A 247,300-nucleotide genomic window follows, 5' to 3' on the forward strand; every position below is an offset into this window, starting at 1 on the left:
AAATCTCTGGAGAGGTCAGCAATTGATCTTGACAATTCATATAGGCAGCTTGTAATAACCAATATATTAGACTAGATAGAATCCTAGATTTAGGATGTGAATTTACTTCCCTTTTAATGATGAAGTGCCATAGATGTCTTTCAGTTTAACCTACCTCCAGAGGTTCTTCTAGGACTTAAATGGATTACACCCTGACATTCCTAGAAGAGCAGCATATGAATGGGGTAAATATATGTGAAGAAAAGTATATTAGAGAAGATTATGAAAATATTTTCTACTTATACTTGGCATCTCTATTTGGTTAAAGATTAGTTTGTGTCCCTTGGCCCTCATGCAGAAGGTGTTGAGTTCTCTCAAAGCCTGAATATTAGAGGAAAAGGCAAACTTTACTAATCTAGAGATATCTCAATGCCTCAAAAGACTGTAACTTGACAGGTTTGTCATCTTGAAAAAATGGAGGGGAAGGAAGTGATGCAGGCTTAGAAAGGGAGAGATCAGACTCACATGTGCAGAATATAATTCAGAGCAGAAAAATAGATTCAGTTCATCCCTGGTATTTTTATTAGGAAAGCTCCAGGATGGGAGAGTTGTAGGAACTTGCTGGGTAAATCCAGTGACTTGTCTTTTTCTCCCTTCCCAGCCATTCCTTTTTAGCAGCTAGTGCTTGAGGCAAAGCCTATTCTCTTGATAGCAGAAGTTCACCAGTGAATTATTACCTAAAGGGACAGAAAAACCACAGAAGCTGAAGCTTAAAGAGAGTAGGATAGCACAATGTAAGAACAAAGATACCGTTCTAAATATCATGGGAAAGAGAAGGAATACAGGCACGCTGACAAAAAACACATGGTGTCCATGAGTGGGAACTTGTTTTGGTTCCAGACTATTTCTGGTCTCTTGGGGCTTGCAAGGGACCACTGGCAAGAACGAAACGTAAGTCTTCTTTTACACGGCTCCAGTCAATAGCTGCCCAAAGTCAGCAGTGAATAAGGAGACAGCTGCAGGTCGCATAAAAACCTTAAGGGGCACTGGTTGCCCATCATATCCACAAAGGTATTGTTTGGTATTAGTTGCGTTAGGGCACTGTTTCTCACACCTAGCAACTTTAAGACATGTGGACTACCACTCCCAGAATGCATGCTGGCTGGGGAATTCTGGGAATTGAAATCCACATATCTTAAGATTGCCAAGTTTGAAAAACACCCCATTGAGGTTTGAGCTAAGAAACCAATAGGAGGCAGAGCTGTTCCATGTGGTGAGGCAATGGCTGTGTTGTAGTTCAACACTTCTGGCGCACAGAAGGAAACCAGGTGAGTAGTTCTGCCTGATGGTTGCCTGTCTACAACTGAGCCCAACACTAGGATTTTAACCACAGTAGCTTTCTGTCTGGCTTTAGAAAAACGTTGAGGAGAGCTAAATGTTTTTTTTTTTCCAAACAAGAGTTGTGTGATTTCACGTGTCTCCCCCCACCCCACCCCCCATTCTTATGAGATATTTGCTCTGGTTCATTCCAAGGGAAACTCTACACAAACTGAGATGCACAGGAGGGCTGGCCAGATCTTGAAAAATAATCCTCTAGAGAATGAACTGTGCGGCATCTAAGTCTTGGATGTGGGAGGGGGAGTTGCGCTACATTACTAGCACCCCATCTCATAAAAATATATGGTTTTCTTCCTGTCCTGAACTCAGTCAGCGTAATGGATTTCTATAGCCAGAGTCTCCTCCATCAATATGGCAGGCAGACCTCCAGGTGTGTAAAGAGAGTGATAACTCCTGCAACTGTTGCTGTTTTACAGTTGTTTGCAACTGAAAAGTTGGTGGGCTGTAAGAGGCAGGAAAAGGAAAAGGTCACCAGAGGACAGTGCCCCATCCCAGCATCAGATTTCAGATGAAGGGGTTGTAAGAGGGGGGAAAAGAACATTTGGACTCAATTATACCACTAATTTGGCAAATAAGGAACAGTTGTTTGCTGAAGATAGTGAATGATATACCGGTTTTTTTTCTTTCTTTCTGCCTCATTGAAATATCACTTTGTAGTTTTCTGCTGCTTTGAACGAGAGGAAAAGACCCTGATGCTATACAATTATGATGGGCCTCTTGGGTATACAGCCGAACTCCTCTAAAGCAACATCTGTCATGCAAAATTGGGGTAGATGTGCAGTTGCATGTAGGGTGTTCCTTAATGAGAACCCTCTGAATACAAATGGAAACAAATCCGACTTCCAGTAGAATATTTCAAATCCATGCGTGCATCTAAGGTTGAAGAGCAAGATTCAAATCTGTTTCTTGTCATGCATTTTTAAAGCGCGTTTTTTTTTATCAGCAGCCCAGGTTTCCTGAATTCACTGTTTTCTTTATCTTTTAGAAACAAAATTATCTTGCATTTTGTTCGTCCCCTGAGCAGTTCAGAGAAATGAAATATACAGCAATTCTGCTTCAAAATTCACATCACATACTGACAGGTGGTTTTATTTATCTGGCTGGTTTTGCCCAGGATGGACAAGAGGTATCGCAATAAAACCGGAGCAAGTAAGTATCCAGATACATGATCCACAACCTTGATGCTGCCAAATATGTGCTTTCTGTTGTTCGTTGACAAAAAGTCCAAGAGATCTAAGCTATACACAAGATAACAGAAAATAAAATCAGTGGCTGAAGAATGTTCAGTTCGTAGAATAGGAAAAACAAAAACAATTTTTTATAAATAATTTTATAATTTTCCTATTTGAGGAAAAGTAAAATGAAAGCTTAAATGGGTAGGGTGACAGGATAAACCCTTAAAATGCAAAGTAAATAAGAAAGAAAATATAATTGCAAATTGTAACAGTGCATTGCTAATTAAAAAGAAAAGCTAAAGGAGCTAACCAGAAATGGATCTATCCCAAAGAGAAGCATGCAAATAATTTAAAAAGTTCTGATATATCTTCAGAGATAATCTGAAAAGTTATTGTGCATCCCCAATTATGGACTTAAGCAGGTGTGAAACTGCTTAGTAAAAAATAGTCCTACCCAATATATGTTCATATAAAATACAACTGAATTCAGTTGAGTTAAAAAAATAAAAGAACAGAAAACAAAAACCCGCTTGTAAGATGCATCCTCTATTTTAGCAGTTTGGGATATTTTGGAGCTGCAAAATTGGACTCTAGCTGGGCAGGTCCTATGGAGTGATTGAGGCACAGTCTTGTGACGTTATCTGGGACGAGTTCAAGTGTTGAGGAAGTGGGCGGGGTGCTTGGAGCTGTGGGTGTGGGCTCCTGTATTTTAGATCCCTGCCCCTCCTGGTTGGTCAAGGGAGGGGACACCTGGGTGGATCCATGCAGTATTAAATGCCTCTTTGAGATAGGGAGTGGTTCCACCGTGCTCTGATTTAGCTTCACAATGTCTGTTGTGTTGTTTAATGACTTTTTAGTATCGCTTCATCCTCATGGTGCTCCTGGTTGTTCATTTTGAATAGCATCAAATCAGCCAAAGAACCAGCTACAAATACTATTAACAGAAAGAAAAAAGGGTAGCCATGAGGATACAGGCTTATGGAACTTGCCCAATGATTAATTCACTTTTTGCCCCAGAGATAGTCAATGAAAATTTGAGAGTTCAGTTTTGACAGAACTGCTTTATTCGTTTCCACACTGATAAAATATACTTGAATAGCTTGTATGGTCTAAACTATGGGAAAGACTGAGAAAGTTTTAACTCACGACGATCTCACTATTACATGCATTGCCACAGGGCGCAGCTGCAGGGAAGAAACAGCCAAATCACCATATGTGAACTGTACCCAAATATAGCTAATGATGCTGATTTGTTCTCATTTAATTCATTAAACTGGTTATATTCACCTTGATTCCTTTGGGAATTGTGAAGGATATGTTAGATTTGGTCAAATTACTACTGTATGGCTGTCTTCCACAGATGCTCCTCAGATGTGTTAGAAGGTAAATTCCCACCAAAAGCCACGGGAGCTGGAATAATGGGAACTGTAGTCCAACACAGAGGAAGGGCACCAGATTGAGGAAGACTGGTTTATAGAATGGTATGCATATAATGCTTACATTATTATAATGTCATGGATCAACAAATCAAACTAAAATAAGGCTTCTGTAATCTTGAAAAATCACCCAGAAGATTAATTCAGTTATTTCCCTTTTAAATTGCAGAGTACTGTAGATTATTCTCCTACCTAGCTTCAAATAATGGCATATTTTATTCTAAGTATGGCTACCAATCGAGAAGACTCTTTGTTGGGGTGGTCTGAATATTTATGGCTTAGATCTGATAACGTTAATTCTAAGAAGTCTGAGGCAAAATTTCCTTTTTTCAGATTAAGGGCAACTGTTAGGAGATAGGTATATCAAGTCTTCTTATGGATCTAACTCCCCCAAAGAAAAATACTTTTTGTTAAATTAAAATTGCTATCCTATGATTTATTTGCAAAACTTATATTTAAAGCCTTGCAATGAAATTAGATATATTAGACATGTTAAGATCTTCTAGCCCACTCTTGCACCATTTATTATGGTACAGACTAGCTACAAATGTATTGGGAATGTTGTTACATCAGTGGCACCCACCAGGAGGTTAAAAAAAGTCAAGATGGCAGCCACAACTGTGCAATTAAAGCTCTGCCCCTTTTTTGCATTGCAAGTTTATTGTTATGATCCCTCCCCCCCCAGTTGCTCTTTATAGGTTTTGTGGCAGCAATCTCTCTCATGTTTTGTTTTACTTTTTTTTAAAGAAAGATCTTAGATGTACCTAAACCCCACAAGTATATGGAATAACCCCTGCAAATTGTTGATGATGAAAGTCTCCCTAAAGAGTCCATTCAAGATTAGTATTATTCCCAAGGCATTTCAAGTTATCTTTGTCAAGGGAATCAAAGCTTGCAGATAATTCAGCAGCATCAAGATTGAACTTTTCAAGTGTTTTTAAGGAGGAAACATTGTAAAGTCATACCAGAAATAATCCTAGCAACTTGTTTTATGAATTACATTCCTCACAGCTTCTTTGAAAAATCCTTGGTGGCTCTTGGAATTATTTTCTTTTTTTTTGAACTTAAGTCATAATAATGATGTTATTGAAGTTTTAAAATGTAATGCTATTTTATTGTTCTTTAATACCTGTAAACATCCAAGAGTCCATGAAGACTGAAGCACTAGATAAATTGCAAACATAAAAATAAAGTGTAACATTGCTACAGCCCAGGGGGAGATAGCTTGGTACCCTTCGGCTTGGTGCCTGCCAGATTTCCTACTTACCTGACTTTCATTTTAAAAAATATTTTTCAGTTTAGAAAAATGGGAGGTTTGTTGACTGTAAAGCAAAATGCCAGGTGCCAGCACAAGTTTTATTTTGAAAAATGCCTCATGGCGCTATTGGCTCTGTAAGTGTTCTTAGAAAATAATTTTTAAAAAATAGTGAATGATTGTTGCCCAGGGTTTAGGCAAAAGTCAAACCACTTGCCCAGAAAAAAGACAAAGGTCATTTCCATACCTCCAATGCCTATTCACTAGTCCCTCCCAAGGCAGTTTGAAGCTAACTTGAGGTGTCCAGTTTTACTGGCCTTGAAACACCATGAAATACTGGAAATACAGAAACAATACAATTATAGAAACAATACAACTCAAATAGCGCTCACCCTCTTTTCCTACCAGACTGTTTTTTTGGTTCTTTTCCCAGCTGATCAATAGAAGACTGTAAGGAACCTCACCCAGCCTGAGCTAATATCAAAAATTCTCTAAACCTACCTTTGTGTTTCTTAGCACATGTATTGTCTGTATTAGCCTGGTAGTTTTCAAAAACCAGGAGTGGTTGCTGTAATTGGAAGTTATCCAAGGAAAGGTTGCTTGTAAAAAATATAAAAGAAAGCATTAAAATCCTCCAAAGTCTTCCCAGGCAGCAGGCCACTATTCCTTTGTTACCTTTAATGACTTTGTAACTTCAGAGGGAAAAGCAACAGCACATGGAAATTTTTGCAGCCGCACACTTTCCCTGTGTCAGGTTCGGTCAGCACGAGGTTTCAGGGAAGCACGGGGCTGCAGGGAAGCTCGCAACCAGACCACGCGGAATCCACCGGCGGTAGCTAGCGGGGAAAAGAGGAACCGAAAGCGCCGCTAATTAACGAGCCACCTGCGGCCAGCTAAACAGGAAAACCGCAGCGGAAGCATTTAATTACGAAACTGATAACGGCGCGAGCAAGCAAGGAACGGGGCCGCAGGGCAGCGAAACAAGATCGCAACGCAGCACAGAACCCGCGGGTCTGCACGTAGCAGGGAGGGGCCAACCCAGCCGGAGGGGGACTGGCAATCAAGGACAATGGACTCTGACCGACCCTGCCATCATGAACGATCAGGGGGACATTGGGGGCCTAATTGCCCACAGCCGCAACGCGATCACGAGGCGGGAAAAAGCGCGGGAAGGGGGAATATAACAAGTGATGCAATTGTACCAAGCCAGTCCTGGCTTTGCTTGTGACTACTACGTTACGCATGAGTAAACCTTCTTTGTGAACCACACGTGTCACGAGAGTTTCTCTGTCGAACGGGGCAAATCTCACATAAAGCCAGGACTCACCGTCAGCGCTACCCGGTACCACCGAGGAGCGTTTTCTTTCTCAATACAGGCATGACCAGCGACGAGGAATCCGTGGGTCAGCTGGAGCGCGAGGGATCCAGGCTCGCGGAAGGGCGGTCGGAGCCGCCCGGGAGCGACGGGGCAGCGGCCAGGGCCGGGCGCACTCCATCCGAGCGGTGGTCGATGGGCGTGAATCAAGGACCAGACGATTCGGGCGTTACGATGAACCGGGGTTCGGGGTTCCGGAACCGAGAGTGGAGCGAGAAATTCGCCCGACTAGAGGAGAGAGTCGAGCGACGCCTAGACGCCGTGGAGGCGATGCTCCAGACCCTACTGCAGAGGGTGGGGCCACCGGCGGTAAACGAGGAGGCGAGCGACAGGGGGGCGGTCCGACACCCCCGCCGGCACCACCCACGGCGCCCCGGTCGGAGGACCAACGGGCGGCAGACGCCCTGAGACTTCGAGGTATCACTGGGAAGTTCTCAGGGGACCCCGAACAGCTGCCGCACTTTCTGACGCACGTCAGGTTGTTCATGCAGAGGGGTGGTCACCTATTCGCTAGAGACGAGGACAGGGTATCCTACGTGGCCGAGCTGCTAGATGGCCAAGCCGCCAGCTGGGTGATCGGGCTGTACGATGCCAACGCGGCGGAACTACGGAGTTTCCCGGACTTCATGCAGGCGCTCCGGGACAGATTCGAGGACACATTGAGCGCCAAGCGGGCGGAGGACGACATCCTACAATTCAGGCAGCGGGGCAAATCGGTATCGGAATATGCCCTGGAGTTCCGGAGGTTGGCCGAGAAGCTCGCGGACTGGCCGGAGTCCCTGAAGGTGAAGTATTTTAAGAGGGGACTCAACCCAGAGATCCTGGAACGGGCACTGGGGCGGGACGACCCGGCCACAGTGAAGGATTGGATCTGGCTGGCCGGAACGGCGGAATCGGCGTGGCGGCAGATCCAACAGAGCACAAGACGACGGGACCAGACGAGGGACCGGCCGAGGGAGAGGACCCCGAGGAGAGACGGAGCGGTCGACGGCAGTCCACCGGGAGGCGAGAGGCGACCAGAGCCCCGAATCTGTGTTTCCGGTGCGGAGGCAGAGGCCACCGAGCGGCGCAGTGCCCGACGGAGCGGGAAGGCGCCCCACCACGGCCCGAAGTCAAACCCCCGCGTGCGAACGGGAAAGGACCGGTGACCGACCGCGGAAGGGGCAGTGGCGGCGGTGACCGAGAAAGGACGCGGGGGGTGGTCGACCCCGGAGACAGCATCCTCCGGAGAGGACTCGGAGCCGGCGGGAAACGAGGCGCGCTCGCACTGAACGGCGTCCCAGTGCGAGCAGGGGAGTCGAGGCGCGCGGACCCAATAGGAGACGAGGACTGCCCACCGTTCCGGGTGAGGATACACGTCCGGGGGGTGAGATCCGGAGGGGAGGCGCAGCTACGGGCGCTACTGGACTCGGGCTGCACCCACTGCTTGATGCACCCAGCGGTGGTCTCGGGGCTCGGGCTACAGCTGAGGCGCCTCCGGGAGCCCATTTCATTCAGCCAGTTAGATGGCACACTGGCAGGGGGGGGACCAGCTCAGTATTACACCGAGCCGGTCCAGATGACGATCGGGAGTCACCGGGAAGAACTGAGGTTCGTGGTGGTCCCGGTGGCCGACTACGCGGTGGTACTCGGCTTGGCGTGGCTGCGGCGGCAGAACCCACGGGTCGACTGGACGGCGGAGGCAGTGCGGTTCGGGGTCGACAGGCCGGCGAGGGGCGAGAGCAGAGGGGACCGAGCCGTGGAGACGGAGGCAGCCGCAACCACCGGCGGACAAGCGGAGGGTCCGGGACACCGGGAGACGGGACGAGAGCAGATGGGGCCCGAGACCCGGGCGGCGACAGCAGCAGCAGCAGCAGCAGCAGCAGCGCCGGGACCCCGGAGACCCGCCACGATCCCGAGGCGAGGGGAGGCAGCGGCGACTGGCGAGGCAACCGCAAAGCGAGGGGCCGGGCCCGGGGAACCCCCGACGGGCGGCGGAATCCCGAGGCAGTATCGAGACTTGGCGGCAGCGTTCGGGGAGAAGGAGTCTGACCAGCTCCCACCACACCGGCCCAGTGATTGCGCCATCGAGCTAGAGCCAGGAGCGACCCTGCCTAAGCCAAAAATGTACTCCCTGTCGAGGAGGGAGATGGGAGCCCTGCGCGAGTTCATAGACAAGAACCTAGCACGGGGATTCATCCAACCCGCGAAGTCACCATTAGCGGCCCCGGTGTTATTCCGGGAGAAGAAGGACGGCTCGCTCCGTATGTGCGTAGACTACCGGGGGCTGAACGCAATCAGCACGGAGTACAAATACCCCCTCCCCATGAAGGACTTGATGTCGCATCTGTCGAAGGGGAGGGTGTTCACAAAACTGGACTTGCGCGAAGCCTACTTCAGAGTTAGGATCCGCGCAAAAGATGAGTGGAAGACGGCGTTCAACACCCCGCTCGGAAGCTACCAGTTTTCCGTGATGCCGTTCGGATTAAAAGGGGCCCCGGGGTATTTATGCAGCTAATTAATGAGGTGCTGCACGACCTACTCTACCGGGGCGTCCTGGTCTACCTGGACGACATCCTCATCTACACCGAGACCCTGGCGGAGCACGTGAGCCTGGTGCGCACGGTGCTCCAGAGACTACTGAAGGCACAGCTGTACGCAAAGCTCTCAAAATGCGAGTTCCATCGAGAGCAACTAGACTACCTCGGCTACCGAATATCCAGCCGGGGAATTGAGATGGACCCGGCGAAAGTAAGGGATGTCCTGGGCTGGGAAGCGCCGCGAACCCGGAGGCAACTCCAAAGCTTCCTAGGGTTTGCGAACTTCTATCGTCAGTTCATCCCGAACTTCGCCCAAATCGCCCTTCCCCTAACCGACCTGCTAAAAACCAAGGGCACTGGGAAACCCCCAAGCCCAGCATGGCACTCGCGTGGACTGCAGAATGCCAGGGGGCGTTTGAGGAACTAAAACAGCGGTTCACCGCGGAGCCGATCCTGCGCCATCCCGACCCAGACCAGCGGTTTATAATCCAAGTGGATGCATCAGACGTGGCAACGGGAGCAGTCCTGCTCCAACCCAGCCCGGAGGGGGCCATCCACCCGTGCGCCTACGCCTCCCGCAAATTCACCGAGACGGAGAGGAGGTGGATGGTGTGGGAGAAAGAGGCGTACGCGGTCAAGTGGGCGCTGGCCACGTGGAGGCATCTACTGGAGGGGGCAACTGAACCGTTCGAGGTGTGGACGGACCATAAGAACCTCGAGGCCCTGAAGACCCCGCGTAAGCTATCCCCCAAACAGGCACGGTGGTCCCAATACTTCGGGAGGTTCAGGTTCACACTGAAACACATCCCCGGGAAGCGCAACTTCTTAGCGGATGGACTGTCTCGCATGCCCCAACACGCCAGCCTACGGGAGGAGATCGTGGACTCCGTCATCCCCGCCAGCAGGCTGGCTGCAAAGGCGGTGACCCGAAGCCAGACCAAGGGGGAGCGACGGGACGCGGCGTCTGAAGTAAGGCAAGGGTTCGCGGAGGCAGCGGAGCGGGACAGTTGGCTCAAGCAGAACCGAGAGGCGCTAATCGGCCGAGAGGGGTTGTGGTGGCACGAAGGAAAGCTGTACGTACCCGAGGGTTGCCGACGGGAGGTCATGGAGAGAGCCCACGACAGCCGGAGCGCGGGGCATTACGGCTTCGTAAAGACGCTCCACTTAATCCGGAGGCAGTTTTGGTGGCCCACGCTCCGGAAGGACGTGGAGGCGTACTCGGGGGGTTGCCCGGTGTGCGCAACGGCGAAAGGAGCCAAAGGCAAACCTAGAGGCCTACTCCAGCCGGTAGCGGAACCCGACGGCCCTTGGCAAGAGGTCGCCATGGACTTCATAGTGGAGCTCCCGGAGAGTAAGGGGAAGACCGCCATTTGGGTGGTCACGGACTTATTCTCCAAACAAGCGCACTTTGTAGCGTGCCGGCGAGTCCCCACGGCCGAGGGGCTGGCGAAACTGTTCGTGCAACATGTCTACCGACTCCACGGCGCACCTCGACGTATCGTCAGCGACCGGGGCGGCAACTTCATCGCGCGGTTCTGGCGGGAGTTCCTGAAGCGGGTGGGGACGAAACAAGCCCTATCCTCCGCGGCGCACCCGCAGACGGACGGAGCCACGGAACGCCTGAACGGGGGCTCGAACAGTACCTGCGCTGCTACGTGGGGCACCAACAGGACGATTGGGCGGAGCTACTACCATTCGCGGAGGTGGCATACAACAACGCCGTCCACAAGAGCACCGGGTTCTCTCCGTTCAAAGTAGCCACCGGGAGAGAATTCGTCCCCATGCCGGAGCTGCCTCAGCCGGAATCCCAGATCAACTCCCTGGACGCCTGGTTCGCCCAAATCGACGAGACCCGGCGAGCGGCGCACGCGGCATTGCAAAGAGCCAAAGCCGACTACAAGAAGCACGCGGACCGCAAGCGGCTCCCCGAGGAAAAGTGGAAAGTGGGGGACCAGGTGTATCTGTCAACCAAAAACCTAAAGACGCACCAGGCATCGAAAAAACTCAGCCCGAGGTTTGTGGGGCCGTTCCCCATTTCGGAGATCATCAATCCGGTGACCGTCAGGCTGACGCTCCCGAAAAGCCTCGGGAAGATCCACCCGGTGTTCCATTGCAGCCTGCTAAAGTTGCACCAGCCGGGGAACGCCTGGCACAAGGCGGAGGGAGCACCACCACCCATCATGGTCGGGGGAGCAGCATTTCGAAATCAACCGGATACTGGACGCCCGGAGGCACAAGGGGCAGACCCAGCTCCTAGTGCAATGGAAACATTTCCCCAAGTCCCACAGCGAATGGGTGAGTAAAGCCCACATAAGGGCGCCGGACCTAGTGCGGGACTTTTACAGTAAATACCCCGGGAAGCCGAAATAGGACCGAGGGGGGGAGTTGTCGTCAGGGGGGCGGCATGTCAGGTTCGGTCAGCACGAGGTTTCAGGGAAGCACGGGGCTGCAGGGAAGCTCGCAACCAGACCACGCGGAATCCACCGGCGGTAGCTAGCGGGGAAAAGAGGAACCGAAAGCGCCGCTAATTAACGAGCCACCTGCGGCCAGCTAAACAGGAAAACCGCAGCGGAAGCATTTAATTACGAAACTGATAACGGCGCGAGCAAGCAAGGAACGGGGCCGCAGGGCAGCGAAACAAGATCGCAACGCAGCACAGAACCCGCGGGTCTGCACGTAGCAGGGAGGGGCCAACCCAGCCGGAGGGGGACTGGCAATCAAGGACAATGGACTCTGACCGACCCTGCCATCATGAACGATCAGGGGGGACATTGGGGGGCCTAATTGCCCACAGCCGCAACGCGATCACGAGGCGGGAAAAAGCGCGGGAAGGGGGGAATATAACAAGTGATGCAATTGTACCAAGCCAGTCCTGGCTTTGCTTGTGACTACTACGTTACGCATGAGTAAACCTTCTTTGTGAACCACACGTGTCACGAGAGTTTCTCTGTCGAACGGGGCAAATCTCACACCCTGGAAGTTGTGGCTATGGCTGCATCTTTATTTTTTGGGAGGGGTGGGAAAGATGTAAGTTCTGAATAATGAATATGAAAAGATGCACTTATGTAATAATAGTCACTGCAAAGTGTGCAAGCAACAGATGGTGGTCCTGCTTTTTCTGCCAAATTTCAACCAGCTCCCTCCAAATACGGATGGGTAGCAACACATTTTTGCTCTCCAACATATGGGAGCTGAGGTAATCTACCTACCCGAAGCAAGATCCACAGGACATAATTCAATAAGCAAGGAAAATAAATTCTAAAATTTGAGAGTGAGTAGGAGAGAGGTGAGAGTGAAGAAGGTGGGAGATGACTGTTGATAAAAGAAAACAGCAAGGGATACAGGTGTGCTAATCAAGTGCAAGACTTTATCATGGGAGGGCAAACATGAATTTGTTCCTGAAGCAAATCTATTTCCAAAAGATCTACTTTTTGGAAAAGGATAAAACATTAAAAAATAATGTTGGATCAGATGAAAGCTCTTATTAAAGTCAAATGTATGACTGTAAAATAGCATCATTATTTTTGTAAAAAAAATCACCAGCAGTTCCATCATACATCACACATAACTCTATGCCATTTCATTTTTCATTGAGATAGGGTAACCATGTCATCCTAAAATACTGGGATGTGATTCATTTTTAAAAATATTAATAACTACATACTGCAACCTGATCCTAAAGGTATTTAAATGGAACCATAGAGTCCCATGAAGAAACTAGTAATCCCAAAGTAAGTGTCTACAGATGGGGGAGATGACTTTGTACAATGTGGAATGTGGACATTAACTGCAATTTAAAGTAATTAACTTCACTATTATTTTGTATAACAGCTAATTGCTAGGTAATTACAAATAGTTCTAGATTTATTTCTGAGCCCATTTCCTCTTCATCTTTGCCAAATATGCATACTATAATATGATAAACCTGATATGTAACATTATAGGTATAATTTCTGAAAGCAGGAAAAATACTGTATGTGATTTGTGAAGAGGAGGTACCTCAGAGTATTAGAGACCTCTAAAAATGATTACAGAGTTATCCCCTAAAAATTGTGGTTATCATTGTAGAATTGCACTGTTGTACATTGATTTTATTCTATAAAGGAGCCACAATTATTTGTATTTGATAGAAGAATATGGAAAACTAGAGTAGATCGATTTCTCCCATCCAATGATAGAGGCCCTGGTCTGCTCTGAAATGTGCAGCCGTCTACAGAGACAATGGAGATCATTCAAATAGAGCAGCATATTCGGTCACACAGGGTGCAGAAAGTTTTTTGGATCACGAAAGAAACACCAAGAAGGAATTTAATATGGAAGACAGCTAAGTCTGCAGCTGAACACATAAAATATACATACATTCAGAAATAAGCTCCATTCAACTCCATAGGAAATCAGATGTGTGATTTCCACCCCTCCCAAAAAATAAAGATGCAGCCATAGCCACAACTTCCAGGGAAAGTGTGCGGCTGCAAAAATGTGTCAGATGCTGTTGTAACAGGAGCAAACTATTTTTAAAATCTCCCATGTCAAGTACTGAGAATGTACTTTCAAAGGGCAATTTTTGTTCTTACTCCCAAAACATTTTTATTAAAGTGTCCAATGCAATCCTTTCACGGGGAATAGAAAATGGGGAATAGAAAATTCAGGGGACCTTAATTTTTTTCACTCAAAATAACAATCTAGCAAAGCATTCTCAAAATATTCCTATGTGACCTTATTATTCAATCCTAGACCAGCAAGCTTGTGAGGCTCTCTTTGTCAAAAGACTGCTGACTACTTATTCCCCCCAAATAAAGACTCATTGAAAAGTCATAAGATACTAGAACAGAGCACACAGAAACTTTAATTCTTGGGGAATAATACCCTTATTATGTTATATTGCTTTTGGCTTTTTTGGACAGCTCTTCAAACTGACCAGGCCATTTTTGACTTCTGCATCTGCAACATTTGGAAATATTCTTTTGAGAACAGTCCAGAGTCTGCTATATACTGATAGAAATAACAGAGATGCCCACAAAAATTCCACACGGATTCTGCTGGCAAATGTGTTGTTTCTTTGTTCAGGTTGGTTCCATCCCAGTTTATCTGGAAAGTGCATATACATCACTTAGGACTGCAGAGCAGTTTCAACCTATCCTGATCACCATGACCGTGGACCTTTGGCTCAGGGACATTATCCCAGACTAAACCCACACCAGGATTAAACAGAAAACCTGATATAAACTGTAACTACAATTTACATTTGGCCAGCATAATGAAGGCCATCGCTTTTCCTTGCTCTTCCACCCCAGGAAACATTCCTCCATGCGACGTTGCCACTGAATTTCACAGTTTCTGAGAATCATGAGAATAGGGATAGGCAGACATTAAAGACAGGAGGGGAAAAAAACACCCAAGAACAGCAACCGTTGGATGTGTTTCTTGGGACCAAACACCCCACCGTTTTTCAGTCCACAAGAGCGTTAGGCTGTTCTTAGGTAAGCGATGAAAGAAAAAGAAAAACAAATCAAGAGAGACCGCTAGTGACTTTAAACATCTTTATTTCTTACAGAGCTTCCGATCCTCCTGTTCAAATCCTTTCCCAGGACAGCCATCCTAGCATGCAATCCTACCCGTACTTACCTGGGAGTAAATCCTATCGGCTTACTTCTGAGGGAACCCAGATAGGACTGCGCTGGTCAAAGAGGTTTAGCGGGTTAGCTCTTTTAGGACTGGCTTCGGAGCCACAGGACCCTTCCCTCTCTTTTAAAATTAACTGACAGACCTGCCTTCCCCCGCCTGTCTGAGTTAGACTTCAGCACCCATAATTCCTAGCCAGCACGGCATCATGGGAATTGAAGTGCACAATATTCCAAAGACCCGGGAAGGGGTGGGGAGTTGGTACGAGAAGGGGCGGGGCTAAAGAAATTCCGGCCTCATCCGGCCATCTGCTCCCGCCCCACCTTCCTGGGCAGTAGCAACAAGCCACGCCCTCCCAGAAAGCGCGAGGTGAGAGGAGGCAGATCGACGACGAGTCAACTCCGCCCTCAGTTCCGAACGTGGTATCAGCCGGTCTCTCGCGCACGACGGCTTGGCTTAGAACCGCGTGACGCCTGTGACGTCCTCCGGGCGTGACGCAGCGGGGGAGAAGGTTGGAGGGGATCCTCTCTTTCTCTTCTCTTTCGGCGCCTTTAAATCTGCGTCAGTCCGAACAGCGCCTCCTGACGGGTCGCACGCACGCACGCACGGAATACTAATTTGGAACTCTAAAAGTTTTTTTCCCACCCCCGCCAGCCGGACCTCAAAAGCGCGGATTGGTATCTTTACGCTTCAGGCTCGTCTGAGCCGCCTCCGCGGCGTTTTTCATCCCCATGTGGCGGTTCGTTGCCCTCTAGGGGAGGAGGAGAAGGTTGTGGAGGGCGCTTCGGCTTCTCTGGCGGGCATTTTGTGCTATTCTTTGTCTTGTTCTTCAACTAGAGAGTTCAAGAGTCCTGGAGCTCACCCATTTTAAAGGGCCCCAGAGGGATGGCTTCTCGGCTTCGTTTAAACCCGCCCAAAGAAGAGGACCTCATCTCTCTTTCTCTCTCTCTCTCTCTCTCTCTCTCTTTTCTCTGGATTATTGCTTCCTTATTTACCTCACAAATCTAGTCACTTTTTAAGGGACGTTAGATCACCGTACGTGTGTATCAGAAGTAGGTCCCGATGCTCTAAAGGGAGCTTATTCTTCAAAACCTGTGCCACAGTATAAATCCCTTAGCCTTGAAAGCTGCCGCTTCCAAAATAATCTTCTCCATGTACATATTGGGACTTCTCCAAATGCTCGGTCAACTACTGTGGTGCCGGCTGGGAATTCTGGGGGTTGTAGTCAAACTCATCTGGGGGAATAGAAATTTGGGAAAGGTCAGCCACTAGATCACCAGTGAGAAAAAAGGAGCTGCATTATAATTGTATTAGAATATTCAGCACATAGATACTGAAAGATTCTGGGTCAATTTATGATTAAATGAGAGGCTTGTCAGGTCTATTTTTAAAAAGTCATTAGGCTTCTCTTGTTTCTGAGATTCTAGACTAAATAAAATGAAATCATTTGGCTCAAGTTAATATTGTCTTTGAACCCAGCAGAAAGTAGGTGGATTAAATTCACAACAGAGTTTTCCTTGCTGGAGTTGTAAACTGGAAGAAGAAACAGTTTTAAACTGTTACCATTTTAACATATACAGAAAATACTCAGAATATTTATGGAGGGAGGAAAAATATTAGTTTTTAATTTTTGCCTTGTTCAAAATTCAACTTGATGGAACAAATGTTTAACAATCTAGAATCAAGTGGATTGCATAACAAAGGATATGGAAACTAGGAGGGATTTACTTTAACCTGTTTTTGTACCATAAACTCCTGCCATGTGCATTCCACAAATACTGTAGTGAAAAGTCCTGGGGTAACACTATAACAGTTTAGTTAACTTTGGGTGAAATAACAGCACAATCCAAAGATATGAGAGGTTTTCAGCAGTGCAATGAGACCATGCATCCTTATACATATGAGTACTGTACTTCTGTTGTACCATTTGGTTCCAGCTGTACATTCTCCACAAACAAGGATATTCTAGTTATTCAGCCCAAGGAATGGCATTGGCGTAGTTAAACTTTCCTAGCTTTGCAGACATCTCCAAGTTCCCAGTCAACAGCTATGCTTTGGGGAATTATAGTTTCAATGAACTTGCAAAGTTGCCAGGATGAGGAAAGTCGTTTCAGAATTTGACAAAGGGAAGGACTGAAATAAGTGTGCCCATCTGAGGGCTTGTTAAGTTGCTTCCAGTGGAAGCACAGCCTTTCAGTGACTGCAAAAACAAGATTTCTCCTTTATTTTAGGACAAATAAGCAAAGCTCTGCAGTTCTTTTCTTGAAACAAGTTAAAAGTTATGCAACAGCTGCTGAATTTGCCTCAGGTGGGATTACAGTATTACATTGTATTTACTGCATCCTGCACAATTAGAGAAGAGAGATTTGGGTCAGCTTTTAATAAGTACAGATGTCATAAATAGTGTTGTGAATAAATTCAGAATTAAAGAGCACTAGTGTGAGAGCCATACATCTGCTCTGAAAATAAATTGCTACACTGCAGAGAAAGCCTGGGTATAAAGAGGGATAAATTGGATGTTTTTTTTAAAAATCAAGAAGCTAAAAAAGCAAAATTATTGGATCTTGAAGATAATTTAAGGGCTGTTTTCTAGGGAGTTTCTAGTTAGATCTTTAGGATGAGAGATCCTGCTGAGTCTAGCCTAAAAATGATCAAGAGAATTGGATTAAGCTTTCATTCATGCCCAGGACAGTGAATAAATTAATATGAAGTGCCAGTTATAAGATATGCAACTGTAATCATGTCAATATTTTACATTATTTCAGTGCACATCTGAGCAATCAGATTTCCTTCTTCTAAGAGTTGAAGTTTTCATAAATAACTAAATTTTACATCAGGTTTGTGGAAGTTCTGTGAAATAAAACAATAACGATGCTACACCGTTGAAATTTACAAAGAACAAGCTTAGAATATCTGTGACTCTCCATCCCAGGTCATATTTAAAAACAAACAAATCCTGAAATCCATCTTGAATTCTGGTTACTATGTGGATAAGCCATGAAGTTTTCTGTGTAGCAATTTATTATTGCATTCTTCTGGGTTGTTGTTTCAACTTCTTGCTCTAGTCTATAGATCTAGGCTTTCCAAGGTCCAACCCTGCTTAGCTTTTTTTAAATCTGCCAAGGTCAGTTATATTGCAAGCGGAATTGCTTTGAAATTCCATTTATAATTAAAATAAATTATACTGGAACTGTGCAGGTTTCACATTGGAATAGTTATTATTTGTCAGGCTAGTAATTCGAAGCCAATACTATTGTTAAAGAAACAGGATTTAAAGTTTATTACTTTGACATTGTTGGATGACATAGTTCTTGTAGATTTTTTAAAAAAGGGAATATACAATATATTGAATGTTGGTCAGTAAATTAAGTCAGAAATATCAGGTGTCATTTGTGTAAAGCTAATACAAGTGAAAGATCTTTCAAGCTTAAAATAAATGTTTAAGAACCTGAAGCAAGGATTGTGACTATGAGCAACCCTGCTTAATTCCTTCTACTGTAATTTTGAGATGGCGCAGCCTAATCTGAACAGGAACTTTAGGTCATTTCTTCTTACTCCTTTGGATGCCCCTCTGCCTTTTCCTGAAGCAAATAAAGTTATTTTAGTAGAGAAGTCAGATTTGGGGGTGTTCTCCTTGACGCACATAATTTCTGTTGAGGTAGGGTTGTAGTTGCAGCTTTCTGCAAAACGAATGATACAGCTATACAAATTGCCTTCAAGAATCCTGAAACTTGTTGGTAACTCTCAGTTTCTAAGGGGAAAAGATAGTGAGTAGTTGAAAACACCTGCCAGACTTCCTCCTCTTGTGTTTGAGTTGGGAAAGGTGCTCTGTTTAATAATAATTTTTATTTTAATACAATAAGTACTTTTAATAATTTTAATAATTAATAATTTTAATATTTTAAGTATTTTAATAATATTCAATTCCATCATTAAGAGTTCCACTAATGAACAATTATCATATTGTTCTTTCTCATTTTCTTTCTCTTTCCTTTCTTCCTGAACTTCTTGGGACATTTATTTCTGGGTGTCAGACTTCAGATATGGCTTAAGGCTTAAAAGAACAAACTTCAAAACACAAATAAGAGGAAAAAATGCAGTTGAGAAGTTGTTGATACTTGATTAAGATATTTTTAATTAATACACAGTTTCTACAAATAGCTGCAGAAACTATTGACCTCTCTTCTGTTTCACATGGTTGTTGAAATGAGACCTTTTTCCTGTGCTCTTAATTATAAAACCTGACTGCTGAAAGGAAAAGGCTTCTATTCTGGATATTTTTTAAAAATCATGTTATAATGAGTTTACATTTTATGTATAACTTTCTCTATCTCCATTCTTTGTTCCTTAGTTATCCTAATTCTGTAGTTTAGCAAAAGAATGATTCACTCCTCAATGTTTGGGGGGAGCATTAAAGGGTTATTTTTCATATTTCCTGTGCAATTCCTTCTGATCTTGTTGAGCTGCAGTTATTTTCTTGGGGTTAAACATTCCCAGGCTCCTATAACCTTCTAGAGTATTTACTCTGGCCGAGTTTGTCCCAGGTGAACATGTGGGCGAACTTCTTGCTTTTAAGGAAAAGAAAATTTCTTTCCGTTGTAAGATACTTCAAATGTGCTGTCCTTTGCTTTGTAGTCTCAGAAGAAATCCCTTTTAAAAACAATAATGTGGTAAGAAAATTAGCCTTTTCAAGTCATTCAGAAATAAAAATTAAAATAAATAGAAATATCAGCTACATTGAAACTGTATACGAGTAAACAATGCTGAAAACAGTTGGTTTATATTGATTGTGCCTTTATCGTACAGTATGTAATTAAGGAAATGTGATGTGTTTGTGATATGAAGTCACATTTCCTTAGCCCCAGTCAACATTATTGGCTGCTATTAGTGGATGGATGGATGGATGGATGGATGGATGGATGGATGGATGGATGGATGGATAGATAGATAGATAGATAGATAGATAGATAGATAGATAGATAGATAAAGCATGATGCTAAGGGGGTGGGTGGAATAGGGATTGAAACCCAGAATTTAGCTCTAGACTTCAGTTCCAAATTGAGATTTTTTTTTCTAGATATACATGCTATAGTTTATAAAAGCAGAATAAAAAGTTGCTATATATGGAAAACCTTAGCATTTAAAATTTGTATTTGCATATTTCTGTCCATAAGAAGGTTGGACCTTCTGAATGAAGCAGCTATTGTGGGGGCTGGGCAAACTCTGGCCCTCTAGGTGTTACTGAACTCCATATCAGCTCTAGCAAGCATAAAGTGAGATGCTAGTTGATGCAGTTCATAAACATCTACAGGCCACCCATGGTTCATCTCTGTTCAATACACAGGGAGAAAAAATGAGGACTATTTGTTTTTCTGTATTATAGATTTTTATAGATTACCTTTTAAAGGGACCAAAATAAGATCATTTAGAATAGATTAAATAGGATTATTTAAAATAAAAGTTAGAAATTTTATTACTGAAAATCAGGTATCACCCTTCCTTTAAAAATTCTTGAGGCAGCTCAAATCCATCATTTTAATTTCTGATAATTTACCAGGCAAATGAATGACCTTAGTGTGTTACAAAACTTGGGTTGAGATACAGTACAGATGTCTGCTTAGACTGTCTTCTATGCTTTACATTATTTGAGATCTTATCAGTTAAGAATTAATTAAATAATACTTAACAATTTAATTAAATAACATTTAACAAGATTTGCTGCTAAAAGACACCCAAAAATTTAAAAAGCTTTCAAAATTATACCATGTATTAGATAAAGCACTTCTATAATATCAGGCCCTTTTTTCACCTGGATTGATCTACCTAACTCAATAACAATTCTGTTTCTGATTATGTTTTGTTACATTTTCTTTGGTGACCCTGTTATTGTGAGATCCTTGTTTAAATCCTTCATTATTGTCATCTATGAATTCTGAATGGATTATTTTAAAAGGAAAGAAGTAGAAAACATACCATTTTAAAAGATGACCAAAATGAAGAAAAAATAAACAGTGATATGAAATGTATTGTCGAAGGCCTTCACGGCCGGCATACGATGGCTGGTGTGGGTCTTCCGGGCTGTGTGGCCGTGTTCTGACAGGAGCAGTTCTCTCTGTGCCCTAACCCTAACCCTGTCTGTGCTCCTGCACTCTGAAGATGCCAGTCACAGGTGCTGGCGAAACGTTAGGAAACAAAACTTCCAGAACATGGCCACACAGCCCGGAAGACCCACACCAGCCAAAGTGATATGAAATGTTCTGTAGGAAAAAGAATGGCCTCAAAATATTAATACTGTATTTATAGATATTGTTGCCTGTTGTCTTGAGTGCAAAAGTCTGCTTTAAATCCATCTGTATTCAGTTTGCAAAATTAAATTTCATTATAAAAATAGTAACCCAATCCACATAGAAGTATTATAACTAATTAAACGTGAAAAAAGTATGTTGAGGTTGTGTGACTCAGACTAAGTAAATGTGGATCAGTAGGAATATCCCAGAATTCCTTGAAGTAGCCTCCACTACAGCTGATAGGCCTAAGGAAATCTGCAACGCATGCCAGAAAACAGTCCCTTCAATAGATCTACTAAGTTACTGGGCAAAAAAGAGGGTAGGATGCCATCAGGCAGTATTAAGTGTCCCATCCTATAGCTTCTAGAGGTTAATTCACCCAACATTCTGGGAAGTGATTGAGGAAATCTGTTTCAGCATAACAGGGAAGCATGCATTTAACTTTTAACCAGAGCAAGTATTTGAAAACCCAAAACTAAGGAATGAACCGAACAAAAAATGCTAGGTAAAATATTGACCTTTGATAAATATTGCAAACAATACTTTAATGATATGACTTATTATCATGTAGATACAGGATACAGTTGCTGAACATTTGTTAATAAAGCACTTTTCTAATTTGCAAAGTGTCTTGCAATCTGTTTCTATGCCTGCAGTTTTCTAGGTGGCTGTGGGCCAATCACCATATCTTATATTTGGAGCAAATAAATAAGATGCTTAATTGGAGGTAAGGTAATGTACTCAGAAAATCAATGGGACAATATATTCTATGAAATACTTTGACAGAAATTACAGAAACCCCAAACTGCTCCTGCAGCTTCCTTAATCTGATCCTCCCTTTTCTCCCTGGATGTTGGGAAAGCAATCTGGCTCTGAGTTCTGGGAGTTATAGTCTTAATATGCCTAGAGAGGACTAGGTTTGAGAGGATTGTGCTACAGTGGCCGACGTTAACAGCACAGGATAAAATATGAATGTGAAACAAATTTATATACAGTTGAAGTTCAATATGTCAGGAATGAGATAAATAAATACCACACTGAGTATCTCCCTCCAACTTGATGAAAAGTTGATGAGCACATTTGAATACAATTTTTAGCCAACTATATATCCACTAAATTAACATGCCATTCAAGCCACACTTAACTAAATTTCTAATCAGAAAGTCAGGGATACTTTCAGGGATACTTTGCCTAATATGTTGTTGAAATCACTATGTATTATGTCTAGCACATTCCCACAATTAATTTATTAAGTAATATGTTAAAAAAAATCAGGATAAGGTTAGTATGGCAAGCCTTGTTCTTAACAAACTCATGCTTACGGTATTCACTGTATTGTTTTCAAGACATTTACAGATCAGTTATTTTGTGACTCTAAAATCTTCCCACGTGGAAGATTCTAGCCAGTAATTCCAGGGAAATAAGGGATAATATTTGTCTTCCAGTCACTTGACACTTAACCTATTCCGTAGAGTTTCTGAATCATGAGTATGACCAAAAATATTGGTACCAGTCTACTTTTACCCAAAGAATCCCAATTTGCCATGAAATAAGTTGAAATTACATTTTCATTTCTTTTATTGTTTACAAGAACATGTTAAGTCATACATCAAAAACAAAGTGTCTGCTGTATGGAATAAAGAATAGTGGATGCCATTTCTTTGTGTCAGTTTCAACTTATTTTATGGGAAATTGGGATTCTTTGAGGAAAAGTGGAGGGGTACCAATACTTTTGGCTGCTTCTGTATATTCAGCTAAGTTTAACTAGGCAATCAGCAAGGATTTAAACTAATTAAAGCTGAATATATTATTTTGTGGCCTTATTTGTTTCAACTGCAGGCTTCAGTATACCCCATTCATCTTCTTCAAAATTGCCTAATGGCGTGCATATCCTGTTCTCAGAGAAAATTGAGTCAAAATGAGATTTGAACAATTCTGTCTTTTAAAATATTTTTTACCATTTTGCTGTCATTTTTGAACAACTGGTACACTTTTTTCTCTATTATTTTGAGGATATCTGAAGAAGCTGTTTTTGTTATTCTTAGTATTCTTAGTGAACCCCAACTCCTTTTGAGCTTTAGCTTTTCTGAAAGCTTTGTTACGTTGCCAGTCTATTTGTTGATCTGTCCTTTTTTCTAACTCATACACATGTCCTTTGTTTTTTATATTTTCATGTATTGGCACTCATGTTGGCTTTCTCTGTTTTCCATTTTTAAAAAAATCTTATTGGAATTGTTTGTAAGCTTTTGCATCAGAATTTGTCATGAATCTTCCTTTTCATAACCATCTGGCTTTGGTTGATTCACTTATCTTCTATGTTGTTCTTTCAGGCTAAATAATCCTTCCACCATTCCAAAGCTACTACAGACAGTTCCCTACTTACGAACAGGTTACGTTCCAGGAGGCTGTTCATAAGTCTGTTTTGTTTGTAAGTCCAACCAAGTAAAAAGTTTTTAAAAAGCGGAGGACAAGAGGAGGCAGGGCAGGTGTGTGGGCCAAGGAGCCCTTTCTTCTGCTGCCAATGTGTTGCCAAGGGAGGCAGGAGGGGGTGGTAGAGGAGGAGAGGGAAGTAATTTCTGTGTTTCAAGTTGGGTTCATGGGTGACATAGGCCTGAGATTGTGGTCCTTTCTGCTTCAACTGGTCAGTCATATTCCTCTCTGTGTTGATGCCAGTGAAAATAACTGAGAGTTAAGATGAATTTTGTGTTATTCGAGGTTTTAACTAAGTTATCAATACCCTTCCTTTTGTATGGAGAGCCAACATACACCTTCCCCTTTCATCTCAGTATTAAATCTGGCACAGCCTATCAAGGTGTTGAGAGGCACCAGTTCTAAGAAAGAAGCTGGAAAATTGAAGCTTTACATGATGTCAAGAACCCTGGAGAAAAAGGAACATCAATTGCTAGAAAAAGTATTTTAATAAACCTGTTTTGTAAAAAGCATAGAATAAGTGCAAAATGAAAGCAACTCACCATCAAGATACATATATTATACTAATATTAATATCATAGACTTTTAGAAATAAAGACAATTTGAAACCATTTGGGGGTCTTTTGATTGCTGGATACAACATTACAATCTATTTTTTAAAATCTTATTTGTATTGCTACCACTGCAGGCTTTTGGAGACAGAATTTCAATTAACGAAATGAATGTATTTCATAGCATCAACTCTCGCTCAGTGGAAACCCCTGCTGCCTTTCTTGTTATTAACATAAATGCAGGTGCAAATAGCATTTATGTATGTTGATAGGAAGCAGTTGGAGGCATTTCACCATGGGATGCAACACTTTCATATTGCTTGCATCTGTTCAAATAATGTACCCATGCTTAGTGACATGAGCACAAGGAAAGAAACATCTGCCCCAGAGACCATTTCAATAGAGCAGATGCTTAGATCTTTATTTATGCAGATGTTTTGTGTGATGAGCTGGGTGATAATAAGAGCAGGAAAATTTGATAAAGACTTCCTGTGTGTTAAGCAAACCAAAACAACAAAAATGTGAAGACATCTATACCCACATTTCATTTGCAGGTATATAATTTGAGAAGAATAGAAATCAAAATACATTTAGTAGTTTATCAGTGAACTAGAGATACTGACTTTGACTTGGCCTTTGGGGGAGCTATAAATATAAGGCTATAAGTTTGGTTTAAAATTTCAACCATAGTTTAGGTAAGTATTAAAAGGATTGTTATGAACAATGATGAATAACATATGTTTGGCTTTGCCATGATTTACTCATACAAATAACTATAGTAAGGTATTTTGTAGAAAGTTCGGACCATTCATTCATGTCTTCAGTGTTTAATGGAAGTATCTCTCTGGGACATTAACATGCAAATTTTTCAAGGCATCAGCCAACACTCCAAAAGGTACTGATTGGAGCAAGAACAGAACTACAGTTGATTTCATTTACATGTAATTAAAATTAAAAGTATAATTAGTTTCCAGTCATGTATTTAATAAGTTCCTTTTCTATAACATTAAAATTACAACTTCCTAACTATTGATGGTCTTTGAGAGATATACCTAACACTACATATGAACTGGTGCCTCAGCTTGTAGGTTTATGTTCTTGAGTCTCTCAGATAAAGGCATTCCATGTCTCCTTTAAAATTGCATTTGCCAGCAATTCATCTTAGAACTCTTATCATGCAGCTTTAACAGTGAACTGAGATCTATCCTTACTGCATATGGATGGGTCTGAATGGTGGATTTTAAACTGACATTCCACATGGCTGTTGTAATAAATCTAACTGAGGGATAAACAATGTTTTTTTTAGGTGATTGGTCACTCTTGCTTTTGAATAGTATGCCAGCAACCACATTTCAACAAGTGGGTATAGCCAGGGACAGGGCAATAACTAAGTTTAATTTAAATTAGAGCTAAAGCAAATTCAATACAATTGTTTTGATTAAACCTCTTTATGTAATATTTCCACCTTATACTATTTAAAAATAGTTTGGCAGCAACTTTTGGAGACTTTCTAAAGGCCATACCAAAGCTTGGTGGGAATGTGGAGCCCTGAAGCTTGTATGCAACTCTGATCTAAATCAATGTTGGGAACATTTTAAAAGTACTGTATTATAAAAAACTAACAGAGGAAAAAGTGTAGATACATGCAATAATATTGGGAATATAACTTCAAAATTAATAATTATGATAAAAAGGAAAATGTCCTGGAAAACTATGTCATAAATAGGTCAACTCCTCCCAAATTGTCCATATTACTAAAAATCTCTCTCCCTACGTTGTTGAAAAAAAATTGATTCCAGTGTTGACAAAAACACTATCAACAAGCAATTGCTGCAAATCTGTTGTAAATTTCTCCATACAGTAGTGTATTCTTTTAGCCAAGCACTATGCCTGAAAAATCCACAATTCTTGATGTATTGATAGATTTAAATATTGGAGATATAGCCAAAAAACAAATTGAATTCTTTAACTGATGGATTAAAATTAAAATCTTTAATTTTAATTTTATTTATCTTAATAATTTTGTGGATTTTACCCTTAAATGTGGCAATAATAGGACATGTCTAACAGCAAGATGATTGTAATTTACTCTTCAGTGTAGGGAGCAGATAAATTAAGCAATGCAAACACTGCATACTCATTAAAGCTCTGATCCATATATAGTCCTCCAGAAGTAGCCCCAACACCTTTGGCTTTTTTTTACTTTTTCTGCAATGAAATAGATTATTGAAACAAGGTGATGTCAATAGGTCAATACAAAGCATAAATTCATATTAATAATTCTGTGGATTTCACCCTTAAATATAGCAGTAATAGGACATCTCTAACAGCAAGGTGATTGTAATCTACTCTTCAGTGTAGGGAGCAGGTAAGATTCCCTTTTTCTGTTAAGGGAATCTTAGTTATTTCGGGATTTGCTTTGTGAAAATCTGTATTTGATCTAGCAGAAATGAACTGATAAATAAAATGACTTTGTTATTTTTCTTTAAAAAGGTGTGTGTATACTGTTACTTTAATTATTATTTGTATTTCTTTACACAGCTTCTTGAGAATCTAGATCATAGATCAATGTGGAAGGCAGCGACCACTGGAGAATTGCTAATAAGATGGACTTTTGGTTAGATGGACCAATGGTCTGACTGTAAAATGACAGCTTTTTATGTTCCCAGAGAAACCCTTTACATGATAATTAAATGCTCCAAATATGTAAAGGGCCATTTATTTGTGCTGGATTTCCTAAACTGAATTACTGTAATCAAAAAGGTACATATAGAAGGATTGCTTTTGCATTATAGTTTACTCAGGTACAGGTTTAAGGTCTTTTGCCTTTGAGCAAGTTACCTGCACTTGTAAGTGTATTCCTGAGTTTTTTTACAACTTTGTAAGCAAAGCAGGTTTCATATTCCATATTCATGAGGTATATCCATTTGATCTTTAAAGAAAATATTATCCTTTTAAAATTCTGCCTTAATACTTCATTCTCCTGTGAGACCTAGTCAGCATAATTTTTCCAGTGCAGAGGAAAGAAGGTATTCATTACCATTTTATATTATGTATTATCAGCTCCTTTAATAGAGTTGAAGTATTCATATTAATTCAAAGAGGACATTTACATCTACTTTACAAAGATAACCTGCTGTGAAATGGCAATAAACATTTCCCTGTACAGTATAGTGCAATTTGAACCAACATTGTTTTACAGATCGCTTCATAACGGAGGGGGAATCAAATGCTTCAATACTCTTTATATCATGCTGTCGCAAGAATTCTTCTTTTATAAGACTTCCAGCTTTTTGAAGAGCAACAGGCACAAACCTACTTAAATTTCTTTCTACTTAGGGAGTTTAAGAGCTGAAAGAATCAGCATAGCATGGTCTTCTCAGTGATGGCCTTGAGCTCTGGCAGATGCATATTAAAGAGACTTTGTTCAAACCCAAATATATGGATAATCCAAACCAAAAAAAGAGCAAAGCATTGCTTTTAGAATGCATTTGGGCAACTTTTATATTTATGATACTGTAGATATATTCCAACTTCATTCTGGTTTGCTTCATGATATGCATGGGGATTGTGATGTAGTTTGCAGCTCAAAATGTATGCAGATGTTTGGGAATAATGCACAAAACTGCATGCCTTAGAAGAAAGTTTGCATAACATGTATTTTTGCTGAGGAAAATTTGTAGGGAAAAAGGTTGAGACAAGCCTAGTTCAAATACCTGGTTAATTCACTGGGGTCTGTACTTAGCTGAGCGTACAGCTAAGTAAACATACTGTACACGGTATACAGTGTGAGCAAAGCAAAACCATTAAGAATATGTAGAAACAGTATTAAGTATTCTTTCCCTCCCCGCCATCCCACAATAACAAAAATGCCAATGGACAAAATTCCAAAGGAGAGCATTTTCCCACTCTCTTCTTTTGCAGGTCTTGCAGTTCAACGTTTCTGGATGTGTTTTGTTTTAAAAAGGAGGCAGTAGGAATGTTGTTCAGCTGCAATGCCCAAGAGCAGGACTGAGGTGAGTAGGACTCTATTAACATACTCAACCCTACAACTCTTCTGTCTCCACCAGTCAGGCTTCCCTCAGTAGGCAATGCAAAAAACTTCAAGAATAGATTTCCAAGAAGCCAGAAGCTCAGATAAATAGGTTTTATTGTAGCAAAACATTTGTGTCTTGGTCAGTGGTGTGGGAAAAGGGTTGGTTGCCTTGATCTGGGTCTAGAAATTAAAATTTTGCCTCCTGTGTAGTAGAAGTAAGAAATAGCTGGAATTAATTCCCCTTAGTTTATTTAATGGACCTTGGTTTAGGTGAATTTGAATGTAATTGAAAAAAGTAGGCTAAACTGGGATATACCACGTGTGGACATTGGGGATGTTGGTGGAGGGGAGGGAAGATGCTGAGAAGACTGAGGGCTGAGTAGCAACTGAAGGAAAGGGGAATTCTGAGAACATGTGGGGCCAGGTGGATAATATATGTTGCACTGGGAACAACTGAGGGGTGAAAGGGGGAGATACACACCAGCCTTGTCTTAACAACATTGTGCTATTTGTTATTTGGGTAAACTCTCAATGTAATGGGCATTCAACAAGAGTTTGGAGCATGTTTGAGGCTCAGAAACCTCCCTGTTTCAATCGTCCACTTTAGGTAGAAACATTAACACTGGTTAAGTTATATTCAAGATTGAAATAATGGCGTCAGTTATCCTGTGAGCTCTCTAACATGATTGTGCAGAGCTGTGACCTCATCCTGTTTATTCTGTGCTCTTTAATTGAATGGCATTACCTGGAAACTAATTCAGGAAGGAGGAAGAATAAACAGCCAATGAAAAATGGTTCTGAACAGAACTGAGAACAGCAAGCAGATTTACCACATTAGGAGACTCTCGGAGCTAGACAATTTGATGTCTTCCAGATGTTTTGGACTACATTTTCCACAAATTCTTCCTGTTGGCCATATTGCCTAGGGCAAATAACAGCTAAAGTTCAGTTGCTGTCATATTGTTATTCACTGCCTGTGTGAAAACTACGCTCACAGACCTTTTCAATATCTCGGTATTTCTAGGCTCCTCTGCTTGTGGAACAGGCACCTTCAGTTAAGCTCTTTTAGACTCCAAATATTTGGTTTGGAAGGTCTACATCTGTATTGTTGCAATTCCTGGGAAACTTTGCTTTTCACTTTTCCATCAAACATATTCCTTTGCTTTAACGTCTTTCCTTTATGTAACTCTTGTTTAAATTCCCGCTCCTTATCAAAAATTATTTCTTCAAAGACTATACAGGAGTATGCATCGACAGACAAATCTATTTTGTTTCATGCAAAAAAAAAACCCTGTTGTAGTGCAGAAATTGGCCAGCCCCTTCCAAGCAATTCACAGTCTGGCTGAAATGAAACTTGGAACAGGTTTCAGTTCATAGGGTCTTCCAGGCAAATAGGACAAGGCTGGTGCATCTCATTCTTCTCTACATGGCCTGTGTGTCAGACTGCCACTGATTTACTCAGTACCCTGTCTTTTTGCCACCACTGCATCTCTTGTTCGAACATGGCACATCCAACCGACCTTCCCACATCTCCCCTGATCTTCCCAGAGCCCTCTTTCTCTATACTTGCATTCCTGCATCTGGACTGAAGCATGGCATTTTTAACTCCTCTGGATTTTTCCAGGGCCTTTCTTAACCTCAGCTGTTGCCCTATGCCAGCATGATTGTCTGGGAAATTCTGGGAGTTGAAGTCCACACATCTTAACGTTCCCAAGGTTGAGAAACACTGCCCTATGCTGCCATAGTGGTTTTGCATTCCCCCCACCATCTCCCATCTTGGAACACCTCTGCCAGAACACACATGGTTCCAGGTCCATGCCTGGACTAAATACTCATGTTTCAGTCTTGGCACAGATCACCCGATGCCTCTTGTTCAGTGTATGAAATATTTTGCACATCACTACAGATCTACAAGAGGAGCACATGCTGGCTTGTTTGCAAATCCTCTGCCTTTTATTTTTAAGATTGTCAATAAATTGTCACACCAACAACCTCTAAAAATGGTTCCTGTATGTAAGGATTAAGCTCTCTTCTATCCCCTCTGGTTCTAAAATGTTCCCATCCTCTTATTTTTTACAATTTACTGACTGTACCATACATTTTCTGTACCTCCTTTATATCTGTGTTTGCATCTCCAGAATCTACATTTGTAAATAAAAGGTTTGTATAAATCAAATCCTAACTTCCTGCACACATACATTGCAACTGATAATGCCTTCTAAACTATAATTTACATCTGCTTTTTCAAGTCAACAGAAATTTGGCTGTTCTCTTCATGACCTTGAGATTGCTCATTATGTATATAAATGATTCAGTCTTACCTAGGAACTTCCAATTCTTGCCTCATCAGCTTCATTTCTTACACTACCTCTGATTTTCATCCCTGAATGTGGATATTTGATACAACCTATATAATCTCAACTATATCTGACTAAATATTAAATGCAGGGTACTTTCAACTACTGATTGGAATTCATTCTGGAAACATCAATCCACCATCATTAGTATTTGTCCTGTTCAAGTGAGGCCGATCAATTTATTTCCTCTAGCTCCTGGAACATTAATATGCAGTATTAATAAAATCTATTCCTTCTTCTCTGCCTGAACCCTACAATTTTGTTTCCTATCCTTGCTTTCCAATACTTTCATTTTATTGTATCTGCTTGCTGTCCTAGTTTACTTTTGGGTGCTCATATTTTGTAGTAATAATATGAATAGATAACAAAAGTGCCTAAATTAAAAAAGTATTGTTCAATTTAGTACTATATTGTTTAGAATTAACTTGGTAGAATATATTGTCAGATATATTTTACAGCAGTCTTCCCCAGTCTGGGTACCCTCCAGATGCATGAACTCGAAGAAAACTGAGCAATGGCCATGCTGGCTGGGGAATTCTGGGACTTGTAGTTCATGCATCTGGAATGTACCTTAGGTTAGGGAAAGATGTTTTAGACTGTTAAATCTGGCTATATCATTCATAAAGTTTCAGAGCTGTTCCAGAAAATTCTTATTGCTTCCCCTCAATTTAAATGCTTTAGAAGAACAAGCATAACCCTCACTCTATTATATATGTTTCTTTTATCTTCCATATTTATGAGTCTATTACAGTAATATATCAAAAAGACAAAATGACTTTCATAGCCTCTGATACAAGTTTTTCAAAGTGGGAGAGGATCACAATGTTCTACTTTCTTATGTTTCTTCTTTCAGAAAGTCAGGCCAAACAAGTACTTAGTTTAATTTTTTTCTTTGATTTGTTTTAATTTACTGCTTTTCTGGCAGTGAGCTGCAATATATCGATTGCCAGCACAGCAGATTTATTTTTTTTTTCATTTCCCCTTGGAAAGTTAATATTTTATGGAAGCACTTCTATTGGCCTTAGGGTTGATTAATATTTTTCAGAGCCTAAATTTGTAGATAGATTGTACGTAGCCATATCCGTGTTGGCATATTGTTTGTACTGCAATACTTTTAAGTTCCATTAATTTAAACACTGTTAAAGGTAAAATATCGGTTGAATACAAATGAATGTAAAAGACCCACTGTTCAATTTTTTTTTTTTTTTTGAGAGCAAAGAAATGACATTGAGGAACAGCCTGGTCTGGACTTGTGCTCTAAATCTGTGCAATATCCATCATATTCAAAAACATCCTTGTTGGGAGAAATCTGCTTTGAACCCTCTTTGGCAGAGGATACCCACAAGGGCTATTTACACTTGAGTAACAGTAGGGAAAGAAGCTTCTCTCAGCTCTGCTTTGCATCTCTGTGCAAAATTTCTCTCTCCCAAGGTGGCTTTTCATTTGTAAATATCAGTACTGGGTCTTAATTACAAACTGAACCTCAGTTAAACTAACCTCCATGTAGTCATCCTTATTTGGACTTGAGTTGAGGGGTTGGATACCTCTAAGTAATACACTTACATTATCAGAAAGATTGCATACGTTATCACTGGACACAGCAGCTGTAGCCACAAGGCTGTATCTGAAGTGGAAGAAAAATCAACTGGAATCCTTCCCATACAATATTTTCCTGTAGGCCAGGTTTTTTAAACTGAAGCAGCTTTAAAATTTGCAGCAACAGTGACCATGAGTGCTCAGCTTTGTTTGTGTTCCTTTCCTTTCCTTTCCTTTCCTTTCCTTTCCTTTCCTTTCCTTTCCTTTCCTTTCCTTTCCTTTCCTTTCCTTTCCTTTCCTTTCCTTTCCTTTCCTTTCCTTTCCTTTCCTTTCCTTCTAAAGTTCCCTACATGGAAAAAAAATTATTCTTACTCCCCATAAATAATCTGACCTTGGATGAATTCCCCAGGCTTCTCTGCCTGAAAGAATTGTTCCTTTGCTTTTTGAAGCAGAGCTGTGTTTTCTTGTAGCCAGCAGAACAATGTTGCTGGCAGTGATAATTCCATTTATTCTTTAGAATTCAGGCCTCTGCTGTTTTACTTCACCAAAGGTGCCTATCATATCCCATTAGATTTTGATTTTATCTGATGTGCCTTGACTGGAGTATAGTGCTTTCATGATGATAATCATAAACCTAAGAGAACAAATGACAGCACCTAGACAATCATGTCTGGCTGGAAAGCTAAGCAGGATAGCATTAGTCCTTGAATGGGAGATGTCCATCCGAGGAATACCAGGGTTGTAAACCAGATTGGGAACTTGAAAAAACATCCTGGAAGAACACAGTAGGAAATCACTTCCATTCCGAGTGAAGAAAAGCACACAGAGATGTGGGGGAAGGCCCTAGCAGTTGAGCTTGTCTTGAGGGAACTTTTACTTCATTTAGGACAGATAATGACAGTGAGGAAGAGAATTCAGCTAATGAGAAATTCTATTGACAGACATATATTTCATTCTAAAGCAAAAGCACAGCATTGTATGATGCTATCACCTCTACAGGGCTTGCACATTAGCTTTCTTTAATGTTCCTGGAGTCTTATTTTTACAAGAGTCAGAAGAGTCCAAGGAAAGGGAGTGTGTTCATTTCAAAAGGAAAGATTGATGGTTTTAATTTTAATACTGTTTTTCAGATGGTTTAACTTGTTACAATTTTTTGTGGTGTGTGTGTGTGTGTGTGTGTGAATAGGCATAATCAGCCAGGCACCAGAAACTATTTGACTTAATGCCTTTATGGAAATCTATTAAATGATCATATGTGAAATTTTATGCATATAGTAGTTCTGTTTGCCCCATAACCAAAGGAAAATTGGAGATGAAAGAAGTGCAGAATAGGCCCATCAACATTTTCAAAAGACTGAAATACCACTGGGATATTCTCTGATGACAAAAATGTATAAAGATTGTGGTTTTTAACTTTTTAAAAAGACAATTAATAGGGGATCTAGAGAAATACATAAAATTATGTATGGTACAGGAAAGTAGATAGAGCAAATTTTTCCCTTTCATAATTTTAGAAAATACTAGAACCCATTGTGGTCCAATCAAGCTGAAAAAGGGATGAAGGAAGTAGGTCAAATTGAAGAATTTAAAGACGTGATTCATAGCCTTTAAAAATGATTGCTTTAATGTACAAAAAGAAAAGGGAAAATGATACAAAAACAACAACAAAAAGCAAAGAGAAAACAAAAACAATATACCGTATTTTTCCGACAATAAGATGCCCCCATGTACAAGACGACCCCCACTTTTCCAGCCCAAAATTAAAAAATCAATATTTTAAAGATAGTGCAGAACACATTTTTATTTAGTAATTAGTTAACATTGACCTGATACATTCGGTGGGAGGAGGTCCAAACCGTCTCTCTGCAGCTCTATTTCCAGGCTCTTTTGCTTAACTGATTACATTCAAGCACGAGTGAAACTGCAGATAGCTGTCTCTGCAGTCAGCCTTCCTCTAATTGGTTTGTTCAGCATCAGCTGACGTCAGTTACAGCAGGCTCGTGATTGGAGGAAGTCTGTTTGGGAGACAAGCTATTTCACTCGTGATTGGAGGCTAGCAATAGGAGGAAGTCTCTCTGCAGAGACAAAGTATGGGCAGTTTGGAACCGCGCGATTCTCGGCTGACTTCCTTGAATAAGACGCCCTTCAGTTTTTAGGGTAAGGATTTTAGAAAAAAGTATCGTCTTATAGTTGGAAAAATACGGTATTTTAAAAGGGTGAAAATGTATCATAAATCCAAAATTGTAAATTCAGGGTGGCCCTGTCTTTTCCATCATATATATATTTGCTACTCCCCCTTGGTAAATCATCAGTTCTTCATTAGTTATAAATTCCAACATTGTCTATATAACCCAGGAATCTAATTCATATTTTTAAAACTATTAATCCTTCCAAAGTCCTATCAACAAACCTAATATTAAATCCAGACTGGTTGAGAATGGAATCAGCATGCACGTTAGTGTCCCCTCTTATCATTTTACAATTGAGTACAAGGAAGTTAACAGCCTGCCCCTTTTAAACATTCTATTCAGTGTTCTGGGAACCTGAAAAAAAATTTCAAGATTATAAGAAAAACAGTTAATATTCTTTAAGATCCCGAACTTCTGATTTGTCTTTGTATGAAAGATTTAAGGCTTCTATGATGGAGAAACACCTGCTTCTGCTAATATATAAAGCTATATGCAAAAACAAGCTTGCAAATAAGACACAACCCAACAGGGCCACTTATAAATTGTGCCTCAACTCAGAAAGGGGTTAGTAGAGCTACTTATTTACTTATCAACTTTTACATTAACTTCTTGGGCCTTTGCATGATCTGGACACTCATCCATCCTCCAAAGTTAGCAGATAAAAGTTTACTGATCCGACTACATTCAGATGATATAGTACTGCGATTTTATCACAGACACTAGTCAGCATTTGGGGAGCACTGAGGACCACTGTTCAGTACTGCATTGATAATCTCATTTTGGTTAATTATAAGAAAACAAAGATTGTTTTATTTGCCTCAAACTTCAGGATTAGAAATTGGAATGTCCAAGGCAACATCCATGCTGCATTTTGGAGTAATATTTCATACCTCAAGCAAGAAGAGGATCCAACTTGTAAATAGCATAGAGAGATACTGCAGGTATCTTGGAATTATTCCACTCAAATTGAGGCGGTGTATTTGCTGTTATCAAACTATTTGAGAATAAGTCATTGGTTCAACCCCTGTATGAAGCTCAGGTCCATACGCCCATTATTCTCCTTTTAAAACCATGCAATCCAAATTCCTGAGAGCAGAAATCAGATTGCCAAGTGGATCCCTAATCTGCTTTGCAGCTAGACACTACTTTGACCAAGATGGAGACTTGTGTTTGGATAATGATCATTATTCTCTGGTTAATTATTAATTTCTGTTCAATTGACTTTCTAGATAGATTTCATTTGGCCTGGAAGAGACTCAATTGGATAAATCGCTGATCTAACAGTCTCTCTCCAAGGTTTTTTGTTGTCCATGAACTGTAATCAAAGCTAGGGTGCTGTCTAAAGAGCAAGTCTTGGATACTGAATGTAAAAATGAGTTAATTCTAGACTCTAACAACGTTGAGTGATAGAGACTAAGTCTGAGTCTGCAGCCAGCTAAGGAGCGTATTGCCTTGGAATGGCGTAACCATGGCAGAGCTTTCTCTCAGGCTTGATGTGATGTTCTTTCATCTGCTCCCCTGTCTCCAAAGACAGATTCAGTAGGACCCCATGAGAAGTGAACCTGCCCTTGTGGCTTTGGGATGGTCAAAGTAGTTAGGCGTGTTCTGCTGTATTGTAAATTTTATGAACTCTACTATGCCACTTCTGGTAAACTTTCCAGGCCACTCAGATGAATTGCTTTCCACACATTTACTTATGAGCTGGCAGTCTGCTAGTACCTAAAATGTAGCAAAATTTGGTGTGGCAGCACGTAGTGTGTGACAATAGATAATGTAGGAATACCATCTTAAACCAATATCCATCTGTCTCTTCTGTTGTGAGATATATAATCTACTGTTTTTATTTTGCTGTCTGCTTTATTATGTATTATATTGTTGTCTGGATATTTTGTTCATGTACACCATGTTGTGCTGCTGGCCTTTGGTCAGTCATTCAGTCATTCATCCATTTCTTGAACTATACATGAACCTGAATACCATTACAGTAAATGCCGCAATTCTGTATTTTTACCATTTTTATCAAGAAATATATGTATCCATAAAAACTGCACAAACATGCATTAAAAGTATGGATGAAATGAGTGAATTGTAAGAAATGAGCAAAAACTGTGATTTTTATGCACACTTTTGAAAAAAGTGTCGTACTTGCAAGTAAGTGAAGACCTAATTGTATTAAACCCTGGCTATCCAACCAGTTTCATCAAGTCACTCTGTATCTTGGATTCAGTCCAACTTCAGGTAAACAATGGCATTTATAAGAAATGGGTCATTAGATTTGTCTCTGACCAGGAACTGCTGTTTCTTGGAAGGGTCTTCTAAGCCTAGTTGAAATTCAGTTTGACCAAAAGACCTAAGTCCAAATCTGGCTTCTTAAATATTTTGCCAGTGAAGTTTCTGCTGCATTTGTTGCATTGTAACACATTGAATGACTGGAGATCACTTTACTCAAAGAAGCAATAATTCTCCAATATTGACAGAAGTGACAAATCATAGTGCTGCAGGATAAGTGGAATCCATCTTTAGTGAGTAGTTATGACCTGAAGTCAAGAGCTGTGCCAGCAACTTCCACTGCATGCTAGTTCCTTTCCAATTTGTCATAATATGCTACTGAAATAAATCCTCATGTACTTCTCAGCCAATCATGGAACAGTTGAATCCTGAATTTCATCCAACCACTTTTTGCTATCTGCCAACACGTTTTGCTCCTAAGTGCAAATCAGAAGTCATTGCCAGTAAATCTGCTTTCATACTTTTAAGTCATATTGTCACCTACTATGTGTTCTGCCAAACTAATCAATGTTGAAGAGGGGGATGCTTTAAAATATAGATAAGGTCCAGAAGGCTCCTGCTCTCTGGCACATTTAGGAAGATGAATAGCATATCTGCAGGACTTCAAAGCTGATCAACTGTGTTTTCTGTCTGACATGAAGAGTGGAAGGTAAGAAAGAAAAAAGGTATCTCAGGATAGTCTCAAGTCTTGGGTTATATGAATTTCAAGATACTTCAAGTGACATGGCTGATTCAAGATACTTTGCTGCCTGAAGAAACTCTTGTTTCATGTGTAGTAGCAAAATTAATTTATTCTTTTTAAGCCACCCCCACCCCCAATATAGGTGATGTGGAAAATGCTACTGCACTTCACTTGAAGGCACTGTATCTTACAGAATGCAGAACCAGCCACATGGCAGAGAACTGTCTTCTCCGATACCCTGTTACCATTCCCAGCATCTGCCGCCTGAAGCAATTGCTTCTGCCTAATATTAGGATCAGCACTTGCAAAAGATTTCTCAATGTATTCTGGATATGTTGAGTCCTATATGAATAATATTCCTCCCATTTTATATTTATTTTATCGTTCATTTGTCACAATCTTATGGTTGATGAACTGTTGAGAGAAAGACTGTTTGGAACCCCCTTTTGGACTTTTTGTGTGAAACAGAAAAATAAAATAAAATTGTGTGATATAGATTTGATGATTGGTAATACATGGATCTTATGTTGTAATCCCAGAGTAAGAGTTTAATGTGAGTTTTACTTATATCTGCTGTAAAAGAATTTTTTTTTTTGTATTTCTCTTTTTCTTTCTGGACTCTGCTTTCTTCTCTATTCTTTTTTCTATTCTTTTTCTTGATTATTGGTTCTTGTTAGATCTTATCGTTTTCTTTTAAAATTTAATAAAATTATAAAAAAGAGAGAGAGAGAGAGAGAAGGACTGAGTAGAAACATGATTATTTCTAAATTCAAATTAATAGCAACTTTACTATAAAAATTTCCAGGCCTGAGTGTCTCCAAGGTGGAAGGGACTGGAGTACAAACTGAAACTGAATGTGAACAAGACAATGTTCACATTTGAGAACCGGACTTTAGGATTCAAGGGAAACGCCTACTCTGGATGGGACTGGGTTCCCATGTAAAGATCAGGTTTATTTTTGAGAGGGTCCCCCTCAATCCAACAGTGATGCTGGACACCACATAACATCAGTGGTAAGGAGAGCATTTTATTAACTTCCATTGATGAGTAATCAACTATGTCCCTGCCTGGAGGAAAGACACCTACTTTCAGTGACTCGTGCTGGTAAACTCAGGGTTGGATTAGAATAATACCATGTATTATCCATGGATCAGCCTTTAAAAATAGTTCAAAATTGGCAGCTGGCTCAGATTGCTCAGAGGATCCACATATCTCCTTTGTTCAAACAACTTTACTGGTTGCCATTTGCCTTCTGAGCCCACTTCAGAGTGTTAACAATGGCCTATAAAGTCTTACATGTCTCATCCATTCATTTATTCATTCTCCTTGTATACTGACAAATACAGGCTTGCAGTAACCAAAGAATGCAGGATAGGAAGTATGGAAGCAAGCAATTTTGTACATAACTTGATACATAACTGCTTACTTCCATACCTTCTATCCTGCATCCTTTGATTAAAAACAGGGCCTGTCTTATGGGTCCTGTGATGGATGCATTTGACAATTCTGTTTTCCCCGGGGTGGGGCCCACGTTGTAGGACAAACTGCCACTGGAGTTGAAGCAACACCCTGCCATGTTATGGTTTAGGGTGGCTCAGAACATCCTTTTGCCCAGGTCTTTTAACTGTTTTAATTTTTTTAAAAAAATATAGTTGTTACAATGTTTTAAGGTTTGTTTTAATTGCAGTTTTGCTATCTTAATGGTGTTCACCCTCAACTAGTACGGTAATGGATTGTATTTAGTTGCTTCAGATAAATCAATGAGTATAGTAGGAGCTGTGAACATTTAATTGCTGATTAACTTATGAGACAATTTATTATGCATACTTCTTATCTGGCAAGTCACTGTCATGAAACCAACATTGTGCTGTGAAGATAACCAAGACATTCTTGGTTATGTCTTTTCAGCTGAGGGGCCTCACCTTCCCGCAGTTCTTGGGGTTTTTTTTTTGCTATGTGTGACTGTGGGAGATAATTACTATCATGTAGAAGTTGAGATTACTGGTTTCCTTTACAACTAATGACACTAGAGATCCCAAGCCTTAGTTAATATTTAATAAAACTTCTGACTTAACAGTTGGGTAAATGAAGTATGTAATTATGCTATTATGAGAGACATTCTAGAATTTTGCTGTTATTAATAAAAGAAGTGAATGCCGGACGATAGGGTCCTTCTCAGCTATGATGCTAGGAGAAACATCATTTCATTAGGATTTCTCAAACGGAGAAAATCCATGACATGAATAATTATTTTATAAATAATGCTCTTTGCTTTAAAAAAATCAGCTTTGATAGTGACGTTTGTTGATATAACATGCTGTAGGTTTTGGTAATTAGGAGACATTTCAACAGGTACTCAAAATTGTGGTTCTTTCTAAATTATTCCACATTTATGTATCAGCACAACTATTAGAAATTACTGCAGTAACACAAAAGTTTTTAAATTTAGTTGTTCAGGTTCAGTTTGCCTGCCTCTTTGTACCTGGTTTTTAAAACAAGCATTTGTCCTGTGTTTTGTAAAGACACTGCTGAATCCAATAGCAAAGATTTTCGTTGCTGGTTAAAAAAAAAAAGAAAGCTAAAAATAACCAGTAACTATAATAAAATTTCCATATTTTTAATTCTTTAGGTATCTAGGTATTCTTTTCTTTGCAAATTACTGTGTCCTGAAAAGATGAGAATATGGTGTGTGCTTAATGTTATTCCAGCTGTGGAGAATATTGCATTAAACACAACAAAGGAAATGAACAGTTCAGCATCAGAATCGTTGGTCCCAGGAATCTGGGTTCGTTGGCATGAATAAATGATTTTTGCAGCTCCGATATTATAGCTCTGAACTAGATGCTACAGCAATACTTACAGTTTAGTAAGAAAGGCCTCTATTTTTAAATAATGAATCCTTCTCATAAAAAGTCCTTCATGACTTTAATTTTTAAAAAAGGCAAGTGATGGAAAAGATAGCTGCCCAAGGCCTTGAAAAGTTGCTGTCCGGGCCTGCACTGTTACTAGGCAAAGGAAGACAATTGTCTCGGTATCAGATGCTTGGTGGCAGCGGTGACAGCTCTCCAAGTGTTCCTTTCACTCCACCAGGCCTTGGTAGATCAGAAGAGCAGAATTGGGTGTGCCACTCAGCCACGCCTGCATCCCTAAACTAGTCTAGTGCCTTTAGGTGTAATGAAGAATTCTAGCCTGTTGCAAGTGTCAAGATAAGATTAAGCTATCAGTTCAGCTGGCTTCTACACGTGGAGTAGGGGTGGAAGTGCAGGCATAAGTGTATGGAGGGTGTCCAGAGATGGGCCAAGTAGAATAAATTATGTTGAGCTACATGGACCAAGAGTAACATGGCAAAGGGAGCAACTCCCCTTATAAAAACAAACCCCAATCCATGATAGTATAGCATTTATATTACAAAATCCATCTAACAGCACTGTCAACAATAAGATGGAGAAAACTGTCCAGTCTACAATAGTTCAAGTTTAATGACTCTGTCCAAGCAGTAAGAAGGAGCTGCTATAAAAGTAATCAAAAAAGACAAAACTGGACCTAAGCAGCTACGTGAAAAAGGATATTCTTTATTTTTGAACAGATGGGTACAATTTGATTGAGAGGGAGCTATTCATTACCAAAAGAAAAAAAAAAGGGGGGGGGCTGGTATTTACTTATTACCTTTAAAACCTGCCTTCCTCCCATGATGGAACTTGAGGCTGCCCACATGGGATTCTGAAGCAGTCCTGGGTCTGCTTTCTTTCAGGTGACTTATGAACACGCCCCAGGGTAAAGCACAGCTATACAAATGCTGCCCTACAACTTAGAGATCAGGCTGATCAATTAAGTGTTTTACCTGTGGGAACTCTCCAGTACATTGTAAATATATGCAGCCAGCATCTGCTGAAGTGGTAAATACTTTCCATCACCTTTTTAAAGCACCCTGTATATTTATTAAAATGAAGGAGGAGGAGGAGAAGAAAGAATTCTTCATGGAAAGTCTGAGGTGATACTTGGTTGTCTTCCTCCTCAGCATTTTACCCCCTCAGTTCATAGCTTGTTTAGCTCAGGGTATATTTTTATGCCATTTTACTTAATTAGTCATGCTTTTCTTTTTTTAAATCTGATTTTCTTCCAGAGAATTTTACCAAAAAAAGAGAGGCATAATATATGATTAATAAGAAAAAAAAAGTATGATGAAATGGAATATTCTATAATGCCGCTGAGGACAGGGCTCATGAACTAGAATTATTTTGCTTCAAAGACTAGGGTTTTATTTAAGCATGATTTCAATGTTTGTTAGGGAGGCTGTGAACCTGGACAGTGATGTATCATTAAGAGGCTAAAATATTACCTGCTTATATACTGTATGTTGGCTTCCTTCCTTTCTTTGAAAATGTTTAATATTTATTTGTTTGTTTATTAAACTTGTGCACCACCACATTCTCTCAACTGCTTACAGTACAGCCTAAAATCATAAAACCCCAACAAAAGTGGAGGTCAACAGGCAGAAGATGATGATGATTGATGATGATGATGATGATGATGATGGAGTAATACATTAAATCAAAAGACACTCCTCTGAAATGATTCAGTTTTCAAAAAAGTCCTGAAAGCCAGCAGCGGGGAGGTGAGTCTGATCTCCATAGGAAGACCATTCCAGAGCATTGACACCACTACGTAAAAGCAGTGCCTTCAAGCCTTGGTCCCCATCACTGCCCAGAAGTCTGGGGCTACGAGCAGCTGTTTCCTACAGTATCTGGTGGTCAGAGCAAGTGGTCCTGTAGATAGCCAGGTGCCAAGCTATAAAAGGCTTTATAAGTAAGCACCTAAAATTGTATCCAGAATCTACTGCAGCCTCTGTAAAATTGATGTTATAAGTTCCCCTCACTAGGAGCCAGTAAGTAAGCAGGTCACCACATTCTGTACCAGTTGCAGTTTCTAAATTGACTTTTGTGAAGAACATTGCAATAGTCTAGCTTGGTGGTGATAAAAACATGAGTTATTATAACTAGGTCCTCCTGCATCAGATAAGGTCACAATTGATACACCAGCTGGAGCTGGGCAAAGACCCCTCTAGCTCTAGCTACCAGCAGTGAAGCTAGAAGGAACCCAAATTGTGAACCTGCTGTTTCACAGGCAGTGTCTGCCTATTGCCTATCAGAGACAACACTGCTGTAGACAGAGAACCCCAATGTACAAACAGTAACTCTGTCTGTCTTGGGTTCAACTTCAGTCTGTTATCTCCTATCCAGTATCTTATAGCCTTCAGGCACCAGGATAGGACATCAACAGCTTCTCCCCTATGTTCCAGAGTGGCAATGTAAATTTGGGTATCATTAGCGTATTGAAAATACTGCACACCAAAACTACCGGATGGCCTCACCCTGCAGTATATAGTTGTTAAAGAGCAAGGGAGAGGGAACTGACCCTTTTGACTCCCCACATGCCAAAGGCCATTGGGCCAACCTTGCATTCCCCACCACCATTGGCTGAGAACATCCACTGAGGAAGGAGCAGAACCACTCCAATCCCCAACCCCTGTAGGAGTTGTCAATTGTAAGTGAATCAGGGCATGATCTGCCCAAGGAAACGGTGATGGACCCCTTCTCCAGCTCACCAACCATCTGCTCAGAAGCAAAAAAAAAAAAGTCTAAGATCTGACCACCAATATGGGTTGGGCCCAAAATTACTTGAGACAAACCCATAGTCACCATGAATGATATGAACTCTGAAACCAAAAGGTGGGGATTTTCCACTACCAGCCAGAGATCAGCTCTAATAGCTTAGGAAGGGATCTTGCCAGCCAGAAAGGTTATTACTACAGAAGCTGGATTCCAAGCTGGTCTCTCTAGCCCATTGTAGCATATGTAAGCATTCACACCTCACTATCAAGAGCAGCATCCCTGACCCTAGATAAAGTGTCCTTATGATAAGGACCACTCCCTTCCCTGGCCTTGGTATCAGGCTACTGAAACCTGGAAGGTCGGATAACTGACAAGGTGCTATAGTCACTCCCATTGAAATAAACGTTGCTTCTTTGGTTATGAGAAAAAGGGATCGTATCTGAACTCTGTTCTTAGACAAGATTCTCTTGTCTACTTATAACTCAGCCGAAAAGGAAGCAAACTAATCAAGAATTAGTTGTGGAATGAATGGATACAATATGAAATTATGGATTGGGTCCAGTTTTAGCCTCACCTAGAGTAGAACTGTTGAAACTGCTAAGACTTGTACATCTCTGGAAAGAAGGACTATTTAAGTAATCTCAGTGGATCTGCTTTAAGTAATATTAGGTTTAACTCAGATTAATATGGGGATTAGAGGATCTGAAGTTCAAAACATTTGGAGGGTAGCAGAAAGTGGGCCTAGATAACTACAAGAGGGACCTAAGATAAAATCTCTATCTTGAAGCCACCGGCTAGGGTGGTGTTATAAAATTTTGGATTTCATAGTATAACCTTCCTCACAGAGTTCGCACAAGATGAAGGAGGTAAGTTTTTAAAAAACACTTTCAGTGATAGAAAAGTACTTCCACAATTATTAACAATATTCAGCCAAGACCTGCCCCCAGCTTTTCAATTCATGCTTTGATAGTTGCTCTCAACTAGCGTGATTTTTTTTCCTTCTGACCATTTTAAGATTGATAATTGCAACAAGTGTGGAAAATTTTTAAAAATGTCAAAAGCTTTGACTTGATAATTGTTTGGGTGGGACTCTCTTTGAAGATTGGAATATAGAATTGACTGAGGAGATTAACACAGCCAGGGAAAAGAAATCTGTCAACGATTTCAGTGGAAGTAAAACAGTATGACACACTGAAATGGATTGGCAGCAATGAATATTCACCAGCATCCATCATTCTCAATTCAAAACTCTCTGCAACAAAGTATGCATCCTATAAAGAATGCACGTTTAGAAATTTGAGGACAAAATAATAGCAAAAATTAAGCTTGATTTAAAAAAAAACATACATCAGGGAAGGTTGCATATAAAACAATGTACATTAGGGAAATTTGCATACAAATTTCTATATGTTATACATGAAAATTTAAGACATTAACAAAGACCTAATTTATATTGATCCATCAATATTATATCTCTGATCCTATCCCCAGCAAGAAATGGTAGGGCATCAAGACTTGAAAAGAGGCATGGCAATGATTACTGGAGTATGCAGGGCCAAACATCTTGTAGAAGACAGAGGGAATGGCCTTGATGGACAGGAGGAAGAACCAGTCAGATAAAAGGAATCTGAGGTAGGAATGTAACCTGAGTAAATGTCTCAGACAAGACCCTCCCTAGTTCTCACAAAGATGAAGGAGGGAGGAAGCACACTGAGATTTGCAAGATTCTGTTACTATAGCTTTACAATAAAAGTAGTACTGACCTACATGACATTGGATTCCTAGTTTGATTAACCTTGAAGGACTGACACATCTTTGCCCATCTTTTTTCATGGTTGTTGAATTTCATAGGGAAAATATCTAGCACAAGATGTTCACATCGTAAGTAGTATACAATGCAGAACAGAAACAAGCAAAGAATAACAGCAAAACCCTCTCTACTCCCAGTATCTGGTGTTGTAGATGTAGTGATCATTGAGGTTTGGCAGTGCTTTGGATTGACCAAAAGGTGTGTTGGGAATGCTCACATAGTGTTTCTCTGCAATTCCTTAATGTGGCTGCATCTTTCCTTGTGATTGTGTTGTTGCCTTCTGAAGCTGCAGTATGATCCTGGGAGAATATGTGTTTGGTTTGAGAAGTTGCAGGGGTTACATGCATGCTCAAAGCATCTTTTTGTCTTTGAAATCTAAATGCTACATAGCTGTAGTGATCATTCTGCAGGATGGGCCCTTTTATTTATCCTCTAAGACAGCTGGATGAATGGGAGTATTGAAATATATTCCCATTACGTACATTAAATAATTCAGTCACAAAAACATGAAGATCAGCTTTTGCTCAGTTGGCATCCTTCAAATACCTGTTGTGATTGGAGTTGTTGTCCAACACACCTGGAAGACAACAACTGATTGAAAATTAATATGGATATGTTTCAGTCTCTCTTTCCTCAGCCTGATGCCATCTGGAGATATTGGGATTACAATTCTCAAGATTGCCATCTAGCATGGTCCTTCTCGGAATATATGTAGCAACTCTAAATAGTTCTGGATTACAGTCTTATACCACATTCTAATTTCACTCTGAGTTTCCTCCAAATTCCTCTAAATTCTAGATCTACGTTTGCCTCATTGACAACATAGAGGGAAACATTTGCCAGACATCTGTTATATATTCAATTATAGTTGGACTTCTCATCTCCAAGTTAGGTCTTCCAGGTCTCTCGTGTCATAAATTACATACCTCATCCCTTCTTTCATTTAAATTGGCCCTCCAAGAAGGATTGCAGATGAATAAACTACACTTCAAGACTAATGATTTAGCTCCGCTTATCAAAATATTGATCTGTTAAGAGGATGTTCCTAATCAGGTGGAGTATCGAAGGAAATTTTTGTAAGTTTGATGTCATGAAACTCTGGAATTTGCACTGTTTCATTTTCTGGGTCAACAAAAAGTGACAGGCAATTAAAGGTAAAGAACTGATATGCTTGAAGAGTAAGCAAAAATGAGAGGTGAACTAGCATCTTGGCCAGAGATTAAAAGGAAATGTGGGACTTCATTTAACTACAAACTGACAGGTGAAACAGACCAGGGAGAAGTACTAGGAGTGATTCAGGGACACAGTTCTTGAATTGCAGCTTTTAATTTCTCTCTGGGCTAGAATGGGATAGGAGTTATGCAATAGTTCCTTAATATCCCTCCCAGCTGTTGAATACAACTACATCTGGAATGGAACATTGCAATGGAATTAATTACAGCTGCAGAGTTACTAAATACTTAACTACAAATATATATATTTACAACTAATTTAACTGGATTAGAGGAATAAATCTAATTTGTCATTAGCTGGCAAGAAAAAACCAGAGTCATACAAAGATATTTTTCCTCTTAAAAATTGTACAGTTAATAACAGTACAGTTATGAACAAAAAGGAAGCAACAGATGGTCAATCTGAGAGGTCAGATACAGTACATGGGGCTGTAGAAAGGTGGGTAATTGTTATTCATTTAGTTCACTGATCTATAATTTTTTTAAGGTGTACCACTATAGCTTCCCATTTCTGGCATGAAAATGTCTTGAAACTGATCTCTTAAATATTCTCAATATTCAGATTTCAAACCACTGTTGAATTTAAAAGATAAAGCATGCTCGTTCGGGCCAAGGGTCTACCTAACCTAGAATCCTGTTTCTACCCTTAGCCAAACACATGCCTCCAATAAATCCCTAAGTTTGGCATGAAGACAGCAGTGTTTCCTTTTCCATCTGCAATACCTAAATATTTTAACAAAAAGATTTAAGGAGACATTGCCTCTGAACTAGGAAGTTCTGTTTAGTTACCACAGTTCGTATCTGTGGAAACAACCAGTCATCCAATGTAGTAATGTCTCTAATCCGGCTGCAAAGCCACTTTTCAGCAGCCTGAAAGCTTAATAATTATTTTATTTATTTTTTTAAAGAAATGTCTATACTGCCTTTCATCCAAATGGATTCTAGAACAATGCATATGAAAAGGTAAAAACTCTAATATTATAAAACACATTTTAAAACCCACCATATAAATCATAACACTGAGAAACACAACACATTAAATAATACCCCAAAGAGCGCTGCAACCAATTAATGATGCCTGAACAAATTAAAATGTCTTAACCTGGTGTTGAAAATAATGACATTTCAGAGCTCTCCTTAAAGATAATGTTCCAGAGTCAAAGAGGATCTTTGTAACATACCTTGTAACTCTATTGATGGTGCTTGGAGTAGGATCTTACCTGAATATCTTCACACAGTTCCCCAATCAGGTGTCATCCAGACCTATAAAACGTAGTAAATAAAGGTTGAAGGACAATGTCTTTAAGAATCTCAGACTGGGAAATCTTTTAATTCATGGGCAGGCTAATAAGTGGGAGAAATGAAGTTTATTTTTTTCCAGCTTCCTACAGGTACTTCGAAAAGAAAATAAGCTTTTTAAAAGTCTTTTTAAACCTCAAGAGATTGGACTCTAGTCTCCAGATGTAATTCAAAGGAAAGTTAATTCCAGAGAGCAGGAACTAAATGGGAAAAGGTCCTAAAATGTGGAGTGGTAGCTTCAATATGAGAAAAATCTGATCAACTTGATTGTACAATCAAGCCAAGTGCACAGGAATAGCCTTCCCAAACCTGATGTTCTCCAGAAGTGTTGGGATGACAATTCCCAGATTCCCCAACCATGTGACAGAAAGTACTGTAGCCCTGGATTATGGAAGACACCAGATTGGGGAAGGTGAAAAAAGCCTTACTCTTATAAATACATCATATGAATACGTAAAATGGATATGGACTTCCATTTTCTTCCACCTGTGTGCGTAATTTGCTTATAAAAGGAAAATAAGGACTCTGATAAGGTGCACAGTGACAAAGAATGCTAGTATTGATCAGCAGGAAAAGTTGGCATCCACTTAAGCAATTTGAAAAGGACTATAAGCCATACATGGATGGGTAGCCCCAGAAAACACAAAGCCTACTGAGAAAATCATGGCAAAGCTTTGACAGCGGGCTTTTTCAAACAGCATGTTCTGTAACAAAGCTGCTATTTCATGGTGTTTCAGTGTGAGGAGTTAATCAAGATGTGGCTCAGTTATCCAGAAATCTGTCACACTCAATCCCAGCACGACCCAGCATTCTTTCCAATTGCCTTATTTTGCACTATTCTGGAATTTTCCAGCAAAGCACAAGTCAGTTTGCTGGATCTTAAAATGGAACAGTTCATCTTAACTGCAGCTGACATTTGGATTCCAAACATATCGTCTTCTTTCACACTCTCTTATCCTCCATTTTGCTGAAAGAGCCTTCCCACAGCTCTTCCAAAATAAATTTTAGAGGTTACTGACTCAGGACCAGTAAATGTAGAAGCAACATATGGAAGCGCTTAAGGTGCATTGACGTATAAAGAGAAAAGTGCTGAGGTCTTTCCTTGGCTTCACTTTCAGCAGTTCATGTGGTGAGTGGAGGAGATGAGTTGATCAGTTGCACACCCTGAACCTTTGGAGACTTCTGAATCATTTTAAAATTTCAAAGCAGAGATGGAGAATCTGTGGATGTTTGTACACATTGAACTGGAGAGATATTTTGGGGAAGGATTGGTAGGCTAATGAGATTTTAAACTTCAGATTTTATTTTTGTTTTTGTTTTTTTTAAATAGCAAGGGCTGGGTATTTCTTCTCTAGCAGCAGCAACAACAATCATCTGGGACCAGAGTCTGGATGTGAAGATCTTCCCTGGATCACCAGCCCAGCAGAAAAATAGAGGGAAGTGGTGAGGGCCGCATTTAAAAACAGTCTTGTGTGATCTGATATTCTCCAGATATGTTGGCACTGCAGTTCCCCAAATTACTAGCTAGTGTGGCCAGGATGCCAGGAGGAGAAGACTTACTTAAAACAATTGTTCTGGATTCAATTATTACCAATGCTCCTTTGATTCTTTTCAGCTGTTCACAATTTTCAGCCTTCAGCCTGATTTAAAAAGTTCTTATAAGTGATAACTGGCTCTCAGTGGCCTCTATTGTCTGTTTATGGGGCAGTTACAAAAGGCAAGAAGGTAGTCATAGCAGTGCAATTGAAGATCTGACCCTTTTGTGTGTTAATGTTGCACATGTACAAAGGGGCATGGCTTCAGTTGTGCTGCTGTGACCACCATTTTGCCTTTTTTGATAACTCCCCAGTAGACGCTGGTTGACCTTCTGATGAATGTGTTTGGTCTCTTCTCTGGCAGCAGAGAACTAGTAGAAAGGGAGAAGTCTGTAGCTACAGCAAGCCTGAAATAATCTTAAGATAGTTAATAAAAAGATAGAACTCCTCTTAAAAAAACAAAATAAGTGACTCAATTCTATTAGCCTTGAGTTCTTAATAAATAAAATTTATATTGCCCCAGCTAGTGCAATTTTTGTCCCCTTCATACCTCCTCCCCCAAGTCCCACTCCTATTCCTGACCTATCCCTTTTTTTAATAGTAATGTTATTAAAGATTATAATTACAGTAGTAAAAAATAATACAAATTAAAAGAAAGAAGAATAGAAAGAAAGAGTAGAAGGTACAGAAAAGGAACAAAAAAAAAAGGAAAAATAGAAAAAAATAGAAAAGAAAGAAAAGTAAGAATATGGTAAAGAAAAAGAAAAGAAATATATAAAGAAGTGACTTCCAACCTTCATCACAACAAGTATAAGCAATTTTAGTAACTTATTGCCTCCTCTTAAAATACAACAAATGATCTCTTCTTCCCATATCCTATGTCTTATCCATAAATAAATCCATAAAGCATTATCATTTCAGTCCTGGTGTCAGCAAAAGTCCATTAAGGATTACCAGAAATAACAATATATCTATGTTAACCTTGATCAGATAACTCACTTTATATTCCTTCCTTTTATTTCTAACAATCTTAATCTTTAGTCCATTCAAATAATGCTGTAGAACTTGATTTTTTTTTTCATTTTTTCTTTGTCCCATTAGTCCATTTATAACTTTCTAAAAATCAAAGTTTTAATCACCCTTTTGCTGTTTATTCGCCCCCACACAAATATTTAAGTTCTAAAACTGGTAGTTAAAACTTTATTTTGCTAAGGATTAAAGGAAAAATCACCTAGTGCTGTCAAATTTGCCAATACAAAAAAGCTGAAAAGCTGTTGACAAATAATTTCCAAAAGTGATTAGGAAAGGAAGAATGCAAACCTAGTGTCCTTTCAAAGGCACTGACCGTGGTTTGAGCAAGATGGCTATTCCCTTGTCCCCCAGAGCATTAAACCCACCAAAGACTACTTTCTTACAGTCTCACGAGGAGAAGCTGTCTGGAGCACTTGTGGGCAATCTCAAGTCCTCTCATTATCTGGAGAGGTTCAAAGAGCCGGTCTACTCATGGGCTCTTAATTCTTCACCATGGTTGTCGGCTCCACTTTTCACGGAGCTGTCTTCAGTCCACCATTTCTTCCTCCGGAAGTCCCTATTCCTGACCTATTCCATTCACTTTTCTATTTGATTCCACCCACTTCAGGCAAGTGTCTCCTCACAATTATCCCCGAAGGAAAGTTAGCCTTTCACAAATACATTTTTAAAAAGTCTCATTTATTCCCAATTTATTGATTTTTGGGTCTGCATAGAGAGCTATTGCTTTCACGCACTCAGTTATTTGTCATTCTAAACAAATGTAGGGTTTCTAAAAGGACTGTTTGTAATGTCCAGTTGCTCTAGACTCCACACATGCTGGCTGGGGGAATTCTGGGAGTTGAAGTCCGCACATCTTAAAGTTGCCATGTTTGAAAAACACTGCTCTAGACTAAGTCAGATTATCGGGTCACATTAAGGACACCAGGGCCCTTCTCCAGCTTGGCTTGGTTCAGTTTCTTGGGACTGCCACCAATGTAATATGAAGCTTTCCACAAGGGAAACATACATTTTGTAGCTTGCCCTGCTTTTCATACCAGCAGACTACTGGCCTATTTTGCCCAAAATTTAGGTAATGGAAGGCTTGAATACTTCACTTATAGCTGCTTAATGAATTGACGGTTAAGCAATTTCCAAATTCACAGTTCAATCTCTCTCCTTCTACACTGCAGAAATTCTAATAAATCTGTGTTTCTCTGTGTGGAAACATAGGAGTTAATTGTCAGTATGATTAGAAATTAGGTGTTGCTGTGCAGTTTTTCACATTACTCAAAAAAACACAGGAATGGACTTCTAGGTAGAGCCAACAGATATTAACATTATGATCAATGCATTGTGACACCAAATGTCTCAGAGGCCTTCATTTTAGCTCTTGTATGTTACCAACCCAGCAAAAAGCGAATACTATTAAAAATCCTTTATTCCCATGCCTTTTCTTTACTGAAAAAGAATGATCCCAGTGGCAAAAAAAAAAAAGTATCAGTGATCATGAGGCCTCTGATCAAGAGATCTTCACAAATGTGGGAAGATGCTAGGTCAGTGTTTCTCAACCTCAGCAACTTCAAGCAACTTCCCCATGCTGGCTGGGGAATTCTGGGAGTTGAAGTCCACACCTCTTGAAGTTATTGAGGTTGAGAAACACTCTGCTAGGTTTAGTTTCTGTTTGAATTTTTCAGCTCTGGTCCCTTTAAATGCTAAGTGCTCTTCGTCTTAGAGTGCTTGCATTCTTTTAAGTGTTTTCCTGACTCAGGATGCTGAAGCTGAACCCTTAGCATGGACCCATTTCCTTCCTTGCCTCCTACCTGCCTCAGCCATTTCAAACTTCCTGTTTTATTTAACAGTAACAGGCAAGAAGTGCTAAAAACAAGTACTGTGATATGACCATTGTACTATGTTTAAGTACTTCGGTCTCTTTTCAAAGTTCATAGCACATCTTTTTTGAAGAAAGAGAGGCGAAGTATACAAGAAACAACATTGAATCAGGCCTATGATAGATGCAGAGCCTGTGAAAGGCGAATGCACTCTAACGGTACAGTGATAAACCTTTCAGTAGATAAACAGTAGATAAACCTTTCAAGCTGGATCTAGAAGTATAATCTGTTCTTCCTAATTCAAGAGCATCTGGCTACTCTGGTCACAGTCATGAACAGGTGAAACATTCATCCTAGCCCCGTTTGAGCAAATGCTGAGCCTGAAGCTGGTTGCTTGGTATTCTTTTTCTAAATTTCTCTTTTAAAGTCATTTGTTCAGGGAGGATGGCTTCCAAGCCAAACAAAATGGCGTCCAAGGTTCCAGCTGCTAGTTCACATGGGCCCTAGGGGCATGCCAGGGAAATTAAGACTGATTATAAAATTGCAGAGGTGGGAGGGACCACAAGGATCATGTAGATCAGTGCTCTGGAGCATGCAAGAAAAGCAATGAAGCCATCTGCAAGGGTTGACCGTTGAGCCTCTTTTTAAGAAACTCCAGAAATCCCACAACCTTTGTAGGCAGATGGTTCCACTGTTGTACAGATCTTACCCTCAGGAAGTTTTTCCTTATATTTAAATGAAACCTAGGTAGCTCCTACTTATAAAGCTTGAATAATAGATATATTTCTAGTCCTAGTTTCTATGGCCTAATTTCCTGTAGCTTCTCTTTATATAACTGAACGAGTTATCATGTCTTCTTTATTTCATTCATCCTCAAGTTCCTGTATCATCTTTGTTGCTTCCCTGTGAACCCTCTCTAACCTGTCAGTGTCCTGGAAATGTGGTGCCCCGGATCGTACCCAGGACTCCAGCTGTGGTTTTACCAGTGATAAATATATTTAAGAGTAGCAGATAAAGATCAGGGTAGCTGGCCAGTTTGAGGAAGGGAGGGAGGGCAGTCAAGCAATCTAGCTCACACTTCTAGGCATATGGTAAATATATTTGATGGTGGTGGTGGAGGTGGAGGAAGGCCTTATAAATTTACATTGTAACTAACTAAACGAGGATGGTCCAACTAGGGCAGCAATGGAAAATGGATGAAAACAATTTGTGGGGGATCCCAAATGACTTCTTTCCCAAAGCCCTTAACCATGAAATGAGGTTGGATCAACAAGGCAGATAGCCAATTAGCACTTGGATGGGGTGCATAGTGCTAATCGGTTAGCCTTTGTGACAGTCGCTTCCTTAGTGTGTACTATGCACAGAGAGACAAAGAGAGGCTGTACATTTGTGTGAATACATGGGCCGAAGCTGGTGTGTGAAACTGAGGAAGAAATCCATACCAAAAGACTATAACAGAAGAACCTTTCTTTCTTCGTGCATTTATTTATTTATTTATTTATTCATTCATTCATTCATTCATTCATTCATTCATTCATTCAATATAATTTATATGGCCACCCGTTTTGCACCAGCGACTCTGGGTGGTGACCAAGGACCAAAACAAGGTCTGTAAGCAATGACCCATGACGAACAAGGACAATAAGGTAGGACGTCTGCGCTTTTTCTCCTCTTATTTGGTATTACCCAAAGTATGGTGCTGGCAATAGCGAGATCATTCTTATTTCATTTCATTTCATTTCATTTCATTTCATTTCATTTCATTCTTCTGTTGTTTTTTTAGTCTCAGAAATATAATACGCTTAGGCTAGATGTGACAGCAGCTTCTGCTAGAGTCTCCCCTTTAAAAATCCATTTGCAAATGAGTATCTGACCTCTGTAGTTATATGCTTTTAAGCTTCTTACTCTCTTCTGTTGTTGCCATTCTAGCCTAAATTTGCAACCAGTTGGGGAAAAAAAACATGACTAGTGCCCTGTAATGAAATCACAAATTAAATCCACAGTATTACATTTCAAAAGGCTCGTTCAAGGCAACACATTTTCATTGATTTCATGTTCTTATAAACCAACATCCTGATTTCTTGTGTCTTCAGTTCAAAACTATTTTTTATGATTGGCAGAAATGATAAAACTAATATTATCATATTTTTGTTTTTTCATTATAATGATTTGCATCCATGGCATATAATATAGGTTGGGTGATACAATCTATATTTATATTTGTGCATCCAGAGAAAAATCCATTTGAATTGAATATGATAAATGGTTGTCTGATATATTGGTTTGAGAGAAAGGAACCCTGCAGGAGGGAGGTTTTTAAATTACAGTGGAACCTGGGGTTACGAATTTAATTTGTTCCGTGACTCTGGTCGCACCCCAAATTGGTTGCAACCTGAAGGAAATTTCCCCATAAGGTTCAATGTAATTACCATTAATCCGTTCTGGCGTGGAGGACAGGGAGACGGCTATTGCTTGGAGGCAGAGTCCCCCTCCCTACGACCACGTGTCAGGGGCGGAAAATGGCCACGGACCACGTGTCAGGGGCGGAAAAATGGCCGCGGACCACGTGTCAGGAACGGAAAATGGCCGCGGACCACGTGTCAGGGGCGGAAAATGGCCGCAGACCACGTGTCAGGTGCGGAAAATGGCCGCAGACCACGTGTCAGGGGCGGAAAAATGGCCACGGACCACGTGTCAGGGGCGGAAAAATGGCTGCGGACCACGTGTCAGGGGCGGAAAAATGGCCGTGGACCACGTGTCAGGGGCGGAAAATGGCCGCGGAACGTGTCACGGGAGGGAAAATGGCCGCGTATCCTGTTCGTACCTCGAGGCGGAGTTCGCAAACCGGGGTAAATTTTTGCGGCCGGAGCTGGTCGTAACCCGAAAAGTTCGTTATCAAAGGTGTTCGTAACCCGAGGTACCACTGTATTCCTTTATTCTTTTATTCTGACAACTGCTCCATTTTAAAACTCATGGGCTGCTTCTAATTTTTTTTTTAATTGTACTTAAAATTATTTGAATTTAAATAATATAAGTCACCAAGAGTAGTTAAAAGTTATGAGACTGCATGCAAATAAATTAGTACAATAAATTCAAAATGCGCTAATTTTTTTCACTGAAATTAGAAAAGCCCTATCATGTTTATTGTGAATTAAGCCATTGTATTGGGCTCAGCTTTTTAAAAAATTACTATGAATGGCATGTTTTGTCAAAGTAGCAACAAGCTAAGATTGCAAATGGGAACTCTGGTGTCCCATGATAGACCATCATCCAAACAGCAAGCCTGACTTAAAGTTGAGACAGATAGACTAGTTACAAATGTAAAGTGTGATACTACTTAATTGTGGAGTCCTTGGGGTTCTCTGAGCTTGGTTGTTTTCTTGCAGACATTTCATTACCTGGCTAGGTAACATCTTCAGTGCTAGAAAGGAGTGGGGTTTGCTCTCTGTTTATATACAGTAGCTTGCCCTGTCAGTGTAGGGGGGAGGGGGCTGTTGTTTTTCCTTGGTAGTTCCTTGATTAGGCTGTTGTTTACTGCTTGATTGTTTGTCTAAGTTGGTAGTTCCTTGATTAGGGTTTACTGCTTGAATGTCTGGTGTTAATCCTGATGTTAATCTCTGGTTATCTGAGTGTTGATTTATGTATATTTTCTTCCACTGGTACTACTTAATTGTAATACTTAATATATCATAATCCTATATTATGATTATTTTAATTTTGTTTTTTGCTTGATTTATAGAGGCTTTATTTTTATTGTTGTTGCTGATTGTTGTTAGCCACTCAGAGTTCATGAGTCAGATGGATGGCCATATATATTTTCTAAAGGAAATAATAAATAAATATGTTTGTAACAAGCCATTAGCAGGAGGAAAAGGAAAGTGTTAATGGACACAAGACTTTGGAACTGTTGAATTACAATTTCAGGCGCATCACAATGTTAAGAGTTAAATCTTCAGTACAATCCTACATAATAGCTATCTGGGCCTCTTCCAATACACCATTTCTACTCAGATTGGTGGATTTTCAAATGTATTATGGCCGGTGCTCAGGGTTGGATTTTCAAAGAGCAAATGTAAATATGTGGGAATGAGTTAGAATAGAAGCTGCTATAATTCTGGCTAAACTCAGTGGTTTAATGACCAAAACCTGGTGGCTGTCTATTTATTTAATTGTTACACTGATATACTGTTGAATCTGGGGATTGCCAGCTGTTTGCAACAAGATCAAAACAATTGAAACATCTACAGTAATAGATCAAAATTAAAGTGTCTACAATAATAAATTAAGATCATTTAAGATACTAAAACATCAATCATAATAATCTAGATAGAGCCATCATATTAATCCAAAAATAATAATCACAACCATGTTAATAACAACCGACAGCAAACTAATTAACTACCCAGTGTCCTCCAGAAGAACATCATCTTTACTATTTTCCAGCATGTTATTTAAAGAAGGAGCAAGACTGATTTTGGAGGGGAGGCTGTTTCATAAGATGGGAGCGATTAGCAAAAAATGCCACCGCCTTTGTCCTTCCTCACTTCACAGAACTGGGGAATAACCATCAGCTTCTCCTAAGCTGATCGCACTGGGTGAGCCTGAGTGTCAAGAGAGAGAAGATGATCCTGCAGGTACCTGGGCACCAAGCCATGTAGGGCTTTATAAGTCAAAATCAGGACTTTGAACTGCACCTGACAGTCTATTGGTAGCCAATGCAGGTTGTGCAAAACAGGTGTCACGTGCTTCTGGCAGCCAATATCTGCCAGCAACCGGGCTGCTGTAGGGCTGCAGTTTACAATTCAACAGTTTTGTTGGTTGGAATAGCAATCTTTGACTGAATTAGGAAAAACAAAATTAGGTTGATCAGCATCATACTAATGGATTTAGCACTGTGATTGCCTTCAGACTTACTCCTATGGGAAAGCAACATAGAGGAACAGGCAATCCCCAGGTGAAGCACGTCTGACTTGTGGATAACTCATACTTATGAACAGACTGCCATAAAGCCTATTATATTAAAAAATTGAGTTAAATACAATGGTTCATAATATGCACTACTTTGTGATGCCCATGAAAACATTGCGCTGCTTCAGCGGTTCATCAGCTCAAGGAATGAGAATGCCATCTGCCATTTTAAGTCAGATCACGTTGCCGTTAACACTGTGTTGAGAGGCTTAAATGTTCCAACTTACCTACAAATTCAACTTAAAGACAGACTTAGGAATGGATCTCATTTGTAACCCGGGGACTGCCCGTATAAGTAAACGTAATTGAGAAGACTCCAGTTTTAATCAGATCCATTAGTTTAGCAAGCAGAATCAATCAGTTTATCCACTTCCACATGCTAGTATTCACCAGACATATTGGGACTGTAACTCTCAGTTGCTAGCTCAGAGGCCCACATCTAGAAGGTGTTTAAGTTGAAGAAATGGTTAAGTTCAAAAAGGTTATGGAATGTATAAAAACTTAAATCCAGTACTAGGTTCTGCTCAGTTCAGTGAAGGACATAATTCTCACACGTTGAAGAAAACAGACCTATATCTCATTTCTTTCCATGGAAATGAACCAGGTGGCTGTGATAAGTTCTGGGTGTGCAACAGAGTTTCCTACCCTGGTAAGAAATCCCTGGATCAGTACATTTATTTTTTAGATCCAGCTACTCCTGGCTCTAGAACCTGGGAGGAAATTAAGCTGAATACTTCCATATGGCTTCCTGTAGATACCTCACTGTGCCAAACATTCCTCATTACCAGTCCCAAAGATGGATGGAGATGTTGTTCTGCAGCACTTGAGAAAGTTAAAGCAGGAATTCCCAGGACCTCCTTGTCCCCCCACCTAGTGGTCCAGAAATCTTAGAGCTCACTTTGGGTCTTCCATCTGTGAGAAAGAAGAATGGTGGTTGTTCTTCTCATTTTCATACGATTACAGTATCTTATAAAATGTTCTCCAATGTGCTAATTTTCTAATTTATTGCTTGGAAAATGACTAGCTTTGCAATGATTCTGAGGCCAGAGTAACTTGCTGTTCTTTCTTCTAGGATCTCTAGATATGGGACTTTTTAATCATATTAAAATCATAAGATTGTTTAAGTTAGGAAAGTAGACCAAATCAAAAGCACATTGTGCAATTTTTTTCTATAATATAGCAGAACTTTGAAATTAGAAGGGCTTTGGGGACCATATATGATTCTCAAGGTTAGGCATCCCTCCACTGTGTAGACCAGTGTTTTTCAACCTTGGCAACTTTAAGATGTGTGGACTTCAACTCCCAGAATTCCCCAGCCAGCCATGAAGTCCACACATCTTAAAGTTGCCAAGGTTGAAAAACACTGGTGTAGACATTAAGCGCAATCCAGTTCTAGACCCAATATATATTTTTTGTTGGGCACAGAGGACAAAGAGGTACCCTCATTTCAGGAAAAGAAGGCAAATAGGCTGTCACTTGATAGAACAATACCTACAAATGTGTCTGTACCTACAGATTCACACCTCGATAGGCAGCAGATTCAGTTAGGGAATATTGAGCTGACTATAACTGGCGTGCCCAGTACTGGCTATGTTCACACACTAAGACATTATTTACTAAGTGACACAACTGACTGTGATCATCCAGCATGCTAAGCCGTAAACCATGGCTCACAAATGACGGTGGTTGATTTCATACCACCGTGTAAGCCACCAACGAAGAAATCCCTTCTTCGCTTGGCGTGATATATCAACCCAGGCCCCATCTTCAATTTCCTTGCCCTCATTCTGTCCCACAGAATTAATTAGTGGGAGAGTAAAGTGGGAGATCTTGTATATCGAAGCTCCGAGTTTCTTGGTAGGATGTTATACAAATGTGACAGGCAGGCAGATGGATAGCAAAGAGGAAAATAAGGAATTTGAGAGCCAGAGAAGGCCAGACAGCTGGAATCCAAAGTCTCTATCTCATGATCTGCTAGGCTAACCCTTTCTCACACTTCCATTTTGTTTGGAATACAAGAATTTTCCATCTGCTAGTAAGAAATCTCTCCTCTAGAAAATACAAAATAGTCTGTGCCAGTGCATCTTAGCGGCTGAAGCCAATGGCATGCCTTTTGATCAGTGATGTTTATGAAACAGCTTCAACATGGGGACACACCCTCAGGAACAGCCTGCAGAGTTAAAGCCATAACCGTCCGAAGCCTCACATTGTGCTATTTTATTTGCACTGTTCCAGGCCGATTTATTTTATTCTCTCTCTCTCTTCCCCCCCCCCCGGCCCCCCGTTTCTGAAGTTACCAAAATCATTACCATCTGTTTAAAAGTCAGCAGCAAAACCTCCGTTCTAATAAATGCCAACTTGGACAGCAAAGCCCAAGGGAATTGATGCTAACATTTTGGTCCTTAGCACAAAGGGTTAAAAGCTATTAACATACAGAAGTGTACAGTATTAGGTGGTTTAGCATTATTTCTAATGATGTTTCCAAAGATGTAGCAGGCAAGATCTAGAATGCAGGAAAAATCTCTAGTTTTATTTCCACTCTTGGGATTTTGCCTGGTCATGGTTGTTACCCTTAAAATGCCAGCTTTTTCCATATGCTCAGCTTCGTTCGTGCTTTGGCAGAACTTTGCCTACATCACTTGAAACTGCTTCCTCCCAAGCTAGCCTATGCTGACCTGATACAACAATTCAAATCTGACTGAGATTAGTGGCAGTTTGAACTAGGGACTTGCTGTCTAATGAGACAGAGATACAAGTGGTTTTGCTATAGATTTCCAAGGATGCATCATTATATTTCTTTTTAACATCTTCAGCAAATTTTATGAATCTGAAAGTGGATTTGTCACTCTTGAATTGCTACTAAAAGGAAAGACGAAGGAACTGTCTCTGAAATCCCATTTGAGGTTGTCCCCAAAAGGCCTTGGGGGCAGAAATTCTCATAATGTGATGGAACAAAGTTTGGGCTCTCTCATAGTACTAAGATGTAATGTAGCTTTATTTAAATATAGATTGCTTTAGCTCTGTGAACCCAGCCATTGCAAATCTTGGCTTATGGGGGAAAATGTTGCCAGCTACATGTTTGTTTATGTTATGTTATGGTTCACTCAACAAACCATGATTATGTAATCATGACTTAGTATGTCAGCCAGGATTTTATTTATTTATTTATTTTTATTTTGTTTATCAAATTTGTCACCGCCCATCTTGTTGAAACAACTCTTTTGCCTGTCCTTAACTCATATAATTGATTGTTCTATGCCTGTGTTTCTCAACCTTGCCAAGTTTAAGATGTGTGGACTTCAACTCCCAGAATTCCTCAGCCAGCATGGCTGGCTGGGGAATTCTGGGAGTTGAAGTCCACACATCTTAAACTTGGCAAGGTTGAGAAACACTGTTCTATGCCTTCCTAAAGTTTAGGAATATCTGCAAGCTTTACTATCCCATCAGTTTAACCAAATGCTATCAATGGCTATCCTTCCATTGAAAATAGAGAAATGTATGTGGCACACATTATTTCAAGCAGGGTGAGGGTATAATTTGTCAGAGGTATGCTATTTTTGGTAGCCTTGCAACATGTAGCCCAGAGTCAGATTCTTTGTTTTCTAGATCATTATGCTATTGTTTTATTTTTATATTACACAGACTTTATTGCATATGAAGAACAGTGATTGCACTGTGGATTTTTCCTATCCAAGTTGCTAGAGGAAGGCTTACTGAATCATTCAGGCTAACTCCCTTGGGTCTCATAAATGTAATACAATACTCAATCTCCTTTGATTTTTATTTAGTAAATACTTACAAGCACTTGGGGCAGAAAAGAGAAAAGAATTAAGAGGTGGGGAAGATTAGACTTCCTGTAATCTTCTACAGGAAAGTGAAAACATTGAGATTTCAGGCATTTGACCAAGACTCTGATCAAAGGTAGAACACATCTCTGAGGGTTTGTTTTATTAACAAACTAAATGATATAGAAAATGTATTCATTTAGTATTCACAGCTTTTTCTTTATGTACATGGTGCCCAATCTGTATCAAGACCACTATGAACATTCCCACATACCCCAATGCCATTTCCTTACACCAGCTTTTCTCAACTTCAGCAACTTTAAGACATGTGGACTTCACCTCCCAGAATTCTCCAGCCAGCAATGCTGGACATGTGGGAAAATTCTGGGAGTTGAAGTCCACACATCTTAAAGTTGCTGCGGTTGAGAAACACTGCCTTACACACTTGAGATGTTGGGGAAAAATCCATGAGTAAAGTTGCTTTTTTTTCTCCCCAAACAAGGTGACTGAGAATAGGAATGAGTCCACCTCCTTATGTATACTAGTCTTATTCATATGAATCATAGAATTGTAGGATTGGAAGGGACATTGGAGTCTTCTAGTTCAACTTCTTACTCATGACAGGAATCCTCAGACTGTCCTAGACAAATGGGTGTCCAACCTTCATTTGAAAAGCTTCAGTACCCATAAATCCAGATAGCAGATTGTTCAACTGGTTAGTAGCTCTCATGGTCAGGAAATTCTTCCTTATGCTGAGTTTGGATCTCTCTCTTTAAAGATCCCACCTATTGATTCTTGTCCTGGCCTTGGGCACTACTGTATGTTGAATAAATCCACACCCTTTTCCCTGTGAAAGCCCTTCAATTATTGGAAGGCTGCTATCATGTCTCCCCTTTGCCGTCTCTTCTTTAGGCTAAACATACCCAGTTCTTTCAACCATTCCTCATAGGTTTTAGCCTCCAAGCCCCTCACTGTCTTTGTTGCTGTTCTCTGCACACTTTCCTCAGCAATGTTCTTACTTTATTTTTACCAAAACTGGACATAGTATTCCAGATGCGGTCTGACCAGTATGGCACAGAGCAGAAGAGTCACTTCCTGTGATCTTGACATTATACCTCTGATGCTGCCCAACATTGCATTGGTTTGTTGGCAGCTACAGCACACTGCTGGCTCAGGCTTAACCCATGGTCTACCAGGCCACCCAGATCCTTCTGGCAAATACCACCGCTGAGCTAGGTACCATTTATCTTGTACCTGTACACCTGATTTTTCTCAGCTAAATGCAAAACCTTACATTTCTTGCCATTGAACTGCATTTTCTTGGAAAAGGCCCATTATTCAAGTTGATCAAGAGCCCTTTGAACCTTGAGCCTGCCTTCTGAGGTGTTAGCAATACCCCCAGCTTTGACGGCACCATGCACTTCATAGGTTAAAGAAAAACAAGAAGCGATGCAGCAGGACATGCATTATATGTAACATTTTGTCATAAATAAATTTGATTTGTTTCAGATCTAACTGATGGATGGAGATCTGTCATCTGACCATCGGGCATTTTTATTGTTCCTTAAAAATTGGCATGAACTGCATCTAGGAAAGGAAAGTGTTGATCCTTTTCTAAGTTATAATGGGGGCAGGAGTTAATGGGAAAGTTCTGCCCAGAGCCTTGTACCCAGACATCATTCATGTCTCCAAAGCAGAAAGAAACAGAGGAGAGAATCTGCTTCATAATTGGTTGAGCTATAACTTGAGTACAAGTTTAGGAAATAAATGCTTGGGTCCATTTTAGTTCAGAAATTTCTGCATTTTAACATTAACATAGAGTCAAACCCAGGTTAGCTGAAATCTGAAGTTCACCTTGGGAAATGTACAAGTGCCTGTTGAGCTGCAAGACTCAGGGAATGGAAGCTACTTTATGGGCTTCTCTGAATATTGGTAGACTTCTGGTGTTCTTCTGCACAGAATGATTTCAAAAATAGTATTTTAGGTTTAGAAAAACTACTGGATCTTGAGTTGATTTAATGCAGCCTTGCCAAAACTGATGCCCTCCAGATGTATTGACTGGGAACTCTGGGATTGGTTGGCTGAACAGATTGGTAGGATTCAAATTGGAAAAGAAGATTCAATATTTTCATCAATGGCCAATTACGCCCATCTTTGCTCTAAGCTAGTATATGGATTAGGGCTGGGTATTGATCTCTGAGTTACTGTTGCGTTGAAGTATGTGTGACCGACATGCTTGCCAGAGTTGAAACTTCCAATGTGATCAACTAGAAAGGCCTGCTAAAAGGCCCCTCTCTTCATGAAATGTATGGGGTGAGATGGCAAGACTTTTCTGTAGGAGCTCCCTCTTTGTGGAATGCCACCTTCACAGAAGGACATGCAGACCCACCCCCCTCACTTTACTGGCATTCCATAAACACATTAAATCTGTTTTATTTCAGTGTGCCTTTGCCCCCATCCAGCTGATTGTGGATATCTCTCTTGGCCTTGATTTTGATTTGTTTTTCAGTATTGAGAATGATTTAAGTTTTTGTTTTGACCTTGTAGGTCACCCAGAGTTCTTCAGGACTGAGGAAGGTGGTACGTCCTGTAAAATAAATAAATACAGTTATGGGAATGTTCTCTTCCTGAATTTATGTCATTTTTCTGCTAAAGGATATTTGCAGTTTATAACAACTGCAAGACCCATGACACAACATACAGGTGTAGTTTCATACGGTTGCATGATGAGATCACATATGATCCGGTGCAGTGGATGACCAACAATCAGCCCATATTGGGAGGGCTGCCCTATATGAATTCCACTTAGGACACATCGTCATGTCAACCACAGCATCAAGATGCCCCACTAACAGTTTTCACAGGTCATGCTGCATGAAATTGTGAGCCACTCAGAGTTGCTTAAGATGGGCGGTTCATATAAATCTTTTAAAATAAAATAAATAAATCTATCCCCAGCCTAGCACAAAGGAGGTATCAGATACTTCACTCCTGCAGGAGTATCTGCCTGTATGTGCCAGTTGCGCCCATTCCTAGATCAAGGGGCCCTACTTGTGGTCAATCATGCCCTAGTCACCTCCTAGTTGGACTATTGTAATACGTTCTACATGGGGCTGCCCTTGAAGAGTATCTGGAAACTAGTTGGTGCAAAATGCAGCGGTGTGTGCAGTTATGTGTGTTTCTAGAAGAACACACATTACATCTCTGCTCTGCGAGCTGCACTGATTACCAGGCTGTTTCCAGGTCCAGTTCAAGGTGCTGGTTTTGACCTTTAAAGCCCTACCTGCCATGGGACCAGGTTGAGGGACCACCCGTCCCCAATCACATCTGCCCGTCCCACCAGATCTAGTAGAGAGGCATGCTATGGGTTCCGTTGTCTAGGGAACTACATTTGGGGGGCCCTAGGCGGTGGGCCTTTTCTGCTGTGGCGCCCACATTGTGGAATATCCTCCCCCCTGAGGTGAGGCTGGCTCCGTCACTGTTGACTTTCTGAAGGTCCCTCAAAACCTGGTTGTGCCATCAGGCCTGGGGACCCCAGGGGATTGGCAAACTAGTGAGATGGCTCCATTATTATTAACAACCCTTCGCCCACTATTTCTTCTTTTTGGCCTGTTTTTTATAGCTTTTAATTTTTTAAATAATAATAATAATTGCTTTGGCTCTTTATTAACTTTTAGCTTTGTTGTACATCGCCAACTTGTTTTTGTGAGAGGGGTGGCTATATAAATTTGACAAACAAACAAACAAACAAACAAATTCATCTTGAAATGTTGCAGCAAAGATATGTCATCTGGGAGTTTATTCTGAAGCTCTCTTTTCCACAATGGATTGCATTTCCTGTAATTTGGAACTGGATGTCTCAGCCGATTATCTCATGGTTTTAGTTTACACAGGAAAGCAGCCACAGTTTCAAGAAAATATTTCTTTCTCCTTGAACCATAAGTTTGTAACATTCTGTCCTGAAGCTGATTTTATTCCTGTGCTAAACCTGTGCTCTGCAATGTGATCTCTGGTTACACCCAGAATTCTAGATTTATGTCTACCCCTTGACAATCCTTTTATATGAATAATGCAGTAATTTTCTCCTTTCCCTTTTTAGCTTTGATATTAATCCCAGTTGCAAGAGGAAAGGTGGAAGAAAGCAGGGGCATCCACACAGGTGAGTCTTTGTGTGTGTACATGTGAAAAAATCAAGATGGCAGCTGATACCATAAGATGGAAGCCCTGCCCTGAAAGTGACACACGTAAAACATGGTTGTGGCTGCTGTTTTGATTTTTTTTTTTTTGTCCCCCCTGGGTGCCCTGGGGAAAGATTGAGGGTAAAAATTAGATCTGAAAACGATCTAATTTTCTAAAATAGGACTTTAAAAGACCTAGAAGGCAAAAATCAAATTAAAATGAGACTTCTTCTTCTTCTTCTTCTTCTTCTTCTTCTTCTTCTTCTTCTTCTTCTTCTTCTTCTTCTTCTTCTTCTTCTTCTTCTTCTTCTTCTTCTTCTTCTTCTTCTTCTCCTTCTCCTTCTCCTTCTCCTTCTCCTTCTCCTTCTCCTTCTCCTTCTCCTTCTCCTTCTCTCTCTCTCTCTCTTTTAAGAACAGGATTAATCAGCACAGAGTATGGTTATGGGGACAGTTCAAGAGGGTCGGTGTGGGCTCTCTCTAAATATGGATTAAAATATTTCTATGAAGCCAAGGCAACAAAAACAAACATAACTCTATTTCTTGCTGTGAAGTGTTTGGTTTCAGTCTCCATAATTCAGAAGGTATTTTATTTGAAATCAGAGTTCAGCATTTCAGTCTGAAGGAGAGAGTTATGGATCAGCATTGGATGCTAACAAAACTGCTGTACAGTTAAGGCGGAAATCCTGTGTAATGGCTCGGAGAGTTAGTGGCTTTATTTGTGAGTTGATATGTTTTGAACTGTTTTGTCAAATGAATACATTTATTTCCAGTATTTTTTATCTCCAAGCAAAATAACATCACACGGAGAAATGGTAGGATTGTGCTGGTCCTGGTATCATATCACAACCTATGTGGAAGCAAACATGCATTTGTGGCACTCGCAGCGGGAGACTAACACAGCTGCTTCTCTGCAAGTTTTCCTCTCTAAGCCCTATGTGAGGCAATTCATAGTCTAGAGCAGTGTTTCTCAGCCTTGGCAACTTAGGATGTGTGGACTTCAACTCCCAGAATTCCCCAGCCAGCATGAAGTCCACACGTCTTAAAGTTGTCAAGGCTGAGAAACGCTGGTCTAGAGGCCACCTAATGTTAAGAACAGGAGCCCTGCTGGTGGATCACTCCTTGGGCATTCCAAGTTCTGAAATGGCCCACCAGCTGCATCTGCAGAGCTTGCAAGCAAGGAGAGATGAGCAATAAATCTTTCATTGTTTCTTCCAGTAGCTGGTATTTAAGGAAATAGCTTGTTCCTCTAGGCATTTATCTAATCCTCTTTAAAAACAATCTTAGTTCATGGCCCTCACCACAGCTGAGGGCACCAGAGCTATGGAATGCATACTGTAACAAAATACTTTTTATGGGCCCTACATTTTCCAACTCATTTACTTGTTTGGTTGCTGCTGAAACTGCAAAGGTTTAAGTTAGGGCAGTTGAGTTTCGTGCGTTGTTTGTCACATCTTTGGACCTGTAAAGATCAGAAAGGCAGTGGAATGAATCATACCAACTAACAACAAGGTTAGAAAGTAGGCCCACGCTTCTGTAGTTGGAGGGTTATCTTTTGCACATGGAAGAGTCCTGATTCAGAGGAGTCACAATGGCTTGTGCTAAGCCATTGTTTTGCTTATTCTGTGATTTCTGGACTATGCCACAATTTATTGAATTGCACATGGTTTAGGAACTAGTTTAGAAACTACAGTGATTGAGGTCACACTAAGATGAGCTCAAACAAATGATATTATGGTTTTATATAATGTGTCAGCTTAGACACTGTGGCTGGGCACTAGGCCATCATGGTTTACTAAAATCATGGTTAAAATCATGACTTAGTGTGGTATGTGAAGGTAGCCATAGTTTAGACTCATGTGCACTTAAAAGTTAGCTTAGATTCTGGCAAAACACCCCCCAACAACCTCGCATTGTCTCCCATTTTAACTTTTTAGCTGGATAAAGACATTAAAGGATAACGTTCAACCTGTGATACTCATGGATTAGCAAAGATTTGAGCCTGTTGCTGCTTATTCTAAACCCATCCTTCTAAATTCTTCACTGGATTGACAAAATGGGATATTTTGTTTTCAAATTTACTTACAAGATGACTTCCTGTTATCTATCCCATACTGTATTAAAGGTTGTAACAAAAGGAACTCCAAGTTTTTCCTTTGTTCTTTTTTTAAACAACCGTGATGCAAAGTTGGCAGAATCACAGTTTTCTGCTTGTTTACTTTATTTCTATACTGCCGCACTGCGTGGATTCTGTTCCCTAATTTATAGATGTGGCCATGGTGTAATCTTACCCAGGTCATGCAAATGAAAGGCCGGGTTTATACCCCATTGTTTAAAAGAACTTCATTTTCTGAATCTTGCCTCTTTGTCCAGCTGAACAAACTTCCTAGCAGATGTTTGACGTATGATAATTAGATCTAGCTGAAGGCACAGCTCCCGTCTGGATGTCCTGCGGCGTGAACTTAAGGTACCTTACCATATCCGTCCTGGCTTATCAAGGAAGTGGCTTTGCTATGTAGAAAACATTGGGGGATTCTATACATGTTTGAGTGCTACATTTTTATTAGTATAAGGTATATATTCCCTATTTGCCAGATCCGAATCAGAACAAATTAATTAGCTGAAGAGGAAGTTTGCAAGACTTTCTGAATTCTTTGCAGAGTCTGTATTTCCCTCCCATAAGCAAGCATCTGGAATAAACTGTGATGACATCAGCATGAGAACATATGCATGATGATGTCATCATGCAAACATCGCAATTACTTGCATCACAATGTCTTACACAAGTCCGTAAGTCATGATGTCACCATGTATGTGTTGCCAATTCCCCCCTTGCTTCCCACTCCAGGCCATGCGCAGTTGTAGTTCAGCAACACCTAGAGGAGATTTAGGGGTTCTCCATTCCTAAATCCTTAATTAGCTCTTGTGCACTCTACTTAGTTTTAACTGTATCCCAAAGATGTGAACATTTATGAAATGGAGGTGATATGACAGGGTCTAGCATCTGACCACTGAAATAGTCTCTTATTGGACAATAAGGGATAACAGGCTGTGAAAAATCAACCAATATCTCTTTTGCAGGATATTCTGTCTTGTGCTGAAGAACAGCTAAATTGCATGTTGTACTTACGACAGCATGCAGCCATGACTTGATTTTTGTTTACTGAGTTATAGACATGGGGTATCTTACTGACCATGCATGGGAATAATTCCATATTCCCTGATTAGAAAAGGGGTAATCTAGTTGTATGGCTAAGGACTTCAGAAAAATAACTGTTTGGCACTGATAACAAGGACTGCTAAAGATGTTTGCTTGGCATTTTTAACTCGCAATATACAGCACCATATTGACATCCTTCCAAACACAATAAGATGCTTTCTTTTTTTTCCTAAAGAAAAGAAATTCAACATAATTGAGTCTTTTCTGCTCTGACATTAGCATTCTTGACAAAGGTTAGCAGCAGAGCGGACACAGAAATGACAACTTCCTTGGCAGTTCTGCACAAATGGCCCTTGTTAGGGTGAAGGAGCCAACTGAGTACATCCTGACTGCTGGATCTGTAAGATGTGTGTGTATCTATCGCCTGATAATTAGTTCTTTTGAAATGGCACAGGACTTCTGGTTCCTGAAAGATATATCCTGTCCAAGAATACTAGCTACTTTCACTCCCCCCTCCCCCCTGCAGAAGGGGGCCTGGTATTACAGTGGTTCTGCTTCCTATGCCCCACTGTGTTCAGACAGGAAAAGGCAAAATCGGTCTTCAATCTGGCCCCTAAAGGAAGCAAAGAGCAGGAAAGTTTCAATCACTGAATTATTGCCCGCAATTTATCATTAATCAATCAGAGAGGTATGAGTGTTAAACTGCTACACGGTTCAACTGGAATTGCCCATATCAATTTGCTATTTCTCTTCTAGAGATCCTTTTAAAATATCCTGCCCTATCTGCAAACACAACATGTGCCCAGCCAAGCATCTTTGCCAAACCATAGCCCAGAGAAGGTCAGGTCAGTTAAAGGAAATCTGAAGTGTGCGCAAAAAAGTCCCAATTTTTTGGAGATGTTTTGGTGCTTAGACCTCAGTGGTCTTGCACCAAACATTCAATAAATGCTTCTGCAAGGCCCATGTGTAATGATCCCATGCTTTGTGTCTTCCATATTAGTTTTCACATCTGCTATCTTCCCAGGAATTCTGGGAGTAAAAGTTCAACAATGTCTGATGGGCCACATGTTGCCCATCTATATTATATATCTTAGGTGCTGGAGCTGATTAAGGATTTAGGGATGGAGAATCACTAAATGTCCTCTAGATGTTGCTGAACTACAATTCCCAGCAACACTTACCACTGGCCATGCTGGTTCAGGTTGCTGGGAATTGGAGCAGAACAACATCTGGAAGGCTAGTGGAATTGTTGGCCCAGTTGACTATTGAGAACATGTTATGGGCACACTCAAAAAACCCATCCATTGTCAGGAAGATAATGTGAGGTCATTCCCTGTAATACCATCTAGCATCCCAGCCAACCTCAAGTCTCAATAGAGTTCAGTAAGCTACAGATCCCTATCCTATATTTTTCCCCAAGAATGTCTCTGAGTTATATGTGGGATACCAGGCATATTCCTGGAAATAAGTCTTTTCTAAAAAAATTAAAAGATAGTTTTAAATAATAAAATCAGTTAAGGAATATAGCCTGGCAGTCACCAAAGGAGGTAACTGCAGGCACCACTGTGGGAATCAAGCAACTAGAAGCTACCCAGGAACTGATTCCAGAGGTTGGAGATAGATCTCATTGCATGGTGATGCAGTCTCTGGTAGCAAAGTATAAATTTGATCATTCATAGGCATGTTCTTCTGTTCCTCTCCATACCCTCTTCCTTTGACTCCTGTCTTTTTGGTTGGCCATAGAAGTTCAATTCACATGGCAACTTTTTCTCCTTAAGCCACCTTACTGCTTATCAGGGAGGCCTTCTCTCCATAAGCTGGAGCCCTGCAGATCTGGGCAGATGTATTATTGTCCTGTGCTACGTCTTTCAACGCACTGACATCGTAACTCTATATTTATTCCAGCTGCACTTAAATGGAAGAAGCAGAAGCCTGCTGGTTCTGGGCCAAGAGAGCAGTGCTCTCTCTTTCTCTCTCTTTCTCTCTCTCTCTCTCACACACACACGCATACACATTGACAAGTGCACTCCGTCCTCCCCCCCAATAATGATGTTCTTTAGCAGCAACTGTGTCACTTAGTATTGTTGACAATAAAATAAATTAGCACAGTAAACATAATTTCTCAAAACCAGCTAGGTTCAACCAGATGGTTTAAAATATTTTGGCAAGCCCATTAGCCCAGGTTCACATATATATGGAGACAGAAGTTTATTGCATGACATATGGTGCCTATTTACTATTTTCACAGAAAAGACTCTCATTTTCAGCTTTATTGCGAAGGAAAGGATGGAAGGGCTGTTTGGCTGTAGTTAACGGGGATTCCTCACTTGTTAATTTAGGAGGAGAAATGGAAAAGCAGGGGGAGGAGAAAAAGACAGTATAGTAGGAATAACCCAAGGAACAACAAAGGAAGGGGCAGATAATAACACAACTGCAAACTGGCAGGGTTCCTCACTTGGTGCTCCCCCAGATCTGTTGGACCACAACCCATAATCCTCAGCCAGCACAAGAATCATGGGAATGTCAAGCCCACACATTTGAAGGGCACCATGCTAGAGAAAGTTGCATTAGATGTTTAGTGAATTTCAACTACTTTTTAATGTAACAAGTTCACATGCATTTCTCTACCATTTGGAGTTTATTTCCTCTCACTCCATCTGCAGCATGAGATATTTCCTACTAATAACAACACGTCTCACTGATATGAACATTCATTTGCACAGTGGACTTCAAGTGTTCAAAGGCTGCTGTATACGTTGTTTGAAAGATCTACCCTGGCAGACAACTCCATACTGTTATCTCCATGTTCCTCATGTGTAGCGAGACTGTCTCTCGATTGAAAAATATTTCTCTTAAAATATTTCAACCTGGATAGGTCTGTAGACCATATATAAATGATTTGCAAAAACTAAATGGCAGTATAATGAATGAAACCAAACGTAATCATAAATGTAATCAGCTCTAAATGAAAACAGCAGTTATTATCCCTGTAGTGAATTAAAAAAAAACCCTCAACTATCTGTTAAGTGCCAGTTGAATCACTGTGTTTTATTTCTATCAGAGTTTGAGATGAAAAGCTTCCAAAAGCCAGGGCAGATTATCAAACTAGCACGTGGTAGATATGGGTCAACTGAACCTGAGTCTGTGCAATGGCTGGCAGAGATTAATACTGTAATCCAGTGTTTTTCAACCTTGGGAACTTTAAGATGGGTGGACTTCATGGCTGGCTGGGGAGTTCTGGGGGTTGAAGTCCACCCATCTTAAAGTTCCCAAGGTTGAGAAACACTGCTGTAATCTGTCAGAACTTCCTTCTTTTTAAAAATAATTTTACTGGAAGTTTTAAAACCGAGAGTAAAAATTAATACAAACTAAAATAGAGTAAGAAGGGGAAAAGTAATCTGTCAGAACTTCCAAAAGGCATGGTCTGAAGGCAAATTAAGTAACTCTTTTGCAGGACTTTGGGGCAGTGCTCAAGGTTCAGCTCTGCAGGAAGCCAAGCATAACAAGGCTGGTTTGTCTCATTTGGAATTAAATGAATTAATATACAATACCATCTCAAGGAGGTACCCTTATAGGACTATTTTGCAAATTAGACAAGAATTAAGTGCACCGCTGACCAAGATGAAAAACTAGCCAGAAACCTGGCTGACTTTGCATAATATACTGAGCCTCAAATTAACTGTACTTTGCCAAGAGTGGTACATCATGTGCTTGGTCTATGGTTCAGTGTGTGGTACACCTCTAGCCAATTACATTATTAATGAATCACGATTCAGTTGACCATGGGTTTGTGTATTGTATAAATACAGCTTATGTATGGTAGCTTAAGTCCCATCTTGGAGAAAGGCAGGATATAAATATATAGGAAAGAGAGACAAATGCAAACATGATTATAGGGTTACTCAGAAGGCATTTAACCTGAAACTCTCTTGAGTATTTTAATTCCACCCAATTTACTCTGGAAAATATTTCAGCACAGGAAAATAATAACAATCTAATTAACTGGTCCAGCATTCTCCAACCTGGGATCCTCCCCATATATTGGCATCCCAACTCTGAATCCCCAGCCTGCATGGAATATTACTAACCGCTAGGGATAATCACAAAATGGAAAATACATCGCTTTCAGGAAGTTCTACCAAACTGCTTTAGATTGACTGCAGTTTGGTAGAAAGAAAACCCAGAACATTATGGTTGTTCCAGGTTTTGTCAGAAACAAAATTTGGAGAGATCCTGGACTAATGTTTACATACCTCCCTTTCTCCTCCTCCGAATGGCTTGTTTGCAAGTATCTTTCCAGTGTCCGTCCTTCCTTCCTTCCTTCCTTCCTTCCTTCCTTCCTTCCTTCCTTCCTTCTACCAGTGATGTCTCCATATGCCATTTTTTTATTTTTTATTTTATTTATTATCAAATGTATATGCCACCCATCTCCCCCAGAGAGTGACTCTGGGTGGCTTACAATTAAAATAAAATGCCATTGCCAACCAGACCCCCTCCAGCTTGCTTTTTTCTTGCTTTTGTCCCTTCAAATTATTTTCACTCCATATCTAGAACAAAACAGCCCTGGTTTGTTCAATATATTGAACCAAAATATTCAAAATACTGATGTTTTAGTTTGGTCGCAAACCATCTGAAACTTGCTGTTCCACACACAGAATATTTTGCCTTACTAACTGTTTGGGGAACTGTAATTCAGCACCCAAAGGGCTTGAATTGGGGAAGCTTGATCTAGATCATATTCAGTCACCCTAATGTTTTCTGCAATATTATGGGGCCAGTATGTTTGACATGTTCAGAAATATCATGATTGTTTTTCCTAACTTGCACCATTTTGGAATTTATTTTGTAGAACTGCATATTTGAATGCTCTCCATGTTAACAGCTACCAAATCTGTGCATGAAAAACAAACTTATCAAGGATAAGGATAGTATATGTTGGGAAAATGGCACTCTTAATTACTATTTCAGAAGGCTACAAAGGGGTCTTAATTTCAATCTTTCTCCCCCTTTCTCATTTCCATATGTTTCTCAGTAATTATGGGCCAGACTGGGAAGGATAATCTTGTTTCTAGCTTTGAGTAACTTTGTTTACTCAGGTTGTCCATCTTAACTATGTCCCTGAGGATCAGTTCAGCTAGCTTCCCTCTGTTTTCCTGTCCTCTACTGCAATGAATTTAGTTTGGTCAGATATTCCCTCCTATCAAACAGCCTTCTACCATACTTCAAGGGTCCCCAGGTTTCTTAGAGTCTGGGTTAGAAGTACATCATGAGAAATGCCAGGCTGGAAGAATCACAAGCCGGAATTAAGATTGCAGGGAGAATCATCAACAACCTCAGATATGCGGACGATACCACCCTAATGGCAGAAAGTGAAGAAGAACTAAAGAGCCTCTTGATGAGGGTGAAAGAGGAGAGTGCAAAAGCTGGCTTGAAACTCAACATTAAAAAAACTAAGATCATGGCATCTGGACCCATCAATTCCTGGCAGATAGAAGGGGTAGAAATGGAAGCAGTAACAGACTTCATTTATTTGGGCTCCAAGATCACCGCAGACGGAGACTGGAGCCATGAAATTAAAAGACGCTTGCTCCTTGGGAGGAAAGCTATGGCAAGCCTAGATAGCATATTAAAAAGCAGAGACGTCACCTTGCCGACAAAGATCCGCATAGTCAAAGCTATGGTTTTTCCAGTAGTAATGTATGGCTGTGAGAGCTGGACCATAAAAAAGGCCGAGCGCCGAAGAATTGATGCCTTTGAACTGTGGTGCTGGAGAAGACTCTTAAGAGTTCCCTGGACTGCTAGGAGGTCAAACCAGTCAATCTTAAAGGAAATCAACCCTGATTGCTCATTGGAAGGATCGATAATGAAGCTCAAGCTCAGATATTTTGGCCACCTAATGCGAAGAGAGATCTCTTTGGAGAAGACCCTGATGCTGGGAAAGATTGAAGGCAAAAGGAGAAGAGGACGGCAGAGGATGAGATGGTTAGATAGCATCACTGAAGCAATGAGCATGAAACTGAGCAAACTCAGGGAGGCAGTGAAGGACAGGAAGGCCTGGCGCAGTATGGTTCATGGGGTCACGAAGAGTCGGACACGACTTAACGACTAAACAACAACAACAAGGGGATCAGCAAGGATTGGAAAAGAAACCCACTCAAATGACTGTCAGGGCCTGCACAGAGAAAGCTGGCTTATTTGGACCAGAGCAGCAATGAGGAATTGTACTTCAAATATCCTTCTTGTTTGGTCTTTCACAATAATTTTATGTATTTATTTGTGGCATTTTTATTCCTTTATTTTTTGTCAACTCAAGGTGGCCTACATACTTAATGCTTCCACCTCCTATTTTCCTCAAAACCACAGCATTATGAGATGGGTTGGGCTGAGAGAGAATGGCCATCCCAAAGTCAGTCAGCCAGCTTTCATGCCTAAAGGATGACTAGAGCTCACAGTCTCCTGGTTCCTAGCCCAGCACGTTAACCACTACATCAAACTGACGTCATAATGACAGATCAGTGAAAGCCAGAGTCCTACAAAATCTGAAGTCCACAGGTTTTCCACCATTTAGCCTGGATGTCCTTTACACTGCTCAAATTCCAGTGGAACATGAGGCAGGGCAGGCTCTTCTCAACATTTAGTGACATGTATCTTGTCTACTACTGTTAGAAAGGCATAAAAGGAGATGGCTGGTTGAAACAAGGAAGAAGCTGTGAATTTCACTGTTGGTTTTAATCTGGGCTGATAGCATTGAACACTTTCTTCCGGCTAGTTATTCATGAATAGGGTCCTTTAAACAAATATGTATACATTTGCTCACATCCATATTTACTACTTTATTTATTTATTTAGATATTATACAGTGCCCCAGGACATGCAGTCCTCCTGCCTAATGGGTAATTAATTAATTAATGGGTAAGTAATGGGTTCCAGGAAAGGACCTTTCTTGATTAGTTCTACAAATCTGCCTATTTTGTATTTTTCCAATTGCCTGCTTTTTTCTGATTAAAGTAAATTAAGTACTGGTTTTATTCTGTTCTTTTAGGGAAACATTCCTACATCCTCTTGAATGTTTCCTATTCTTAATCTCAGTATAGCAAAACAACAATTTGATCAGGATTACCTGTAGAATGATAGTCACCAGGAGAAAAATCACAATTAAATCAATATATTTGATAGCATCTGTGATAATGTTGAAGATGTCTTAAATAAAACAGCCAACAAGTCCCCTTCCTGAAGTTTTATTTAAAAGGGAGTCACAACATGTTAGCAGAGTATTTAACTGAAGCGTAACAGCTCCCAACATCTTATAAATGGCCATCAGCAAACCAGTTTTTGACATTTACTGGCAGCCATTAGATAGCAATTTAAAGGCAATCTTATGAGATAGGTGTGATGTAAGCATAATGATAGTTTCATACATCAGGCTTTGTGGTGCGTGAATTACGCTGTAATCTAGCTGTTTTGGAAATTGTACATGGAAGAAATATGATCTTAGAAAATTTTGTATGGCTTTTGGTTTCATAATGTGCTCTAGAACAGGTCCAATGAGCTGTGCCATCACAGTTTGGATATAGGGTATGAAGTAAATTTGGGAAAGTATAAGATTAAATTTGTAATTGAGAAATAATATCCAAATTGATAAGAAAATAAGGTGTGGTTTTCACAGTTGCCTGATGAGCTTAGCTTAGAATAACTTGGCATCCAGCTGTGTCAGGAGGGCAATTTCCAGATTCCTCCACAGGCTGAGCTATTGAAAGTGCAGCTCCAGTGGTCTAGAGGCCAACTCTGACTCATCCTTTGCTCCCTGATGCATGAGGATTCAATCATGCATGCACATTGCGTGGACTCAGGCACTTGTGCAGCCAGTATGGTAATGCTTTGTGCAAGGTAATCACCTTTATTAGGATCAACTAAAATAACACAGCAGGGTTTGCAGGCTTTCTCCAGGATTCTTCTTCAGGGAAGATGCTGTTTGAAAGGACTGAATAGGGAAGAAACAGGTCCAAAACCTAGGGCAGTGTTTCTCAACCTTGGCAACTTGAAGATGTGTGGACTGGGGAATTCTGGGAGTTGAAGTCCACACGTCTTCAAGTTGCCAAGGCTGAGCAACACTGCCCTAGGCTAATTGTTTGAAAACCACATTTAAACAACTAGGTGCCCTGCTCAGAATAATTCCCCAGATGGAGTTTGTAGCCCTGTTAAGTGTTGTTCTGCAGATTATATCTAATCTTTAGGAACCGAAGAAATAATTGTTCTCCCCAATTCTGGAAATATAAAGACATAGTCTCCAGTTGATTGCTTGTAAGACTATGTGCAGAAGAGATACTATATCTCCATCTCCATCTTCATCTACCTCAATCATAGTCTTTCCAACAAGGCCAGGGAACTCTTTTGCTTGGTCACTAAGTATCAATTAATCCAATTCTATACTATAGCTTGCATGGGAAAACATGTTTTCCATTCAGAAAGCTCCTAACTCAAATATATCAGCAATTGGATTGCAAATCTATTCAAGGGCCTCAGGAGTTCTAAATGATTTGTTTCCTACTTATATGTTCCCTTGTTCAGCTAATGGTCCTTGCTGTAATATACTATTACTCACTGAAGTTGGATGGAAGGCATCAGGAATATTGGTGCCTTGGAATACCCACCTTACAGAGGCCTTCTGCTTTTCATCAGTACTGTGTTTCTCCAGCCATGTTGTGAAAATCCAGCTTTTCAGAAGGCATTGGTGGTTGACAAAGGCAATTTGAATGCTTTGCTTTATTTTTGTGCTGTCAATTTTTACTGATGCATTCTGTGTTGTTGCTATTGTTATTTTTATTTATTTATTTATTTATTTATATATCAATAAATAAATTGATATTGAACGACTCTTATTAACTGGATGATTTGTTTAAATTGTTATAACTTTCATTAAGCTTGTTTAGAAAAAGATGCATGATCTAACTGTTTAAATGTAGTAAATGTTATAAACTGATGACGGTCCTACTGTCTGACTCAAAGACTTACCAGAAAAGGAGAGAACGTATCTTTCATCTTTGGGTAGAGACTGAATTGTTTTACCTTGATGGTTTTGTTCCATGGAATCAGGAACTAGTTGTCTATTAAATCCATGTAGTCACTGGGCATCTTCCTTTTCTTAGATATCAGAGAAAGGGTGTTTAACAGAAGAGATCTCTCAATATTGAGGTTAATTATCCATTTCTTTCTACATTTGGAAGAAAAATCTAAATCCTCTTATAGGCCCAGTAACTATGCTGAACAGCAAACGTAATGTTTACCACCATTATACAGAGATTTAAAAAAGACAAATTTCTCCATTTATTAGCAGTTGACGTATGTCTTCTGGGAGGTGTGTCACCAATGCTGTTCAGATTGATAGCCAACAGGAAACCCTTCATTGAGAAACAAAATAACTATGAAATGAGGCAAGAAGGAAGGGCTCTCTAATTGTAAGAACTGGCTGAAGTGCAAAACCAAGACCTTTCTTTTTCTTGGCATAAGAGTCTCCTAAATGAGCGCATATCATCTATAAAACCATCACACATTTTCCAAGCCATGCTCCAGTAAAGTCTCTTTGCTTGTGTAGCTTCACAAGTGTTTGTGGGATTTGGTTGATGTAATGGAAAGTGAAAGGGGCTCCTGTTGGCCAGCAATTCCCGAGTGATGCAGGCTATGGGTGGCAGGTTATGGCATCTCATCAGGGTTTCCCAGAAAATGACATAGTTGCTTTATTAGTTCTCTCTCTCTCTCTCTCTCTCTCTCATGTGTGCGCATGCACACACAGATATCTCACAAAACTCCAGTTCCTTAGGGCAAAGGTGATTGCTGTGAATTGAAAAATCCTTGCCCATCAAAGTAGAAATTTCAGGATCAAAGAAATTTGGCGGTCTGAGTCCTAGGAACACAGCAAATGGGCAGATTCAGACCAATGCTTCAATATGATATGGGCTCACTGATAACACCTTTCTAGATTCTTCAGCAAACAAAGGTTTCAGTTCTAAAACTCAAAGGACATTTTTATCCCTGAGTGTAAGGGATTATTTGCCTGAGCGCTACGTATAACCTGAATGAAGCAAGAGCTACCAACACTTAATGCATTCAGTCTACAGTCTACATCTTGAGACTGATCTTGACCTGCATACCTCCCGTTTTGAACTTCACTGTTTTCCTGTTTGCTGGGTGAAGAATTCCTGAGAATTCCAATGTATGAACTTCAGAATTCCTATTTTTGTGCCATTTTGATTGATCTGTATAAAGGTATCGCCCTTCAGTGGAAGCTGGATATTATTTCTCATTGACTGACATACCTATTATTGCTTTTCATATAAGCCTTTGTTTTCTAGATATGCTGTACTCCACGTTCCATTATTCATTGCCATGGGAAGGTACCAGATTGAGGAACATGCAAAGAGGGATTTGCTGATCATTTGTTAAAGAAAATCAGGTGTCCTTCACCTATACTTACGTATACGTGAAATACAGAGAGGTGAGACTAGGGGACCTCAGCACCTAACAGTGTCCTATAAGAAGGCAATGGCAAGCCATTTCTATATTGTTCCCAAGAAAACTTCATAGATGTGGCCAAGTAGTCACCAAGAGTCAAGCTCTGTTGGAGAGTTTTTATCATGTACCTTCTCTTTTTAATTAAAGGAAAGAGTTTGCCAAGAGAGGCATAATCCTTTGTGTTCTTTTCCAGGAAAAAAGAAAAAAAATATTGCTACTACAAAAACACAACTCGCCTTCCTGTTTGTGCTACCTAATATAGAACATTTAGGTTTTCATGGAGAGCTTGCAGGGAAGGCTGGACTGCAGCTGGTTTCTGGGGCAGCTGCAAGTTGAATGCAAAGCTGAGCTCACTTTTTTTGTTTGTTATTTGTTGGATTTCCTTATGGGCCTATTTTGGTAAAAATCCAAAACCAGAATGGACTTTCTTGCATTAAGCAGCTGTTCTTCAGCCAAAAATGGACACAGAACTACAGTATAAGGCGGTAGGGAACAGTGCTTAAATACAACCACTGCTGAGACCCTGAGATCAGCTCCATGGGAATAATCTTTCCCCACTACCAATATGTCCTATTAAAGGTCTCCCTTCTCTTCCTGCTCATCTATCATATTTGTTAATCCAATACTGTAGTTCGGATCAAAAGACAGCCCGGAAATGTAAATCCTGGAGCCTGGCCAACCATTTTGCCTGTGCCAGCAAAGACTTGCTGGCAGATGTTTGTGACCAGAGACTGAGGCCTTTGGAAATGAACCTGCAAACAGCTCCCATAAATCTTAGGAGAAACATTTACAGGCCAAAAATAAAAACAAGCAAATAAGCAAGAACAAAAGAAAATGGAAATAAGCTCTGATATCCAGTTTTGTTTTTGTTTTTTAATGTTATGATGTTGGGTCTCAGATCCAGTGAGAAACATTTTCTAACCATTAGTTCCAAGCAAATTGTTTATCTTCGTCTAAGCAATGAAGAGAATACTTCAGAGTGCGTCATGTCAAACCAAAGTCAATAATGTAATAAATACGTTGGCCATTACACAGATCCAATAGAGAATTTCTCACAAGAGACTTGCAAACTGATGTTCTGGAACCAAAAAGGAAACGTAGAAATTTCTATAGGGATGTTGGCAGACTTTCACTAAGGGCTGTGTTGATCCATTTAAATTGAATCCATTTTATGGGGTGTTTAGTGGATTAAAAAAAATCTACACCTGTTTTTATTCATAACTTTCTCTAATACACCGAGCTTTTGTATGCGATTTCTCATAATGTATATAGTTGTACATGTAAATTTCCTGAGATAGTGTTTTAATGCAAACATTTTTGATGTCACTCTTTCTGATGTAAACTTCTCTGATGTAGGCTTTTAAAATATTCATTGCCATAAAACCTTATTCCTAAGACTGTGGGAAGAGGCCACTTTGCAGAGACCTCCTCTGAACACTCTGACCTATGTTAGAGCTCCATCCTCTGAAAGACTTTCCCACGTTGTCTTCAGCTGCATGAGCTGCTTGATGAACACTTTCACTTGGGTGGCTGTCCCACTGAAAGTGTCTTCTATGCAGACATAGATACCTGTTCAAATGACATCAGGAGGCCCTCAAAACAGGTACACTGAACCTTTGAGGAGATGAAGCACCATCAGGCTTCAAGCAGCAACCTGTCTGGGCTTTTGTTTGCTGAAATATATGTTCTTTTTTTAGACAACACTTTCATAAACAAATGGATTTGGGGTGCTGATTCTTAACCAGAAGACGAAGAGTGCTAGCAGACTTTGCATTCCATGCATTGGTGGAAGCCAATGTGCACAGTAGTCCATTTTGGTAGAGCTCCTAAACATATCTCCATAGCAATCTGTGCCAGAGTTTGTTTCCCTCTTCACTAGGGCTTCCTGCAAATGAGAACTACTCTGCCTGATTATATGTGAGCAGAGTCAAAGTGAAAACTCTTCCTTGCTCTCTGCTCACAAACGCTCCCATTGCTTCCTCCATGCCTCCTTTCCCTGAATGTCTTGGGATATAGCAAAGAGCCAGTTGCAGTGCGACTTTGCCTGCTGGAAATAGGCTATGGAAACTTGCAAAGGCATAGCCCATTTGGGGAGAGCTGACGCTCCTCACGCATCTCTAGATTTCTGTCTGTGAAGCTTGCAAAGAAAGACCATCTAAGAATACTTGTGTGAATAACTGATGAAGTCAAAACCTGAGATGACTATATCTAGACAAGAAAGTTGTCTTGGAAATAGGGTTTGAATGTCAACCCCTAAAACATAGGCAACAACCTAGGGAATGAAAGTACAAGAAAGCATATCAGGTGCATATTGGAAAATGTGTTTTAATTTCTGCTTTCCCATCCAGAGACAATGGGAGTGGCAGAAAGACTCCCTCCCCCCTTGTGATTCATTAACTACAGGGCTGGGCTCATATACATTCTTGTAAGTATAAGCATTACTGATTATACAGCTGAATAGTCTTTTTGTCTAATAACATCTGTAGAAGAAAATGATGCAAATCCTGCATTTTTATTTCAACATTTCATTCGACCAAAAAGTATAGCCAACTTTTCATGCCAGGTCTGCTGGAGCCAAAGTTAAAGCCTTTCCAAATCTGATATCCTCATCTCTTAATTCTCTGTCCATATGGCCAACGGCAGTGAAAGACGTTAGGCTGTGGAAAGTTGGGTTGAGATTTCAGCATTCCAGACTTCAGGTTTTCTCCATGGAAATGCATAGATTTATACTGCACTTATTCAATTTTGCTACTTAGCTAAAATTGTACTTAAACGTTTCTTGGTATCCATTTCTCCTGCCTTCTCCAACCTGATGCCCTCCAGATCTGTAGGAGGAGAGCTGTGTTCATCTACAGTAGCCAAAAATCAGAAAGAATCCTGTAGCACTTTTTCTGACTAACAGGCTTATGCCTTTTAATAAAATTTATTAATCGGAAAAGCTGCTACCTGACTCCTTTGGACCTTGGGCCTCCAGATCTGTTCAATTACTACTCCTGTTTTTCTAGCCATATGGCCATTATTATCAACAAAAGAAGGATGTGCCTTCAGTGGGTCAGGACAAGCTTGGAGCTCCTAGATTCAAAGCCCTCCTGTTTCCTCAGTATAGCCCTGTGGATTGGTGTGTGTGTGTGTGTGTGTAAAATATACCAGCCTTGGATCCGGCATATCTATTTTTCCTACAGCTGCCCTCCCTGCATAGACTCTGCCCAGTATGAAAGCCCACTCTGTCTTGGGTTCTCTGGTTCCTGCTTCCTTTGGATTGTTCTGCCCATCCATCTTCAGCACCAAATAAAGCTAACCATAACAAGCCATGAAATATATAGTTAAGATAATGTTTGGGAAAAACAAATCATAATGTTTAGGAAAAAGTAACAGATTTGTTAGCTATCAAAAAGAAAGCCATGGTGCTGCCACAGAGAAGGCTCTGTGTAATCATCCACATGATTTTTGATAACATGTGAATACTAAGAAGGGTGTCTTAATGAAAGGAAGGGTTATATAGGAAAAAGAGGGTCTGATGTCACACTGTCTGTAATGATGGGAATTTCAGCTGCCGATCCATCTGCAAAATTGGGAGTAAATGAGGCAGACGGTGCTTTTAGGCACAGGTGCTTCCCTCTTTAGAAACCAACATGTAATAATAATTCTCTTTATTCCTTCCCACTCCTTTCAGTTCCTCTGTGGCTGAAAATATCCCCTAGTTGGGTGGAAACTGAAGTCTATGCTGGTGACCGAGAACAGGAGGAGGGCTGAGAATTTGGCAAGAATGCAGTGATGGTTGTTATATTTAGTGTCAGATATGGACAGATGGAAACCTGTCCCAGGGCATCTGAAGACTCCAAAAAATGTAGCCATTCCCTCCACAACTGCTGTAGGAGCCAGCACTCTGGGGCTGATACATTCCAGATGAGAATTGCTGTTTTCACTTATGGAGCCTCCCAGCTGCTTGGAGGGAGGCTTCTGAGCAAAAGAATGAAGATAGATAGATGATAGACAGATGATAGATAGATAAATAGATAGATGATAGAAATATGGAATATATAGAAATAAAATATATAGATATAGATACAGATACAGATACAGATATGAGCTATCTTTCCTAGTCCAGCTGTTTTCTTGCTCTCGGTCTTCATTCTCCTCCTGGGTTTCCTAAGCACTTCTTTGGAGAGTTCTCACTTCCCTTCTGAGTCATAATCTAAAACTCTAAATATTTTTTCTTGGAAGAACATCTTCCTGGGTTGAAGCCAGATGTGATGATATGTAAAATAGATCCATTGTAGTCAATGGAAATCCCCATTAATTTCTGTGACTATACTGCGAATGTGGCTCAATCTGGATCCAATCCATCACTTTCAGTTTGTTGTTTCCATTTAAGGTTAAATAATATTGATTATTTTCATGTCTGTTTCTTTTAAATTTAAGTTTTCTTTGAACTTCAGGACCTCTATTTTATGCAAAACAGATTTAGTTAATAGCTGTTACCTGAGTCTTTTTGTCTTTCCTATGTCTCCTTGAATGCTTAACATGCTATCAAGGAATTCCAAAGAAAATTGTCCATAACTCCCTAGGAACACCTCTACCTTTCAAGATAATGGAGAAAAGATTTCACTCCTGAGGGCTCCCTGGTAGCTTTTGCTCAAGTGTAGAAACCTGGGCTCTCCAAATGTTTTGGCCTTTTCCTTGGCAAGGTTGCCTACTGCCTGCTTCAACCAACCTGTGGTAGACCTAAATTCAACAAGAAATGTTTCATAGGTTGGTTTCTTCCTTACTATATTGCTGTAAAAGGAACAGGGACAGGAATACAAGCAACAAGCATAGCAACAGATGAAGCTGCTTTAACACTGATCTGTCCAGACTGGCCCTGGGTCACTCCAGGAATTTTAGACTTCAGTTTTTCCCAGCCCTACAAGATGCTGCTGATTAAACCCAGGGCAAAGTGTTCTGCATTCAAAGCACAGTGCTTTCTAGCACTGTGGTTCTCAAACATTTTGGTCTCAGGACCCCTTTGCATTCTTAAAAATGATTGTGGACCCCAAAGAGTGCTGGTTTATGTGGGTTATATCTATTGATATTTACTGTATTAGAAATGAAAACCAAGACATTTCAAAGCATTTATTTATTTATTTATTTATTTATTTATTTATATATTTATTTATTTGACTTCGTGGACCCCCAGGGGTTCCCAGACCACGCACTGATGTTCTAGCAAATGGGCACATGCTTAAAGCTGCGGCTTTACGGAACACATTTCTTGTGATTGTCGGGGAGATCCTGCCAGGCCCCACGAGGTGCAGGACCCGGTACCTGCCAGTCCTGGTGAGGTGTCTCTGCACAGGAACTGTTTAAGACTTGTTGCCCTGCTGGCCCTTAGCAAAGGGAAATACTTCCCCCTCCACCTAGTTCCTGTCCAATTGTGTCATGCTGCGTCATGAAAATAAAAGGAAATTCTGACCAAATGCTACTGGCATTGACCTTGCTTTCTTAAGTTATCTGTAACCATGTTAATGAACTGCTCAACGGCTCAGTTTGCTCGCCAGTAAGCTGGGCGATAAAAACATCTTCCTGTAAGGCTGAGAATAGCAAAAGTCCCCAGGCCCACATGACTTCCCGCTGGCTATTCTGCTCCTTAGAAAAACATGAATAATAGTTATCTCCTGATTAAGCTGCTGTTGCCTTCATCTATTCTTAAGAAAGAAAGCCTCTTCTCTTCATATTCCAGCCAATTCCTCCAGACTGGATATTGCTTCCAATCTCATGAGCTCAACCAAAAGAGTGAGCAGGAGATTCTCAGTGTGAAAATGGAGTTCAGCCTCGAATGTACCAGCTGGGCCTGGGACAAGCCACTCAACCTCAGCCCACGATCTGCAGTATTTGATGGAAAAAGAAAGGTTCATCTTGCAGCATTCTTGTAAGGAAATATAAGTGAAATACTTGGAACTAAGTACTAAGAATAATTTTTTCCAGTGGTCACGCTTCCAAACCAAATGCTTTTAGGGTCCAGAAGGGTGCCCAGAGCCATTCTTGGAAAGAGAGGTGAGGCTGCAGATACAGCAGTATTTGCAACATTTCTGTTACCCCTTCAATTTCTTTGAAATTAAAGAGTCTTAAAGGGGAGGGGGGGCTGGTGTGTCATGATATCCATGAGCACATGGCCACCATGTTGGAAACCTCAGAAACAGAGGCCTATCCTCTACAATATAAGTCAGGGTCCATGGTTAGAGAGGTTTAAGTTTCATCTTTCTGTCCTTCAAGAGATAAGAAAAAGATTTTCTGGTGATTCCCAGTTGGACTCTGGTTGTTTGTAATCCCGGTTTTACACCAAGCAACCAATTACCTATAGCAAAGAAACTCGTGACACCTTAAACAACTAAAAGATTTACCATGGAAAATTGATAGGCCTACTAAAGTGAGTAGTTAGAAGATGAGTTCACACATAGCGCTAAGCTGTCATATGGCTTCTTCAGGTTGTCTTGTCATGTAGTATCAATGAGCCATTGAGTTTCTCTAAAAGTATGATTGTTGGGCTCGGTATGTACAATCCTGCTTAATTGTGGCATATTCCATAAAACAGGTTTAAACAAACCATGGCTTAGCATGATGTGCAAACCCAGCCCAGGAATAAAACCTAGAGTAATATTAAAAACAGTGGAGAAATATATTGAAAAGGAAGATGGAAATGCACCTTTTCTGAGAACTTTCTCCTAATCCTGCCCAGCAATTTCTCTAAGCGGGACCTTCCGAGAAGCAAGTGAGGGACTAACTTATGGATGCCCATCAGTTTGAAGGGTCTCAGGTGATGCTCTTTTCTGGGGCACTCAGTTTTACAAGCCCTACAAAATGCCCATTCCAGATGAGGAGCTACAATCTCATAAAGCTTTAAACCTGAGATACTCTGTTTTCAGGTTTTCAAACCTACATTTGCAACTCTGTTTTCCGGCCCTTTGGAAGGCTTAAGAGCAAAAACAAGAGCAAGCTCAGGATATGTCAGCAGGCCCATGCAAGTTACTTTTAGAAGAAGCTTGTTACAAGCAGGGCTACAAAACAGCCTGAACGTTCTGGTGAGGCTTGAACAGGGTCCATCACTAGGAGGTGAAGTCAGTCCCAAAGTTGCTCTAATGAGCTCTGCCTGGCTTTCACCTTTTACTTCCCACATTCCCTACCCTGAGATGGCACTGGAATCCATTTTGCCTTGAGGTATAGCCCCTTGCATTGTTCAGGACCATTTTATAGATGTGTGGCAACACTGTCCTTTTCCCTCAACTAACAAAGATGCTCTACGTGGTGGCCGAGTGACAGAACACTTCCTGTGTTGAGAAGACATCAATAGCTGCCACTTCAAAGGATTATCCTTCTCCTGTTGATGAGCATCCACCCAGAGATTGGGGGGGGGGTGCCTCGATGTACTTTTTAATCCTTATTTAACAATGACATCCATATAGGATGTAACTGAAGGGCTTTGTTTTTATTTAACCTATGGCTGTACTTTCATGCATCTGGGGTCCCAGGATAAACCAGAGGAGGGAAGTCTTTCTGGTTGATTGATAAGGTGCCATCAATTCAGGATCAATTCCTACAGTCACAAAGCAGGCTTCATCCAGGATGCATTCTCCTCCTAGGTGACTCAGCGGTGCATGTGTTGCTGAGACACGGAGCTACACTTTTGAGAAGCACATTTTTGCCAGTACCTGAATGCCCAGAGCATGTGGACACATTGGACAGGGCAGGGGCAAATTGGAGCTTTCCTTTGAAATTCAAATAGGTAGGGTAAACATTTTGGAGGCTTAGTGGACCTGAAATATTTATTATTTTGCCCCCAAACCAAGGAAAACAGCACCATTGTTATGCGGCAGTTTGATGGCAAATTCTGAAGGCGCAATATTGGATAATCCCAAGGATCACACAAAAAAGGAGGCTTGGAACGTAGCATGTGGCTGGCAGTCTATGGGGGCTCTCCTTACCCTCCCTCTATTGGAAATCTCCCATTGACTTTCAAGCCCATTGAAACTTTATAACACAAATGTGATTCTACTGGATGGATAAGTTCTGCAATTGTCAGCCAGGGGCATCTGTGGGGAGGTAGGAGAAAAAATGCAGGATGGCAGACACTACTATGTGATCCAAGCCCTGCCCCCTTTTACATGCATTGTGCCACGCACACCAAAAAGGGGCAGGGCCTTGCTCACACATTTGTGGCTGCCATCTTGGCATTTTGAGACCCCTGCAGACCCCCCCGAGCATAGGTAGTGTGACTAGGATGGGGTCTGGAAAGACATGACTGTTGAAATACTTAGCGTCAAACACTTTGGGGTTGAGGAGCCTGACTCCTCTCTCCAGGATGGACATGCAAAGCCTACATTGTCTCAGAGTTCTGGGAATTCAAAGCCAGCACATTTTGAGAGCACCAGCTGGAAGGAAGCACCAGCTGCCAAAAGACCAGTCAGTGTTTTTAGGATCTGTTCATACAGCCCTGTTAAAACGCACATTCCCCATCGGTGCTTTGGAAAGAGTGCCATCTTTACTTGCAGAATGGCTGAAAAGCACTGCTTTGACCACCAAGGGGGTATCTTCAAAATTCTGCTCCCTTACTGGAAAAGAATAGAAAGGGAGACAGCCGCCCTTGGACTGGGTTTCATGTTGGTGCCTCAAAGTTTGTGACTTCTGCAGGCAGGTGTGCTGAGATGGTGAACAGGTTTTGAAATGAAGAGGGAGATACAGATATTCCTCATTTAACATCCACTCATTGAGTGACTGTTCGAAGTTGCAACGGCACTGAACAAGGGGTACTTACGGTGGGTACTTGTAGTTGCAACTGTTGCAGCGTCCCAACAGTTACATGATCGTAATTCAGGTGCTCGGCACCCGGCTTGCAGTTATGACGTCGCAGTGTCCCGTGGTCATGGGATCACCATTTGCGACCTTCACTGTCAGCTTCCAACAAGCAAGTCAATGAGAAAGCCAGCAGGCGATTGCAAATGATGACCATGTGATCATGGGATGTTGCGACTATGTGGGATTTACCAAACAACAGCAACTGGGACTGCCAGAACCGCTGTTATAAGGTGATGCAATCTCATGACTTGTGCCTTACGACTGTGTCACTTAGCGACGGAGTTCCCAGACCCAATTACCTTCAGTAATTGAGGACTACCTGTACTGAGCCTAGAAACCAGGGCTTTTCAAAAGCTGGACTCCCTGGCCAACAAAATGTGCATAATCATGTTCACAACTCAACAGAACAGAGCAGTTGTAGTTCCACTCCTGCCTCCAACCAGGGAGAGACGTGGATCATAAATAATTGCATACGTGTGTTTGTGTGTGCACACGCGCATGCTTAAGAACAGATATCCATGGCTGCTGAATCACAAGCCTGAAATGCTGGGAGTCCCAGAATTTCTCATGGGGAATGCTAATGGCTGGAACCAGGCCCATGTCCTCTGCCGAGTCATATTCCACGTTGTTCACTTCTCAATAGCTTGTGTTTCATGGCGTTAAATGAGCTGTAGACTTTATTTGCAGCACACCAATCAGTTGCACATTTTTTCCTGACATGGAAACATGAACTATTGTGTGAGATCAGTCTCTTACTTGCTGATGTGACAGCAAATATAGGCCCATTTTCCAAAAAAGACAGCAGTCTCATGCCAAGAGCTAACGTAACTCTTCAATTGGCCTAAACCACCATCTACTGGTAGTTTGTGAGAATTTCAGGCCACTTTAGTCAAAATCTGTACCCTAAGTGCTTTTTTTCCCCGCCCCAGAAGCACGGTACTGCAATAAGCAACAGAGAAAGTTCTGGTTTCTTAAACCCTAACAGATTTCCAGCATAAACTTTCATGGAACTTGCAACTTCATCTGCTTCTTGGAGCAGGAGTGAAATTGTAGTATGTGAGTGTGTGTGTATGTGTGTGATGGACTTTGAGTGATCTAAAAAAAACAAAACAAAGTTGGAGCCAGATAGTACTTGGAAATCCCAGAGCGGTTGACTAGTCTGGGAAGTTAAAAATCAGCCCCAAAGAGTGCTGTAGGAGGACACTTCCAAGTTGTTGCCCAGAAGATAACAAGGCTGTGTCCCTGTAGCGTTAAGCTCGAGTTGGGAGAGAGAGTTTGCCTTTACCATAGTCTCCTATCCTGGGGAACATGAACTACCAAAGATGCAGCAAGTAATCATGATTTTATTAACAATGGCCATTCACGAAACAGTTATTGGCCACACTGTAGGCATTTTAAAAGGAACCCTTGTCTCTGATCAACATGCAGGAGATCAGAGCTGAACCTGTTAACTGGAGCTTGCTTTGCTTCAGGATGAGAGGGCCACTTTGGTGTAGTGGTGAAGGCATCAGGCTGGAAACCAGGACACAGTGAGTTCCAGTCCTGCCTTAGACACAGAGTCAGCTGGGTGACCTGGGCCAGTCCCTCTCTCTCAGCCCTAGGAAGATGAAGGCAAGGGCAAAGCACTTCCAAAAATCTTGCCAAGGAAACTGAAGGGTCCAGTCCAGGCAGTCACCAGGAGTCAACACTGACTTGAAGGCCCAAACATTTTGCTACAGGATCTGTCTTGCACCTTTCAGCAAGAATAGCCTCTCTCTGTCACTATCAGACCTCCCCCTTCTTTCTCCAAACTGTGGCTCAAGGGTGCCTGGAAAGCATTTTTTTTTTTGAAATGCCATGCTCTCATGACATTGCCCTTGTGTCATCCACAGCCTGGGGCAGTATAAGTCATCTTCAGCTGTTCCAGTTTTAGCTTTCTCCTTTCACCCAACACCATTTTTGTCCTGGACATTCCCCTGCAGGCTTCTTGCATGATGCTGTTGCTGATACTGTCGGAGGTGAGAACGGCCCTCCAAAGCCATTTGGGGTTGGACAGTAGGAGAGACCAGGTACCTGGCTTCCCATAAAAGCATCTGCCCTTATAATGCCCACATGGCAAAGGGCCTAGATATTTGCAGGATTGCCTGTTTCCCACTCTGCCTATATGATAAGATCCAACTGAGTTGGCATGCTTCAAGTCCCATCTGTTCATCAATATCATCTCATGGGACCTGGGAGGCACCCCTTCTCTGTCATTGTACAACATTCCCTCTGTGATCCACACAGCCCCCATCTTGCCTGCCTTCCAGAGATCACTGAAGGCCTGGCTTTTTCTCAAAGGCTTGCATTTGGGGTACCCTGAGTTACATTGAATATTATGCAATTGGTTGGTTGTCTTTCCCCTGATGAGTCACTGGAATTCATACAGCTGTGCCCAAATGTTCGGTACAACCCTTGGCCAATAAGAGTTGCCCATCCATGTTACAAAACAAGGCTATGAAACCATAAGGATTGAATTCGCACACAACACACTAAATTAAAACTTTTTACTCGCATCCTTGTGGAATGTTATTTATTCTACAGACCCAGATCCTGAGTGTCTGAGCTTTATTAAAGTAAAAAGAGAAACAACTCTCCATTCTCTCCTGCTTTTTTTCCTTTTGCTTCTTTTATTACAGTATATTTTATTTTTGTGTGTGTGTGCATGCCTTTGAGTCAGTCTTGATTCCTGGCAACTGCCTGGACAAGTCCCTGCAGTTTTCTAGGTAACATTTTCAGAAGTGATTTGTCGTTGCTTCCTTTCTACGGCTGAGAGAGAGGGACTGACCCAAAATCACCCAGTTGGATTTATGCCTAAGGCAGGACTAGAACTCACAATTTTCTGGTTTCCAGCCTGGTCTCTTTAGCCACTACACCAAACTGGTTCTCATGATTGTATATCACTATATAATAATAATAAAAAAAAACACATGGGATTCTTCTGGATATGGAATTTGAATTTGCACAAGGTTTTGACCCACTTAGAAGGCCTTAGAAGTAATCCAATGTGACTCGAAGTCCCAACCATTTTTTTCCAAGTTTTAACTTTTTACCTGTTCATCAGGTTGTTAATCCCGCTCCCCGCCTCCTTCACCTACCACCACCACCACCACCACCCATTTCTCCTGGGCAATTTCATCTCATATGACATTCCAAAAATAAAGCTGGCAACACAGCTGGGGAAGAACTTTTAGGAGGGGAGAGAGAGACAGAGGAAGAATGATGGCAGCACTTTAAAACTTACATATGCACAATACTTGGTAGTTGAGAAATGAAGTTCTCGGTATGTATGATAACATTACTAGGGCTATCATATCTGGCCTGCAAGAATCACTATGATCACTAGAGGGAAACAGAGAGAGTTAATCTGTAACTCTTTGCTGCCATCTAGTAGGTCATCAGGAATTTTGCAGCCTAGATAAGATAGCCCTAAATGTTCCATTTGCACTTATGTAATGCAAATACAGGCAAAATACAATACAATCACTTTGTATTGATCCTCCAGTGCTTAATGAGCTTTTAAGAAATTGAACAGTCTGTCATAAACCACCACAGTCTGATTCTTGTTTTCTACCGGAATGGGTTGTTTCATGAACAAAATCAGACAGATGTTTCTAGGCAAATCTTCATTAACTTTGTGCCTTTCCAGATGTAAGCCCTGGGCACATAATGCCCGGAATTTGTTGCCAACATGCTGTATGGAAATTCTAAGAACTGTAGTTCTGAAACATCTGGAGGACACCAGGTTGGGCAAACTTAGTCTAGTACCACGTTAGCTTTCACTGCATTTTAGATTCATAAAACTTTCTATGCCATGGTGGTGCTTTTGCTTAGCCAGTCTCCCTTCTTACATACTATTATATGATAGTCTCGTGAGAAAATAGCATTCCCTGTCTCTCTGAATATGGAAAATTAAAAACAGAAAGGTTTTCATAGTAATATTTTTAGCTGCCCAATAAGGGCAGTTTGGCAGCTGGGACCCAAGACGAATCTAGAACAGGCCAGAAAAAAGAAAGCAGATGATGAAAATTAGTTCAAACATTACTGGAGCAAAACCTCATTACTTGAATGAATTGCAGAGCATAAACTCAATAAATGACATTTCAGTTAGAAGGTAAAATATCACACAGGTGTTTGGTAAATAAAAACAGCCAAATCAATTTCTTTTCTCACCCCCTGCTCTCCAGCAGGGTGCCCCATTTATCATAAAGCATACAGTACAACATGATTTTTCCACTGAAACTGAAACAGTTATGATAAAATGCTGGCAGCTCCAACTAGATTATTAGACAACAACATCTAATTTATGGACTTAGACTGCTGATGCCTTTCTAACAATATGTCACCCCTACTATGAATGGGCTATAAAAATAGAAAGCACGGTAGCTTTCTGCATTACTTACGATAACCAAGCAAAACAGATTCCCCACTATAGAAATGAAGCCTGATTAAATTTCATAGCCTCATCTAATAATGGCCGCCAGTATTTCGACAACATAGCACATTTTCTAGGGAAGGTTTCATAAATACCCAAACTGGGTGTTAAAGCAGCAAATGCAGTTCTGTATGATAATAATCCTAACCTCACATATAGACTGATAAACGCCTGGGTTGCAGATCATGATCAAGGAAAAATTTCTCGGGATTGGGATGAATTCTTTGATGAAAACATCAACCCAGTATCCTGTGTCAGGGACCATCAAGGATGACCATAAAACTATCTCTCTCTCTCTTTTTTTTTTTGGTACCTTCGAGTTACTGTTGAATCCTGGGAACTGTCTGGATAAGTCTGTGCAGTTTTCTTGGCAAGATTTTGGAAGTGTTTTGCCATTGCCTCCTTCCTAGGGCTGAGAGAGAATGACTGGCCCAAGGTCATCCAGCTGGCTTTGTGCCTCAGATAGGACTAGAACTCACAGTCTCTGGTTTCTAGCCTGATGCCTTCACCACTACACCAAACTGGCTCTCAGTTTATTCAACCTTTATTCCAACCTACTTGCATTACTGTGCACAGGTCTAGTCACTCTAAAAGGCTATTGCAGAGCTGGAAAAGGTGCAGAAAAAGGCCTCTGAGAGGGGGCTGGAGAAACTGCCTTATGAAAAAAGGGTATGCATTTGGGGGGAATGCCATGAACGAACATGGTTAGGCATGGTGTGGTTGGGGAAAGTGGAAGGGGGCATGAGACTCTTTTATCCTCCTCTTTCATAATCTAATGTTATCCCACAAAGCTGAATGGTAGGAGACTCAGGACAGATAAAAAGAAGTCCTGCTTGGCATGATGCATAGATAAGTGGTGGAATTCACTGCCACAAGACAGAAGCTTTTCTTAGGTCAGCAACATCTAAACTGAAGTGTTCTTCAAGTTCACCTTCTGGGGACTTGACGGATTTCATGCCATACAAAAGCAACTTTCAATGTTTTTGTTTCCCCCCCCAGGGATGCTTTTTCAACTCTCCAGTCTAGCCTACAGCTTTGCAATTCCCTGATAACGTCTCATCCAAGTGCTAACAGGTCTGACCCAATTTAGCTTCTACACCCACACAAGGTCAGCTAGGTGCTGCATCTACTGAGGTCAACTGGCAGGATAAATACTGTTTGCCTAGCTGCTTGCCCAGCTGAATTGCTGTTTTAGATTTAATTTGACCTTAATATGAAAAGAACCATGCTTTGCTTTTATTACAAATACAGCAGATGAATGCAGTCTGAAGTCCCTCAAAGAGTTCTAATTCTGTTGGGCAGTGTTGAGCTTCAGGGTTTAGTGACCGTGGTCTAGACAGCCGATTTTCTGACATTTTACTGGCAACTGTGGCTGGCATCTTCAGAGGCAAGGTAGCCACTACACAGACCACAGGCAATTGAGCAGGGAGTGACTGGGCTTCTGTCTTTATTACCACCACCACCACCAAACGGCCAATCAGGACTGGGCGCAAACAAAGAACCAGTGAGGCACCAACCTCACCACCCTGCACCAATCAGAAACCAGCTCAACTAAAGACCAATCAGAAATCAGGTCACCTGGCTATAAAGACAGGAGCCCAGTTAGTCCGTGCCCCATATTGCTACGTGTGCTAGAATGAGTGGACTGACATCCACCTCCATGTGCTTCAACCCTTTAGAAATGCTAAATGTCAGTATCCTAACAAGAGTTGTATCTAAGATGGGAACCAAAAATCAGCTACGTTTGGTGTGTCTGGAGCACAATAATCCAGAAACTGTTCCTGTATTACACAAAACATCCATCAATATGCAGCTGGGTACGCTAAAAAGAGGGGTTGGGGAGTGCAGGAGGCAAAATGCAAGGCAGGGAGAGAGGGCATTGCTTAGATACTGATGATGCGCATGGAGATAATTTCAGCACTAGATCAGTGGGATGGTTTTAGCTTAGAGTATTGCAGGAATCTATAAACCATGGATTGTGGCCTAGGAACAAGCCATAATTTGTTTAACTGCGATTTTTATGTTTGGGTTCACATATGTTAAGCCAAATCCATGGCTAGCCCATGTGAAGATAGTCTATCCACAATGACTTAGCGTTGTGTATGAACTCCTCTACTAAGTGCTCAATGTTCATAGGTCGCTCATGAATCCAGCGATCCCAGCCTGGGGGAACGTAACAGTGAGCAGCGTGCTGGGTCGTTGATGAGCCTAAGCTAAAATAGTATCGGTGGTGGCGTCCACGCCTCAGTTCCATCAGGCCGTATGTTCAAAGGAGAAGAAAAAGGGGAAAAACATTTTGACTCAGACTTCCAGCCCTGCTGGCAGATGGGAGTGACACGTCAAGTACAGTCCCTATTTTATTACTGGAATTTGGCAGGAGTGAAACAGTTAAATTATACCCTTAGGAGAAGCCGCTTTAGCAGCCATGATTCCCTGGCTGCTAGCCCAGAGTGTCTTCCTGCAGCGAAGCGGGCAGGGCGCTGCCTCGGCCATGCAACTGACAGGCACAGAGGCCGTATTTCTGACTAGTCATGTGAGAGCTCTGGTGTCTTAAAACGCAGTTTAATTTAGATCCCTACTCCTGGAAGCGGAGTGACGCTGCGTTTTCCCTCTTTCCCATACAGATTCAATTAACGTCACTTAGCAGATAAACTCAAGGAAGATAGCCAGAAACAATTTAGTTAGTCAGAGCTCATTTCCCCCCGCTCCGCCCCCCCTTCAGAGCAGGAACTTTGTGGCCTCGAGTTGTTTCAAGCTAAAATCACAGGCTTTCCGCCTGTTCTGCATAATGAGAAATGCAACAAAAGTCTGTAATCTGACGTTAGTGTTCCGATGCCAGGTCTTTCCATAACTCACGCCCATATTATAGGTTTCATTCTTGCAAACAGAAGAGGTAGCATTTTATAGGAATTCTACCAGCTCGAGTGGCATTCGGAAGCGCTGAGGATAATTTGCAACTGCAGTTATGGGGAGAAAGGATTTCTGCACACAGAAAATCAGCCTTCTAATGTGAGACCAAGATATACCCCTCTTTCCTAATGCCGGAAAGGTATTCTGCAGGATTTTAATCAAACCCAGGTTTATCACTACAGCTGTGGTTTCTGAGTAGAAGACTCTGTAGCGGAATAATTTTTACAGCATACACTAGTAAAGAACAGCTTTCCACATGCAATAAGGCTGAATTATCTTGATAGTATTTTCCAGTCCATCATACAAAAATGAACATAACTTCTCAGTAATAAATAGAAGGGCAGGTAGAATTAACTATCTGGCCCTCTGCCTCCTTACTGCAGTGGCTGATTGGCTGCTATCTGGGAAAAATAGGAGTCAGGAACTGGTGCTAGATAAGATGAAGTTATAAATCCAGTATAGAGACATCCATGGGGTAGGGTGGGGGTAAAAAAGTCAAGATGGAGGTTTTGATTTCCCAGTCATGACAGCCATTTTGACATCCCCAGATCCCCCTGCACTGCAATCACATTTGAACACATTTGTTTTCTGCATACTAGTACCCTTGGCCTCTGTTTTGTCTTGCTCTAGAACAGTGTTTCTCAACCTCAGCAACTTTAGGATGTGTGGACTTCAACTCCCAGAATTCCCCCAGCCAACATACATCTTAAAGTTGCTGAGGTTGAGAAACACTGCTCTAGAAAGTATAAGAGATCAATTTATGCATGACAATTATGGACATGGAAACAGCCACAATGAATAGAGAATATGGAAGAAATGAGTGGGAAGTTTATCCTGTTTATCAGTCAACAGCTTAACTGAAATTGTTCAACCAAAGTGAACACTGTATACTAATACAAGTAGTCCTCGCTTACCGATTGCCTTGTTTAGTGACTATTCAAAGTTACAATGGTTAAGAAAAACAGCTTTGCAAAGTTATTATATGCACAAAGATGGAAGAATACAGAAATACCCAAAATGGAGGAATGGATTGTGAAGATGGTGGAGTTTGGAGAAATAGCTAAATTGACTTGTCTGATTAAGGAGGGAACAATAATTATTTTCATAAAAGACTAGAAACCCTTATAGATTTTTTTGTTGAAAATGGATAAAAATGAACTGATGATTTCTGAATTTACTGATTGCAAAGGGTTGTTTATAGGAAGAAGAAAACTAAGATATGTAATTTGGGAGGGTGGAGATGATAACTATTATGTCTATAACTGCTGCAAAGAAGATTGGAAGTTGCTTCTTTAGATATTTTTTTTTCTTTTTTCCTTGTCTTTTGCTGACCCTCACTTTTTCTTTTATTCTTTTATAACTTTTTTCTATTTTTCTGTTTAAGTTTCTGTAGTTTTTAATCTTGTGTAAAATTATCTTTTAATAAAAATATCATATATATAAAAAGAAGAAAAAACAACTTTGCGACCAATCCTTGCATTTATGGCTGTTGCAGCATCCTGCGGTCACGTGATCGGCTTTCGGGCGCTTCTCAACCTGTGCACATTTATGACCATCACAGCGTCCCACAGTCACATGATCGCCATTTGCCCGCTTCACAACCGGCTTCCAATAATAATTAATCGAGAATGCGGAAGTGAAATTGCAAGTTGCAGACATGAGATGTCTCGCTTAATGACTGCGGTGATTTCCTTAACGATGGAAGGGGAAGTGATGTAAGTCCGGTGCGGTCACATGATTTTTCACTTAGCAACTGCAGTGCTTAGTGACAAAGTTGCCGGTCCCAATTGTGGCTGGTAAGCAAGGACTACCTGTATTCTGAACCAGGGTTTGTTTTTTAACACCTTCATTTTTAAGGTTGTTTGTTAATGATATTGAACTTAATTTTTTCCTCCTGTAGTTTATTTTACTGTATGCAGGTGCCTTGTGCCTTCTCTCAGCTGAGAACTGGACAGAATGTTATCCACGTTTTGATGGTATTACAAGGAAGAAAAACGTAACCTTAAGTGAAACTTTAGGGTTTTGGAAAATTACCAAGCAGGGTAAAAAAGAAAAAAAAAAGCAACACATAGAAAAAAATGGAGCTTTTCATTTTTTCATTATCATGGCTGTCACCTTGGCTTTTTGACCACACCCTGCAGATATCTCTGTGACCAAGCAAGTCAAAATGGATCAAGAATCTACCACAGAAAAATGTAAACACGTTTCTTAAAGATTTAGCATTGATTTTAATGAGTCAATCTCATGGGATAATCAGGCAGATTATATTAATTTGTTAGCAGAATTTATTTTAAAATGTTATTTTCCAAAAGATTTGGTAACACTGCTTGTCTTCTGATCAATCCATTTTTTTTTAAATGCTACCAGACTAAGATTAAATCGCAGATTTGCCCAACGTTGGGGTTGGGAGGGAACATTCAAATAGGCTCTGGAAATCATATATAACCCACTTCTTAAAAATGATTGTTGGCTCTTTCACCAGGAATTCAAATGGCCCATTCCCAAATGGAGCTTGTCCCATCCTGAGTAAGGATATGGATTCACAGCATTCTCCTTAGCTAAATGCATCAGTTTGGTGTCGTGGTTAAGGCACCAGGCTAGAAACCTGGAAATCATGAGTTCTAGTCCTGCCTTAGGCACAAAGCCAGCTGGGTGACCCTGAGCCAGTCACTCTCTCTCAGCCCTAGGAAGGAGGCAAGGGCAAATCTTGCAGGACTTGTCCAGGCAGTTGCCAGGAGTCAACACTGACTTGAAGGCACCAAAATAAATAAACAAACAAACAAACAAACAAACCATCTTGCTGTGAGATGGCAAGCTCACACTTGACCAGCGTTTTGGAAAGCTGAAGTCTCAAGAAACGTGGAAGTCAGCATCTGATAGTCTTTTCTAATTATATCCTCTTTCACTCATGGTTATCTCTCTGTTGAATCACTGTGGGAAGCTAAGCAGCTACGCTTTTACTCCAGTGATTCTAGGGCTGACAGGCAGCTGTCTCATGCTCTGGATTCGTTCCATAGTAAAAGCTGAACAACCACAAGGGAGCGTGTCACCTGGTTAATATAATTTCAAATTAATTGTGCTTGGCTTTCAGAGATTTCAAACTATATGGGTGGTATTGATTGACGGAAGATACCATCAAACCCTGCTGGCACAATCCAGCTGCCAAACCAGATTGAAGATCTGCCTCACTGCTTTCTTTACTGCCCCATTTATTCTAATGATATCGGGTTCTACTATCTAGATTCTGAAAAGGACAGAAACCTTGTTCAGGCATTATGAAATCTGAAATGCTTACCGCAGGAATGCTCCCATTAGTCCACTCTTGCTGATGTTGCCCAAATAATGTCTTTCTCCTGCAGATGTTCAGTGCAGATTTCTGCAAGAGCAACATCTTTGCATAGGTCTGTACATGTACTGACTTCCCTATGTACCAGGGTTCTGTATTATATGTATCCGTGTTCACCCAGAAGCTAATGAGAAGACTTTTCTCCTGTAGACATGTCCAGTGAATATATGAATGACTTCAGGAGGAAGACATCATTTGGGTGAGAGTTGTGGAAAGGTATGGTTTAACCCCATGGGTAGCACTCTAATTTTCATAATGCCTGAATTGGACTAGTGCATTATCATTGTCATCATTAGCTCATTTATGCTGTTCCAAGCTAAACAATTCTGAGCAGGTTACATTCCTCCCTATAGTATTAAGGTTAGGAATGTACAAAAAGTAATAACTAAGTATAAACCAAATAATCAAAAGCCCATCATGTGACACCACTCCTTAACTGCAAACAATCAACTGTCAGGTCCATCTTCGAAGTTCTTCTGGAAGGGCTGGGACTTCACTCGTAGCTCCTTATATGGGCTAGCATGGATTCATGAATTGCCTCTGACTCCTTCCTCAAAGAAGGCAAGTTGAAACCATCCATGGCAAGAATCCTGGATGAATCAGTCACCACAAACCCAGATTGTCCCTTAACCCAAGCACACTAGCAGGGCCTCTAATCTGCAGAATCACACAGATCACATTCACCATCCCTATCCTCCCCTGCTATGAGATCTTGGCTGATGTAATCCTAACACATGGATGATGTCTTGGTGATATAAGCCAGATGTACCGTCTCTTCCACGATCAATCTTACAAATTACAGTCAACTATGTGAACGTCACAGCTGTCAATTGTAAAAGGGATTCCCTTACAGTGTAGTAAATATTTTGTATTAACTTGATGAAACAAACTTGATCGTTTTGCATTTTGCTTTGCATAAGCCTCCTCTAGCAGCCTATGGTTACAGAAATAATAAATTTGAATTTTACTTAAATCTGAAAGTTCAAAATGAATTGTTCACTGACCTAGTACTCTCCAGATGTGTTGGACAACCCTCAGAATTGCCAGCTGAAAATATTGAGAGAGGGAATGCCAGGTTGGGGACAAACTGATTTGGAGAAGAGGTAGAAAAGAGCTGTATTGGGCAACTGCTTAGCAAACTGCAAGACTCTAGCAAATCCCTAACTATTGTAATGTACTCTACATGGAGCTACCCTTGAAGAGTATCCAGAAACGTCAGCTGGTGCCATATGTGTTTCTAGTAGAACACGTTACACCTCTGCTCCATGAACTGCATTGGTTACCAGTCTGCTTCTGGGTCCAATTCAAGGTGCTGGTTTTGACCTTTAAAGCCCTACATGCCATGGAACCAAGTTGAGGGACCACCCGTCCCCAATCACATCTGCCTGTCCCACCGGATCTAGTAGAGAGGGCATGCTATGGGTTCCATCATTTAGGTGGGCCCTAGGCGGCAGACATTTTCTGCTATGGCACCCACATTGTGGAAAATCCTCCCCCTGAGGTGAAACTGGCTCCATCACTTTTGACTTTCCAAAGGTCCCTCAAGACCTTGTTGTGCCATCAGGCCTGGGGACCCCAGGGGACTGGCAAACTAGTGAGTTGGCTCCATTATTATTAACATCCCTTTGCCCACCATTTCTTTTTAGCCGGTTTTTATAGTTTTTAATGCATCATCATCATCATCATCATCATCATCATCATCATCATCATCATCATGTTTTTTAGCTTTGTTGTATGCCGCTCAGAGTCACTTGTTTTGTGAGATGGGAGGCTATATAAATTCAAAAAATAAACAAATAACTGTATGCCTTCTAATAGCTGTTTCAAGACTTAATTTGGTTGGAAATGAAGAACTAATTCAGCACAATGTGACTATTCCAAACATTAGCACTGCTTAAGCTTTCAGCTTCCGTTCTTTCTGCATTCTAATAATTTAATAAATGGAATGAAATTACACTTATGTCACAATGTTAAAGAGCCACAAGATCCTTTGCCACTGGTGCTACAGAGGAGCAAAGGGCTTGTCACTATGAAATACATGTGCTCATAGAAATACGAAGCTGTAGAGCCATAAGCACTGAACTGTAAAACTTGGTGTGAATTTTTCTAATGGAATATTCTAAGCAGTAACATGAACCAAGCTTTTTCTAGCAAATAATTCTGACTAAAAATGCAAGTCACTCAGGGTAAATGTGCTAAACACAGGACTTAACCTCAAACACATAGATATCAATGAACTGTATTTAACTTCTAGCTGTTCCCTTTTAAAGCAGGTATTGGATGGCATCTTTAGATGGTACTTGACATCAGACCTTTTTTAAGTCTGCATTTGCAAAACTAGTCCAGATGTATTTGACGCTGGCAATTCAATAGGCTTTGCCTGCATTTGGCTTAGTCAGATTAAGAAAAGTATCTGAAGAATTCATCGTGTCACTTATCTTAATGGCTTGTAGACTTTCCTTGTCTAAAGGCAATCTTTCAGTTGTCATAGTCTGTTGAATACTTTCCTGAAATTAAAGGCTAGAAACTGAATACTTTATTTGTGATGTTGCAGAGAAAAAGGGGAGAAACATCTTACGTATAAGATAAAGATTACAGGCTTTGGAAAGAGTATACACACATGGTCAAACATCCTTTGTTAAAATCAATACTAAATTTAATGCCACAAAAATTGGGGTTCATTAATTTCTCATAATGAAATCATCCCTTTGCAAGTTTGACATTGCATAGAAGCTTGCCAGATGTTCCACAGACTGAATCTGGACTCCAAAGTAGATTTATGTAGCCACCATTTGCATTACTGAACACACAATAAATGATGCTTATAGCTTTATATATAAGGAAAAGTTGACACAAGAGTCTGAGTTGGATCCAGACTTACATCATGCTTATGGATCACCAAAATTAATGGGACTTAGATTAATCACACACATTCTAAGTTTGGATTGTAGCAAATGTTATATTTCATGTATACTCCATTGCAATGCTATTTTAAGCAAATCCAAGAAAGTAATGTCTACTACCTGCTCCTTGAAGGCTTCTTTCCAAAAGGATATTTATTCCTTAGCCTCCTTTCTCCCACAAATAACCACCAGAAAGTGACTAGACTCAATGTGCCACACAACTGTGGTGCTGTTAGTGCCAAAAGACATAATAAAGCCTGACTCTGAGGGAGAGCCAAGACATTATTCTAATCTTGATCCTATTGGATTTCAACTCCCATGAGATGAAATCTGTTAGTCCTGGTGGGACATCACTTTAATTGAATTAGAGAGCATGTGATATACAGGGGTATCTGTAATATAGATACCCAGTTTTTATGTGCAGATCAGCACCATCCTCTTACGACATTTTAAAATGTACAATAGGAAATCTTTATTGCCTACACAGAACCATTTTAGTCATGAAAATGGGGTGAAGGGAGTCTACCAATTTCATCTTTTTTTGAAGGAAGGCTTTTTGTTGAATTACCTGTTCACTTGCTCACAGTGCAATGCAAGCATTTCCCACAGTAATATATGAAGCAAGATGTTTCATTCAGTTATCTACTTCAGATGGCACGGGAGAGAATCAGGAGCCAGTCCATTGCTACGAATTTATTCTGAAGCTTTGCTTTAAGTCTTGATCACAAAAAATGGTTTATGTTTGCCACATTATTACAAACTGAGTTTTTTTTAAATTTCTACTATTATAAAAGTAGAGCATAGAAGACTGTTCTGAGTCATCTTCAAAAAGCAGGCCAATATTTTTGTATATAAACTGTACATGAACAAAAAAACAAGGCACTATACATTTTTGGGATATCAAATTTGGATTCAGTGAGTTTCCCTAGAAACCCATGTGATAATGCTTTGTTCAGTTTAGCAGCTGAAACAGCTCTGAGACCAATACTTTTGCAATTAAAAAACATTCAGAATCAGAGAAAGAGAGAGAGAGAGAGAGAGGCCACAGAACGCGTCATAGTCCAGAACAATAACACAGTCCAGCTACTTTCCTGAAACTTTCTTTACAGAAGTACTGAAAGTGAATAATACAAATTGCATTGTTAAATACATCCTTCTCCTATGTGTTTATATAAATATAAATCCTTTTTGAAAATCCACAGCTTGACCAAAATAATACTTTACAAAAAGAACATTTTCAAAACCCAAATGACAAGTAGTGTGTGTAGCCAAAGGATCAGTTGCAGCAGTCAGAAAAGGTCCTGCTTGGAGTACAAAGAACAAAATTCCTACACATGACCTATACTTTGGAGTCCTTGCCCACAAAATGTCTTCCAAAGATGCCTCTCACACATTTACATTATTATATGGCTTTAGAACAGATAGTATAGCCTAGTGACTTCAGACAGTATCTTGCTTTTGGGGGTGAAAACCGGCATGCTACTTCATCCAAGAGGTGCGGAAAATGTCAGTGGGTCACATTCTAGCTCCAGCCCTAGATTACAACTCTGGCACTTTCAGAAAAGCCCTTTTGCCTTTTTGAGGTTCACCTGCTTCCAGGAAGGCAGTGCGTTGTATTCTTCTCTGGTTAGCTGTAATGCAGACTGAATTAAAAACAAGAAGGCATTGAACATGATTAGAATGAAAGAATTAAAAATGTAAACAAGCATGCAAAGAGAGATAACAGTGAGCTACTTCTAGTTTACCTCAAAGTCCTCATCCGAAAGATAGATTTCAAGATTAAGTGGGTCCACTCCCTCGGGAAGAGGCCTTGCCAAGAGATCGGCAAGTGGATACAGCTTTTGGCATAGTTTGGCCAGCACATCTTCTACCAGGATGATCTGATTCGAAGCTTCAGCATCCTGAGGAAGAACCAGAGATCACTGGACAAAATAATTCAAACCAAAACAGAAAAACAAAAGCAAACTGAACCAACAGTTTCACACTGGGTTTGAATACTTCAAGGAAGCCAGGCTATGGTATCACCTTTGACTCAGCCAAGTATTTTGTTCAGAGAAATCAAGTTATAAATTATTTATTTATTTGGACCTTCAAGTCAGTGCTAACTCTTGGCGACTGCCTGGACTAGTCTCTATACTTTTCTTAGCAAGATTTTTGGAAGTGGTTTGCTCTTGCCTTCATCCTCCTAGGGCTGGGATATAAACTCATTTCTTCTTCTCCTCTTCTCTTATTGTCTAACATACCATTTCCATGACTTTCTAATTCTCTCATATGCTTCTGCCCCCTGTTTATAGGAACCTGTCTCTGTTTCTACTTATTCTCCTGCTATATTTGCTGCCCATAAATTTAATTCCTTCATACCTATTATGACATCAGGAGGAATTTTCTAATGTAATAGTTGTCCCACAGACAGCCTTGAGAAGTGGGTGGACTTTCTTTAGCTGGAGATGTTTAAAGAGAGGCTGGAGGGCCATCTGTCAGGGATGCTGTAATGATGGCTTTTTGACATGGGCAGAGGGTTGTTCGAGATGATCTCAAAGATCTGATCCAACCCTTACATTTTATGATTCTATGAAAAAATCTCTGGTATCAGATTGCCTTCAATTGGCTCACTGTTAAGTTCCACACTTTATTTACAAATTAATATCTTCCCAGAGTTATCTCAAAGTTTTATTTTAATTTTCACATTTATAAACAAAGAGCTCTGCTATATTATGAAGAGAAAGGTGCAACTATCACAAACCCTAGCTTTTCACAAACAAGAAAGCCATTTCCTAAGAAAGATAAGGAGCAGCTGGTGGCCCATTACCCAATAGGCTTTTAGTTTGTTGTTCAATCACTAAAATATTTCCTTGAGCCCTGGAAAATTAATGAATAGGTAATAAAATCTCAGTTGGAACCCATCCCCTCCCTATTGTTTTAAACTCACTGCCCTGAAATGCTTCAAGCATCCTATCCAGGTTAACCCTCTGGATTTTAGTGCCTCCCAGCATGATGTTCCAGCATGTCCAAAAGCAGATGGAAAACTGAGAAGGTAAAGAGAAAGATTCATTTACCATTTCGGTGATTTCAGCAATGTCTTCTCTGTGTTCCCAGCTGGGAAACATATTGGTAAATGTCAGAGGCTCAAGACCAGCATGGATTAGATAAGATTTAGGAGGCTTCTTCACATTCTTCCCTATACATTTAGAAAAAGTGTTACGTACAAAATAAATTATAGCTGATTTTCCCTCTTCAGCATTGTGAATTACACACAAGCAGACAAAACAAAACAAAAACCAAACCCTTTCCATTGCAGTAAACATTTCAAACAGAATGATCATAACAGATATAACACTAAAGAGGTTAAAGCCAGATTATTTTATGGATAACGAGAAGCTGCTTGAGCACCAAGACAGCTTCAAGAGCCTGTCTCCTGCCCAACCTCCCTGAGTATTCAACGGATAAGTACCATTAATGGACATCACAGACGGGAGATTCCCACCCCAGAGAGATCTAACCAGCTTTTTCTTCCTGCTTCTGGATGGGGTCTGCTTATTTTTTTGGTCTCCTATCTTTTTCTGTTTTGAATCTTTCGTTGTTGTTGTTATTATTTAAAAAAGAATTTTCACGCTTCACAGTATTTTTATCTGGTAAATTTCAAAGGACTAGTTAATTAATGATTTGGGGAATTCAACCCATGAAATGTTCAGATGCTTGGAAGAAAAGTGAAATATAAATGTAATAAATGAGAAAGTGAAATATAAATGTAATAAATCATCTACCGCATGATATAAGTATGTAAGTAAAATGCTGTAATTACAAGTACTTAAGTAAAATTCCGTAATTTATTGTACTTTGTTAGAGACAAATATTTAACATATTCTATATGGATACTTCCCCTTCATGGATCACTGCCTTGTCGTGGCGAAGGGGCTTGCGTAACTCAGTGAAGCCATGAGCTATACCGTGCAGGGCCACCCAAGACGGACAGGTCATGACAGAGAGTTCTGACAAAATGTGGTCCACTGGAGAAGGAAATGGCAACCCACTCCAGTATCCTTGCCAAGAAAACCCCATGGACAATGTTAAAAGGCTAAAAGATATGACGCTGGAAGATGAGCCCCTCAGGTCGGAAGGTGTCCAATATGCTACTGGGGAAGAGCGGAGGGCAATTCCAAGTACCTCCAGAAAGAGTGAAGCGGCTGGGCCAAAGCCGAAAGGACGTTCAGCTGTGGATGTATCTGGAAGCGAAAAGAAGGTCCGATGCTGTAAAGAACAATATTGTATAGGTACCTGGAATGTAAGATCTATGAACCAAGGCAAGCTGGATGTGGTCAAACATGAGATGACAAGATTGAACATCGACATCTTGGGAATCAGCGAACTGAAATGGACGGGAATGGGTGAATTTAATTCGGGTGACCATTATATCTACTACTGTGGGCAAGAAACTCTTAGAAGAAATGGAGTTGCACTCATAGTCAATAAGAGAGTGGGAAAGGCAGTAATGGGGTACAACCTCAAAAACGACAGAATGATCTCAGTGCGTATCCAAGGCAAACCATTCAATATCACAGTCATCCAAGTCTATGCCCCAACCACTGATGCTGAAGAAGCTGAAGTTGACCGCTTCTGTGAAGACCTACAACACCTTCTAGAACTAGCACCAAAAAAAGATGTCCTTTTCATCATAGGGGATTGGAATGCTAAAGTAGGAAGTCAAGGAATAATCGGAATAACAGGCAAGTTTGGCCTTGGAGTACAAAATGAAGCAGGGCAAAGGCTAATAGAGTTCTGTCAAGAGAACAAGCTAGTCATAGCAAACACTCTTTTCCAACAACACAAGAGACGACTCTACACATGGACATCACCAGATGGTCAATACCGAAACCAGATTGATTATATACTTTGCAGCCAAAGATGGAGAAGCTCTATACAGACAGCAAAAACAAGACCAGGAGCTGACTGTGGCTCAGAGCTTCTTACTGCAAAATTTAGGCTTAAATTGAAGAATGTAGGGAAAACCACTAGACCACTCAGGTATGACTTAGATCATATTCCTTATGAGTACACAGTGAAGGTGATGAACAGATTTAGAGGATTAGATTTGGTAGACAGAGTGCCTGAAGAACTATGGACGGAGGTCCGTAACATTGTACAGGAGGCAGCAACTAAAACCATCCCAAAGAAAAAGAAATGCAAGAAAGCAAAATGGCTGTCTGATGAGGCTTTACAAATAGCTGTGGAAAGAAGGAATGCGAAAAGCAAGGGTGAAAGGGAAAGATATAAGCAACTGAATGCAGATTTCCAGAGAATAGCAAGGAGAGATAAGAAGGCCTTCTTAAATGAAAAATGCAAAGAAATCGAGGAAAACAATAGAATGGGGAAGACTAGAGATCTCTACAAGAAAATTGGAGATATGAAAGGAACGTTTAGTGCAAAGATGGGCATGATAAAGGACAAAAAAGGCAGGGACCTAACAGAAGCAGAAGAGATTAAGAAGAGGTGGCAAGAATACACAGAAGAACTATACAAGAAAGATCTTAATGTCCCTGATGTCCACGCTGGTGTGATCACTGACCTTGAGCCAGACATCCTAGAGAGTGAAGTCAAGTGGGCCTTAGGAAGCATTGCTAACAACAAAGCTAGTGGAGATGACAGTATTCCAGCTGAGTTATTTAAAATACTAAAAGATGATGCTGTTAAAGTGCTGCACTCAATATGCCAGCAAGTTTGGAAAACGCAACAGTGGCCACGGGATGGGAAAAGGTCAGTTTATGTTCCAATTCCAAAGAAGGGCAATGCCAAAGAATGCTCAAACTATCGCACAATTGCACTCATTTCACATGCTAGCAAGGTTATGCTCAAAATCCTACAAGCTAGGCTTCAGCAATACATGAACCGAGAACTACCGGATGTACAAGCTGGGTTTCGAAGAGGCAGAGGAACTAGAGATCAAATCGCCAACATTCGCTGGATCATGGAGAAAGCACGAGAGTTCCAGAAAAATATCTACTTCTGCTTCATTGACTATGCAAAAGCCTTTGATTGTGTGGATCACAACAAACTGTGGCAAGTTCTTAAAGAGATGGGAATACCAGACCACCTTACCTGTCTCCTGAGAAATCTGTATGCGGGCCAAGAAGCAACAGTTAGAACCGATCATGGAACAACCGATTGGTTCAAAATAGGGAAAGGTGTACGACAAGGCTGTATACTGTCACCCTGCTTATTTAACCTATATGCAGAGTACATCATGAGAAATGCCCGGCTGGAAGAATCACAAGCCGGAATTAAGATTGCAGGGAGAATCATCAACAACCTCAGATATGCGGACGATACCACCCTCATGGCAGAAAGTGAAGAAGAACTAAAGAGCCTCTTGATGAGGGTGAAAGAGGAGAGTGCGAAAGCTGACTTGAAACTCAACATTAAAAAAACTAAGATCATGGCATCTGGACCCATCAATTCCTGGCAAATAGAAGGAGTAGAAATGGAAGCAGTAACAGACTTCATTTATTTGGGCTCCAAGATCACCGCAGACGGAGACTGCAGCCATGAAATTAAAAGACGCTTGCTCCTTGGGAGGAAAGCTATGGCAAGCCTAGATAGCATATTAAAAAGCAGAGACGTCACCTTGCCGACAAAGATCCGCATAGTCAAAGCTATGGTTTTTCCAGTAGTAATGTATGGCTGTGAGAGCTGGACCATAAAGAAGGCTGAGCGCCGAAGAATTGATGCCTTTGAACTGTGGTGCTGGAGAAGACTCTTGAGAGTCCCCTGGACTGCTAGGAGGTCAAACCAGTCAATCTTAAAGGAAATCAACCCTGATTGCTCATTGGAAGGATCGATAATGAAGCTCAAGCTCAGATACTTTGGTCACCTAATGCGAAGAGAGATCTCTTTGGAGAAGACCCTGATGCTGGGAAAGATTGAAGGCAAAAGGAGAAGAGGACGGCAGAGGATGAGATGGTTAGATGGCATCACTGAAGCAATGAGCATGAAACTGAGCAAACTCAGGGAGGCAGTGAAGGACAGGAAGGCCTGGTGCAATATAGTTCATGGGGTCACGAAGAGTTGGACACGACTTAACGACTAAACAACAAACAACAACAATATGGATACTTTTCCCTTATAGCATAACACAAGATTTTCTGAGCAACATATATGGCTAAAACCTTCTAAACACATCATGAAAGATGGCTGGAGAAAGCTATGTGTTTTCCTAATTTTTTCTAGATATGTTAATGCTTGAAGATCTACCATTTTGTTGTAAAAAGGAAACCAAAGGTAGTGTGACATTTGTTAGCATTTCTTTTAAACTTGGAATTTCAAATAATACATTAGTGTAAGCAGCAGCTAGATGCTAACAATACCGTTGAATCTTCATTTAATTTTAATGTTTAATTAAAAGTAATCTGGTGGTCACCTATACCTAAGGAAGGTGCTTGAATCTGGCAGGGACTATTCTGTAACTTCCTTATGTTTTCTGTTATGGTATGCAATTCTGCTGAAACTCATTTGATGAGGGCTGTTATGGGTCTTTAGGCAAATTTCAGAGGTCTCTTGCAACTAGTTTCCACAATTATGACCAAGGTAGGTTTCTGGGTTATGCAAAAATCTGCTTGTTATATGGAATAAGGCTGAAAGGAACATGGAAATTAGCAGGGAATTGAATCACCCACAAAATGGGTTCAAGGACCATTTTGAACCAAAATGGGTTCAAGGACAGACTGTCCATCCTGCTTGAAATAAGCCAAAACAGGTAAAAAGCCAGGCTTTTCCATATGAGCTCTCCCATCAGCCTTACCAAGCTACTTTCATTCAACCTGTTTTCTCATTCTTGGTTACTAGTAAAAAAGGTATTAGAGGGATGTGAAATATCTCCCATTCCAGGGTTCTAGAAATTGATACTGCTAGCCTTCTCGGCCATTCTAGGATCAACCTTGGTATAAAGAAATGCCAAGAACACCCGGCTATTCCTAACCCAGAGCCAGTGTCTTAGGTAGATTGTTGAAAAATTATTGGGATGGTTATGACTACCCACAAGGGTGGAACTCTTCATCAGACGCACACTCCGCTCCAGCTCACACAGCAACCTAAATCTGCTTCATTGCTGCATATCCCTCTGGTCTTATGCTTTCCAGCATTCATTTAGTATTCTCAGAACTGCCAGCCAGAATAGTTCAAGGCTGGGAATTAAGCAAATGAAGCTGTCCCAAACGTACTCCATGGTCACATTGTTTCTTTGTGTATTTCCCCCAATCCTGTTCTGCATCATTAGCAAAATCCACCCTGATGATGCTGTTTTTGGCCCCCTGTCTTTCCCTCTTCCTGGGCTGCAACAGCACTTTTTCTTGGAAATGAGAAGCAGATGTCAACACAACACTTCATTTGTTGTTACCTTTACAGTACTGTAGGACAGTCTCCATGGCACATTTCCTGTCTGAAGCCCATCGGATTCGGGCAGATCCTGCAATTTTATTTTCCGCTGGCCACCAGCCTTGCCAGAGATACACTTCATGGTGATTGTCAACAAGGAAGAGAACTGCACAGATTAAACCAATGTTACTTCTTAAATGGCACAGGCATTCCACAGATTACACATACAGAGATTTCAGACAACACAGACAGAAATAGATATACGCCAAGTCTGCGCATCTAGAAGTGCTCCTAAGTACCTGGGGCAAGGCACCATTTATTTTGGAAACAATATCACATGGGGTCCTGCAATCCTGTGGCTGCAAGCAATGAAAAGGGGTTGAGAGGGTGAACAGCGTCTGCACCCTGGTCTGCTTACATGGAAATTTTTTGTTACAGCATGAGCTGCTATCCTTGCTGACAAACCAGATGCAGGAAATTCCTTGCCTTTCCCAAAGTGGAATAGTGATTTCTTCTCAGATGCCTGAGAAGAAATTCTCACTTCTTTAGAGAACTGCCATTTTGAATGTTGTCATCAGTCTCAGTTCTCCATATGATTGTGGTGATGACAATGATAAATCATTCACAAATATTGTATGGCACAAAGGTAATACATCTGAACAAAAGCATCTTTCTAGAAACAAGAAATTTCAGATGTTCAACGTACATCATTTCATACTGTTATTAATCCTGTACCTAAATAAGTCTATTTACCTGGTTGAGGAGCTGTGTAGAGGTCTTCCTGAAGGAAGGGCATGGAATTCACCACAGAGGGATCTCTTGCTGGATAAATATATTCCGTGGCTGAGAATTCACCTGATGAACTTCCAAGGATAAACAGGCGAGGTGTAAAATTAAACTTTCCAGGGTCTTTAAGAAGAAAAACAAAAAGTTCAGTTTAGAAAACTACATACAGTTTGGATTTTATTTTTTTTCGGCCTAAGTCTTATAAAAAAATGAATAATGGCAATAGGTGAATAATAGGATAAATAATTAGTAACGTTCATGTCAGCTGTTGCAAGCAGATAATTTGACTGCACTAACTTCATTATACTTCTTGCCAAGGAGAAGATGTTACTAATAGATTTATTAATAACCTAATATGGATAGAATACATTGGTTTATTTTCTTTTATGAAACATTAGTTCAGTTCAATTCAGCCCCACATTGGTTTGCAATTTTTTCCAGAAAACGTCCTGAAAATTCACATTTGTTTTTGTATATAAATTTCTGTAACATATGCATTTTATATGCTGTCTCCCTAAAAGACTCATTTCCTTCTAATACATTCATTTTTCTGTGCAAATTTTTAAATTTGAAATTGCAATCTGTGGAGAACTGCAAAAATGAAACAATACTTTCTTTCCAATCTGCATATTCACCTGGGTTCAATTAAGACATTTTATATCAAAATATGATCCAATGTATTTTGACCATATTCCTAAATTTCTGACATTGGTTCCTAAAAAGGTTAATCAGATTGAAAAGATCTTGGACATTTTAAAGAGCATCACAAGAAAACCAACCCTAGCCCTACCTTGCAACATGCAGTCATAGGCTTTTCGGTCTCTTCTTCCTAAGGCATCCCAGAATCCCAATGGCTCTGTTCCTTCATCACATTCATGTATTGTCACTTTGCTGCTACTGTGCAGTCCTGCTTCCAATGGACATCTAAAATGCAATATCAATCCATGAGATTCAGAATTAGTGATGTAGTATAATTCATACCAAGAACTGATCATTTTGCCAAGAAGTCTAAGGAGGAGGTCAGGGAATAACTCTTGCCAAGCTTCATCATTTCTCTTTTCTCTTCCCATATATGCACATCTGCCCCCTTTTGCAATCTGGCACTCACTAAACCACATATGCTGTACTGGTTTCCCAATTTATGGGCAAAAATGCAGTCCTGCTGAATCACTTCCAAGGTCCAACATCTGCTTCCCAAAGAGATCGATCAGATGCTGTTACAAAGCCCACAAACAAATTGTGAATGCCAGTCTCCTTTTATAATGCTCCATTGACTCTGAATAAAGAAGCTCCATAAAATCATCACAACTATTAGGTGTTAACAGACAGTCTTCAGAAATTGGGCCTCATTTGCCTTTAAATTCATTTGTTAGTGACCATCACATCTTGTGGCAGTCAGTGGATGCTAAGTAATGATTCATTGTATGAAGAAATACATTTTTCTCCACCCAGAATCTACTGCTTATTGATTACATTGGATAAATGACTTCCAATTTTAGGAAAGAGGCAGAGAAAAGCTTCACTTAATCGTCTCCACGCCATAAGTAATAGACAGCTACAAAGCCAAAGTGCTTTAAAGCTTAACGAGCACTTTAAGGAGGACTAAAATTGGGAAGACCAAAGCTCAAATCCCCTTTCAGCTGACTAGAAGTAGCCACCACTATTCTGCCAGACCCATTTCATAGGGTTGTTGAGGAGCTAAATGAAAGACTAAATTCATGTACAGTATAACCATCTTGAATTCCTTGGAGCAATGGCAAGAAATAAAGATTACACAGAATGAGATGGCAAGAAATGAAATGTTTCATTTCAGCCTTTGTTATTTTTAATTTGAATTTTGTATGTATATAATGTCATATCTGTAAGCTGATATGGGAAAAAAACATATTTTTGAAGTCAATTTAGAAATCTCTTACATAAGTAACATACTTTTAAATATTTCCCTAGTACATAGTCATTTTTCATCCCCTGCTAGATAGAGTTGACAAGTATGAGTTTTACAGAAAATGCCTATAAAGTAATGGTTCTTCTACTTACTGTTCTTTTATTTTATTGGCTGCTGTTCTTCCTACTTCCTTGGTATGTGGCTGGGCTTTGCAGCCATGCCACAAATAAATAAGAGCTTTGTTGATATTGAGAACAATCATTGAAGTCCTGGACCTCAGGCTGCTACAGTGACAGGCTACTTCAAGCAAGTTCCCTTCAACAGGAACTTCTCCTCGAACACAATACAGTCGCCAATCACCTGCAGCAGGCATTAAAGACACAGATTTATTATTTACCTGCCAAGTTGGCTTCTAAGTAAATCTACACATTTCTGCTGGACAAACTAAAATTGGCAGGAACTATTTGTATAATGATGCTTGTATAATTTTTCCTTGCTTTGTACCTTGGCTGTGCTGTGCTAATTCCACAATGATATCTCCTAGTCTGAACAAACTATCAGGATGTCATAAAAGTAGCAGTTAATATTATTACTATCAATCTACTGATTGTCCTTTTCTCCTCTTCGTCCTACTGCATCCAGAAAAAGGTAACCTTTTCACATATGCTCAAATGTATTGGATTTGCCTAATATTACTTCACTTTCCAGAGCAAATCCCAGATTTACAGGTAGTCTTCCTTTAGCAACTAACTCATTCGCAGTTTCGACAGTGATAAAAAAGGATTTTGCAACGAATCCTAACATTTATGACCTTCACAGGTCTGTAAAGCAAAGGAAAGCTGAAGTAAGATCATAAGCACAGTTGCAATTTCACTTAGTGACCACTTCATTTAACGACCAAGTTGCTGGTTCCAATTGTGGTTGCTAAACGAGGACTACCTAATGGCTACTGAAGTATCATTCAAACCAAATTAAATGGCAAACAGATTAAATTCAGGTTAATTTATCATACAGCATCACTCTCCTTTCTCTTCAAAATTCAGCAAAGCTATTGTAACAAGAAGCTATTTTACTCTGTGTATTTTCTTCTTCCTCTTCCCTTCTCCCAGTATGAACAATCATTCCACCTTGAAAACACTGAAGAAAACATGGAGGCTCTTTTCCTTGAAGAACTTGTACCTGAAAAAAGATGGTAATTAAAAATCACAACAAATTAAGATTTGTGCAAGACCACAGTAAAACTGGCTGGAAGGCTATATATGGACTTTCTTATGTATGTAGGTCAACAGCATAGGCCTTGCACAGAAAGTCTGAACTAGGGAAGGTCAACAAAAACCAGACCTTCTTTGTGGCAGTCCTGTTAGGCTAGAATACTAATTCTAAGAAAACCCATTAATGTACTACTTTTGCAGGCCACTCATGAAATATTTTTGTAATCATACAATATTATCCAACATAATATTATTAATGAATACGCATCAATAATGAGCAAGTTTATTTTCTTGACCTATTTACATCACTTCTAGAAGTGCCTAGTTTCTGAGCAGTTATATAAAACTCGCTTGAAAAAAAATGCTTCTAGGCAATGAGAACCTGGAGCTGTTGCCATAGCAAGAAAAAAATATTAGCAGATACTTTGCCTTTATAGTTATGTTCTCTGGCAACAGGGTTGTTCCTACAAAACTATTCTGCTCAGGAAGAATAGAACAAAACTAGTCCAACCCAGGCAATCAGTCTATCTAGGTATTGGTTACAATAAACGGAATGGCAGTGGTTCTCTACAGCAGTGTTTCTCAACCTTGGCCGCTTTAAGATGTGTGGACTTCAACTCCTAGAACTGGCTGGCTGGGGAATTCTGAGAGTTGAAGTCCACACATCTTAAAGCGGCCAAGGTTGAAAAACACTGCTCTACAGTTTCAGGTAAGAGTTATTCCTAACCTTACCAGCAGAGGCTGGCAACTGAAGCTGGGATCTTTGGCACAGAAAATATGAGCTCTGTCATGTCATTGATCTGTAGTCTTCCCATACTAAATTGCAGCACAATCCCAAGCATGCAACATATTCAGTGAATTAAGCCTGCCAAACTTGGTACAAACCCTGTAAAGAGTTCATCTACAGTTTTTCCAAGCCATAGGATTATTCTTACTATTTATCATCATCTGCTCTGAAAATATAATGTATTATTAGATACATTTAACTATTTGGTGGGATCAAAGCATAGTTATGTTTGGGGTCTACCCACTAAAATCAAGGGGACTTTAGTCTAGATTAAGCAGCTACAATGATTTCAGTAGGTCTTCTAAACAAAGCCTGGATCTCGTTTATAAATAAAAAGAGCATTGCTAGCTGACATTTGTCTGGATCACTTTGTGCATTTGCTGTATCTCCCTCTAATAGCACCTTCACCAGATAGGCTCAGTGGGCTTCATACATTTCTGAAGTTTAAATATTATATTGGTCACGATGCTGGAGACAGTTGAACTGGTCCTTATTCTCTTTGACGAAACTCAAGAACAATGGTGACACAACCACTATTTATTAAGGACTTTGCCTAAATTGGGAGTGGCAACCTTTTGATGGCTAGGTATAATTCAATAATTTTGGAAAGGGCTTGAATGAATGGGGCAATGATGCTACATCCACGGGGGCATGTCACCCAATTCCTGCAGAATTTTTTCTTAGGTTTTTAAAAAATGTTAAACATCTTTTAGAGCTTCTACTACAGTATAATCTCAAAATGACAGGAAACCATGCTACTAATCTTTCACATTTGTGGTTGGAAGGGTGCTAAAAGAGGATTTGGTGGCCATATGCGGCTCAGATGTTTTGGACTGCCCACCCCTGGCTAAAGCGAATTGCATTTTTTTCTTGTGGGGCCCAAGATATGGAAGAAATTCCCACTGGGGTTAAAGCAACCCCCCTTCTTACAGATTAGGAGGAAGTTAAAAGTATACTTATTCATTTATTAATTTTAACATTGATATTGATCCTTATCCATTTACTATGTGTTTTATTACATTTCTGTAAGCTGCCCTGTGCCATTAAAGGAATGGAAGCATATACATGGATTAGGTGAATTGGCAATATATTCTGTTTGCAAGAGTGAGGCTGGAGACACCAGACTGGCAAAACCTATTATTTGCCCTGAAATGCTAGGCAGTACAGAATATGGAACACTCTTCCAAGCCTTTGCTTTCTTTACCTGAGCACCTCTTTCTTCATCAAGTTCCACAGTCATCAATGCAGAAGTTCCTTTCTCGCTGACAGTAGAATGTCTCCCTTGCCAAAAGAAGTACACACATTTCTCTTTGCCCACGACCCTGGTCTGTAAGTCCCCTTTTTGTCTGCTTCCAACTGCAAAATCAAGACAAAGAGGTTGTAACTTGGAAGGCATATGCTCAGCTTAGAACTCACATCCAAGGCTAAGCTAACAAACATTACATCAAAGCAATTCATTATGCTCCTCAAAAGTATTGGGGAATAAACACTCAGACAGGCAAAAATATTCTGGAGATTGACCAGCATTGCTTGAAACAAATTCAGTATGATTGTGGTATTATGCATGCTCATCATGTCATTTTAAAAGATGTACACACAAGTTTTTGTGTATATATAAATAACTACGTTTATATTAACTGGTGCATACATATGTGCGCGTGCACATACACACACATTCATATATCAACATGTGGTTGATCATCTAACATGGCTGAACCATACTGGAAGGAGATACAGCTGGGGAGAAAAAAGTGGAGGAGCATTTCTTTAGGGTAAGCATTCTTTAAAAAGCAGTATTTACTGGATGTCCAAAATGCAGAGGCATATACAATGACAATAAATGGTTAGTACAGTGCTTTTACACCTAGCTTATGGCTTCTTCATTAATGGAAAACATACTTCTTCATCTGATTGTATGTAGGCTAAGAACCTTTAGTGACTGTCTTTTTTTTTTGTTTGTTTTTTAAGCAAATCCTTAAAAAAATCAGACCAAAAAAAAGTAAATCTCTATGGCTAGCTAGAAGAAAAAATAAACAGGTTTCTTCTGATGCATCAGAAAAGGCTATGAAAGGCTGTATGACACCACATATAGAAATTTATTTATGCTCATAACTTGTTTTCTGCCTCAGAAACAAAGTACTTTCTATAAACTAATGTGGTAAACACAAAAATGAATTACTGATGGGCTTGAAAAGCTAAATTTATCATGAGATACAGAGAGTGCTTTCACCTTATTCAAGCATAACATTTATAGAAGCTTAAATCATAATAGAAGATTGAGATATTTCACTGACCTGAAGTGCTCACTAGGTATTTCCACTTAACAACATATGTATCTCCTTCATGAAATTGCCCAATACTTTGTTTAGGGAGCCTGCTATAATCAAATTCCAAAATATGCCAGACGTCTACAGAGATGGTAATAATTTCAAATTGTCTCCCATCATCTCCCTCAATGAATCCATAGCCACGGCCAATATTTATCCCATCGAAGACGGTGCCAATGGTTGCCTGGGGGACTGGGACCATGAGCATGACATCATATGGCTTAGTGTCAGATCTGGTTTCTTCCTGTAACAAGACACAAGCAGTTTAGTCTTAGAGAGCAATTCAGAAAGTCCATTGTTCATATTATGATTTAAAGCCAGAAATCTTATCACAGTGCTCTACACATACATAGGTTTTATCAACGATTCACTCAGCCTGCTCCCCAAAAATCACGTTTCCGAAGAATTGAAAGTAATTCAATTACTCTCTGAGTTTACCTGAGATACCAGGACTTGGGTTTCTGATGATAAAACACAGTCTCATGCATGAAATGTCATTTATTTTTATTTTGCAAGATATCATCATCACCATCACCACCATCACCAACAACAAAAAATTAAGTCAATGTATTATACATTTAGTATATTGTGCACATTTTGGAATAAGTTTCCTAATTATATATTTACTGGGTCAATCACTATTTTAGGCTGTTTGTAAATCTAAAGCAACTTCTCTTGCATAGCTGATTTCTACAGCAAAGTACTTTTCATACCAAAATCTGCAGTGCATTTATCAAGCAATCCTAATGTAAGTATTATAAACAAGTAAGAAATTCTGCTACCTTCTGAGGGGATTCACCAGAATTCTTCTCCGCAGGTTTCTTCAACTCAGTCCAATCAAGAAACTTTTCTTTAAATAGTATTGTCTCATTGTGTTCTGTGAGTCTGCCAAAAATTGCCCAGTCTGGTCGCCCTTGTCCTTTTCTGCATAACAAAAAAGAGACAAATAGAAAGTTCCAACATCATTTAACATTTCATGCCATAAAAGAAAAGCCAGTCAAGCAAGACTAATTAAATAAACTCTACGGCCTAGTTCGTATTTTGACAATCACGAGTCTTGACTTTTGAAAATTGCATGTCAAAAAAGTTTTCAAAAAAGATCTTCTGAAGATAAAAAGAAGCCAACAGAGGCCTTAGAAGTCTTTGCCCCCATAAATCTGAGACTGCAGACATTGACTCTGATCCAGATATCTGAGAACAACCTCCCATCTCAGAGAAGTTTGGGCAGTGTCACCAGAGAGAAGATCAAAGGGCTGATCTTCAGCAGCACATTACTACACGTCTTCTTGTAAGAAATGGTCTGTTCAGAAGTCACTATTACTCCTGCATTTTGACTGAATTATATGTATATTAGCTGTGCCGGGGTTGGGATGGAGGTATGAAGCTTCTTTCTTTCTTGTATAAATCTCCCTATCTGTGAATAAGCAAATACTGGAAATTATTTCTTTGGTAATTATGCTCCTGTGACCATCTATCTTCAATCTGCCCTCGGAATGCCCTGGAATCAACCTTCTCTCTCTTGATTTGGCTTGGCCTTTCTGTCTTTTCTTGTGTGTTCTGGACTGAAACTCTGATGACCTAGTTTGGCTGACTTTTGTACCATATCCAGATTACCTTTTCCACCCAACATGTATATGATTACCTGTTGATTGCCTGGGAGTTACAATTACAGAAAATTGTATTGGTCTTAATTCTGCTATGTTCCTACCTAAAACTGGAGAGTCTTGATATAGGAAGATATATGTGAAAAAAACTACAAGAAGAAGATAACATACTTTCCAATAATTTGAAAAATAATATCGAAACCTAAATCCCTAACATCCTTCTTCTCTTTTCTTAAATAAGGTCAGCAAAATCAGCATTGTCATTGGGTATGATACCTTGGAATAAGAGGATTGCATTCACCAGGATCCAGGGGATTGATGTCACAGTTGGCATAGTCAAAAGTCCCATTCCACAAGTGTTTGGCTAACTGGAAGGCAACCTTCCTTTGTGCTAGCGTGACCTCTTTCCCATGCCAAACATATACTTCACTTCCAAAGTCAAACACTAAGACCTAAAAGAGAGAAAACAAGGAAATAAAAAATAAATAATTTTTGAATGGGTGAGGAGAAATGTTGAAAAAACATTGAATTTTTTAGCCAAGTAATAACAGTTACTGACATTGATTAAAATGTCCTATGAATAATGATATAGAATAAATCAAGCTCTGGATTATTAAAGCCTTCATTTGAGGATATTATGAACTTTTGGTGCTTCTTTTGAAGCATGCTTATTTGTCTTATACCAGGTACCACAAAACACTGTCTATATTAGAATGAACTAAAGATGTCCATAGTAACCACTCCCTCATTTTGTCCAGCCAGACTGAGGAGGCATAAAGATAATACTTCTGTTTTTAGGCTAACTGAAAATTTATCACAGCATCTAAGCTGTAAAGTTTAAAGCTCCACTGTAGTTTGATGAAACAAGCCAGTTTTGAATACTGTGATTTGAAGGAGACTTATTTTCAACAAACTATAATTAAGATTACCTAATGTTAGTTTGAGTACTAGAAACATCATAACTAGTGGTTGATCTAAAATAGAAGTAAGAACTTTGAAGCTCCTCCTTAAGCCCACATGGAAAGAGGAGGAAGAGGAGAAATTGTGTAAACCTAAAGTTCTGTAAAGCTTGTTTTCATAACACTAAGCTGTGGCTTAATATTACATCTGAGGGAGGCTAATCTATAGGAAGCACGCTGTTGCTTAAGTTGGTTATCCTTGGTGTCTTTACCACATCTGCTCTGCATTTTTAAGACAACACTTTGTTTTATGTTAGAAACATTTATTTTGCTTGCTTCTGCTGCAAAATAAAACAAATTCTAGATTGTTTAAATGGAAATGCAAAAGAAGCACAGTCATATGATGCTCTATGGCTGCCATACCTTAGCTGATATATGGGCTCATTCTACTCCCTCTCTGCTATAGTATCTAGGTAAAATATATGATGTGCTGCACTTGCATTTTCCTATTTTTGCTGTGCCCCTACTTCACTGGCTATTGAACTAATTGTGTATATATATAATCTTTATTATGGTCACAGACCAGAACCGAACTAATTGTGTATCGTGTAACTTTTTTCCAGAACTAGTTCAACTATGTAAATGTAATGCATAGCTTAGACATGATTTATTGTTTAATAGTCTCCTACACAAATGGCATCTTGGCTGCCTTCTCTATAAATCAGAACATTTACCTTCGCATAATTTCAGTAAAAAAAATCATGAGATTTGTATTTTTTAAAAGAAACATGAAGCTTTCCAATTTTAATTATTATATACATGGCTTCTTTAATGGTGCTTACTGGCACAGCTATCTTACTGGCTGTCTTTAGAAACCCATATATTACAATCTGCTTCCTATAATGCTGCTTGATTTTCTCAGTTCCTATATATCCACTGGAAGCTTTTAGATCTAACACACATTAGGTTTGCCAGTAAAAAAAAGACAAGCATCCATTGAAGAGATGAGCAAGAGTCTAGCTCTTACTCTCTGAGCCCAAAGGAGAAAGGAAGATTAAGCAACTGGGAAAAAGGGATATGCACATTTTCATCAGCACTGAAGCTGCCCTTAAGCCTGAAAATGCCTCTTACTATACCTCTTTTGAATTTAGCAATGTACACTTTGGCATCTTTCCCCAGTAGTCGTCATCAGGAATAAGTTTATCATCAACTAGCCGGTAAATGCAATTTGTTTCTATTATTGCAGCTTCATACATCTCATCTTCCTCTGGTCTTCCAACCGCTTGAAACAGGCAGACAAAATAAACATGTTACCAATGTAGCCCAGGAACGGTAAATTAGAAAAAGCAATTCAAGAATGTTCTTACAAAAGGCATGTGTGGAGATGGAAAAAACAAAACTCTCTTACCCTGGTAGTTTGTCTGCCCACCAAGGAGTTTCCAGAATTCTTTGGCTGCATGAGTATGGGTATTGATGTCTTCTTCTATGGTCTGTACATAAGAAGCTCGGCAGCCAAGTTCTCGCTTTGTCTGAATTAAAGCTGCAAGTTCTGAAGCCTATGAAATTGAACATGATTAGCTGAATAGGATTGCCTAAGCTCTGGGGACAATCGGGCTATTCAAAAAAGAATGAATGTGTACTTGTTGCTATTTTCATGAGACATATTAGACTGAAAGATGGAAACTGTGTCAAATACAAATAGGTTCCCTTGTTTCCATTTTAATGAGAACTTATCCCATTTAACTGCAAGAGCCAGAAAGGACTTCCTGTCATTCAGACCTATTTTTCTTCTTGAATGTAGACCTCTTTTCCCTAATGATTTTTAGGGAGAAAAAAAATCCAGAGGGGGGTGGCGAGCTGTAAGAATTTTCCCATCAACATTCATACCGTGTTTATAGACATTAAGAGTCTTGTGCATGATTTTGTTTGGAAATGCCCAAGAGCCTAAAAAAAAAGAGACAACCACAGCGCTGTGCTATCTCAGGGCTTCAGAGCACTAACCTTGGCTTTTTCTATGACGTTTGCAAACTCCCCTACCCACAGGAAGCAAAACTGTGGAGTGAGTAGCAAGAAACAGTCACCGCTGTTAAGTGATGAGGCCCTTGGTTCAACTAATCTTGTCTGGACATGTCTTCTTCCTAAAGAGAAAAAAAATCCAACAACCTCCTATAAATAAGGGATTAGAGGCAACTTTCAGGCCTGTTTATTCCAGAAAGAAAATGTCTTTATTTGTCTTTATCTCAGACAAATATTTCATTTCCTAAATGACATTTAATGTATCACAACAGCAGAAACTGAACATAAGTCAGGAATAAAGGGACTTGAAGCAACTGTTTTCTTATGACAAAAGTTGTCAAGTATTTCAATTTATAAAACAGGGTGGGCAATCCAAGGTGGTCTGCAATCTTTGAAGTACCTCCCCAAGAGTGAGTCACTGAAACATGAGAACAAATTGCTCATTTTCAGTGGTGAGGGTTTTTTATATTTAAAAAAACAGCTAAAATAATTGTATTATGTTGGCCTGCAAAAATCTCCCACCCCTACCCAAACCCTTAAAAATAAGCAAGGGTAGAAAATTTCCTCTCCTATCCCTGCATTGTAACCATGTCACTATCACAACTTTCAACAGCTCTCGGGGTCATTTTAGGGTACCGACCCTAAATTTTAAAGGTCACTGTAATGCACTTTTTCAACATGATTACTTTCTTTTAGATTCAATTCCTTTTTACTACTATTGCTGGAATTTTAGTGTGCTTTTTAAAAAATGTAATCTGCCAGAAAACATTATTATTAGATAAAATAAATACATTTATTAAAGAATATGTTCTATCTTGGAGTCTTGTCCAATGTAGAGATGCTAATGTAGTGTTTCTCAACCTTGGCAGCTTGAAGATGTGTGAACTTCAAGTTGCCAAGGTTGAGAAATGCTGTGCTAACGCTACCCAGCATTAAACATGGGCTAAGAGTGTCTTTCCTTCCCTCTTCCCACCTTCTCCATCGCTGAAAAAATCATTGTCAATTCTCGCCAATATTTAACACTTTGCATTTTGGATTAATTTTAAAAAATTGTACTTATTAGCTTTTCCATCTACCTTTGATCTGTAAAAGCATCAGCTTCTTGTATGGGACAGCACTGTTGTTTGAGTTCTGCTCCGTTAAATTGACACTACGCAGACTAATATTGCTGAAGTTCTCTTTACTTGCTAAGCCAGCAAGCGCTACTTCTGAGAAATTTGAGTTTGCAGACACTTAAGACAGACGAAGTGGGAAAAAATGACAGAAAGAGAGAAAAAAAAAAACACAGGAGAAAAATAAAAGGCCACACACACACATACACACACACACATAAAACAAAGAAAGGACATTATGTTTCGTTTCCATATTTATTTAGTTTTTTTTCATGCATGGCTCATATCCAGCCTTTAGTTTTGTTGCTGCTGCTGAAAGAGACAACAAAAAACAGGTTGAGCTCAAATTACTCCCTAATCTGAAGACCCTCAAATTTCCAGGAGGAACATTTCAAGATAAAGATGAAAAGTGGACTGATTATATTGTTATATATTATCAAGAACAATAAAGGGCAGTTCCAATGGTTATTTGACTTTCCATATATCCAGATGTCTTAGCGATTCTGTGGAAGTGGAGGAGAGATAACTCATTTTCTGGACCTCTAGCAAAGAGTATTTTGTCCAGTAGAAAATGAGAAATTATATCCTTATTCTCTTTCCCTCCCCCAAGTACTGGGGTCTAGTGGTGAAGGTGTTGTTCTAAGCCACCCTCAGCCAAGGAGGCCCACTGGAGGACTATTGGCCAGCCCAACCTACCTTGGTTGTTGGGGGGAAAAAGGGAGAAGGGAGTGCCATGTATGTTGTCTTTAGCCCCTGAAGAAAAGGCGGATGTACATCTAACTATAAATAAATAAACCAAGCACATGAATAATAAGAATTTTGCATTTGTGTGAGTACAGGCATACCTCATTTTCTTGTGCTTCACAGATATTGCGTTTTTGTAGAAATGGAAGATTTGTGGCAACCCTGCTTCAAGCAAGTCTATCAGATGATGATTAGCATTTTTTAGCAATAAATTATGTTTTAATTAGGGTATGTACATTGTTTTTTAGACATAATGCTATTGCATGCTTAATAGACTACAGTATAGGGTAAACATAACTTATATATGCACTGGGAAACCAAAAAATTCATGTGACTCGCTTTATTGTGATATTCGCTTTATTGCGGTGGTCTGGAACCTGAACCCGCAATATCTCCGAGGTATGCCTATATTACAGGGGTACCTTATAAAAAAATCCCTGGTGATGACTGAGGGACAATACCTTGCCTATGCCATTTTGTGAATTATTTAAAGACGTTCTTTTGGCAATGCATTAAGATCCCAAAACCTGCAATTGAATTTTTAAAAATACCACACCAAACTACAGACACCTAGGTCTACTTCAAGTGTAATCATTTCAAGCTGATAAACAACTGAAAACAAGCTCTATGTTCATGTGCTCCTATTCTGACTCTCCCTTTGTGCACCAGGCTTTGGCACCTATCTTACCACTTGTTTAAGACAGTTTTCCATTATATCCCGGATGGGAAGCTCTGGTTGAATCCCTAATTTCTGAGAAATGATGATCTTATATTGGGAAACTGGGTTAAAGGGGCTATAATATCAGCATCAACACTGAACAAGGATGGAAATACAGCTTCCACGGTTTGCTGTCAAGCAGGTAAACCATGGTTTATCATCATGACTGAGAAGTGTCATGACATACACTTCATGGACAAATAGAGACAGTACTTCTGTTCCTCAAAATGTAACTGAATCTTGACTGCACTGCAGTTGAATCCTCTGTAGAAGTGCACAGACGGCAGCTTGGGACCTCACACTTACTTTTTTCAACTTTCATCCGCTTTGACTCCATGAAGGCCACATTTAATCTCTGCTCTGTGTATTCATGAAGAATGTCCTCTCTTGCTGCTAACATTTTTAAAGGATTCCTGGAAGCCTGGACTCTGCGTGTAGGCCTCACGGCACGTTTGTGCTCTGTTACTGAAGAAATCAATCTGAAAAGCAAAAGTTCTTCCCACTTAACCTACCATAACCAATATCCAGAAGAGCAAAAGCAACCACATGGGCTTATCAGACAAAATAGGGAAACTGATTCTGTTGAGGAACCAGGAGGAGAGCAATGTGGGCCCAAACACCCTCTTGTGCCTGAAGCAGTTGCTTTATTGTGCCTAAGCCACAGAACACTTCAGAACTGCTGTGATACCATAAGAGTCATTCTGAGGTGGCTGCAGAGCAATGCATTACGAGGTGACTAATGATGCTTTTAAGGTTGGCCTGTGAGCGGTGGAAGGTGAGTAGTGACATTGCTTCTGCAATGGAAAAGGAGCATGTGAATGCTTACAGAAGGAGAGGTGGATGCCCTTGAATCAACCTAACTACTGCTTCCAGCATCTGCTTTTCAGTCCTGCAATTTGCTCAATGTGTAACTACATTCCAGTGATTTGATATGACAACATCAAAAGCAAGACAGAATAAATACAGAGGTGTCATACTAGGGCTAAGAATTCCTTAGAAGCAAATTTAGTAAAATGTTATTCCAACCACTACTTGTCTCTATTTCATTTTCTTCAAACTAATGGGCTTTTATTTCCCAACATTCTTCCTTTAAAATAGTGAAAATTCGGTCTTTCTGTCACCTCCTGGACTCGAACGAGGAGCCAAGATACAGGAAGGCAGAGGAAGAAAAATTGGAAAAATTCAAACCATAAATATGCAGAAGAGAAGTTAATAGAATTGATAATCTAAATTTGCAGCACGGTATCTCAGAAATGACTGATTCTGGATCCTCACCCCTAAATTGTTTTTAAAGGAATAAAGGGGAAACTACTCACTTTGGCGCATCAGGATTAAATATGGCATCAAAGTCTTCATCCAACTCCAAAGGCAAGGAGGGAGTGGGAAAATTCATGCATCGGTAAAATTTGGAAAATGTTTCTTCATCATCCAATTTCATTACTTCTTTCACAGATTTTCCTGTGACTGTCAAGACTGTTTCTTGCATTCCTGCAACTACAGAACACATTAAGATTATAGAATAATACTGTATGTTACTGGCAGTGTTTGACTTTAAAATTTCTATCACAAAAGTAAACACATTCATTTAGTGCTGCTCTGTAAACTTGATACTGGTACACAAGCACCCAAACTGTGATGGGCATACCATGGCCCTCTGCTGTTTGACAACAAAGAACATTGGTGGTTTTTTAATAGCCCAAACAGCTTTAAAGCTTTGACAAATTCAGAAGGGATACAAACTGTTGTCAGTGGTCAGTGGTTTTCATATTATATGAAACTTTCAAATTCACAGGCAATATGCCGTTAGGAGAGAATGAACAATGCAACTACCTTCAGGTCCTACTTGTATACCACCTAGAAGTATCTTGTTACCAATAGTGAAGAACTAGATGTTTGATTAGATGGGCTGGTCTTATATTTTAATCCAAAAAACATACCGTACTAAGCAGTATCTGAACATGATTTTCCTATTGTCAGCTATGCTAGACAAAGGTTTATAAGCATCCTGGGAAGTTTTTTTTTGATTGCAGCAACAAATGGAATTTTCTCTAGCATATATGGTACTCCTCAAATGGTATCCTCCTATTATTTTAGATGACAACTGCCAGGAGCCACAGCCACAATGATAAATGACCAGGGATGATGGGAATGGTTGCCCAAGACATCTGAAAACACCAGGTTGGAAAGGGCCAAGATGGTCAAAAGTTTCTATACTCTCTATAATCTAACTCCAGCTTTTAAGATCATATTTTAACAGAAACCATTTGCTTTAAAGAAATATGAGAAACACCCCCTTCCTCTTATCTGCTTAAAGCTTTAGTAACCAAGTTTAAAAGAAGAGGGCTAGCTTACAACACATGGCAGCAAAAATCTATTTTAATTGTTCATCCTGCCCATTTAATATGAAGTAACTGAGCATCCAGCCTTGGTGTAATTCAAACAAAAATCCAAGGATAAAAAGTCCAAAATAATCTATGTCTCAGTCATGCTTGTTCCCTAACTGTCAGGAGAAATACATTTCATGTTCTCTGGTGCATCATACTTGTTAGGCCTTTATAACATTTTCTTATCTACTTATGGTTAGCAAGAAGGCATACCATTCTGCAATTTTTAAAACAAAGAATATTCATAGTATCAACATTCTTGTACTAAAAGTGTATAAACCATTTAGAGCAGCATTTTTCAAACTTGGCAACTCTAAGATGTGTGGACTTCAACTTCCAGAATTCCCCAGCCAATGTGCTCACTGGGGAATTCTGGGAGATGAAGTCCACACATCTTAAAGTTGGCAAGTTTGAAAAAACACTGATTTAGAGCATGAGATATTCTGAGCATGGAACAACCACTGAGTATGAAGTAAAGCATGTATATGTTGCAAGGTGTTACCCACCTCCTTAACAAAATAACTTTTGCTAATAAGTCCCTACTTATAATTTTTAATACAGACAACAGACCATTCTTGGAATAATGAGTAAAGTTCTTTATGTGTAACATATCTGACACAGAAAGTAAATTAAAACACAGGCTGCCTACTCAAAGTGTTACAGACCTTTGTTGTTCAGTCTTCCTAAGAAAGTTTCCAGTTTATCCAACTTCATGTCTGATTCTAACTGCATATCTGGCTTAGCTTCAATTTCTAAATAAAATAAGAATAAAAACAATCAACTTTTTAAAAAGGAGAATCCCAATTGCTTTTACATATTTTAATGACCTACCTTCCAGGGGTTTTGAAATAGCTGCTGTTGATTTTAGTCTGTTGCAGAAAGGGGATGTCACTGGAGTGATGGCAGTTGGTGATGCTAAGCCTGCAAGATAATAAAATGTTTAATTTCCTATCAAAGAGCTGATGTTTCTATTTCTTGCACAATCTAGTTTTCAAGCATACCTGGAACTTTTCAGGCAATCATAAAAGCCTGGCATAAGTCTATTCCTTGAAGGACATTCACAGGTTCTATTTCTGTGCATCTTACGCATTTACCAAAGTCTCTTAAATGAGCTAAAGAAATAAAGTGTTCAGCTTCCATTGGTGACAGGCAACATGGGTAGATTTTTAGGGGTGAAAAAATATTTTTTTGAAGGTACAAATAACCCAATTCCTTGTTTTGATAATTGAAAAGGTGACAAAATATTTGCTGGAATGATTGTGGCAAATCCCCAGAAACATATTTAGGGACAAGCATACGTTATGTTTTCAAGGCAATCTTTTCAATAGTACCCAATATTTCAGTAGTGCTTATAACTCACCATGTTGCAAGGGATCACGGAAATATGTTAAAGAAAGAACATGTAGTTCATTGATTACTAGTTTGTTGAATCTTACAATTAGCAATTTCCATGGCCCAGGATTGCCAACATTTCCCCACAACATTATAATGCAAAAGATCTAATAGTGATGGACACCTCTGAAAGAATAGCTTCCTTTTTTTTTCTCATTGAGGAATCCCTGAAGAACTTTTAAGGAATTATTTAGAATTTCATTCTAAATTCCCAGCAGGTTAAGATGTAAAGGCAGGGCCATTTGTCTCCTGAGGCTCATTCAGTTTCTACCACTTGCAGATCATAAATCATTCTGTGCAAATGTGGCTATTTGGTGGAATGGGAAGTTAGACTATAGAAGTGAAATTTTTACCTTGGTACCTCCGGGACAAATAGTCATTGCTGTAACAAGGTATACCAGGAATGAGACATTTCTGGCCTTCCATGATGTTGTTAAACTATAATTCCAGGCAGCTTTATATAAAAATGACCACTGATACTAATGTCCCAACTAAGCAACTTCTGAAGGAACACAGGCTGCCCATTTGTGAATGAGACAAAAAGCTGTCCACATGTATTCATTTCTTAATTGGGCTTTCACAGACAGCTGCGTTCTTAAACCCCTATCCACACAGAAACCAAGGCAGTTTCTTTACTGAGGAGTCCTTGGGGTTCTCTGAGCTCAGAGAATCCCAAGGACTCCACAGTTCAACCCTGAGCTATACATATTCACATCTATTGGTAGTTTCTTTATTCCTAATAGAAAGCCCATCAGTTAAGCTACCAGAAAAAAATATAAACACATCCTAAAAATAGTATGATATTCAGTTTAAATGGTTTCATGAGATGTGATCAGCCTGCTCACTATTTTTTTTTTTTTATCTGCGCTCAGTCGTTACCGACTCTGCAGTGACTGCTTGGACGAGTCCTTGCAGTTTTCAAGGCAATTATTTCAGAAGTGGTTTGCCAGAGCCTCCTTCCTAGAGCAGAGCCCAGCTGGCGAGCACAGGAGGCGGGGTTTCCGTTGCTTCGCGCCCTTTTTGGGCGCGTGCGGTTTTTCGCGCTTACCGGCAACTGCTCCCGACTCCTTTTTGCAAGACGCCGCCAGCATTTTTCCTTCCACCGGAGTGAGAGTACCCATTTATCTACTCACGTGAGTTTTCGAACTGTTGGGTTTACAGGAACTGGGGAGGAAATAGGAGCTCACCCTGCTAACGCGAAGGCTGGACTTGAACCGCTGAAGCGTCGACCATTTCTGGCCAGCAACTTTCAGCGTCATTAAGCCGCTGCGCCACCGTGTCCCCCTATTCAGTTTAAATGGTTTCATGAGATGTGATCAGCCTGCTCACTTACTTATTCTGTATTTTGTTTTTTATTTCAATGACAACCAATTATGTACATCAAGACAATACAAACTTTGTGGACTTCAGAACGCAAACTGTTTGCTGCTGCTATTCTCTCCTATTGCGTTTTTAATAGAACAGAAATGACTCCTTAAATCATATGCAGACCAAAATGAAAAAGTAAAATCTTTCTCAGATGCTTCTGGTTCCTAACTTTTTAAAAAATCCAGATACAATGGATTAATAATTTACTGACCTTTCTTGACCATTCTGCCAGCCACGGTAAACTGGGTAGAGTCATTGGATGCTCCTCTTCCTTTAGCTTTCCAAGCTTCTTCTCGAACACTTATTAATTGCTTTCTTTCTTCAATTGTCATTTGATTTTCACAGGTATCCATCATCCTCTGCTTTTCCAGAGAAAGATGCGGTTATCAATATTTTATGTACCATTTTGTAAGATTACGTGATCGGATTAGGATTTCCGATAGCTATACTGAAATTCTGAACTTTAAAGATTTCAAAGTGCTCTGTATTTGTTTTCTGTTATAATAACTGAATACAGCAAAAGATCCTTTTCTGGCCTTCAAAACCTAATGTGTCTATAAAATTGCTGCAAGCCATGTCACAGCCTTGATCTGCTTCATATATTATGATCTTCTCCAAGGTATCAGGCAAGGTGCTTTTCCTCTTACCTGCCATTTAATCTAACTGGAAATGCCAGATATTGAATCTGTCATGTTCTAAACAGTCTGTCCTTTGTGATACCACAAAACTGTTTATTTTTTCAAAGCTGCATCAAGCCTTGTTCCTATTTTTATGTATTGGTTCTTTTTTTTTTTAAGACTATATATTTGTATAATAATTATTTTTGGTTTTTTCTCATGTTTGTTTGTTATTATTTTAAAATTTAAAAAATCAATTAAAAAAAGCCTCATTCCTATTTTATATGATATGCACAGGTGTGTGGCTATATTGTACAGCGCCCTTGGAAAACCTGGTTATTTATTTAATTTAAATATGTAAATAGACACAGATGTGTGTGTTTACTATTTGGTTTCTTCGTCTGATTGCTATGTCTAGTGTATCAATTCCACATAAAGAAAAAAAAGCAGTTGGTATTGTCTGGGAGCATGCAAATTTTGCCTTTTTCTCAGATAAAAGCAGTCCATTTATCAAATGGTTATATTTCCATTTCAATCAACAATCCTCCAGTAGCATTCACCTGCATTGTGACAATTGTATTATCTTTTTTTCGCACCAAAGTGGCAAGAAATAATTCTCTTAAAATATAAACTGGTGGTTCTAATGATCAATTTTTCTTAACTTGTGTGTTTGTGGCACTAGAACAAACCAACCTATATTCACCTACTGTACAATAACTTCAAGATTTAGGGAGAAACATATAGATTAAATATTAAGAAGTGTTTAACTAAATTGGTTCCTCCAACTTGTTTAGCTTCAGTAATCACTTTCTGTCACTACCGAGTAACTTGCTACATATTTTATTAAAAATAAAGGCAGGAAAAAAAAATACTTGCTATACTTAAGTGGTAACTCCTTTGCTAAAGTGAAGGTTTTCTAACAGAATCAAATCTGTTCAAGGCAGTTTTGAATTTACCGGTATAGAATCTTACGCCAGTTTTGGAATGTTTGGAAGATAATTTTGCTTCCTGCTCTATTCCTTTCGTTATCTGTATATGCAACTGCTTTACACTGAACCCAGGTTTAGTGCACTTGGGCGTTTGGTCAATTTGGATACAAGGTCATGTTAAAAAAATAATTTGTACATTTTTGTATTAGCTATGTGCAAATATTTACTAGTCCAAAAAGAGTGATAGTATTCATACAAAAATATTAATGTAATAAGAAATCAGAGAAATCCAGAAAAAGAAAAGGATTGCTGAGGGAGTTTATGCTTGTTATAAAAACAAGTCAAAATATACACATATGAAACAAATTCATATATACTGTTATAAATAATGCTATCCCACTAAATCTCACCTCCGCCCCCGGAGGTGAGACAGGCCCCCCACTCCTGGCCTTCTGGAGGGACTTGAAGACCTGGCTCTGCCATTTGGCCTGGGGTGGGGAGGGAAGTCATCAGATGTGGGGTTGGCTAGCCCCCTAGAGGCCTAGTGTTGCTACCATCGGCCCCCTGGATTTTTTCCTTTTATTTTTGTAAATGTGTCTTGTTATAAATTTTAATAGCATATTTATTTATTGTTTTAATATGTTGTGAGCCGCCCAGAGTCCCCCATTGGGGGGAAATGGGTGGGGACAAGTTAGATAAATAAATAAATAAATGGTATAGGACCATCAGTTCAGAAGTAAATATGTTTCTATAGGAGCCTGACAAAATATTCTGTATTTGTAGGGTCACAAAACACTCCCACACACTCTGGCTTCACTTCCCCTGAACAAAACAAAGCAGCCATGTACACATTATGCAATAAAGTGTAGTCCAGCACAAATGAGCAAAATCATACAATACAAAACCTACTCCCAGAAGGATGCAAGCCTTCTATGGCCAAAAGTCACATTTGATCTTTAAGGGGTGTACAAGGGGCTGCATTTCAAAAATTGGATGAGGTCAGGGCAAAGAATCAAATGGGACTAGAGCATCAAACTAAATTTATTAATTTATTTATTCAATTTGATGCTGGCCAACTGACTCCAAACAACTATTTTATTTACTGGGCATTGAAATTCAATTTATATACTACCCATGCATTCAATAGTAAGGTTCATGAACCTGTATTCACAGGTTCTGGACACATACTTTATCTTGTCATTTGAATAAATCATCACTGTGGTCATAATCATCAGCTTTGTACATCAATTCAGAATTAAATAAAATAGAAGGCAATTGTTGCATAAAGTTAAGACTATCCATTCTTGAGCTGAGAATATTTGATAAGATACCCCAAATGTAATCTAACTAAGATCATATTAACTTCTGAACTTATAAACAACGATGAAACATTGCATAGTGGAAAACACAAAAAATATATACAAAGAGATCTTTGGGGCGGAACCACAGCTCACAAAAGTTAAAGGAAGAGTACAGAACAAAATAAAATAAAATAAATGCATTCGTGTATAGAGTAAGGCCTGTTTCTCATGTAGTTTTTAATGTACACACAATCTGGAAGTGCCATTCACACGCATTTATGTCATTAGACTGCAAAGATTCTGACTTTGCACAACTGAAACTCAGCCACGCATATAATGTAGCTGCATATGCTGAGAAATGTACCCAATACAATCATAACTAGAAATCATTGCTTTTCAAAACTGTTTCATTTCACTGCTTGCTAAGCTAAAGAAACAGGCAGAAAAGGCAATATTTCACCTTCCATCTCCAAGGGTGACGCTCAAACACCAGAGGGGTTGGCTGTCTCAAACTAGCACTATTGACCTTAAGGAAAAAGAAATGGAAGTATCAGAAAGAGAGACACAGCACAGAAGCAGGTTCAGAACTGAAGCAGGAAGCCCAAGATGCCCCATCTCCTAACTGAATTGTTAAGGGAATACAGAGTGAAGCATCTTATATCACCAAGCATCTTATATCAGCAGGATGCCCTCATACTGTTAATGTTATCTTCAAAGATAATGCAAAATACAGCTTTGAAACCTAGCTACTGACATAAAAGCTTCGTTCAAGCTACGGGATTATTCTTATATTAAATGTACAAGGTTCCTAGATGTTTTCAGAAGACTTTAATTTGTTTCAGAGAAAAAGAGGTAAGCAATGTCCAGAATAATAATATAATGATGAGTAAAGATATTTATAGTGGAGAATGTGATTAGGCAGACTTCTGAAGATGAAAAAATGGGAAATAAAGTCATTCCACTGGTTTTGTTGAAAGGGAAAGTATATTGGGCTCCTTCTTTCCTTCATTGTTATTTTTATTAGAATACTGTAAAATTATTAATGGGTTCTAAGAATGCTTGTTTTCTTCCTCCCTAGGTTTTCTTTTAGATTATCAGCCTATGGGTATTGTATCTTATAGATCATATGCAGGTCACTCTTGGAGTGCTTTTGACTATGGAAACAGTAAAATATATTAAGCAAACAAGGCGTAACTTCCACTATTGTTGGCTTCCGACTTTAGGATTAAGGAGGTAAGCAATTTGGGATTTAGGATTAAAGGGCTATACAATTTGGTTCACACCAAAAGTTGAACCGCTATATATTCTGTATCTGTGCTGGAAGCTCAGGGTATACATATTGGGGCAAGTAATTTCAAAAAGGTGCTCTAGGGTGAGCATATAGCATCTACCTGCAACTCTTCAAGCAACCCCATCTTTTCCTGGGAACAGGTAATAACTGCATGATTCTGGGAAAAGGCATGGCTGCTTCAAAGAACTATAGAGAAGTGCTATGTTTACACTTCTATGTGCTCTGAAGAACCTTTTTGGACTCAAGTCCAAAGTGCTACACAACTCTATTAGACACATAGGTTGAAAAGAATTTGCAAAGGAGCAAGATCCCCATTCTGTCCTTGTCAATTTATGTAAAAATTACTGAAAGTATATGAATGGTAGAAATATTCATTACTATATGTACACTAGAATAAAATATCTTTAGAATTTCTAAAAATCAAAGAAAACTTGGGCTTTTGAAAAAAAAAAGTGCTTTATACAGATTTGTACCACATTGCAATTCAAAATTTAGTTTGAATTCCTAATTTGAAAGCAAGCTAAGATATATTTACTACTGAGCGTACAGTATATGAGAGCCAGTTTGGTATAATGGTCAAAGTACCAGGCTAGAAACTGGGAGACTATGAGTTCTAGTCCCACCTTAGGCACAAAGCCAGCTGGGCGATCTTGGGCCAGTCACTCTCAGTCCTAGGAAGAAGGCAATGGTATACCACTTCTGAAAATCTTGCCAAGAAAGGTGTTGAGACTGACTCAAAGACATCCCCCCCCCCAACCACTATATATTGGAAAACAGTGTATAATGATCTCCTATGTTTGTACCGCCGATATCTAGGAAGTGGGCTAGAACTAAAAGGAGATAAAAAGAGAGGATGAATAGAAGAAAAGATACATACTCCATACAACCTTCCCCAACCTATAGATATATTGGATTACCATTCTAAGAACTCCCAGCCAGAAGAGCTGTTGTCTGATATACCTGGGGGTGGGGAAAACCAGGTTGTTGAACAAGTGCTCAACAAATCATTGCAAGACCTGGCCTAGAGTATGCAAGATTTGCTCACCTGATTAATAGGTACGAAGGAATGAAGTTTATGGGCAGCAAGTATAGCAGGAGAATAAGTAGAAGCATAGACAGGTTCCTATGAACAGGGGGCAGAAGCATATGAGAGAATTAGAAAGACATGGAAATGGTATGTTAGACAGTAAGAGAAGAGGAGAAGAAGAAATGAGTTTACATCAAATAATTGATGGAACTTCTTATAATGTTTCAGGGTTTGTCTACCTAGGCAATATGCCGTTAATCAAACAAGAAAATCCATGCAAGAATATTACATTTATTACAGCCACTCACATGCAATCATGGAAAGGATCAGTGATGATAGATTTGAAGGAGGCAAGCATGGAGAATAACCTTTAACCACACCAGCAATACTTGGCTAGGAATGTGTTTGGCTGTTGCTGGAAACAAAGAAGTGCGCATGATTTTCGTGTACTGCTACCATATGGAGCCTGAAAATGCAGCTGACCATACCCAGAAAACAAAATAAGCCTGCGTGCCTAGAATAACCGCTCTGCATTCATGTCAGGCTTACCCAAAGCAGCTTAGACATGGCATTATCATCTGAACCTCCTCCTTCTTCCTACAGGTTGAAACAAACAGGAAACATTGCAGAGAATGACAGAAGGGAGAAGTTCCCTGTCTGATTAAAAATCCAGAAAAAGGCAGGTACCACAAAAAAATGTTACAAATGTCAATTTCAAAGCAAGCTGCCAACTGGTAGCTAGAGGGACACTGCATTTGCTAACTCCCTCTTTTTTAAAAATTTATTTACACTTTACACTTTATGTAAGAATAATTCTCGATCATAACTTCTCTTTCTGTGCAACTTTGCAAAGATCATTTTTAGGTTTTGATAAGGAGTTTTGAAAGATTAATCTTTTGCAAGAGGTCTTTGCTGAAACAAAATGTAATTGAAAATCCTTTTGCTTGATTAATCTTCTGACATAATGACCCCAAACTCAGTGAATAATCTGGCTTTCTGATTTAACTGTGTAATAAAGAGTGGCCACTTCAATACTGGAAAAGCTAATCTAACAGAGGGGATCTGGGTTTTTTTCTTGTATGATTGTGAAAATATGGAAGGAGGGGAAAAGAATTAAAAATAAAAAGAGGATTTGAAAACAGAACTGTTTCAGGTACAATTTTATTCCTATCTGGAGGTTTAAAATTTTTTAAACCAATTACAATTTCATACGTATGAATTAACAATTAGTACTCCCTAATCCAGTAAAATTGCCGCAACTATTGTGCCCTGCAGCAGATGGGCACAATTGATCCTTATATATCTATTACCAGCTACTTTTGACACCATGAAGATTGGCATATGCAATAGTGAACATATTTCAATCAAAACTGTGCAAATATTTATTTAAAATATTTTATTATTTCTGAATGAGTTTTTCCATAAATCACAATGGCTTGCATTCTAATATGCACCATACAACTGAATTTTAGATTAAAGTATTTGCATTTAAAAGGGTTAGGGTTAGATTTTACAGCTATCAACTTCTGAAACTTCTCATTCTGAAATAATGTTTTATTCATGTCTTAATAAATTTTCAGCCGTGCGAGATAGTCCAGACAGAAAGCACGCCCAGATGTACTAATTCTACTTTATTGTAATGTTTCATCAGTGTTTCTCAACCTTGGCAACTTTAAGATGTGTGGACTTCAACTCCCAGAATTCCCCAGCCAGCATGCTGGCTGGGGAATTCTGGGAGTTGAAGTCCGTGGGTCCTAAAGTTGCCAAGGTTGAGAAACACTGCATTACATTAACAGAATCTCGCAAGTCTAAAGGTACATTTCTCCCCTGTTGCCTTTACAGCCCAAGAAACTAGGGAGGGTCCCTTCTGAGATGTTTGCCATGCCCACTTTCCTGCTGCTGCTTTTCTGACCATTGTCTACTCTGCAGTTCTTCCCCTGTCTCTCAAGGTCATTCCCACATACCATGACATAAGTCAGTGTTGTCCAAACTTGGCCACTTTAAGATGAGTGGACTTCAACTCCAGAATTTCCCAGCCAGCATGGCTGGCTGAGGAATTCTAGGAGTTGAAGTCCGCTCATCTTAAAGTGGCCAAGTTTGGACAACACTGACATAAGTACTCTAAAAAACAGTTAAAGAGTGATGTTTCTTACATTCTTTGGAAATGTTAACATGACTAATATTTTAGGGCTGTCTTTAATTTCCAGAGCATTTACAATCTTAACTAAAAGATTAGCGATTAAAGTTTATTCAAGCATTTGGTGGCACCATTTTATTGCTTAAAACCATTCCAGTTTAACTCCAATATCATTTATATTTAGTGGTGCTTCAGGTTGCTACTGTATCAAGGTACATGCAAATCATACCAACCAAAATCATATACTGCTCCATTACTACTCAATAGCATGCACCAACAATTGACTAACAGCATCCATAAGTTGAATGAGATAAGAAGTTAGCACTAATGTAGCCCTATTTCTCAAATAATTCTCAGTATGAATTGTTATAGCACTAGGCCAGGATTTAATGATTTTTTAAGCCATGCTGTTTCTAGAAAGAATACTATCATTTCTAAAATATAAAGAACACCAGACTATAAAAGAGGGCCTCGGAGAAGTTGAATGTTAGTATCTTAAAAAGAATTCATAACCCATTCCCACAAAAGAATTTTGGCCAAAAACTGTCATCTGGAATGTACAGCTGGTTACCAGTGATTATAAAATTGCAATGAATTGGCGTTCCAGTTGGAGTAATCTTAGCTATGTGTTATAGAATATTTAAAAACAACAACTCAGAAACATTTACAACTTTAGTTAATACCTGCAGTCTGGCATGTCAAGAAACACAGACCTTTTCAGATTGGGTGCATTGCTAGCTTTAGGAATGAATCAACCATGGTTGCCCTGATACATGATCTCCAACAGAGAAATAGAGAAATGGGACTCTATTGATCTTGCTTGCTTGCTCAGCATTTTTCATACAGTTGACTACAATCTTCTCTAGTACTGTTTCTGTGAGTTGGGGGTTGGAAGGTTGCACTGCGCTGGTTCCCCACCAACTCACAGATATGGTCTCAAGGACTAGAATTTGGTGACTGTACCTCTGTACCCTGCAAGCAACACTATAGGTTGCCACAGGCTACTATTTTATCTGCAGTGTTATTTAGATTAGGTGTTGTCAATATGTTGACAGTGTTCAGCTCTTCTTCTTATGAATCAGGAGAAGTTGGATGTTCTGAAGTAGAGTCTGGATGTACTGATGCAGTGGAGCCGGTCAATAAACTGAGATTGAATCCTCATAAAATGATGCTTGTAGGTGGAGCTTGCCTATTCTAAATGGGGTTACACTCTCAGAAACAACAGGTACATAGCTGAGGTATTCCTAAGGTTATCACAGTGCCAGAGGCCCAAAAAAGCTCTGGGGCCAGGGATGCCTATTTCTAGCTTTGGTTTCCCAGACAGGAATTGGCCAGTTCCAACAATGGTACACTGAGGTTTAGATTATGTAATGTGCTCTAAGTGGGGCTTCTTTTGCACTTGATCAAGAAGCTGCAACTGGTGCAGAAATCATTGATCAGTTTGCTCAGTGGGGTCTCTGGCAATTCACAAGATATACCTCTACTGAAGCAACTGCACTTCAGTTTTGCTTCTTAGAACCTAATCAACCTGGTACCTGGATACCTAAATTTACATCTATACAGATAAATCAGCTCATACAAGTTTTAGGCAAATGTGTTTCTCTTTCACTCTTTTTGGGTGATGCTTACGGGCACTTCCATGTAGCACCAATTCCATTTCAGAGTTCCTGCGCACTATTCTGAAGCCAGCCATGAGATTATGTTGGCTCCTGTTGGCCTAGAAATCCAGTGAAAATCCTCTAATCCCCATGAGCGAAGCGATGCTCCCCCCCGGAGCCAACCAATAAGAGTGCAAAAGACGTAATTCAGCCTTGTCCCCTGAACTATCACAGTCTCTGCCATGAAAATAATCCCCTCATAAAATTCCACAACAAAGAAACATTTTAAAAAATAGCTAGCATTTTTAGCCACCCCACTCCAATTCCTTTTTAAAAACAGTTCTGTGCTTGTGTGATTGGGCGGAAGCTGACTGGTGAAATATTATTGCCCTTGCTTTTAAAATCCCATTGAGAACAAAGCTGTTGAACTCTCATGGAAAGGAAAGATAAGCAGAATGCTGCTTGCACAGTTCCCACCTATGCAAAAATTGGGTGCATTTTTATGCACATTTAAAGAAAGAGTCACTTCTGCGCCATTAGGCCACCTCTCATTTTCAGGGAAAGCCATGGGGCTGAAACAAGAAACTTGCAATGAGATGGTCTGGTAGTTGTAGCAGTAAGAAAGGAAACCACTGCTGGGGAACCACTGCTGCCACCAACAGCCAGGCATGGAGCAGCTCTCTAGGTGAACACAAAGGATGAACAGAGTGGCAGGAGCGTGGCAGCCCCAAGGTTTGAGGGAGGAAGCAAGTTAAAACATAAAGGAAAGTAGACCTGACCACAGGAAATGTATGAGAGCATCATTAAGACGGGAAGGTATGAAAGAACCACAGAGCGGGGAAGGAAGGAACAAGTCATTAAGCAGGGACTTGCAGAAGAGATTACACAGTCCCGAGACAGAGAGAAACTCAAAATAACCCCAACCTTGGCTTTTTTTTAACAGTATAAGGTAGCACAGAGAGAAACTTTGTCAGACTTTCAAGATTCTGTTATTCTACTATACTACATTAAAGAGCATTCCTGGAATCCCTGCAGCGTCTGTTTCTTGGTCTGGCGTACCTTGAAAGACTGGCACTGGTACAAGAAAGATAGGCAGGCAATTGGTTGGTACTGTTGCTGCCTGGGGCAGGTAGTCCTCGAGGTACAACCATTTGTTCAGCAACCATTTGAAGTTACGGTGCCACTGAACGAATGGTACTTATGCCTGGTCCCCGAAATTAGGCCGTTGCAGTGCCCCCACGGCCCCATGATCAAAATTGGGTGCTTAGCAGCCCACCTGCATTTACAACTGCAGGGGCACTTCAACTTCCCCCCCACCTACCTCCCTGTCTGTGCCCTTTTGGCCCCCTGTACTCCACAGCTTCTGCCGCCTTAGCTAACCTTCGCTGTCTTCTTGCTCTCTCTGCTGACCAAGCATGCCTGGCCTGGCCCTTCACGAGGCAGCTGCTGGCTGCACAAGGCTTTCTTCCCAAGGTCACACATGGTGGTTTCCTTGCGAGACCTGGGGAAGAAGGCATCACGTGGACAGCAGCTGCCTTGCAAAGCGCCAGGCTGGGCACACCTCATCAGCAGTGGAAGCAAGAAGGTGAAGGTCAGCTGGGCAATGAAGCACAGGGTGGCGAGGGAGGCTGGGGCTGGGGTGGCTGGGGTTTCCCAGGGCAGCTATGGCTTTGTGCTGCACTGCAGCTCTGGGGCTTCTTGCAGCCTCACAGCCATGGCACACCAAGAAGCCCCTAAGCCATGGTGTGCCAAGCAGTCCCAGAGCTGTGCTTGCTGCCCCACAAGGCAGGGTGCAGGGCGGCCAAAAGGGCAGACATGGGGGGAATAGGCGGTTGGGGGGGAGTTGAAGGGGAGGCAGTACCTTACTTTGGAGGAACTGAGGCTCAGGGCTGGGAGGGACTAAGCTGGGAATGGCTTGGATCGGGGTGGGTCCTCGGTTAATGACTGGTGGAATTTGGTTAACATTGGCAATGGGGAATGCCAGGATTGCCATTGCTAGGGGATGCGGTCATGTGACATCAAGCTTTATGACTGCATTGCTTAGCAATAGAAATACTGGTCCCAATTGCTGTCATAACTCGAGGACCACCTATATTCATCTTCCTCAGCCAGCTACTTAGTCCCTCCACCACCCTCTCCACTTGCTGTTCTCAACTGATCCGAATATATTGTTTTCATTTTCCTAGCATGGCTGGGTTGCAACAAAAGCTCACTACTAATGACTTGCTCACACCCAAGGGTTGGGGAGGCTGATGAGACAGGAGCTATGCCAGAAGAACAATGGTCCACTTACAAGCTTCAGCATTGCCCCCATCCCAAAAGGACCTGCTTTGCCTTGGTTGGTGCAGAGCCAGAAAGACAGCTGACTCAGCCTTTAGACATGCCAGCTTTGAGTGAACAAGCAGGCCAGAAGCATCTTCTGAATGGCACAAAGTTGTTGCACTGAACTGCTCTAAGCATCCGTCCCACGGTTAAAGAGAAGGATTTAAGCACAGCTTTGTAAGAAGCCACGTGGGATGGCTATCTCTTTAGCCACATTTGCTTAAACAAAAATTGAAGGGCTCTGGTAAGCACCCTTTCAGACTAACAGATTTTATTAAAAGGCATATGCTTTTATGAGTTGCTCAAAAACTTATGCCTTTTAATGAAATGTGTTCATCAGAAAAGATACTACTAGGCTCCTTCTGATTTTTGGCTACCACAGGTTAACATGGCTCTCCTTCTACAATGAACCAAAAGAACAGTACATCTCACATGTTGCCATGTCACATAGTATCTCCTATGTCTTCAAAACTTCCTTCCCAGATAGGCAGCACTCTCTCATACAGAATTAAAGCCAGGTACAGGTAGTCCTCGACTTATGACCACAATTGGGACCAGAATTTTGGCTGCAGAAAAAAAGAAGAAGCCAAAAGCAGCTCTAGAGCCATGGCATGCCAAAAAGTCCATTTGCCTTTGCTGCTTCTGGGTTTTTTTGGGGGGGAGAGTGAAGCTCCGCCTTGCCCAGGAACTCTTTGCAAAAGGGCTACTTTTGGCTTTTTTTCCTGCAGTGTAAAGCCCAGCCCCAGCGTGGCCAGCAGCTAGGCCAGGCACGCCTCATCAGCAGCGGAAACAAGAAGATGAAGATCAGCTGGGGCGGTGGAGCGGAGGATGGCAGGGAGACAAATGGGGGCGGGGGGGAGATAGGTGGGTGTGGTGTAGTTGAAGTGCCTCTGCAGTTTAAGTGCAGGCGGGCTACAAAGCACCTGAATCTTGATCACGTGGCCACGGGGGCACTGCAGCGGCTGTAGCTTCGGGCACGGGTCGTAAGTCCCTTCGTTCAGCACCGTTTGAATGGTTGCTAAACGAATGGTCATAAGTCGAGGACTACCTGTAGAGGAGATACTGGATTACTGACTAACTGCTATTCATCATCGATGTCCAAAACATTCTGTCCATAAACTATTCCATGTACAGAGCAGGTGTTTCAGACGGTTGGTGCCTAAGCCAAAATACAAGTTTTGATCAATGCACAGAATGAAGCAGGCAAAAATGTGTGGATGGGAGGGAGGTGAAAAAACCAAGGACACTGGGAGCTAAGGGTAAGCGAGGAAAGAAGGTGATGGATGGGCAGAGCCAGTGGGATATCCCACACTGGGACATCAGTTACAGAAGCAGTTGAAAGAAGAAGCGAAGACAAAAGACAAGAAGGTAGGTAGGTCGGTGGTTATGCCATGATAGGATGTTGAGAGTGGATGAGTACACAGAACACACTGGGATGATTGGGGTGGGCAGGCCAGTGGGATATACCATGTTGGGAGCTGCTGAGAGAGGAGAGGGGGATGACACATACCAACCTACATAAAATCAAATCCAGGATGTGGTTCAGGAGTATGTTCTCAATGTATTTTAAAGTTTTTGAACCTTAGGGAGAGATAAAATCCTAACATATGAACAGTTCTGGATTAGATCTTATCTTCTAATAAAACCAGAGCATTAATGTATTGCTTCATCAATACTTCAAGAAATATAAAACACTAGACTACTGAAGCACCTTAAAAGTGCATGATTTATTATGGCATACAGATTGTTTCTGACAGATTATCAAATAAAAGTATTGTATAAAGATCAATGTTTTTGGCAAAGCAATGTGATTACACCATGGAAACCATAAAAATACTTAAATTTATGATATGGCCAATTTAAATACTGTAAAAGTGATTAATAATTCTATAGTATATAGAACACTTTGTCTTTTCAGAACTTCTTCCTCACTATGGAAACTTTTGAAGTTAAAAAAAAAAAAAAGGAAATTTTGAAGAGGAATGCTATTTCCAAATATGGGGAACTATACCTTCTTTGTAAATTGCTGCTCCTTCTCCTGCAACTGAGGGCCACGCTCAGTGCCTGATGCTCGGCTATACTCCAGCTTTCTATTCAATCTGTTTTTCCAGTCTTCCTCACCACTCTTCTTTAGGAGTGCCAGCCTGAAAGAGGGGAAGAAAGAAAAGAAAAATATATAGACTTGGTTGGATCCATTAATGTAAATTAATGTGTTCCACTGAGGGTGCCATTCAATAATGGAGACAAAGCTAATTCTGACTTTTTCAAACCTTACTGTTTGCATAATCCTACTCTGCATTTTAGTGTATACTGTACTGAAAAATAGCTTAGTAGCTAACCCATGATTACAATCCTTAAATAAAAGTAATATATGTGACATAGATACAGTGAATCTTGGATCATTTAGATGTCACATACAAACAAAAACCCAGTGACCAGTGATCTTAAGCTCTTCTTTCAAAAAATACATGGACAGTTGTGCTTTCTCTCTCAAATATCAAAATGGCATCCTTCTTTGGGCAGGAGCCAATGAAACTCAGACTGATAAGTACAACTGAGAAAGAAGAAATAATCAGAACGCTGCTTATTGTGGGGTGCATTAACAAGAGCACACAGCTTAAATCTACTCTGCCCTGGTCAGACACCACTTGGAGTGCTGCATCCAGTTCTGGGCACCACAGTTCAAAAAGGACAGTGACAACTCAGAGCAAATTCAGACGAGGGCTACCAAATAGTGAGAGGTCTAAAAACTAAGCCCTATAAGGAATGGTTACCCTCTCCTTACTAAGTAAGTCCTAGTTTTAAAAAGTTGGCAGTTTCTCCTATTCCCTTTCCATAAAAAGGAAGGCTAGAAAGAAGAGAATATGCCACATGAATCTTGGGGCAGGGGTGGCTGGTGGTGAAGTGGGAGCATCAGACTCAAAACGCAGGAAGTTTTGTTCACTCTCCAGTCCTCATTTGGAGCTGGTTTCTCAATCCTGATCACATCCCATTCCCAAACTCCTGAACTGTGTCTATACATGGGGCATTGGTGCTGTGTCTCATACAACCAAAAGTGCTTTTAAAGAAGGTCATCTAAGACATGCAATGTCTTGGTGGCATTTTTAAAGTAAGACTGAGAAATGGAGCACTGAATTTAATCAGCAGAGGATATTGTCCCAGTTCAGGCTCCACTTGATGTTTTCTCTTTCCCTTTTCTCAAATGAAAACCCACTTCTTCCCAAGTGTTTTTTTTTTAAGTTCCTCTTCCCTTACCAAACTAAGCCAGACAGGTAAATGAATTCAAGCATATTTTTTTATTATTAATGGAATATTACCTTTCTTCCATTTCATGTTGCTTAACTACTGCCCATTTTCCCTTACAAGAAAGGAAACCTTAAGTAACTGACATTATACAAAAAATAATGTTAAAAGACAAACAATATAAAATATTATCTGCCATTACAAGAAATACGGTATGATTATAAACAAACTCAGTTTGGCCCTTAAGGGAATCACAGATTCAGTCTATAGATAATGCAAGAGTAATGGGCAATGTATCAATAAACAAGAGGATAAAAAAAGATAACTCATAATGTAAACAAAAATATACACAGCTGTAACATTTACTCCAGCAGCCAATTAGCAAATCACTTGAATTTAATCCAGCACCTCTACCATATGGCAAGTATACATATACATGTGCACATGTTTTTGTATAAATATGGGTGCATACTGTGATTGGAATAAAAATTAATCTCACTTTTCCATCACAATAATAAATGTTAAGTTATGTGGAACTGAGCATTCCATCATGTTCAAAGAAATAAGACAGGCGAAAGAAAGCCCGTTCTTTTGTCTTGTCGAAGAGAGGTTTGTTTTCCTCTATTTGATGGATATAATGTGCTTATTCAACAGCTCAGGAGAAGCCAGAGATTCTGCAATAGACTGGCATGAAGATTAATATTCTCTGTCACCTTGCCCAGCCATTGTTCTTCCAATTCCTCCCCCAGAAATAATGAGCAGCAGTCCTCCTCCATGGAAGATTGTACTGAATACATGAAACACTGGCCTCTTAGGGACATTTTTGAGATGACGCCACAATATTTTCCCAAAATTGATGAAGGTGGCAAACATTGCATGGGTGACTAGTCCCAGTTCTGCATGCAGCATTCAAATGTTACTTCCTTGTTTAAAAGTAAGAACAAAATACATGCCATGAATTATACCAAGCCAAACTTCTTACTATATGAAAATCAGAAACTTAATATCTTTCTGAATGTTACTAAAAGGATGGAACTACAGTTTTTACATTGCATTCCTGCCATGGAAAAAAGATAACTTTTGTGTGGCCAACAGCCAAAAAACAGCTATATTAGGAATTGTATATAATGTATGCTTAAAAGGAAACTATGCCAAGATAACTTAAATTTTACACAGATGTTGAATGGTGTATTGTAATATATGAGTTTGTTCAATTGTTATAATTCATTCTGCTTCATCATATGGATAGAGCAAAGCATAACATTTTTTTCAGTTAGATACTGACAACATACTTTCATGCCACAAAAAAAGCTCTTTGTTTAAAAAAGAAGAGTGGGAGATTCACAAAATGCTAAACTCTGCATCCAAAGCTATATTTAGACAACAGGATAACTGTAATAAGCAATTCCTTGATTTGCTCTTCTTAAAGTTTAACCACGTATTCAACTATCTAATGAAAAACACATTTCAAACTTTGATTTATCATATTTGCAAGGATGCTTTTCTTAATAAATTAACTATCCTAATAAATTAACTTGATTTATCATGTTGTTCTCGATTTATCACTGCCAAAAAGGTGGTTTAAAATATATACAGATGAAGATATTCCACAATGAATGCTCTTCTGTGCCATTACTGAGTTATACTCCTACTAGAAATAAGGGGACAATTATACACTCAGAAGAGTCTATTTACCTTTCTTTAATGGACATAGTTTTGCTGGAAGCATCAAGGATGTCCTCTGTTATTTCAGCTTTACTCTCACTGAAGTCTACTTTTCCTAACAGCTCAAAGGGTTCCTGCTGCCTACCGGATTGCACTGCTGCAGACCGAGAAATACTCTTTGTTGCTGCTGCTCTAAATTCTGAAGATGGCTCATCGTTCTCTGAAGGGCAGAAATTCAGCATTAGTGCTTCATTGCAAGAACCTCCTGCACATTACATCAGTTAAATCAATACTTCTAAAAGTACTACTAAAAAAGACTTCTACTTTTTATAAGTCATCATATTACTCATAACTGCAAATGAAGTGCTTGTCCTCATAGTTAATAGATTATTGCAGCTTTTAAAAAATAATCATGATAAAAGTCTTCCTCAGGTTGATTGAATCTTGGTGACTGCGTGGACATGTAGAAGTACAGATGTGGTTTTTCAACTTTCCAGACAAGCTTACAATCTTGGTGTGTCTAGGAAAAGATATAGCTGCTTTGAATGTGGGAGACAGGTGTGATTCTCACATTTCCACATGCTCTAAACCACAAAATCACTTTTTCAAGTGCTTGAAATGCTAAGCACTACTAATACAGTGTTTCTAGTTTTGCAATAAATTTAATTTTAAATGCCCAATTCACAGTGGAATAGTGAATGTGATACCTTTTATCTTATTCAAGTGCTATTTATTCATCTTATTTTCATTGTTTTTAATATTCTTGGTAACTTTCCAATTTGTCCGGATTAGAAATAACAAGTATTTTCCAGCAGGTGGCAGCACTTAATTGATCTGGGTTGATCTTAGTACTGGTTAGATTTTGGATGATAGATTACTGGAAAATCCAAAGACCATGGACTATTTATACTCCTTGCTTAGTGCTTCTGCTCATCTTAGTAGGGAAGCTGAACTTGATCAACATTTGGATCTGTAAGGCTGACAATTCAAAGTCACTAAATCATACCAGTTCTGCTATAAATATATAAAATATGCCATTATACTAAGAGAAGTTATGAACAATTGTGTTCTCCCTAAGTAAATTGCAAAATTATCTAGTAGATTTTCCTTGGTGAACAAATTGGTACATTTTTTCCTATACGACATAAAAAGGAACTGTGAAAAGAATATTAGATTTCTTTGTTCTTATTTCCTTGTAAAGTTAAAAACACCATGGGTGAAAGCTGACTTTTCAACTTTTCCCAATTTTGCTCAGAAAGGAATACACTCTAATTTGCTTTAAAAATTTGGTCTGTAATATGACAAGAGATAAGGTAGGGATTGTTTTGTTGTCAGGGAATGAAATAACTGCAGCATGAAATGCTTTTATATCAGGAAACAAATAGTCTAATGAGTGTTAAAAAATGGGTAAATATTTAGAACTAAATGCCAACCAGTGCCAACTGCATGCTAAATCTTGTTCTTACAGTAAGAAATAAGTATTAATATCTTGTACAAATATTCAAATAACCATAGTTTATTGAGTAAATCTCAGTTGGCTTGATCTGCCCAATATACTAAGTCATAAACCATGGTTTACAAATACAGGTAGTCCCCAGATTAAGACTGCCCAGTTTACAGATGACCCATAGTTAAGAACAGAGCATACTGTAGCAAAATTCAAGTTAAATACACAATATTTGAGTTAAATACACAATGGTTCAAGTTAAATACACAATACTACTTATACAGTATTATACAATAATACTGTTCTGGCTTACATACAGATTCGACTTAAGGACAGACCTTGGGAACGGAACTCGTTCTTAAACTGGGGACCACCTGTATTACATTCACTGATACAGAATGAATTTTCAACTGGTTTTTGAAATCAGAAAACAGTATAAGTATTTCAGCAAATTTGCATTAGGAAAAAATCAAGATGAATAAACCTCCAAGAAGAAAAACAGACCTCATAAAGTTAATTTTGAAGACAACTTGAGTTGCAGAAGTTTGTTCTGCTCCAGCCCTTGGGGAGAACATAAGGTTCAAATGCATGCTACACTGCAATTTTTTTTCCTGGAAAAGGTATGGAAGATTGATATGAAAATATCACAGCTGATTTTATTAAAGAGGAAAAAATCTAACTGCTGCATTTGATGATCAAATAGATTTCCTGAAAGTAATTATTAATAGGTTATAATCACACACTGAATTTAGGACATCAATGTTTAATTGATTAATTAGGCAACTAACTCAAAGATGTGCTCCAGTTAATCAGGCATAAAAATGCATATTTTAAATATAAGAACTTATAAAGGGGAAGAGGGAAGTCTTTTAAGTTGCAGCGTACTACGGCATGTTGTTTAAATCCATTTTTCCTAATTTCATTCTCACTCATATGTATACACACACTCACTGGGAGTTAAATGTTGATCAAAACTCATATAATGAGGAGGAGACTAAGATTTATTTAGACCAAATGAAGAGCTAGAAGTGAACCATTTACCTCTCAGCAGCGTTGAGTCTGTGGCAATTCCTTCACACTCCATCATATCCTCAAAGGACTGCCCTTTGACTCCTTGTTTCTCTGGCAGGATGTCAGTGACCTTTTCTTCAGTATGCTCACAAAGAGACTGTGGGCCAAGCAATTCCATGCTGTTTTTTCTTGGGAATGCATATTTTATCTCTTTGTTGTAGTCCACTGTTTTATCAGGAACAGGATGTGGGGGCTCTTCCTCAAAGGAGCTATGCTTTCTTATGCCATTCACTTCCCATTTTACAAATTCCTTGGGCTTTGTCTCTTCATGCTCCCTCCACTGCTGTTTGCTCTCCCTCACTTCTACTGAAGGCTGCCACAATTCTGTTTTCAGGGTGTTTTTTAATGACAAATCTGTGTTTTCTACTGAAGAATGGTATCTGAAATCAGATTTACTGACCATCTGGTCTTCTGCTGCCTTCACATGGAGATCTTTGCTATATGCCGGTAACAAAGCAGATACCATGGTTGATACAGACGTTCCAGTAGTTGGAGACAAAGGAGTAATCTTCTCACTGTCACTTTGTACCTGTGGAGTGAAACAGACACTTAAACCTTGTTGTCTACAAGAAAAACTTCAACAACCAGCAATTATGCTAATTATTCATTATTGTATCCTTTCAGATGTTGAGTTGGCTACATGATCATACAGAATCATATGGGACCGGTGAAAATAAGGTAGAAGTGAGCAATTGGGTTTTCTGCTTCTCTACTCTCATAATTCCATATTTTTTAATGCTGCTTCTGGAAACAGTTGCAATTCAAATGTAATTCTCAAAGGTTCTCTTTTCATCAACTGAGAATATATTTTCACAAAGCTACTTTTCTTAACATGCTGTAAATATTGGTTGGCTGATGCATGTCATCACAGCAGATGTGGGAAACCTCAGTCCTTCCATGTTGTTGGATTAGAACTTCTATTGCCTCTGACTAGGCCAGCTAAAGTCTAGCATTCATCTGGAAGGCCCCAAGTTCCCCATCTGAGGATTAGAAGGTCAAACTAGGTCTCAGATTCAAATCCCCATTTAGCATAAAGCTTGCTGGGTGACTTTCAGCTAAACTTTTCTGTTTGAGCTCATGTATCACACTAAGTCATTATTTACTTAACTATGTTTGGTTGAATAAATAAAGAATTGAATAGCACAGTAATATACAAACAAATCACATTTTGGTTTAGCACAATGTATGAACTCAGCCTCTTCATGCAATCTGTCTTACAGAGGTTGCATGAGATAAGCATGGGAAAAAAGGATGGGAGAGAACCATGTATGCAAATGGAGAATGGGAGGATGAAAATATAATAGCATAATTTGAAAAAATGCTTTACACTGCATTTCTAAGCACTTATATATATGGTCAGGAAGCATTACCCTCTACATTCTAATTCTACAGTTCAGCTACAGGCATGGTTTACTATTAGTTCTATCACTTTTAGATACAATTTATGGATTGTACAGTTTTTTTAAACTATTCTTTGCTGCAGAGGGTGAATATATACATATCAGCCCAACACGCCTAAGCCACCAGGGATTAATAACACTGGAAAAGAAACATAACATTAAAAGAAGATATCTGCCATATGTACCATTTTTCAACCCTGAAAGTCAGTTTAGCAATATTGGTCACACATAGTTGAAAATAATGTAGATGCCCTGGTCACTGACTATAATAAAAATTGTGTTCAATTATTGGATGTAAAAACAGCAGCAGCAAACAGTGTCAGCATCAAAACTCTGAACATAGTCACAGCCCATGTTTACCCTATTTATAGGCAAGTTGGTTCCAAGCAGCAGCTGGGCTTCTGAAGTTAAATTTCCAATATGGAAAGATTCATGATCTACTCGTACCTAATTCAACAGGGATGGATTTGTTACCCAGTAAAGATGTTTAGAATTAAAGAGCAAGCATATAGCTTTGGGAGTTCAGGACTAGAGTTGTGACTAGGAGAACTTTAGATCTGCTTAGGACAATATATCAGCTGTATGTTTTCCTGAGCAAGACAGCTACTGCCAGTTTCATGTACCTTAGGAACTGAAAAGTTGGGAGTGTAACAGAATTTATGTGGGACAGCCTTTGCATTTAAAAATGTCAGTCTAGACAGAACACAGCATCTAGGTTACTGATATAACCCTCTTATTAAAAATCATGTAGCATCAGTACTGTAGTATTTTCACTGGCTTGCAAAATAAAAATAATTTTGTACTGACAGCTACATTGCAATATTAGAAAAATGTGTTTGGGGGCTTAAAGTCTGCCTCTTGACAAGAGGTTATCTGTACATGCTGAGACACTAATCACACAGCTTGATTAACAGCACTGGAGCTTCTGTCAGATAACAAGCTGGACCACGTTCTTATGCAAGCAAGTTTGGCGAATGAGGCCATTAAACTCCATGTGGCCAATTTCTACTGAATAAACATGACACTTGTGAGCAGAAGAAAATATTTGCATTTGTACCTGCTCAACTTCTCCAAGAGTGACGGGCTGAGTCTGATAACGAGCTTTCGATCTCCTTTGTCTAAGATCCCCTCTCTTCCTTACAGAGACCACCTTTGTTATTGGTTGAGACAATTTATTAAATAAGGCCATCTTTTCAGCCAAACTCAGGGTAGAAGAATCTGGTTCTCCAGACTGATCTTGTTCAGCAGCATCTTTGGCTTCCTTTATTTCTTCTCTGGCTGAAGTTTTTTGGTGTGCAGATGCTTGCAACCTTAAAAGAAACCTCAGATTCAGCATACCTAGCAGTTTTAACAACACATGAGACAAGCTTTAAAAATCAGGAAAGCTTCAGACAAGTCCTAAGAAAAGTCAGGAGCAAAGTGTTGGCAACTTGGTTTTGTGCAGTTGGATCTGCATTATCTTTTCTGACTGATATATTCCATACTTGTCTAAGGGCAATGTTTTAATACTGATATGCCCTCAAAGAACCATGTTGGCCCTATGCCATGCACCATATCTATGGTGTGTAGATACATATCATCACAAGACAAAGAGTATGTTCTCTTGGTGAGAGGCTTCTCTGAACTCTCTAGCCTCTAAATTCAACATTTTTACTTTGAGACTCTCATTTTGATTCTTACTTGTTCTGAACGTAGCAAGTCATTTGTATCAATTTTCATATTAACATACATAAAAGAGTCACAAGGCCCTCATGAATGCCCAAACTCTTAAACCATGTTTTACTTTTTCTTTGCAGGAATCCATTCTTAGTCTTAGAGATACCCTCCATCTTATCTAGTCTTCCACTCAATGCCTACAGTTTAAGAAAAATACTGACTGTGCAAAAACACAGTCTCTTCTATTGCTACTGCTTATGTTGTCTTTCTAGCTTGTATCATCCACAAAAGGAAGTGGGGAAAACATTAATCTTTGTGCAGCATGCCCAATTCATAGGAGGAGCAGGAAGGACTGAGCCAGATGTTCCATAAGAGCTACAGTCAGCACCACATGCATCAGTTTATACATGCAAAACAGGCAATAATGATAGCAACACTATCACATGGCAAATTACTCTAAATCCTCTATGCTCACTGTGTTGGTCTGGGCTTTATAGGTATGTGTGTGTGTATGTGCGTGTGTAAGAGAGACAGCAGAGAGAGGGAAGGAGGGAGGGAGGGAGAGAATGACTCCGGAAACTCCAGCAAGATTCCTCACATTTCGGGGAAAGTCTACAGCACAGTAGCAGGACATAAATTGAATGCATGATACTTAAGGGTCTATCAGGAAACACAGCATAAGCTTGTGGGATCAGTATAATTATAACTTCCTATAATCCCATCTTTTACTCTTTTGGTTAAATACAAAAGTTGGGCATTCCCCAAGAGTGCTCTATTATACAGAACTTTACATAGTTGGAAGGGTAGATTAAGAACTATATTATCTTCTAAATGTTCAACCTCTCTAACTGGTGCTTGGCTTTACCAATTCTATTATCCATTTTTTCTTGAGCTATTAGGTCCAAACACATTTTCCCAATAAACATACAGAGACATTGGGAAACAGTCAAGAGGAATGGAAGGATGAGCCATAAAGGTCTATGTTGCGGGTAAAAAAGATGTCAATCAACAATTAATCAATCAGTCAATCTTTGCAGCTTAAAAATTACCATCTGGCAAAGTCAGCAATAGTCAACAAAAGCAGAAGTCCCAATAAAATCACTAGCCTTTAGGAAAATGCTGATCTCTGTTTCTTCTTACTATATTTTAATTTTTCAATTCTTTTTCACCTCTTATACTTCTATTACAAATATTAAGCAGCTGAAGTTAAATGAGAAGAGGAATTTATGCTTATACCTATAGATGGTGCAATTGCTCATTCTTCCATTAATCTTTCTAACTGTTAGAAGCTGGAGACAGAAAGGAGAGTGAAGGTTGTGGTCTATGAGCATATCTGGCTTTCCCCATGCAATTTTCCCCTTTTATATTTGAGCATAGCACCTTCTAAAAAAAGAATTGTGCCTAATTTGAAAGCTCTTGAATTGAGTGTGCAACAAGCAAAAAAGTTTGATTGCTTTTGCAGCAGACAGAGAAAGGTTTTTATGAGAAAGGCAACCAATCTTTAAAGGTCTTCAAATCATACAGTACACTTGCTTTTACAGATGCATTTGCTAGCAATGAAACTTGCGTTCCCTGTAACATGCAAGTTGCGTCTCCCAGTACCTGGTAGGATGTACAGTGTTCTTAACTACAGTGGGATTAGGTATTCTTGCCACTACAGTGTGGGTATTCACAGTACATGAGGCAGGGGTAGGTTCACTTTAAAAAAATAGCCAAGGGGAAGAAAAATTCACAAGGAGAGAGAAAAGAACAGCATTAAGAAAAGCATATAGTTTTTACTATGCAAGATGACATACAGTACCTTTTCCCTAGTTGAATATATTTGAAAGATGCTTTATAAAATTGCATTTCCAAGTCCAGGTTATCTGTTAACAGGAACGTCTCCCATAAAGCTTAACTGATTTTCATATTCCTATTACTTATAAAATCTTGTCTACAAGATCACAGAGATTTGAAGGAGTCTCGCAGGATTTTAAAAATACAGAATATGAATTCATTATTAGGAGGATACATAAGTTTAGAAGGCTTCTGCTCTTCTAGCAGATTCTGAAATTACACTGGCAGAGCTCTTCAAGGGGGGTGATACATTTAATATGATTTATAACCCCAAATGATATCAAGTATATCCTGTTATCATCTGCCATTTATTACTTTATTAGAATGTTTATGTACTTTGTTCTGATTTATATCCCTGACTCCAAAAAATGGTAGGAGTTGTTCCCCTCCAGCTACCATAATTTTTCAAATATAAGTTTCCCCTCTGCAAGAAGCCCCTTCATAATTACCAAGCTATAAATACTTCATGAATGGAAGTACAACCCTCTAATTAAGAAGCCAAGCAAATATCACAGCTAACATATTTCCAGAACTTACGTAGCAGCAATGACCACCTCTTCAGTTGTAACAGGTTGCGTGCGTGATCTATCTTGCATCCGTCTTAACCTTCTCTCCACAGCAGAATTTCTTGAACGTGGTTTTGGAATACTTTTATCATCAAATGATTTTTCCATCTCCTGGAATGAAATGTACATTGGTATTACCAGCGTTACCAAGTTGGGTTCTTGGATCAATACTGAAAACATTTGTGGAGATGAAAGCTAATGATACATATAGGGAAATCTCCAGTGCATTATCAGAGTGTACCCACACACACACAGCTGTCTCCTTAAACTGAAATAGTGAGAAATTTCCATCTACTGAGAAAAATATGTTACTTACTCTGAAAAGCAACCTCTTTGCAGCAACGCTCAGCTTAGCTCTTTCATCTAACTTCTCTTCATCTACAGAAAAAATGGTGCATTAGGCTCTAGGGCAGACAATCTGAATTGCTTCCCCACAACACATACCTACAATAGAGGCCCTGAATTTCAGTAAGTAAGTCCATCGTAATCATCTGTCTGTGACAAAGAATTCTCATAGTGATGACTTAGATCAAAAGAAGCAATCACAAGAAACCCAATCCATTTGGTTCGATGAATGAATGGCTCTGATACCAGTTGGGAGAATCCCATGGAGATGACCTTGAAGAAGGCACCTAGAAGCTGTTAGGACAACAGTAGGTGCAGAAGAAGCATGTGAAACCCAGGGAGGTGGGAAAGTACTGGAAAAAGACTCAGACTGGCTCCCCTGAACTCCTTAGGACATAAAAGGAAGGGAGGAGAAAACATAGGCAGATCTGCATGATTCTGTTACTATAGCCTATCTCAATAGAGTTCTAATCTACCTGTGGAAACAGTTCCTTTGTCTGGGTCTACTTTGTAGGGCTGACACAGGGGTCATGAACACCTGAGCTTAACCAGCAACCTCTGCCTATGGGTTGAAGCACCATCCTAAAGTCTACTCCAGCTAGTTCAGGAAGAGAGAGTCTGTTGGGCAGTGCTTCAACATAATCCTTTTTCTGTCTCATATCCCTATCTTCCAACAGCTCTTCATGTTTTATCGAGGTTTATTACAAGATGTCCCCAGAGGCAGAGAATTTAAAACAGCAGCAGTCAGGATGTTTTCACCATACCTTTTGTTATTAATTCTAATAACTTATAGCATCTAGGGCAGTTTGCATATGCAGCAGGTCTGCACAACTTGAGACCAGATGTGACCTTTAGAATTGTTATTTATTTATTAGCCCTTACACACTGAGCCCTCTCATGATATCCCTTGTTCTGCTGAAGGAGTTCCAAAAATTGTCTTATCACATCAACAAAGAGCAAGACACCCCCCCCCACTTTGACTTGCTCTTCAAATAGTTAAAAGAAGGATAAGGGTGCATTTCTTGACAGCTATACTGTAGAGGGGCTGACTCCTACATAGTCCTCTAATGGTGAAATACCCTTCTCTGAGAATTATAAGTGGTCTTCTTTCTTTTTGCTTTCAGAAAACATGTTTAATTTTTAAAAATGTGTACATTTATAAAGGACTATATTTGACCAGAGGGTCCAGCTGCCCCCATGGTGTTGAATATATTACACATTATATTTCATTACAATTTATGGGGTGCTGGAGGGGTGAATCCCCTCTCCCCACTCTTTAACATCTATATCAAGGCAATGGGATGTAGGAAAATTACTGTGGGTAATATTCAGATTAATTTGCATCCACATCCTCCCAATCTCTATATCCAGATCAGAGTAGGCAAACATGCCACTCAGTTCAGCTAGCAAAAAATATAGCCTGATGTTTATTTATTAAACATCAGTAAACATCAAAACAGTTAACTGGGAAAAACAGGATAAAAGGCAGGAAAAAGCAGGGGAAGAGAAAGACATGAACAGACCTCTCTCTCTCTCTCTCTCTCTCTCTCACACACACACACACACACACAAACCATACATAACAGATACCACCTCTATTCTACTGTTGAAGAGATGAAGGAAACAATTTGGTGAATGGGGATGATGTATCCAACACGGGAGAGGTCATCCAACAGTTTGGAGTGTGATATCATTATTATGTTGCTCTATCCAACTTTATCTCATCACCCCAGGCAACAGAAAAATGCTGTCAATGTCTTATCCAGATGCCTGGAGGCTGTGACAGTCTGGGTGGAAGAGAACTGGCTGAAGCTGAACTCAAGAAAAATGGAAATGGTGTTTGTTCATTGAAGTTGTCTATGAACATCAGTGTTATCTCTGGGTAGACAAGCACTGCCCTTCTGGACCATGGATCCTGAGCAGCAGAACAGCTAGAGGGAGGGACTTTTGCTCAGTTTTGGTTGGTGCACCATCTGCAGCTTCGCCTGGCGTAGGAGGACCTGGCTACAGTAACTCGTGCCCTCATTACCATCTGCTAGAGGTAGCTAGATGGTAGCTTACCATCCACTAGATTACCACAATGCACTCCACACAGGGCTTTCCACTACTCAGAAACTACAGTTACGCCAGAATGTGATGGAAGCATGTGACACCTATGCTAAGGTGAGCCACCATGAGCTGGCTATTCATTGATTTCCAGATATAATTTAAAATGCTGGTTTTGCGCTATAAAGGCCTTTGTGGCTTGGCACCACAACAATTCCAACTTGAATTGGACCAGTCTGTTATATCATCCAAGGGGAAACTCTATGTAGTTCTCCACTTCCAGGAAATGAAAGGGGCTGAAGGAGCTGCTGTTTTTAACTGGTAGAGCTGTTGCTTTGGAATAGCCTTCCAACCAAGATCAGATTGGAGCCTTTCTGATGGCTTTTAGGAGGATGTTTCAAAGAGCTTTCTAATTCAGTTAAGTGAACTCTGCAATCTGTTATCTTTTATTTTACTGTTGTCATTATATTGCCTTATTCTGTTTTGTTTTATGACGCATTTTGTTCTTATTCATTTTTAACTTACTGTGGATGTTTTAATGTTTTTTATATCACACTAGCCATTGAGAGCCACCAGGTTACATTGGGATATAAATGTAATAAAAATAAAATAAAATAAAATAAAAATAACCCAGAAAAAGATATAGGTAGAAAAAGACCTTCTTACCTTCAGGAGATGGCATTTCTGGACTGAAGGTGGACCTATGGTAATTTCACAAAGGAAGAAGACAAATCAATGGTCTTTCTTTTTACAAATGAAAAAGATAAACCACTTGAGGTCAAGGAGGATAGCAGAGACCAAAAATAAGACAGTGTTTCAGTTTGCAATAATATTTTGTTTGCAAGTAACCTGAAAGCAGGACCGCAAGCAATTCCAGCCAGGTGTAAGTTGCATGAAGGAGAATGAAATCAAGTAATTCATTACATAAATAATAATAATAAAAACACCTTAAAATACTCTCCCAACTATTACATCCAGCACTGATTTCAGTTTTTTTTAAACTTGCTTAAAACATTACAGATAGACATATAACTGAATCTGTTGCAGTGGTAAGTTACTATTTTCACTTTAGAATACATGCTGAACCTTTAAAGATGAACCTATTTCCTTTACCTATTATGGAATGTCTGTGTGTGTGTGTGTGTGTGTGTGTGTGTGTTATAAAAACAGCCCCGCTCCCCCAAATCAGCCACCTCCAACTGCATTATTAGTCCAGCCAAATAATATTTAAGTTTCATTACCCTAAAAGACCTTGAAGAATCCAGTTTATTTTACTGCTATAAAGTGCAATATATAGACTGTTACTCAGCGATCTCAGCTGTACAAATGCCTACCTATCTGTTTCCTTTCGCTCTGCTGAAGTTATGGGTTGAGTCCTAAATCTCTCAGAAGTCTTTCTATTTTCCTCAGGAGAAAAATACCGCCTTGGCCTTCGTGGCCCTTTTTCGCTTTCAGCACTGCCCGACAAATCAGTACCTGATGTTTGCATCTCAAACTGAGACTCGCTTTTTAACATGGCAGAAAGTGGAGAGAGGGAACAACAAAGAATTAGGATGAATGTGGAGAGAAAAGAAGAAGAGGAAGAATGAGAAAAAGATGAAGGACAAATGTAAGCATCCCATCAAATCAGTCCATTACTGTTCACTCTGCATGCTCCTAGAAAAACCATGCACAGAAAAAGTACAAAGTCATTCCATTCCAGCCACCCAACATCAGAACTTGCACTAAGCAAGCAGAAGCAAGAATGAACAAGAAGGTGGAGACCAACATCATGTCCAAGACATACTAGATGGGAGTTATACTGTGTATTTGAAGTGCCGCAGAACGCAACTGATGTTGAGTTTTGAGTGCCGTTTATGCCAAGGACGTGCAAGTGTTCACATCAGTTAAATAGTAGTAATAATAATAATAATCAGAAAATGTCACCTACAGTTCAGGTTTCTTCCTGGCATTGGCAGTTTCCAAAAAGGCATTACGGAGTTGGGCCACAGAGACTTTTGTGTCAACCATGGTAATCTCACCATTGGGAATCTTTCCTTCAGTGCTCTGAAACTGCATGGTGTTCTTTGCCACATGCTCCTTACTTCTGAAAACTTCTAGTTTAGGAGACCCAGTGTAATCAGACAGGGAGCGTGTAAGGAACTTAGGTTTCACGGTAATCTCTTCCTGGGCCTGGGCATTCCCTCTAGCACTTTGTAGATACATAACCTTTTCAGTTTTCTCAACTTTCTCATGAATCTTCACCTGAGGTTCAGGCATCCACTCCTTAAAGCTCTGTGGCTCTTTCTCAACTTCCAAAGGCTTTGGCTTCACAACTATAGGTTTCTTAAATCCATCTCCTCCACAGTAGGCCTCTCTACTCTTCACTTGCCTGTGCATCTCCGAAGGTCGAACTGCTTGTCTTTCCTTCTCAGCCTCCAATCCAGAATAATCAAGCTTTGATGATCCATAATTCTGAATCAAGTGACATTTTTCATTGTCCATCACACCATCTGGCAGGAATCTAGTTATGAAGCTGGCATTTGTCTGCATGGGAACCCTGCTAGCAGGATTCCTTTCTGGTTCTTCGGTTGCCAGCAACTGAGCTGTATGAGCAATTCCAGCAGGCTGAATATAGCCATGTGCTGGTAGGCAGACTAAATCAAATGGCTTACTGGCAACCCTATGGAAAGCAGATGTTTCTGACTGAAGAGGCACAACATTAACAGGTACTGGGTGAATCTTTCTTTGAGACATAGTGTCTGTGAGAAGTTCAAGGCTTCCACGAGCACTCTCCTCTTTCACCAGTTTCTCTCTAACTTTTACTCTTTAAGAAAGAAAAATGGATTAAAAAGTGGCACAGCTGTAACTAAGAAAAGGAGAGAAAAAAAACATGCACCAACTTTGGGAAGAGACAGCAACATTAAAGTATTAGGTATTGTTAAAACAGGAACTCACATAGGATATCAGAGAACCTTCCTGACAAGTACATGTTGCCAAAGTTCAACCCACTCATGTCAGTCATGATCGGGTCACTCATTTCAGCATAGCCACTTCTCTGTCCATTTCTATTTTCATGCACTAAACAATGTGTTCTGAACTTTTATAGTCTACAGTGTTAATTTACTGGGGTGGATATGGAGCTCAATATGGCCAAATTAAGAACAGTTAAATATATAATCTAGCTACTTACATCCCTGAAACACATAACTAGCTCCTTTGTCCTGAGATGTGTTGAACATGGCACTTTTTAAAATTTTTACAGTAGAAAGAATTCCAAGATTCTTGCAGAACAGTAGGAATACATGGACTTTTGACAGCTTGTCATATGCACTCTCACAAAATGGCTGCTATGGGAGGTGTAGCCAAACACAAAACACTTGTTTACTAGGAGACAAGCTGGTGAAAATGCTTCCCACCAACTTTTGAAATCTCCTAGGATTCCCCACCCCCCATTTCAGCTTACTCCCCTTTTTCCCCCCTCTTAGCAGGTGTGAACACTTCCTAATAAAGCTCTTGGCTGCAGTCACCCACCAATCATTTTTAAAAAATAATGTCTTGTGGAACCTAGAAGGCATTGTTGGAAACATACTTGCCAATTTCTCATTTATTATTTTTAACTAAAAGAATATAAAACAACTGAAATCTGATGAGGAAGGAACCTGGTGGACATACAGAGGTGTTGGCAGACAATTTAGCACCAACGTGTGCCATGATGGATATCAAGGCCTTAATAGATTTCCTGACAAGACTAAAATTGTGGACAACAGGGCTAATAGTTTGAACTATAAACAGTGCCAAGTTTTTGAACAGAGAGGAAAGAGAAACCTAAATCTTGATGTGTACGCAGAACTACTGCATTTTTAACAGACATAGTTGTGTTATTTGTGAAGGACATGTTTCTTCTGCAAAATACACAATAAGCATGAAACAGAAAAAATAAGGTACTGAATACTGTATATTATACTACATGTATTCCAATGTTCTGTATCAAAACTGCAAATTAGATGCCTGCAGGTGGGAGATGTCAGTGCAGTAGGCACTGTCCTATTCAGTCTCCTAATCTTGTGTGTGTGTGTGTGTGTGTGTGTGTGTTTTGTGCCTTCAAGTCAGTGTTGAATCCTGGCAACTGCCTGGACAAGTCTCTGCAGTTTTCTTGGCAAGATTTTGGAAGTGGTTTTCCCTTGCCTTCTTCCTAGGGCTGAGAGAGAGGGACTGGCCCAAGGTCACTCAGCTGGCTTTGTGCCTAAGGTGGGACTAGAACCCACAGCCTCCTGATTTCTAGCCTTGTGCCTTAACCACTACACCAATCTGGCTCTCTTAATCTTTTGCAACTGAAAAAAATACAGCCTCTGATTCTGGAGGTAATATATAAATATTGTGACTAACAGCCACTGAAATTCTTATACTTATTGAAATTGTCAAAGGCTTGTTAAAGCTAGCCACTTGCTAGCCATTTGTTAGTCCACTAGCCAAGTAAGGCTCCTTCACTGAGGACAACTCATCTATATGTAAGCATGAAGATTTTCATGATTCTAAAGAAAAGCTAATGAATTAAATATTATGGGAAACAACACAGTATGGAAAACATTTCTGCATTTAGTACTTGCAACATTTCACAGGCTATTATTCTGTTCTGTTACTGAATGCAAGGTAAAAGGAATAAGTTAATAACAGAGTAAAAAGAAGGCTTAAATTTAGCCAGTGCCACTATAGTTATAGCTATGGAACAATTCCTATCAAAAAAACATCAATTAATTGTGAGTGACCAAAAAATGCAGGATTTCCTAGGAGAACACTGTGCACCAAAATGGCTCATTAAGCAGAAATCGTGTTTTCTGATTCCGTGCCATCAATGAATATTAAATGACATTCGTTAAAATGATTGTGGGTGAAAGAAAAATGAGGGAAAGATAACAGTCCAATTATTATTTACACCACACAGCTACATGGTAGGATACCTGGAGGGCCAGTTGATAAGTGAAGCTGTGTCCCCATCCGAATCTTTCTGAAGAAACCAATCGGATTTTGTTTTCCCTGTACTACTACAGAAAATAGAACTTCAGAAAATGTTTGGATAATATCCAAAACATGCACACTCAACTCCCCTACCGACCCCAGTTAAACATGTTTTTAATAATTCACAGTAAGATTTTGGCCTTCAGCTTAAGAAAGATCTCTAGTTATATTCAGCTGTATGTGAATATAACTAGGGATCCATCTACAAGAGATACTTCTACTGAGACAAGTCCATAACATGGACTGGTACACATAGAAATATTTTTCTAAAATATGTCTTCGATTCTAAATCTGAGTAAGAAATATTGAAAAAACTAGGTAATATTATATTCAAATTAACAAGTGATACATTGACTTAAAATCAGTTTAGAAGTGAGCTTTTCTGAGTTCTCAATTTAAAAATAAGGGGAACAGGATTCTAAGGTATCAAAAAAAAAGTTAGATTTAAAACTTAAGCATTTCCTTGTAACATCTTATGTCAATAGTTAGACTGAATCCTTTATTAGGAAAAATATTTGATTTTAACATATATTTTTAGTTAAAAAGCATAATTTTTCAAAGCTTTTAAAGATCCTGGACCTGAAAAGCTACGATGCAAGAATATTCTTCACTTCCCCAAGTACATAAATTGTGGACAAATATATACACTTAAGTGAGAATAAATCTCATTTATGGGATTTACTTCTGAGTAGATATGCATAGGATTGCACTGTTTGTCATTCCTTATTTGAAAGCAAGAAGTGATATAAAGAAAAAACTAACGTGACACTGAAACAAAGCTACATCTTTCATTAGCAACTTACACACTCAATTCTTTATTAATAGTTGTCTTGTAGAAGAACTGTTTTAGGCTACCTTATCATAGCAACTACTTTTTGCCTGGCTGATATTGGTAAAGGTAAGTAGTACAACTGTGCAGTGAACTGGCTACAAAGGTGAAAATGTAATTTGGGGCGCATATATCACATGTGACAGCACTACTTTATATCAGCTATGTTTTTTAGGAGCTGTCAACAGATGCAACATGCATACCAATGCATGCACAAATTATCTTTTCTCCTTCAAATCCAGACACTGCACAGCCCAAGTAAATTTTGTTAACTTTTGAAGCCATTTACAAGCTACACTTTTTAAATTAGCAAAGCTGACAAAATGCTGATGCTGAAGCAAGAGCATTTGATGGCAAAGTGAACTAATTATCTCTTCCTCACAAAAGACCTTTAGCGGAAGTGATAACAAAAAAGAACAAAGGAGTCCATGATTCCCAGTATGGGTGTCCTAGCCCAGATCTTCTTTGTGGATAGGTTAATTTGATTCAACTGTTCCCAAATGTGGTATACTCCAGATGTGTTTGATGTATTCCCAGGTCTTTGTCCTTAGGAATTATGAGAGTTGTAATCAAAATATGTAGAAAACACCATTTTGGGGAAATCGGCTTTAGAAATACTTTAAACTCAAAAGAATGAAACAGGGCAAAGAAATAGGAAAGATTCCAATTAGGAATGATTTCTTCAGATCTAATACAGAATTCTATCCACACTGATGGGCAATTTTATAAAACAGAAATGAACTCACAGGCGGCACTGTTGGAAAGGGCAGTAACTGTCATCTGTATAGCTCCAAAATGCTATAGTTAGAGCAGCGTTTCTCACCCGTGGACTTCAACTCCCAGAATTCCCCAGCCAGCATGCTGGCTGGGGAATTTTGGGAGTTGAAGTCCATGCATCTTAAAGTTGCTGAGAGTGAGAAACACTGGGTTAGAGCTTTATTTTCTTGGTAATTCATTGGTTCAGAAATTAGATAAGTTGAATGGAAGAAGCATATCTAAAATAATTGACCTTTTTAAAAATTAGCACTTTTACTTTATTTCTGAAAGCATAATAAAAGCACTGATAAAGTTGTTTAAATGCAGCCTACAGAATTCATATTAGTTGACCATAAAGTAATAAAAAGTGTTTGCTGCAGCCAGTTTAAAACCTTTGTTGAATATAATGAATCCAAACCACATATTTTACCAAGTACACGCTATTACTATAGTGTTTCTCCTACTGGTGACCTTACAGAGGAAACAACTTATTTAAACAACGTTCAAAGAACATGGTTAACTACAAAGCTCGGTACTGAAAGTAATCTGTTTTATTGATATAATCTTGAAAGTTTTCTCTATTTTCAACTTCTCAGGGGGCTTATTTAGAGGGAAGATGTATTTTTAGGCTATACCTGAAATACATATTAGGGGCTCAGTGCTATGCAGTCCAGCTTATACAATCAGGGCTGATCAAAGCTGGGTGAGTTCAGGTGCAGGCTGAGTGCATTTAGCATAAATGCCTTTTCTGGTCTGAGAGCAATATGGGACTAGACCAACTGTCCTCCTGAATCAATCTTGTGTCTTTTGCTTCTTAACTCTAAGTCTTGGCCAATTACCTGGAAACCCTTTGCCTGGCCCTGATGTTTGTTCCTCTACCTTCTGAAACCTCATTACTGATACAGAACTTTGTATGTCCTGAATTTTTGATATGGCTGTGATTATATCTTCACCTATTGATTCTACAATGAGTCTCCTTAATAATTCTGATCACTGTTAGATTATTCTAATCCTATGGGATAGGGTTATTATTCATATCTTCTGGGATAAATTACCCTCTTACCTCAAAACAAAATAAAACACTAAAGGCCACTTTTGTGAATAGTTATTAATTAATGAAGCATGCACATTCCACTTATAGTAAACACCAGGGAGAGAGAAACTTGACCCTTCAGATATTCTTGAACTATAACTTCCAGCAAACTTTTCCTATTGATTGGGATTATCCATTGTTGTTACCATGTTTTGCTAGTGGTAATTTGATTTTTTTTTTCCAAAATACCTTTTCACCCTCAACAGTGCTTTGTAAAACAAAAGTTATGATCTCTGTAAACCTCTTGGTGGCTCTCACCACATAACCCAAGATTATGGACCTGTTATTACCTATGCTTTTTTTTTTCTCATAATACAAGTACAAGCAAGTATACATTTATATTTCCTGCTTTTTCAGTGGATTTCAAGCATTGTTTACTAATGCTCCATTCAGAGAGCTTTTCAATCATGACATTTCATCTATATCATTATTTCAAGTTCCTTCTCAAAACTCATTTTAGAAGCATTCCAATTTTCCTCTTGGACTTATTTGTGTAATATTAAATCTGAGTGTACAATATATGCACTTTTAAAAATATGCCTCTTAACGGGCAACCCTTTGCCTCTCTCTTCTTATTCAGCTTTTCCTTTATTATCATCATTATTATCTGCAGAATCAAACACTGAGATTTTGTAAAGACTTTGGACAGGATCATATAAATTAAGGCTGCTCAGTGAACAATGACAGTAACAGCAGACTTACCCTAATTTGTGGTCAGTTAGGGAAGGACTTGGTGATGTTCCTGGCTTTGGTGAGGAAAGAGAAACCCCGTGAGTTTGCTTTGGCGCACTTGGCACTTCATTTAAGGAAGAGTCATAGACTGGAAGTGAGAAGCATGTGGAATTCTCTGATGCAGAGGGTATACTATATTTGCTCAGACCAGGTTCTGGGGCCGTTCGTTCATTGTCTTCATTCAAATGGAGTTTTTCCCTTTCCAGAGAACTCTCTTTGTCATCATGCCCAGAAAACTCCTTTGACTCACAAGCAGCATTCCTTAGCTCCTTATTCTCAAGCCTCAATGAATATGGAGAACTATGCTCTTTACTTTCATCCTCTTTTTTCTCACTTTTCAATACTCTCTTCTCAGACACATCTTGGTCTTTCTTTGTCCTTGTATATTTGGATAAATATTCTGAATCCACATCCGAATCTATGGAGAGTCCATATTTTTCAGCCAGCTGGCGCCGTCTTTCTGCCTTGTACCTAGCTATCCTTTCAGCTTTGGACTCAAGTCCTTGGGGATCCATGACTAATGGGCTGTAAGAAGGGGGTTTTGTTTTTCCTGCTGTGGATTCTGCTTGATGTCTGGATCTGGGCTGATTTTCTACCAAAGAATCTGAAGTTTCTTTTTCATTTGATCTTCCTATAACAACACAAAAGAATCAGCTGTATCAGAGGCCCCAATATTCAGCATAAAGCTTATGCTAGACTTTAAAGAATCCAAGTAATGACTTGAATTTAAGGCATCGCTATTTACCAAAGCCACAGTGAAAACATAGGCAGGGCAGCTTTCTTCAGACTAGAGTCCTTCAAATACCTGACCTTGCTGGCTGGAAATTCTAGGAATTGTAGTCCCAATACATCTGGGGAAAGACTAAGGAAAAAGCTTAATGGAGTTGGGATACAAGTTTTCACTCCTTTGCCAATTGCTTTTGAGCTGGGAAACTCTTCGGTTAAAGACATTGTGGGGCTTCTTAGATTGTTTCTCTCTCTCCCTCAGGTTCAAAAGCATCACTGAATTTTTCATTGTTAAAAACATTCTTTAAGACATTTTTGTGTTGGTAGAATCAGGAATTATCTGCTCTTCTGCTGTATTCAGAATCAAACATACAGAACTTCATTATACAAAAATATAGCATCATGCAGGTTTTTTTACAAATATCTTTAAAGTTCCCATAGCTATTTAAGGTTAGAAAATAGCTACTTATGAGTTGTATTTTTAAAAACTAGCACATAATTGAAGGTTTGCAATCCTGCACATTAGCAGTATATCCTCTTTTAACATTCAGACTAACTTTGATGCTGATAGCAGTAAATAGAAACAGATTTTTTAGGCCCTTTTAAAGCCATCTGTGTCTCTGAACTGTGTGATACAACATACTTTGAGATGGAACTAGATGTGATGAGCATTTACAATGTGCCACTAGAGGAAGGGAAGGAATATTTGCATTGATCTTCTTTTGCCTTGCAGCTTCATGAACTACCTATATACACGAGAGGGCTGAAGAACCCTTTGAGAACAGTTTGGGGGGTACCAGTGAGGGTTGCAGGAAGAAACAGAACCCGTCAAAAATTATCTCTATTCTTCTTCCAATAGAAGCTTCTGCTAGATCTGATTTGGACAGACATGTCTGGATTTAACCAATGATAAAATATGTTTAAAAAAAAACCTGAAAGGCAATAATATTCAAAGGTTGTACAACATGACAACTAATAGCCAGTGAGAGCTTCTAGGAGCACAAACTTACAATAGTGCTTAACCAACATCAACATATATTATTAATATATCTTACCAAAATGAGGACTATATGGATCTGTCGCACGCATGTATCTTGGTGTATCCTCTTCTAACAAACGATGGGTAACCAATCCAGGACAATTTTGCAAAAGGACGGGTTGAACATCATTTTCAATTCCTTCTAAACGCCTAGCTATCCTCTCTTTCCTATGAAGGAGAGGATAAAAATAAGAGGTTATAATATAAATGTTACCTATGGAAAAGGAAATTGAATAGGGATGAAACAATTTTTATAAAACCATCTATACTATGCTTAACATAAAGATAGAGAAATACCTTTTCATTTCCAAGATATCCGGCCTGTTTGGTTCAAAGAGTTTTCTTAATTCAGAAACTAAAAAGTAAAAGCAAAATAAACATTAGAAATTTAAAACAACATATTTTGTAAAAAGAAAGGCTTGGGTTTTCATAAAGCAATTATCAGCAAATGAAATGAGATAGCAAGTGCCTAGCAATTATTTCCTTGTTCAGTTTATCTTTCATGCTTTCTATGGGGTATGTATCATGCAGAAGTTTGTAAACCATTAACTCTACCAGAATAGCATTAATACTCTAACTTATACCTAAAATGTTCTGTAATGATAGGTAGTCATGCTCCATCTCTTGGGGTACAAAAGCAAAATGTGTTACAGCCCGTTCCTTATTTTAAGCATCTTTCTGTAGAATTATTATACAGTAACTTTCTTCCACAGCAGGTATCCACAAATCTTACAATGGCTGGCCTTGCCACTCACGTTTTCTAGATGGAGAAGGCATTATAGAAGAGGAAGTGAGAAGGGCATACCTCAAAGTACAGCTAAATCTGTAAAGTCTTTGAGGGCGTGGTTGTGATAAATCTTATTTTTCCTTAGTCCTTGGAGAGTCAGAACCAGAACAGATAATACAGGGTTATATAGGCTGTCTAACTTGGTACATATCAGCTTTTCATGCTCATGTTATCCAGTGGTCAACCTTCAATTCCAAGCCTAGGGTGGTAGGAGAGCATGTGTACTAGAAGGACTTCCAAACCAATTCTTACTTCCAGATGTGAAACAACATTTAGTTGCTTCAGTATCTAGCGTGGCCAATCAAGCCAATTTTGGGTGAACCTGAAAGCTAAGCAGGATAGGACCCAGTTAGTATTTCAGTGGGAGACCACTGGGAAATCCCTGGGTTTGGGCCAGAACAGGAAGTTTAAATATACACACATACATACATACTGAAAAAAGACAATGGCAAATTGCTTCTACACTATTGCCAAGAAAACTACATAGGCTTGTCCATGAAGACACTGGAAAAGCTCAACATGAAGGAAATTTTATCTATTCCTAACTAGCTTAAATTTAGTTATTTAAAATTATGATCATTTGTTTAATGGAATTTTAAGTTCTTATTCAGGTCTTCTGGCTGTAAATAAAAATTATTATATCTTCTTGTGTAACAAGATCTTTATATTACTACATTGGCAGTATAAGCAATGATAGTAATATTATCAAAATAACCATTACTAGGTGCATGGTCAGAATAGTCTAACATTTTGTGCCTTCAGGTCAGTCTTGACTCCTTGACCGCCTGAACAAGTCTCTGCAGTCTTCCTGGCAACATTTTTGGAACTGATTTGTCATTATCTTCATCTTCCTAGGCCTGAGAGAGTGTGACTGTCCCAAAATCACCCAACTGGCTTCCACACCTAAGGCAGGACTAGAACTCATGGTCTCCTGGTTTCCAGCCTTTAACACCAAACTGGCTCTTATGACCTGAATATACATTTCTTTTAATTGCTATCAGTGGAACTATATTCATACTCCACATACAGAAATAATGTGAAGTATATCATGTGAAATATGACAAATCATTTTTAACTCCCCAAATCACATGGATCTTCCTTCTTTATGCGATGTAATGTCTGAAGGCATTCATCCAAGCCCATACTCAGAACTGAATCGCCGAAGAACAGATGCAGTAATGCAAAGTTTGCATTGGGTACCATTAGGCAGCTATGATGCAGTTTTGTAGTCTGAAATAAAAGCAGTGGCCTTGAGAAGTATCTCCCAAAACTTTCCTAAGCAAGACTTGAGACGAAAATAGCACACACCAAACCTATCCAGAGCTACACATTTTCCACGCTTGAGATTCCAGAGAAGTTGTATCAATTACCTAGATTAGATCCTATCTGCACAGAGAACTGTTAATACATAGACTTCTGCAATATGTTCATGCAAGTAAAATCCACGTCAGCTTACATATAAAGATATACATAAGATCCTAATAAAATCCTGGAGAACATATTTTATTAGATGGTGCCTTTTCTGTATATCCTGCAATGTATATGGCATTAATACAAATCACCTACTCACTCTTTTCATAATTCCACTAAAGGTAAGTAACTACATACAGATATGCTGTATAAACTTTAGCCCATCAGCAGTGCAAGGGAGCCGCAGAATGTTAACCCAGCAAAGTCACAATTTAACAGAATGTTTAGAAAAGAAGGAAGAGGCATTTTAAAAGTGTATGTCTTAGCATGTATCTGGCCCAGTTTTCCTTAAATCTTTTATCTCATGGATTTTGCATGTATAATGTTAGCAGCAACTCTATTTTGGCATGCTGCCCCCATAATATAAACTGGGTTATGCTAAAATAAATTCCATTAGAAATCATCCTGTTTGAAAGCTATACATTGTTCAAAGTATGTTTAATGAACTCAACAGATACATTTCAGAAGCTGAGATGTGCAGGCCCCAGGAGTGTCCTAGATATACAGCAAAGATATCATATTAATAAAAGACAGAGCATATTTTGGCCTACATTGCTGCCTGTTAAGGAGCTTTAAATTTCAGAAGGTAATAGTCTCCCTATCATAATTAAAGAACACATTTCTGGCACAAACTTCTTAAGACAGTAAAAAATATCTTCTTAGATACAGATCTCATGACAGGGTTGTTCAATTTATTTTAAGAACAAAATTGAAAAGCCTTATTGCAGTTCGAGCCACAAGAGAAAGGCATACAGTATGGTTTAATAGTGATATCTTGAGAAACTCCAAAAGAAAGCCTAATAATTACTACAAATTCATGTAAACAGATACCTTTTTATGCACTGCTCTGCCTGTGACCAGTTCCTGTTCCAATGAGAACCTGAACAGTTTTAGGGAAGCAATATCGTAACAAACACATAGCGAGAACAGTGAAAAGGTTCTAAGGTAGAATGGCTGCACTTGAAGAAACTACAATTGGAAAAGAGGAACACTTCTGACCGTCTAGACCTGTGCGAAACAGCCACTGTCTTCTTCTACAATAAGCAGCTTGACTGACATCTCAGAGTTATCTGGAGTGGATCTGTAGTTACAACTCATTGCGGTCCAAGGTGAATGAATAGGTCAAGGGTGTGTAACTCATATTGACAGGATTCCATCTCTCCTTTTGTATCCATCAGAAACCACTCTGAATGGAGTCAAAATTTTAGACCAATTTGTGTGTGTATGTGGGGGATCTGGGAGGATTTTAAGAGATGAAATGGGTACCTTAAGCACATCTCTTAAAATCCCAACTCCTCACAAATTGTCCCAGTTTCTCCTCTGTGTGTGTGTGTGTTAGTGGAGTGTGAAGGGCCAAATGTTCATTGTCCAATTTCCCCAAAAATTCTTTAATGAAAAAAGGTTCTTAAAATTTCAAGTCTGCTCATTTCAGTGATATCGCATGTCATTATGGCCCTTATGCTTGGCAGAAAATGGAAGTACCACCCCAGGTCAAAAAAGGGTTGCCCACTTCAGAGGTCTAACTGGATGCAAGTCATTGAAAGAAACAAGACATATGATTTTAAAACCTGCAATTAGGCATGGACTTTAAAGAAAGACATCATTAAAAACTCAAATCTCCTTAAAAATAATTTATCATTCTAAATATAATTGATCCTTTATAATTTAAATGTGACATGCCAGAATAAACTTAATAAAAGCTCTCCCAATAGTTTAGTTTTGGCACCCAACCAATGAGGTAATGATAATCACAGAAAAGAGTTCATGGATATCAGGGTCTTGTCGTTTGGGTGCTAGAACTGAACTGTTGGGAGAGCTAATAGTAAATGTTTAATCTGGTATGTCACATTTAGCATGAATTGAAATAAATTCTCTTCCAAGAATAAGTGTCTTTTAGAACATATATTATGGTACTGTTTATAAAGAAAACATGCCTATTACAAGCCTTGTATTTACCTTTCGGCAACACTGCTAAAAGGCTGGCATCGATATCTTTAGTGCTGTTTGAAAGGTCTTCTTTATCTTCAAATGAAAACTCTTTCTGAAAACTGAAACATCATCACCTTGTTTTAACAAAGCTGCAGGAGATCCGGATATTAATCTAGTTACAGTATATTAAAGCACACAGATTATTTTTATACTAGACATAATAAGGATTAAAGAATATCAGGACCAGTTCTCAACATTGGTCAAAAAAAGGGAGAAGTGAGATAACAGAACTACAGTACAGTCCATATAATCATGTTCTGTGGCTCCTACATTCTTTTGGTTTTAGTATGGAACATAGTATTCCATAACACAGATACTAACCTTCTCAAACCACTTCTCTTTTTATGTTTTTATGAAGACATGAACTACGAGAGTTTACATCCTCTTTATGCTCACTGAACAGCCAGAATATTTGTTGGGGGCAGTGAGAAATTTCCAATTCTGAAAGCTTCCTGTGTGTTTCCAAGCACAATTCAAAATGTTGGTTTGATCTAAGTAACCCACTTGATATTTTGAGTACAATTCATATAACCATTGACCATCAGCCTAACTAGCTAGGGGGTATGAGGGTTTAGATCCAATTCATTTGGAGAGGATCAGCTGGTTTAGCATGACAGTTTCTTAAGAAAGAGAGTTCTTAACTATCTATTGCCACACAAACCTGCATAATGTGCAAATTTCCTATCAAAAGCTAAACAGAAGGTTACCAGAACAAGGGATTTTTTTTTTTAGTTGAAGCCTCATCTTTGGAATTGTCAGCATAGTTTTGGGGGTGGGATGGGGGGCTCTTTCAACCTCTGTTTTAATGTAAGCATTGTCCTATTATTGTACTACATTGTCATAATTTTACTGTATTTACTGAATGAAAATGCAGGATAAGCGTCAAAATAACAAAGAAACAATCCAGCATTTTGGGGGAAAGTCTAAAGAAAAATGGCACATATTATAACACAATGTTTCTAAGTATCTTGGACTTTAGCTCCCGTTATTCTAAACTGGTTTTGCCATTGTCCTGGGTGGCTAGAGGTGATGGTGATTATCGACTAATAGAGGCTAGCCAGTTGGGAAAGGCTGTTATGAGGCATCTGCAGAGAACAATCCTGGGATGTCAAAATGCATCCCCTCATGTTAAACTGCACTGTGTTCAATTCTCATTCTTTATGTTAAGTGTTTTTCTTGGATTTTCTATTTTAACTGAATTTTGAAGTCTCACTTAGCCATATGCCTACGTTCAAAATGTGGAAACAAAGTTTTAATACTTTTTAGTACAGAAACTGTCTGCAATGCAGTACCCCGTTTTCTAATTTGATACGTTGATGTAATTAGTTGGGAGCCAATTCTGATTGCAACTAGGTTTATGCTGATTACATGAGAAATTAATGCAAATTAGATTTTGAAATGTCCACATACTCCTAGAAAATCTGCCTTTCTAAAAGTTGTTCCTATTCTGGAGACTTGTGGGTCAATCCTAATTACATTTCCCTGACAGATTTTCACTGAAACTGCATGAAAGTCTATCATGTGAACACTGATAAAATCTAGTTAATATATCCTTCATTAATGCACCCATGTTTGACTCTAGGTGGCAAAAATAATTTGAAAACAACAATATAAATAACAAATAATAGGTATAGTCAAAAATGTATAATAACAAGGCAAAAAATGGCAGCAAAGGCTAATTCCTCAACAACAATTAACAAACTTCATAGGCCCCACTAACCTCCTGACTTCCATGCCTGGGAGAACAGCTAGGATTTGAACACTTTCTGGAAGGCCAGCAAGGTTAGGCCACACTAATCTTGGGTAGTGTGTTGTTCCAAAGGGCAGGTGCTATGACAGAAAAGGCACACTTCCTTGGTCCCACCAGATGTCATTCTTTAATCACTGGGACCTGGAGCATGCCTCTCCTGCTGGATCTAATGGGGTGGGTGGAGAAATTGGAGAGAGATAGTACCCTCAAGTATGCCATGAAGGGTTTTACAGGTGACAACAGCATCTTGATTTGCACCTGGAAGCCAATGTAATTGGAGACATCCTCAAATTACTTTTCTCATTATATTATTTCCATGTAGTTTGAGATCTTTCTTCTATGTTTATTCATTTTTATATGCCTTAAATTTGAAGAATACCAGATTCTTAATTTTATAAAATCAAGTGGGGTATTAATCACTTAGAAAACTAATATTTTATTTATATAATAAATTATATTTATTGTTAGTAGCACAGATCATATTTCTAACAGCATCCAGTCTTCTAATTTAATTAGAATTATTACAGTGAACCTAGGGAATTTGCTATAGACTTCTTCATTTTAATTCCTTTTTTTTTTTTTTGTAGTACAAATTACAGAAGTGATGATAGGATCCTATATTTTTCTCTTACAGCATCCAGTGCAAGAAAACAGACTGGAAGTTATCCTAAGCTCACAATTCACAAAAAGATCATGGAAGAAACAATTCCTCCCTTTCCTTCTTTTTTTAGAAGGATGACTTCTGCTATTTGCTAGGTGACCTTAAAACATAGTCCACAGAATTACATGTTCTGATTTTTTTTTCTTCTTTTTTTTCTTCCATTTTAAACTCAGGTAGTTTTAAAGAAACTGGTTAGTTATCCTGCCAAGCTCCTATGGGATTGCAAATATTAATTGTGACAAAGAGCTCACTAAGATGTTGTGACATGCAGCCTTTTAAGATCCATACTATTAACCTAATTGTGATTAACACAAACCCTAGGGAGAATTAGATTGTGTCACTGTGGCTCATTTTATCTCTCTTCAAGAGAAGGCATCACCTTGAACTCCTACAGGGAAAAGTACCAAAATTTAACACATTTCCTTTCAAAATGAAGACAAACATACTGTACCTATATTTCTTTCAAGGCCTAACCATTTAAGAGTCACATATAAAAATAGTATAAAAACATTAGATATGCATCTCTGCTACTTTTTTTACACTTTTATTGTGGCATAAGATTTTGGGGTCAACTTTTTTGAGATACGTGAAATGTGATCTTCAGCTGAAAGAGGCACATGCTAACGTGTACAGTACAGAGAGAAAAGTATTAACAGCATTAGCCCAGGACCATAAGACCATGTCATTAAATCAGTACAAAGGACTTGCCATACTTCTACTTGAGAACTGCATAGAAATATCACAAAATCAAATGCTTATTTTGGATTTTATGGTATTTGCACTCCAACAATTGTGAGTGTGTGTGTGAACTGATTACACACATATCTTAGGGAGTACGGTTTATCCTATACACAGTCACTATAGATCTATTTCTTCCCAAATCACTGTGGGATTCTTGCTTATTGTGAAATATAAATACTGAGATAAGGAAATTAACCTGTTCTTTGGTCTCACTGCAAACTCATTACACACAAGAAGTACAAAGAATGTTTTACCTTAATGTCCTCCTCCTTCTCTGGAGTAATCTTGGAGTTTTATATGTAAACAAGTTCTCTTTGTCAAAATCTGAAACAGTGGTAGAAAAAGTTATGTTGCACCAATAAATAGTCTGAAGGTAAGAAAAAAAATCTTAAATGGTTAATAGTACTTTGAGCCTTAAAAAAGCAGTTAAATTCTAATGATTAAGTGTTCATATTTCAAAGCAGACAAGACTGGGCAGAGTGTGGGGATGAAAGACAGTAGCAACTGATGAAGTATGACATAAAACTAAAGAAACTGGGAGTTTTTGAATCTTATTTCACCTATGTTTGGTCTCTGTACAAACTTGCCATGTGGCATCAGTTATTTGTATGAAGTAAATCATACTTCTTCACAGAAAGGAAGCCTCCTTCTGAAAAAATAAATTTTACTTCCATGAAAAATGACATTCATAATCCCCAATAATCATCTATTTGGTAAATAAGCATTTTGCGCAACATTTGATAACAAATTAACTAGCAATTTGCTGCCATTTCTTAACACAAACAAGGCTGGCAGGGATAGCTTTGGGAAGCAGGAATCACTACAAAGAGATGTTATCAGACTGCCTATCTGATAACAGCCCTTTCTGTAGACTCCAGCGTCTCTACCGGTGTGTTTCTCAACCTTGGCAACTTGAAGACATGTGGACTTCAATTCCCAGACTTCCCCACAACTTCAAGTTGCCAAGGTTGAGAAACACTGGACTATACTAACTTCAAAAGGATCCCAGAATACCTTGCAGACTGTCTAGGACTACAATAAATATATAAATGCACCTGAGCCCTGATAAAGTCTCTTATGAAGAGATATTTTAAGAAGGAAGCCGTAAACAGAATTGTCAGTAGAGAGGAATATGTGAAAAAGTGTGGGAGAAAAATCACATAGCCTTTATCAGCAATAACCCATGACACAGATGAATCCCAAACAACAGTGCTGGATTACCACCATTTTGCATCCACAGTTGGCATCAAATGCCATCCATGTGATGTGGACTAGAATGACACTGCTGAATTGTTTTTACAAAGAAGCATAGCTGAATCACCCCTCATCTTCTATCTTTCTCTATCAATTCCCATGATTCTCAACTAAAAGACAAGACTATAAAGAATAAGTAATCAATAAAATGTTATCTCTGTTCACCCAAAGAGAAAGTAACTATGTTGAGAGCAAATAACCATCTCCAGCAGTCTTCTTTTCATTTCCTGTATATGAGGTTTCCATTTTTTCCCATCACCCCGTAACAAAGAAAACACACATTATTTAAATTAAGCATTACAAATTATATTCTGTTATGATTCTGTTTGAAACTCAGGGCCTCTTTCTACTTACACTTAATAGTGGCACAATCATACGTAGGCAACATCTTTTTTTCTATCACAGCCCATAATGTTGCATGTATGAGAGAACCTTAAGTTGCTCTTAGCTATACAGGCAGCCTTCGATTTAGTACCTTTTGTTTAGCGACTGTTTGAAGTTACGACGGCACGAAAAAGTGACTTATGACTCGCCCTTGCACTTATGACCGTTGTAGTGTCCCCGCGGTCATGTGATCAAAATTTGGTTGCTTGGCAACCAGCATGTATTTAAGACAGTCCCAGGTTGCAGCATCCCAGAGTCACATGATCACCATTTGTGACCTTCCCAGATGGCTTCCGACAAGCAAAATCAATGAGGAACCACATGATTCACTTAACAACTGTGTGATTTGCTTAATGACTATGTGATTCACTTAATGACCATGGTGATTCACTTAACAACCACTGCAAAAAAGTCTAAACTCAGGGTGCAGTTTTGTGATGCCTCGCTTAATGACCACACCGCTTAATGAAGAATTTTCCACACCCTATTGTGGCCGTAAGTCGAGGACTACCTGTATTGGTGTTAAAGCAGTATTTTCCCCCTTATTCGGACACCTTCCAAGGTGTATAACATGAGTTTGGCTGTCACCCCTTATCTTAGAGGGAAGTCACATGACAGGTAGAAATTAGAGTTATGTGCCAACTCAAGGATGGTGACTAACAATCCAACTCAGCAGTGGGGAAAGGCCTCAGGATCCCCTCAAAAAAGCATGTTAAAAGCATCTATTTGGTATTGCTAAAAAGAGCAGCTGTTAATAATATTCTGTCTGGTTAAATTAAAGCCAGGCATGCATAGAAATTTAAACGGTATATAATTCAATACAAGTTCTGGAATGTAACTCTCTCCACCATGAAAGCCTCAACATAGGACACACAGAAGGTTCTTTTCTGTCCCTGGAAGACAACACATGGAAGGATGAAGGAAAGTCTATATGATTATTCTGGCACTCCATTACCCGTGAAATACCAACCCACACCAGAATGCCTGAGCACAAAATTTGGACCATGCCTTCTAGAGCAAATTCCACAATGCTTTAATTTGCTGTAAGCTCAAAACGTTCCATAAATGAAGTTTTCAGTGACAGTGTAGCACTTCTGATAGCATGTCTTAAAAATCTCACCCCCCCGCAAAAAAACCCTATCACTTGAATGACATAAACACAATGAACCAAGTTTAATGCACTTCTCTCCACAAGAGGTTTAACTGCTAATCCAAAAAGGCTGTCCAGTATTTTCTCCATTGCAGAAGTATCAGTTGTTTATTGTTCAGACAGACTCAGTATTACAACTATATTCCTAAAACTCACTGGAAAGCAATCTTCACATATCTGCAAAGTTCCTCATTCATTTAGTAAAGGTTTTTACATGATTCCTTGCTTCCAAGTTTGAGCTCTTCACTCTTACCATCCTTTTTAAAAAATATTTTTTAAGGTAGTAACCAACCCTTCCCTTATTCTAAGCATGCCATGAAGATATGAACAGTATCATAAAAAAAGCTTTAAAGGTTCCTTGGCATCAGCAAGGACTTAATTCAACTGCTAGCTAAGCTAATTACAAGATTAATACAAACTGATTTTTTTAAAAACAAAAAAAAGAACGTCTTTTGAAGCTGCAGTAAGACGAAGTGCCACAATGAATACTGATAACTGAAGCAGCAAATATGTTCTGTCATTAGCAAGGGGCAGTGGGGAGTAGGGAGGAGATACCTTGATATAGCAGCTTAAATTTAGAAAGCATATAAATGACAATGAATTGCATTATTTTTGATGTAGTTGGAATTCTTACCTTGCTGTTCCAAGTATCTGACATTTTGCAAACAGCTGGATATCCAAGGATTTTGGAACATGGATGCTGAAAGCAAAGGTGCTCAGCAAAGGAGGAAACTACAAAAACAGCTAATTGTTAGCTAGCCTCAGCCCCAGGCAGGTCTATCTTAGCAATGTTGTGTAGAGATTTTTCATCGCACAGGACTGGAGCTGCGAGGGTATTACATCCCTGGGAGTACAGTAAATGCATAGCAATAGGCTGGAAAACTGGAACAGCTCAAAACAGTAATCATAGTTCAAGCAAAAATTAAGCACCTGAATGCTAAAACAAATTGGACAATCATGACTGGAATGGTAATATCACAGATTTCCCAAAGTGTTAGCTAAATGAGTATTTGTATTCCACATTTTTTTTAAATGTATACCTTTTTTTTCCTGAGAGAAAAGAAAAGAATGAAAGATCTTGTTTTCTATAAGGTAAGTTCAAATGCAACTTCCCTACTTAACTGTGAATATTATACACACACACACATACATACACACATACATATATGTGTGTGTGTCCCTTCAGGTCAGTGTTGACTCCAGGCAACTGCCAGGACTAGTCTCTGCAGTTTTCTTGCAAGATTTTGGAAGTGGTCTGCCATCAACTGTCCCACAGTGATAACTTATATAGAAGACTTTAACAGCCAACTATTCCTTTCTTTGGAAAGATTTATGCTAGTAATCATATTCATTATGCTAAAGATCTGTCTCACTAGAGAATATGCCACTAGCAAAATACTAAAAAAGCTTAAATTTATGGGCATCTGAACAAAACAACCTATGGTTGAAAGTGGGGGATGAGAGATGATAACAAACATCTATCTGCAAAATATTTTAAATTTAAATTCCAGATACATGGCATTAAAAATGCAGCTAAAACATTGGAGGACAGAATCAATCTGATTGCTGAATTCATTTCAAGCTAAATTTTATAAACTGCTTTCAGAGTTAAGTCTTATACTTCCTTTTTAAAAAGAAAAAAACCCCCACAAAAATATAGCTTCTTCTTATGAGAAGTAAATAAATGTTTTAAGTATTTTGTATTTAACGGTTGACTCAAATTCCAGGTATCTTATTCCATGAAATATGGCTTTCCTTGCAGCAACTGAAAAGGGTATCACATTCTTCTCATTGTGAATTAATTTTGCAGGAGACAATCCCTCAAATCACAAATAATTAAGCACAGAGTTCCAACTGTTTAGGTTAGACTCATCCTGGCCTTTTGAGATATGTTAAGACTACAACTCCCAGGCCAGAATTCTCCACTTGCCATCTGAAGTGAAAAAGTGGTTCACATTCCCAAATAATCTAGGGAACAAGTTCAACTACTTTAAATAGTTCAAGAAGTGGAGGGAAGCTTTTTTTAATTTAAACTTGGCATTGGGTGCCATTTTGCTTCCGGGTCCAATTCAAGGTGTTGGTTATCACCTTTAAAGCCCTAGATGGCACGGGACCAGGTAACCTGAGGGACCATCTCAACCCCATTACGCTGACCTGTCCTACCCACTCCTGACTTTCCAGAAAGGGGTAAAGACCTGGCTCTGCCAACTCACATGGGATGAGAAGAGGGGCAACCAACCCCGGGAGTGGCTGGCACCTTGAAGATGCTCCCGTAACCTTTATTTACCATCAGTATCTTGGAAGACATTATTTATGTATGAACATGGTTTTTTAAATTGTATTTTAATTAATATTTATTCTTGTTTTACTGTAAACCACCCAGAGTCGCTCTTGAGTGAGATGGGCAGTGACTAAATTTGAAAAATAAATAAACAAACGAACAAACAAACAAATAACTCCAGAGCAAGCTTTAATTGGTGGATTATAGAGAATGGCTAGAGCATAGGGGTAGATACTGGCCTGAAAATCTGGAGTTAGCTGGTATACATCAGAAATTTTATGTGTAGCCCTTCCTCCAAAAATCCTACTGAACTATAATTAAAACCACAGATAATAATTGTAATAACTGAGCTAGATACTGAATACAACAATTGTTTTATTTTTAAACTGGCGGTTCTAGAAAAGGCACCAGTTTGAATTGTTATTATTCATATATATTAAAACAAAGAAATAAAAATGCCCAATGCCTTATTTATGGAAGTACATTTCATATATAAAATATTCCATACATAGCCACCACACCACAGGAAGATTCTGCTGGTCGACAAATGTTTCATATCCACAAATGGAAGACATTTAAATATGTTCCATAAAGAGACCAACATTAGGGAAGAGAAAAATCCTAGTGGAAGGAGGTAAGTAGGTAATTTTAAGCTTTCTAGTTCAGGTGCTTAATTCAAATCCACCCCTCTCTTGTGTACAGATTAAGAGCCAAGGATAAAGATGTCCCTAGGGTTCTTGCAAAGAAATAGCACATATGGAAATTTCAGGATGCAGCTGGAGCAAATTTTATGGTACTACTAAATGATCTCTCAGAGAGAGAGAGAGAGAGGGAGGGAGAGAGGGAGAGGGAGATTGAGATTAAACAGACTGATATTTTTTAGCGCCATTTTGTCACAAGGAAGTTTTTTAACTGTGTAGACAGGCCTTTTACAAGCTGGTGCCCTCTAAATGGCTGAGGTTGATGGATTCTTCAGTCCAATACATATGGAGGACATTGGGCTGAAGGGCTAATATTAGACCTATTATGTACACACACATAAATTATCTCACATCTTCTAAAATAGCGTTTGCCTCCAATTAGATATTTCTGAGTTATGGAATTAGATTGAACTATGAGTAGGTTCCTTTTGGTCTTAGACTGAAGCTTCCAAGGAATAGGCATTTGGCAGCCAAATTACATTATCTCTAAAAGTTTCTTGCAGACGTTTTGCAGAGAACATGATTGGTCTGTCAGGCTTGCCTTCTCAGTAAATTATGAAGTAAGACAGGAAGGGGAAGGCAGTAGACACCAGGACTGTGCAAACCATTCAAAGGGTGCACTGTGAAGTGGCCCGCTTTAGAGCTTCAAGGTAGCCTCATCTCTCCCAATGGCTTGGCACAGCAGGCTGCTTCATGGGCTTCCCTTGGTTATCCGTAGGCACCCTCACAGACATATCTACTGGGATTACTTCTGAAGCAACACACATCTGGAAACAACACGGAAAAGCCACTGAAGCAGCTGTTTCCAAGCTTTCTAGAAGAGTAGAGAGGCTTTCAAATATCTGCACTGCCCCAGTTCATACTCTAAAAGAAGCCTGTGATAAAACAGAGAGTGGATAAGCTCAAAATAATTTAGAGGGGCCAGGGAACCACCTGATCTACTCAAGCCTGTAGTGTCAAGAAGCATTTCTGCTGATAGAAGTGGCTCCTGTATTACCCAATTTGATCCAAACTGGGTGGTAGAGCACATATATCCCAAATCCCTACGAGCAAAATCCCAGGTTCACAATCCAATGTAGACAGAAATGCTGACAGCGTATTCCTTCAAAAATCAGACATAAAAGGTGCGGTGCTGAACATCATCAAGTGCTTCAATGGCTGAAAATGGAAGCGTTGTGCAGATATCCCTATCTATTTATGTCCTGCTGAGACCAGCCTGGTCTGCTGGACTATCTTTCATCACAACTAAAGGATACAACAGATACAACTTAGGATACAAAGGATACAACTTATCAGGAGCTGCTTCTACTGAACTATGATCCAGCTCAACAATATCTGCACTCTCTTCATACGGCATTAGTACTATACATCTTAATGTATAGTACTAAGTGACTCAGTGCAAATGAAATGCATAACTGAGAATTGATCACAAGTAAGATAACTGGTTGATCTTCAACAGCTCTTCCTGTAGCTACAGTGAAAATACACTACTGTAATGGTAAATATTCCTCCTTGCTACCACTGTGTGCAGAATTGTTCTTCAGGATAATAGCAGCATTTGCTTAGTTAATTCATAGTAATGATCTCTACTGTATTCTAGAAATAGCTTGGTTCAGTCTTCTTGACTTTAGGTACTAAAGGCCCAAAGGTGCATAAACAGTGATATTTCCCCTTCCTCTGGATGAATTAACTTAAATTACTTTTTAATTTGATTTTTCAGGGCTATATATATATACTGTTTTTAGAAGATACAACAGGCTCCAAAGTATGAGGAAATATTTCAAACAGCATAATGCAACTGCTAGGTAAGCATATAAAATGTTTTATTCATACAGATGCCAAACCTGCTTCTCTGATGGAGAGGTATATGTCATGATTCAATTCCACCTGGGAATGTAAACCTTAAGACAGCTAGCAATGTTCCTCTACTCATATAGAATGCATGTATGTATGTATCTGTGTGTATATATAAAGCAGGTGTGCATACATATACATACACACAACAAGGAGCAATGCTTATTTACACAATGACACATGAGCATGGCAAAGGCAGGGCATGCCAGACCTATACATCACAGAATATCCACAATATCTGCACCTGGCCTTTACTAGGGGGATTACAGCATGCAACCACCAGCACAAATGGTAGAAATTAGGATATCGTGTCACTACAGAAAAGAAGAGGGACAAGGAAGAGAGGGATAACAGCAACAATGAGTTCTACTGGTATCAGCCAGTGGCCTTTGTAAAACTTGAAATTTAACTACTTGTCATTCCTATCAGGTGTGGATACAAAGAATTAGTTTGATTAATGGAAATCAAGGCCAGTTGAAAGCCACAAAAGGAGAAAACCAAGTAGGCCTCCTGAAAATAGTAATACTAATACTAATTTATTAAACTTGTATACCACCTGACTCTCAACAACACAAAATTATTGTGGGGTGGGAAGAAAGCAAACTTCCTTCTTAATGCACTTAATGCAGATTTTTTCAAAAATGTGTAAATCAAAATGAAGCTGCACTTAGCATCTGAAGAGCTTGAGACTCATCTACCTGACAGTGATTACCACCAGTAAAGTTTGAGCTGCATACTTCAAGTTGCAGCAGCACATAAGAACTAATCTATACTCTGTTCATTTTAGACTGAAGCACCCTGAATAGATTTTCTCAGCTACTGGCCTACTCCACCTAGAGAGCCTGGTCTGATGTAGCAATCATTGCCTTCAGCCAGTCTTTGATGCCAGCAATTCCTTTTCCTTTCTTCCACCAGGGTTAAGGGAGCAAGCCCAAAGAAAGAATATGCATTTCCTTTTCCTAAATGAGGGACCCAAGAGCACCTTGAGTCAGTGCCTTTTAAACATTCTGGAGGAGCATGTTACCAAATTACAAATCCCAAAGCACAAACTGGCACCCAAAATAATATAATTTATTTAAAACACACAACAAAAAAAAGCTTGTATGAGTATTACACTGAAGGAAAAGGACAATGCTTCAAAAGAGGAAGTATGAACAAATGAACAAGGAATAGACAATTCTAAGATGACAGACATCTGAAAAGGGCTAGCTAAGAAGGCAATTGGGTAAGGCTTGATTTGAGAAAATACAAAATAAACCCAAATCTTAATGGCACTGTAGTTACCTCACCTAGAAATCGAGGTAGGTTATATTCCTTTCTGCATCCTAGAAGATTTCACCCTACATTGGGGAGTGGGGGAGTGGTGGTAGACCTTTTTCCTTCTGTCTCAGCCATTATTCCTGGGGAAAATTCAAAGCAACAAAATTCTCCAGCGAACTCATTTGTAGAGGACTAGTCCTTGGCCATTGATCTGGCCAACTGACTCCAACAGGCATGCCTTACTAGAGGTGGAAAAGATTGGTCTACAGGTCAGTTATGAGTTGTTCTGACCTAACAGGAATGTCCAGAAGCTTGTGTTGCTCCAGCTGCCTGTTATATATATAAACATGGCCAAAAGATCCATCTAGTCCACCATAATTGTTAAAATGTCCAGCCAAATGCTGCCTAGAAGCTCTCAAAAATGTTCACAAGATGCTACAGCTTTCCTTGCTTTTCCTCCCCATAAATTAGGTTCACATGCATTCTGACAAACAAACCGCACTCATTTCACATGGGCTGGCTGGCAATCAGCAAAAGTTGGATATTTTTCAACCCCAACCCCAAGTGGTAACTGTGGTGGGTCACACCACAACTAAAGCATTCAATCAAATGTGGAAAAGGGAGGGATTCATTTAAAATGTAACATATATTTGGAATGTGTAAATGTGTAATGGAGAATTCCTTCTTGTTTCACTCCTCAAAATATGATGTTTTCCTACTGGATATTATTTATGTAAGTTTCATTCTGGCATAAAGTTTCCTGACATGAGGTCATTTCTCTAGTGGGGAACATGTTTAATGCATTTTACTTTCCTTCACTCAGATCTATTACTATGCAATAATTCAAAACTGTCTTAGAGAATGTTGAAAGTTTGGGCACATCCATTTACAGCTAGAATTTTGTATTACACTAAACCACATTTGGCTGCACTGAACCAGTTTCAGCTACTATTTCAAATAGGCTACCAGGTATCCCCCCCATCCCAAGACAACCTGTAAACAAACCAAAAACATAAACGTGACAATAACGAAAACTGAACAGGCCAAATGACTTGCACATTCATTTCTACTTTTGCTAAAAATGTACATGCATCTTTCTTCATGAAAAGAAATCTATATGCTGCCCCCTAACATTTGCTGACCTTCAGCATTAAATCTCCAAGTGTTATTTTTTCTCCATCAAAAAAAAAAAAAAAGATAAATTGCCCTCTTGGCCCTCCCAAAGGACCATTTTAGACAGGAATTTTAAAAGCTTTGTAACCCATATTGAAGCTTCATCTCACTGGCTATGAAATTGTTTCCAGTACTGCAATTGTTTTAGAATAAAATGTATGTGTGTGCATGTGTACACACCTACAGAGACATGTGAATGACATCTGATGTGGCAGAGGATTTGGGCCTATACAAAGTGTAATATTGAGAATTCAGTGTATATCATATCTTGAACCCAGTTACCTCTAGATTCAATACTGAATAGGCAACTATGGTACTAATGTATTATCATCAATGGGGTTTAAGAAATTATTCTTTGACAAACCACTGCAGATATGTATGATTTTTTTTACTGAGATAACAAATGGATATTTTTTAAAAAAGAAGGAAACTGACTTATGTTGCTTTCAACACTGAGTTGAGGATCAAAACTACCGTACTTTCATCCTAATCTTCCATCTAAAGACAATTCCACATTCATCTCCATACAGTATAGTAGAAGTAAAGTAAACCTTTGAATTAGCTGACATCTTAAGACTTTTCATTTGCCGTGCAAGGAATTTACATGTCCCAAATTTGTTTAAGGAGTAGAAGGGTTTTTTTTTGGGGGGGGGGTAAAAGTAGGGGCCATAATTTACATAGAACATATGCTTTGTGCAAAAAGCCCCAGGTTCAAACTCTGGCATTTGCTAGAGGAGTTGGGGGAAAGCTGCTTGCCGGAAATCCTGGAGAGATACTGTTAAGCCACCCCATACAACAGTAAGCTACCAAGAGTTGACAGAAGGCAACTTGTTAAGGCCCTACAGTGCCCTTGAGTATTACTTGCTGCATATGAAGGAAGAAATGTAAAGGTCAAATTGTAATTATTTAAGGGCACTTTCTGCCCATAATTCTGCCTTACATGGAAAGGAAGCTCCATCCTACAGGAGTCTATTGCATATCAGTGGCATTGTACCAGTGTGAGCCATTGGTCAGATTTCTGCAATCAGAATGAACAGAATAATTCATGTTTCCCAAATTAATACCTTTAACGGGCACAACTTTATACCAATTCAAGCCCTGGGCATCCACTTAACTTGGACAGATCACATGCCATTTTGCCTTCTTACCCATAGTTTTGCATTATTTATTTGCATGGTCTTGGGCTGTTGTACCAATGCAATCCTGCATTCTTGACATAGTTTTTGTGTTTGTTTCGAACCTGATTCTGCCTACTTTGTTTTTCAAGCTGTTTAAATTATCAGGTTTTTAGTTAATGGCCATAGCCTAAATGCCTGTTCTCCATACTCTTGTTTCCACGTATCTACTGTTTTCAAGTTGCAGTTATTAAATTTATGATGAGCTAAAATATGAATATGAAAATTTTTAATATAGAATTCCAGGTTTTGGGCTGGGGGATACTGTAAATCAGTAAATATTTACAAATTAATAAAGACAATAAAAGAAATACATCAACATTGTTAGCAGAACTACTACAGTAACAGAAAACTGCATATGATACAGGCTTTGATGTTCAATGTACAGAGAAAGAAAAGCCATCTGTCTGTTCTTTTCTTAATTCTTGAGCTATTTGGATGAATCTTTTCACTACTATTTATGATGCATGCACAGTGCAATTCCACATTTAATGAAAACAGAAGTGGAAATAAATCTCAGCACTGTGATTGTCTTTCGACTGGGCTACATCCCTTAGGGGTTGGTCTGTATCTCTCTCCCCGATGGATGCTCAGCTTGCCATATAGTCAATTCTGTCCCCAGACATCATTCCCAGCTGCTTACCTAATAAGGCAATGTGTGAGCTGACTGGCTGGCTTATAGGTCATGCAATGTTTACCTCACAAGAAACTGACATCCTACCTTTTGGCAGACAGAGGGTGCTCAGCTATCCATTCTCAACAGCCATAGAAAATTTTCTGTCAACTCACAGGAAATCTTCAGATTAACAATGTGTGCTAACAGTGAGGGGGGAAAGGATGGACTCACTGTGCAATCATACTGTGAAACCATGCAATTGTTTAAGAGGATGAAACATGATTACAAATATATTAATGTTCAAAACAGAATAAATGCTCTTCAAAAACTCATTCTCCCATAGTTATTTCCCCCCCCCTTTAAAATATTTTCAACAGTGCAGTGCTTTAAAATGGGCAAAGGCACTGGCTATTTATTTAAAAGTGGACCCAATGGTTGCATTTGTATGTACTGTATATGTATAAACTAAAACTGGAATGCATCAAGGGCAAAATTAACAAGGTGAAAATAATACTGAAATAGCAATCATATTGCATCTGCTATGAAAACTGTCCAAAAATCTTATAATCAACAGCAGGATTGTCTTTAAAGAGCTTCTAGCTTGCTTTAGTGGTTTTTGTTCAAAATAGAACATTGTGAAAATTTAGTGGTCTCCAAAAGTTTAGTTGTGGCCCCTTGTAATGGAAGGGCAGCTGGATAGACCTGCATCTATTGGGACAGACAGCCCTTTGGGGGCCAAGAAAACATAATCACATTTGTTGTAGAAGGATAAGTTTATTAAAATAACCACTCTTTCCACTCTGACCCAACTCTGATTTCATCTCCTCCAGGTCTACCACATGGCCTTTCAGCTAAGACTCAGCTTCCATCATTAGCCTACCTAGAATATGACTGCTCCCAAAGCCATTTTAATTCTGCCAGCTGTCGTCATCCTAAAAACTACTAATGGCGTCTCTGCAAGATCAGCAGTGAGAACACTCAATATATTTAGGATAGAGTAATTGCAAAAGCAGTTCAGCTTACTATATTTGTCAGCAGTATGTCCTCCTCCAATTGTTACAGAATAGGCCCAGATTTTCTTCAGCACTCATCCTTACACTCTGCTTCCTTCTTCCTCTTAGAGATCAACTAGACCCTATCAGACTTGCTCATTAAGATTGCTGGGTGGTGGTGGGAGGAATTTTAATAATCCATTCTACTCTGTTCTATTCCCACCAGCAACATGATGGCTAATCATCTAACTGTTGGGCATTATTCATAATCCTGTCCTTCCTTCCTTCCTTCCTTCCTTCCTTCCTTCCTTCCTTCCTTCCTTCCTTCCTTCCTGCCTGCCTGCCTGCCTGCCTGCCTGCCTGCCTGCCTGCCTGCATACACACACACATACAAACTCAAATGCCATTCTAAAAATTTTCTTGATTATACCTGGGATCTTCATATTTCTTTTAAACAAAAATATTTTCTCTTGGTTGAACACATTTGAATCAGGCTCTTCCTTACAGTATAAATGCAAGAGCTTACACACTGAGACAGTCTCAGGTAATAAATGAAGGAATACTTATTAAAGAGATTTAATATGTCTAAAAAGTCTTCACAACATCACAAAGATGAATAGCTGCAAAAAGTATTTGGTGGTAGAGACAGTAATTCCCATTCTAATCCTTGCTTTTTCAACATGTTAGCCTTTGGAAACATTTTTTTGGCACAAACACCACACAGTTCTGAGCACAGTACATGATTCATATCAAGAATATACAGGTTCAATAGAGTGTGGAATTCAGCAGTAGCTACTGTGGTAGTGATGGCCACACCCCCAAAGAACATCCAAAATGCATCGTCTCAGACATGCACAACAAACATCAGAACGCAGCATAATGCCCAATTTATTAATTCTCTTAGCAGCCAGAGAACAGCAAGCTGGCAAAAAACAAAGTAGCAATCATAATGTCAGACCATACTACCTGATTCTGAACCTAGGATCCACAATTATGTTATTTGAATGACCACAGGCCTTTGACCCTAACCTGACAAAGGTAAAGTATATCTCAAAGAGATGATAACATGTATTTCCATATGCCATTCTGAGCCCAGCACAGGACCACAAAGAGTACCATGTATATGTAATGTATACTCTCCCTTTTATAACAATTGGTCAGTGATTGTAACATATTGTAGAATGATTATATTACTTTCTAATCCAGCTCTAAAGACAGTTAAAAGATATGGAAACAACAGAGAAGTGAAACAATACAGTGAAATCCATAGCAAAGCATCTTAAATAGAATATAAATACTAAAAGAAATATTTATTTTTTTTAGTATTTATGTTCTAATTGAGATTCTTTCCTATGGATTTCACTGTATTGTAATATATAGGAAGTATACCACTGCCAACATATATGACTGATTTGTGATTTCCTCTTTAAATCCTCTCTTTCAAAACATTTTATTTATTAAGGGGTGTTTTACCAAATATCTTGTATTTATTGTATTTTATCCGTGAATTCTTCCATTAACACCATTTTTAATCATTTGGAATACTAAACGTTTTGAGTTGGAATGCCAGTCTCCTTCCATTTCTAGTCTATAAATTTCTTTACTACCACCAGCATAAAAATGACTGCTTATTTATTTTTAGTATTTTGATTTTCTCCCTCAGACAAACAATAGAAGGTGTAATTCTGGTGGTCCTAGTTCGTGTTCTTAGCTCAGTATAATGTGCAATGTGGTTCACTATCAGAAGCTGGGTGCTACTAGTCTAACATGTTGAAGGGACATAATGCAGTCTTCCTGCTGTTGCTAAGCTGGCCTGGATTTGATTGGAGACTTCCCTGGGACCCATATATTTGGGGGGGGGGGATGGAAAAGCAGTGATCCAACCTGCTTCGCATCCTTAGATCAGAACTAATCCATTACAATTATGTTTGCGCTCATATTATAAATCAATAATACAAAACACTTGTGTTTTTTTTACCAACAGATATATCCTTCACCAACACTAACACTGAGGATGCATTCTCATATCACACTAATTCATAATGTGATTGTATGTGTATGAACCAGGTCACTGTGGATTGTTCAACAAAATGTGATTAAAATTTCCTGGCTCATCATGATGTGTGAATCCAGCCAAGTATCTTTGTAACATCTTATGTTTTTAAAGGCCAGCATGTTTATCATTACAATCTACATTCTTCTTAGGCAGAAATGTAGTTCTGAAAAATATGAATAGGTTGCACTGTAACTATATTTAGTACATGGCAAAATATAAGGGTTGTTTCACGTATGAGGAATATACAGATATTCAGTTTCAGAAATTAACTATGTATGAAACTGTGTGTGAAACAATAAAAACTGGAGAGCCTGATTGAGGAAAAATGACCTCATCACAATAATTTTATTAGACAGATGCTTCAATTTCCTTCTCATCTTTGGACAATAAAGCCATATTTAAGTGATTTACTGTGTGTGCAAACAATCCCTTTAGGATTTGATTTTTCTGCCAAGACCTATTTCAATTAGTTGCGACTTATCAAGGGAATGTAATAATAAACTCCTGCATGAGACTTATGGGAAGGTAATATTCCAAGTCTTTCATGTAGCATATGGCTGCCCCAACCGTCTACTCCTCACGGTTCCAAGATTGGGAAAGGAGTTCTGACTGAGTTACCAAAATCCAAAAATCCATATCTCCAAATCAACCGTGCAAGAGGGACAGTTGTAGAGGGGTTGTAACTGTGCAGTTGTTACACCCCACAGCACATTTATTGCATTTTTGCTCCAATTATTCAGACAGAACACATGAAACATGCTTAAAGGCATCAAATTCTTGCACCTGCTTTGTCTCTAAATCAGTAACTCATCTAAATTATGTATTTACTTGTTTCCTTTATGACATATTGATGTATCAAAATGTAGTACATTCTCTTTCATTAGCGCTAAAGCTTCTGTGCATCAATTTCTCTCCTGAATTTCTGTTTGTTGAAAGGTCTCAAGATCTTTCCTTCAGGTCCCCTGAGTTTAGAACAGTGTTCCTCAACCTTGTCAACTTTAAAATGTGTAGACTTCAACTCCCAGAATTCCCCAACCAGCATGGTCTGGCCAATGGACAACAACAGAGTTGTCTGGAATGACAGACAATCAATCAATCCTAAAAAAGTAAGTAATAGGAGAAAGATCTGTTTTTTATTACTAGGCTTTATTCTCCAGAGAGGACTTTGCCAAATCCTTACTTGCTTTTAAATCAAGGCTCTGTATATTTTCCCCACTGGAATGTTACCAACATTTTGCTTTAAATCCCCAGCTTTCTGGGTAATTCTAATGATTACTATTTACAGGTTTATAGATACTCTGGTCATCTTTTAACTGCTATTTTAGGAAGATAAATTGTGTTTATTAGAAAATGTTAACTGCAAAATTATTTTTGCAACTGCACCACTGTTTAATCAGATCTTCCATTTTCAAGCCTATTAACAAATCAACTGCTTAAGTTAATAAGCTTCCTTAAATTAAGTTGCCTTATGAAAAAGAAAAGTCAGCCTACCGGGTCACATAGCCAAGGGCTCTCTATATCAGTTTCCCCAACCTAGTGCCTTCCTGATTACAACGCAATTATCATCACTGAAGGCTAGCTAGGAATTCTGGGAATTTAAGTCCAAAACATTTGAAAAATACTAACATGAAGAATGCTGATCTATACCAATTATCATCAGGTCTTCAAGCCCTCAGTTCAAAGTGTTCCTTACTAGGCAATTATTAAAGGGTAGGTAAGAAATTATTATTGTTTATTAAATTTATAGACCACTCCACTCTATCATGATTCTGGGCAGAGTACAATATAAGACAAGTTAAAGCAATGCAATATTAAACAACACATAACACAACCCCTAATAGGCCAATCGTCTCACAAAGGATCCACCACCCACTCTATCTCAAGGCCTTGGGGAAGAGACAGGTTTTAAGGGTTTGTTTAAATAAAGCTGGGGGGGGGGGACTGTGCAAAGAGGGCAGGTGCTATTACAGAGAAGATTTATTTCTTGGGTCCCATCAGGCAATACTGCTCGATTAATGGGACCCAGAGCATGCCAACTCTGCCTAGTCATATGGGATGGGCAGAAACTACAGAAGACAGATGGTCCCTCAGATAACTAGGTGTTATAGGTGATAATCAGCAACTAGAATTCCACCAGGAAGCCTACTGGGAGCTAGTGCAGCTTACAAAGTAGAGATGTTATGTGTACATACAGCCATAACTGCCTGTGTCAATGCATTCTGGACCAGCTGCAGCTTCCCAGTAGTTTTCAAGGGCAGCCCCATGCAGAATGAGTTGCAATAGTCCACACTCAAGATGACCAAAACATCACTGACTGCCCTAAGGGCCTTCTGATCCAGGTATGAGTACAATCAGCACAATAGATGAATCTGTGGAGGCCTTCCTGGCCACAGTTGCCACCTGCTCCTTGAGCCCACCCCACCCCACCCCACCCTGAATTGTACTCCAAGCCTAAAGAGGGAAGTTCGACCCCATTCAGGTCTAAAGATTCAACATTTTCGATCTGGAGGTCACAGCCACTTGATCCTCCCCATCCATACAGCCTGCAGACCCTGGGACAAGATCTTGACACCAAACTGACTTGGTTAGTTTTAAGGAAGATGCTGTTGCTGCTGCAACCCTATATTTGCTCTGACATTGGTCTATGTTTCCTTTTTGTTTTTCTCTTCTGAGTAATATTCAGAAAAAAAGGTTTGTAGACAATGTTAACCATACTAATAAGGTACATGCAGATGTCATCTAATGTAGCTCATCAAGCTCTTAAAATGGAAGATAGAATAACTAAACAGATATAAAGGAACTAACCGAAGACAAGCAAATACTATGTGGCTCAAACTACAGAGAACCATGGGCTAGTTCTTATATACAGAAGAAGAACTGACCATGTAAGAAAATAAATCTTACTTATTTACGTGCAAATAGAGCAACACTGAACATCGTATTCCAAAGAATGTTTCTCAACTGAGACACTTCTAGAGTACAAAATAGAGGTCTGCAACTTATTTTCCCTTCTATACTTAAAGAAAACACATTTTGAAACATCAGTATTCTTGCGTTTAGACATTTACAACAACTAGACAGCCATACAGAGAGCAAATCACTTGCGTTCAGCTCATAATTAATAAGATCCTCTTTCCACTTAAGGGCACAGATTGTTGGGATGTTCAACTGAGTTCTTTTCAATTGTGCCTTTATTTGAAAAGAAATAAGAGCAATCAGCATGCAGAACTGTTTTCATAAATGGTATCTGGTGCTATACAAGCAAGTAACTTTTTGGAAAGAGAAATGACTATTTCCGCTGGCACCAACAGTACACTCATATGCTACTTATCATGATTTTAAAAATAAATTTAATTTTCTAAAATGCCATCTACACATGAAATATTCTGAGGCTGTATAAAATTAAGCAAGCACTTCTATGCTTTGTTAGACTTAAAGTGGGTCCACTGAAATCAAAGGGATTTGATTTTTGACTGATTCACTGACTTGATCTCCTCTAGATACAAGTCATATTAAAAATGATTGCCTCTATGAAATATTTAGAATTGGACTTCATCTTGGCTTCTAGAGGACAAATAAAATAAGTTAAGGAACAATAACACTTCTGGGATGTGGTTACCATTAAAAACCTCTTGTTTAACTGAATGGATCCCCCAAAGCTAAGCACTGTAAAGTGTGGCTAATCCTTGGATGGGAAACTACCATGAAATATCAGAACTGGGAGTAAAAGAAAAAAAAATTCAAGAGAAAGCAATGGAAGATCACATAAATATGTGCATGTAGTCACCAGGAAATGAGCTTGTCTTCAGGAAAAGTTTGCTTTATGCTTTTCCAAGGATTTTTTTCTCATTATAATGTGTTATTTTATCTACATTTCCCTAATATATAGATCTTTGTGAGCCTTTTACTTAATATAGGATATGTATGTCTTGAGTGGGTGCATATGTATTTCCTGAGTTGAAAGTCATACTGCAAACTTGAGAAAACAGCAGATCTCACTCTCCAACTATGCAAACTTCTGGTTCACAAACAGATTTAGAGGGTTCCAAAGTTTGATAGAAATATTCTTTAAAAATTGGATCAACAAAATGTCTCCTCCATCCCTATTCTACAGGATGCCTAAAATTAAAACTTGGAATGCTTCAAGTGTATACAACATTTGGGTTTCAAACTACAGAAACATTTTGAATTGTTTTAAAGGTTGCTTGGCTTTTTCTCCAAACCACAATGTCACTTTTATTATTTTCTCATTTCTTTCCTGCCAGGATTACAGAAGCATTTCATCTCTGTTTATAATGCTTCTTAAATTACAAGAACATGGGACTGTCATTTTCACAAATTCCTCCCACATCCACAGCCAATGATTGTCTCACTCTGCTTCAAAAGGTAATTTACTCCAGATGTAAAAGATGTTATCTGAAATCAGACAACAAAAAGTATTGTTCTTATATGAATTTCTAACACAAGACATGTTTTATTTTTCTCATTTTTTAACATACTATTTAAACCAGGAGCAAACTTATACTCCAAACTTTCAACAAATTCGCACGTACGTATTTGGTTGACCATAACCATGCTTTATAGAGCCATTGCTAGCGGAATAATTTAAATACAGGGCAGAAGTGATTTGCCAATCCATATGTATTCCTACCAGCCATGTCAAATCTCCCCTCTTTTAAATCGCAAGCTGTTGATGGAAAGAGAAGTTTTCCCATACAGCTTGCATGTCGCAAATAAAATGATCTTATTGCCACTTTTATTTAAAGTGCTTAAAAATAACTTAGCTGTACCTGAAGGACATGAAGAGCTCTTGAAAAGACTTCAGATTTTAACTTGAAAAGGAAAAGAGCACTCACCAAACTAACAGGATAGAAATCAAGCACGGTTGAATTTGTTGAATAAATCACTGTGAATAAATTGCTGTGTTGATTGTTGAATGAATAGCTATGAAATTCTCAAGACTCATTGATCAGTGATATTTCATTCTCATTTGACCAAAAGGTAACAAATTGGAAGGGTTTTTTTTCCTTTCTTGACTGCTCTCCCAATATTTCATCATACATTTATTTATTTTTATTCAATTTGTACACCGCCTGACTCCCAACAACTCTGTGCAGTTCACAAGAGAACATGGAAACTATAAAATGAAAAAAACAAACAAACAATACAGCAATAAAAGAAGAAACACAAAAACCAAAGATGGCAAAACGTGGCAACAACAAAACACCCACCCACTCCTTGGAAGGGACTATATCCATCCGCGTCAAAGGCCTGGGTGAACAGCCGGGTCTTCAGGGCCCTCCAAAATGCCAGTAATGTGGGAGCCACCCAGATCTCAGGGGGAAACTTATTCCAGAGGGCAGGTGCTGCAACAGAGAAGGTGCACTTCTGGGGGTCCCAATAAATGGCATTGTTTAATCAAAGGAAGGAGCGTGCCAATCCTGTTGGATCAAATCAGCTGGGCTGATACTATCTGACAATATAACCAACACACAACTCTTCTGCAACTCCATATCTGTTTTTTCCCAGTTGTTTTGAAAAATCCAGTTTTGCCCATTTCAAATGACAGATATGGTACATACTGCAAATCGTTGCAGTCACCATCTATTATTACTAGCATGCACTCATAACAATATCCTTCAGAAAGCAAGGCCATGCTGATTTGACAGTTTCATCCCCTAAACCCTTTCAAGAGAGGGTGTGATAACAGTCTACATGCTATATGGCCTCACGTGCTCACTATCACTGCACACAGGGAGTCAAGTGATCGAGGTAGTTGCCACAACCCTCACCTCCAAAAGAACTAAGAGGTAAACCACATCTGCTTACATATTTTTACATGCAAAGGGCCTGGTCACGCTTATCTTCTCACATTGTTTACCATGTGAGAAAATATCTAACCCACTCAGAAGCCTCTCAGCAGTATTAAAACTCTACATTAATCACTGATTATTCACTGGGCTGAAAAATGCTTATGTTTATTTATAATTTCTCATTTTTATAGCACCCTGTAAAGGGGATATTTAATACAAATTTGCTAGTAGAATAATTCCAGATTCAGTTCACTGGCAAATTAGGTTTTTTAAAAAAATTTCCCTCACTTTTATGCATTCTCCTTTTCTCTTGATGATTGAAAATTTAACTTAGCCTTACAGACTGCAATTAGACTATAACTAGCCCTTCCCTCCAGGTCACTCGCACAGATTTAATATTAGCAACTGAACTGAAATACGAGTCTTAAAAATATCCTGCTTAATCCCCTGCTGGATGTCAGGATGCTTAACGTGGTAATATGTCTAGCGTCTCTCCCCACTCCACCCCCTTTGCCTGTCCTGTCCCTTTTCTTTCCATTTTTCACTTTCTTCCAGGTTTTCTGGCTTAAATTGACAATAACACTCTTGGGACTGTTCTCCTCAGTCTCTTTTTCTGCCAGTTTACATGGAAGATTTAAGTTTTGATCAACCAATTGTTTGGTATGTCATACTGCTCTACTATATGCTAAAAAGTCTGCCAAGAACTGGCCCATCTGTAGCATCTATTTAAATCGCTGACACGTTATTCTGTGAAGTTCAGTAGATCACAACATCTTAGTAACGCCACAGACACATGTAAGTTTCCATTCACAACTGAACACTTCAGGAGGCAACCAAATAATTTCTACTTCCAGAAAACAGCAGGCATTCACCAGCTGCTCTACTTTCTAAACTGATTTATTTTCTTATTTATTTATTTTTCTTCAATAGCACCTATGATAGCAAGATCTAAGTCAATCAATGCTCTACTTTCTAAACTGATTTATTTTCTTCAATAGCACCTATGATAGCAAGATCTAAGTTCATACTGCAAGCTCTTAGCAGGGATCTCAAGAACTTTCCCCAGCATATCATACAATAAAGAAGTCTGCACTAGGCAACGATGCATGCCGAATTTTAACTATGGATGCAATCTACAAATGTAGAATGGCGTGTGCCACACCACACCTGTCCTTTCATCAACCCATTCTGGGCTCCTTTAAGCTCAGATTTAATTGGAATTTAGAACTCCTATCACAAAGATTGAAAGCTGCCAAGACTTATCAATATGAAAGTATAGCAAAAAGATGCAGGTCTGTCGTTAGCTTCAGCCACGGTTATGGAACATTTTTAGGCCATGTAGCTTTCAAATCCAAAGTATGATTTAAGGGTTACCATGACTCAGCTGTTTGCCTTGGTGCCACTACTATATGAACTGTTTTATTTCTATCCTAAATACTTTCTCACAGGGAATTTTCCCACTGCGATTAAACACATCATTGTGTTTAATACATTTTTCTTCCACTATGTCCTCATGTTGTCTTTCTTTCGTCTCCAACCCATGAGTGAGACAGGCTTAAGTCACCCCTTAAATGTACAGATATTAAGCTAATACTTTCCTCCTTAAGCCAAAAACATTGAACAACAAATACAAGGTACAGTATGTAAATTTATTATACTTTCCAACCCATTACCCTGGAAAAGAACTTGAGAGAGAGTGGATAGCGGATGAGAGCAACACTCACTGGCTGTTTCAGGCTGATGAGAACACGGCCCCTCCTCTTGACCCTAGCCAGCCTCACTTACCACCATACCAGTGTTTGGTCTCCCTAAGAAGCTGGACATGGCAGTGCTGCACCAGTCATCTATCAAATTTGCCCAGTAACATTGGACTACTCAGCCAGCAATACTGTAAATGCTTTAACTTTATGGCCCTTTCTGTTTACACAAGGCTGAAACACAGAAACTGTGGCATGATGGATCCTACCCCCCAATTCTCTCCCAAAGAGAACACAGAGGAATCTGGAAGTTGGCATTTTTTGCCTATCTAAAGGAAGGGAAAGAAGGGGAAAGAAATCATAAATAGGAGTACTGTTTATGACTCAGCTCCCTTCTGGCTCTGATCCGGGTTGTTTTGTTTTGTTTAGCTTGGTTTATGATGGAGTGTGGTGTAAAAGGAGGGGCACAGGAAGGAGCCTATAGAGACGGGTTGAGTCTTGGAGCCTGACCCACCCTATCCTTGCTGGAGCAGTGCAAACAGCAGACAATTCTCCCATGAGCTGGCAGCAGGCAAAACCAGAGAAATCAATCCCTTTGCTTATCACATACTCAACAGGCAAAATCAGGACTTCTGGCAATGAGTCAGAACACACACAATGTGGGCAAGATTGGATTCAGTGAGAGGGCCAGCAAATTTCATGCCAGTGTTGTTTTCTGCCAACGTAAGGATGGGTGGATAACTCTTTAACACAGCAGTGGGGAAGGGTCCTGAATTTTAGTTTCAGATTGCATTACTATACAATACAATGAATATGAATATTGTAACTGGGATATGAGCAATGTTAATATTCCAAACTTCTGCAAAACAGTTAATGTTTTTATTGGAAATTATTGTGAACAGAATGTTAATTACCATACTATGGCTATACAGTTATATGAAGTCAAATTTTAACCAAAGCATGTTCTCCTTGTTCAAGTTACAGATGTAAACAGGTTTTCTCTTCTTTTTACAACTTTCAAATATAGGCAATTATTTTAATTTTTTAAACTTACCTACTAGTTCAGGTCAGAGGAAGAAATTATACCCTTCAGTCTGACAAGAGGGTAGATGCAGTGAAATAAATGAAATGTAGAAACTTAGGGTTAAACTTCTTCATTGCCAACAACATTTCTGGAAGATGAGAGGTCAGAGATCCCACTACAGTAATACATTATCAAAGCTTTATCTGCATGATAATTAATAAATGCAGGTAGTCCCCAGTTTAAGAACACGTTCTGTTCCCAAGGTCTGTCCTTGAATTTGTATGTAAGCCGGAACAGTATTATTGTATAATACTGTATAAGTAGTACTGTGTAATTAACTCAAACCATTGTGTATTTAATTTGAATAATTGTGTATTTAACTTGAATTTTGCTATAATAAGCTCTGTTCTTAACTATGGGTCATTTGTAACCGTGGTGTTCTTAACCCAGGGACTACCTGTAGTGACTTGTCACTTTGCACATAACATTAACAAAAGAAGCAAACATGATTGCACATTAGAAGAAAATGAAAGAAATGCTTATGTTCTTTAGCTCCATTTTTGGAAGGATAATCCCTCTCAGCAAAACTAAATTAATTATGAAATCAGTAGATTAGAAGGATCATGCTATGCAAGAACATAAATGTGTTGACCTCTTTTAAAGTTTTGATCCATCTTATGGTTATGGAAGAATTGCAATATGCCTATTTTACATATATGGCCCAAATACTTCATGATGAACATTTCCTGAGTGTAAAATAAACAGTGAACTGATGTTTAGAAAGAGTTCCAAACTGAGAGCCTCAAAATGGGTCATCTTCGAGCTCTTAAAATCCTCCAGCCAGCATAACCAAGTAGCCTAAATAATGTGTTTATTAAATCACTGGCAATCAAACATTATGCACTCTCCACTATCACACCATAATAGGCATTCCCACTGTAATGTCTTAGTGGCTGGCATTATTCATCACATGTGAAAAACAGGCTGGGCAAATGTTTGATGGCCAAATTCTGGTGGGAGAACCAGTAAATCAGCTTAGTTCCCAAGCCAGTATTGCTTCCAACTGCTAAGACTCACTAGATTGCCTCTCTAATCAGGTAAAGGGAAGATACAATTTGTGAAGTATTGAAGACAGTAAAATTCCTTGTTTAGTTTAGAATTATTATATTATTACATTTTAACTTGCTTATCTTGAATTCTAACCTTAGTGATATATGAAAGAGATAATGTTAGAAGGGCCCCTTAGGCAGTGTTTTTCAACCTCAACAACTTTAAGATGTGTGGACTTCAACTCCCAGAATTCCCCAGCCAGCAATGCTGGCTAGGGAATTCTGGGAGTTGAAGTCCACACATCTTAAAGTTGCTGAGGTTGAGAAACACTGCTCAGAGTACTGAATAATCAAACAGTTTCTTTTTCCAGCAAAGAAAACAGCAGATGCTTTATTTGCATGCTGTTCATACTTACTATTCTGTGATATGGAACAGAATGACCCAGTACTTTTTTTTCTGGTATGTAACATCTGGGTTAGTCTTTTCTATAAATTTGCTTTAACACATGGAAACACATCCGTGCTATGAGGGAAGGGAGTGTTACTCATGCTTGACAAATTTGCTTTTATACTTTCCCACTTTATGGGGCAAATTAATTCTTTTCAGTTTGTTTTCTTTTTTTTCTTTGGGAAAGGAAATTCTTTACCATTAGTTGTTGATGATGGTTTCAAACTGCCACCCAGGACCTTTTGTTCCAGAAAAACAGTATTAAATAACAGTCCATCCATTTTTTAATGGCAAATTGAGCAACAGGAAGTTGCTAACCGCTCACCCTGTGCAAGGCTCTGTTTGTAAATAGCAATTGTCACTGCAAAAACAGCAGCAATTCAAAATGTTCTCTTTAACTGGGCACTGGACACAACAATGCTGCATTCTGGGGAAGGTGGCAAGGTGAGTGGGATCTATTTATTTACATTTACCTGTTAGATTTGTATCCTGCCTTTCTTCTAGGAGCTCTCCCTTCTTACTATCAGCCCTGCTAGGTAGACCAGACCAAGAAATCAACTCCACAAGAAGGCTAAAATTACTTTTACTGCAGTTGGCTATCAAACCAGAATCTTGCCATTCTGATTTTGCTGTACCTTTTCTTTCTTCTTATAGTTCAGTGAATTAGGGAAGTGTTTGTCTGAACCACTTCCAAGCATGATCTGGATGTTCTGAACTTAAAAAATGTTTTACCCCTTACATATCTTCATCAGGGTCATATTCCTTACTCTCTACGCTTCCCCACAACAATTACCCTGTAAGGTAGGTTTTTCTGAGAGAGTGTGAACCTGCCTAACATCACCAATTAAGGTGTTGATCTAGGACTGGACAGATCCAGGGACTGGACAGAACCTGGGTCTGCCCAGTGCAAGTGCAATGCCTTAACTACTACAAAGGCTCCGGCATGTGCCACCATAGTGATTAACCCAGAGGGCTGCAATCTGAAATCTTGTACTCTGTGTGTGCACGTGTATATGTGTGTGTGTATATGTGTATGTATTTTTAAGGGGACAGGGATTTCTTTGTCAGTGTGAAACTGACAGACAAGTCAAGGCACTTGGTTATTTGCCAATGACAAAGCATGACTTGAGACATTTTTGCTCACTTGTTGGTCAGGAAGGGCATATTCTGACTGCCAGTGCCACATATTGATGGTACAACAGGGCCTACCTGTAGCATCCTGCTAACATTATTAGTCAGAACCAGTCATTCAATTCCTGCTCTGTTCAAATGTGAAATTGAAAAGACTTGGCTATGGGAAGGCTAGATATCTGGAGCTGTCATAACTCAAAACATCCACATTTGACATAAGAATGCTGTGTATTCAGGAAACTCTCCACAAACATTTGGCTAAAAATCCCAGTTTCACCAGCCAGCATGGTGCATTGTTTGGGGATGATGGGAGCTTTATTTCAACCAACATGAAAGGTACTATGTTAGGGAAGACTAACCTAGGAAGTTAGCAGTATACAGATTATAGGAAGCTGTCTTAACTTTCTGCACTTAGATATACAGTACTGATAACACATGCTGCTGTTGTTGCTTTTACGAATGTCTGGGCTCAAGATATAAACTTCTTCCACAAGAACCTTTGCATGCTTTCTGATCTTGAAAGCACTTTGATTTAGGCTTTCTTAAAAATAAGCTCTTTCCTCTTGAGAAATGTTGTTCTGTTCTCCTTTTTCTGCTGCTATTTTCCTTCATACGCTTTTAAACTCTGACTGGCTTTGAGCTTAACTTCTTAGTTCATCAACTGATGCTTTATGCATTACTTACATGTTTTTCATGTTACAACTGTTAGCTGCTAGTAAGCCTTTTTTTTTGCTTGTTTCAAAGAAGGGATATAATTATTTAAATAAAATAAATCATGGTGGAAGCTGTACTATAGCTTTCAAAGCAAGACAAAAAAGGGCTATATTAAGATGTTAGCAGTAAGTGGAATATGAGGGGAGCCACACCACAAGAAAAAGAGAGATGGGTGTATTCAGAAAGTTTCTATAAAAGCTCATTAGTATAATATGCTGCCAAGTGAAACAGAAGAGCACTCCTGGATAAAGAAGAGATGAAAAAAGTTGCAGGTATAATTAGTTTACTACCAAAGGGTCATTTTCAACTAAAAACTAGATGTCCTTTGCCTCTTGTATAGATAGCAGCATGGAAGCCACTTGGGGCAATGCCTATGTATGATTAGCCACGGCATGAACAAGGCCATCTGGAGAGGACGGAGGAGCCAATCTTGCAGGAAAGAGCCAAACGATTAACCTCGTTGGTTGTATGGCTCTATAACATCAATGTACACTGCACCAAAGTGGTTCTCACTTTGCACGCATGCAGAAGACAATCAACTGTTGGAGCATTAAGGAACCTGCCCTGTATGGAAAGATCCATCTTCACATATAATCCTGCAAAGTGAACAAAGTGGTGAGTTTGATGGGAGAAAACAACTTTATGCTGATGAATGTGAATACAGTAGTGCCTCAGTGTTCTCATCTTCAAAATATTGGTTTCTGTCTAGGAATTCTGTTTTTTTTAGTATATTACCTGGACTACTTTTTCGGTTTGTTTTACAAAAGCCTGATTTCATTTTCCACTTAGCTAACAGGTTTACAGATCATACTAATACATTTAGTATGACAAATGTCTAGATTGTTCCACATCTCTACAGTAGATCTGCAAGACAGAACAGGGTTTTTGTTTTTTTATCATAGTGCACTGATATAAGCAGAGGGAGGCAGATATGCCATAAGAGCCTGTCTAAGGGATTTAGTGTGTTGGCATATGAATAAAATTTGAACTTAGGGCATCTTGGAGCATAGTTCACTTTTAGTCACTACATTAAGTAAGTTAGCATATCATGCAGTGTTTATGCGAATGTATGCTAACACTGCCAGTCTTGTATTAAGAGGTGAACAACCCAGTTATAAAACAGGCCAGAATATTAAAGGCTATATTTCATAATAAATGCTGTTGTTTTTGTTCTTTGTTTTTTTTTAACTTTATTAATTTCCTTTCCCAGAAGTGCCAAATGAGGGAGAACAGTGGCTGATGTCACACATTGCTCTAAACTATTTAATTTGGGCTTAGCATGTTGGGTATACATGGCTACTAGAGTCTGTGAATCATGATTTTGGACTTAATAAGTTATGTAAACTAGTCAATTATTCAGTAATTCATTATTCAGAAGCTATGACTCAGCAAACACAACTGTGGCTCATTCACCAAACCATGGTTAAGCACAGTATGATTTAGCATACTGTGCTAAATCAGACTGTGCCAATTCAGAAATCACAATAAAAAGGGGTTCAGCGTAACATAATTTAAATTTAATGAGAAGAAAATTTGGGGAGAAAATGTACCTGTAACAGTTACAAAGGAAATATTTGTATACCTTTTAATACAAATTAAAAGGTACCTATATACCTTTTAATACAGGCCATGTAAATCTTCCATTATTCATTCCCCCTCATGCTACATATATCCTGGTGCATCTCACTGGTACTTAAAGGCCAACACATTTAACTGTCACACACTTCACACAGAAAAGGCATTGAGGAAAACGTTCCATCCATAATGAAATTAATTCACCCAACAGGCAAAAAAGAAGAACATAGATTCAAAACGTTTCAATGACTGACATGCACAGGCTCCCGAGTGGGGGGGAGGGGAAAATCTCCATTCACATAACAACCTGACAAAGCTCAAACATTCTCAAACAACTGGCTTTGAACACTTTTGCTATCAAACATTTCAAGAAAATAGAGGTTACTTACTTCAAAATGCTTGTTGGTCTTGTTTTTTTTAACCCTAGCTTATTTCTTTTAATTATAGAAAAAAAATAAAGAAAATGCTTTCACAAGAAAAAAAAAAAACACTATTCTAAATCTTTTAAATCCAGTGGACTAAATTAAACTTCAGAAGAGGCTCCACGCTTCAACAAAAATTATCTCAAAAACAAATATTTACGTCTAAGTGACACATCACACAAGTTACTAGTATACAGGCTTCGAAAGAACAGCTGTGACTGGCCAAGATGGTTCAGGGCCAGATGAATTTAGAAAGGTGCTTTCCAATAGTGTGTGCACACCAAGCAGAGTTTATGTGCAAAAGTTATATTCCAAGGACTGAAAGACTGGACCAAAACATTATTGGCAAAAACCTTCCTTTAAATGTTCTCCAGCATCTGAAACCCTCAATAGAACAATTCTCTGGTTTAGCATTTCCATCCATCATCGGAATTCCTTCACAGACAACTATAGGCTCCCGAACCTTAGAAGACCAAGCCAAATGCAGGGTGGTAGCTTCACACAGGACCAACCTTTTATGGGCTGAACAGTGGAGCTTTGATACCAGCTAATCTACCATAAATAGCTCTTGAAATGCAGAAGGATCAGGTCAGCTGTTATAACAGCCCCAGTCTGCAGCAAGTTCAAATCCTATTCCTCTGTCAAAATTTCCAATCCCAGTCTTCATTTCAAATTTGTCCACTTCCCCACTTTCTAAATAAAAAGTGAGGTGGGAGGGAGAAAATATCTTAAAAGACAAAAATGGGGAAAAAATCAGTTGCAGGGAAGAGATTAATGGAAAAAGGAAAATGCTTCTTGGAAAGAAAAAGATGCATAACTGATCTGCATCATTTTAGTAAACACTTTAATACTGTTGGAGCAGATTGATATCTACTAAGGCATTCCTTCACCAATTTAATAGAAAACGGTTAACTCTTTTCCCTTAGAATGCAGGGTCAAAAGATGTTCTGTGTTGCAGAGAGCACCCCACAGTTTCAGAAGCAGCTTAGCCATTAAAATCACTATTAGTGAGGGAAAAAAAAAATAACCACAGAGCAGATTAGGAAAGAAAACTCCTTTCATTAGCTCAGAGATACCCAGGCAAAACTAAAATCCAACAGATCCCAAGAGAGACCTTTCATCCCCTGCAGTAAATAGTTTAAGGGATGCTCAGCTTTCAACAAATGTAGAAATTCCGTGATTCTACAGGATAAATCAACTCTAAACAGGAAACACATTTATTCAAACTTCATAGAAATAACAAGACTCATGCTGGTACTGTCTTCTTGTATTTATTAATACAATTTGTAGAGGTAGTGGTAGTGGTAGTTCAGCACAAGTTGGAGCCAGATTACCAGCAATTAACAGCTACTTGGGAAGAATATTAGGAATTACAAATTCATCATTATATTATTATTATTATTATTACTATTATTATTATTATTTTAAATTTATAACTTTGTCATTTGTTCAGGAGTTTATATAGCACCCCCTCCTCCCATTATTCCCCACAACAACCTTGTCAGGTAGGATGGGCCAAGAGTGACTGGCCCAAAGTGAACTTCCATAGCTGAGGGTGGACTAGGACCTGGGTCTCCCCAGTGCCAGTCTAACACCTTAACCATTACACTACACTGGCTCTCATCTTCATGGAGGTTATTGAAAATCCTTCCTACTCCTCTTTCTGACTATAGCTTCCAGGTTCCTTGAGGACAGTGAAGTAACATTAAACTTATTAACAGGATAATCTTAAATATGTTACTTAAAACTGGGTCCCAAAGAGCTCTGTGAGACTTACTTCCAAGCAACTGTGCTTAGAATTTCAACCTTACCCACAATTAACCTACTGAACATCATGGACTTACTTTTGAGCAAATCTGCATAACCTAGTACTGGAACTATAGTCATGTATACCCCAAACGTAAGCACAGCACAGCAAAACAAAACAAAACAGAACCAAGTTGTTTATTTAGATCTAAGTGCCACTTCAGAACAGTCCCTACTAAAGCAAGCACAAAACTATGTCTTTGTTCACAGCCATGCAGCAAACGTGAATTCTTCGTGACCATTTGACCAGAACAACATTTACTGATAACACACCCTTTGCACAGTTTTGGAGAAGTCCTTTGAAATGTTTCTGCCAACCCAGGTGGCTGTTACAACTGTCCCCTTCCTTTGTAAAAAAAAAAAAAAAAAAAGTAGAGAGCATTTATTTAAAAAAAAAAAAGTTGTTCGCAGCCACACCATAAACGATATCATGGGGCTTGCAAGACTCGCCGAGTGTCGCAGCCTGCTGTTAAACTTTCCTTGTGCCACACATTGCTTCTTTGGAATTTCTCAGCGCTCAGCACAAATGACTCTCCGTGAAATAAATCAGTGCCACGGCTTGATCTGAGAGATTGCTCCTTCCTGTGTGCCAACACCTCCCATGCCTATCTCACCTCTAGCTTCAGGCAGCATTGAAAAGGGCAGATTGCATGGATCGAGGATCCTACCAAGGAGCTCACATGACAAACTCCACAGAAACTCTTTAAGCCAAACGCACACTAATTGGGGAACCCATAAGTAGACGCGGTCTTCCTTTAGAGAGTAATTGAAACAAGCACATTTGCTTGTTTTCCCCATCCAGTAAAATCTTACCCGTTTCCATTGTTAGGATCATAATTCCACTTCTCTCTCTCTCTCTCTCTCTCTCCCTCTCACTTTCAGGGTCAGGCCTTACTTATCCAGGGCATGTGAGCGATTCAGAGACACAGCTTGGCTTTGTTAGAGCTTATATCTTCTGCCTCACTCTCCCCTCCTCCCTTTGGTGTGTGGAGGGTGGAGGAGAGAAAGAGGAAAACATTGCCTGTACCCTCTCGGGCAGGCCATCTCGATTGGCTCATTCACAAACAATTCTACTAAGCGCATTCAAGTTTCCCTGAGAGCTTGAAATGATCCAGAGAGGCATTTTCGGCCTGCCCTGTTCGCAACTCGCAGTGGAAGAAGTCAAAGCACACAGCCAACAATTGTCTTTCAAGCAGCTTCTTTCCAGCGGGGCCAAGCACACAAAGCCTTGTGCTCCCCCAACAGCACCCAGACCGAGACAATAAATTCAGGCACTCGAGAGCTACAGATGAACTGTTCAGAGGAATGCCGTCATCTCTCCTTTCAGCAGAGGGTTTAATATTGTAACTTGCACAGGAAGCTTTAAAATGGTACCCAACAGCATCACAGCGTCTAATTTGAGACTGGACTTAGGCCCAGAACCAGCTTTCCATATCAGGACTCAGCTTTTGAACACAAGCTATAATCAAAGTTTCCTCAAGCATATCTGGCAGAGTAGGAAGATTTTGCGGCAATTACTTTATCTGTTTAGGGAGGCTGTGATGACACAAAAAGGGTGTGGTGGATGTGATTTTCCATCTTTCTGGGTTTGGGGAAGAGATGGTGGTTATTTTGCTGGCGTGTTTGTTTTTACTATGTAAAAACTCAGCAGACAGCATCCCCTGGCTGACCTTGGAAACACTAAGCTGAATCAGACCTGGAGACCACTAGGAAACAGAAGAGCTGTAGACTAGAGTGGGAAGACAAAAAAAATCCAGAAAACAGTTGCCAACCTCTTCTCCATTATTGCCAAGAATACATGGACAAGTTGATAAGTTTAATGTAAGATTCTTGTTACATGGTTCGCATTTCCTAGCTCAAAATGGTAAGAAGCCACGCCACTCATTTTCAGCAGTTGTTCTACAGAAATTTGCGGGAGGGGGGAAGTCAAGGAAGGGGGTCCAAGGGCGACAAACAAAAATTGGGCAGGGCTCTGCAAAGCATTTCGGCTAGTATCAGGCTAGAACTAAACATAAGTTCCCCATCCCTGCTCAGATCTGAAATGTATGAATAACCTTAGGTCACTCATTTCCCTGCCTCTCACATGAAGTGTGGAATACTTCACATAATTGTTGTGGGGAGAAAGCTGAGGTGGAAAGGATAGGATGAAAGTTAAGGGAAAGGGGCTAAGTAAAAGGAGAATGCATGAGGAATGTATTGCCAAAAAAAAAAATCAGTGTTTGTACTGTAACTTAGGTCAGGTATTGACAACTTCTACAGCCATGTTTCTCAAACTTGGCAACTTTCAGATGTGTGGTAGGCTGAAACCCATACTTCAAAAAAAAGTAGGTGGGACCATAGCAAAACTTTAAATGGATTGAATTTTGTTCATCTTTGCATTTAGATAAAATATTACCATTCTCCCGCCATAGTTTCAGCTTCTACTACATTAAAAATTACAATTGGCAACAACTTTCAGAAGTCCCCAAGGGCTTACAGCATCTCTGCCTTGGATGCTGCCCAAAGGACTTCTGCAATGGGGTTACTTGTAAGTCTGACCCACGGTCCTTTCCCTTTACCTTCCCAAGGTTAAGATGATCACTTTTGGAAAAACATGTTGGTTCTCATCCACAAAGCAGGATTACCCACACACATTTTTAGGATACACAAAGAGCCTCACATACAGTTGTGTAAAAGAAAAAGCATACCCCATTGAAATTTTTGACTTTTTCAACCTGTTTCAACATACAGATATTTGATCTCCATTTCAGCAATAAGGCTAGGCAAAGGGGATATGATACAACAAATATCATGCACTATTTATATTTTGTAGTCCATTGTGTAATTGAAATACAGGTAGTCCTCACTTAACCAACCACACTCTGTGACCATTCAAAGATACATCAGCGCTGAAAAAGGAGATTTACAACCAATCCTCGAAGTTGTGGCTATCACAGTGTCCCCATGATCACATGATTGGGATTTGGGTGCTTGGCAACTGGCACACATTTATGACAGTTGCAGCATCCCACAGTTATGTGATCACCATTTGTGACCTTCACAGCCAGCCTCTGACAAGCAAAGTCAATGGGGAAGCCAGCAGAAGTCACAAGTTGCGGTCATGTGACATTGCGCTTAACTACCACAGATTTGCTTAATGAGCACAGCTGGAACTGATGTCATAAGTTGGCACAGTCACATGACATTTCACTTTACAACCGCATTACACAGCAATGGAGTTGCTGGTCCCAACTGCAGTATGGGTGTAAACATAAATGCTAATTTTGCATGTGGAAAAAGTAAGCACACCCCTACATTTATCACTACTTCAAATGCCTAAAATTAGAATCAGGTGCACTAGATCAGGTACAAATAACTAGAACATTGTTAGACAAGATTTGGGAGGAGCCTGTCTTATTGAAACCTCCGACATTTCATTTGATTTGCTCTTTATTCTTGAACTATGTGGTATCACCATGCCTAGATTGAAACAGTTCTCTGAGGCCGTCAGAAAGAAGGTTATAGATGCCTATGAGTCTGGAAAGGGATTTAAAACTATTATCCAAACCAGTGTTTCTCAACCTTGGCAATTTCAAGCTGTTGATTTCAACTCCCAGAACTCCCCAGCCAGCATGGGGAATTCTGGGAGTTGAAGTCCACACAGCTTGAAGTTGCCAAGGTTGAGAAACACTGATCCAAACCATTGGACATCAATCATTCTACTGCTAGGAAAATAATCTACAAATGGAGAAGATTTCAAGCAACTACCAACTTGCCCAGGGCAGGCATCCTAGCAAGTTCAGCCCAAAAGCAGAATGTAAGATGTTTCAAATGGGACCTTCCCAAATCACTGCCTTTTAACTACTATCTGATACCAGCTCTCTAGCAGCTAAATTTCTTAACATTATGTAGATAATAGTCACATTTCAGGTTACTTACCCCTGAAAAAGTGTATCAAAACAGCCAATTTTCTTATATTCCCATCTATAAATGTCCCTAATAGCTCAGCCTTAAAGGCAAACCTATAATAACTAAAACCACTCCACAGCCAATTCAGAAGGCAGGAATGAATATCTCAATATTGTGTTTTGCACACGAAGCTTCCAACTGTACACTAACAATCTTGGTTGGTAATGCAGGTAACAAACAGTGTGCTACAATTCTCCACTTGTAATAAAGTAAAAGATTGGTGGTGCTGATAGCTGTACATATGTAAACCAGAAAAGCTAATCAAGCATATCTCATTAACTCAAAGAGTCATCAGTTCATGCCTATTTTTGGAAACACCATCCACAGGGAACAAAATGCTGCTTTTCTTCATCTATCCTGGGGACATGAGCAACCATGCCATCATTCCATTCTAAATAGAATGGTCGAAGATGAGTTGCTACTTCACTTTTGCAGCTAATAATTGCATCAAGACCACATCTAGGCCACCAACCGGAAGTCATAGGATAACTACTTTCATTTGTCATTGCAACAAAGGTGTTTTTCTCACCAGTGCTTCATAAAGTACAGTAATGACCATTTCCAAATATTCATTAGTGCAGGACTGTATGTCTGAGGTTCTACAACTGTTATGTTGCTGCTGGGGTTCTTGCATTCTCAGACCTAGCCTTGGAATTGCTTCTCCCTAACAGATTGAAAGGAGGTCAGCTCACACACTCAGCTGGTGAGACCATATTTATTTATTATTACATTTATACCCCTCTTTTATTTGTACAACTTAAGGCAGTGTACCTAATGCTCCTTCCGCTTATTTTCCTCACAACAACCCTGTGAGGTGAGTTGAGTAAGAGAGAGTGACCAACCCAAAGTCACCCAGCCAGCTTTCATACCTAAGAGAGAACTAGAACTCCCAGTCTCCTAGTTTCTAGTCCGGTACCTTAACCCCTACACCTAACTGGGTCTCATACACACTATATATGCAAATATAAAACACAAAGAAACAAAAATGCTCAGAAAATATTTGTAATATATTAGCTGTTTTCCACTCACACTTGCATAAATTCACATGCCCATGTACAATCAGATGTCAGAACAGAGCAACTTTTTAGAGAAGAGGCAGGCATGCAGAAGATCTGAGGTTGTTTTTAAAAATGCTAATGGGGGATTTAGATTCTATAACTGGATTATGCAATAAATCATGTGGGGGTTTTTTGTATTGCTTTGTTAACTAAGGAAACATCACTGTAAGTCATGTCTTATGCATAACAATAATAGGAGAAAGCTTCAGAAAATAGCCACTTTATTTTTTGCTATACCTGATACCTTCCAGTACTTTCTGCTATCAATATTATGCACAGAAACAATAACAGCAATAATATTAACTGTTATAATGAAGAGAATTATTAGTTTGTAAGGAGTAGCATTTTTTTTTTCCATGTAGGCAACGGAGCTATGGAAGATAGCTTTGGCATGCAAGCATCCAGCGCTGAGCCTTCTTATATGGATTACTCTTCCACTAATTTTAAGTTTCTCTGAGTTTTCCATTCTCTTCCATTTGCTTACTACATTGGATTTTTTGGTATGATTTTTACTATTTTATCTGTGTTTACTGAATGCAATCTGAAAATGTTTGGGAGCAATCTATATAGCAAAATATGAGCAAACTGAGCATCAGCAAATCCATACTATCATCCTGTGACACTGTAGGTATTACTCTATGTATCTACCCTAACTTTACAGAAAATATGTAAGAAATACTGCCATTGCTCCTCATTGTAAAATAGGAGTGCTATACAGATAAAGAAAAACAGAAGGGTGCACTATTTTATGTTCTAGACTCTTGTATCTGAAACCAGAACTCATTCTTTAGTAGCCAATCTATGCCATGGGATGTAACTGTGTAGTACTTGCCACATGACTAGATTCACTGGTGAATCACCACTGATGATTTCACTGATTAGCAGTGAAAACATCCAGTGTACTAAGAAGGGAGTAGGGTGAAGCCTTGCATTATGCTATCGACACTCTATGGTCAATAGTTATCACATGTCCTATAGGCCAATTTTTACATCAGTCTGTTGGGTTAGAGAATTGAAGTAATGATTCAATGAAGCTTCCTTGTTATTCAGAGAAATAACGGTTACGGAGAAAAGTGTTACATTTAACATTTGGGGGCTGTTGCTTCTAAAAAACACCTTTGTAAGAAGCTTACCTTAACAGTTGTTCCTGATTTCACAGGAGACAGCTGACCGACACTGACTCTCAGGAGAAATTTTCGGTCTGAAGCCACTTTTCCCTAGAGGAAATAAAAGCATGTCCATCATTAAACAGACCATCAAGTCAAATGAAATCACCATTGTCTGGATGAACCTAGGGGGTACCTCAGTGCAAATCTTTGTTAATTGTTCCAGAGTACAATGGAGCCACTTGTCATCATGGTAAGGAGGAGATATAATGCAAGAGAGGAGACATGGCCCAGAGAGAATCTAAGCATTTTATAACATCATCTGAAAGTTTATTCATCTAAACAGAATATAATGCTTTACATTAATGTTTCACTTTAAGCCAAAAGCTGTAACTTAATTGGTTAGGATAAGAAAAAGCAGAGACTGATAGGGTGCGTTTATTCCAGCTTTTTTCTTCCTTTTCAATATGGATACTTTCCTGTTCCATTCAGATCCAGAATTATAATTTAGTATGTCCAATTAGCCAGAATAACAAAACAAATCATGGCTTAAAGCTGGTTTATCAATTCTGTGTTGTTCAGGCACACTGTGTAATGTCAAAAAAGACTGTTTCCTGATTACAGTAGTTTGCCTGCTTTCACATAGGCAAGTGTGAAGGGTCAGCAAATGAGCTGCTTAGCAGCACATTATTCAAACCTATTTCTTAAGCCAAGTGAATGGGTGCACAATTTGCGGTCTTACAGAGACTGCTGAACCAGGACTCCCAGCGTCCTATTTAGCACGGCCATTAGTGAGAGGTATGGGAAAAAAATGGTTATAGGATTAAAATGCAAAGAATGGTTGCCAATGTATACCATCATGTTGAAAATTAGCACAGCAAGTCATCCAGAAGATTGTGTGTGTTTTCAGCTACTCCAATTACATACAGCAGTGTTTCTCAACCGTGGAAAAATTAGGATGTGTGGACTTCAACTCCCAGAATTCCCCAGCTAGCTGGGGAATTCTGGGAGTTGAAGTCCACACATCCTGATGTTGCCAAGGTTGAGAAACACTGACATACAGCATAACCAAAGGTAAATCTTGCCAGTGCCAGCATGAAACCAGACAGCTCCAGCAAGTTCCAAAGACACCAAAATGCTTTATTGGCTTCAATAATAATGCCTTTTGTTTTAATAAGTTCTATCACATGAAAAAAGTCCTAATGGACTTAATCCCAACCTGGGAAGGAATAATTTTCAACAGTTGCACACTCAACTGCACACTTATTCACAAGTTCACTCATATAACCTGTTATCCTCTTTTCCTCTCTCAGCTCCTCCAGCTCACTCCTATCTTGAACAGGGCTTCATCTTTTTTCCAACTGTTCATGGTTCAGACAACCATCTTCCTTTTATTGAGACACCAGTGCCCTGAACAACAGGAAAAGTCAGCAGGTCTCTATTTGGTTCTACCAATCATACTTTCTGCTGCCAAAGACTATATATAGTCTGTGGGATCACACAATCCATGGAATGGACCTTAAAGGTTAGCTAGTCCAACTCCCTGATCAGTGCAGATTCTACTAGAGCATCTCAGACAGATGGCTATCCAGTCTTATTCTCACAAAGGAGAATCTCATCACTCCATGGGGTAGTCTGCTTTACTGACTCTCAGCTTGTTGGTCAGGAAGTTCCTCCTCACTACTAGTCTGAACCACTTCCCTTGAGTTTTAACACATTGCTTCTGCCCCTCCCCTGGTGCAATAAATAACACATCCACATGTTTTTCTGTGGGACAATCCTTCAGATATTTGAAGGCTGCTATCATAGTTCCCTTAAGGTGTCTCTTCTGTAGCCTAAACATTCTCCTCCTTCTTCCTCTTTTTGAAAGTATGGCTGACATTTACTCTTTCCTAGTCTTGTGGGACTTTGCCAATCCTCTAGGAGTTTTCAAGGATTACCAAGAACAATTCTGCAATCACCTCTACTAGTTACTTCAATATACTAGGATGTAACCCTTGGGGTCCTGGAGACATGGATTTGTTTAAATAAGTTAAGTTTTCTCTAATCCTTTCTTATCTATCCTAAGCTGCAGTTCCCTCCTTCTCCCAGTGGCATACCAACAACCAGATAGAGCACCATTTCCTTTCTATGAGAAGACAGATGTAAAATACAAGTTTTACCTTCTCACCATCACCTGTAACCAATTCTCCACAATGCCTGCACCCTTTTTGGTTTTCCTTTTGCTTCTAATGTCCCCAGTGAACTCTTTTTATTGTTTTAGTATCTTTCTGACATAGTTCCTATGGTTTCTGGAGACTATATTCTTCTTTGGCTAGGTGTCCCTCCTTCCATTTTCTATACATGTCACTTTTCCTCTTCTGCATCTCAGAGAGCTCTGAATTTACCACTGGTCATGCTGGTTGTGGCTCACAGAGTTACATTCCAACATCATCTGGAGAGTCATATGTTCCCTACCTTTTATTTATTCTGATAGTTTAATCCTCAGATTAGTCAGCCACAATCTGTGGGTCTTCTTGAGTGACAGTGCTCCACCATCACTGTTCCACTCATTTACATGTTTTCATTGTATATTTCTCTACTAGCATGATCAGCAGTCATGATATTCATAATTTATGGTTTATGACCATAATAAAGATGGATTGATATTCATAATTTGTCTAACTGCATTTAACATTATATATAAATTTCACTAGTGCAAGATGTGACAATGACCAGGAAATTCCATTAACACAATATTCTGGTTCCTTACTCTTTGCTGGGCAGTATAACAAAATAAAACAAACAAAAATGGGTTAACAGAAGTTACCCCTGACCAAATTTTATGAACATACAGAGAAGCATGATAATACAGTCCTCAATACATAGGGTTAAAGGTGATGATCTGAAAGATTAACAGTTTGATGTTGAGAGAGCAACATGAGATCATGCTAATAAAAGCAACATGAATGTATAACCAACCCTTTCTGAATTCTGAACTAAGATTGTAAAGCCCAAACACAGAAGGTGACTCCTGAGAAGATTACTGTGCATATACTCTGATAGCATGGAATGTAATGTGAATATTTGGCAAACATGTTGAAGAATTTGCAAGGCTTCTCATAGAAGCTATTCTTAACCTGAAGTTGTACACTGGTTTTGTGTTTTCTACTTATCAGCAAGAACTCCTTACAAGACCTTGTGCCAGGAAAGATACTGAAGAAAAATATTAAAAGCTAATTTTAAAAATCTACAAGAGGACAGTAACAGCTTTCTCTGAGTGATTTGACTCAGTAAGAAATCTATGTAGAAACTTTAGCCCCCCCTTTGAAGGAGTTCCTCTCATCATACACTGACCTCTAGTGTGCTAAGAAAGAATCACTATTATCTAAAACCTTGCCCAAAACTTCTGAAAATATTCAGGAGAAAAGAACAAAGAAAAGTCTTATACTATAGCTTCATTAACCTCTGCATCACTATATCCATTTTAAGGGCTGCTTGCTCTTCAGTGTCTTTCACTTTTAAACCCCCACCAAAAAAATGTTTCATGTAATAGAAGACTGAATCAATGATTCTTCCCTTTGTCAAAAAAAATAAAATTAAAAAAAACAAGCATTTATTCATTAATTTATTATTAGATTTACAACCTGCCTTTATTTTGTACAATTCAAGGGGATGTACACAGTGTTCTCACCTCCTATTTTCCCCACAACAACGACCCTGTTTAGATTGGGCTGAGAGAGAACGACTGACCCAAAGTCATCCAGTGAGCTACTGTGGCTGTGGATACACTTGAACGTGCATCTCCATTATTCTTCACAACTACACTCACAACAAATCACTTACATTTCAAACTTCTACTTTTTTTGTTCCTACAGAAAGAGATAAGGAAAGAGAGGCTATGTGCGTGTCTTTGTACACACAAGAGAAAAAGAGCCTAGACTTATGGATTACAGTAAGCCAATGGCTTGTATGAACCCAACCACTGAGGTATGTAAATAAAGATGTGCAAAATGTTCCAAGCACAGAATAGCCAATCTGGGGTGGGCTGTCCCCCTACCATGAAATGCAGGTTTCATCCAGGCAAGAACCTGCAGCTTCTGGGCTTGATTCCACGTGGACCCAGAATGCAGAAGTTCCAAACCCAGGAGTGCCAGGATGGGGACTGCAGGAAAAACTAAGGCTAGGGACAGTGAGGTGTGAGAGCAACAAAGGAGCGATGAGAGAAAGGAAGGCATTGGGAAGGCTGCGGAGAGAGGCAGGTAAGCTGGTCGGACACGCCTTCCTTGAATTCAAGCATGGTGGTGGCAGTGAAAAGGAGGTATGGGACAGAGGTTGGTGGTGCATAAGCCATGCAGGTACACTAGCAGGTAGGCTGGTGCATAAGTCATGCAGTTGAAGAGAGAAGGGTGAGGAACACTGCCTTATTCGCTCCATAAGACTCCTCTGGACTTTGTCTCACGTGGAATGGTCCAGCTAAGCTTCTCAGGTACAGTGAGTTATTTTATGCACGAAACAAACACATCCTCCGTATTCATGCACCCCCCAACTTGTACAATGTATTTTTGCTATTGTTGATTAAAGCACAATTAAACAAATCATAGTTTATCACAATATATACAGAATTATACATAAAGTCTGCAGAGTTTTAAAGCAATAATATTTTTGGAAAAGAATTGTTGTTTTTAAGGTGACTGTGAAGAGCAAAAAATTGACCAGGATGTTGCAAGTTTTCTTCACATGTTGAGTGGGTTATTATTTGGCATTCTGTGTGTACAGAATGGGCCACCACCAATAGCACCAACTTCCACTGGATCTCAACAGAGGCAGCCCTGGTTCTTACATCAACTAGTTCTGACTTTCATATGGCAGATCAGATGAGAACTATATTCTTCCAGCATGCATCTCAACTGAAGTCTCTGAGACAAAAGATAAACCACACAAACACAAGAAGTAACAAACTAAGATATTTCCTTCAATCGAAAGGATTGAAAGTAACACCACCAACTGAAAGAGGTATGGGGTGAATCTCTCCAGCATTTAAAATGTACATTGTCATATCTGCATATGTCTTAGCTGGGGTGGGAAGAAAAAATTCTAACTACAAAAACTAACAGAAAGCTGCAGCAAGAGCAACCTGTATATTCCTGATTGATAAATTTACGGAAATTATTCATTTTCATTTGCAAAGCAAGTGGAGCAAAATGAGGAATAAAGCTAAAGCATAAATAATGGTAAAGTTTCCCTTGAGCTGAACATGGTCTATGCCATTTTCTGAATAATAACACAGAACTGGTTTCTTACTGTCTTCCTTCCAGAAAAGTTTTTGACTTTCCAAGTAGTCTACAACCCTGGCATTTTCTGGTGGTGTCCCATCCAAATACAGGTAGTCCTCACTTAACAACCACAATAGGGACCAGAAAATTTATTGTTAAGTAGGGGGTCGTTAAGCAAAGCATCACGTGACTGCACCCAATTTTATGACATTTTTGCGGCAGTTGTTAAGCAAATCACCATGGTCATTAAGCAAAACATGCAGTCGTTAAGCAAATCAAGTGGTTTTCCATTAATTTTGCTTGCCAGAAGCCAGCTGGGAAGGTCGCAAATGACGATCGTGTGACTCCGGGACGCTGCAACCATCATAAGTGTGAGCTGGTTGCCAAGCGCCTGGATCGCGATCACGTGACCTCAAGGGCGTTGCAACAGCTGTAAGTGCAAGGACTGGTTGTAAGTAGCTTTAGCACCATCATAACTTCAAACGGTTGCTAAACAAGCGGTTGTTAAGCGAGGACAACCTGTACTAACCAGGTCTAATCATATTTATCTTTTCTGAGATCAGCCAAGACTGGCTAGGTGCCCCATCGTCTGCTGCAATGTAAACCACATAGGGATGAGAAAATACAAAGAAAAATCCATATACCCTGCTTAAGCATTCTGTGGAAAAAATACTGCCTGTTCGCCCAACTAAAGTAATTGAGAAAAAGTCCACTCACTTTTGTACCTATCCAACATTTAACCTTCACTCTTAAGGAAAAATAACTACCAATTCATCTACTCTCCATTCTCAATTTTTCAACTTGCAACTTTATTATCTTTCTGATCTATAGTCCTACCTTAGAAAATGTTTATGTTTATCTTTCCAAATCCTATAAAAACCAGGAAATCCACATTTTGTTTCTGTTTGTGTAACAAAGTGCTTTCACAGCAAAGCAGAAGGTATACCTGTAAACTTCAAGGAACATCTTGCTTGAATCAGGCTGGCTCAGTGAGTAAACAAACAGCTTGAAAAGCTTCATTACAGATGCTACTGACTGCACTATCAGCAGTATTAATTAAAAATGGCAAAGTAAAAGGTGATAGGATCACCTGTTTTAAGCAACAGCAGGCTTCTGGAGCAGAGCACCAGATGCCAATTGTCTATTCTTGCTTAACATCACAAACCAAAATAGTTATCTGCCAGCCACATGGAAATCTTTAAACATAACCATCTGGATATAACTTGAGCATTAATCCACTTCACATTACTACAATGATTTACTTCAGTTTAAGCTTCAAAGAGAATTATAAAATATAACTGGGGAAACATAAGCAAACTTAACTAGATGCAGAGAAAAAATGGTCCAGTTCGCATATATTAAAACAGAACTGCTATAAATTCTGGCTTATGTTCATAAGTAATATGTCGGACATACTCACCTATTGCTCCTACTTAGTACTGCCCGCTGGCAAGAGTGGCGAAACAAGCCAGAAAACCAAAAGTACTGGCTTATTTCCCATTATGTCAGAATTAGGATTTTTGACATGCTCTCCAAAAAGGGTGGATTATGAAGCTTGGATCTGTTCTTGGGTTATGGTATTTTGGTATAGTTCAGAGTGACAAGCCAGGAATTCATGTGTGAATGTAAAGCCAAACCAGCATTAGAGATTTCTAAGTTTATGAAGTCATTATCACAGGAAGAAAGACCAGGAGTTATGCACTAGCCCAATGCTTGTGAGCAAAAACCCAGAACTCATAGTACTGCACTAATAATTTACTGAGGATTCTCCATAATTCTTGGCCTTTTTTCTCAATTCCTTTTGCTTGGCCCATAATTCACTGTTATTTTTCATTTTTATTCTTTTATACAAATTGATGTATGTCATTTTCTACAGACCAAAACAACAGGCTAGCAGTTTGGATGATTAAGGAAAAGCTTATTGTGGTCTTCAGACATGCATTTTGGCAGGAATGGCAGACCTGTTAAGTATTAAAAAGTGCCCACATCTCCAGTGGGCAATTATGAAGACGTGTCTGTTAGAATTTTGAAATCCAGATGAAAGAGCCTGCATGGGTGCAAGAAACCACAATCAGAAAGGATGCTTTGATAGCGTTTCTTGTGCAACATGACTGATTGCTGCTCCAAAGGACAATGTAATGCGGTTCTGAAAGAACACTTCCTTCCTGTGATTGAAATACTTTCCACTGAAATTGGTGTGACTTACTTAAAAGTAAACATGGATGTATCCATACAGTCACCAGGAGTCAGCGACAACTCAAGGGAGTTTTTACCAATCAATCGACTTATAGTATGCCTTGTTGTCTAACGATAATACAATAAGTCTATTTTTATTCCAACTGCTTGCAAAACTGAGCAATTTTCAAAAGGCTTACATTCTTCTTCTCAGCTTTTTCTCAAATATTTAGGAACTAAGAACAAGCTACAGCTATTTCTTTTCCTATGATGTGCTTCTCATATCTCCATTTAAATACTGGTCTTACCTTAATGATAAAACTAACACCATAACAAGTAAAACCTTTACTCATTAAATGATAACCCTCACTGGAAAGTGAGAGCCTGTACTTTTAAAACTGCCACAGTGAATTAAACAGCAGTTTAATCATGCGCTGTACAGAAAATGCAAGCATGATGATTTCATAGGCAGGGAAATGGAGAGATTACCATTAAATTAAGGATGGACAATCTGTCCCCTATAGTCATCTCACCTATGGGGCATGTCCGGCACTCAACCTCTTTGTGCCCAGCTGGAGTGCCTGCAGATTAAAGCGTAATATCTTTTTTTATCTGGAGCGGGGTGAAATAAGGAGCAAATGTTACTTTTTTCCTACATATATTTCCTATGGGTAAAAAGTACCATCCTCTCCACTGACATCCCTGTGCACTGCCGTGGTATTAGGACTGAGACAGCTTCTATTTTAAACTAAAATTTTAAGTACTCCTTACAAAAATATTACTTCAAAATCAGAGAAGACAAACTAGGTTCACAGAATGATTTGATGCAAAAACTGTACCCTAAACAAAAATAGGTCTAATATAGTTTTTATTCTATGGTAGAAAACTTTGCTAACAAATTACTTTGGCACAAAGCTTTGTGTGTATCGATTAGACAAATCTTAGCTGCATGGAACAAAACAGTAAATACAACTAAAGGTGTAGCTGGAAAGATTAATGAAAGCCACCTAGCTATACAAGAATAGGAAACCAACCCCAGATCAGCTGATAATTTTTAGTTTTTAAAGTAACTGAAGGCAGTTCAGTAAACTAAAGAGAATATTTTAGATGTAGAGACAACAACAGGGAAAGGTTCAATCTCCAAAAAAGGGAGGGAGGGAGGGAGGGAGGGAGGGAGGGAGGGAGGACTTTGCTGTGCTCTTCTTTGATTGCTCTCAATTTTAACAAGGATATGCCACACTTCTGGCAAATAAATAAGCTAGGGCAGATCACTTTGTTTTAGCAAGGTAGTGTTTTCTACGTAAGTGGACTTCTCACTGCAGATATTCTTCCTCAGAAAATAAATGAAAATTCCTCCTTCTATGGATGCATCTGAATTATTGAATTAGAATTACTGAATTCATACATCATGTTAAGCCATGGATTACTTAACCATGTTTTATCAAATTTTAATTGGCTGTATTCATACAAGATACTTAATAAAAAGCAACAAGAAAGGATAGATACTGGAGCCTGTACTACTTTCTCAGAGATAGAACGGGAATAACAAACATTATTGAAATGACAAGAGAAATAACAAATCACTGAACCCTGCTGGCATTAAGTTTTTAAACAACTTAAATGTGAATTTGCTGACCTTCTAGTAAAAATATATAACTTGTCCCTCAAACAGGTCTCAGTCCCAAAGGCCTGGAAGATATCCAGTGTAACACCATTTTTTTAAAAAAAGGGACTTGGGAAACTAAAGTCCTGTCAGTTTAACATTTATTTGGTGCAAATAGATAAAGATAATAATCACAGAAAACAATAGTTAAGTATACAGACCAATAAGTCTTGCTGAAGAAAAATCAGCAGAAGTTCTGTAAAGGTGAAACTCTGTCTCACCAACCTTCAGAAGTTTTTAAGTGTCAATACGCAAGGGGAATTTGTTTAATTAACCTGTGGAATTCATTTCCGTAAGACATGGTGATGGCCACTAAATTAGATGGCTTTAAAAGGGAATTGAATAAATCCATGGAGGAGATCTATCAAGAGCTACCTTGAAAATTCAGTATTACTACCAAGTTGGTGCCTGCTTGCCTCCAAATAACAATTGCAAAGGAACAATCTCCCTCTCTTGCTTGTGAGCACCCTGAAGCACCTGATTCGCCATTGGGAGAAACAAAACAATGGACCAAGATGAGCCTTGGTCTTCCAACAGAGCTATTCTTCTGTTCTTATTATTGCACTTCAGTTTATTTATTTATTTATTTATTCAATTTATATAGCCGCCCATCTCAGACCAGTGACTCTGTTACTTTACACAATACTTTACTACTATTTAGTTGGCATTATTGGAGATCACCTTGAAAGAGTGGTCAGTTTTATGCAGCATTTGATGCTAAGAACAAACAGCAACCATAAATCTTTCCAATAGTGACACAAGTAGGACAAGTCAAAATAAAAACCGCAGTTAGTATAACTAATGCAACCCAGAAGTCTGAATCAGTTACTCAATCAATTCTTTATTCACCAAATGCTTACATGCCCAAAGGAAGTTTTTATTATTTCTACAAATTGATGGGTTTCTATAACATGCAAAACAAAATAGGCTCAATTTTGAGGATAGGAGCCATATGCAGCTATTTCAATGTTACAGATATTGCTAGAGAAACAATTATGATTTTGAATATACATCATTGGTACTGAAGGACGTAAAGATGTGTTTACTGACACTTTGCTATCTCTAATAGTGACTCTGAAACAATTTCCATACAAGTAATAATGAAATAAAGAAAACAAAGAGGTCTGCAACTGATCTACAGATTAAAAAAAGGTGGGTATGTATTTCTTTGATTTATACTCTACATCTCCTCCAAGAACTCAAGGTGACATATCTAGCACTTCCTCCTCCGCTTTTATATCCAAAATAACCCTGTAAATAAGTGGGTCGAGAGAATGTGACTGGCCCAAGGTCACCACAAGCTTCCATAGCTGCGGGTGGATTTGAGTCTAGTGTTTCCACTTCTAATCCAACACCTTAAGCCCTAAACCACACAGAGGTTTTTTTCTTCAAAGCAGAAATCTTCAGCATTTTCAACTCTGAGAAATGTACAAGTGCCCAGATCCGAGGCTGTATATATGCATCCCTTTTTAATCCTTCTCTCACCTGCATACCCATCCCTTGTGGCCTTTCATTGTCCTCCTTGCTCAGATCTTGGAGCTTAGAGAAAAGGGGAGGCAGTGAGTATTTTTCTGACTGACTCACTTGAGATCCACAGTGATCGCTCTGGTTGTCAGTGCAGATCAGCTACTAGCTGTCAAGCTCAGTACTGATTCCAAGCCATCAATGGCAACAGGAAATCAGCAACTACAATTTCCTTCTAGCAGCTGGTTAGCCAGCTAGTAGGAAAAGCAAGCAGAGATCCTTGCGCTGCCCTGAGAGCCAGACTGACTCCTGGCAAAAGACTGCTGACTCCTGCTTTAAAGCAACTTCTTTCCTCATTCCCATGTTTCTATATTCTGTAAAAGCTAGTGCCCCAACAGAAACCACACAGGAATTGTTTTTATCTTGCATTAAAAACAAACACCTCCCTCCTAAAGAAAACCCCTGCGTTTCTTCTGTGCCTGAGCTATGACCAGAAATCTCTTATCCAGGCCTTTACCAAACCTAACCCTGTTGCAACCCTGCAACCCTGTTGCAACGGAGCCTCACCCCTAGGGAATGCAAGGAGCAGGCATGTCTACAAAGGCTAACAATTAAAACTTTCACAATATTGCGGAGAAATAATGAAAGAGTTCTCTCCATTTTGATCGTTCGGCTTTCGGATAAAAACTAGAGCCAAGCCAGGACTCTTCGTTTGAAGGAGTTCCCAGGAGGGGACCCCTACAAACCTGCTATAGTAAAAAGTAACCAGGAGTCTTGTGGCGCCTTAAAGACCCATGTGCTGACTGTGCCCTCAGCTCCTGCAGGCAGCAGTCCACTTCATCGGATCCACCCTGGAACTGGCAACGTTTTCCCCATTCTTGCCCTCAGCCAGACAAGACCGCCTGAAAGAAGTTTGCATCAGTTGTATGAAGCAACCGATACTTCAATTGTAGGCATACATGAAGTTCTTTTTTCCCTTTTGTTTTGTTTGGGAGGGGGGGTTGCTGTTTCCATAGCCATCAGGCCTGCATCATTGTAACAATCTGAAACAGATTTTGCCTTTATGGATATCAGTCTGACTTTCCAGATGCGTGTGTTTTGATTTATGAGCATTAGCAAACTGAGTTCTTTCGGCATGTGCTGTCCTGTTTGCTGGAGGCATAATCCTCTTCACCCACACATTCAGCTGTACGGGGGGAAGAAAAGAACAAGAGGGGGAAATTTTTGAGCTCCAGGGCACTATTATGGCTTCCTACATTTGTATAAAATGCAACAGCCTGGGGGCGGGCTGGGGTGGAGTACTTTTTTCGAACACAAATGTCAAAATGAAGTGCCAAGGTGCATCTGTCCTACAAACCAGCTCCAGGGTGTTAATAGAGAAAACATGATGTATATTTAAAACAGACACCACCCACAAGTATTGTAGAGCGAGCATCAGCATTACAGATTATATGAAGAACAGGATTAAAAGATTGGAGGTCATATTATGGAGACTCTCCTTTACTTGAGTAAAGACACCTTTGAGTTGAGTACAACCCCTGGTAACAATATGGGTGCAACCATACAGGTTTTTCGGCAATATTAAGGAAGCAGTTTGCCATCTCTTCCTTCTCCTCCCATCCAAGTACTAATGCACTTCCACATATACATACCATACAATACCACAGATACAAATATAGACATATGCACACATCCTATCTTTCCATCATATTTATTTGGGAATAAGATAGAGTGTTAAACCTAAAGACATACAGACATTGTAATTTTTACCATTGTTCTTACTGCTCCTTATACTTTCTCCTGTATTTTGTGGATGGTTCCTCTCAAGCCCTACTGAGCTTGGCAAGATCAAAAAAGCAAGAACTACACAGATTTCGATACCTTCAATGCCAGTCTGGAAGTCGATACAGAATCTCGGAAACTGTAGGAAGAATTTCCAACCCTCCTTTATAATGAGTTTATTAAGGCAGAGTCTCTGAATTATTTGAAATGCTTCTTCCCAGATTTCTTAACACCTGGCTTGAGTTGCCATTTAGGAGAAAAGCTACCAATGGACTCACCTTCTCTCTTTTGGTTGCTTCCCTGTACTTTCCCTTCCATTCCTATTCCAGCCTCTCTACAATCTCTCACCAAGCCATGTATCATTACAGGGATAGGAAAATACTGAAGATCTGTTTGACAGTGCCTGCCTTAAGGCCCAACTTCAGAGGACAGATGAACTAAATCTAGCAGTTCTATCACAACCCTCTCAGAGGTTGGCACCTAGCAAATGGGATCTTTTGACACTCCCAGTACTAATCTAAAACCCTCTTGCTAAAAGTTAAGAACCCAGTATTTTTCAATCTTGGAGCCCACATCTAAAGCAAAACCCAGGGCCTTTTGCATAGCTCTCCTCTCAAGGGCTACTGTATCTGGGATGCAAAACTCTGGGCAATGGCTAGATGGCAATAAAAATACACAGAAAACTAACACTGTGCTGGTATCTACCAGTCACTTAGATTGTTGTAGTCCAGATAGGGTAGCTCTATTCCTCCCTTTTCTAAAAGTTTTACCACTGAACTAGAGGTTCTAGTCCATCACCACCACCTCACTGTAATTTATTAAGACAAATAAGTAAAATGAGAAACCATCAATATGCCTGCAAAATGCAAAAAAGGAAAAGAAACTCCCAACTTTAATCCTTGCCATTTCCCAGTATGGCTAACACAACATAGGTAGCCTTGCTAATACGATTCCTTCTAGCTGGGTTGGATGTCAACTCTCCTAACCTTCAGCCAGCACAGTTGAAAAACAACACATTTGGAAAGCATCAGGTTGGGAAAACTTATTGTTCATACAATATAATTCTGTCTTCTCAATTGGTGCATTCAAAATATACTGAGAATGATGGGATCTGTAGCCCAAGACATCTAACTGACAAAAGCTACTGTTGACGAAGCTGAGCTAGAAGGCCTAATGATTTGACTTGGCATAAGGCAATTTTGTAGGTACATAGTAAGATTTTGGTGTGTGCTTATATGAACTGAAGAACAGCAAAGTAATATAATGCTCAGGGCACATTAAACAGAATAAGTGTATATTTATAACTTCTCACCACTAATTAAAGCCTTACTTGGAGAGATGAGAAGCAAACTAACTGGCATGTGTTTATAAAAGCTTGCTGATGGTTTACAGATACAAAGATTAGCATAAGAGTTTCATGGACTTTTACTACATTTAGCTGAACAGGCCTGGATCTACACAGAGGTGAAAACTGCTGTAGAAGCAAGACATTTAAAAACAACAACATTGATTTAAAATATAATGATATAAATGGAATCCTTCAGTCAAAAAAGTAACAATTTCTGATGACCCGGCTAAATCAGTATAGCCCAAGTTTCATTATTATTATATTTTACCTCAAAGGTTCATTTGTGTACAAATTTATCAGGAGCAGCAATGTCCTCAGAATCCCATGATTAAGTTGTTCTAAACTGCAGTGCTTCAGGTATTTAAATTGATGAATTGGTCTCTTTGTGCACAGGATTCATATTTTATTGCTGAAAGGATGCAGGATACTTAAATTACACTACAATCAACTTGTCAGAGCAACTTAGAAAGTCTACTAACATAGAAGTAGTTTATCACATTTCATTGCAAAACAAGGACCTTATAATTCAGTATTTCATTTAAGTTGCACAAAAGGATATTTTAGCCAAGTTTAAGGTGAGCTGCAATAGGAGTATAAATGGTAATTATCTCAGGAAATGTAAGCGATAATCCTCAGCCAGCGGCAAATAATTCATAACATGACTTCCACAGGAATAAACATTTATTTTATTAGTAATTGCAATTATAAGAAAAGGATCTTGGATTTTTAGAGCGTCAACAGATTTAAACAATGGTTTTGGGCTCAAAATCTAAGCAGGTTTGGGCTTGGTTAGTTCTTGGACTGGAGACCCCCAAGAAATTCCAGACTGGTAATCTAGACTGGGAAATAGAAAAAAATCCCAGCAGAAAGAAAAAACAAACCACATCCTTATTGCAGCCAAGAAACCTCACAGCCAAGTTCATGTCCAGGAACTTCTCAGCAGTGAGTTTGACTTGAGGGAGATTTTACTTTTTCCTTTGCTTTAGAAGGATGAAATATGAACACACAGCTATTATTTCAAAGTATGAAGACTACCTTAGAAAGCATTCCAATGCCTATATTTTCCAACCTGGCAACTCCCAAGTGTTTGGACTTCAACTCCCAGAATTCTCATCAATGGCCATGCTGGCTGTGGAATTGTGGGATTTGAAATCCATACACCTGAAAATTGTCACAGTTGGGAAACACTGCTCTTGAGTCTACTGTATAAGGAAACAGAATGATATGGCTTTAAAAATGTATAAGAGGCTTGGACAATTAAGCTAAAACGAAGAATTAAATGTTTAATTTTTGGCACCCTGTTTTATTATTTATGGTAATATTTCAATTCATTCCGTATAATGAAAGAAAGAAAAAAAAGAAATGAAATGAAATGAGAAACATGTATATTATCTCCAACTACTGAGCAGCGATGAAGAAGGGGAACAGGCCAAATTATTCAGTTGATGCAATAAAGCTACACATTACAGTCATTCCTAAATCTAAATGTTACATGGCATCTGAATTTGAATATTCACCTTCTTTCAGGTATGGGTTTTAACATTTAGTTTCAGAAGATGCCCTCAATCCCTCCCCTCCTTGATAGATAAAACGTTTTGTTATTTTAAAAGACAAAGACAGAACTTGGAACAAAAAGCTGTCATAACTGGGGAAAAAAGGAGGTGTACCATCTCCTTAACAGCTCAGGTAAATGATTGGAATTATCCCCCAAATATGGGGGCTATGGGAAATTCAGGAGAAAGAAACAGAATGTTTTGCTTTAATATTTAAGTTGTTTCTGTAGAAATAGAGAAATATTTTAGCCAGGATACTGCATCAGACTTTTATTTTTCTGGGTGTGCTAGATATAACTTTTTGCTCTTATGACTGTGTACAAAATAGTGCATAATTCTCAAATTGTTACAGATTTTTATCGTGTTCATGAATATAGCCTTATAATCCTTAAGTCATCATTTTTTCTTGATAAGCTTAGAGTTCTATAAGATCCTGAGCTAAGTAGTAAATAAGTCGTTTCTAGACCAGCATGGTCTTGTGATCTGCCTAGAACACTGTTCCTTGTTTTAGATTTTTTCCCTTTTAATTCATTTGGAAGCAGTTGTTTTACTGAGGGAACTCCAGCTTTTTTTCCTTTAACAAGGGATGGCTCCATGTTAATAAATGAAGTTAAAAAAAAATCAGTAAAGTTTTATTTTCTTTATCTCTTATAAGAATTGTCTATCTCCAAAATAGAGATAAAGAAATGCTAAATCCTCAATGCTGTAAGACCACAAGATGGAGCTATAGGCATTATTTCATTATTTCCATTTTTACACTTATTCACCAGTAAGGCAGTAAAGATTGTGGAAGCCCTGTCTCTCTTACAGACTAGGATTGGGGGAAGATGCCAGGTAAGATGTCACCTGGAATATAGATAGTGGCAGCAGTAACTGCCAAGAAGTTATATCAAGGCAGAAAGGTGGGGTGAGTAGTATATACCAAGAGAGCTTCCAGGTGAGGTGGTTTGAGACCTCTGAACTTTCATTCTACAGGCCCAGCCCTGCTGCTACAATAAGTATTTGTAATTATTAACATTTATATATTTTGCCTGCAGATATTTCCTTGCCTGCAGATATTTTGGCATAAGAATGCCAAAATTAATCATGTAAGCAATTACTATACCAGCTGCATACCCCCAGTGTTGCAAATTCCAGAGCCAAGAGCTAGAAATGTCTTTGAGTTTTATTTGTATAAGGTTATGATACACTTATTATTGCTTCATGGGGAAGGCACCTCAGAGGCTTGCATCTTTGTAAGAGTAATCCCCATTCTTCTCTCTGAAGATTAGGGTAAGGGAACTCACGCCAAATATCTAGGAGCAGTTTAACTACAGCTTAAAAGGAAGTCAAGGAAATCTACATTTAGATGCTGGAGATTAAAGCAAGTCTGAACAAAACCCATGTTTTTCTTGTGGTGCTGGTGTCCCTATACAAAACACAATCACACTTGGAGTCAATACGCTAAGACTGTAGCCAGATGAAATTAACTCAGATCACATAATTGAGAAACCCATTCTGTTTTCTTTGATGCTTTCGAAACTTTGGATGCCTTCTCCCACTTTCAGTATTTTCCTCTCCTATGATATACTTGGAAAGAGCTTCAAAATGCTTGCCTGTTTTAAGCATATTCTCTAGTCTAGCCATAGAATAGACACATAACAGGAAAATGCCCATTTACCCAAGAAGCAAACTCTACTAACAATTCTTTCACAAAACTCAAATATATTCTTTGTGTGCTTTGTATAATGCCAAAAGAAGAGTCTCATTATTCAAATGTATACTTTCTAAGCAGAGGAAATGCTGGAAGGGTTTTGTTTTGTTTTTTAATCTAATGTGCTATTACCCCCCTCCAAACTTTTTGTATTTATATCCTGACTTTTCTCATCCCCTCATTTTTGTCCCCACCACAGTCCTATGAGGTAGGCTGGAGAAAGAGAGGGGGCCTGGTCCAGAGTCATCCAACAGTTAAATAGATTTGAACCTGTGTCTCAAAAATATTCATAAATGCCCCAGAACAGAATCATATATGCAAACCCACAATGGCTAGGCAGAGGCTAAGGAGTGGGATGGAGAAAATGGTGAATGGACATAGAAAGAGAATGGAGAATATGGGGGAAGGAAGGTGGTCCGGTCACTTTAAAAATGAAGAAGCAATGCCGACATTGTAGCTCTCAGGTTCCAAGTAGACAGGACTTTCAGAGATTAAAGTAGACTTTTTTTGGACAATACCAATCAGATGAACCTTATGTAAAATCTTCTGATTCCTGACTGGCTGTGATCACCTATCTTCATTTCTATCTGGTATACTGAACATTTCAATTCATTCATCATTCTATATTGATAACTGAAACAGAAGAATTTTCTCTTCTACATCTTTTCCCACTTCTAATCGTTTAAGAACAGGATAGAAAACAAACATTTCAACAGACAAAGATGGCCTCAGTTCTTGAAAAATGCCAAAAGGATTATGGATGGGGGAGACCCAACAACCCCACAACAGGATCTAGAGAACTTTTCTCATCAAGTTCAGAAGAACATACATTTCCCCTCACCATCTATAATTTTATTTTTTTTTAATCTACACCACCACAAAGGAAGATTAACTATAGTTACAAGGTAGAGCCACCTAGAGTTTCTGGATGATTGAACTGGCTCATAACTGATTCAATAAATAAGAAAGGCAGGCATTAATTCAAAAATCTTAATTTATTACTGGAACAGACCATGTAGTAATTTTTAAAAACAAAGTATGCATCATTATAAAGAACAGAAGAACCATCAAGTTGGTTCCTTCGCAAAAAGTGGGCACTGTTGAAAGCCACTGAAAGCCAATGCCATATGTTATGTGGAGTGGAAGAGAAGAGAAAGAATTTTCCAAGCCCAGTTTTATGCCATATCTATTGAAATTTGAACATTATTTCAGACCTTACTGTTGAAATCTAACATCCAGCCAAGAAATACAGTGACTAGAAGACCAGAACTAGTTAACAGCAAAGGGGGAGAGAGCTTGGGTGGGTTTTCATAAATCTGTTTACTCAGCTGTCAAACATTTTCTATAGAGAGTCCGTTTCTTTTTTGTATTCTGGGAAATCTTTTTGCTGAATTTTATCCAACTCCCTAAATCTTCATTACCACTGAACCTAAACCATGCATGTGTCCCTTAAGGCAGACTGTATTCTCTCAAGTTTAATCAGTTAAGAAAGATTTGAAAGCTGGCTTTAGAAGGGTTACATGTTTTCAAGAAGTACCAAGGAGTTGAATTCCTTTCCACGGAGAAATTTTATCTGAGATTCTTCTACAAGACCAAAAAGGAATAAGGGTGAACAGGCAGACAAAATGGGCAATCTTTGAAGCATTTCAGAGAAGAATAAAAAGCAGCAAAGAAAAGGAAGAGAACAAAAGATTGCCCTGTTTTAACTATGAGAAAGAAAGAAATTGAAATAGTGCATGGTCAGATTTGGAAAACGAACTAATGTAGCTAAGACTAGACTTTAAAATGTAGAAATTGTTCCAAGTACAGTACTGAAACTCAAAAGGAAGAAATATATGTTAATTTGGCAGGCACACAGATGATTTTTTTTTTTAAATTACACCTCCCAGAAAAAGATACTGCACCACCTTCATTTCACAGGAGGAAGCATATTTTTTCTGAAATTCCCTTCAAAATAATACTGGATGACACCAGTTTGTCCTATGAGCATTCATACAAGTGCCATATAGACAGAAAGGTGGGGTAAGAATTAAATCATCATCATCATCATCATCATCATCTCCTTCCAGAATTCAGATAAGACTACATATTATCCATACAGGTTTACCTCCATCCATTATTCCCTACCACAGTGTTTCTCAAGCTTAGCAATTTTAAGATGTGTAGACTTCAACTCCCAAAATCTTTGGACATTAGCTTTTCTGACTATTGTTACAGAAGCTATAATTCATATCTTGGAGAGTGCCATGTTGTCAACCCTTGAAAGTATCTAAGGGTGATAAGGATTTAAAAAAAACCCAAACTCAATTGTTGTGTATATCTGATTTAGTGTACCCAAGTAGTACAGTACACTAGTGTATTTAGTGTCATTCTGGGAATTGAAGTCCACATATCTTAAACTTGCCAAGGTTGAGAAACACTGCCCTACCATAACTTTGACAGCTGCTGCTGGGAATGGCTTAGACCCATAAGATGCTCACAGCTCATATAATGTGGAATACAATTGAGATGTTGCTGGAAAAACTACTGTAAGATACAGGCTCTTGAACATTAATCCTCAGGCTATTAAGTCCAATATTATTCAACATAATTCATGAACTGGTCAGATTTCATAAGTTTTTAATTTAGAAATCTAGACATTTATTCCCAATTTAGCATGTTCTGAATAGCAGGAGACATTTTCCATATTATAAATGATGTGGTTTCCTAAAAGAAAAATATGCCTTGCTTTCTAGAAGTGATCGAATAGTTCATGCAATTCTGGTAGGGCTTATCATTTATTTGTTCCTGATATTTACACGTAAATCTCATTCTCAACTTAAAACCTGAGTACACTAAATCAGATATGCGCAACACTGAGGTTTTTTCTTTCAGTCTCTATCAACCTTAGATACTTTCAAGAGTTGACAAAATAGCACTCTCCAAAATTCCATAACTATAGTCAGAAAAGCTAATGTCCAAAGATTGTGAAACCTCATTCAAGACTGGCACATTATATGACATTTTTAAAACTAATAAGGTTATGCTTGGTGAGGACCTGGGTGGAAATGCCAGGAAATCCTATCTAAGTGCCTGGAGGTCCATGGTGGAAAAAAGCAGGATATAGACGCACCAACAACCTGTGCCTTGAATGATACTTCTTTCTTATTCAGTATATTTCTAGGAAACTCAAAATATACTCTAATGTACTATACAGAAAGGCAATTAAATAACTCACATAACCAAGAGTCTAGGTCCAACATAATATTCTTAATATTCTCTTGTCTCACTAGCAGGATACAGTGCTATACAAGAGTACAGTAAGCATTGCAGACAATAGGCATCACAGACAGGAGTTTGTGACATACTTTAGCAAGAGAGCTCACTAGTAATGAAACTGGATACAAATCCACCTTATTTAATGATGCAACTCTATTCACATCATCAGGGTTTGGATTGACAGCCATAAACAGTCGGCCCAAATCACTGACCATTTATTTACTTATTTTTTATTTATTTATTATATTTGTAGTGTATAGCTGCCCATCTCACAAAAAAGTGACTCTGGGCGGCATATAACACTCAATTAAAAAGAAAACCAATACATACATATAAAATAGTCATTATTAAACTATAAAAACTATAAAAAAGTAAATGGAACAAGATAGGATGGTATTAACCACAGTAAGGGAGCTATCGCAAAATCTCCCCAGTCCTCTGGGACCCCCAGCCTGATCACATAGACAGGTCTTGAGGGGCTTGCAGAATGATGGAACTGACCTCACTTCTGGGGAGAGAATAAAATTCAAATTTTAGATTATTTACATCTTCTTATAGGGAGTCAAACTGCCATATATATTTGGTGATCTACAACAAATCTTCTAGTCCAGAACTGATTTCATTCAAAGCACAACCAATATCCAATGGTAAATAAATATAATTACAAGTCCGGAGGAAGTATTTCTGCCTACTGAAGCATATCACCTGCTCAGTTCATGAGTGTAACTAAATACCCAGTGATTTCTAAATTTATTTTCTTTGGGTTGTGTTTTGTTTTATTTTGCTCAGTGCATTATTATTTGCTGTAATGTGTGCAGGAGCCTATTCCAGTGTTTCTCAACTCTGGCAACTTTGAGAGGAGTGGACTGGCTGGCTGGGGAATTCTGGGAGTTGAAGTCCACTCATCTTAAAGCTGCTAAGGTTAAGAAACACTGGCCTATACAAATCCCTGTGGGATAGGATATTTGATTAATAGAGCTTTGTTTAAAGAAACTGAGGAAATGGGGAGGGGGGAGAGAATAAGCACGCATGTGCATGAAAAGAAAAAGCAAATGGAAGAAGAGAATGGCAAGGTATAATCAACGGCCTGTAACAAGATCACAAAGTATAATCATACCTGAAAAAGTAGCTTCGTAACATTTGTTTATCACATGGTCATTTAAATACTGTTGACTATTTAGTTCAGTGATAGATCACATTCTTTGAATGCAGATTATCAGATTCAATCTCTGGCATAACCAGGTATGTTTGGGAAGGATCTCTGGCTCAAACCCAGTGAAGTAACTACCAACTGATATAAGCCAATCTTCCCCAATCTGATGCCCCCCAGATAATGGTCCCAAAATTCCCAACCAGCAAGGCTTGATGATGGATGGATGTTTTTACTCTTAGTCTAGAAACGATACTTTGCAGTCCTCAAGTGAATTGTAGGAGAGTGCTATCATCAGTGCTGGAGCAAAAGTAGAAGTCTTCTCCAATCCTATTACTGGAACTTTCTGAAGATGCTGGAAAGTCAGCCTGAGAATTTCTGCACGCAAAGCAGAAAGGGACAGGGGGAATAGCAACCAAGTGATATTTTTGTACACTGATCCTTTCACAGAATAAAACCTGTTCCTTATCACACAATTAAACTGAAACATCTACCTATGTTATTTAAATAAATACGGAACTATCCCTTCAGCCTAGCCTTGTAAGGTCAGGAACAGAATTGGATGATGATTTGTTGACATGTTAGCTTCCTGTAGTTATGGTGCCATTGTGTCATCAGATGGAAGGTGTCATGACCAGTCACCAAAATATCTCCAAGCATTACCTACACATGCCAGATATGAGAGCCAAGTTCTGGTTTTATGTCAGGCATTCCAAAAAAAATTTTTTTAACGTGGGAGGAAGAACATAGCACACACTGGTGGAGTGAGGGTAATATCTGCTATTCAGCAGATTGATGCTCCAGACTAGGTGATGATTTGCTTCCATTTCCTTCAGCCAACATACACCTTTCAACTCTGGCAAGAAGACAGAAAAAGTAAACCATGCCCTCTGCTTTTGTCCATTTTCGAAGGTGCAGAAATAAAAACTCCACAAAGATTCAGTGCAGACAATGTATCAGTGATTTTTTACCAACTATGGTTTAGGATGACATCTGTATATACATTTCCGGAAAGAGCTAAAGAGCCTGGCTCTGCCAGCTTGCATGAGGCGATAAAAGCTCTAAATCCTGGGGGTGGCTGGTGCCCTAATGATGCTCCCTGAGCTACTTGCCAATTCCATCAATTCTTGGAATTTATTATTTAAGACTGCTTTTATATTGTATTTTAATTGCTTTTATCTTTTCTGTAAACCGCCCAGAGTTACTTTTTAACAAGATGGGAGGTGACAAATTTGACATATAAATAAATAAATTTAACCATATTTAAAACTAATCTGGTTCTATTCTTAATCTGAAAATGAAAGTAAGATTTGAAACCAGTTACAAACTGTCCAGAGGGAAATGCTGGGCAGTATTAAAATCTATCCAGATGTAATTCTAAACCATAGTTAAGATCAACCAAGACAGTTGAAGATTGATGGAAACAGAAGCATTACAACTACTATGAGCATTGCAGGTCATGCTGACGAATGCAAGGTACAGAGATGATATGATTCCCATATTAAACTATCAGATACAATTCAAAGTGTTGGTGGTGATGTATAAAGCCCTAAGCAGCTTAGACTTTGACTATCTACAGCTGTGTAGAAACCTTGGCAACTTTAAGATGTGTGGACTTCAATTCCCAGAATTCCCCAGCCAGCATTAATGTGTCTCTTCAGAAGATAGCTTGGCTGTCAAAGGTTCAGCTATCTAGCATGCAGGAAAGGGCTTTGTGGCTCCCATGGTGGGGAATTCACTCTTCGGGAGATGCAGTTTTAAATACTCTCCCTGTATTTAGAAAGTTAGTATAAACAGTTCTCTTCTAACAAGCTTTTAATAATAATTATAGTAGTAACAAAATTATTTAAAGCTTGATGTTTATCTATATTTCAGTTGTATTAATGCAATACATTTTTTTACTAATATAAGCCATCATGATTGTCAAACAGATAGATATGTGGGCTATAAATTGAATAAATGAATAAATGAATGAATAAATAAAACAATTTCACAAATTGCAAAGCACTGCATTTGTATGAGGCTATTATAACGTGCATTCATTTGTTAGTCTTTTTTTTTTTAACTATCTCTGCATTTGGAAATAATGGCTAGGTATATGGTGCTCACATTAATTTAAAAAAACCTAAAGTTTAGAAGCTGATAAATGTATAACAGTAAATACATTACTGTATACTGACCACAAAGATATGTATTGTCAAGACCACAGTGTTCCCAGTGATAACATGTGATAGTACAAGCTGGATTACTCAAAAGGTAGAAAGAAAAATGAATGTCTTTGAATAGTGATGCTGGAGAAAATTTGTGGAGAATACCTTCGGTCACAAGTCGTTCAAACAATTTAGTACTAGATAAAGTAAAACCAAACTGGGCATTGCAAGCACTAATATTGAAGCTATTTTGGACTTGAAATGCAAAGGCAACAGTTATTGGGGATGTTCCTATGCTTGGAAAATCTGAAGGCTATCCAAAAAGAACCACAGAAGGTAAGGTGGCTAAATGCTATCCTTGGTGGTATGAGCATAAGCTTAAAAGAACTCAAAGAAGCAATTATTGACAGACAACCCTAATGCCCATTCAGTCACAAAGACTGAACAACTTAACAGCAGCAAGGTATTGGGGAGGACTGTTTGCTGATTCATGGTAAAAATGAAAATTCACTACTGTGAATTCACTAGAGCGTTTCTCAACCTTGGCAGCTAGATGATGTGTAGACTTCAACTCCCAGAATTCCCCAGCCAGCATGCTAGCTGGGGAATTCTGGGAGTTGAAGTCCACACACCTTCCAGTTGCCAAGGTTGAGAAACACGGCACTAGAGTAACTAATCTTCAATATACAGTTTTGCTGATACTTTACTGTGATGTTTCATTTCCTGCCATTCCTGAGTTTTTCTTATGAGCTGTACCATTCTCTATGTACGTTTTAAACTTGGTTTTAAATTGTTTTATATTATTGCATACTAATATAATAGTTTTAGTCATGCTAAACTTTTGTCATAAAATTATTTTAACCCATTTCTTCCTTTAAGTGCTGTCATGCTTTTTGTCTCATTTCTTAAATAGTGTTAACATTTAAAGAGTATTCAAAGCAACTAGGTAGTGCTGACTATTAAATGAAAACTTTACACTATTTCGCAATGCAAAGTTTTATACAAATTACTTTCTGTATAAATTGGGTCATCTATATGTTGACTAATGGGCAAATACCAGCTGTTCACAGATGTGGTATCATTCCCAATAAAGAATCAAGAATGTTGGTGGAATAGTTATAAGTGAGAGATTTCTGCAATACCCAAAGGTCACCCATATTTGCTTCCAAAACATTTAGATTAGCATTTGAATCAGCATTTCTTGAGCAAGAAGTTAATGGTGATACCACTTCACTGTAATAATTAAATAATTGCAATAACCTCCTTAGAGACAGTTCTAGAATATCTCATACAAATGAAGACAAATACATGGAAGCTTAGTGCTGTCCTACAGATAGAAAAGGAAGCAAGCTTTTGAATTATACAGAACTATAGGTTAAGTTTTTCAAGCTGATGCTGAGACAGTTTACCATAGGTCAAGACTCCTGAATAAGAAAGGAATAAAATTTCCAGGCTGCTGTGGGCCAGGTCCAAGTACAGGACTGCATTTCAGCCATAGTAGGACAACTACCAGTGCGAACGATCTGTTAAGATTCATAAAAACATTGGGCATGTAGGTTAGCGGTGATACAGAATTTCTTTTTTAACATTTATTTATTTATTTTTCACATTTATATATGCCACCCATCTCACTGTATAATTAAATGCAAAGGACTGAGTTAGTCAGGAAAGATGCTACCAAAATCCTGATTTTTTTTGCCACCACAGAATAACACGCCTCTCTTCCTACAATGCAAAACACATCAGAAACCTGAATTCAACAGTGTGTAAAAAAAAAAAAAAAATGCCACAACAACGCTGTGTATGACTATACAGTTCCAATAGAAGAGAATATATGTAGCTCACGGCTGAACTTGGAATCCTTGGTGCTCTCTCTGAGCTTGGTTGCTTGCTTGCAGACGCTTCATTACCCAACTAGGTAATATCATCAGTGCCAGCACTGATGCTACCTAGTTGAGTAATGAAACGTCTGCAAGCAAACAGCCAAGCTCAGAGAGAGCACCAAGGTCTGAATGACTATACTGTATCGCACTATTCACACAGCATGCTTCACCCAGCCAGCCTCTCACCAAGTCAAATTTCTTTATGGGTAGTTCTGGCATTTCACAATTCGGAATGTGACAATACTTTGAATCTGAAACATGTTGAGCCTGAAATGTCCCATTTCGGAACTGTTTAAAGCTCAAAATAGGCCTATTTTGAACTCAGAACACCAAACTGAAAAGGTTCCAGAAAAGATGTAACAACACTTTTCAAACTCAGAATAACTACTTTGCACACTCCTACTTAAAATAATACTAGGAGCATCCCACTTCCTCAAATATTGCTTAGCATATCATCAGCCAGAATGCTACGACAGAATTGGCAAGGTTTCATTACATCACTAGCCTCTTTCCCACAGGCAAAGCAGACAGCAGGAGGCACAGCTCAGATGGCTGTGGCCAAGAGAAAGTGTGCTCTAGACTGCCAGCTTTTCACAATGCTTTCTGTAATGGAGAAGCTTGGTTTCCCTGCCACTTTATATCTTCAGTCCTTGATTGGAAGACTGACAGGGTGGAAGAGGATAGGGTGATAAAGAACTAATAGGGATTTGAAAAATGCCCCACAGTTAACTGTGCTTAACAAGACAGAAGTTTGATTGAAAAAGGTAGTTTAACATTTACCCAAACAACTCCATCTGGATATAAACCTCTCTCCTGCCTTATGGCTGACTGGGTTATGGTGTTCACACAATGTGCTAACCACACTATTTACAAATGCTTTGTGAACACAATCTGAGCCAGTTATTAATATGTGCAAAACTAATTGGCACCTATATGTCTCTCTTTACATCAGGGCTGAATCTGATATGGCCTCCAAGTATTTGCTCCAAGCAACCCCAGCGAACATAGTCAGCTGTGAGCAATACTAGGAGTTGGTAGCTCAACATCTAGAAGGCTAATCTTTGTCACCCCTACACTATACATTGATTATAAAGATATTTGAGGAAAAGCAGCTTCTTCTCAATTTCTCCTTTCGGATATTCAGGAACTTCTAACTGATTACATGAGACCACAATCTATTCTGCTAAGAAATTGGCTTGTTGCCTCTTATTGCATGACTACATTGAAGGCATATGTTCAAAAAACAGGTGGTCAGTTCCTATGAAACTCTGTATACTTCCTTTAACTTCTTGCCCCATTAGTATTCCTCTTTAACTAGGTGATTAAGTCTACTTTCTACATTTTTCTGAAGTTTAGAAAGCAGTAGACTACCACTGTAATCCACCAAATACTATTAAATATTGCATTAAGTACTGCACTATAACATTATTCGTTTGACAAATCATTTTAGATTGCCCCAAACTTAATACATACACATCCCCAAAGTTCCCCCAGAGTTAATAAGCTTATTTTTTTTAATTATTCAAGCCATTTATAAACCTACTCTATCAAGAGCAGAATAAGTAGTTAAATGGGTTGAAACAGAAATCAGAGCATCAACATAGCTGAAATTGCATATGAGAAAGCAGCTGATGGGGCTAAGCGGAGAAAAATTGTGAAACAGCTGGGAAATGCAAAGCACTTTTGGGCAGGCTGCAATGTAATCCAAAATAATGCCTCATGTTTAGAGGCACACACACCATGAAGCAAGAGTAACAAGGAGCCAACTCAAGCCTAGCGCATGCTATTCCTTACTTCAGCCCATGTGCAAGTAGCTACAACAAGAGATTGTAAAACAAATTGCTTAATCCTCAACATCAAAGAAAGCAATTCAGTTACTAATACAAGCAAAATTTCCCTTGAATTCATTTTGCTGAATATTAATTGCTGGATACTTATTGATCTGGAATAACTGGAAATACTTGAAAAAGAGACAAAAAAGAAAGGGGTGTGTGTGTGTGTGTGTACGTATGTAGTTTTGCATGTTTAAGCATACAGGTATAAGCCTCAGCCTTTGAAAAGTGGCAGCTGAATATTATATGACATTATGGTGCAGTATCTTATACCTGGATCAGAAAAACCCAGCTTAATCTTCATTTAGCCTGGAGATTTGAGTAATCACTACCTCTGATCCTATGAGCTGTCTTGAGGAAGGACAGGATAAAAATGCAATTAAAGAAAATAGGACGAGTGTCAGGACCAAGAAGGAGTTGTGAATGGATGGTATGCAATGATTGGGTTCAAACATCATATCTGCAAGCCATAATTAACTAGTTTCACACAGTATGCTATACCAAAAAAAAAAAAAAAGCCAACATCCTATTGTGGCTTTAAAAGATGTGTGAATCCAGCCATTTCATTACTGGAGGAGGATTTCCATTTTTTTAAGTGAAAACATCAATGTTTATATTTGAATTTGAGTAATATTTTAAGTGTTTCTTTGTTGTTTCTGATCACAACAGTATTGTAAAATAATTTACAAATGCATGTCCCCCAATGGCAGACAGCATCTCTTTTCTGATTTTTATAAGTAAAAACACTTGCATTCTCATCCATTGTATTCTGCAACATTTCCTTTCTCAGGAACCAATAAAATTTCAGCGTATTAAGATAATAGGTCTCACTTTAACTCCAAATAGAGACACGGTACGTTCAACTTAAATACTCTATAGAATTTTCAGAATGTGTCTTATTCCTGCATTGTCAAAAACAGAAATAAACTCAATACACTGTCTTTTGCTCTTAAACTTTTGAGGAGGATTTTTTTTTAAAGAAAACTTAAGTACTCACAAAATGGACTCTGGTATTTTGTTTTCCTTTTAAATATAATCGCAACAGTCAAGCACACTCTTTAAATCCATTCCATTTATAAACAGTAAAGCTTTCTTATTAAAATCTGAAAGATTTAAGAACAGCTTTGAGCAAAGCATCTGTTACACTATAGTTGTGATAGGAAAGAACAGAAATATTTGGGAGATTTGAGCTAAGACTGACTCTTGTTTGGAAAACGTGTCCAGTTTGAGTTGCAATTCCACGAGAGTAAAGTCACTTTTTTGACATGAAATTTCAAAACAGTGGACTCTGAGCTACTAATTCCAACCAGAATATCCCAGCAAGTATGAGAAGTTGGCATAAATTAAAGCCATATAACACACCGAACCATTAACAAGTCAATCACATTTCAGTTTCCACATACTGGCTTAACTCGGCCCATGTAGCCTCGGTTCAAGGCTCAATCTCATGGCAACCCACAACTTTAAGTAAACTGCATAAACCATGATCAAGGTAACTTAAGTGAGACAGTTTTGTCTTATAATGATCATGCCATGGAATATTTAGAAACAACAAGATCTGCAAGACCATACTTAAGATTATAAATCAGTCACAACATTCCCTATCATTTCAAAAGCCTGGAGCAAAGTATTAAAATGTATAAAGGCTATAAAGTCTGTTTATAGCATCTTAAGCTGATCCTATAGCACAAATTGCTTCATTTCTCCATCCCATTTATACTGATTTGCCAGATCAGGCCAACCAAATTCAGCACCCTGTTTCTAACACTGAGTTTCTAGAAATACAGTGCTTGCTAGACACCTAGCATAAAACCAATAGCTTTCTCTAATTTCTCACCAGTTTTAGTTCTTTGCATTACACTTTCAACATGTTGCTCAGTAAGACATTTGAGAAAGCTTAGTCTTAGTCACTTACTCTTAAGGTACATCTTTACCAACTACAATTAAATGTATAATTAAAACTGCATTTCCATCTATAAGTGCCCCAGCAAATTAAGCAAATATTTAGCATGAACAAGATTGAAATGCTGATGATAGAAAAATTAAAATCTTAAAAGGAGAGGGTGGATAAGAGACTATTCTTAACTCTAAGACATTTGTCACTTCCAGGCACTGTTTTTGGATGTCATTCAGCTTAGCTAGAACACTTTGCTTACAAAATAGTTTTGAACAATTCAGACTTCAATCCAGTCTAAACTTAGCACCACAGTAATTGTAGAAGTTCAAACTGAAGTGACTCAAAACAAACAGGATATTAACATGGGGAAGAACATAGTAACCTGACTCCCAGTTCTGTTCTACTCACAACCAAACAACACCAGTGCACAAAAAACCAAGAAATGTTCACACGGCTTCCAGCAGCAAAATATGAAACAAATGAAATGTTGCACATTGCAAATATTCTGCATAGGTTGTAGCAACACATGTAAAAATATTTAGAAATGTTTCCATTCATTTAACTTTCCATATTTCTCCTTTTCAACTAAGTGTTCATGGTTTTCAGACCAAGGAGGACAATATAGATGTTCACAGACATTATGGCTGGAAGATTAAGCCACATACAATGAATGACATTAACCATATGTTTTACTTTTAGGAGATATTTACCAGGGCTGCAAGCCTTAACTGACAGGGTGATTAGTTATGATAAAAGTTATAGCAGAGATTCACACTGGGAGTTTCTTCCAATCCTCAGATTGGATTCTCCTCAGATTCCAGGAAGATAAGACTGATATGTGAACATCTGGATTATTCCCAAGTGGCAGCAGGCTTCAGAACACACCACAAAAATGGAAAGGGCTCTCATTGCAGCCACTCTCACACAACTGAAAAGTACCTGTTAAGTACTTTTCATAGATAGTAACTGAGCCATAATGTGCCCCTTTGAAATGTATAAGAAAGCCAGTTTGGTGTCATGGTTAAGTCACCAGGCTAAAAACCTGGAAACCATGAGTTCTAGTCCTGTCTTTGGCACAAAGCCAGCTGGATGACCTTGGGCCAGTCACTCTCTCTCAGCCCTAGGAAGGAGGCCAGGGCAAGGCACTTCTGAAAAACCTTGCCAAAAAAACTGCAGGGACTAGTCCATGAGTCATCAGGAGTCAAAAACTGACCTGAAGGCACAAACACAAACACACAAAACAAAAAAGTATAAGATTAGGCAAGAGTTTAGCCTCATCGGAAGTTGGAGTATGCAGGAACTGTCCTCTGCTTTTGACCAAGAAGAACCTTTAGCAGGCCAATGTACTTTAATCCTGTCACAGCTTTTATAGAGAAGGCCCACCAGTTTCCCAACCATTCTCTACTATCTTCACCTACCAACAGATGACCTTCTTCTTCAGAAAGGACTTTGGCCTGATGATCTGACTGCAATTTCTAGTACTGATTGCAGGTTTTAGTTTAACCAGTTGCTGTTTTATCATTCCTGTTTATAGTTGCATACATTTCTGTAACTATTTTCAGTGAATGCTATCAGAGCCCCAAATGTTGCCATTGGCCACATGGGGCACTTCAGCAAGGAAACATGGAAACACCAGTTTAGCTACATACCCCTTAAGACTTTAGTTTTCCAGCTTTGTTTGTTTCTTCCTTCCCTCCTTCTTGAGTTGTAAGAACATTTTAATTGGATTGTCAGGCATTTATGTCATTCCCTGCTCTGTTTACTTTTAAGACAGGCCTGTCAGACCACAGTTAAATAAGAATATAGCAAGATTCTGGGGTCTGGATTTCTTAAAGAATTTGCTGTCATGTAGGCTATAGGTACAAAAATAACATTTGTGTAGGCAACTAGTATATAAAAACTTCTTCGTTGTTGACTTCCAGACTAAGATGAAACACCTTTTCACAGAACTTTTTATTGTAAAGTTACTGTTGTTATTACTATGGCTAAGAGATATGTGGATCAGAAAGACTCGTCTCTATACTGAACTGACTAGATAACTCTTAGCCTCAGGAAGAAACACAGGATAAGATTTACCTTTCAAAATTGTAATAATAGCTTCCTTGTTCAGAAGTCCTTCTTTAAAAGGTAGCCATATTTTTAACTGTAATACAAAAGATAACCTAAGTTTTGTCATACTCACTTCATTGGCTCTATTTCAAACAGGACAATGTCTAGACCTAAATTAAAATGATCCTAACCCTGCCAGCCTTCTCTCCTATGGTTGCCCGGGGAATGAATTAGAGCATTTGTGAGATTTCAAAAACAATTCACTGACCACAGTAGTCACAAACATTCATTTCATTTGATCTTATCTTCCTTCTTTGGGGGAACATAGTCTGCTACCTTACAGATTTGGCTTGATGATTGTGGCCTTCTGATATTGTTGAACTACAACTCCCAACAGCCCCAGCCAATGGACATGTTGAAAGAGGTTTCAACCACGAGAGAGGCTGGATATTATACTCTGGCCATATTTGGAAGGCTAAATATTCCCATCCCCGGTTTAGATTAAGTTCTTTTATGGGACACCCAGACCAAGAGCTGTGTTTCAGGGTTGTTGGGATTCTAAATTTTATCTCTGAATTTGGGAACTGCATTGAGTTTATTTTATTTATGTTGTCTGCTATAAGGAACCATAGCACTGGTATCTAGAAGGGCAGAATGAAAAACCTGCCGTAAATATCAGCCAAGGATATTTTGCAGGTCATTTAAGGGGGAAAAGGTGGTAAGGAGTGTGAGCTTGATCTAGGCTTTAAGAAGTTTCTACTGGCACCAAAAGAAACATTTTTGAAGCCCAACTGCTGTGCAGAACAGGCAAGTTGAGAATGTGTCAAACTAAAGATTTCCCAACTCTGGTTTATGCATTCTACAGAATCAAAAACTATTTGGATTATATTTCTTTAGCAGCTGCGTTTTTAAGTCTTTCCTTAGTCTGAAATATTCTGTAAGTCTGCCTATGTATACAACTTAAATGAACTGAATTCTAGGATTTTTTCATTGGTGGCCAAGGAAAGCTAATGTTAAGTTAAACAAAGGTTCGTTTAGTATTTAGTATCATTTTCCCTGAAAGTTAATTCCATACTCTACCACTGCTCTATTATTCAAGATAGATTCAGCTTGGAAAAGCAGCGCTTTAAATTTAAAACCCACCCAGTTTCAATACTAACCATAGCCTCAGCTTACTTTACAGCAGTTATAGTGTGCAGAACCACCCAGAACGAATGAGAATGAGGACATCTCGAAGGATGCCTGGGGAAAAAGATTCAACAGGACGTGGTCAGTTCATATTTAGATACTTGCTGAAGTGAGGAAACCCTCTGAAAACACTCCAAAGCTGTAGGTAAAAATATGAGCAAACAGACTAAGGCATGTTTAATATTCATCCAGCTGTGCACAGTAATGCAGTTAAATCATTTTAGAGCCTGAACTGCACCGTCTTGTGGGGCGCTCCTTAGACAGCAACCTGTATTAACGTTATTTACTTCAGAATACCGTTGCCATGCTGAGGTGTTTTCCCTCAGCTCCTATTGTGCAGAACCCTGGATTTTTACCCCCCAAAACTCTGCCCGGCGGCCCCGCTGATAAGCCTATTAGCGGGCGGTCGCTCCCTATCAGAAACAAACAAAACTTGGCATCTCACGCGAGGCTCGACACCGCGCTGTCAACTGGCTTCCGAGAACATGTTGCTGTTACTCGGTTGACAGAAAGCCTGCAGCGAGACACAACGAAGCAGCAAGCGGAATCGCGAGGGCCCGGAGCACCTCTTCACCCCAAAGCTGCTGCTCTGCAAGTGGGCGGATGTGCCTCTGTCTCCGGAAGAGAGGCGGTTCATGCCCTGGAAACCAGTTTCGCTCCCAGTCCAGGGAGCTTTTCAACGGGAACCGGGGGAGATTCCACCACCTGGCAATGCACACCAGCGCGGGGGGGGGGGGGGGGGCTTCCCAATGGGCGCCCGTGCCCGCAATTCAGAGCGAACCGCCTTCCCTCTGCCCCGAACAGCACGCGCGCGTTGCACAACCGCCTTGACCTTTGCCTCCCCTTCCCCCAACCTCTTCTCTCTCACACAACCTGGCCTCTTCCTTCCCCTGCGGGCGGGTATTATTTACCGTCTCGCGGCGAAGAAAACGAAGCGCGAGCGAGTCCCGAGCCGGAAGAGCCGCCTTACCTGCGTCCCGGCTGCCCAGCGCGGGCGTTCGCCACCTGCCCCGCTCCGGCTGCTCCCGCGAAGACGGGCGGCGCGCGAGTTCCTCAACAAAGGAGAAACTTCTCCCGCGAATCGCGCGCGGCGGCCGCTAAGCAGGCGAGCAGAGCGGCAGCTGGCGGGGGCGGGGAGGGCGCGCGCCCGCCCAATGGGAAAGTTCGGCTCGTGCAGGAGCCGCAGCCGCCGCCGCCGCCGGCCTGGCCGCGCTTGAAGGGAAGCTGCTCCGTCCCTCGGCCGACTGCCGGCAGCAGCCCGAGCTGTCTGGCCCCGGGCGGGCAGGAGCGCCAAGGACTGACTCCGCGCTGGGACGGAAGGGGAGGGCAGCTGCCGCCGCCGCCGCCGCCGCCGCCTTGTCCACCACCCAGCACAGAGCGCGGAGAGCTGGAGACGCTTCCTCCCGGTGGGGGCGGAGACCTGGGGCGCTCGGTCTCCCCTTCCCGGCTCTGAATCAGGAAGAGAAAGAAAGGCGAGGCTGCTCAGCCGCTGCCCCGCTGGAGGGTTCGTTTTATGGGGGAGCTCACGGCGCCTGGTAGCGTTGGGCGAGAACAAAGGAGTGCTTTGGGGCATGTAAAGAGCGCTTTCCCATTCAGCGCCGGACGCTGAGGGAAGCGGGTTTCTAGCTCTGGGAGTCGTTTTCCTCTCGAGGTTTTTCTTTTTCTTTTTTTTAAGTCTTCTCGGGTGGCTTCACCTCCGAAGCCCTTTCGCTTAGGAACGACGCCTCAGGAGAGGAGGTCATAAAGGGTGTGAGTTGCCTCGCTTGGCTGATCTGAAAGAGTCGAGCAGGGTCAGGGTGGGTTAGTGTTTCGAAAGGAGGCCACTAGGAAATCCCAGGACTTCTTAATTTCCAGGAAGCCCCCAGGAATCCCAGAACTTGCAATGGTTGGTGATTAAGATGCTGGACTAGGACCATGGAGGCCCAGGTTTAAATCCACCTTCAGCCATGGAGGTTCACTGGGTGATTTGGAACTAGCCATTCTCTGTGCATCATAGGGTGCAGCATCCTAGAGTGATTGATGTGGGGGGCCAGTGCTCTGTATGCTACTTTGAGCACCTGGAGAAAAGGCAGAAAATATATAAAAATTCCCCTCTCACCCCGATGGGTGATATGTGTCTTCCTCAGTCTCGGGTCCTCTAGCAGAGGCCTGGGAGCTTGAGGGTTCTGCAGAGTATCTTAGCTGTTCCTAGCACTGCACTCTTCTGGACAGAGAGCTCGGATGTTGTTCCTGGGATCTGTTGGAGCCAGTCTCCCAGTTTAGGAGTCACGGCCCCAAGTGCTCCTACCACAACTGGGACCACTTTGGCCTCTACTTTCCACATCCTCTCTAGTTCCTCCTTCAGGCCCTGGTATTCTTCAGCTTCTCATGCTCCTTCTTCCTGATGTTGCTGTCACTTGGCACTGCTACAACTATCACTACCGCTGTCTTCTGGTCTTTGTCTACTACCACAATGTCTGGTTGATTGGCCAGTACCAGCCTGTCCGTCTGGATCTGGAAGTCCCACAGGATCTTAGCCCTGTTATTCTCCATGACATTCTGTGGAATCTCCCATCTGGACTTGGGGGGGGTATAGCCCATACAACTGTGCAGATGTTCCTGTACACAATGCCAGCTACTTGGTTGTGCCACTCAGTGTATGCTGTTCCTGCCTGCATCTTACACCCTGCCACTATGTGTTGGACTGTCTCTGAGGCCTCTTTGCACAGTCTACACCTTGGGTCCTGTCTAGTGTGGTAGACCGCTGCTTCTATGGATCTGGTGCTTAGTGCCTGTTCTTGTGCTGCTATGATCAGTGCCTCAGTGCTGTCTTTTAGTCCAGCCCTTTCCAGGCACCTGGAAATTTAGTCCAGCCCTTTCCAGCCACCTGGATTTCCCAATGTCAGCCACCTCAGCTATCTGTCAATGGTACATCCCATGCAGGGACTTGTCTTGCCATGGTACTTCCTCCACTTGAACTTCCTCCCATGTCTGCTGCTGCCTCAGGCATTCTCTCAGCAGGTCATCTTTGGGTGCCATCTTACTGATGTACTCCTGGATGCTCCAGGTTTCATCCAGGACAGTAGCTTTGACACTCATCAGACCCTGCCCGCCCTCTTTGTGGCTGGTGTACAATCTCTGGGTGTTGGACTTGGGGTGGAAACCTCCATACATTGTGAGGAGCTTCCAAGTCTTCACATCGGCAGCCTCCATGTCTTCCTTTGGCCAGCTCACTATACTAGCAGGTATCTGATGACTGACAGGGCATACATGTTGATGGCATGGATCTTGTTCTTCCCATTGAGCTGGCTCTTCAGGACCTGTCCTATCCTTTGGTGGTATTTGGATGTTGCTGTCTTCCTTGCCTCGTCATCATGGTTCCCATGTGACTGTGGGACACCAAGGTATTTATAGCTGGTCTCTATGTCTGCTATGTGGCCCACTGGTAGTTCCACTCCATCAGTCTTAACTACCTTCCCTCTCTTTACTATCATCCTGCCACACTTCTCCAGTCCAAATGACATCCCAGTGTCCTCACTGTAGATCCATGTTAGGTGGATCAGTGAGTCGATGTCTTGTTCACTCTTAGCATACAGCTTGATGTTATCCATATAGAGGAGGTGGCTGATGGTGATTCCACTCTTGAACTTGTACCCATTATCCAGTCCTTGTGATTATTTGGCTGAGGGGGTTTAAGCCTATGCAGAACAGCAGTGGGGACACTGCATCACTTTGGTATATGCCGCACTTGATGGCCACTTGTGCAAGCTGTCTTGAGTTGACTTCCAGTATTGTCCTCCACAGTCCCACTGAGTTCTGGAGGAAGGTCCTTAGTGTCCTGTTGACTTTGTATAGTGCCAGGCATTCACAGATCCATGTGTGTGGCACTGAGTCCTAGGCTTTCCTGTAGTCAATCCAGGCTGTGCTCAGATTGGTCTGCCTAGACTTTGAGTCTCAGGAGACTGCTGTATCTATGAGCAACTGGTGTTTTGAGCCTCTGGTGGTGTTCCCAATGCCCTTCTGAGCTATGCTTACATACTGTGATGGAATGGACTTATGAAGGCCATGCTCAGGGAGATAAGCGTGTTCTTAGCCCCCAACAGGAGCATGGGAAGTTCAAGAAGATGAGGCTGGCACCTCCCTAAGGAATTCACAGTGTTGTGGCTGGCTGGCTTGGGAACTTGGGTTCAGTCTGGTGAGATTCTGTCTTGAGGTGGAAGCTAATAAACGCAACAGAACTGTATTGCATTGTCTCTTGGAGTTCTTTGGGCTGAACCTGACACATACTGACCCATATGGTTTTGTAGCTTGGCGGCTATGATGCCTGATAGAACTTTCCATGTTGCGGGGAGGCAGGTTATTGGCCGGTAGTTGGATGGTGCTGTTCCCTTGTGAGGGTCTTTCATGATCAGCACTGTCCTTCCTTGTGTTAGCCAGTCTGGGTGGGAGCCTAATACTAGCAGCTGGTTCATCTGTACTGCTAAGCATTTATGCACTGCTGTTAGTTTCTTTAGCCAGTAGATGTGGATCATGTCTGGGCCAGGTGCTGTCTAGCTCTTCATGTTCTTGACCCGCTGTTGGATGTCTGCTACTGTGATGGTGACCGGTTCCTGTTCTGGGAGATTGCTGTGGTCTGCTTTCAGGTCCTGCAGCCACTTTGCATTGGTGTTATGTGTCTTCTCTTTCTCCCATATGTTCTTCCAATACTGTTCAGTTTCCGCTGCTGGTGGCTCTGCTGTTACTGTGTGGTAATAGCATCCTAGGGTGATTGATGTGGGGGAACATGCATGCTACCTTGAGCACCTGGAGAAAAGGCATACTGTTACCACACAGTACATTTTCTGCCTTTTCTCCAGGTGCTCAAGGTAGCGTGTGTGTGTGTGTGTGTGTGTGTATATAATAAATTGGTGTCTCTGAGTCAGTGCTGACTCCTGATGACAACTGCCTGGACAAGTCCCTGCAGTTTTCTTGGCAAGATTTTTGGAAGTGACTTACCCTTGCCTTCATCTTCCTAGGGCTGAGAGAGAAGGACTGGCCCAAGGTCACCCAGCTGGCTTTGTGTCTAAGGCAGGACTAGAACTCACTGTGTCCTGGTTTCCAGCCTGATGCCTTCACCACTACACCAAACTGGCTCTCACACTACCTTGAGCATCTGGAGAAAAGGCAGGATGTAAATCAAATAAATAAATAGATAAGCATGGATGTGCTCATATAATCATCAAGAGCCATGCTCAACTTGTGGAGGACTTTATTTTACTTTACTATTTTCTGAAAGCTCTTGGGTACCGTAAAATACAGATAAATCAGTCAAAGTTGAAATCCCAGACAAGTCACAGCCTTGGGTACTACCTTGAGTAGAAAGGTGGAGCATATATCAAATGCACAATATAATAATGTTCAACCATGGAAGTCACTGGCTGAGTTGAACTGCTGTTATCTCTCAATCTAACCAACCTCAGAAGGATTTGCATCTTAGAAACTCTGTATGTGTTAAACCTCCATTACTTTGTAAAAACTTTGTTATTTTGTCCCTTGTATTTAAGGTGGTGTATCAATTCTGTAAGTACAATAAGCATATAACCTGGGGGGAGGGGGGGTAACTAGGTAGCCAAAAGACATGCTTAACAATTTATTTCCCAAAAATTATATTTTACTCCAATCATATACTCTGAACAGCTCACAATCCTAAATTAGGGCAGTTGAGGGGATTACAGTTACAGAGGATTTGGGGGAAGCCATTTTTTGTTTAATTTTGGTATGTCTATTTTAGGACTAACCATAGCATTCATTTGTTCCCTATCTAAAAATGGCAGAAAATTAGGCTGCTAGTTTTCTGCAGGCATGACCAGACCCTGTCCCAAAAAGAGACTTGATGACCTCAGGTGATCTGAGGCAGCAGATTGTTGGATTGTTGTCTAAGATTATTGCACAAAGAGTAAAATACATATATAAGTTAAATCTAAGCCAACTCTGATCTTTAGACCATTTGTTTCCATATAAACTGCTATGTAAGAAGAGATCCAGCTCATAGACCACCTCATCTTTTCCCAGCAAAGCTAGGGGTTGAGGACAGAATCTCCATGTGGCATTCCATCCCACTGGCTGTATTCACGTGGCACACTGAACTTATTTTTTGCACTTATGCCC

The 247,300-nt window shown here is 39.6% G+C and overlaps 1 protein-coding gene across 8 annotated transcripts; it reads right to left on the reverse strand.

The window, feature by feature from the left end:
- Window positions 1-101,160: 101,160 nt before the first annotated feature.
- Window positions 101,161-242,340, reverse strand: SVIL (supervillin). Of its 8 annotated transcripts, none has more exons than XM_088150237.1 (41): window positions 242,145-242,340; window positions 208,862-208,945; window positions 172,402-172,471; window positions 168,963-169,054; window positions 165,047-165,104; window positions 164,766-164,917; window positions 162,955-163,615; window positions 159,517-159,600; window positions 156,507-157,382; window positions 155,911-156,081; window positions 155,243-155,277; window positions 152,502-152,563; window positions 152,157-152,296; window positions 149,185-149,437; window positions 146,698-147,256; window positions 144,240-144,429; window positions 141,313-141,445; window positions 133,794-133,841; window positions 133,263-133,340; window positions 131,387-131,452; window positions 128,291-128,438; window positions 126,151-126,240; window positions 125,985-126,071; window positions 124,252-124,429; window positions 123,242-123,414; window positions 121,438-121,593; window positions 120,347-120,483; window positions 119,754-119,901; window positions 119,482-119,627; window positions 117,723-117,898; window positions 116,625-116,766; window positions 115,810-116,086; window positions 114,720-114,871; window positions 112,591-112,696; window positions 111,670-111,877; window positions 110,423-110,556; window positions 109,600-109,755; window positions 108,869-109,012; window positions 103,539-103,660; window positions 102,228-102,383; window positions 101,161-102,125 (listed from the first exon to the last, which is right to left on the reverse strand). In XM_088150237.1, the coding sequence occupies exons 5-41, from the start codon at window positions 165,052-165,054 to the stop codon at window positions 102,039-102,041; spliced, it is 6,639 nt and encodes a 2,212-aa protein (XP_088006363.1). In that variant the 5' UTR covers window positions 165,055-165,104; window positions 168,963-169,054; window positions 172,402-172,471; window positions 208,862-208,945; window positions 242,145-242,340; the 3' UTR covers window positions 101,161-102,038. The 8 variants fall into 8 exon arrangements, with proteins under 8 accessions (XP_088006363.1, XP_088006365.1, XP_088006364.1 ...); XM_088150239.1 differs by lacking the exons at window positions 208,862-208,945; window positions 242,145-242,340 and adding exons at window positions 195,608-195,725; window positions 200,884-201,377; XM_088150238.1 differs by lacking the exons at window positions 208,862-208,945; window positions 242,145-242,340 and adding exons at window positions 195,608-195,752; window positions 200,884-201,377.
- Window positions 242,341-247,300: the final 4,960 nt, after the last annotated feature.

The sequence above is a fragment of the Python bivittatus genome, unplaced genomic scaffold (genome assembly GCF_059951505.1).
Source record: "Python bivittatus isolate LINGU-HERP-01145 unplaced genomic scaffold, Pbiv_v1 ctg000610_np1212, whole genome shotgun sequence".
Classification (NCBI taxonomy): domain Eukaryota; kingdom Metazoa; phylum Chordata; class Lepidosauria; order Squamata; family Pythonidae; genus Python; species Python bivittatus.

Bases quoted from the DNA above. Each gene is read 5' to 3' on its own strand.
- SVIL (XM_088150233.1), bottom strand. From the start codon at position 172,744: ATGCCACATGGCAAGTTTGTACAGAGACCAAACATAG. The intron at 126,241-128,290 runs GTCAGTAAATTA...ATTATCTTGCAG, and splicing joins TGGCAGAATGGTCAAGAAAG to GCTTAGCATCACCAACTGCC. The intron at 117,899-119,481 runs GTATAGTAAGAG...TCTCTCTTTTAG, and splicing joins CATTGCTAAATTCAAAAGAG to GTCTTAGTGTTTGACTTTGG.